Genomic DNA, 288,358 nt, shown 5'->3' with positions numbered 1-288,358 from the left:
GCAGCCTCTGCAGGAAAACAGAAGCTCTCTCTCCATCATTTTGAAATGTGCTCATGAACCTAGCATGCAGCTCATCACCATCTTCGACTGTTCCGTAGGCAGAGTCAAGCAACTCAAGATAAGCAGAGGGTCTAGACTGTGGACTCAGATGTTTAATCATCTCGGAAGCAGGAGGAAGCAGACTGTCAAGTATACGATGTGTGCAGTGCAGATCAGACACAGAAGGATCTCTAATAAGGATTTCAACACTAGCTCGCCACGTATCATAATCTGCCTCATGGCTAGGACGTGGGCTCTTGCCCAAATAAGCCCTGAGTCTACCAGATGATGCGAACTGGGGTGAGCTCTCATTGCTGCACACTACATGCTCAACAACTACTCGCTGAACAGCAGTTGGATTAACATCAATTATGGGGCTAGAAGCGGCCCCAGAAGAAGCTGGAAGAGTCTGTGAGGGGCTGAAATCAGTCAGGTTTTCACTGAAATTGGGAGAGGTAAGAGATTTACTTGCGTTATTTGGTGATGTCAAAACTGTGGAGTCTAGAGGTACACCTGATTGAGGGTCCTCAGAAAATGAAACGTCTCCCTTGCTGGTTAAGTCTTTCTGTGGAAGTGGGCTCTGTACAGTTGAGGATTCTGGACCAGTTTGAGATGACTGGGAAATAGCACTTCCTGCCGATGAAACCAGATTTTTAAGTTCTTCCTTTAACATCTCCTCTAATGAATTTCCACTCAGTTTGGCAATTTCACGGAGCTGTTCCATGTACATTTTAGTGGCTTTGTTTCTGGCATCAAGGGAGTAAACACTTCCTAAGGCCTTTAACTCATACACGATGCCTGCTTGGGTTGTACTTGGAAGCCGCAGAGGTAACAGTGGCTCCAATGTGTGCATGGCAGTCTCATGTGTAAACTCGATGATCATGTGCTTATGGTAATCTGACTCAGGATCGTCTAGACGAAACTAACGGTTGATGGAACCATATTTTTGGAGGAAAGTGGACACTTCCTCATCAGTCTCTGATCCTGTGATCCCACTAACAACTACAGAATTGGGAATTCTGACGGATTCACTTAGCACAACATCCATTTTCTCTCTAGAAGTTATAGCTCAGATTAAGCACTTTTAAACACCACACACAAATTGTCTAGCACTTAAACACACACAACCATGCTCCTGGCTGGCTCGCCAAAGCTCTCACTGTAACACAGTAAGGGGTATTGTTGAAAAGAATATATCAATGGGCCAATAGGCTCGACTATAGGAGCACAGGGGTGTGTTCAAATGAGACACAGAGACAAGAATGTAACTCAAAAGAACCAGCCAACTTTAGTGACATAAACCATAAGGTTGACAAGCACAGGTTAAAGACACTTTACAATGGTAGAAAGGAAACTTACAAAAATTTAAAGAAAAGTAAAACACAAACTACTAAAGCAATGACTTGGCCAAGTGTTATTTTTGGTTTTCAATGTTCGGGTTTCAATGCTCGGGTGCACCCTAGTAACCTGACTCCTTAACTCTTATAGAAACAGATTACACAAATCCAATGTACATTCAAATGAAAATCTCACACTCTTTTCACATGTGGAGAATGCTCTACACAACAGCTCATTATTTAAAGTCCCAAATAAAAAATGTCCAAGGGGTAAAGTCCAAAAAATTCCTAGGGTGTGAAAGAAAATAGGGATGAAAGAATGTCAGTCAGTGGTCTTATGTATAACCAGCTGTGCGTGAAAGTGTGAGTGATACAGTCCTACCACACCGCAAGGTGCAGCAGATCATCAAGTGGAAAAGAAGCGAATCTCAGTCTTTCTAAGTCCAGGTGGGAAGGCTCGCCATCTATTTCACCGGAGGAATCCACCTCAGGAACAATTCAGCATACAAAAAAAACCTGACCGATCTCAGCGCATCACGGCCGAAGACAATGGCATAGTGTCTCTCGGTCGGAAAATGCAGGGCTCTTACTTCTGGAAGCAGATTGAGATGAACTTCCAGGCAGTTGATAGCAACCAGAGCTAACAAAGGCTAACAGTTTAGCTCCACGCGGTACTTTTTAAAGTCACCAGAAAAATGCAGCATTTGCCTGCTTACTCACTGTGGCTACTTTTAACATGAAAGGTAGCTGATAACCAGTGAACTTATGTGCAACACAGTTGGTTGCAACTTATATCTAATACTTTTTTTCCAGCTCAAAAGCTTCAGTCTCTCTTTTCTCCTGCCAGCACGCGACTACCTCCACACATAGCAGCAAACACAGAGCACGTAGGTGGGACATACAGCGGCAGACTGCTCTCCCATTGGTCAAAACATACTGGGACCTGTGCATTTCGATTGGTTGGGCAGGCTGTCCATCTCTCCTCATATCAGTCCTTAAAGTGGTACCCCCATTTTATGTGGGTTACAGATGCACACATGGAAATGTCAACACAGTTTCCCATGGATCTGACTAAAGCGTCCAAAGACAATGGATAAAAGATGTTAATTAATAGGATAAATGCAAACATACACTATGAGATTTTATGGAGCGGAAAGCTGCTGGAACTGTAAGGGACGAGATTGCCTTCATTTTGGTAGACTATATGGACAACAGAACTACATCTCTCTTTTTATTTAATTCGGGCATTTTTCCTTTTAGAGCTTAATTCGAGTGTTGTGTTTTGGACAATCACTGTTTGTCTACTGCACATGCTGATGTGTACTGGTAGTCTCATGGTGTGGGTTTCCATGGCTGAGGAGCTCCTGTAGATTTAACATGCGGGTGGCCCAGTACTTTTGTTCATATATGTTTTAATTAATGGTCTAACTGAGCGAGCTTTTCTTGCCTTGCTTGTTTTAGCAGATTGCCCATAGCAATAGTGTTGTAATCGAACATTCCTGGTCTTCAGATTCTGTCATTGTAAAGTTTTTTTAAAAGGAAATAAAGTATAAGTGTTCTAGGAGTTCTAGGAACTCCCTGAAGGTAGCTGTCCACTAGGTACAGTTCCTCGTGAACTACATATCATCTGTGACATTTTTCTGAATCTGTTTACTTTCCTTGCACCATTAAGAGGTGGTAGACAGTGTGTGTAGGGCATCTTGAATCAAGCTCTGTGTTTATCGAGTTTTATGGAATTTGTGATGACAACAAAGTTGCAAAGACGTGGTTTCTGACAAAAAAGGTTGCATTGCTATGATGCTACATGTGGCAAAGAAAAGACACATTCGGCCTTATCTTTAAGTTTATTTTGCCGTTTCAGCTTTTCATTGTACCTGTGCATTCTTTTGTGTGTCAATGTAGAAAATAGCTGAGAGGAAATGCAAACAATTGATTTCTTTATAATCTCAAGTTCATTGAAACAGCTAAAGGTACCAGGCTACGCTAACCACATCCTAAAACTTGCTAATATGAGTATTTTTAAGTAGAAGTACTTTTTACAGGCAACAAGTCAATAAAACACTTAAACTTACAAACCAACCAACATACCAACTTTCATGTTTGTAGGATATTATTCCTTCCTGTGTAGTGACAAGATGGTAATCATTTTATTTATTGTCACTTTACTGGTTCTCTCTTTATCTTTCCACCACATATCCTATAAAACAATGTGTATTATATATTCTAAGAATGTATTCATCAATACATATTAAGCCTTATTAAGATCACCAACACACATTTCATCCCAGTTATGATTTTTTACATCTTTGTTTTGATAGCTTAATCTTAATTATTTATAGAATCGCTCACTCACATCAGATGAACATTTAACTTTATTTTTTCAGTTCAGTTTTATTTGTATAGCACTAAATCACAACAACATTCACCTCCAAGCACTTAAAAAAAGAAAAATAGTAAATGTAAATGAACAAATCAGGTACCTAATTGCAAACACAGTCTTCTCTTTAAAAGTCAGTCTCATGGCCAAGTTATCTAATGAAAGACAGATTTCCATATTGATTTGAACTCTTTAAAATTTAAGTTGTATTAAATGATTTATATAGTTCTTTTCATAAGTCATAAAGTGATCTGGAAATACTTGGAGTGCTGACCTTGGACTTATACAGAGGACGTGCAGATCAATAGAACTGATCGATTAAATAACTAAATACATGTTTTGCTCTGTGGTGCAGTCTTGTGTCCTGCAGCCTCACTTTAGCTTGGAAAATCACCCACTGCCTTGTTGGTGCCACAAATATGCACAAGAAAGGTGAAGTAGGTAGCACTTTCTAATACAACCTGCGACTAAGGAGTAGGTACCGTTGAAATTACCGTGTAACTGTATTTACATACAAATACTTACAGTTAGTTATACTAGAGTAACGGGGTAACAAGTCAGCTTTTCACAGGAAACAATGAAGCACTTTAAGTAATTTTAAGTACGTCGCAAGTAAATTTTATTATACTGTAATTAATTTCAAATACATGGTATTTTACTAGTCCCTAAGGACCCCAAAGCGCTTTACATATCCAGTCATCCACCCATTCACACACATTGTAAGTTAATTTAATTACTAGGTAATTTCATGGAACTTTCAAGAAAAACAAAATTTATTTGGAAATCTTACAACATTGTACTTTTTGGGGTGTAGGCCATGTTAGGCAGTCACTCAATCTAAAAAGAAAAGAGACACAAACTGCACTGTGAGTAAATACAGCATAAGTAATCTTAATTACTGAGTAAGTAATTTTAAGTACAACATAAATAATTTTTAGTATGAACTAATCAATTTTAAGTACACTGTAAGTCATTTTAAGTACATGCTACGGCCCTGTGCCTCGGCGCGAGTGGGGGACCCTTTTCTCTTCAAGCAAATCCAAGAGTGCCAGGACTCACTGACGACTGGCTAGCTGGAGACCTGTGCCAGCCCTCCTGTATGCAGATTGCAGTGAGTCAACCCTCACAGACAATTGGCTGCCTGGGATCCTGTGATGCTCCAGGAAGCAATGAGTGCTTGATTGTACTCACCTGTAGCTACAAAAGGCTCGGGATCCTGCACTCAGGGGCTGCTGCTTAGGACTGAACATGCAGTTTGCCCTTCATGCTTCCCTCTTGGAACTTTGTTTGTTGAACCATGTTCACAGTATTGAACTTTGTTAACCTTGGTACATGGTTGAACTTAGCTTGATTAGAGTTTTGTGATGCTAGCTTGCCTGAGTTAACCCTTAGCTTTTACATTCCTCTGTGTTAATGCATTACGTGTGTCAATTGGTTGCCCAGTGGTCTGTTGAATAGCCCTGTTGGTCTTTTGGTTGAAGTTTGCAATAAAACCTTTTATTTTACTCAGTTTCTCGTGTGAGGGCTCCTGTATGTTACTCCCCTCCTGTCCCCTAGCAGATGGGCAAATTCTCCTTGCTGTCCTCCAGGGTGTTGGAAATAATTATGCAGATGTGTTTAGTTGTCTGTCAGTTGTTTGGTGTAATTTAAGCTTCAAAAAGGTGTTTGTTTAATTCTGAGCCACAAATCAGCTTTTTCCGCCGAGTCGCCGACATCCGACCTCACCTACAGGATTTTCATTTCCCCATAAAATAGATGAGTCAATATCCCTTCCTGTTGTTGAATAGGAGAAGTTTCAGTTTGGTTAGACTACAACTTCTGGTCTCAGACATGTTTAAAACCCTTTAAAATGACTAGAAACCCCAATCTGCACTTAATACATCTTGCATAGAGTGCACTATACAGGTCAAAGGATGTTCGGGATGGTTTTGCATTATCTAACACTGTCAATACACCTTACAATTAAATCTACGCTCTTTGGTTCTGTTCAGCTGTTCAGAGATATGTGAAGACTTATTACAGCCTCCCCTTCAATGTGCTTGTTGGGCAACCTACATGATCTCTCTATGCAAATGAACACAGTTCATGTGGCTCTCACCACCTTATGCATTGCTATGAAGACTGTCCTTGTGAACTGGAAAAATGAAAAATCGCAACACATTAGATCAGCATGAGGGCAGGTTGGTGTGTCACTGAGGTTGTGGTTTGGTGTATACACTGGGGACCATGGGTGAAACCAGTGTCTGAATGAACAGACTCCCCTCTGGACGCTATTCAGTGTGCCCACCCCAAGACCCCACCCATGTGTACGTGTTGTGAGAATGTACATGATGAGCACAGAGAAGGAGGACCTCCCATACACCTCAGTGACACACCTGCACCCCCAAGGCCCTGCATGTGTGGTAGGAGAAGGGAAGCAATTGGGGACGGGGAGGAAAGGACCAGGGGGACCCAAAACAAACCCGTCCACCTTTGTTAGATCCCCCCACCTGGAGAGTGGCCTGTTCTCTTAGATGCACACAGTGGTCCCTCAAACAGCGGTGCACCCGTAACGGGAGCCTCCCGGCAATCTACCAAGGTTGTCAGGTTGCCTACGGTGAAATTCTTGCAACTTACTGGAATAGCAGATCAAGGATCGAGGCAGCCAAGAACACTCTTCCAGGCCATAACCTTCCCAGTCCAACAAGTACTGAAAGCTCTCCCATGGCGATACGGAGTACACTAGTTCCCCTTTAATGACCAGGCAGGTGCACTGGCCCGTACAGAAGACACAATAGACTGGTCTGGTTTTAACTGGAAGACATGAAAAACATGGTAAATTTTCATGTTCACGGGAATCCATGATTAAACATGAAATATCCTCATATGTTGACACATCACACATGACACAGCATTGTTCTGAGAATGCTATCTTTCTTATTATAAGTTGCCACAGCTGCCAGAAAGGAACAGATTTCTGGCTGATCTTAATCAGTGTTTGTTGCTCTCTCTCTCTGGAATTCCTGCACGGAGGATGTAACATCTAAGATAAGTGCTGAGGATGGGTCTTTGTCAGGATTAAGCCATCCTCAGCTTCCAGGTTAGAAAAGTGGAACAGTAATCAAATACATCCCTGCACAGCTGCTGATGAATTCTGCAAAACAACAAAGTTTGTTAAAAACACTTGCAGGTGAATTTCACTTTCATTTACTCAAAAATTACTTTTAAGTGGATAACTGGAATATATAGTTTATTATTTCAACAATGTACCGTACAAAATGGAACTATATACGCCAGATGTGGTGTGATGCTTGTGTGTCTGTCTCAGTTCTTTTAACTCTAAGTATCATAAAGTAATGTGGTAACATCTGGACTGATGTGTTTACTGTCAGCATTTTATTCACGAGTTTAAAAGCTGCACGTTGCAGTTGTTGCTCTAACACTGTATAAATGTAACAGGGCTCAGTGCTGGTTCTAATAGTCTGAGCTACTTCAAGTTTTATTTGTGAAGACCACAGCAGCTTACAAAAAACTTAGCTAGCTCGTACTGTTGGGTAATATTTTCATGAGTTAACCATGTTAGCAACCTTCTACCTTCAACAGGTGGCCAGGCTGCGTCCACAGGCCCACACTGGGAGGTTCAGCTCTCCGTTTCCCTTCATTCTTCACATATCTGTGTCGGGCATAGTGTAAATCCTGAGGCTGAACGGCCTTTGTACAAGCACACACACTTCTTAGCAGGGCAAAGCTTGATTTAAAAATAGTGTTTTTATTTCATTAATTTTATTGAATACTTTTTACTTTTATAATGTTTGAAAAAATAAAATAATTTAAAAATATTTATTTGTAAATCAATTTACAAACACATAATTTATTGTACAATTCTTTACTTCAATGTGTGTGGCTCTTGTGGTCCTCCATACTAAAGCGCGTGGTGTCCAGAAGCAGTGGCACATGTCGACATGATACTGAACGGAGAGAAGAGAGAGATTTATGCCAGATCATACAAAGCTCAGAGAAAACCCTAATAGTCTCATTTTCCTCCCCTCACCCCCAGTGGTCACAGCAGATGGCTGTCGCTCCTTGAGCCAAGTGAAGGCCGAGGTTTTCTTCCCACTGTCACTAAATGCTTGCTCAGATGGGGCTGTTTGATTGTTAGGATTTCTTTCTATTATTGTGGGGTCTTTACTCTATTTGATTTGGCACTACATAAAGAAAATTGAATTGAATTGAATTAATTTTCTAGGCCTCAGCAGGGATGTTCCCTGTCATGACTCGGATGTGAGGCCACTGTCAGGGTGCTGGGTCATTGACCCAGAATTTTGAGTTCATTTAGTATTTATGACCCTTTTTTGCTGCATTTTGGAGATGTTTAAGTGTTTATAGTATTGAGTTTAGCCCTATGTATGTCTTTGAGTTCACTTGTAATTTTTGGTTTCAGATTCTCTCCATTTAAAGCAATGCATTATCAGGGACTATAACATCCAGTCCTTTTACCTTATGTCTATTTGTGCCTTTGTCTTTGTGTGTGTCTCACTCCGTCGCTCTCCAGGTCCTAGTCATGCCGTTGTGTTTCATCTCCCTTTTCTGTTCCCATGTTCCCCTTCCTGTGTTTCATTCCATGTCTCCATTTTAGTATTGCCCTTTAGAGAGTGGTAAGTGGGACCCTTGTGTTTGTCTTAATGTGGCATATAGTAGCCTGTTGTCATTTTACAAACGTTTATGGACTGGCCTTGACTGACTCCTGGTTTTATGGTCTTTTACTCAGAATTTTACTCAGAATTGTTTTATATATTTTAATCTTGCTTTTATAAAGAACTGTAACTATTTGTTTCATGTAGATCTCTTTTACTAATTTGTTTAACATTTTATGCTTTTTTTGTTGTGTTGCTGTAGTGGAGGTGCGGCTGCTTGTTGAGGGGCTAGGCACGTGAGGTGGAATCCCCTCCCCGATGCATGAGAGTGTACACACCAGGCATAGCTAGATTTCACCATTTAGATTTCAGTGTGAGTGACAGTGAGGTTTGCAGTGGAAGTACATGGGTGAGTAATCGGTGGCACCCTTGGGCACTCCTCCTGGTAGGTTGCCTCCTCAAGTGGCCGGTCTCCACTATTTTTTGTTATTTTATCAAGTTGTTATTGTTGTAGGGTAGCATCGTGGCAGCGAGCCTGGTCATTGTTTGTTAATAAAGTGTTTTAATTGCCATCTTGCAGGCTCAGCCCTGCTACCATTTCTGATTTTACAGTTCTATGCTTTTAGCAGTTTTTGTTAATACATTTTGATTTGTAAAACTGATCTGCCTCACCTCTGCTGTTAATAGCGAGCCTGTGGGCTTTGGTAGCTAGTGTAACATCTACATTGGCTATAAAAATCTTTCCTGGGGTGTACCTCTCCCCCCAGGTGGCGTTGTCAACATCCCTTAGTCACCTTCCCTGGTTATCCCTCATTCGCGCCACCACATTAAGGTCTGCAGCCGCAGACCCCTTGAAAGGCCACCTGTTTGACCCATTCAAAGCTTGGTGTAAACTGGATCATTGGGCCTCATTTACCAACAGTCCATACATACAAATCAGTGTGTAAATCATGCATATACACAAATCCATGATTTATCAATACTTTTGTGCCTAAATCTTGTGGCTTGTATCCACGATCTCTTTCTTTCAGTCAGTACCCAAAGCTCATGACCATAAGTGACCGCTGGGGATATAAATGGGCCAATAAATCTAAAGCTTCATTTACACACTCAGCTTCATGTTGACAGATCAGTGAAACATCTGTCAATTTAAACATATTCCATTATCTCATCTTATCATAAATGTCCTTATCTTTCATTAGAAAGCACCTCTATCATTGCTGGATGTCATCAGCCACAGGATTTGGGGTCAACAGATCTCATGTTCCTCATTCTTCTTCTGGTTCCTTTTTCTTGAAGTCTGTTAGGCTTTTTTATATCAACTTTGATTCCAAACATCTCTGTACGTGATGTTTGATGAGTGTCTATAGCAGTCAGCCTCAGTGTTGGTTTTTTGGACTTTTTTCTTTTAATGATTCTCACTCCTGTAGAAACGCTTTGGAAAGCTGTGCATCTTCTGGCTTTCTCCCACTTTTATTACATTTTATACAGTAAGACTGTATGTTTCTCATATTCGAGATGCTGGCTTCTCTCTTACAATATTGTCACCACTTTCTCTGCTGCACCGGGAGATAAACGTGTTTCTTTATGGAGAGAAATTGGTAGATTGCACAATGCCACAGGTTATTCTGATTCACTAAGAGAACAGGTCTGTATGGATATTTGATAAATCCAACAGTAATTTTGCATGCAAATACATTTTTGCGCACAGGGTAAGAACGTTTCCATGAAAATACTAGTTAATGAGGTGCAATGATCCCGAGCGCAGCAGCAAATCTACAACAACACGACTAAAAAGAAAATCAATGTGTTGCTGTGGCAAAGTCAAACGCCAGACCTCAACCTGATTAAAATACTGTGGTGGGTGCTTAAGAGAGCCGCGCATAAACAAATACTCAGTGAACTGAAATTAACCAAAACACAACAGCTATAATGAGAACACACCAAGTTTGTACAAGAAACAACATCCACTGAACCTCAACTTCTTCTCTGTCTGCTCCCCAGCTCATTAAGGCTGCAGCTGAGTGCAGTGGGTTAATTGAGTGAATTGTCTAACAGTGGACAGAGTGTTCATAGTGTGTCTGTGTTTGTGTGTGCGTTTCACCATGCAGCTCCAACATGGTCCTCTGAATTGCTGCTGGAGCCCGGCTCCTGACACAACCATCCTGGGCCCTCAGCGCCTAGATAACGAGCTCTATGCCTGACAGGTGTGTCGACATTAGGGGAGGGAGGGCTGTTCCCTATCAACCACCACCCCCAAACACACACACAGCCATTACCCACCAACCCGCCATCATCCTATCCTCTTACAGTAAACATCCCCATCAGCCTGCCTGCTCTCTTTGGAGAGTAAAAAGAGAGAACATGTTTGACATAATTAATTGGCTCTTTCTATAAAGTCAAAAGAGATGAAAGAGGTTATCAGTCTGAAATAATTAATTTGGAACTAAATTCACTGACAGTTGGGTTCGCTCAACAATTCACCTTTTTTTTCTCTCATCAGTGCCTTTTGAATGGCACACAGCCTGATACTGAGCGCGTTATAATGAAATATGAATGAAAAGGAATTTAATTAATGTGACCCTGCAGAGAAGGTCTTGCTCTTATACATTTTTGTAGATTATTGCCTTTCATTATGACGCTAATGTAGCAAGCATTTTATTCCAATTAACTTGAAATGAAAGAGGAAATTACATGAATTAATAACGGTGGGGGTGGTTACACACATTTCCTCAATTACCATCAGCATAATGCTGTATCCATATCTCAGCATCGCAGTAATTAAAGGGTTTCAGGAGGACTTTTTAACCAGTCGGTGAAAAGATATTGCTATCACGGCCTGAGGCAGAGAAGCATTGCTTTTGAATGAGAGGCCATGACGAGATCACAGAGGTTCATTTAGGAAACCTCCTGGACTGAGAAGACGGGCAAAATTTGCTTATTTGGAAGCTAATACTGATCTGCTCTCTGTTGGAGGTCCTTAACAAACATTGAATGTTTCCCCTGTGTGTATGAGTGCTAGCACAGTATCCTTCACAATATACTCTGTTGTGGAATGAGTTTGAGACAGCAAGAGGAGATGTTGAGTCTGTGACTGCTGCTGTTAAGTCCATCACCATTTTCTCTTTTGGCTTCAAATCTCTACTTAACATAGTGGATAATGCCTGGGAGCCTCTTGTCCCTATTAAAACTGCAGATATGTTCACTTTCACAACTTGGAAGATGCTAGGAGCTATATTTCTGAAAGAAACATAATTAGGGTTTTTCTTTACATTACCAAAAGAAGAGAGCATGCCTTCATTTACAGTAGGCCTACATTTGAACCCAGTATCATTACATCAAGTCTCTTAATTGTTATGAGCCCAAATATAATTCTGTGAAACTTTTCCAAGTGTATGATTGAATAGTTTTAACTAAGCTTTAAGCTTTATCAAAAAGAAAGTTTTAAGGCTAATCTTAAAAGTAGAGAAGCTGTGTCCCAAATTAAAACTGGGAGCTGGTTTCACAGAAAAGGAGCCTGAAAACTGAAGGCCGCCCCTCCCTGAGCCTGGTTCTGCCGGAGGTTTCTTCCTGTTAAAAGGGAGTTTTTCCTTCCCACTGTCGCCAAAGCTCTCGCTCACAGGGGTCATATGATTGTTGGGTTTTTTCTCTGTATGTATTATTGTAGGGTCTACCTTACAATATAAAGCACCTTGAGGCGACTGTTGTTGTATTTGGTGCTATTGTCACGGTCTGGGCCATTTTGACGCAGCATTTTGAGTTTCTTATGTTTTGGTTTATTTTTGAATGATGGATTGATTTCTGTTTCTCTGGTGCTTTATTGATTATTATGATAAATCTATGTTTCAGTTATTCTGGTATATGTATTATGATTAATGTTCTGGTTGTATTTTGTTATTATTGCAAGTTTAGCTCAGTCTGTCTTTCTCTGTCTAGTCCGTGTCTTAGTAAAGTGTGTCTTGTTTCCTGTTTTACTTTGAAGGTTCATGTGCATGTGTGATGTCAGCGTGTTCAATTTTACTCCGCCCCCTGTCTCGTTAGCCCTATTACTTCCAGATGTGTTCCCCACCTTTTTGTAATCTCCCTGTGTTCTTCTGTGTGTATTTAAGTCGTGTCTTCTTATGTTGTAGTCGCTGGTTTGTCTGTGTATCCATTGGGCGTCAGCCGTGTGGTCTCCCTGCTGTCTTCCGTCATATGCCTCTGCTCACCCTCCTTCATGTTCGTGTTTAGTAGTTTAGTTTTCCCAGTTCAGGTTATCTTTAGTTCTGTTTGCCGTTTTCAACTTGTTTTGTCTTACAATAAACCTCCTTCGCACCTCCACGAGTGCCTGCAATTGGATCCTCCTTTATTTTTCTCCACATGGCTCATCCCATTCGCCGTGACAGCGATAGATAGATAGATAGATAGATAGATAGATAGGGATGGGCACTCGTGGAGGTGCCATGATGCCACCGGTTCTGACATAAACGGTAGTAACCAGACCGAAAAGCAGCGCACATTTCGGTGCTTTATTTCGGTGCTTTTTTTTCCTGAGCTGTGATACACTTTAGATTCTAGCCAATCATTTTACATTTCCGAGGATAGTAGGCGGGGCCAGGTACGTACGTACGTTCTGTTAAAGCAGAGCTACAGATTAAAAATGCCCAAGGCGAAGCGGTTAAAAGTCTGGCTGTACTTCACAGCAAAAGATGCAAACTCAGCAGCAACAAGTGCTTTAAGCTGATACTGTGATACTGTCAAAGGAGGTAACACCTCAAATCTGATGAAACACCTGGCGACGCATAGCGTTTTTTTTTTAAAAGCCCAGAAATGCGCCGTATTTGATAGCTTGCTGCGAGACCTCACACCGAGCAGGTGGGTTGCCTGTTATGCAACATCCCCCAAAAACACGAAGAGGAGAGTCCTGGCCCCTAACCCTGCCAGTGTAGCAGAAATGATGACGGATGATGATGCAGCAGCAGCCGTTCTTCTCTGCGTGAGTAGGCTAACCACGTCATTACATTAATGCATGTAAGGTGAACTAGCAAACATCATCATAGCTACATGCTGCTGTCTTCTTGTTTGATGGCAGATACTCCCTTCACCCTGGCTAAAAAGGCTAAAATGACCAAAGAAAAAGTGGAAAACAGTTAAACATGAGAGGTTTTTGGACAAAGTTTGTGTTTTTTCCATTGTTTAAGCACTGCTTCCAGCCAAGAGTGATACCATATATGCCCCATAGCTGCAGAAAAGGCTAACATTGTTATATTTTTTTACAAAAAACAGCTGAACATGAGAGGTTTTTGGACCAATTTTGTGTTCTCCATTCTTTAAGCACCGGTTTGAGCACCGGCACCGTTTCAAAAGTACCGATTTGGCACCGGTATCGGATAAAACCTAAACGATACCCATCCCTATAGATAGATAGATGGATGGATAGATGGATAGATAGATGAATTGAAAGCAATACAGAATCAGTCAGTATTGTCATCCATCAGCCAGACAAAATATGGCATATACAGTTTCACAAATTAAAATGCAAACACAAAACAATAAATAAATAAACTGCTGCACTGTAAAATGCTTCAACATCACACCACAGCCTGATAAACATTTTTTCATGTCAATGAGCTACAACTCCTCCCCTGGGAGCAGGTCCATCATCCTCTCTCTTTTCTATTAATCTCACCCCAGCCTCCTGTTCTCCCACAATGAGGGGTGAGGGGCTCAAGGGGGCCTCTGAAAGGATGTTGGGCCAGTCAAGCAGTACTCCACAAGGGACCCTAACATATTGCACATTTCTCTCTGGAGCATCCATATAATTGTCACTGGTTGCTCGTTAAAGGACACAATTAATCAGAATGGATTGGCCATTACAGGTCAGCAGACAGGGCACCCTAAAACAGTTGGCCTGTGGTTCATCTCACATGTGGCTCTAAATGAAGACTCACTGTAGCATGACTCCATAATGTCTCCTTGATGTGCCATTAACATTTATTACTGCAGAGACAAAAATGGGGCAGCTGCAGGTATCAACATGGGGGAGAGACCCAAACCATGTATTTGGAAAGCTGCTTCATTTAAAACTCGTTTGTTCTCTGTTCTGCCACTATCCTGTTACTTTTGTTTATTATAGGATGTTATGAACTGGTATTTATATTTTTCAGTGCTTTAGCTACCTTCCGTCTTCAATTCCACACCTACAGCCAATTTAGAGTAATCAGTTAGCCTAGCATGTATGTTTTTCAACTAAGTGGATACCGAGAGGAAATTCATACAAGTGCAGTGAGATAACTCAGGTTTGAAATCACTTTGGGTCTCAGACGACCCCGTGTATGTAACATGTAACACTCCTGATCAAAGGGTCAAATGAACGTGCACAAAAGGCAAATTATTCAGGAAGTATGTAAAGTTTCTCTTTTCTTGTCACTTCATTACTCACCTTTGTTCTTACTTGCTATCAAAAATACTTGAGAATATTACTCCATATCAACTCAGGACAAATGGTTGTTAGTGTGCTGACTTTAGCTATAATGACGAGTCAGCCTCTATGAGTGCACTCTTCAGGTTAGCAGAGACTACTAAAATATTCTACTCAGGTAAAAGCGATCTTGGGGAGACCATGCAGTCACCACACTGAAAGGTCCAGGCCAGATGGTGGAGCTGAACCCAGGACCTTCTTGCTGCTTCACAGCAAGACTTTCCAGAAGGTTTAGAGGTGTGTTTATGGGATTTTTTTTTTACCAACCATTCTAAGATATTTGTGAGGTCAGACAGTGATGTTGAATGAGAAGGCCTGGCTGCAGCCTCCTCTCTAATTCATCTCAGATGTGTTGAGGTAAGGTCATCCTAAAATAAATATAGCAAAACAATTAAGATATGCTCCCAGTTTTGATTCAGAGAACAGACACCGTCTCTACTTACTTACTTATTACTTAAAATTAGTCTTAAAAAATTCCATTTTGATAAAGCATATAGTTAGAGCTGGATCAGGTGACCCTTAATCCTCCCCTAGGTATCATGCAATAGGCCTAGGCTGTGGGGGATTCCCATGATTAGTGTTTCTTCTTCACTCATTATGTGTTTACACATTAGTTATTATTAATCTGTGGCGCTCTTCCACGACATGTCTTTGGTTGGTTTCAGTATCTCTGCACCCTTTGATCTTATTTTCTCTTGAGTCTCTCGCGCTGGTAAATGTTTCCTTTAAGTTAAACTGGGAGAAGCATATCTTCACCCAACAGTCTGCTTATTGACAAAGTTAACCTAGTCCTAAAATTTGACGTTTGATTTTTTTTTCCTGCAGATCACGTGGACTTTCTCTATACCTCTTTGAACTTACAGAGACGCTTGTTCACGACTGCCTTTAATGGTGTTATAGAAGTCTTATTTATTGCAGCTTACTGTGTTTTATTGTAGGGTCTTTACCTTACAATAAAAAGCACTCTGAGGCAGTGGTGACATTTAGCGCGATGTGGAAAAAACCGAACAGAATTGCATAGAATTAAAGAGGAAAGAGGAACATACTGTGTGCAGGATGGAACAGTTCAAGGTGTCTGTGTTGTTGAAATGGTCTGTTTTACCTTCTGACATTACAGCAGTCAGTGATTTAGGTTGGTTGACCACTGAGGTTCCCCTTTGATAGCTGCTACTGTGAAGCAGATGTGTGGGAGGAATTTCTGGCCACAGCTGTTGTTGTTACTCAGTGACTATTAACCTATTTATCTTAGCACAGTCCTCTTGTCTCATCAATTCAGGTGTTTTAAAGTTGTAGTGATGAAATTACAGCAGTGAAAGATCCGTCTGGCTTTTACCTGCTTGAAAACTAAGGACACATTTGGACTTCGGAGCCCTCACATAGCAGTTTGTGTGCACACAATTGGAAGAAGAAGCTTGTAGTGAGAGGAGATCCTCCCAGTGGGCACATTACCTCTCTTCCTGTGTGCTGGTTGACCACACTGAGAAAGAGACTCCAGGGACCACATGCAGTGCTGGTGGTACAGCCTGCAATTTACTTCACACTTTTAAATCCCATTCTCTCTGCTTACTCTGCAAAATTAAAAGCAGAGCTTTTGTCTGAGGAGCATTTTGGAAGAACTGTAAGGAGAGACATGAACAATGATGGGACAGAGTGCAGAGGCAGAAGAGTTGTGCAAGATGACTAATAAGTTGCTAAAGAGTAGGGGTGCAACGATACACAAAATTCACGGTTCGGTTCGGTTCGATACTTTGGTGTCACGGTTCGATATTTTTTCGATACAAAAAAATGTTCATGCCTTTTTAATTTGTCATTTATTAAAATTATAAATATATATTTTAACTCAAAAGTACAGTTTTTAAATATAACCCTAACCCTTGTGCGTGTTTTTTACCCAGCTACATTTCTGAAAGAATGCAAAAGCATTGACATATATTTTTCCTTCCTACAATAGCCCGACGGGCAGGGAAGAGATAGATTTTGGTAGCCCGACTGAAAAAAATCGCTAGCTCCAGGACGTCAGGCTAGCGATATTGCGAGCCCTGTATCTGATTGAGGAATCACTCATCTTTGGAAAAGAGAGTTTATTACAGAGAAATGTCTCTTTCCAAAATAAAAGCTATACTATCCGCTTCTTCTGGGCTATATTCTCAGCAGCATAAGGAGAATCATGTGCTAACAGCTGTCTAAATGACTCGGCTAAAGTTAGTAGCATGCTTGTTGTTTTTGTCTTTGCACTAGGATGATGTCGGCATAAATGTGCAGTCATATTCGTTGTGTTCCCACTAGTGCTTTCAGGTTAATCTCGTTGAAATGACCTTAACGCCACAACACGGCAAATCTCCGTTAACGAGCTACCGCCGATCGCCCCGTGCATGGGGCTATACGGCCAACACGTTAACGAGCTAACTGCGCTAACACACTAGTTCCCACCCATGTAATTGAGCATTGCATAGCACATCCAACATACTGTTTTACTTTAGTCCATGACTCGCTTACCTTCAGGGTCATACGTCACATGAAAACCAAAATAATTCCAAACGCCAGATCTGAATGAGGGTGGGGGAGGTCCATGTGTCTTGCTAGCTTGCCCTGCGCTCTTCCTTCTGACTATGCTGTCTGTGTTGAGCACTCAGTGGATCTGCGCTCGACAGTGCAGCCTAGGCGGAGTAGTCGAACGCAGATTCACTGAGTGCTCAACACAGACAGCATCGTCAGAAGGAAAGTTGATAAAATAAATTACAAATGTTGTATTGTTCGATACATATGCGTACCGAACCGAAAGCACTGTATCGAACGGTTCAATATCGATACGAATATCGTTGCACCCCTACTAAAGAGCACTTTCTAGTGGCACAATGAATGACTGGCATGCCAGATCACAGTGGATCCCACACACCCCTCTACTGGATCTACTGGATCTGCTGGAAATCCATCATATCCTCATACCCACAATGCAGAGGTCGACATCAACCCAGTGATTTTTCCACATCTCAGAGATGCAGCAGAGGTGGCAAAAGTACAGACTTTCTTTACTTGAGTAGAAGTACAGATGTCTGGGTTAGAAAATACTCCAGTAAAATTTGAAGTACTGAAGAAACATTTTTACTCAAGTAAAATTGAAAAAGTACAGCAGGCTCTGAAATGTACTCAAAGTAAGAAAGAAGAAAGTAGCTCCTTGAAGGACAACTCTATAAACCATTTCTGTACAAATTCACATTAGTGCATGAGAATAAAAAATGTATTCAAATTTAAATTCCTAATTCTAATGAGTGTATTTAGCTCTGTTATGTAGGACACCTGCAGTGAAAGAGAATCTTAAAAATAACTAGAAAAAGTTGCATTTCCTGCAAAAATGCAGTGTGAATGCCGTGTTGTGGAATCTGCTGAAAAGAGGTGAAGAAGCTGAACGTTTGGCCTAAAAGAAGTGAAGGAGCTGAAATTTCTGTTGAAAAGAGTTAAAGAAGTTAAACTGTCTACTGAAAAAAATGGGGCCATGACTAGGATTTGAACCTGGCCCTCCCACTCTAAGAAATGCTGCTCATCTCCCTGAAACAAACTGGTTCTCAGCTGAATAGAAGATATGATGAGATAAAAAATGTGCAGGGTGCAGAGGACGCAGAGCAAACTGCTGAAGAACGCTGAAAAAGCTGAAACTTCTGCAGAAAGGAGGTGAAGAAGCTGAAATTTGTGCTGAAAAGAGGTGTAGAAGCTGAAGTGCTTGCTGAAGCTGTATTTGAAAGGGTACGCTGCAGAGTGTCAAGAAAGCAGTGTGCATGCAAACAGGGAAGATGTGCAGCAACTGCCACAGATAGGATTCAAACCTTCGCCACCAGGTCTCAAGGGAGCTGCTCATCCCACTGAGTCAAACCAGTTCTAGTTCCAAGCAAAGATATGATGAGAGAAAAAATGTGCACTATTTTTTTTTTATTTAAAAATTATTGATCAAGCAAACCAGTCAGCTGAAAAGACTGCACAAGCTGAAGTTCTGTGAGCTTGAACTGTCTGCCGAAAACATATTTCGAGATTCAGAAAAGAGCAGAAATTGTAGAACTTTCTGCTTAAAAGAGATGAAAAAGCTGAACTTTCTAAAAGACTCGAACCGGGGTCCGCTGCTCAACTCAGTGAGGTAAACTGGTTCACAACACAAAGTTTGTGCTGGAAAAGTTTAACTGCCTGTTGAAAAGAAAAGTTGCGCAGAGCAGGATTCAAACCCAGGCCTCCTAGTCTCAAGGTGGCTACTTGTCTCACTGAGCCACATGGGTTCTCAGGAAACTGAAAAGAGATGGAGAAATGGACAATTCTGCTGAAATGAGCAAAAGATGCTGAGATTTGTGCTGAAAAGAGGTGAAGAAACTGAAAATTCTGATGAAAAGGGGTGAAGAAGCTGAAATTTGAGTTGAAAAGAATTTTTAAAAAAAAAGTTGAACTGTTAACTGTAAAAAATTTTGCCATAAGCGGGATTCGAACCTGGGCCTCCCGCTCTGAGAACGGATGCTCATCTCACTGAGCTAAAACATGACTCAGCCCGGCAAGCTAAACATAAAAAGCTTAATATCTCAAAAGTATAAAAGTTATGACCACCAAAAGATATAGCTGGCATTAGCAGAAGGAGCAAAACAGTATAAAATTACCAACTGTAGTGGTTCAGCACTGGAAAAAAATTTCTAATATGAGCTTCTGTAGATTTTCTTTGTTTATCTGCTGTAATCAACTGACCTGCTCTTTGTACATTTACACAACTGAATTCAACAACATATCAGTAGTTTCATCCCCCACACTGACACTACACACGTTTATACTGTTTTTACACTTTACAGTATACAACTGGAATTCAGTGAATTAAGTATCATCAGCTTAAATGCAAATTCATCTCTGCTACACTTGATGTGCCCTAAATCTGACCATGGACTTTACTGTGAACTCACCACAGTACTGTAAACAAACTGGTTTTGTCCTGGACAAAACTACTAAATAGTGTTGTCATGCAAAATTTGATAGCTGGTGTAGAGCACCCATAATTTCATTGTACATGTACAATGACAATAAAGGGCTATTCTCTATTCTACTGAAGAACACCGGTTGCATATTTGACATCAACAGGTTTGCAGCCATTTTATACAAATGGCTCAATCAAGAACAAGTACAAGAAATACATTTCCTACCATGCACCCTTCAGAACAGATGCCAATTTTAATCATTTAAGTGCAAAATGAGTAAATATTTGCAAGCTTAAATTCCTCAAGGCATTTTATTTTGTAAGGTATAAGTCCTACAGTAACACAGACGAACCTCTACGAGCATGCACTTGGCAACAGTGGGAAGGAAAAAGTAACTTCGACAGTCCAACAGTAACAGGATGAGGATGGCGCAGCCATATTTCCTTATCTGGTGTTTTAACAATTGTGGTGGAGAGCACTGTCTAATACACTGGTCCACATTTTGACAGATGAAGGTCAGAGCAAATGATACATTTCATTTTCATCCTCAAAAACCATTCAGTTGCCCGATGCACAGCAGTAAAATACCCTCGAACTGCAGGGTTTAAGAGTTCAGATTTTTCCTTTTTTTTTTCACCTGTCTTTAGATTAACAACCATTGAATAATTTGATGTCAGTGTCTTGTTTTTTGTTGAGTTTCTTTTGTAAATAACCACCATGGTTATCTTAGAAACAGCAATCTATTTTAGTGCATTTATGCTGCTAAAATCATTCCCACCTGGGTCAAATGCATTACTAGCACATAAATAACACTAGCCGTACTACTGATGCTTTCTTTTGTAAGACTACTCTTGGTCTGTATCCAGCACGTAGATAAAGATCACCTGATTGACTAAAGAAATGGATTTGTTTTCTAAGTGCAATTCACTTAACTTAATATGTATACATTATACACATATATATGTATGAGTGTGTGTATATACTTTATATGTATGTGTGTGTATAGGTTTACACCTAGTTAACAAATTAAACTGGTCCCTGAATAACAGACAAACTATACAAAAAGGGGCAGAGTCGTCTCTTTGTTAAGGAAACTGAGCTCTCCTGACACCTACAGTAAATTTCTGCAATGTTCAGTCAGTCTTTGGTGGCAAGTGTGCTATTGTATGCTGCAGTCTGCTGGGGAGGCAGCATCAGAAAAAAGGATGTGAGGAGACTGGAGACTGTAATTGGAGCCAGACTGGGCACACTGGGGGATGTGGTGATTGAAAGATGCACACTAAATAACTCATGATTGCCAACTTTACAACATTTATGGGACAAAAAAACATATGTATGGTTCTTTTGTAAAACAGAGAGAAACAAAAACTCATTCACAGCCATCAGGCTTTTAAATTATCATCAAAATAGAAGATGACTTATTTGGCTTAAGGCTTAATAAAGTGAAAAACTATAGTGTTTAGTATTCATACATTCATACTACTTACCTCTGACATGTTTTTTAACATTGTTCTTAATAAAGCAAACACAAACTATTCATCCAGTTAATTCAATATAGTTAATTCACAATGAAAACGACTCCCACTTCTAGCAGCTGTATCAGTAAAATGACAATTCACACATAGAAGTAACGTAGAAGTAACATTAATATTAAGTCAGAACAGTTAAGTATTTTCAGGACTCTTACTTGGAGTGTGATATCAGTGTTGTTATAGTTTCATCCTCACCGCAGAGATAAATGTTGAGGGAAGAGAAAGCTGATGCAGAAACCAAGCATGTGAGGAATCTCCTGTTTACAAGTCAGGACCTCATTAGTGTAACAATTAGAATCCGAGCTTCTTTTCTACTTTTCTTCCACTTGTTCATCCTGTTGCTTACAGGTGTGGTAGGATACAATCATTATGGTTGCCTCCATGGTACTGTTGTTGCTTTTTTTATAGATGGCCTCGGAAATGAAGCAGCACAAGCTGTCAGCCTGTACACCTTGTTCCTTCTCAGGTACTCATGTAAACAACCTCTGCTGCAGGCTTTGTAACAAGAGAGCTCACTTTCCACCTCACAGCACCACACGTTGTTCCTGTTAGAGATGCAGTCTCACCACACAGGTTTCCCTTCTAATCAGGGGTGTCAAATACAAAAGTGGGAGAGAGACAGATGGAGACAGCATGAGCATTTCACAAGAAATGCCTGCATTCATGGCTCTAAATTCTACATATGAGCAGCAGTGTGTCGCAGAGACAAGCTAACTGTCAATCAAGAGGCAGCCGTCTGTGCAGGGCTCACATGGTAGGCTGACACAGGAAAAAACAATGTGCTCCCAGATCGTTTACACACCCGAATAGGGAGAGTCGTACGTCTGCAACTGGAACAGATTGTTATACATATCTTGAAGGGTGGGAAATATCCGCGATACTTGTACGTACTCTTTATGTAATGCTGTGCTGCAACAGCTCTAAAGAAACAAAATTAGAAGCCATGAAATCACTGAATTTTTGTAGGCCATAACACACACCAAGGCTTCTGCTGGGAGGGCTGGATACTGCGTTGTGCTGGGTGACCTTTTAAATCCCAGCATTCCCAGCTGTAAAGGTACAATGCACAAAGTGGATGAAATAAGGATAAAGTGTCAGGATTCCCGGGTCGTCGACCCAGTGTTTTCAGTTTATTCTTAGTCACTGTTTAATTTCCGCGTGTTTCCTGTTTTGTTGTTTTGGCCTTTTGTATGTGTGCATTATTCCGTTCTAATTCCCATGTCTCATTAGTTAGATTTAGTTCAGCTGTGTTCTTACCTGATTCTAATCATTATCCAGTGTATTTAAGCCAGAGTTTCCCTCTGTTCCTTGTCTTGTCGTCATCAATCCCACGTGTGTGTTTTCAGTTCAGTTCAGTGCAGTCGTCTCATGTTCTGTTCATCCTGTAATCACAATAAACACCGTCCAAATCCTCAATCAGCCAGCGAGTCCTGTGTTTGGTTCTCTCTACTCCACATCCACACACCCATCGTGACAAAAAGGAGGACAATTTCCAAATCCTTCATCCTCCATGCGGTTCAACAGCTAGATGATTGAAACAGACACAGTTTCAACAATTTGCTGTTGAAAGTTGAAAATGTATTGACTCTGCTTACAAGTTTATTTTCAATTTAAATGAACCCTACCAATTCATTCTTTTAACTTTCACTAGTTGGTTAAATGCACATTTTGTCTGTTGGTGTAAAAAAACAAAGAACCCATATTTATCCTCCACGTTTGCTGGTTTGCAGCAGGGCAGACCTCTGCAGGTGTGGTGAGGTCTTCTTCAGTGCTAAAAAATACTGAACTTCAAACTGCTTCTGATACATCTAGAACCCTGTTATTATAGGTACCAGCCTATTTGGATATCGATTTGATTTCAATATTTAATAATGATTTGTAACAAAAGACTTAGACAATCAAGTGTGTTTGCTCTTGCTCAGAGCAAGTCAGCCTTAAAAAGAAAAAAATTACATTCTCCTTTTTGTAATTTTGACTTATGTCGATATGAAATCTGTTCAGAGTAAAGTATGATGTGATTTCAACATCAAGATTGCATTTATTCACAACTGAGACCTGTAGTTACCATGTGCTTGAAAATTTGCTACACCTTAGCATTTAACAGTGTGTTTATTTTTAGAAGGATGCTGGGGTGATCATGAACATCAAGCTCATGTGCATTTCTTAATCATATTCGCAAAATCTCTGTGACATTAAGATTTTGTCACCATGTCCAGAGACCAACGCTAGTGTCTATATGTATTCATGCTCTCCTAGATCTGCTCCAGGGCTCCATATCTCTGGTAGATGATTGACAAGTTATAGTTTATTTCCCCAGAGACAACCTTCTAAAAACCTCATTGGATGTTCTCCCTGCTCTAATTACACCTCTTATCTCTGTGCCCTGCTCATAAGATTTATCCTTTTAATTATGTCACAGCTAACTGACTGAAGAGGCTCCATAAGTGTCTGTCAGTTATCAGGGTCTCCTGTGCTGCAGACCTTGCTGCTGTTGGTCATACACAGCGGTGTATACAGCACTGTAAGGCTCATTGGCAGTTATCACAAACACTTGATTGCATTTGTTGCTGCTAAGTGTGGTCCAACCAGTTATTATGTTTAGGGGACAGTCACTGTTTCACTCAGAGCCATGTAGGTTGGAATTAATGAACAAATACCTTCATTTAGAAACTGCATTTTGTGTTTACTTTTTTAATCTTTGTCTAGCATTTAAATTTGTTTGATTATCTGAAACATTTGAGGGTGACCAACATGCAAAAGAATCAGAAATCACAAACAGGAAAAATACTTTTTCACACCAGTGTATACTCTTCCTGTTCCACATGCATGGGCCGAAATGCCTCTGTTTCCCCACATGCTCGTGTTCTTGGTCTATTGACAGGAAATACACATTCATGGACAAGCTTTATTATACATGCTGTTTCTCTTCCTCTGTCTCTTTCTTTCTTTCTTAGCCGATCCCTGCCTTCCTCGCCTTCTTCCCCTTCTGGTTATCCTAATTGTTCACCCTCTTGGTTTCATTTCCCGGCCTAGATGAATTTTCAAAGAGGTTGGAAGTTGACAATTCATGGTAAACAGGCTGTCATTAGACACTTCAGCCAGTGTAGGGGTACTTCCCTTATTCACTAAAGATCTGTGTTCGGCTTGAGCAGGGTTTAGAAGTCTGACTCAGATACAACTTAAAACCTAAAAGCACCATTCACTGTCACTTAACATGCAGTTGGACAAAGACATTGTTGGAAACAGTAAGCAGATGCCTATTTTGACCACAATGTACCCCAGTAACTGTTCTATGATTTGTGGGAGCTGAAGCAAGTTTATTACTAAAGTCAATTGGAGCTTGGGGGGGGGCAGCCAGGGTCAGGTGCCACAGCAGCAGGGGAACATTTAAACCCGTCACCCCTCTTTGGCCTGGTCTGCTGGATCCATGTTGGCCCACAGGCCCTCCCAGGGTTTCAGCCTCCAGACTGAGCACACAGCAACAGCGGGGCGTCGAATAATAATAATCATTGTCTAATAGCATAACATTGCTAAGTATAAGATCAGAGGTGAAGGAAGTTGAACCGCTTGTGCAAAAGTGAACTAAAAAGGAACGCGAGCAACTTGTGGTAGGTAGAGATGTAGACTGATGGAAGTTTTGTATGTGATTTCAATTTTATTTCATGTTTTTACATACTAGTTCATTCAGTGTGTCAATCCGTGTGCATTCATAAGTCTTTTCCTTCCCTGAAAAGTGTTGTTTATGTATGTGAATGAACCAGCAGCAGCAAAAAGCAGGACTACTCTGACGGAGCCAATCACACTTTATTTTTAAATATTCCTCTGGCCTTGTCATCCAGCCATGTTAACAATGAAGTGTAAAGCCTGTTTGGCACGATATCAGAGTTAGTGTGGAGAAGGAAGGGGAATGGAGAGGGGAAAATAATTGATTTGACGTTGGAGGCAGCAAATCCCTGTGTGATTTGAGGGCAAATGGAGGAGGAGCAGCCACAAAGTGTGTAATCACTGGGTATCCATGACACCACAGACAATAAGCCCTCTTAATAAGCCTAATCCCCATCATTTAACTAAGAGCCAAGAAGGCAGAGGGAAAGGAAAAGGCCGCCCTTTTATTGCAGCTAAATTGTTTTTTCTTTTGCCTTGTAGCAAGGATTAAGCCTTAAACCCTTTAAGTGGGCTCTTAATACCTTGATTTTAAAGATACATTTTGTTACATGAATCAATAGGGAAAAAAAGATATTGCACTCATAAATATACATGTGCAATTATGTCTTCCAACAAATAGATGTATTCCCATAACATATAATGAATCTATTAAAGAGACAGATCAGCAGGTCTCAGGTTGTGGTCACCGTCATGTTAACCCACCATATTCCAGTACAGTGGCCGGGGTAGGACATGTTTCTTCCAGCTAATCCCACTGCCGTGTCTAGAGACTGACCACTTACTTAGTAGGCCAAGGATGGAAGAGAAGTCAAGTTGTATTTGTCGAAGGACTTTTATATTCATTTCTACAGCTTCAGACACAAGATATGAAGGCTCGTAGTATATTTTATTGTTGTAGAAGCGATCCCCTTCACCAAGGATGTAAAAATGCAAATGAAAGCGACACCAGCATCTTAATTGCACTACTCAAGTCACAAGCTCTAACACGCGAAATAGTGGATAAACATGCTTAGAAACTTGCTTTATGTTAACTGGTTATATTTGTTTACATATTCCACTCTTAAACTTTCAGATGTTGGCTCCACAGATTCTTCCGTTTCTGCGAGTATGTCATGCGATTTGGCTAGATTAAAAACCCGATGGAAAAACAAGGTCACTATCTTGCATTCATTCAAATGTATATATGCATAGGAGTCAATATTGTCTTCAGATAAACATGCAAATTAATTATGCTGATTAAAATATTTTAATAAAGTCCAAATACCTTGAATTTTATTCACATAGGTTCAAGTTCAGCCCTAGACTTGAACCTTTGTGTCTTTGACAGAAACTTGCATACATACATTGTGTTCACTTTACATCACGCGTTTAACACATGCTGGTGATTCAGGAAACACGCCCACGTTAACTGGTGAGTTTAACACGGGCAGCTGCCTGCTCAGTGTAACGAAACATCTTTGTAACCAGTGAAACAGAGTAGCTGTAGTGGGATCAATCTTTTATTTCCCATAACACCTGGAATAAGTTATTTAAAATGATGATCATCTATATTAGACTATCAGTGGTTAACATCATGGATGTGTGTTTCTCAAATCATGATTGAATCTCGAGAGGCTTACGTCCACATACAGATACAGGTACTGTCCCAGTAGGTGGGTTTCATTTAATCTATTCATTATTGATCCAAATATTACATTTTGTAACGTTGGTGATGTTTTTTCTCTCTCTGATCAGCTCAAAGTGCTCTTAACCTCATGCTGAAATAAACAGCGCTTATTTACAAATGAGCCGCTGCTCAGTGCTCCTCACTTCTCTTAAATCACATCTATTAATTTTGAGTCATATGAGTCACTTTGAAGTTTGATTTCGACTTCTGGGGGAAATTTATGTCCCAACTTACGGCGTGACCAGAAATTCCTTTTATTCCCTCAGCCGGTCTTCTACATCATTCAAGTGGTTGTGATATGCGTCCACCCTCCGTGTGCTGTAGTTACATTTTTCAGGAGGTGTTCACCATGTTATATAGAAAGTTACCACATAAGGTTAAAATGAGTTCCCATTTACAGGGTAAGTTATGATGTAGATGTGCTGCAGAAGAATAATTCGCGCACGAGGTTAAGTACAAGCATCCAGCAGTCCTAATCAAAGATGTGTCATGCTCGCTTGTTTTGTACAAAATAATGCGACAAAGCTCCTGGGGTCCTTCATGTGTGACTCACCAGGTGTCAGGTGAGCACCAGATTGTCAGCACCTGGGGTACCAGATGCTCAAAACAAGAGTCAGTGGCAGAATAAGCTGTTTTTTGGTTCAACCCACTCACTCAACTCTTCTTATCAACCCACAAATGCATTTTCCTTACAAATGGGGCGCAATTTAATGAGAAATAAACAGGCTTCAATATTATAAGATTTACCTCCAAGAAACATTGTTCCAACAAAGACAGTTTCCTGCAGGCTCCATCCAATCAGCTGCTGTTACAATTTTCTGTGCTATTTTAGACCACACACATACACCACCATTATCTCTTTTTTGCTGTCTGAATGTCTGTCTCCCTCTCTTTCTCAGACACACACACACACACACACACACACACACACACACACACACACACACACACAGAGCTAAGTGGATTACACAGAGATGATTTGTGTTTGACCAAAAGCATTTAGTCACAGAGCACATAGCAATTCAAACCAAGGATTATGACCCTAGCATGTCATCAGTTTGGTCAGCAAGCATGTCTAATGTTATTGATGATTCAGCATGTAATAAAAGTCTGTCAGCATACAAGCTAACAGTACAAGACTGTTTGGCAGGAGGCCACTGGGTAAACAGCAGCGACTGCTTAAAGAAAATCGAGTTCCTCCTGCAGGTCATACACACAGCTGGTGGAGAGACATAATCAGAACCTGAGCACCCACATAATTCACTACTGATGTAATGGCGATTCATCATTGCACCATATGCTTTTCTGTGGAAAAATAAATAAATAAACAAATAAAATATTCTGTGCAGGTGGGATGGTTTTAGGGGTCCTCCACACTAATTTTTCAAATATGAGTTTGTTCCAAATGGAAAACATAAAATATAACATAGCGATCTTACAGACAAGGCTTTGAAAAATGCTTAGTACAGATAGCAAAAGTTCTCTCACAGAAATGTTCATATCGCCGCCTTTTCCCAGCAGAATGTTCCTATAATGTTCTTAGAATTCTACTTTGGTTTTAACCTAAAATCCTACAGATTCTTGTACCTAAAAACTGCAGCCTCTTATGTCAGATAAACCAAACCTCACTGTTTGTAAGGGCCATCGTGATTCATAGTTGAACAAAAACTCTCAAACAGTGACAAATATCATTTGATTTCAAATTTAGCTTCCAGGCAGTGCTGGGTGCACAAATCAAAATCACAGAGGGGACCGTGACAGAGCCTTTGAGTCTTCAGACCCTCACTGAGAAAATTCAGTTTGACCTCCATGACTGAATGGCTGTGGAGGCTGTGTCAAGGCAGGAAATCACTGTATGATGACAGTGCCATATGTGATTAGATACAAACTGAGTTTCTGTGTGAGGAGAAGCACAGTCAGCCTTTGTGTTCATGTGGCCAGTATCCAGTAGGGTTTTCTTGACAGCAGTGGCGAGTGTCATGGCAGACCTTCACTGCTCCCCTCAGACATTTAGAAAGATTTAAATCAGTCTTTCCATCTATCCAGCTGGCAGGGGACGTTCTTGGCATTTCTAAAACGAATACATATACTGCAGTTTTTCTACATCAAAAACGTACCTATTTTCACCCTGCAGTTTATACCAAACATAGGGATGGAAATAGAGAACTGGCTCTTGTGGAGAACCAGTTTACAGTAGTTCATTTCTGTGGATTTCAGTTTAAAAGCTGGAGAAGGAAATTAGTGGCACAGTTTGCATCGTGATTGTGGACATTGTGAACAAATTTCCCACGTGTGGGACTAATAAAGGTTATCTTATCTTATCTTATCTTATTACTTTTATTTTTATTGCACAAAAGGATGAGATCGTTATGGTAAAGTGCAATCTGCATCCAGGACAGAAACAACTGCTTTATGCTGCTAACACACGTTGGCTCTTTGCAAGAATTTGCTCATCCAGCATGCTAAAAGTAAGGAAAACCAAAATTCAGAATGGTTTCAAAGCTGAGTGTTTGCTGATCCCAGCCCAGCAGCCAGATCCTGAAGGAATCAAATTGGTGATATCAATAATAGAATTAGAATTGTTAAATTCCGACTTCTACAGCTTTCTAGGAGTTATTTCTCAGCTTGATGATATTGGTCTTGCCCTGTCTTTGCAGCGCGCCTCAGTCTGCTGGATTCCCACTAGCCAGTGGGAATCCAGCAGACTGCTTTGGAGATTCACCAACTTGAACGTCTGCCACAAAACACAGCCCTTCATGTGTGACCACACCATTGTTCCCCCTTACACAACATCCTCCCTTTGATGTGTTTGACTCTACTGTCTGTCTATATGGATGTGTTAACCCTCAAATGCTGATGTGCATTTTTAACAGTCATATACCATTAGCTTTAATGTTAATCTAATATAAAACTTGTCTAAATAAACAGCACACACACCACTGGAGTAGTATAAATGACACAGTACCTTTGCACCGTCAGTAAGGGGCTATTAATTCCAAATAGTTGGAAGGGACCCTTTCGGGGGCCCTAGTTATATTTGGGTAACCATGTGTGTAGGCTGGGGCCTCTCTCTAGCAACATTACATTTAAAGCTCACAGGTTTCCATAGGAACATTATGGCACCGGCAGGCAGTCCTCTCGTTTGACATACGTGGCCCAAGCAGTCAGCTGAAGACAACAAAATAATACACAGCGTATATAACTGAAGCTACGGAGGAGAAGTAGGCTACTGGAAGTGGACAAGAGATGATGAGAACACAGAGTTCTTCAGAAAAACAACTATCGGCTAGTTAGAAGAAGCAACTGCTATCACAACTAGAGATTGATGAGGTACATCAAAAATGCTACAGCAAGGGGGAGCTAGTATATCAGGTGAGGGGGAGATATTATCATTTCCACCATTCAGAATTGGGTATCAGGCCCCAACAACAACTGGTGTGTTGAACACATTGAGTGCAAGAGCAGCTGACCTGAAAGAGAGGATCATGACTGAGATAGAAACCTGGACCCTTTGTGGCCGACTACCTGGTGAAGTACCCCCTGAAGATCTACTAGAAGATGTGAATGCATCATTACTTATTATCACCGAAACCAACCAGCTGATCTACACCATCGCAGCAGTGATCACTGAGATGCTTGGCTACAAGATGAATAGCCAAAGGAGCAGTATGCTCCCAGAGAAGGACATTATACACCAAGATCAAGGCAGCACAGAGGAAAGTTAGCCAGCTATTGGAGATGCAGAAAGATGTGATGAAGAAAGGGATGCCTAAGAAGTACAGGAAGCTGCTGATGCTTGAGGCCTTAGAAACTGCCGAGCAAAGACTTACAGCCATGGCTAACTGCTCGAAGAGGTACACCAGAGGGAGAAAAGCCAGGAGAATAAATCAGCTCCACTGAACCATCTAAGGTGTACTCTCAGTGGAAAGGGAACAATATGAGAACAGCCCCTCCAAGGAATAGGAGAATGATGGAACACATAACAACAGACCATAGCAGCCTCCCTAAAAAAGGCTCCAGTAACCATCACAGTGGTAGGCATCCAAGAAAGGACCACAAACACGAAGAGTTGGAGAGCACCAGGGCCTCACATGATTCATACCTACAGACTAAATAAACTGCACTTCATGAGCATGTGGCAGCAGAAAGGTTAGTGGATGAGACACAACCAGAATGACTAACGAAGGCTGGGCAGTCGCGATCCTGTATGTATCCCAAGAAGGGACCGACCCCACCCAACTACCGGCCAACAACCCGCCTCAGTACCACAAGGAAGCTACTGCTCACTGATCCAGACCACAAGGATCTACAGCAGCAGTTGCTGGTGTTTTGCCTCTTTGGGCGATATATATATACATATCCAAGGAATAGGAGAATGATGGAACACATAACAACAGACCATAGCAGCCTCCCTAAAAAAGGCTCCAGTAACCATCACAGTGGTAGGCATCCAAGAAAGGACCACAAATATATATATATATATATATATATATATATATATATATATATATATATATATATATATATATATATAAAAACACCCAGCACGCCCCTGCGGGTGGTTCATCCTTCAAGCTCGGGTCCTCTACCAGAGGCCTGGGAGCTTGAGGGTCCTGCGCAGTATCTTAGCTGTTCCCAGGACTGCGCTCTTCTGGACAGAGATCTCCGATGTTATTCCCGGGATCTGCTGGAGCCACTCGCCTAGCTTGGGAGTCACCGCACCTAGTGCTCCGATTACCACGGGGACCACCGTTACCTTCACCCTCCACATCCTCTCGAGCTCTTCTCTGAGCCCTTGGTATTTCTCCAGCTTCTCGTGTTCCTTCTTCCTGATATTGCTGTCATTCGGAACCGCTACATCAATCACTACGGCCGTCTTCTTCTGTTTGTCTACCACCACTATGTCCGGTTGGTTAGCCACCACCATTTTGTCCGTCTGTATCTGGAAGTCCCACTCGAAAAGTAGTGATAGACTGAATTACTGGTGATCAGTGATGTTGCTTGGTTGAGTGTTCCCAGTTACATCAAATTTATGTACGCTGGAAATGACTAGAAATTAACACACTGGTTTTGTAAAAACTACACAAAAATCTCACTTTGTATAGTCTCTCAGAATGACTGCAAACACATGCTATATTATCTATCTTTGCAGTCTTAGGCCAGGGGCGATCGTCGCTCAAGAGTTGGCAGTTCGTCTTGTAATCGGAAGGTTGCCGGTTTGAGCCCCGGCTCGGACAGTCTCGGTCGTTGTGTCCTTGGGCAAGACACTTCACCTGCCACCTACTGGTGATGGCCAGAGGGGCCGATGGTGCGATATGGCAGCCTCGCTTCTGTCAGTCTGCCCCAGGGCAGCTGTGGCTACAACTGTAGCTGCCTCCACCAGTGTGTGAATGTGAGAGTGAATGAATAGTGGAATTGTAAAGCGCTTTGAGGGTCTCGAAAAGCGCTATATAAATGCAATCCATTATTATTATTAAAGATACAGTCAGGTGTTTTCTGAGTTTACTCAACCACAAAAAATACAAAAAATATTGTACTCATTGATTAGTGTGTTATTATGTCTTCCATCAAACTCATGCATTCATCTGAGCTTAGAATTACTCCATTACAAATACTTAGGAGTAGGTGCTGGTTTGTGGAAGTCACCATGTTTCCCTACCATCTTGAATTTAGTGGCCAAGATTGAAATCACTGTTCAGCCTAATCGCTAGAGACTGGCCACATGACTAAACCCTCTTTTTGTTACAGTGTACATATAGAATTTCCAAATGTGACTTTGAGCAGGTAGCATATCAGTGTACAATAGAAGATCCCAAAAGTAACATTAATCTACAGGTCAAAGTTCTTTAGGGAAAAAACGTTAAATCTCAAGTGATTTTCATCTGTCTGTCCAGTCCCATCGTCCCAGTTTCTCATGTGCAGCCTTTAGAAAATTATTTGCCCACCCTGTCTCCTGTGTGTGTGTGTGTGTGTGTGTGTGTGTGTGTGTGTGTGTGTGTGTGTGTGTGTGTGTGTGTGTGTGTGTGTGTGTGTGTGTGTGTGTATTAGACACAGACCTGTCACGTCCTTTGGATACTTCAACTGTAGAAATTCCCCAATAACTAAAAAATAAAAAGTGTTGTGCTCTGTTAGAATCACTCATCCACCTCAGGAAGCTTGTTGTTGGTGTGTTAGGTGGGTTGATTCCAGAAAAGTGTAGTATTGTTCCCCCTGCTGGTTATCTATGGTCATTATTTCTGCATATGGATCCATATGAACTGAACTGCTCTATGCATTCATGCATCCATGTCCAACTGCACGGAGCAGTTCACTTTAAACCAGAATAGGTTAATATTTTCATGTATATCTCTAGTTTGCTGTGGTTTCAAAAAGCTTTTACACTGTTAGCATAAACTGTATACCAGAAAGTCTTAAATGACTCCGACATTTATGTTTAACAGCCCAAGTGCTCAATAGAAAAAAAGTACTTTTTAAAATAGTCTCCATTTAATGTCCTTGTTTTTTAAGTGCATAACTATATCACCAATCTACACTACCAGTCATCTTCTCATTTAATGTTTTTTTTACTACTTTCTGCATTGTAGATGCAAACTGAAGACATCAAATATATGAAGCAAGATACATGATTCAGGTTCATTTGTGCTGCCAGATGCTCATAGAGTACAGTCAGCTCCTTAAACCAGGAGTCGTGAATCATGTCAGGACCTGGTGCTCTCCAACTCTTCATGCTTGTGATCTTTTCTGGATGTCTAACACTGTATTGGTAACTGGATCCTGTTCGTGGAGGTTGCTTAGATCTACTGATCATTGTTGTCATGTCTTGCATCCTTCTCCTGTATGCTGTTCCTTGATGAGGCTGTTCTCATATTGTTCCCAGTGTTCTCCTGATTTCTGTCTCTTCTCTACCTTTTTAAGCAACTGGCCAAAGATGTGAGTGTTTGCTTGGCAGTTTCTAAGGCCTCCGGTATGGACAGCTTGCTTTACTTCTTAGACATCCCTTTCCTTATCACATCTTTCTGCATCTCCAATAGCTGGCTAACTTCCCTACATGCTACCTTGATCTTGGCCTCAAGTCTCCTTGTGGCTGTTCATCTTGCAACCAAGCATCTCTGTCACATCTTCTGCCGTGGTGTAGATCAACCGGTTGAGTTTGGTGATGGTCGTAGTACAGATTGTCCGTAATGCTACAATTGCATCTTCTGGTAGACCTACAGAGGGTACTTCTGGGTAACCAGCTACGGGCGTCCAGGTTTCCAGCTTTGCCCTGATCCTATCTTGTAGGTCAGCTGCTGTCGCACTCAACGCACCTTCTGTCATAGTAGGGGCTTGGTACCCCGCCTGTGTGTGTGTGTGTGTGTGTGTGTGTGTGTGTGTGTGTGTGTGTGTGTGTGTGTGTGTGTGTAGGAGCAGCACAAGTGGAGGGAATACAGTATAAAAACCAGCACATTCATCCCACCTGAGACTGTCTTCAAATCAGTTCTTAGTGACTCCTCATTGCCATTTTGTGGTCTCTTGTTAAAGACGTGCTGACACAGCAGGGTATCTATTGCTTTGGCTGGAAATATGACTGTGGGATGTGCTGCTGCTGCTGCTGCTGCTGCTGGTGATGCTGTTATACCACAAAACCCCATTATTACTTCTATTCCAGCTCCATCTCACATAGCCGAGTAGAACAGAGACACTGGTGGAATAGTAGCCTGATTGTGATTGATGGCTTCCCATTAGCAAGTCTGTTATCGCTCCGGCTGGGGGGAACAACTACTGAGTTGTAACACAACACATTACCCGAGTCTCTCTCCCTAGCCTCAGTAGAGAGCCACTTAAATAAAATATAGACCCTCTCTTCAAGATCCTCATTCTGTGTTCAAGGCACTCTGACTGTTATCCTGTCAGCTGTGATTTGCTGAGCATTCCCACTCCATAAACACATCATTAGTATTCATATTAACTGGAGCCGGTAGAAGAGATATGTGCGCTTTTCTGTGCGTCTCACTTTGCTTCCATTATGGTTACATGCACTGCAGCCTTTAGCAGGTCCGATCTTTTTTCATTCTCCATCTTTGATATGCTTTTTTTTCTTTGGTGCTCCTATCCTGTCAAAATGATTGAGTGGGACCAGAACACAGAGTCTCCTGCATTACCCCAACAAATGATCTGCCCTTTGCTGGCAGACCTTGGCCAGAAAGAAATCAATATTTCACCATTAAAATCTATCAGAGGAGAGTTAGGGCAGTGACTGTCACAGGCGACACTATCAAATCACTGCAACATTAAACCTGACATCTGCAGTACATGAGTAATCAATATCCAGTGGTTCTCAGATAATTTGTGGTCACCTTTAAAGCAGTGATGGATGTCTCCTGGGGTAGTGATTACTGTTGTGACACCGTTTAAGAGGGTTTAGACCTCAGAGATGTGCTGGAAATATAACACCATGGTTCTCCACTAAGGACAATTTCATTGAATTTAGTCTGTCGTGTACATGGGGTTTCAGAAAGGTGGTAGTAGGTTTTAGTGGGTTGACATGCGCCTACAGTTAGGTCCATAATTAGATTGACAAAGATGCAATTTTAAATCAGTCAACAGGTAATTGAAGTGCAGATTTTCAGTTTTATTTTAAGTGGGTTTACAAAATATTTGTGTTTATTGTTTAGGAAATTTCCACCTTAATAAATCCTCCTCCATTTTCGCAGTTTACTATTTACTGACAAACAGTTGCATGGGCATGTGAGGCCTGCTCATTTGTGAGTGAATCAGAAACAATATCTGAAGCTGATTCAAAATGCTGAATTTTTGTTGCAATTTTAAACATCAGTCCCAAAGGCATGTCAGTGAGACAGGCCATCATCACACTGCAAACCCAAAATACACCTACTAACTAACTAAAGTGCACACTCATGAGGATGTAGACATGTCATTGTTAAAATCTAAAATGATGCCTTTATGAAAGGACATGCAGAGGGTGGAAACCTCCAAATACATGAAAGATCAGGAATGTTAAATTACACTTTGCCTGAAAATATTTCAAAGAGCAGGCCAGAGAGAAAATTCTTTAGACAGAATAACTACAATGATGGCAAGAGAAGCTAATGATTTGTCAAACATGGTGGCGTGCAATGCTTTGGCATGAGCATGTGTGACTACCAGTGCAAACAGGGCTTTAGTGTTTGTTAATAACATGTCTACTGATAGATGTAGCAGGATGAATCGTGAAGCATACATTGGTATACTCTGCCAAACATAACTTCATAAACAGATAATTACCAATTCAAGTATTAAAAACATTACATATTTAAAGTTATGTTAATTTTTCCAAATAATTTTTAGCCTTTAAGAAAGGGAACTATGTATAACAACACCGGAGCAAATGTAGATGTCCATGAGTTGCAGTTGCCGTACTTCTGCATCTAGCTCTCGCTGAGAGGAGCATAAAGAGAGTAAATGTTTTAAAGCAACAGATCATTTCAACGCAATGCTTTAACTCAACAAACACAAACTGTTTGTGTGTAGAGGTTGTTGCACAGTGTGTCTGCTAGCTACACGTACAGCTGTGGTTTTTCACAGGGAGAGAAAAGAACAGTAGCTAACTTGACTCAGAGACGTTATGTTCAAAGGTAAGGTCTGCTCAGTGGTGTTTGATAAACTGAGAATTTAAGGCTTAGATATAATGTCCTCATATTTTTACATTAGACATTAGGTCTGTGCATGGTACATGGTTTTTCATATTGTGGAACATGCTGCAAAAGAAATTAAGGTAGACTAACTGTGTTATTCACTGGATGGAAATGCTCAGAGTTAGGTTACCTTGTGTATCGCAGATTAGATTCATTCACTGAATTCCACCTAAATACCAACTTTATACTGCAGAAGATGAATATCAGCCAGGACTACATCTGCTCTACTCTATTCAGTTGTATACATTGACAGAGTAAACCTCGGCGCAGCAGGAGCCCAGATCAGCCGATCAAATCTGCACATTAAGAAAATCGACAACTCACAATAGAAATGATTGTAAGTTGTGATTCACTTCCCCATGCTGAGCCACTACGACTGATTTTCAGGTTCCCCCACCTGCAGAATCACACCTTATATTTGTTCTGTTTTTTGTGTTTGCCTATCCTGTCCGGCAGTGTAGCAGTCAGGACTGTTGTGTGAAGGACAAACAAAATGCCCAACATTTATTTTCCCAAGTGGACCATTGCAGCTGTTGCTATACTCGTCCACATAATACTCACATTTTATTACATTTTTGATTCCGAGTTATTACAATCAGAATGGAAGAGACCGAGGGATGGAAAAGAAAGAGAAGATGGGTTAAAAATTAACAAATGGAGAGGAAGAGAAAAATGGAGAAAATGATAAAGATTTAGATTCTTTTTAAACCTTTTCATTTAAACAAATAAAACATTTCTACAACGACAACAAAGACAATTATCCCCCAAAACACACTTTCCCTTCATCTAAGAAGATGACCTGGAAAGTTCTCCTTCTTTAACAGGACACAAGATATTATCGTAACTTTCCCAGATCATCCATGATACAATAATATCTCTAATCTATGCCAGGATTAGAGATGAAAACCCAGGATGAAAGTCTGTTGAGAAAACACCTCCTTAAATAAAAGGAACAGCGTCTGTAGAAACTCAGAGACAGACTGCAAGCTGCCACCGTCCAGGAAACAGTGAAGCACAGTTTCTGTCTGAGCACAGAATGTACGGGTCTCATCAACATTCAGATTTAATAATAATACCTACATATAATAATACATTTATCCTCTATTCTCTGAATGTGTACAGCAAACGTGACCCTGTCATCCATCCACAAACCAAGAAACTGAAATTGACTTACTCTTTCTAACTCTCAAGCTTGACTCTCAAGCTTAACTCTTTTCCTTGTAAAAACACTGTCTTGGTCTTATGAACTGAAATTTAAAACCCCACCTATAAAAAGAGGAGACTGAGGGTGGAGCTGGTTTAAATGCAGAGGCCAATAAAATGAACCGTATGTTGTGACCACTCTGAGGGGAGATTGGGGTTTATTCTTGTCTTATGTTTCTCTGTGGTTTCCACCTGTAAAGTATACAGTGGTTTATTCACCTACTAGATAACAGGAGCTGTGTCTTGTTTGGCAGGTCAGTTATGATGTTTTGTTAATTTGACCACTTAAAAATAGTTTGTTTCTGTCATTTTGAATTTTTGTAATAATTTTGGCTCTTCTGGGGTATAATAAAACACATTTTCTGAAGATTATACCTGTGCCTGTATGTTCTTGGCTGCTTGGTCCCTGATATTTGGTGTCAGAAGTGGGATACAGCCAGTTAAAAATACGCAGGGTTTTTTGGGGTCATTTTTTCCTCACTCCTTAACAAACCATGCAGAGAGGAGCAAGGACTGTGAGAGTAGTCCGAGGAGATGTACAAAGCCAGCAGATGGGCTCGGAAGGACAAGCTGATGGGGAACAAGAGGAGAATGGCGCTTCTGGAGGGGTAGATGGCATTGAGGGCCAAGGTAAGGAGCCAACAATATCCGATCTGCTTTCTCTTCTTTGTTCACATATGGGCCAGCAGGAGGTCAGAGAGGCTAAACAGGAGGATGCAAGGCAGGAGCAACATTTTAAAGTATTTCAACATCAGTTCCAGCTGTTACAGGTAGAAACACAAGTCCGCACTTCTCCAGTGCCTGAATGTCCGGCAGCTGAACCACCTGATCCAGAGTCTAGATGATGACACTCCTCAAGCTGGTCCCAGTATGTCAGTTACTGGCTCATCAGGTCAGTCCCATTTCCTGGAGCCTAAATTACATAAACTGACAGATGAGGATGATATTAAACATTTCTTAATTACCTTGGAGCGTATCACATTTACCTGTCGATGGCAGAAGCATGATTGGGTTTTTCACTGTTTACATCGTTGCTTACGGTGGTGCATATGTACCTATGGATGTTGATGATTCTTTGGATTATGACAAGGTTAAGGCAGCGATTCTTTATAAATATGTTATCAATCCTCAGACATATAGGCAGTGATTTCGATCTTGTGATGTAAACCCTGCTGAAAGCCCTAAAGAGTTGTACGCACGGCTGAAGGAGCTTTATGTAACATGGGTTCACTCAAAGATAGAACAGTTCAGGAAACTAGGGAAATGATCATCCTTGGGAAATATTTGCCAGTGCTATGTCCTGAGTTGCAGGTGTGGATAAAAGAGATTAATCCAACTTCTGTTGCAGAGGCTGCAAACCTGCCTGATGTGTTTGTGGTGGCACAGAAAAAGGGGAAAGGCTTGGAGTTTCATGACTCGGAAAACAAAGGACAGCCGGAAATCAGTTCCGCAAAGACCAGCTGCAAGTGTGAGTAGGGCTTCGTATGGCCACCCACCCCAGCCAAAACCTTAATATGACCTTCCGTTCCACAAAGATAACATACCAAGCCCATGTGTCCTGAAAACTCAGCAAAGTTAACCCAGATGTGTTTTGTGCTTTGAGACTGTGGTAACTCTGAGGTCAAATTGGACAGAGGATTAAAAATGATGTCAGTTGAGATTAATGGTAATACATTAAGGGCACTGATTGATTCAGATTCTTGTACACAGACAGTTCGCTCCCTTAAACAGTATTAACATGAGTGAGACGATCCCTGTTTGCTGTGTTCATGGAGATGCCTCTTTTACACAAACCCAAAACGCAGGAGCAACAACTTGAACTAGATATTAACACCAGGGACCACATGTACAGCTGATGGTTCCTAGCGGAGTCAGGGATGTGGTACTGAACGGGGCACTCTGTGCCGTGGGCAGGACATTTGGGGAAGCATAAAACCATGGCTCGCATTAGGAAGCATTTCCACTGGACAGGCCTGCGTGCTGATGTGGCCCAGTTCTGTAAAAGCTGCCCTCAGTGCCAAAAGACTTCCATCAAACTCCAGAGCTCCACTCCAGCCTTTATCAGTTATTAGCACCCATTTGAACCGTTGAGAATGGACATTGTCAGACCTGTTGAGGAAAGCAGAGCAGGCAACCACAGATTACGCCACAAAGTCTATAAAAACCAAATCTGTTGCTTTTTGTCTGGTCAGTTTTTCCTCAAGCGTGGGATTCTCTCGTGAGATCCTGACAGAGCATGGAACTATGGTCAAGGACCACTCCATACCATCCTCAAACAGGCCTGACTGGGCGCTTCAACCAGACCCTGAAGCAGATGTTGCACAAATTTGTGAATGACACCAGTACAGACTGGGATCAGTGGCTGCCTTACCTCCTCTTTGCATATAGAGAAGCATCCCGAGCTTCTACTGGCTTCTCACCTTTTAACTGTATTATGGTCATGAAGTAAGAGGCTTTATCTCTTTGCTAAAAGAGATGTGGGAGAGTGACCAGAGAGGGGCAAAGGCTACAAATGTCCTCTCTTACGTTAGGCAGATGAGAGAGAGACTAGAGAAGATGACTGAGCTAGCCCAAAGTACTTGTAATCCTTCCAAGTAACGATAGTAAGCTGCTAGCTAAATGGCAAGGACTTTTTCAGATTCAACAGAAACTTGGAGCTACCACCTATGAGGTGGCAACTCCAGGTCACTCCCGCTCCAGTAGAGTTTGACATGTAAATTTCCTGAAGGAGTGGGTGGAGAAGTCCAAGAGGGCAGAAGTTCTTTTGATAAGAGAGATTCAAGAGGAGGTAGAGGAGCGGTAGCTACCTTCAGCTGTGCTTCATTAAGTCTAAGGCAGAAATGAATTTGTATTTCAGCTGATGATGCTTAGATTAATTCACTGAACTCCAGCTGTACACTGTCAAGTGTAAAGACGGAATAAACTGTATAGTGTCAGTGTGGGGGATGAATCTGCTGACATATTGTTGAATTCAGTTGTTTACAGAAACTAAGAGCAGCAGGTCAGTTGACTGACGGTGCGCATTTACTGTCTAGGTGTGGAGGCAAAGTCACCCTCTACGATGTAGCCAACAGAAAATAGTATAGTAATAATTTTTTTAATTCTCTTTTACTGCAGGTGTCCTACATAATAATAAAATATAAAGCAAAACGTTCAGTTACCTTTGTACAAACATGGTTAGTAGAATTGTCCTTCAAGCAGCTACGTTTTACTTTCTTACTTTGAGTACATTTTAGAATAGAATAGAACAAAAGGTCTTTATTGTCATTGTCACAGGTACAACAAAATTGAAAGTGGTCTCCAATCGGTGCATCATTCATAAAATATAAAATTCAAATAATAATAAGAATAATCCAACAGTGTGAACAAACACTCACGTGCATTCGCACACACATACCTCAGTCAGTGCGTAGATCATTTCAAGAGCAGCGTAATGACTGTTATTTGTAGCAGCATTAAGACATGTTATTGCAATTTGGTAACTCAAGTCAAAAAGTTGCATCAGTACTTTTTTAACCCAGGCATCTGTACTTCTACTTCAGTAAAGACAGTCTGTAGTTTTGCCACCTCTGCTGCTAACAGCACTTTTTTCAAGAAACGGCACAGACATGGCCAAACTAGCCAAGAAACCAGAGTGATGATAAATCTGAATGATGCACGACTGCAGCAGCCTGATCGTCAGCAGCTAACCAAAGCAGCGGTCAGGATCGTAGCCTCCATCATGATGTTAGAATCACTCTGAATCTCTCTGGCCTGCTTTTCACCTTTGCTTTGTTTTTCACATGCATGTCCTCATTAGCGCAGGGATTTGTGTTGGTGTGTTGGACTGTAGCCTATTGATCCAGACTGTTAACTGGTAATTGTGTAACAATGCATTTCAGGTCATTTACGTAACAAGTAACGCGATTAATGAATTTCCCCAGCGAGTAATTAAGTATCATACTGCATTACTTTACAAGTATGTGAAATACATTACTGTTCTTGAGTAATGACCCCAACAGCTAATGATGGGGTTTATATGCAGTGTGAAAAGAGGCTTTTTAAAGTCTTGCTCTGAACAACAAAATAAAAGAAACACCAGGTGTGTGAGCACCGTCGCTGCTGGCTCCTGTTTAATGTTTCCTTCATAAATATATGAGCACTCTCAAACTTGCCTCCTGACCCTCATTCTGTGAGAAGAGATAATTGCTTGTCAGGGATAAATATAGAGATTAATGAATTCATTAGTGGTGGGGAGTTTAGCTCTTCAGAGCAGCAGTTACTGCTATGACACATCACGCATATTGTTTTACTAGCTAGTTAGCCTTAAACAATAACATTCACACAGCAAATTGCTTCATACGCTCATGAAAATCAAAGAGAAGCAGTGTCCTTATCCCGAAATGTAGCAATAATGCAAACAAAGGCTCTCGAAATCCTGATGATTCATCTTAATTACTTTTGTCTATGGAAGCTGGAATAAGACAGGACACATTAATCCACATTAGTATCAAACACTTTAGCAATTTATATTAGCAATTTTGGCACTACAGTTTGTATGCAGTTTTTGTGCCAGATATGCAGTATCTCCACTTAATGAGCTGCAGAGCTGTGAATAAGTTTCAGATTTTTAAAGCCACTCAAACCTGTGAGCTCATCTTATTAAATATTCCAAACAGTGGGACAATTAAGAGTTTGGTTGTGATACTAAAATACAGTCAAACCACTGAAAATCTTCTTTCACTTACAGTGAGTTGGACTGAAACTGCGGTAACTCGTTAACGGAGATTTTCCGCGTTATGCCGTTAATGTCATTTTAACGAGATTAACGCTGACAGCTCTAGTGGGAACACAACGAATATGACTGCACATTTACTCCGACATCATCCTAGTGCAAAGACAAGTGGAAGCAGACAAAAACAACAAGCATGCATGCTACAAACTTTACCCGAGTCATTTAGACAGCCGTTAGCACACGATTCTCCTTATGGGCACCTGATATGTTTAATATGCTGCTGAGAATATAGCTCAGAAGAAGCGTATAGTAGAGCTTTTATTTTGGAAAGAGCCATTTCTCTGTAATAAACTCTCTTTTCCAAAGATGAGTGATTTCTCAGATTTATTTTTTTATTACTTTGTTGTTTCAGCAACATTAAATTTAAAAACTGTACTTTTGAGTTAAAATATATATTTATAATTTTAATAAATGACAAATTAAAAAGCATGAACATTTTTTGTATTGAAAAAATATCAAACCGTGACACCAAAGTATCGAACCGAACCGTGAATTTTGTGTATCGTTGCAGCCCTAATGAACATGTTTGGAGTTTTTACAAGACACAGAATAAGCCTGTTTGCACGGTTCTGAAAAGAACAGGTCAAAGTTTGCATATTTTACCTTGCAAAGGTCACGGTTTACACTGCATACAACACAGTCCAAGTGCGCCTTTGCAGCAAGCACAGAAGGAAGTACAAATGTTATTTCACAATAAAAGCGATTAAAGTACTGTTGGCCTTCTTAACTTGTTTTGAGTCGCTTTTTTCAAACATGACAAAACTATACGTGGGGATCTCTGTAATATCTCAGTCCATTTGTTTTCTATTTACTTATAGTACAGTAAAAATTCATTTCTATCCCTACAGATACGCTCTAAACAAATGGACTCGTTTGGGCTAATATCTGGAGTTTGAGGTGATTATGTCTACAGTTTTGTGTTCCCAAACAGTAAAAGGTTAATTTCTATTTCTTCCAGATTTTAAGGTGCAATATCAATACAGTCTACATTTCTCAATTGCAATCAGCTCATCTGCAGTTACTACTTAAGGTGGAGATCCGTCTTTGGTCTCTGCTGGATTGTGGAAGTCACCACAGTAAACAAGACTGGTTTGGGTGTTTGCACAGGTTGTCCTTTTTGGGGGAGGGAGGGTTTCACCAGTAGTTTGGTCTTCTGTTTCCCTCTGTCTCCTTTCTAGCCCACATTTCCTATTATCCCCTGTGTCAGGTATTAATGTTTACTCCGTCTTGTATTACTTGATTAGTTTCTCCTGTTATTTTGCCTCAGCTGTGGCGTTTCCTTAGTCCCCCATCTGAAGCCTTAGTTTGTGTGTACGTTATGTTTCTCACATTTCTGTGTTTCCGTTTGGATTTTCAGACATCGTCTTCTGCCTTTTGCTATATTGATCATGTCATTTACTTTGTCACTTGTGGACACTTTTCTCCCTTCACATTAATTTCCACTGACTGTAATAAAATTGTGCTAAATTTCAGCCCTTTTCATGTACATGTTAGACTATTTTTATTGCTTGTGATTGCATTTACCAATATTACTTGCTATATCAGTATAAAAGGAAGTTTCATAGTGTTTAGAAAATTTACTTTATTTTTCACGTGGAAACTCCCCGTGACCATTAATTTCACCATTTTTGAATATTAGACTGATGGAAAGACTGAACAAGGAAAAACAGCAGAAAAACAATGCCCCATAAATACTTCTTGAACTATGCAAGTATAATATACAATGTATATTTTACATGGAGCCAAAAAGCAGTCAGATGGGCCAAAACCAACTTCAAATGTTCAGTTTTTCCTTCACTTATGACTTTGAATCCAGTTAAACTTCCTGGGAATTCAAAGTGCTCAAATGTTTGTAAATACAAGATGTCATTAAACATCAACAACCAAACAAATACATTGATCTTAGAAAACACTGGATACATTTGGCCTTATTACACTTAAAAGCATTTATCACTGTCATTAAACTGTTCCTCAAATGATACACAGGCTGTTATCCTGCATGTGTCCGCTGAACAAACACAGCCAAGACTTTTAAAACTGCTAAACACCTGGTTTTCACTGTGGGTCAGTAAACCACAATATACATAACAAATCATCATCAGCCTTAAGACTCAACCATACAGTGTTGTAGATCAACGAGCATGAACAGCATTTCACAGACGGATTTTGATGAGTTGATTAATAAGAAATAAGGGGAGGGGACTCTAATTACTAATAACCAGTTTGTGTTGTTGTAAACATGTAAAAACACATTAAAGTGGAAATGAAACACTAAAGGCTAATCATCACTGTGGAGCCAAGCTCTCAAAAACTGTCAGATTTAACGATGTGTGAAGCTGGATTTAAGAAATCAGTGTGATGCTGTTGGATGCTGGATTCCCAATTGAGCTTCACTAAGAAATGTTTGTGGTGCAGTTGCAGAAAACTGAGTGTGGCTGGGGAAGAATGGACTTTATTACAGTGAAAGGAACTCTTTTGTTGCATGCCAACCAAACTGGAACCAGTTTGTATGTGTGGTGACCTAAACAGGTTCTGTTCATTTCATCCTTCAATGAAATGATGAGTTGCACAAACAGGTTTGTGACTGCTTATTTTACAAAAGTCACTCTTCACAATGAAAAAAAACAAAACAAAAAAAAAACAGATTTTGGTAGAAGCAGAAAATCTCCTTACAGCAAAACCAGTTTGACCAGAGAGAATTTATTTGATTCAGTGTGAAGTTCCATCACCGTTACTCCATATGTGCTGTCATGCATTAGGTGGACAACACCATTCAAAGTGAGCTGGGAACTAAAAGGCAGCAGGAAGACTTTTGGCCAAGTCTTCCTCCCTGAAATAAAAAACAGTAACTAGTTTTAAACTAATTAACACCATAGTCTTCATTTATAGATGGAATTTCTATTTCTAAATGTGTTGCTCACTTCTAACCCTAAACCCAAAGACATCAGTGTTTTTTGACCTGATGATACTGTACATATTAATGCACAAAATAATGGGCTCTTACATGTACCCACTACAGGGGAACACTGGACATCCTGTTTCCTTAGCACCAGCACCTGTCAACATCTCTTCATGAAGAAGATCTAAAAGTAGATTATGAGTAATTACATTAAAAAAAAGAAGTCCAGTACATAGATGCATCCTGGATATGTTCACTAGGCTGTGTGTTCCCCACCAATATACGACAGATGAGGAAGAATCATGAGACGAGGGCAGATAAATAAACAGATCCCACAGATTCTGTTTGGCACAATCGAGCCAAGGGAGCAAACATCTAAGCTGATCTGAATGTTGGCTGCTTATCTGCTAATCCATGTCTATTACAGATAAACCGCAATAAAGGAAAGGAAGGAGAGAAACTTCACTCTCATTATTCACGTCAGTTCATGGATATCATGTGGTAGCAGAAGGCCTGACAGAGCCAGTCAAAAATGCAGCGCAGCAGCCGATCGAGATTTCGGGGATCGATTTAAACGGCCTGACTGGCTCATCAGCCAGCTGTAGTCCGTGCTGATAACCTGCACCTGGCTTCAGGTCATTCTGAGCAGAGGTCTGATGCAGCAGAGACATCCCTCAGTCCTGATGGCTCTTGTCCTGAATGAATTTGTATTCATACTGGAAACAAGGGGAGAAGGAGAGCTGTTAGACACAAAACACCACTTAAAGCCCATCTACTTTAATATACCAATATGGACATGATGTATCATTGTAACTCGGCTGGGTGACTTCTTTAATCAGTCGATATACAATGCTGTGAAAAAGCATTTGCAACCTTTTTTTTTTTAAGTACATTTAGTACTTTATCATGTTTCATCAAACGAATTTAATATCAGACAAACCCGAGTAAATACAACGTGCACTTTATAATTTTGAGGGATGAAGCTATTCTGGACCTATGTGAAAAGAAAACTGAAGAGCCTGAGAACTCATCCAGGAGGTCCCAAAAGAACCCAGAACAACTTCTAAAGAACTGCAGGCCTCAGTTAAGTTCAGTGTTCATGATTCAACACTAAGAAAGAGACGAGGCAAAAACAGCATCTGTGATTTCCAACACGAAAAGCACTGCTGACCTAAGAGGCTGCGTGCCTAGGGGTTTCATTTTATCAACCTGTGGTCATGAAAGCGATCACAACACTTAAACTGGATGAACTTGGATGAGTGAGCGAACAACATCATGTAAATCAGATGTTTTTGGTCTGTCCATCCACAGCCACTGTCTTTTTTTGATGTTCGAATACCTCAAAAACTATTACAGACAAAAACTTGCCATCAAAATGAATCAGGATCTATAACTTGGGACACATTAAGGTAATTAAGTGCCTGAGTGCTGAGTCGTCAAAATATGAACAGAAAGGTGACGCACTTCTTCATATTCTCTTGAGAGAAGTTCTATTGTCATTCAGCTTTCCTGCTGGATTGAGCAAATATGATAAATTGTACTATTTTTTTATTTTTTTTTAAATGTAGCTCAGTTTGGTAATTGTGGAGTTTATAAATGACACTCAGTCTCCAGTTTAATCTAATTTACACTGAACAAAAATATAAATGCAACACTTTTGTTTTTGCTCCCACTTTTCATGAGCTGAACTCAAACATCTGAAACATACACAAAAGACTCAAATACTGTTCTCATATCTTTATAAATCTGTGTTAGTGAGCACTTTTCCTTTACCAAGATAATCCATTCCCCCTCACAGGTGTGGCATATCATGGTGCTGATTAGACAGCATGAATAATGTACAGGTGTGCCTTAGACTGCCCACAATAAAAGGCCTCTCTGAAATATGCAGTTTGATCAAACAGCACAAAGCTACAGATGTCGCAGCTTTTGAGGGAGCGTGCAATGGGCATGCTGACTGCAGGAATGTCTACCAGAGCTGTTGCCCATGAAATGAATGTTCATTTCTCTGCCATAAGCCGTCTCCAAAGGTGTTTCAGAGAATTTGGCTGTACAGCCAACCGGACTCACAACCGCAGACCACGTGTAACCACACCAGCCCAGGACCTCCACATCCAGCATGTTCACCTCCAGGATCGCCTGAGACCAGCTGCAGCAACAATCTGTTTCCATAACCAAAGAATTTCTGCACAAACTGTCAGAAACCATCTCAGGGAGGCTCATCTGCATGCTCGTCGTCCTCATCGGGGTCTGGACCTGACTGCAGCTCATCGTTGTAACCGACTTGGGTGGGCAAACACTCACATTCGATGGAGTTTGGCACATTGGAGAGGTGTTCTGTTCACAGATGAGTCCCGGTTTTCACTGTTTAGGGCAGATGGCAGACAGCGTGTGTGGCATCGTGTGGGTGAGCGGTTTGCTGATGTCAACGTTGTGGATCGAGTGGACCATGGTGGCGGTGGGGTTCTGGTATGGGCAGGTGTATCTCATGGACAACGAACACAGGTGCATTTTATTGATGGCATTTCGAATGCACAGAGGTACCGTGACGAGATCCTGAGGCCCATTGTTGTGCCATTCATCCACGACCATCACCTCGCGTTGCAGCATGATAATGCACGGCCCCATATTGCAAGGATCTGTACACAATTCCTGGAAGCTGAAAACATCCCAGTTCTTGCATGGCCAGCATACTCACCGGACACATTTCAGAGTGGCATTTTATTGTGGGCAGTCTAAGTCTACGTTCACACTGCAGGCGAAAGCGCATCAAATCCGATTTTTTTGACCGTATGCGACCCATCTATCTGATCATGGTGTGACAGTGTGAACGGCACAAATCCGATATTTTCAAATCCGATCTGGGTCACTTTCGTATGTGGTCCTGAATCCGATACATATCTGATGTTTCAGAAAGCGACTGCTGTTTGATGGTCATGTCGCATTAAATCCGTCTTTTACGTCACTGACACAAGACGCTTTGAGGGTTCACAATAGAGCGCGTTTGCTGTCACATTTTATTTGTAGTGTGAACGAGCAGTTGCAAATCAGAGCAGAAAATGTTCTAAAAATTTTGATGAATTGAGAAGCAGTGACTGCTTAGCCTTAATGTAACTGATGTAAATGTAAACTAATTTGTTTCTTACCAAAGCTAGTTGCCGTCCAATGTTTCCGATAGTTATTACTCCTGCAAAGAAGATGCAGGGTAACCACGAGCGAATGTAAAGGAAATCAGGCGACGTGTACCTGGGCAGAGAAAAGGCAAACATCAGAAACTCACTTTAAACTATACACAGCAGAATTAACTGACTGTTTGAATTAACCAAGGTTGCTTTGTCATCATCATCATCATCGTTAATAATGTCCAGTCTCTGGACAAGATCTCTAGTCATTTAGAAAGTGTTATACACTACTGTGCATTACTCTTGAGCCACCTGTTATTTCTTTATATGTTGAGAGGAAAATGGGAGATAGATCTTTGCAGAAACTCTTCTTCAGATGGTGGCTGCCTTTAATTCTGTTCTCTGCTGAGATTAAAACTGGTTCTCAATTCACACCTATAAAGTGCAAACTGTGTTCAGGTCAGAAACAACTTATGCTGCTAACACAACTTTGGCTCTTTGTAAATATCTGCACAAAGAGCATGCTAACGCTAAGCTAGCCAAGAACCAGTGAGACCAGAGCCAGTCAGGCTGCGGCCTCCATTTCTACCTGTTTAAGTAGAATCAATCGTTATTAAGTTTTCTGAGCTTGTTGTCATCTTTGCTTCATGCTGTTGGCTTTGTGTTCATACCTAAATGCTAAGAGAAAGATCATGTGTGTCCTCAATATGATAGGGATTTGTGTTGATGTGTGGGACTGCGGTCTGCGGGTTTATAATATTAAATGATATCTATGAGACAATACGTTTCAGGTCATTTTACAGAGAAACGTAATGTGTACAAGTAGTAACAAATTACTTTCTCCTGGGAGTAAGTAAGGCACTGCGTTAAATTTAAGAAAAGTGTTCTGTGTAATGTGTGTAATACATTATTACTTTGAGCAATGACGCCAACAATGACCACAACAAAGAGTGGAAGTACCTCTAACATGCACAAATAGTTAACCACACAATAGGCAATTAAATTTGGAATTTATCCAGTAGAACAAAGAGTAGATGGACAAATTGAAGGGCAAGACACATTTCCTCACAATCTGTGTCAAGTTGTTGCTAGATTTTTTTCATATTTCTTAATGATATAACTTTCAGTACTGTTCACCTGCTATAGATAGCTTTTAGGCATGCCATTTCTTTGGTTCTGTGCCAAGTTGTCTGTTACACGTCAACACCACACTGGTACGATCTCTAGGTGCCTTTTTATGCTTGAATGACTTAAAGGTCAGTGTTATGGATTAACAACAAAACAAGAAATCTTTCTCAGATGGTCAGGTTCATGGACCGGCCTGAAAACACCTCTGAAACATATTCAGAACGCTTGAGAAATATCGCTCAAGACCACTTTAAAAGTTACAAGAAAGTCTGTCTCCTTATGGCATATAAAGTGCTAATGGGTGGCTCAAGAATTTTGCACAGTAATACTAGCATTCTGCCCATACTCTAACATTAGTCATTGTGCTGGAGGATATAGCTGTGTGCTGTAAAGGCAGCGTGGCCCTGCTAATATCGTGCCTCATATTAAGTGCGTCAGTTTTCTTTTGCTGGAAGAGATCACTGTGGACCAGTCAATATTCAACTGTTGGAGCTAGAGGAGGGTAACTTACTACATGCTGATATAACTTCTTATTATCAAATACTAAATTATAAACAGGGATTACAGTGTGCTACATTACTCGATTCAATAAGCACAATACAGAAGCCCACCAGACAGAGTTCGCCATAAGTCTGTACTGGCACACCAGTGCAACTACTTACAAAGTTCACTTGGAGTTCACATTATTGCATTCAGCAGTTTATTTAATGATAAAGTCTGAGTTACCAAATTCATTTGTCATTGTAATGATTTTCTCTCAAATCAGCCTCCACATTGTCTTAATATGCAAACTAGTGTTTGAGTAACTTACTGGAAAACTCCGTTGTAAACCAGGAGCTGGGTGGCCAGCGTACCCAAAAAGGCAATGCAGATTCCCAGACCGAAGCCGCTGCGGGAGCGATCGAATGTCCACCACAGGCCAATGGAAAGAGCTGCCAGAGTCAGAGACAGCTGAACATTGTTGGCAAAATCCACTTTCTGATGCAGGCAGAGGTCAAGGACCAGGCTGAATGCTCTACGATGCACTTACACAATGTACAGCTCCATCATCTACCCAGTAAGTCATTAAACACAAACTTCCTTGAATTAAAAGTTACACTCTGTGCTTTACTTACATCTTGAATGCGTGATTTAAAGTCCACTCTGGTGGTGTACAGAGGAAAATTATTAAACAGAGAAAATACCAACGTTCTAAGGATACAGCACTGGCGTGGTTGATACCCACAAACACAGCCACGCAGCGCATCACGCTAGACCATTCCCGCTTGAACTTGTGTGGTTCACCCAGACGGCTGTCGATGCAGGGGTACAACAGCCCAATCATTGCTGCGAGGGGGGAAAAAAGGAAAAAGAATACTGTGAGGAAAGATAAGGGAAATTATGCATCTGTATAGCACCAATTCAAAACAACAGTAGCCTCGATTTAATATTATCGTAAGACCCTATAATATTTGAGAAAATCCCAACAATCAGATGACCCACTATGGGCACGCTCTTGGCAACAGTAGGAAGGAAAACGTCCCTTTCAACAGGAAGAAACTTGTAGCAAAACGAGGTTCAGCGAGGGGCCTGAAAACAACGTAACAATAATAAACAATAAAGAGCCAAAACCACCAGAGACTCATGGAGAGGAATTTGCTTTAAAAGTGTTGCAAATGAGAACAATATGATCCACAAGCATAAACTGTGCAGTGATTTGTGTGCAGGTCACAGTGGTTCGTGTTTGTATGTACACTACCAGTCAAAAGTCTGGACACACCTTCTCAGTTAATGATTTTTCTTTATTTTCATGACTATTTACATGTTGGGGGATTGAATAAATCCCCACCAGTGTCACCAGAAAAGCCTCCGACCATCATGCCTCCTCCTCTATGCTTCATACATGTAGTCGTGGTTTCTTAGCAGCTATTTGACCAAAAGAGCCTGATCCACACAGTCTTCTCTGAACATGTAGAGATGTGTCTGCTACTGGAGCTCTGTGTGGCATCTATTTGTGCTCTAATCTGAGCTGCTGTTAACTGGAGATTTCTGAGGCTGGTGACTGGGATGTATTTATCCTCAGCAGCAGAGGTGACTCTTGGTCTTCCTTTCGTGGGGCAACAACAACAAAACCCAGTTTGTTCCCATTTCTGTCATTTAATCTGGTAAAAATGCCAACGATAATGGTTCGATAAGTACAACAGCATGCAAAAATAAGTTCATTTCTGAGCGAGCAAGGAAACTCAACCTAGAATTTTTAAAAACAAAACAAAAAGATTATTTTCATTGCAGCACGCATCTACGAAACCACTAACCTAGCTACTACAGCAGCGAAACTATTTCTGCACTTTCAACAGAATGCAGAAGCCGTCCCCTGGGATACAAAGTACTGTGTATTTCAACAACAGGTGGAAATGACAGGCTCCTGTGGGCGACGCTGTGTGTCTGGGGATTAAGACAGCCTCGGGCTGTTGTGCTCTGTGCTGAGCCACTCGGGAGCAGCAGGCATTGCTCTACATTTCCATCGGCAGCATCACACCCAGAAGACAGCATTTCAATAAACCAAAAGCCTGGCGGGTATGTTGTAACCTTCAATGTAATGATGTGTGTGCGTGCACAGTTATCGTCATGTTAAAAGTGCCCTGAGGCAACCGTTGTTGTGATTTGTTTCTGTATAAATAAAACTGAATTGTATAGTGTGCATAATTTTTCTAAAAATGCCACGTAGCACTAACAAGTATGCTTTTATATAAATGGTAAATGGACTGATGCTCAAAGCGCTCTTTACAACATGCCACATTCACCCAATCACACCCATTCTCACAAGCACTTTCTCTGTACTTAGTGCTTTCTAACTACAGTCACACACATTCACACTCCGATGGATGCATCAGAGAGCAACTCGGAGTTATTATCTTGCAGCCACCCCTATAAAAATCACAAATTTATTGTGAAAATGATTATTTGTTTGACTCAGCAGTGTTGAAGCAGGAGCATTACTGTCCTATTGAAATGTTTCCCAAACTGCTGCTCAGTCATGAACACTGACACATGTTAGTGGGAGCAGCTGTGTCTGCAGGGTGAAGTCAGCTACAGGAAGCCAGTTTGTATCAATACGGGTGCAAATTAAGATCAATATACATTTTTAGTATTGATTAATATCTGAATATGGATTTGCATTTATTTTTTGACAACCCCAATTCAAAGTCAAGTACACTGCATTTCATCATACTAACAGTTAGTGCATGTGTCTGAAAGGTTTTTTGATTGGCCAGAACCAGTGACTCAGGGACCTTCTGTCTTTAGATCAATAAATACATTTCGATGTCATATTAGTTTGATAACCTTCACTATCAAAGAGACACTTTAAAATCTCTGTGCAGATGCAAAACATTGGGGCCCTATAACAAAAGTGACACAGCATCAATTAGGCTGTCAACATTACTAGCGGGTGTAAATATCTAACATTTTACCACCTGTGAGTATTTATCAGCATGTATCTCTGAAACAGAATGGCTACAAAGCTTGGCATGCAACTCTGAGTCCTATTTGTGTTTGTACAAATCAATGAAATAATAATAAATAAAAAAAAAACACACACATAAACTTAATTAAAAATAGTAAAAATAAAAAATGTGCGTATACCTAGTATTCGCACATATGTATAGATTTGAGACTCTCAGACCTTCATGAGTTAACATATTTTCAGTTTTTGCTGAATTCTACCTTTAAATTTATGTGGAACACCGTTTTAACATTCAGAAAATGCATAAACTGTGTGTCTTAATTGTATAATAAACTGAATACCATCATGCACCTGGTGAGTGCTCACAAAATATTCTGCTTATTACTGTGTAACTTGCTCATTTTAAGTGTGCTGCTTGGTGTCGTTTTCAGCTAACAACATGGAGATTTTAGCTCAGTACCATCGCAGAACCTTCTAGAGGACAGCTCTTGCTAGCATTGTAGAAGATGAGCAAGCATAAACAGAGCATAGACAAGTGCCACTTTGGACCACGGTGTGTCTGTGAGCTGTACAGAGTGTGTATTTCCCAAGGAGAAAAAAAGTGTATGATAAGTGCACTCTGACATGTAGAAAGATGTAAGAAAGACGGGACAGGAGAGGTAAGGCCTGCTCAGTGGTGTCTGATAAACTGGAAATCATGGTAGATGTAGTGCAGGCTAAACAGGTTACCTTAAAGTATTGTTGTGAAATGTACAGGGATGCACTATGTTGGACTGTTGCAGGCACGGCTGATGTGGTAACGGGCAATGTTAGGCTATATCAAGGACAGCAGACATAAATTTAAGGCCAGGACTGGTACTCGTGCCTAAGTACCTAAGCTGATCTGTCTGCTTAGAGCTTCTACAATTCAGTTAAATCTGCAAAAAAAAAAAAAAAAAAGGTAAGTCTCAGAGCAACAGCAGTGCCTCTTTCCCTCTTGATTACCATAAAACATTAAGGATGTTCTTTGTTTCTTACTCTGCATTTTAGCTTAAATTTTGTTAAATAAATAATGACACAATAAGTCATTTGTTGTTGTTTATCTGAGCTTAGATTTGCCTTCTCTCTCTTTGTTTTCCTCGAGCGTTATGGAAGTAAACAAAAGGACCCAAGACAAAGTGGTGTCCACAAGACCATACATTATTACAAAGTTCAAACTGGTTGATGAACACAGCTCCTGAAGTGTTTCCCAGTCATAATGAAAAACTGATAGCACTGTGCACAAAAGCAGAAGTTTATTGCTAAGGACTCGAAGCTTTCGTCGAAGCGGCTATCCTAGAGCGCAAGCTAGCCTAGGTAAATACCACTTCAGTTGCAAGTATCACTTCTAGCTACACCCTACATCACAGAGTTGGAGAACATCGAGAATTACTTACAGCAATGATAAACAAAGACGTTAAAATCATTCTCAACTCCAGAGTGAGCAACTGGAGATGGGCAAAGAGACACAGGCAGCACCGGGGCAGGAGGTTCACAACCTCTTGTCTAGCTACATTTTGTGGTTTCCATCTGAACTTTTTCTTTTGCTTTTTATCTCGCCTGCCACTTAAAATACATTTTTTTTGAACCTCATTTTGAAAAGGGAAACGTTTCACACACCTGCAGCTGTCCCACAGCAGAGCGGCACCCACCAGGCCGAAGAGAAGATACTGGTTATGACATCAGGGGGAAACAGGGTGATGTTCCTCTGTACCTGAAGTAAGTTAAGCACCAGGGCCAGGAAGACGCCCACAGAGAACAACATGGCCCCTCGGATCAACAGGTTGGTCGTCCTGCAGAGCAAAATAAAAGGCGTCAGGATGCTGGTCTGGATTGGTATTTAGGTGCTATTGTGTTTTCTAGTCTTCTTGACCACTCAAAGATCTTTTTTCTCTGTACTTTAAGCACTTCATTCACACACTCACACTCTCTTGGACCAGAATTGTACCAGTGATGAATTGGGCTTCACCTTGCTCACGAATACTTTTAAAAGTATACTGAAGGAGCTGGGACAGACCATTAGTGGACAACTTGGCTACCTTGTTACCCAGGTCACACCCAGATTACCTGCATACAGTGTTGAGTTTTAGCAGGATAACTTAGCCTCAGATTACAGTTTCTGTGCTACAATGTTCAATGAATAAAAGACTAATGAAAGATTTACCTTACTATGTAACATACAGCAAAGACAGTAAAAATAGCACTATGGGAGTTTGTTGTTCTTCTTATGGTGACCTTCTGTAGCACACAGAGCTAACCTGTTGGTGATAGCTGAGATGTATGGTCCACGAGAATGCTGCATCTCTCCAGACCTCGACCACTGCTGCTGGTCGTCGGTCACTGTTCTTCCGCTCATCGTCGTCAAGGTTAGAGACATTCGTAAGACTAATTCAGGAAATTACAGATGGTGTCTGACATCTTTAAACATTAGTGTGGTCAATGTCCTCCACTGACATCCCAAACCACGCTGAAAAACAAGAACAGGCAAAACAAAAAAATAATAATTAGGCTGATTTCTGTTTCAATCAGAACATCATAAAAAGGTAGGTTAGCTGGGTGCTACATGTAATGGGTGACCTAATGGTTTTACATAGTAAGTTTTAGAACATTTTTTTAAACCTAAAGGATTTATGGTGTAAGATATTATATACACAGCTTCTAACGTTAAAACTTTCTGTATCTTTCAGAACTAAAAGTCAGAGTGTATGTTCAGAAAAGTCTACATACTCCATGTTTGTTTGTAATTACAACACAAGCCACCCAACTATACTCCATGATCAGCAATTCCTGTAATCTGTGCTCATTCATGTAGTCTTGTACCATCAGTAACCATGCATAGAGGTGACTGTAAAACCATGACCTGTATATAGATAGAATGAGTGGTTGACTGCATGTATACAACCTGTGCAACTTGAATTCATGTATCTAAAACTAATACACTATTATGTAACCACCATCCATGTATGCATGTGGATATTTGGTTACTGGCTGTTAAACTGTGTCGAGCATGCTCATTTCTCCTCTGAGGCAAAGAGCCGAGGTGATTATTAGAACAGTGATGACTTTAGGTCTTTGCTTCACTATCAGCAGGAACAGCAAGATGTTACTGGTGGGTTTTACTGGTGGAGAGCTGGTGACCACAGAAAAGGGATCATATTACATTTGGATACAATTCAGGAACAGTTTAAAAAAATAAAAATAAAAAAGGAGGGGGAGGGGCTTCCAAAGGATGCACTCTCTGAGAGCGACTCCTGCACAAGAATCCAAACCACTATTTGTGAAACCCTCTGACGAGGGAAATGACTCCAGAAACACCAAAACCACGTTCCCCAAGTCTGGTACAAAGCCACAGACCGAACAGCAGCTATACCATCGCCATGATTTCCTCCATTGTTGTGTCGCATTTGTTTCTCAGATAGAAATGATGCCACGGGACTTTAAGCCGCGTTGCTATAACGACTTCACACACATTTAGTTGGCAATCAGTTGTAATGGAAAATGACTGAAACCGAGCAGAGTCGAGTCATGCCGAGTGGGTACCAGTGGAAAAGAGACAAATGAGTCTGCATCCACCTAAAGCATCAAAATCAAGTCTCACATAGGGAGACTGACAGATGCAGCACCTGCAAACATAGATACTTCACTTTTTTTTAAACTTAACTTGCTTCATGGCTTTCAAGCTGTCCTGAAAGGCTAGGTCAATTTTACTAGCATTACCATTCAAGCACTTTATTATGGTTGTTAATACTAGCACTGCACAAAATGCAAGCACAAAGGAGTGCCAGTACACTTGTGAGGAAAAGTAACTGATTTAATTAATTGAACTGAATTAAAGATTAATTCTTGCTCTTGCTTTTTTAAATGCTCCAAAGTAGCAGCTGCTGTCGTATTCAACTACAGATAGATTGTTGTGGGTTGGCTCTATAGTAGCCTGTATGTACAACTACAATCAGAATCCATTATTATATAGACCTATAGTACTAATGGCATCAAGTCTTGGGGATCGTCAAGATGTTTTCTGGCAAAACTGAGATGAGCCTGTTCCTGTGCTCAGCAAGGATTTTCCTCTTGGAACTGCCATGCAGGCCATTTTGCCCAGTCTCTTTATGGTGGAGTCATGAACACTGACCTTAAGTGAGGCAAGTGAAGCCTACAGTTCTTTGAATCTTGTTCTGGGGTCTTTTGGATGAGTCGTCATTACCACTCTGGGGGTAACTTAATGGCTCTCACTGTGGTTCGTGGAAGTCCCACAGCTTTATGACTGTCTTTGTAATATTTTGGCTGAGGGCTCTCAATCACTTTTACCGATTTTCCAAAGAGGTGATCCACCACAGCTAATTTACATTATAACGGGGAGGAGGCAATAACTTTTTCACACAGGGCCATTTAGGTTTGGCCTTTTTCCCCCTAAATAATAAACACATTCACTTAAAAACTGCTTTTTGTGTTTACTTGTGTTATCTTTGTCTAATATTTAAATTTGTTTGATTACCTGAAATATTTAAGTGTGACAAAACATACAAAAAAAACTAAACAAACACAGGAAATCAGGAAGGGGACAAATACTTTTACATATCACTGTAGCAGATGTATCAGCAGCTATATTAACCAATGCTGAATATAATGCTGTGATGCTGCTACGTTTTTCAATCTACAGACAGTTTGAGCAGATGAATGGTGAGCTTGCGCTGGATAATTAACTGTACTGATTTGACTACTGAAACCTTTAGCGTCTTTTATGCAAGGCTGAATCGGGGGAGCCAGTAGATCACGTGTGCCCCTCATTCACTCATACCACGTATCTTTAAAGCTTTATTTTTAGCAGGCGCCAGGGCTGCCGCAGCATTTTGCCCTCGTTAGACCGATTAACACAGCCCCCATTTACCGGTCCTTTACTACCTGGTGGCGACCAAAACATGTCAAAGAAACAACTAAACACCCAATTAAATAGTAACAGTAGAAAACACGCAGCTGCCGAGGTAACGTAGGTTAGCTTAACGTGAAGTTCGTTGTGTGTACGTAAGCACTGAATAGTTAGCTAAAACGAACGTGTCGTGTACGTGATAGCACACTGGCTAAGGTCCAAGCTCTTACCTTATGCCGACAAACACCTTGTTCTTACACATTTATTCATTTCAATGGCTTTTGCTCGTCGTGTAACACTGAACTGAAACAGACGAAAAGCTAGAGTTTTCTCTCCCTATTGTGACTACTTCCGGCTGAACGGCTAGCCGTTGGCGTTTAAAGGCATGACGTAACCGCGTCGCAAAAAATGACGCGTCATGTGATTGGATGTGTGCGGAACGTTAACCCAATCGCTCTGGACTATAAAAGAATGCCAGCGATGTTGTAATTGTGCAGAAGCAGAGACAGATGAGAGACAGGATCTATTGGATAATTCTTCTGTAGAAATAGTTTCAACTGTTGATTGTTTTTATATATAGTTTTTAATTCACAGTCGCTTCATGCGAAATGTTTATGCCTCAATAACTAGGAAAGGGACAATGGCCATGTTTAATTTAGTGAGCAATTAAATTTATCTTTTGTAGCTTAATACAACAGCCCCAATACCCAGCTCAGCGTTGTACTCTAGTTTTTATCCACTCAAAAGAATCCTCACATATACACGTACACTTAATTTTGTATTTATTTATTTTATTGATTTGTTTTGTGGTGTGATTGGCTTACAGTAATGAAAAAGTGAGAAAGTCACCATGCGCTATGGATTACTCTTAATCCTCATTTATGCTATTTTGTAATCAGCATACTGAGACCTGCAACTCATGATGGTGTTTTGGGGATTATACCTAGGTACACAATGGTTTTAACAGAAAGAGGCTTGCCATGCTCTCTTGTCAACTATAGCACTTAACTCTATCTGTTAACTGGAGTCTACATGCTATGGATCTTTAAAAAAATACCTGTAGAAAGCTTAACGCTGAAAAAATGTTGAACTGAGGGAAATTGTTTGTTAATATATTTACTAAAATCCTGGAATAAACTCAAATTAGAATTAAACACGAGTCCTATATGATAAACTGGACTGTACTACACTAAGCAGTAATTGGTAATGCTCACGTGGTTGAAAAGAGTGCTGTACCTTCACTGAGTCCAGCAAAGTTGTGTCCTCTATCATTTCTAGATATTTTGGGAGGTTTGATTGACGTGAAGTTCAGTTCAATTTATTTGTGGTATAAATTTAATCATCCTTTTGGGTCTTCACTGAGCTCCTTGGAGTGTCAGAGTCCAGCATGTGCTATTTAACAAATCCTTTTAATGTTTTGTAACTATGCGTGTAATGTTATTAATAAACTTTATTTATTTGCACATTTGTTTTTATGTGGAAACAGTTCGCAGAATATTCAAAGGATGGTTTAAATGAAAACATTTAAGTTACACAACATGCACACTAATGATTTTTAAAACTCAGCTAATTGCCTCAAAGACAGACAATCGTCTGAGACGTCTTGGAGGGAGGTTCAGAAGGTGAGAGGGGTGTACAACGTCTCCAGACCCATAATGCATCTAACCAGCTCCTGGAAGACACTAGTCAAGTGCACCATGAGAAAAACACAATCTGAACCAAATGTGCTTCAATCCATTTGCAGTCCTTTTATAGAAAAAATGTCTCACCATGCTTAAGCACTTTTCTCCATTGCCACAGGCGCTATGAGCATAAAAGACCTGCTCCAGTCACATGCAATATGGCCCAGAGTCTCAGCCTCTTATGTGGCATTAATTCCAGTTTCTGCCCCTCATTTGCCTTGAAGTTCCACATTGGTGTAGCCTCAAGCTCAGGATTGACACCTATCCCCACTCCCCCACATGTCCTCCATCTCAACGAGCATTTCAAGAGCCCACTCAGTGGACAGCTGATTTGCCACCTGACCAAGTGCCACTAATGTCTTCTCCTATGTTTTCACATGAATTACACCACACCATGATCTCATCATGTGCAATTAACCTCCATTAATCACTACTGAGATCTCAGCCCTTTCTTACAAGAAACAAAGAGCATTATGTAGGATGAAGGATAGTTAAAAAGTTGAAAAAAGTATTCATTTCTTTAAGTATACTGCAAAAAAATTTATCTGCGAAAATCTGACTGTAACAAAATCAAATCAGTATTAGCAACAAAAATCCAAATGTGTCTTTACACGAATATATTAAGCGCGGATTGAATCTATATTTGTTCTAAACACACGCATTTCCTTTAACAAGCTGCAGCACGTAAGCCAGGTTAATCTTCTTAGATTCATTCACACATTAAACTGATCGAACTGAAAAATCCCACCGAAACAGGCACAACATCGCAGGAATTTACTGGAAAACACAAAACAAGCATGGCCACCTCGGCTGGTAAGAATCACGAGTGATGCTCGCTGCTTTACACTTTGTTAAAAAATGTGAGGAGGTGCTGCTTGCCCGGCAGTTTTATGGAAGACCAAACTAAATAGAAATGATCCTCTTCAACTTCCACCAACTATGTTATTGAATATTAAAAGGTAAACAGTCACACTACTATGTTTACTGCTGCCTTAAGTTGTGAAATAACCGGATGTGATGGTTTATTACAGTAATATGTAACTGTGAAATATACATTTTAGAAATATAAAATATAAATAAATAAACAGATAAATAGCTGGTTTCATTTGAAGATACATTTGTAAGTGATAAATGAAACTGATCACACACTCCAGTGAACAAAAATATATATATATATTATTATTGTGTATAAAAACAGCCGTGACTCCTAAACATTAATGCTGTACTACTGAAGGTCTCATTATTATACTTAAATACACGCAAAGACATAAATGTGAGTTACAGCTAATATTTCTCTGTTATTTCTTTAAAACACTCCTAAAGATCAAAAGCAGCAATTTCTTAGTCGAGCCCTGAATACGTTCTCAGTTTGCTGAAGCAACAGTACAGCTCTAAAAAGTCTCAGATAATAATAATAATAATAATAATAATAATAATTATTATTATTATTATTATTATTATTATTATTATTATTATTATTATTATTTAGACCATTTTTATGTAAATTTAAAACAATGCTTTTTCAAAGCAGGACAACACATCTTTATTTATTTACTTCATACTTTGTACAATATTGAGTGAAACTGAGTTAAAAGTACTTACATTGTGTGTGTGCTTAACATCAGGTCATGACACATATCAGGTTTGCAGTCACCATTAGAAGTACTAGAATCCATTCATTGCTTATCTTTTGATAATATTATATTGCATTATTATTCACAATGATACAAATACAATTAGAATTGACTTCTGTCTGATATCTTCAATCCTCAGAAAACCCTCAGGCCTACAGAGTGTGCTCCTCACATGGCTGCAGCGCACTGTTCTTTAGCCCATGCTGCTACACTGATCTTTATGTGTGTTTTTTATCCACTAAGATGACTCAGCAGGTTCTGTGCTGGACTATCGGAGAGTCCTAAGGGACACTCACTTAACTCTAATAATTAGATTGATAAAGGGAAGTAAGAGGAGGATATAGGGAGCTTTAAATTAGCTGTCAAGAGCTACTTGGAGGCCCCGTTACACAGCCGAACAGGCAGGATACAATTCATCATCCTGCCTGTGCCGAGCGCTGAGGACCTTTTCATGATTAGTCCTCTGTCGGCTCATTCACTTTAAATGTGAGTGATCGTGTGTGTGGTGTTGATTGTGGATGGTGATGGAGAGGTGGGGCTGGGCCTTGATCATAACAGTCATCCCCATTGGACCATTGCAAGTCCCATCTCAAAAATAATAGGCCTTGTGACCTCTCTGTTGTCTAGAATTAACCTCTAACCCCCTCCCTGTCTGTGCCATCTGCCAATCCCAGGACAGCCATCATGAAAAGGGAGAGGCTGTTTGGCGAGCGTGTTCACCAACTGCACGTGTGAAGGATTCAAATGGGAAACAAGAAAATGGCCTCTGCTCTAGTTTTCAGAGTATATACGTCACAAGTTTGGGGACACAATAAAGAATGAACAACAAAAATTCTTGCATGTTCAGTGTGAGTTTATTTAGTCCGAGAGAGATTAAACATGTACAAAACTGTGATTTTTTTTTTAACATCAGGGAAAATATTTCAAAATTTAAAAAACAAAACAAAAAAGAGTTATGGCTAGACAATACATATACAATGTGCATGCTGTTCAGGGTTTGGTTTCTGTGCTTGGCATGATTCTGAATGTGCATTACCTTAGCTCTGTATGGTGGAGAAATACTCAGCTCTGGGAAGAAGAAATCACTGCTACCTCCCCGGTTCACGTAGTCTGACATTTACCAACAATGAAACATCTAATGAGCAAACAACAGTGTAAAAAATCCAAAATCACAGAGTTAAATGATCCCTAATGGATGGAGCTGACACCTGTACATGATGACATTTATATGGCTGAGAATCACATCAGGAGCAAATGAGACACAGAACAAGGAGCTTTTCTGTTCCTGCAGCAGCAGGCAGAGAAATCTTCAATGTCCATCCAATGGAACCAGAGCCCTGATTTGTGGTGCATCATTGTCTGTGCACATTCTTGGAACTATGAGGAGGAAATGCTAATGTCCTGTTGCTGGCGGCACCATGAAAGCAATGCCAGCATGTGTGTGGCATACTGAATGATAATGACAAAGTGTACCATATCCCCCGTGAGCAAGCCTGCAGAACAATGATTACAGATTGGCCAGTGTGTCCTTAGGATCACAAGGGAGCCTGGTTCTAATGCTAATCAGTGCTGCTGCCCGCTGAAACATATCTGTGCTTGCAGGACATGAGGAAATAAGCTGGAATATCCAGCTTAGACTATAATTTTACCATGGCGCTGTTTATTTTTTATATTTTAACCCACAGGAATTTACAAAGGCAGGTTTAACCTATTGCACCACCTGCTGGTCTCAAGTTGGTAAATAGTGATACAAGACTATTTTTGTTCTTCAAGCAATTATCCACCACGTTGCGTTAAACATTGATGTATGAGCTTCGCTGCATTCTTCATTATTCAATTTATTTCACAGGGTCTGTTAAAAACGCCTCATCTCCTTCTTGTTAGGGGGGAACGAGCTAATCCAGCCTAAGGAGGGATTCACCTGCTGGTTCGGGTTTTACCAGTCTCCCTATGCCATCCACCTCCATCAGCTAACCTGCAACCCCTCCACGCCACCACCACAACCAACGGCCCTCTTGGAATATACTCTATTTTCATTCCAGGGAGCGAAACAAGAAGGAGAGCTGAGGCACAGCAATGCTCAGCTGCACACTCAATGTAGCTTAATGGAAGGGAGGAGAGTCTGAGTTGAGGCTGTCTCTGATTGGCTGGCCCCGAGATGTGCAGCTTCTCCGCAGCACAACCTGTCACAGTTAATCAGGACCCATCTCTTAACAGCCAGCCGGGGCTATTGAAGAGGTGAGCCTATTTCTATTCAGGACGAAACAGATGATAAATCATTTGTACATAATTAGTGCTCAGCAAGGTTATAACTGACACGTATTTTCATCTTAATTAGGAGGGAAATTTGTTCCATTAATTTAATTTGGTGCGCATGGGTGCCTCTGCACCTAACTAAGTTAATCTTACACCTGTCAGGGTGGGAATGGAGTTGGGCTTTAGATTACAGGGAAATGGGAAAGAGTGCTCTATCAGATTGTTTCATGCTGCTGTATCATGAGGTAAACTCAAACTGCAGCTGCACATCTCCTGCTAAAAGCAGGACAAAGCCACACGCAGTCTGAGGCACTCAGCAGTAATTAGTCTTATCTAAGAAAGCCCTTTTTTTCTGTAACATTTCACAGCCATCCCACCACCCTGCAAAAGACAATAAGCTGGCATTGCATCGTCAGTGCTCGGTCTGATAGGCATACACACTTCTTCGTCCCTGAACAAATATTTAAGCAGATCTCACAAATTGGTGCTATGGAGAAAATCACATTCCATCATGGGACCCGTTTCCATTCAAAAGCCCACATCTCTGATTTACAGCCACAGGAGCTTTCAGTAAGTCCAAGGCCTGGGTCTCTTTTCATCGCTGGAAGCTGTATGAAGCTGTAGTAATTGCCCCAAAGAAGTGGCTCAATAAAGAGGGAGCTGGAGAATGACTGATTTAGTAACTATAAGGTTTCTAATCGAGTTCTTCATCGCCTCGCCGACACACAAGCTGACAACATTACCTGAACTGATGCACAGTCCATTACAGAGTGCGCCGCTTTAATCGAATGTCTATCATAAAAATACAGAGATGTCGGGTGCCAGCGCATGCACTCTCACCCATGTGTGAAGGTGTAACCAAACTGTAATGGCTTTTCTTTTAGATATACCACTGCATGGCCTTACAAATGAATATTAGCAGGGAAAGAGAGTGCGAAGAAATGAGCTTCTAACTTGTAAAAATGCTGCTATTGGACGCTCTTCTTTCAGACAGGAGAAATAAGCAAACTCACTGACTGAATGAAATGGGACCAGGCAAGTGCAGTCAGATGCCTGTGGAAGTAAATCATTCAGATGGTTGCAGTACAAATCCATCATACGATAGGATGCTACTGCTAAGCTTTCGGTGTTTGAGATTATCCTTAAAATTACAGGCGCAGAGGTCGACATCATTTTGTGTAATTGCAAAACCACTGATTTAAAATTAACTAGGTTAAAATTTGGACTTTAAATTTCTTCAGTTGTTGAGGCAGTGAAGAAACTCCAAACCTGTTACTGAGACCAAACTGTGTGATTCACACCGTGACTTAAGTTGTCTTGTATTTTAATTTTATGCTGCACGCGGCTTCATTACTTGTAGTCCACGCCTTTACTTATTCTTACATTTCATGAAGAACATCACAGTCCATCCATCCTTTTCAGGGTCGCGGGGGGCTATCCCAGCTGTGTTAGGGCGAGAGGCGAGCTACACCCTGGACAGGTCGCAGGGCTGTTTAAGAATTAATATACTTATTTTAAAAAAACAGGAAATAAGGGAGCAGCTGAAAGAACCAGGGACGAGCTGATTTTTCCTTCATGTAAAATGTCCCCATCAGTCAAATTTGAGGACATATCTGAGAGTCTGCATGATTATATTATCTAAGTATAATAAATGTAAAGTGTGAAACTGCCGATGAAGCTGATCAGTCTTCGGGCATGTTTGTGGTTTCGTTTTCCTCTCAGTGGGCTCAACATTTAACCCAAAGAATTATTTACAAGTGAGCTCAAATATACACAGGTGTCCTTCCCTGGTTCAGTGAAGAAAACTTCATTTACATCAGGTCACTTATAAATTCAGTTGGATTTTTATTGTTGTGACCATTTACTAGAATTATAATTTTAAAAAAAAAGAAATATCCTGAGTGTGTGAAGTTTTGACTGGTACTGAAAGAGTGTGTGTGAAAATTCCCACTTTGTGTTACATTAACAAACATGAGATGAAGACAGCAGTTCAAAGACACTCCCTCCTTTGTTGATGATGACCTAACATACTGAAACTTCCTGCTGTTAACCTCGGGTGAAACATTACGATAAAGCACACAATGTGTGATTACAAACATTTTGTAGGAGCAGTGAACCCTTGTGTACAATAGATGGCAGCATTCCCACACAGACCAGGACAGCCAACTGCCCCCACAGCGCAGCCCGATCTCCTACTGCAGGGCTCAGGATCAGCTCTTTTAATTCGTCTCCCATTTGTACCTGTCATATGAAATACTAAAGCACCTGTGGGCTGTGTGCACTCTGCTTTAACAACACTTGAATTTCCCAAAGGAATAAAAGCTACACTACATTTAGACTGAATACTGTAACCATACGAGATGTCAGGATAATATTCTGTTAGTAAATACTTTAAAGAAGCGCCATAAATAGACTTTCAACATTTCTAATTCTTTTGTCGTATGCTACTTCCTTCTTCCACTGACTACATTTAAGAGGAAAAATGGATCTTTGAACTACAAACGACCCTGTAAACTCATAAGGTTTTATATAAAAGTCCAGCAGCTACAACATGGATTACATTGTTGCCTCAATACTAGTAATCTAACGATGTGTACACAGACCCCTTAACTAGGTTTACCTGCTAATACTTACTATTTATGTAGGATTTACTACGCAGCTCTTTCACTTGAGTATTTTTACAGTTGCTTTGATACTTTTACTTGCTGTGTTTCAATGCACAAAGCTGCAACACTCCTGTGTATGTTTAAATGAATTCTTAATGTATGAACATCTTTTGTATGTTACTACTCTAGATGTTTAAGACTGAGCTTATCTTAATAGCTTAAAGAGCAATGCGATGTGCTCATGATGTTTATAGTGACACGACACATTAACTCTTAATGTTATGTACAACCCTATTTTCAGCCCAACTTCTAATTATCTTAAAAATCAACAAATCGAACATCTTTTCATGGGACTTAATATAATCAGAACAAAAGCTAAAGTTCACACACAAACGTAGTGGAGTCAGTACAGACCATCCGCTTCGAGTGAAGTCAGTGGAAATATAAAGTAACATAAATTGTATATGTTTCAGTATTTATTTACCTTTTTCTTGAGTACTTAAATGCGTATGATAATGATTATAATTATATTCATTTCCCTTTGGGATCAATAAAGTCATACTTACTGTATGCAGTTACATTAACTGGTGAGTATAACACACAATAACCTGGGAATATGCTGCAATATACAAAGATTTGTCTCCATTAGAGAAAAATCACAAACCACATTTCAACACATTCGAAACGTTTCACAGCCTCGTGTAAGAGAAGCAGGAAACACATGTTGGCAGCAACAATGTGCAGACTCTGAATCTGCAAACACTTCATCTCATGTGAAAAACCTTTAGAGCCCAGCCTGTGTGTTGTACCACAGGTATCGCCTTTTCCAGTAAAGATTAGACATTATAGCACACATGACATAGTGGTGATAAAAGATTGATTCAATACAAACTGGCAGGAAAAATAACAAAAAACACCAACAGTCAGTATAAGAGTGTAATTAAAAAGCACATTTTCTCCAAGAAGTTACAAAGCAGACATCTCGACATTCTGAGATATTTGTTTTCTACAGTGTGTCTCACAGTTTGGGCTCCAACTACAGGGTGAAACAGCACAAGTTCAACTCCAGTAAGAATTATTTCAGGGGTTCTCAACAAATATAACATTTAAAAGATCTCATCACCATTTGATCAGATCAGCCCCTGAAACATAAAACAAAATTATTAATGATATTTAGTCACTTCAAATATTCTGACATTACAGATCAATTCCACTGCAGCAGGGAAAGAAATGTTGTGAAGCGATGTTTTAATAATGTCCACAAAACAGCTTCTTTTAAGCTCTTAAGGTTTTCTTTTCACACTACTGCTGGTTCCTGCAGACGCTCCGTTCTTGTCCTTCACTAGCTCCTCCCGAGTCATGGGCTCGATGATGGCGCCCAGCTTGGTGACGACCTTGGGCTTGGTGACCTTTTTGACAGTGCGCTCTGTGTTCCAGGTGCGGCCAAGCGCAGAGCGGATGGTGTTCTCAAAGACTGAGGGGCTCTCAAAGGGAAAGGGCAGCGCGTTGACCTGGTGGAGCCTGATGGAGCTGCTCCTCTTCTCAGAGATAATGACACCTGGTAGATGCTGGTCTTTCCTGGGTGTGGGTGGGGTCATCTTTCTCCTGAACTTCCTGCGTTTTCTGCATGATGGCTGCAGTCCTCCCCCTCCCCACTCACCCCACCCAGGTAGTGTCAGGTCTACTGCTTTAGGCTTCCCTGCATCCTCTTGCTTCCTCTTTTCCTTCAGAAAGTCAGAGATGATGTCATCTCCAGCAAAGGCCTCTTTAATGAGCCCCCTCTGGTCCAGCTTTTCCTCCGAGTCCTCTGCATCCTCGATGGTGGGAGCAAAGGGAACCTGCAGGACCTGTGTGCCCTTGGTGAGAACTTGTTTCAGCTCAATCCCTTTCCTCCTCTTCCTGCTTTTGCCCGTCTTTTGTGTGTTTTCTGTGGCTGGAGGACGCTGCGGAACAACAGCTCCTTTATCTGTGGCTTCCTCCTCCTCTGCCTCCTTGCCCTGTGTGAGAAGCTCTTCATCCTCTTGACACCTGATTTTGAGCTCCTTTTCCAGCTCAGCTGCTGTGTCAGCCTCTCCACAGCCCTCTGCTAATCCTTTGAAAAGGCTTGTGAACTCTGAAAGCTCTTCTTCCTCTTTGTCAGAAGCATCTTTGTTTTCCTCCTCCTCCTCTTCCTCCTCCATAAGCATTACAGGTGCGTCAGCTTCCTGAGCTTGACGCCGTTTCCTCCTGTTATCAAATTCTCTGAGTAGCACCTCTTCTTCTGTCTCCTCCACCTCCTCTTCCTCAGCTACATTTTCCTCAGCTCTAATAGTCACAGCATTACTTGTCTCCTTCTCCACGCAGTCTTGAGAGAGCTTTCCAGTCATCCAAGGATTTGAAAAATCCAGTCCTTGCTCTGCATCATTCACAAAGTCAGGCACCACGTCTGCGTTACCTTCTTCCTCCATCGTCTCCTCCTCTTCCTTGTTCAGTGAGGTCACCAACTTCTGGGTCAGGTCTTTGTTCACTTCCAGCTGCTGCTGAATAGCTTTGCGGGCACCTTCATCATATTTTGCCATGATGGCCTTGGACCTGGCCCACTTACTGCTGTTCTGGTGCTTCAGTGACATCCTCTCCTGCATCCTCGCCATCTCCATCTTATTGAGCTCCTCCAGCGCAGCAGCCGGGTCTCTCTTCACCATCTCATCAAACTGCTTCTGGAAATCCTTGGATTTGGCCTTGTTCAGCACTTTGTGGTATTTCTTGCTCTTGATCTTCCTTTGCCTCCTCGCCTTGGCCTCGTAGTAGGACTGAAGAGCCCGGGCCTTCTGCAGCTCTGCACGACGTACCTTAGCTTCCTCAAGGCTCATCGCTTTCATGGAGGCCTCCTCAGTGGGAGTAAGAATGGGGTCGTTAATAGGCTGCTTGTTGGCAGACAGGAGAGTGAAAACTTCTTGCTCAAGCGGAGTCTGAGCCTTCCAGTCCATCACCACCCTCTCAATGGGCTTGGGGCCTGAATGCTCCTGATTGAGAGGGAAGACCAGCTGCTCAGCCCTCTCATTCTGTCTGATGACACTCTTCCAGTGGCTCACCTCTTTGGAAACCTTCTGAAAAGCCAAATCTCTCCTTATCCTCTCGCTCTCCTGCTTGCTTAGCGGGCACTCTATGGTCTTTCTGCTTTGCTCCAAATTCTTCAGCCGCTTCTTGCTCTTGCCTGAGAGTCCAGGAGTTGTCTTCATGGACCCTATCAAGTCCGACAAATCGACTTTGTCGCCCTCGCCCTCTGCGTTGACCGTAAATTCGGACATATGCACGGCCGCCTCGGACCTCTCCCCCAGAGTTTTCTTCCTCTTACCACTGAGAGTGCCGATAGCCTCCAGCAACTTTTGGCGTTTTCGTTCATCGTACCCGTCTTCGTCCTCAACAGTAACATCATCATCAGTCGCATCCTCCTCCTTTTCGTCGTCGTAAATCACGTCTGGATGCCCCTCGTTGCTCTGCTCCGCACCTCCGGAGCGTGTTTTCTTTTTACTCGCTTTCTTTTTCGAAACTTTAGCCATGCTGAAGCAACAACTGCCGGAGCTCAATGCACTAAACTGGGACGACTGCGTGCCCCACGTGTGCCGTAAAACAACCCGTTGTCGTGAAACTTGCGACAGTGTTGTTCACTGTCGCAAAATATGCTGGGGTTTGTTTTTTTTGGGGGGGGGTCCCACTTCACACTGTACATTATCATTTTATCAATAATATCATCTTAAATAACGAGATGAAAATGTTCCTGTCGATGATGCGGAGACATGTTTAAGAATTCATAATTATTCTATGAACGTTACGTAATAAACACTAACCAGCTTCAGAGTGTATACTAAATGTTTGACCCACATTTGATAATACTCTTGTGTTTTTATTCTTTTATTAGCCATGGCTCCTTCTTGGTCGAAAGCATCTTCTAATACAGTTATCATTTCTCTTTGTACCTTGTGGTTGTGAAAATATAATAGTTTGGACATACTGTCACATTATCAAACAATAAGCTCCTGAAGAATCTTTTTGTTGTTGTTGCAAAGCTGATTATCTGTTCATCCAGAGGCACCTTTATGTCCGTTTGCTGTTTCAGGTCAGTGCTGTGTCCCCATCTGCTGCTCACACTCAGAACCACTCGGTCGTTGTTATACAACATACATTCCGTTGGACACACTTGGAAACGCTGCGTTTAATATTTCCTGTCATATGCTACGGTCACGTGACTGTCATCAACAGTGCAGTTAAACATGGCGGTGGCTACGTCTGTTTTCCACAGAGTAAGAACCGGGTCGAAAATAGGCGCTCAGTATGACCAAGACGGCAACCTCATCCAGGTACAAAGTAGCTGCATCAGATTTCAACACTGCTGTGATGATGGGCTTGAGCTGTCACACTGCGGACGCATATCGATACAAGCTAACACTGAAGCTAACGGTGAAGCTAGTTTGTTAATGTTGAATTAATAACGTTTTGATGCATGCTAAACCATCCACGCAAGTAAATCCCAAAAAGTTTTTTTCTGTTGATTAATGAGCAAGAAACTGACCTCACAGCTGTTCCTTCAGTGGGCTGGTTTCAGTCACTGTGCGAAAGTACTGTTTATAAGACCGAGGAAACCTGCAGTCAGCTGAGACCGAAGAAGTCACCTGGACGGGTGACGAAACGTTTGTCCCAGTGAAAACGCTACGTCCAGACGAACAGAATCAACCTTCTGGGATTGAGTTAATAACGTTTAAAATCGTGCTAGTAGTAATTTTAGTAACAAAAAACGGAAGAGTAAATGTGAAGGTCTGAGAGCAGACGGATTAGGACCTCAGCCATGTGTGAGCTATGAAGTGTTTCTGGCCTGCAGGTGGAAACCCGGGAGGATGAAGAGCAGAGCGTGAAGCTGACAGAGATCCTGGAGCTCCTGCTGGCAGCTGGATACTTCCGAGCCCGGATTAAAGGATTGTCACCGTTTGATAAGGTATACGCTGGACTTCTGATTGCTCTTTTCTTCCTCTCTGCTCGTCTTCCATCCCAACTGGTTTTAGCAGATTAATACAACTTGTTCCTGCTGAAGGTGGAAACAAAAAAATGTTTCACTAATTGAGCTAAACACACATCCGAGTACAAGCTGACTATAAAGGCAGTGAGGAGGTGATGTGTGACCAAAAAGTAAACAAACTTCTCCACCAAGCACTTGCTGGCTACACGGACTGGTACTGATGTAGCATCATTCTACTCAGCTGAGCATTCAAAGTGCCTCCTGACAGCTGTCATTCACCCAGTCGGTTTATCTGAGCACTCTCTGACATTGACACACACTCTCTCTACACACACCCCCCCCCCTATCTTGGTTAAAGACACTTTAGCATGTGGGCTGCAGGCTTGATCAGCTCTACCACCACAGCTGGCTCCATGTGATATATGAAAGGAAGAGTAATCTGTGGGTAATAATCACTGGTGCATTGACCTGGTGGTAAAGAATGACTCTAAGCAGCCTGTTGAAAACCTTGACCCAAGATACAACCTCCCATGTAGAAAATATTTTTGTAAAATGTATTAAATTAATTTTCACCTCAGAATTCTACACGCCATATCCCATAACGACAAAGTAAATAAAGTTTTCTTGAAATTCTTGCAAATGTATTAAAGATAAATGAATAAATGACATGTAGATTATTATTTACAACTTTACCTTTGGAGAATTTAGATGACAGTCCATGATTTGGAAATTCACACACCTGTCTATATAAGGTCCCATAGTTGACAGTAGATGTCAGAGCACAAACCAATTTGAGCAGCATTCCACCAATCACACCTGTAGAGTGGCCAGGCACACGACAGCCCACCTGGTGTTTGCCAAAACACACCTCGCAGACCATGAGAAACAAAATGATCTGGTCTGATGAATCAAAGATTGAACTCTTTGGCCTGAATGCCAATCGTCATGCCAGATGGAAAACCTTATCACTTGGCCTGTACAGTCACAGGTCACCCACAAATCTGAAGGTTGGTAGTTCGATCCCTGTCTGCTCCAGTCTGCATGCCAAATATCTTTAGGCAATAAACTAACCTCAAATTGCTCTGTGATGTCAGAGTATGAATGTGTGTGAATGTTAGTTAGAAGCACGTATGTAGGAGAAGCATAGAAAAAAGTTCTGCTGTGAGTGAAATTACATAAAGCACTTGGAGTGCTCAGAGTAGAAAAGTGCTGTAGAAGAAGCCGTTCTTTTACAGTGAAATGTGTAATGCAGCATCACGCTGTGGGGAACTAGTTATCTTTCTAAGGGTATCTCCCTTAGAGCTACGGTGAGGAGAGGGGCTCATAGTTGAGCTGCTATGCTGCCCCTCGACACTGAGAGGAGCCAGTTGAGGTGGTTCGCGTATCTGACAAGGATGCCTCCTGGGTGAGATGTTCTGGGCTTGTCCTATCAGCAGCAGGCCTCGGTGTGCACCAAAGACATGCTGGAGAGATGATATTTCTTGGCTGGCCTGAAATGCAGCAGTGTTTCTGACTGGGCAGAGGGAGGTCTGGGGTTGCCTGCTTAGGCTACTGCCCCTGCAACCTGGCAACTGATGACTGGCACTTATATGAACACAGAAACATCAAGTCAGCAGAGATATGAATCATTCCTTTATGTCAGAACTGTTGGAGTAAAATCTGAATAAAAACATACTCCAGATATTTGAAAACTGTGTTTAGCATTAATCCCATCCTGTACTTGTTTAGATATTTGCTTAACAAGTTTAGGATCCCTGGTTGATTTCCGAGAGGAGAAACAAATCCCTTTGGGTTTGCAGCAAGGGCATCTGCTGAGCGACCTACTGTGGTGACGCCTTGTGAATGAAGGTCTCAGTAAAGCCATCATGTTTGATGATATCACCGTTCTGCATTTAGGTGTAGGTAGGCACTGCAGTATTCTCCTGAATGATGGGTGTCGCCATTCAGACAATACCAGCACATCAGCACTGATACAGGAAGAGAAGTCGAGTTGGAAGCAGAGAAACTACAGGTTTCTTTGGTTTGTTTTAGGGTTTTTCTCTCTGTTGGATTAGCTAGACCACCTCTACCGTGAACTGAAGTATTTATTGTTATTGTGCATTTAACTGAGAAAACCTCAGCTCACAGTTCTCCTCTACAGGTGGTTGGGGGTATGACCTGGTGCATCACCACCTGTAATTTTGACATAGACGTGGATCTTCTTTTCCAAGAAAACTCAACTATTGGGCAAAAAATGTGAGTGTTGGCTGATTTCTTTCCAAGTTTCTCTAGACTGGTCCAGATAAATCAATTTAAAGTGACACATCATACGAGCCACATTTGAATCCAGTTAAAAATGAATGATTTTGCTAACTTAGGAGCAGCTCAGATGGATAATGTCATCAGATATTTGGTTACATTTTTCCTTCCTTTTAAGTGTTTTTCTTTGTCTGGGTTTTGCAGTTTCACACTGGTTTCTTTCTAACAGTGGCAAGGGCTGTTTCGTTGCAGATCCTTGACAGAGAAAATTGTTTCTGTTTTACCAAAGATGAAGTGTCCTCATCGCCTGGAACCCCATCAGATCCAAGGGTTGGATTTTATCCACATTTTCCCGGTCATACAGGTACACGGAGAATTCAGCCAAACTAATCTCAGATGCATTAATGTGCTTAATGCATCTGAGGAAAGTGCTAATGAAAAGGTTAAGTGGTCTACTTAAAGTGTGCAGTGTTTCCCCTAGGCGGACCCTCACACACCCACATGCAGTGCTGACGTTTTCCTGTCATCACAGTTTCAGGGTTTCATACTTTACAGAATTCAAAACGCTGACATGATGTTTGTGATTTGTCTTTAAAGAACGTATTCATAGCCGCCTGGAAGCGTGTGAGTAACATTAGTATTAGCTAATGAGCTTTGACTGCTGCTGGCATCAGATCCAGTACAGCTAGCAGGTCCAGCTGGAGCATGGACATGGTCAGTCTGTATCTGCTGGTTCGTCCTTGTGTTTGATGAGCTGTGTGTTGTTTTATGCCAGTGGCTGGTGAAGCGAGCCATAGAGACGCGGGAAGAGATGGGAGATTATGTGAGAGCCTACTCCATTTCTCAGTTCCAGAAGTCCCACAGCCTTCCAGAGGTAACAGACATTCAGCATGAAGACCAGGACGTAGCTTTACTGGACACATCTTTGTATACAAAGTTCATAAAATCACTTAAAGAATTTAGTTGTTAATGACCTCTGCTCAGTGCCATTATCCCCATACCGTACACACAGGCAACAGGTCTTACTACCGTCCCGTCAACCGTGCCATTGGCTCTTGCCGCCATCCTTCTCGCTCTCTTCTCCACCCTGCTTGCAGTCTCTTCGTCTCTCCTGTGCAGCTTCCATTTCTTTGGGTGGTCAAGTCCAGGTTTTTAATTCTAATGAGTATTTAGACATCTGCTTCATGCCTGTCTCCTTCACACACACATTCTCTCTTGTTTCTGCTCTCCAAAGCAAACCTCCCCCTTTCTACTCTTTCTCTCACCTGCTTCCTCTTTCTTGGGCTTATTCTCGTATTCAACAAACAAAAAATAATAAATGGCAGGTAGGCGTAACACTACAAAAGATTTTCCAGAGAAGCCCACCTGGAGTTCCTCTGGTTAATTACATCTTGACCTACGTTCAAGTGTGATTGTTTTAACTGGACTGAGTTTATGAAAACAGAAAGTAGTCATGATATATATGAAATACAAAGTCAGACAGAAAAATAAGGCAATAAAATATTGAGTAATCAAGATAAGAAGGAAGATCTATGGGCTTGTAGTGATGATTGTACACACTCTAACTGAAAGTAATGAGACACAAAGGCATTAACATGGTAAACATCACAAGAAGGCAAGAAAGTAACGTTGGGACTTCGTGTCTCATTGTAGGAATGGGGTTCAGTGTCAGAAGTCTAACACGTTATTCAAGTTTTAATGAGCGCTGTATCACAACCCTCGCAGTCATAGAAACGTGTTTAGTGTTGGTCGGCCACATGTCATTAAACGTCCTGTGTGTAAGAGGTGCTGTTCACTGTACTGTGACAGGATAAAGAGTTCGTCCAGAGGAAAGACAAAGCAGTGAGGGCAGTGCTGGACGTGTTGGTGAGTGACGACGCCGATACAAACGATACACTAAAATGAAATGCACCTGCTTAATCAGCAAAGTCAAATCGTAGGTCTGTTGTTTAGATAACTGCCGGGCTTTTTTGAATGAGCCTCGTTCTTTTCTAGGAAGTGTACAAACCACAGAGGAAGTACAGGAGGCACAGGAATGCAGAGGAGCTGCTGGATGAGGAGTCCAGGGTCCACTCCACTCTGTTGGAATATGGAAGGTGAGCTTTCACATCCGGGATGTGCATCACATTCCCTGTTAATCCATCTTTTGCCAAAGCGGCTGTAAGACGTCTGTCTCATTTATTTGTATTTCCGTGTAAATAGAAAGCGCTGAGTTATGTCAGATCTCTCTGTCATTTCTCTTTGGAGCCATTTGTAGATCAACATTTATTCTTATAAGGCTGTTGGTGCCCTCGTTTTGTTGTTGCTTTTCTCTCTGCTGGGCTTTGTTCATATTTTCCGATGTTTATAGACCAAGCAGGATAGTAATAATAGGACTAAAATGTGCACTGGCTGCTCGCTTTATTGGACATATCTGTTAAACTGTTCTTTTTAAGTAAACACCACCCAATTACAACTTGAATGCATCTAAAACTGACCCAATCTCAGCAAAGGGCTTTTGCATCTCGCCTTCTGTTTATCTAAGAGCAGCGATGGAAAACTGATGGTACATCATCTCCTACGAGGCTGAGGGGCAGGACTGGCAGCCACCGATGTTTTTACATTTCATATAACATGGTGAAAGTTTCACATGAGCTCAGCCATCTACCTGCTTAAATGTTGTGTTAGAAAGCAGCACAAGAAAGGCAAGAGAACTACAATGTCTTATTTTAGAAGGATTGATTGTGATGAGGTTAAAAGTCACAAATCTACAGAAGTTACATAATGTAAACATTCTTACACCGTTCAGTCTGTACCACGTAGATTTCAGGTAGCGCTCCACCAAGGTGCACCTAATAAGGTGGTCAGTAAATGCATAGGAATACAGAGGTTTTATGGCTGGATCAGTCGTTGGGCTGTTCCTTCTCTGGGCGCCACAAATTGACCTTCTGTGTCTAATTCCTCTCAGTGTGTCAGCGTAGATCTTAGTTTATAGGAAACGAGTCAAGAATTAAAAACCTGAGATTTAAACTTAGACAATGTTCAGTGTGTCATCTGATATATTGTTTTGTTTTTTTCATTCATCCATCCCTGTACTAGCCTCTGTACTAGAATGTCAGAGCTCTTGCTGTAAGTACTGTATAACTGTGTGAAGCTGGGGGGGGGGGCAGCATCTGCTTACAGCACCCTGTGTTGTGGTTCAACATGTTTGTCAGAGAATGCAAACAGTGCACACTTATTTTGGCATGATGGACTGTGGTGCTGCTTCACTGCACTCCTGCATTTTATTTTATGTTTTTTAGTTAAACAGACACTGCAGATCGAGGAACCATGTAGTTTGTCCACCTGATGGATTCATGCGCTTTCTTGTGCTGATACTTTTTTATCGCATGATGTAAATGAATTTTGGGGGTTTGGGGTAAAAAGAAGAGTAAACTTTATTCCAATCTGAAGTCATATCTCATACTCGTTGTTTGTTTTGTTTTTTCCAGGCGATATGGATTCAGCAAGCAGAGCAAACAAGACAAGGTAGGCGCCTGAAGGCCTGGACTGTAGCTGCTTCCACTGTGGGTAGAGCTGCAGGGAGGTTCGGCTGCTCTCTGGTCAGCAAGGATTTTGCTCCGTTCTTCATCTTCTCTTCTTTTTGCCCCTTTTCAGGTCGATGAGGGGAAGGTTTCACTGGCCGGTGGCTCTCAGGCAGCATCTCATGGGGTGGTTGACGTGTCAGAGGAAGAGGACCTGCAGGCAGTAGAGGAAGTGAGAACTTTATTTACTGAGCATTTTATACAGAAAGACAAATTAGGCACACGTTTACAGTAGAGGGCAAAAAATGATCCGCTAAGTCTTTCAGTTTAAACATTTAATTCACTTCAGTTTTATTTATGTGGCACAAAATCACAACAGTAAGTCACCTGAAGGTGCTTTATACTGTAAGAAAAAGACCCAAGGAAGTACTAGGCAACAGTGCCACAACTCAGAGTAAATACAGACTTAAAGTTCAGCTGTACACATTTGAACCACAATCAGCTCCCACAGAAACTCACAGAGATTCACAGTGAATCATAACTTTTGTGTACTGTCAGGACTGTTAACAGTGAGCCAAGTTTAGTTTTAGCTGGAATGAAAAGCAGCTTGATAAGACAGTAACTGAGCTCGTCTACTGTTATTTGGGTTGAACTTTTGTCTCGTGCTCTTGTTCTTGATTTTCCTGTTGTTCCTGGGCCTTAAAATAATGCTGTTTGGTGTGGGCTTTGCCATTTTAGAAGTACAACAAAAATCTATAGCTCACTAATGAATAGGAAAAACTCAAAGCCAGCGTGTGGAAGCTCTCAGGTTGTTGTGATCTGTGTCATCGGTCTGTTAAAAAGCCTGGAATAATAAAATAAGACCATATTGTGTTCAACAAATAAATGACATTTATTTTCTTCCTAGATGCGAATTAAAACGTTGATGACCAACATGGCTGCCATGGCAACAGAGGAGGTATGTAAATAAAACACACGGCACAGAGAAGCAGAACATTTCTGCATCCGGACAACCCAAACATATAAATGTATGTAAAGGAGCCAAATAGTGGCTGTTCTGATATTCAGCTGTCACTGAATAATCTTGTTGATTGCATGGAGTTTTCTTTGATTCCTGTTGCCTTTCCTCACCGCTGCACTGTGGTAGTGACTGAGCCTGTGTTTTCAGGGGAAGCTGACAGCAAGTGCAGTGGGTCAGCTCGTCGGGCTGCAGTCTGAAGAGATCAAACAGTTTGCTTCTGAGTACGCCGAGAAGGTAAGCAGCTCTACACTGTCTGGTCCAAGTTTAGACTGCAGTTGCTGTGTTAGTCAAAGAGAGGGTGATCTTATAGTACAGTTCTGTCCTAAACACCAGCTGTATATAAGATGCTGCTGTGTGTTGGCAGCTTTTTAAAGTGTTCATTCGGACTTTCTTCTTAATCAAACGCAGTGAAAAAATCACCAGTTAGCATGAATCCAAACCAGAATGTCACCTAAAGGTAGACATCTTCATCTTTCTAAGAGCATTGCTTTGCTGACTGTTGTGTCCTCCTTGTGTCCCTGCAGCAGTTAGAGCTGTCCTCAGAGGAGCATGAGCATTATGGCCCACTGCAGCAGCACCACAGGGTGGTCGCCTCGCTCAACAAACAGATCCAGCAGAAGACTAAAGAGCTGGGGGAGGTGTGTAGGTCACTGTGGTTTAATGAATGTGCCGTCCTCAACTGTGTCTCGGTAACTGTGAAGCAAACTTTTGATCCTAATGTAGCAAAAGCATGAAGTGATTTGGTTGTGGCAGTCGTAATAGTGTCAGAGCTTTGACTGTATCTGTTTTGTGGCCACAGCTGCAAGCCAAGCATGCAGAGGTGAAGATGGGCTGTGATGAGGACAAGAGGAAACTAACGGAGGTGAGCTCAGGTCAAGGCTTACTTCACTGCCCAGTATGGATCTGATCCACTGGTTTACCTCCAACCATGGTACAAATGAAAGTGCAGCCTCTTAATGATAGAAAAACACCTGGTCCTTCAAATGAACAACAACACCTGATATATTACACTGTGATTGTTTAACACACACACACACACACACACAGTGTTTCAGAAAATGAGCTGGGACACAAAATCACCTTTGCATTTAAGAAGTGACCTATTTTGTTGTCACCACAGGACAGGGAATCAGAAATGTCAGAGGTCAAGTTTTCTGAAAGTCTTGCAAATGCGATGACTTGAGAACAAGGCGACGTAGGATTTTGATGGCACTGGTGTATGGGTGTACTGGTACCAGCTGCTGCTGCCAGTATTTATGGAGTTTGTCTGAGCTGGGTCCACTTCTGGGAATCTTTTTTTTTTTTTTTGTAATAATAACACCATAACACTTTCCACTGAGGGGCAGCATTTTTGCTTTTTTAAGACCGTTGGTCTACATTCGATTAACAGCACCTGGATATTGGTACCAATGCCTGGGCCACACGTTTGCCTGACCTCTTTGGTCCATCTGAAGCTCTGGTCCAGATCTGGGAGGAGACTCCCTGGGATGCCATCCATCATCTCATCCTCTCATCATCAGGATGCGCCTTCTCTTCCACATGCATGTACATGTAGAGTTGTTCACATTGAAATAGAATTAGTCAAAACTGTTTGGCAAAGAACTGAGCTAAAACGTTCAGTGAAATGTCCAGTGTAATATGTTTTACATTTCAGGGAGCTATCAGCCATTCAGATGCTTTGATCAGTAGCTTTAATTTGCAGGCTACAAAGGTGTCAGAGACTTTGGGGAAAGAGTTGGTGTGTTTGGAAGAAGTGGAGGAGCAGGCTGACAGGAGGTGAGTCAACAAAAACGGTCCTTCTGTTATCTGCTAACGTTTTATTCTCAAGAACTGCGAACTCAAAATATTCACACACATGTGCGTTGAAATGTTTTCTAATCTAAATCTTGAATATACATTTTTTTATACACTTTTTTTTTAACAATACATCAACCAGTTCCCCACCTAGTATATATTCTTGTTGGAGTAAAATTGAATGTACTGGTAGTTACACAGCACCTTTGTAATGTGGACACTGTCTGCTCCACATTAGAATAAAAAATAAAGGTAAAATGTGCTGTCAAACATAGATGGGCACCTACTGATGGGCTTGTTGCCATAATATGCCATTTTATGTTGTAACTTTACTGCACTCTGTGTGGTTTGATGACAGCATTTTGTGGGTTATTTTGTAAGTGATTTATTGCCAGCAACAGATTATCTGAGAGCTGCTAATTATGGATTTCATTTTCTGCCCAGAAAGAGCGTTCAATACATATTATCTTTAGAAGACTGCATTTCCCAGAATCCCTTTCAGTAGAGATGGGAGGTACTCCTGTTTGGCTAGGGAAGGAAAAGTTCTGCAGGAAGCCAGCATGTATGTTGCTCTGATGTTGGTTAGTTTTTGTTGTACGGCCCTTTTTTGAAGGCGATTGTTTCTGTAACTGATGTTCGATCCATTTTCTTGGCTAAGTGGATTTGCCACATTTTGTATTGACAAACATAGTGTGTGATTGCTGTACTAAAATGGGCTCGACCCTTTAATCTGCAGAGCTGGTTTGAGCAGCTTCTTGTAGATCTCTACAGTGGTGTTGACAAAGTCTTTGCCCCCTTCCTGTGGTTTGGGGGGGGGTTCGGCCCGCTCGTCTTTGAATTGTTGTAATTCTGCCACATGCGAGGGTTTTGGAGCATGAACCGAAAGTGCAGCACCCGATTGAATCCTGACAATGAATAAATAAACACTTTAATAACACTATTTGTAAAAAAATCTATTGCGTAGATGGCTTACCAGCAGTTTTACTAATAATGCATGGATTGCACCGTTTTAAAATGCAGTAAATTGCCTGCTGTGAACCTCCTGTATTTTATTTTTTGGACTCTCCTTTCACGCTCTGCACTCTGATAAATCCAGGAAAAACTGACAGAAAGTATTTACTGAAAAATAATATAAAAAAACAATCATTTTTTCCTATTCCGTTTTTGCTATTCTGTTTTTATTGCCACACTTCGTTTGCATTGAAACTATCATCAAGGTTCTAAAATCAACTAACGATCGAAGAACCTTCAACGAACACGCCGTCAGCTCAGCCCAATGTCGTTTGTTTGGGTTTTTTTATTTATTTATTTATTTTTAGAACAAACAAGTAAAAGATGAATCACCTTTATCACAAAATGGTAAATGGTAAATGGCCTGCATTTGTATAGCGCTTTTCTAGTCCATAGGACCCCAAAGCGCTTTACACTACATTCAGTCATTCACCCATTCACACACTGGCGATGGCAAGCTACATTGTAGCCACAGCTGCCCTGGGGCGCACTGACAGAGGCGAGGCTGCTGGACACTGGCGCCACCGGGCCCTCTGACCACCACCAAAATGATGTCTAATATCATTATAGCAGCACATGCTATGATATATGAAGACGTCTCCTCAGTGTTGAAAGTCCAGTGTAAACAACAGCAGTCACATCTTGTGGTGAAGAAGTTCTTTAAAATCAAATGACTGGCTGCCTGTTCAGCTGCAGCAGTGCAGCAGCAAATGTAACCCGTGATTCTGGGCCTACCCGACACTGGACTTTGCCCTCTGTGCATCTATGAAGCAGCTTTGAGTAATAATAGGTTTATTTCCTGTTAATAGACCTGCTCATTTGTACTTTTGCAGTCCATGTGGTGGGAAGCATCCGTGTGCTGCTCAGTAAGCAGTCTCATGGTTGTTCTTGTGTTGCCTGATGAGTCTGTTTGAATGTGTTATTAACTGGTTTACATTAGGGCTGCTCAATTAATCGAATTTTAATCACGATTACGATCTGGGCTTTCAACGATCATTAAAAATGACTGAGCCGATTATTAGCCCCTCCCTCATTTTTCCGCGACACCTTAAAGGCCGGTCCGTGAAAATATTGTCGGGCATAAACCGTCCGTGGCGCAAAAAAGGTTGGAGACCGCTGATTAAGAGGACCCGAGGGAAGCTCGGAAAGCTAAGCAGAAGTTATTTGGAGAGGAGAGTGACTGCTGTTGGTTGAAAAGAGTTAAAAAAAAAAAAAAAAAAACTTCAGTGGTGTTGCACACTATTTTATATTATTTTTTAAAGTCATTGTTAACCCTTTAAAGCCGGTCAGAGCAGCACGCTCCGTTTTGTGTAACTATTTTTAAATCCCTGTAGAACCTGAACCGTGTAAGCTAGCGCAATAATTTGTTTTGCATATGAAACCGGAGGAGTTGTACTTACATCTGATGCCATCAGCTTGTCCTCGGTCACGGTTTCGTTCCACATATAGCTTTGCAAAAATTGCATAAAAAGCGCTTGCAGGAACAAAAACATAATATTCCAGAAACACGCTTTGCCGATCCGATCAGCTGTTCGTAACACTTCCCACAGTGAAATGATGCACCTGCTGTTTTCTTTGCAAATTTGCATCATAGGATTGTTTTTTGTTTTTCCTACAGTATATAAAAATTGCTGTATCTCCAAAATAAAACTATGAAGACACTCAAAATAAATTTCCTGTGGTGGGAAACTATTTTTTGCAACTTTATTGTATTTAAAGTTTTGAGGGATAAACCCTTAAACTTCTCCAAGTAGAAATATATGTAAACAAAACAAAAGCGATTTTCAATTTTTTTTGTAGTTTATTGCACTTTTTTGCAATTTATGTAATTACTATGGACTTAATGCATACATATTATTAAAATATGGTCTATAACAGTTGTATTGATGTATAGCAACTTGAAATGCTCCCACAAATGGCACTACAGCATGTACAAAAAATAAATAAAAATAATATAAGCTCTGGTGGACTTGGTTCTATAGTAGGTCTTAAAGGGTTAAATAAATATCGTCAAATAATCGTGATCTCAATTTCAGTGAAAATAATCGTGATTATCATTTTTGCCATAATCGAGCAGCCCTAGTTTACATTACTAACTAACACATGCTGCTGTCTTCTCTGTTAGCACACCACAAACACAGACACCCCATGTCCAGTATGTACTCCCTGCTGCTCCATTTGTATGAAGAATAAACTATTCCTTCTCCAGACTCTGATCAGAATTAAGTCCATATTGTTTCTGCCTCAACCAGCTTATATTTAATGCTAGAGTTTGAATCGACTGTGGAAGTTTTAGTGACAATTGTACTAAAACACATGAGGTTACTGGCAGTGACAAAATGTGTCTCCTTTCATCAGTCGGTGACTTTCTGATCAAATGTTTCTTTGTTGAACAGGCTGCTCGATAAGCTGAGGGCTCTGGTGACGATGAACGAGAACCTGAAGCAGCAGGAGCAGGAGTTCCGCACACACTGCAGAGTGAGCATCGATGCAATCACTGTCACTGTGTATCCTGCTGATGGTCACTAGCACCATTTCTTCCTCTTAATGCCTGAGCTCTGTATGCAGGAAGAGATGGCTCGTCTGCAGAGGAACATTCAGGAGCTAAAGTCTGCATCAGGACAGGATACAGAGGAAGAGAAGGTACATATCATACGCTGGCTGTCGTCTCTTACAGTATAAAGTCATTGTTGCCGTTCCTAGATTGTGAGTAGGTGAAAGTTAACTTGAGCTTTCCACTCAGATTTGATTTACAGCACTTTCTCTTTCCTTAGGAGAGGGACCAGCTGATTGACAAACAGTACAACACAGGGAGAGAGAAGCTACAGAAGATCCGCCTGCTCATGGTAACTACTTCTTAAACCACCCTAACAACTGTAAGTCGAACAGGTGGTCGGATCTCCCGCGCCCCAATCCTGGGTTTCAGCACCGCTGTAAACGATGCGCGACAGACCCGACCACGTGTTTGCAATTTTTGTACACCTCTTTATTGCGGCTGTCGACTAACACACACAGCTGCAGCGGTTGCGCATGTTATTATCCTGCATGCCGCGAATTTCTTTGTTCTCCCGTAAAAGTGATTCCGATGTTAAACATTAGTTCCACGTGACTTTCCTGCCAGGTAACCTGCGCCCCACCTGTCAGAACTCTGCGCCCCCACACTTTGAGAACCAGTGATCTAAACTAACACAAACCTCCTGGTAAAGAGTAAATCAGTTTGCTAACCAGTTATTAAACCATGGACTCTTTTTAGTCTTTGGTACACTTCTATATTGTTCTTTCTTTGTGAGTTATGTTTGCTGATTTTTGGTTTGTGTTTTGTTGGTTTGGGAGAAGACTCAGTTTTGAGGGGATAACCGAGGCAGAAAAGCTGATTAAAATCTCTCACATTACAAAACTCGCTATTGCTCTCGCTCTCTTTCACCGCTGTCACTCCCAAATCTTTCCCCTCTTCCTAAGCAGCCAAATTCCATGTGTTGCCACATCATATTTTGATTGGTTGACAGTGGTGCATTTTTCTACCAGTAGGAAAGGGGTGTTGTCCCCCATGTCTGTGACACTATATCTTGTAACCCTACAATAATAATGAGTATATCCCAACAATCAAATGACCCCCTTGAGCAAGCACTTGGGTAGTTACCTACACAAGTCCCTGAGTCAAACCTATCTCTTCGTGATACTCTGCAGTTGAGTAAAAAGGATGTTTTTTATGATGAAAAGTAAATTGGCCCCAGGACCGGGACGGGGAACTCCGAGAAGCTGTTTCTTTATCTCCTGTACCTCCACCAAGGACGTCGTGTTTTTGGTAGTGTCTGCATGCGTCTGTGTAATCAGTCTGTTTGTAAACACGCTAGCTCAAAAAGGTTTGAATGAATTCTGATAAAACTTGGTAAGGCTTTCTAAGTAGCTGCTATTTTGCCCCTCTGGTGTTTCTGGGCCCCACTTATCTATTGCCCATTCATCTTAGCCGCTATAACACCTGACAGGAGCTTCCATGTTGTGCTGAAACCAGTCCTTTCTGGGGGGGATCCTTGGGGATCAGGACTGTCCTGCCTTCAGTTAGCCATTCTCAGTGTGTCTCATCTATTAGCAGCTTTGTTGGGGCTGTTCCTTGAGAATACACCTTGGATGGTTCACTGGAGAACATCTGGTTTATCTCCCTGGCTTCTATCTCTGTGGTCTCTTCGACGGCAAGCCAAGTCTTTGCTTGGCTGTTTCCAAGGCCTCGGGAATGGACAGCTTGCTGTACTTGTTTTCACACCTTTGTGCAGCTCCAATAGTTGACTGATTTCCATCTGTGCTGCCTTGATCTTGGCCTCTAATCTCTTTCTCCGTGAAGGGTACTGCTCCTTGTGGCTGTTCATCTTAGAGCCGATCGCCTCAGTTATCACTGCTGCCATGGTGTCAGGTTTGTTTCAGTGATCGTCACATCAAGGATTGTCCATAATCCTTCATTCACATCTTCTGGTAGACCTCCAGAGTGTATGTCACGTAGTCTTGGTATTTGGCTATGGATGGTCCAGGTTTCCAGCTTAGTTATGATCCTCTTTTTTTTTAGGTCCGCTTCTCTTGCACTCAATGTCTTCAATGCACTAGTTGTTCTTAGTGCTTGGTACCTAATCTCAGAGGGTGGGGATGATGATATCTCCCCCCTCACCTGAGGTACTGGCTCCTACTTGCAGCAAGAATTGTGTTGGACCTCATCTCTAGTTGTGATTGCAGATGCTTATTCCAGATGTTGGAACCCTGACCAACAGGCAAAAACATGGCTGTGCCATGGGCTCCCCGGTGTCACCTATTGTAGCCAACCTTTCCATGGAGGAAGTAGAGAGAAAGACTCTTGGCTCTTTTAAAGGGAGAGTACCCAGCCACTGGTATAGATATGTAGACGACACCTGGGTCAAAATCAAAACCCACGAAGTAGAATCCCTCACTGCTCACATCAATGCTGTGGATAAAAACACCAAGTTCACCAGGGAAGGCACAAAGGATGACTGTTTGCTATTCCTGGACTGTGCTGTGCACATTGAGGAGAATGGAAACGTCAACACTGAAGTTTACCAGAAGCCCACACACATGGACCAGTACCACCTCTTTGACTGCCTGAAGGGACAAAGAAGGAACACACACATGTCAGGGAAGCGCTTAAAACATGTGATTATCTTAATTGGCCTTTTATCAAGTCAGCAAAGAGGCACAGAAAAGACGATCAGACACCAGCGAGGGAGGAAAAGAAAGACAAACGCAACAACATTGTCATCCCCTATGTAGCCGGTGTTCAGACCCAGCAACACACTCAGACACAAACTGGTTCACCCGAAAAACAAAACACCAAAACACAGACTTAACAATGTGGTGTTTGCTGTACAGTGCAGCGAGGAATGCCCAGACCTCTACATTGGAGAGACCAAACAGCCACTTCACAAGCGCATGGCACAACACAGAAGAGCCACCTCCACAGGACAAGACTCAGCAGTCCATCTGCATCTAAAGGTCAAAGGTCACTCTTCGAGGATGCCAATGTTCACATTTTGGACAGAGAGGACAGATGGTTTGAAAGAGGAGTGAAAGAAGCATCTATGTCCACTGTGGGCGACCATCTTTGAACAGAGGGCGGGGCTTATGACACCAACTGTCTGCCATCTATAATCCAGTTTTGAGATCCCTTCACAGACACCTTAACGCCCACTCACATCCTGGGCCATCTGACCTCAGGAAATCACATGAATCACATGATAGGGTGGGGCCAGGTTTCCCAATGAGCTCACCTGAAACCCTGGCTGATTGTGAACCACACCCGCTTTCACACTTTGGCTCATGTGATTAGGTAGAGGATCATTAGGAGGTCATTTTGTCCCTCTCGGGGGGGACACTTCCACAGAGCTTAAATCTGGGACTCTCCACCATTTGACCCTGGAACAGAAGAATCTTCTCGGATGAGAGGTGAAACGTCTTCAAGCAACTTAAAGAAGTCCAGACGCTTTTCGTTCCAAGCTCCTTAGAACCCTGACCTAGTAGTTGTTTACTTTTAGTCTAGATTTTGGGTGTCAGAAAATCCATAGGTGCTACATGCTCTTCATGTAACCCCTTCCACAAGAATTACTTGCATATTAATATACCACCAGCTCCCTATTCTCATCCCTTGTGCCTTCTTGCTCCATTAGCCCACTTCTCAATACTGGTTCCTCAATAACGGACACATACCTTGTTAATCCGGGCAACAGCTGAGTCTGTAAGGCTTCACTCATATATTTTTCGCGCAAACTTGAAGGTAGGCTGGGATGGCATGTGGGGCATTCTCCCAAACTTTTCCCACAAAGTTAGGAGAATGAAATTATCCAAAAAGTCTCCTTTCACTGGAGCTAAGGGTATGTGCTCAACTCCTGAAAAATAACCCCACGTCATAATCCCCCATTCCACCAAACTTTACACTTGGCAACCCCCAAACCTAGACAAGAGCTCCATGGAATGGGTTTCCATGACCAAGCAGCTGCATCCGAGGCTTTGTATTGCACTTGATGTAAGGCTTGGATGCAGCTGCTCGACTGTGGAAACCCATTCCACGAAGCTCTTGACTTTTACATGGCCTACCACTTCCTGGCTGCGTTGCTGTCCTTCCCAGTGGCTTCATATTTGTTATAAACCAACAATAGTTGACCGTGGAATATTTATTAGTAAGGAAACATCACGACTGGACTTGTTGCACAGGTGGCATCCTATCATAGTACTACGCTGGAATTCACAAATGTTTTTAGAAGCAGGGGAGACTTCAAGTTACAGATGGACAAACTGGCGATCACTAACCAACCGCATTTAGTGGTGGACAAAAAGTCTTGTTTAGTGATCGATGTAGCAAGCCCAAGTGATAACTACATCAGGAACGTATTCACTCATTCATATATGTATATATCGCTTCACTCTTCACAGGCTCGCAGGAACCGAGAGATTGCCATCTTGCAGAGGAAGATTGATGAGGTGCCAAGCCGAGCTGAGCTGACACAGTATCAGAAGAGGTTCATTGAACTCTACAGTCAAGGTAATTTCCTCCTGTTCATCTGCTTTGACCAGTGTTGTTGCTGTGTGCAGGTCACAAATGAACCCCGTAAAAATCAGGAGTTATAAAGAAATGCTTGTTCTTTTTGTGCCTTTCAGTTTCTGCTACTCACAAAGAGACTAAGCAATTCTTCACTCTGTATAATACACTGGATGATAAGAAAGTCTATCTTGAGAAGGAGGTAAGTAACCACAGCAGACCCCTGTCAGCAGGGTGCGCAATGATTGCCAGTAAAATTTCTGATAGCATTTGGCTTTTGTTTCACTTGAGACATGTGACTGATTAAACACCTTGGTAAGTGTCACAAATAGACTCGTACTTAATGCTATTCATAACAAAATTTTAATTTCTGTAGGTGAACCTCTTGAATTCTATTCATGACAACTTCCAACAGTAAGTATAATTCTGCTCATTTGTCACGTCTAACACTGATGTTGTTCCAGTGAATAGTTTTCTATCAGTACGTTTCTTAGCTCATTGCAGTGAAACAGTGCTAACGTCCTCTACTCTTGTTCAGAGCCATGTCGTCTTCAGCTGCCAAAGAGCAGTTCCTCAAACAGATGGAGCAGATAGTCGAGGGAATCAAACAGAATCGCATCAAGGTACAAGTCTTTCTGTAAAAGGGGAATTCTGCTGCTCTTCTCTTTATAAACGTGCGTTATAGGGATGGAACCAAATTACAGATTTAGTGGTCAGTATCAGGAACACACAAAAATGTTTTTGATAATGCTGACTACAGATAAGATAATGAGCTCAGGGTATATGGACCCGCATGTCACAGCCTAATGATGCAAAGTTTGTCCTGTTTCGAGACAGACTCCCGCAGTACTGGTACGGCATGTGTTTCTCTGCTTTTTCAGATGGAGAAAAAGAAGCAGGAGAACAAGATGAGGCGAGATCAGCTGAATGATGAGTACCTGGAGCTCCTTGACAAGCAGAGGCTGTATTTCAAAACTGTCAAGGACTTTAAAGAGGTAAGAAAAGCATGTGCTTAAGTGCTGCTGGCTGTTTCTGAGAGGGCATTTACAGTTAGAGCATACCATTACAATGAAAGATGAATGCTATTCAGTAAGGTATAGTGAGCTATTATTCTTAGGGATAAAGATGGGTTTCACAAAACATAACACCTAATCGTGTTGGAAGATACAAACTGTAGCCTTCAGAATGGCTGTGAAGCAAAAAAATCAAAAGTGTCACAACCAACGACTGCCGTGTTAGACAGCGTTAGTGATAAATGGATGTGCCTACAAAAGTGAACAGTTAGTGTTTGTTGACAAATGTTTCATAGTTTGGTGTTTTATTGAAAAATGACCTCAGAATGATGTGAGGTCATTCGCAGTCATGCCCGAGTTTCTCCCAATCTCAGTTTGGAAAGCTACATTCAACAGAAAGTTATTCACTCAGTCATCTTCTCTCAAATTAACCCACTCATTATTTTATCGATTGTCCTGATTTAAGACATAGAAGCATTTAAAATAAGTCCCTGAACATCCTCTCTCCTGACCACCTCTAGATCTTTCAGCTTACAGGGTTGAAATACAAAACAAAAATTCTTAGCAGATTTCTATCTGAATGTGCTGTAACGATACAACATTTAAATATAAGAAAGAAATTAGAATTACTATCATTTTCTTCAATGCCATGTGCTAACACAATGCAGAGAAGCTACCGAAACTTTACTATAAAACAGGTCAATAATTCAATTTAATTTTTATAGAATATATTGTCACATCTGAACAAGTCGCCTCAAAGCGCTTTATATTGTAAGGTAAAGACAACATTACTGTTACTAATTGAAGAAAACAGGTTCAGAGTTATCGCTCTAAGTGCTAATGACTTTGTGAATTTCCATTCATCCATCTTCTTCTGCTGCCTGGTCGTGGGCGCAGCAGACCTCCCCCTCCTCAGCCTCCTCCTCCAGCTCGGCCAGCCGAGAGAGATAATCCAGCGTCTAAAATCCTTACCCTGTCTCTAAGGGAGAGGCCAGCCAACTTTCAGAGAAAGCTCATTTACACCACTTCATCCATGATCTTGTTCTTTCAGGGTGAGGGTGGGGACGTAGATTGACCGGTAAATCGAAAGTTTGGCTTTTTCGCTCAGTTTTCTCTTCACCGTGACTGACAGGTTACCGCTTATTGACCTGTCTGTTGATCTCCCACTCCCCCCTCCCCTCACTTGTGAATAAGACCCCTAGATACTTCCCATTCCCGTCCCTGACCCAGAATGGGCACTCCACCCTTTTCAGAGTGAGGACCTGAGGTCCATCTTGTTCTTTCCATTCAGCTGAGTCCTGTGGACTTGCTTTTTACTGTGTGCAGGTATTTGGTGGTTGGAGCCTCTTTGTGGCTCCCATTTGCCCGTGGGATTACCAAGTACTTGTCTGCAATCCCCTCAGTTCTGACTACTAAGTAGTAGTTACCATCCAACTACACTTCTCCAGCCTGAAAGACATTCCAGTGCCGTTGGTGTAGATCAGTAAATCGATGTCTTGTCCTGGCATACAGCTTGATGTCATCCATGTAGAGGAGGTGGTTGGCATTGGTCCATTCCAGTCCAGGGGTTCAGGACTATGCAGAACAGCAGTGGGAACAGAGCATTTCCTTGGTAAATCCTGCTCTTGATAGTGACTCATCCTATTGGCTTGAAGCTGGCCTGTAGTGATGTTCGCCACATCCCCATGGAGTTCCTAACGGAGGCTCTTAGGGTCCTGTTGATCTTTTGTAGTTCTAGGCATTCATGGATCCATGTGTGCGGCACTGAGTCATAGGCTTAGCCCACAGGTAGGTCTGGTCTTGCACTGTTGAGTGACTCTTCTGTCCACCAGTTGGTGGTGCTTCGCCCCTCCGGTGGTGCTCCTGCTAATTCCTTTCTGTGGCTCCACTCATGTATCGAGCCATAAGCCTGTTCACCTTAGCCACTATGATGCCTGACGGGAGCCTCAATGTGGTACTGAGAAAACATATTTGGTAGTTGGATGGGACCAGTCTCCTCTGGGGATCCATGGGACTCGGGAATGTCCGGCCTTCAGTTAGCTGTTCTTTGTGTGTCGCATCCATTAGCAGCTGGTTCATTTGTGGTGCGAGACAGTAGGCATGAATCATGACAGGGTATACCTCAGATGGTTTAGTAGAGCACAGCTGGTTTATTCTCCTGCCTTCTGTCTCTCTGGTAACAAGCTATACCTCTTCAACTCAGGCTGTGAGTCTGTCCTTGGCAGTCCTGCCATGGAGTAGATCAGCTGATTAGTCAGCTGTTTGGTGGGCTTCTGCACTTAAACCAGCGCCATCCTCAGCCTTCTCTTTAGCTTAAACCAGGAAAGAATGAAAAAAGCAGTCTGATAATTCAAGAAAACAGAAAAAATATTCACTGCAAATTATGCAAATCGATCACAAGACAATGTGAAACAAATGTGCACACCACCATTTAGAAAACAGTGTGTCATAATATATTAAAACAAATTAACCAAATAAATTACATGACTTGTGTGCTGTATAGTTTGCAGTCAATAAAGCAACACTTTTGTTTCAGCAAACACAGTTAAATATGAAAAAGTGGGAGTGTAAATCTTACCCATGTTCTATTCAAACATGCAAATATAACTGAAATAACAAGAGAAAAGAAGAAAAAACTTCAAGTTTTCATGTGTCTCTATAGCTACAATGTGCATGCTGAAAAAGGAGTAGAATGAAGTTTTAATATGAATGTTAAATATAGATAATGTCATCAGATTACTTGTTTATGCCTCCCAGTGTTTGAATTGGGTGTCTGCGGTTGTAGCTTTCCAAACACAGAGTTGAAGAGTGCCATCTAGTGGACAAACTGTGCAGTGCCATCAAATAACATTGTTAAAAGGTGTTTCTCCCAGGTCTCGTTTTTGTGTGTGTTGTTGGTGGTGGTGGTTTTTTTATGTGTGTATATATATCTTTGTTTTTTCCTGTGTATTTCCCATAATAACTGTCTATACCTATAGATCATAGCTAACATCAGCCAATATCAACCCACTCTAATAAAAAAAATGCTTTAATCAACAAGATTTGCAGATTTGATTTGAGCTGTCTTTTTGATTAAAGAGTCGCCTCAGAATTAAAAATGCTTTGCAGTAAATCACAGGTCACGATTGAGTGGATTGAGATTAGGCTTTATACTGAAAAATGATCATTGCATCCTAGTTTCTACTATAGGTCTGCCTTAAATAAAGGCTTGTTACTTTCTGCTGTTGAGGTCCATAATCTGTATTTCAGGAAATGTGCTATAATAATTTTCAACAATGACCCTCTGAGTGTAATGATCATGTAACAATAATAACTTTTTTCCCCACTAGGAGTGTCGGAAGAATGAGATGCTGCTGTCTAAACTGAGAGCTAAAGGAGCCTCTTAGCTCCGACCCTTCTGTTGGTGTGTCTCATTCTAAGTAATAAATATGATGCAAACCAGTTACTAATCGAATTACTTGGATGACTTTCATATAAAATCCTGGACATGAACTGTGTTCTTCACATGTGCCAGATGCAGCAGACTGGACGACGTAAATGCAAATCATTGTTTTAATCACACCTTCTGTAACATCATAGTGTCACTAATTAAGACCACGATCAGCCAGTTCTACCTAATGTTTTACATTTCATGGTGAACATAACAATAAAAAACTTAACCAGAGCTCCACAACAGTCTTGCAAGTCATGACATTGTGTTTAATAATACTGGGCAACTTTTACTAACTCCCCGCACTGCACTGACTGTGAACTATACGTACGTCTTTATGATGATCATGAGTTCAGGCTGCAACAGTGAAGAGAATCCCATAACCTGTAATAATGATGGTTTTGTGTTGGAGAGTTTCCTGGTGTATTTACATGCCTCTGAAGATTGTCTTCCATGTACCATCCAATCACCATGGATGCAGTATTTAATGAATAAAGAATTGCTTATACAAACAGCAAACTCTGTGGTCTGTCTCATCTCAGATAGGATAACTAGTGCTGGGTATCGTTACTGATTTCTATAACTGATTCAATTCCAATTCACAAGGTCCTGATTCGATTCAATTCGATTCAGTTTTGCCTCAGACAGTCAGAAATGTAATTCTGATCATTTATCAGTACTGACACTTGTGAGACTTCATTAGAGGTGTAAGCGTCGCAGCCTTTGTGTCAAAGTAACTGATGATAAAACAGAAAAACATTAAGGAGATTTTCCTGGTCTGGCTTTTTATAGCAGATAACCTTAATCTCCTGAGACCCGAACTCTTCCACGGCATGCATTTTTAATTTCTCTTTGATATCTGGGCTGATTGGGACCTGATGAGTGTAAAAACAAAGAATTAGCAGATTATTTTTTTTTACCTATTTTTTGTTTCTAAGAAAAATGAGAGCCACATATGAGGATATTCGTTTAAAATTTCATTAGAACTGTAGCATTATAATGTCTTCGTAAGTGGATATCAGGCCCTTGTAGAGCAAAATTGAGTATTTTGGTCTAAATAACCCAAAATGTGATGTCCACATACAGTGGGGCAAAAAAGTATTTAGTCAGCCACCGATTGTGCAAGTTCCCCCACTTAAAATGATGACAGAGGTCAGTAATTTGCACCAGAGGTACACTTCAACTGTGAGAGACAGAATGTGAAAAAAAAAATCCATGAATCCACATGGTAGGATTTGTAAAGAATTTATTCGTAAATCAGGGTGGAAAATAAGTATTTGTTCACCTCAAACAAGGAAAATCTCTGGCTCTCACAGACCTGTAACGTCTTCTGTAAGAAGCTTTTCTGTCCCCCACTCGTTACCTGTATGAATGGCACCTGTTTGAACTCATCATCTGTATAAAAGACACCTGTCCACAGCCTCAAACAGTCAGACTCCAAACTCCGCCATGGCCAAGACCAAAGAGCTTTCGAAGGACACCAGGAAAAGTATTGTAGACCTGCACCAGACTGGGAAGAGTGAATCTACAATAGGCAAGCAGCTTGGTGTGAAAAAATCAACTGTGGGAGCAATCATCAGAAAATGGAAGACATACAAGACCACTGATAATCTCCCTCCATCTGGGGCTCCACGCAAGATCTCATCCCGTGGGGTCAAAATGATCATGAGAACGGTGAGCAAAGATCCCAGAACCACACGGGGGGACCTGGTGAATGACCTGCAGAGAGCTGGGACCAAAGTAACAAAGGTCACCATCAGTAACACACTACAACGGCAGGGAATTAAATCCCGCAGTGCCAGACGTGTTCCGCTGCTGAAGCCAGTGCATGTCCAGGCCCGTCTGAAGTTTGCCAGAGAGCACATGGATGATACAGCAGAGGATTGGGAGAATGTCATGTGGTCAGATGAAACCAAAGTAGAACTTTTTGGTATAAACTCAACTCGTCGTGTTTGGAGGAAGAAGAATACTGAGTTGCATCCCAAGAACACCATACCTACTGTGAAGCATGGGGGTGGAAACATCATGCTATGGGGCTGTTTTTCTGCCAAGGGGACAGGACGACTGATCCGTGTTAAGGACAGAATGAATGGGGCCATGTATCGTGAGATTTTGAGCCAAAACCTCCTTCCATCAGTGAGAACTTTGAAGATGAAACGAGGCTGGGTCTTCCAACATGACAATGATCCAAAACACACCGCCCGGGCAACAAAGGAGTGGCTCCGTAAGAAGCATTTGAAAGTCCTGGAGTGGCCTAGCCAGTCTCCAGACCTCAACCCCATAGAAAATCTGTGGCGGGAGTTGAAAGTCCGTGTTGCTCGGCGACAGCCCCAAAACATCATTGCTCTCGAGAAGATCTGCATGGAGGAATGGGCCAAAATACCAGCTACTGTGTGTGCAAACCTGGTAAAGACCTATAGTAAACGTTTGACCTCTGTTATTGCCAACAAAGGTTATGTTACAAAGTATTGAGTTGTATTTTTGTTATTGACCAAATACTTATTTTCCACCCTGATTTACGAATAAATTCTTTACAAATCCTACCATGTGGATTCATGGATTTTTTTTTCACATTCTGTCTCTCACAGCTGAAGTGTACCTCTGGTGCAAATTACTGACCTCTGTCATCATTTTAGGTGGGGGAACTTGCACAATCGGTGGCTGATTAAATACTTTTTTGCCCCACTGTATGTGGACGCCAGGTCCTAGGAGGTTAAAAATATTCTGCAGTAGAACAAAAACTGAAGAAAACCATGAATCAACATCTGAACATTACCTGATGCTGCTGAAGCAGAGCAAAGTTACAGAGGTTTTTACGTAAGCTGGAGAGGAAATGGCATGTCACAAATTTAGAGGATCATCATTTAGCCTGGAGAAATAGTTTGCTGCTTTATAAGAAAGCCCTCCGCAAAGCCAGAACATCTTACTATTCATCACTGATTGAAGAAAATAAGAACAACCCCAGGTTTCTCTTCAGCTCTGTAGCCAGGCTGACAAACAGTCAGAGCTCTGTTGAGCCAACCATCCCTTTAATGTTAACTAGTAATGACTTCATGAACTTCTTCACAAATAAAATTTTAATCATTAGAGAAAAAATTACCAGTAATCATCCCACAGATGTAATATTATCTACAGCTACTTTCAGTACCATTGATGTTAAGTTAGACTCTTTTTCTCCAACTGATCTTTCTGAGTTAGCTTCAATAATTACTTCCTCCAAACCATCAACGTGTCTTTTAGACCCCATTCCTACAAAACTGCTCAAAGAAGTCCTGCCATTAATTAATGCTTCAATCTCTAATGATCGGCTATGTACCACAGGCCTTCAAGCTGGCTGTAGTTAAACCTTTACTCAAAAAGCATCTCTAGACCCAGCAGTCTTAGCTAATTATAGGCCAATCTCCAACCTTCCTTTCATATCAAACATCCTTGAAAGAGCAGTTGTCAAACAGCTAACAGATCATCTGCAGAGGAATGGTTTATTTGAAGAGTTTCAGTCAGGTTTCAGGGCAGCACGGTGGCACGGTGGTTAGCACTGTTGCCTCACAGCAAGAAGGTCCTGAGTTCAATTCCACCATCAGGCTGGGAACTTTCTGTGTGGAGTTTGCATGTTCTCCCTGTGTTTGCGTGGGTTCCCTCCGGGTACTCCGGCTTCCTCCCACCGTCCAAAGACATGCAGCTTGTGGGGATAGGTTAATTGGATAATACAAATTGCCACTAGGAGTGAATGTGAGTGTGAATGGTTGTCTGTCCTTGTGTGTTGGCCCTGCGACAGACTGGCGACCTGTCCAGGGTGTACCCTGCCTCTCGCCCTATGACAGCTGGGATAGGCTCCAGCGCCCCCCGCAACCCTGAAAAGGATATGCGGAAGCGAATGGATGGATGGACAGTCAGGTTTCAGAGCTCATCACAGCACAGAAACAGCTTTAGTGAAGGTTACAAATGATCTTCTTATGGCCTCTGACAGTGGACTCATCTCTGTGCTTGTCCTGCTAGACCTCAGTGCAGCGTTCGATACTGTCGACCATAATATCCTATTAGAGCGATTAGAACATGCTGCAGGTATTACAGGTACTGCACTGCAGTGGTTTGTATCATATCTATCTAATAGACTCCAGTTTGTGCATGTAAATGGAGAGTCCTCTTCACACACTGAGGTTAATTATGGAGTTCCACAGGGTTCAGTGCTAGGACCAATTCTGTTTACATTATACATGCTTCCCTTAGGCAGCATCATTAGAAGACATAACATACATTTACACTGCTATGCAGATGACACCCAGCTCTATCTGTCCATGAAGCCAGATAACACACACCAATGAGTTAAACTGCAGGAATGTCTTAAAGACATAAAGACCTGGATGGCCGCTAACTTTCTGCTTCTTAATTCAGATCAAACTGAGGTTATTGTACTCGGCCCTGAAAATCTTAGAAATATGGTATCTAAGCAGATTCTTACTCTGGATGGCATTACCTTGGCCTCCAGTAACACTGTGAGGAACCTTGGAGTCATTTTTGACCAGGACATGTCCTTCAACGCACATATTAAACAAATATGTAAGACTGCGTTCTTCCATTTGTGCAACATCTCTAAAGTTAGAAATATCCTGTCTCAGAGTGACGCTGAAAAACTAGTTCATGCATTTATTACTTCCAGGCTGGACGACTGTAATTCATTATTATCAGGAAGTCCAAAAAACTCACTGAAAAGCCTTCAGCTGATCCAAAATGCTGCAACAAGAGTCCTGACAGGGACTAGAAAGAGAGAGCAGATTTCTCTAAATCCAGAATTCAAAATCCTGCTCCTCACATACAAGGTCTTAAATAATCAGACCCCATCTTATCTCAATGACCTTGTAGTACCATATCAGCCTATTAGAGCACTTCGCTCTCGCTCTGCAGGCCTACTTGTTGTTCCTAGAGTATTTAAAAGTAGAATGGGAGGCAGAGCCTTCAGTTTTCAGGCCCCTCTTCTGTGGAACCAGCTTCCAGTTTGGATTCGGGAGACAGACACTATCTCTACTTTCAAGATTAGGCTTCAAACTTTCCTTTTTGCTAAAGCATATAGTTAGGGCTGGACCAGGTGACCCTGAATCCTCCCTTAGTGATGCTGCAATAGATGTAGGCTGCCGGGGATTCCCATGATGCATTGAGTTTTTCCTTTCCAGTCACCTTTCTCACTCACTATGTATTAACAGACCTCTCTGCATTGAATCATATCTGTTATTAACCTCTGTCTCTCTTCCACAGCATGTCTTTATCCTGTCTTCCTTCTCTCACCCCAACCAATCACAGCAGATGGCCCCGCCCCTCCCTGAGCCTGGTTCTGCTGGAGGTTTCTTCCTGTTAAAAGGGAGTTTTTCCTTCCCACTGTTGCCAAAGTGCTGCTCATAGGGGGTCATATGATTGTTGGGTTTTTCTCTGTATGTATTATTGTAGGGTCTACCTTACAATACAAAGAGCCTTGAGGTGACTGTTGTTGTGATTTAGCGCTGTATAAATAAAACTGAATTGAATTGAATTTACCCAGGGAAAAGGGTAACATCTCTTGGGTCTGGGGCCTGATTGCCCCCCTGGGGGCGGTGATACCTGGACCTGGGAGTATAGAGTATGTTTGGGGAGTGCATGTCGTGTAAACCCTTTGAGTGTTTACAATATAACACACTTTAAGGCAGCTGTTGTTGTGATTTGGCAATATGTAAATACTGTTTCATTGAATTCACAGTTCACAAAGAGGTGTATGTGCTTTACTTACTCTCCAGCTGTTTCCTGCTTATTCAGAGAGGTCTGTTTGCAGGAATCAATGTTCAGGTGATCAACAGCCTTCTTCCTCCCAAACTTGTCTCTATGCTTCGAATACACTCTGTAACCCAACCCACAGAGCAGGAGATACAGCGTCACCTGATCTTCATGCTGTGTGGGAACATTTACCTGCTCAGGTGTCAGTTTGTATCAGAGCGGAGGCACAGCGGGAGGGCAGCCATTAGGTCAAAGACGAAAAAGGAAAAAGACAGTGATCATAATGAAGAGATATCAGGGAGTTTGAGGTCTTATGGTCTTAGTCAAAGTGTAGCTGAGTGTGGACGATGGCATGATGACTGAAGACTGTGAGAAGATCAGTACGTTGGACATAATTTCGAATTTAGGAATCTATTTAGGAATTTATATCTACTCTGTCAGTAACATCTCCAGTTACCTCTCTGTAGCGCTGTCTCTTTATTCCCACAGGTCCTGCTGCTAGTGCTGATAACACATCATCCACCTCAACAGTAAGTGGACAAAATCGAGTGCATGAGAAACGTTGTATTTTCTTCTTCGTTGAAGGCCACCAGGGGTTATGTAACATCCATGCCTTAGACATGAGTTACTGCTTCAGAGTGACTAACAAAGCTACTGTGTTTTAATCTAAAGGTTGTAAATGTAAATAACAAACTATAATCATATACAGTTCACTTGGAAGACACGGCTGTTCAGGCTTTCCTTTATTTAGTTTTAACTATTTACACCATTTTAATCGCTGTTTCTTATTCTGTATTTAAAAGCACTTTGTGAATTGTGTTCATAAGCAGGGCTATATAAATAAACTTTACATTATTTTAAGCCATTTGAACATATTTTCACTAAAATAATTTCCTGACAGTTTGTTATCGATCTGAACGCTGAATTATAAACATGTTTAGTGATATAAATAAAAATTTAAATTCATATATTCAAAATCTCATTAATCTGCATTCACAAGGCAACAACAACGAGACGTGTTTTTGCAAAGCAAGAAAAATAAAGACATCTGTCATTTTCAGACAATTCTGTTAAAAACAATTCCATTTTATTGATATAGCTCCAAATCACAATAGCAGTCACATCGAGGCGTTTTATATTGTAAGGTAAAGAGCCTAGAATAGTACAGAGAAAACCCCAACAATTAAACAACCCCTATGAGCAAGCACCTGGTGACAGTGGGAAGGAAAAACCTCCCGCAGAGCCAGGCTCAGGGAGGGGCAGCCGTCTGCCACCACTAGTTGGAGGTGAGTGGAGAGACACGGGACAGAAATTAATAAGAGAGACAGAAGTTAGTAATTACTAATGATTAAATGAAAAGCGTTGTGTGAGCTCATAGACAGTAAAAAAGGTGATTGAGTACATCAGGGGAAGTCACCCGGAGGTTGCGTGTCCCCTGCATATTGCAGCGTAACAAAGGAAGGTTTTAGGATCCAGCCCTAAGTATATGCTATATGCTATAAACCAAGCTTTGATTGCTGCCAAAAGCTGAGTAACACGTGTCTTTATCAGGAAGGTGACCAGACACCGCTTTGTTAGTCAGGCTTTTATCTGAAAGTAACAAGAGAGATATTTCATTTCAGGGCTATTTGCCAGAGATTCTCGTAAAACTTGTTGTTAATCTTGTAAAGCTCCAAATTTTACGACCAGACTGTCAATCTTTTCCTTCTCTTAAGGGATTTTTGTGCCAATCTGAAAGTGAAAAGTGAGGATAATAAGGGCAAAAATGTAAATAAATTTAATCCGAAAAAAGAATTGTTTTGGTTATAATCAAACCCCAATCAACTCGGGATAAAGAGCGTTTGACAGATTAATACATTCACCACAACCTGCTCCCTACATCACACTTGTCCCCCGGCATGATGGCTCATCTAATCCCAGCCAATAGAATTTCATCTGTTAATCAGAGGTCTGTTCAAGTAAATTGTCTTGATGCACACTCAATCATCCAGGTAAGGAAATCACAAAAGGTTGATTCAGTTCATCTGGACGTAGCGTTCAGGTGACGTCTTCAGTCTCAGCTGACTGCAGGTTTCCAATCTTATAAACAGTACATTTGCATAATGACTGAACCAGCCCACTGAAGGAACAATGGGCAGTAAGTTCAGTTCCTTCATAATTAGTATGCAAATTCTCATGGACATTGATCAGCAACCAATGATCAATGTCCATGAGAACCATTCACAGAGAAGACACCGTTCCAAAAGCAAACGCACTTGGTTGATGCTGAGAGTGGTGCTGTTGCTGAGGTTGGGGTCATCCTGTAATCTCTTACAACCTACCCCCAACGCTTCAGTGACTGGGATGCAAGTGAAGAGAGATGTAACATCGTACAAGACCATGGTTTCATCTGCCTCCATCTCTCACGTCTCACAAAGTTTTCTCATGATAGTCTTTCTAGTTTGGCAGAATCGTGCACCTACCCATGTCTGCTGGACGTTGTTGTCATTACTAAGTGATGTGAGCGCCATATTACAATAAGTAAGCCAAACGAACAGCACGCAGCAAATAAGTCAAACGTCCTTCGTTGCCTGGTCTTAGACTTTTCTTGCTGAGCTAGATGAGCTTTCTCAGTTCATTCAAACACCTTTTGAAAAGGATGTTTGTTGTTGTTCATCAATGGTCATAAAATTTGCATCTTAATGATCAAGGAACTGACCTCCCAGCTCATTGTTCGTTAGTGGTGCTAATGGTGCAGTGGTGCAGTCATTGTGCAAATGTACTGTTTATAAGATTGGGGTCAGTCAGCTGAGACTGAAGAAGTCACCTGGATGAGTGACGACTCGTTTCAAGTTCATGTAAATTGTTGACAGGTGGACATAACCACTGGAATTTGCATTTTAAGTTCTCAACATTAGCAATTTGGCAGGGACCGTTTTGTTTGTTTGTTTGTTTGTGCTACAATTTATCATATTTTGATGAGAGGGTGGAGCGTTTTGTTATCTGCCTTGTTTAGCCAGTTTGATTAACAAGCAGCATTCATTACTTATATAGTTTTAACACACACACTTGCATACTTGTTAATCCAGTGTTTAAAACAGTTATAGTGGCCAGTGTCAGCTGACCTGTGGGCCCGAGCAGTCATGTCCATGACTTATAGTTCAATTAGGAAAACAATTCAACTATTTAATCATCAGGCCCAGATGTTGCTGCTAGCCCAAGCTAGTTCTGGTTTACAGCAAATTTGGGTATTTAGACGTTTTAGTTTGACAGTCACACATAACACAAACATTTTTCTAGCAAGTCTTGTGTTGGCTGTAAATGTCACATAGTTTATCAAATAAACTGAACATTGTTATAGTTGTATTGTATCTGATTTGCCCTTTTTGTTTTTCAATCTTACACGTAGGAACCAAAGAAAGACGCACCGGAGCAACCAGGCTCCTCCACGATAGATGTGGTCTCGGTGACAGAAGAAGACCTCCCTACTGTCGAGACCCCCACCAGTCTGAACATCAGCCCCCTGGGCAGCTTTGTCATTGAGCCACAGTCAGGGAACTATTGCACTAAACCCGCAGATCCCCAACCTCCACCCAGTCCAGCCATGCCCATTACCAAAGTGCAGCCATTTATGCATGGTGAGATGCTGTGATACTCCAGGGGTGAATATGTACTTGCATGACATAATGGAAATATTACTGTTCAAGGCTAAAACTAAAAGGAGATCAGCACAAAATCCAACTAAATACAATGCAAAAGATCTTTTACAGATTCAGCTCTTTCTTACATGAACGTCTTTACGTCTCCCTTTTTAAAATGACTTTTACAATTTGCTTTCTACCAAAAAGGTCTGAGTAATATTGAAGAAAATTATTTTGACAATCGTCTTGAAAAATGTCAAAATAATCTTGCTGCTAGATCAGTGTTTGCAAAGGGACACAGTGTGTTTCCTCGGATGTAAAATGCGATGACTAAATAAAGCACACAGTCAGTGTAATAAAGCCTAAACTTAAGAGCCATTTAGTGTTGGAGATGAAAAACTTTTGAAACTCAGGTGCTCATATTGTATATTGTTGGCACAGCGAATTTTCACTAACCCCGTCTGTCCACAGAAGATGACATGGATAAAAGCTGGAAGAGCAGAATCTTAGCCCATCGCTTTGCCGTTCTGATATTCGCTGTTTGCTGCATCCTCGGGGTGGCTGTCCTGCTCAGCGTTGGCCTTGGATGTAAGGAGCTCAGTGCTGTGGTAACTCTCTACATTTTGCAAAAATGGAGCCACTGAAGTGTCAGGATTGTTGCACGTTCGATATGTCACGTGGTTGGTGGTCACAACCTTAATAGGACTGTGTGAAGAATGACCAAGAATGACAGAGGCAGAATTTAGTGGAGCATTATTTTTATTTATCAAAGCTCTAATTCACAAAACTTAACATGGCAACTCAGACAGAATCACACAAATTAATAAAATGTTCAGTAAATAATCAATAAATACAAAAAATACTGAAACAAAAATAACATTTACTCCACACAAGCAACTTATTACAGACCAGCAGAGGTGTTCCTGCCTGGTGCCCACAGGAAACAATGCAGGTTGCCCATCTTTTCTCTTTATGTCTGCAGTATTACCGAACACTGAACAAGATCATTCAGTACTTCTAGAACCTTCCTTATCGACAGTTTCATCTGTGCCTACAGTGGGCCTGAGCTGTTCGGGGAGGTTTCAGTGTGGCTCCTCGTCTCAGTGCATCAACAGCATTTACCTGTGTGACGGAAAACTTCACTGCAAAAATGGGGAAGACGAGCTTGGCTGTGGTAAGACACACACACACACACACACACACACACACACACACACACACACACACACACACACACAGCCATACTAGTTTTTTAATATTTCCACATGTGGAAATACAGCAACTGTACGTTTAGCTAGCAGACACATTTTGTGCAAACTGTGCAGAAATATTTGTGCTTCTGCTGGGATTTTTTAACAGTTTGAAATGAAGTGGCCACAACTTTAGTGACATCTACAGCACCACAAGCATGAGAAGAAAAAAGGATGTGTTGAGGGTGTAAACAGGCTGTGGGATGACACTGTTTTCATATTACTGTGTGAGTTTCTCCGTGTGGTCAGCTCACAGCAATGCCAGCCTGCAGGACAAACACACAGGATCTGGGGGATCTCAGGTGGACTCCCATACAACCAGGCCTGGCTCTGCTTAGCTCCTGAGCTCAGATGTGCTCAGTTGGCATTAACTGAAGATGCCAGAACAGCAGTTCTATGTTTTAGAAAACAGGATAGTGTACCGTCTCCCTTCTTGTAATTTCCTGTCTGTGTCGCATGTGTCTGTCTCTCAGTGCGTCTGAGTGGCAGAAGTTCAGTCCTGCAGGTTCAGATCCAGGGAAAATGGAGGACAGTCTGCTCAGAAGATTGGAACAACAGGCTGGGCAGAGCTGCCTGCAAGCAGCTTGGATACTCCAGGTTGCACCAATGTTTCATTCATTTCTGCAGTGTCTAGTTGTCAGGCTGAGATGATACATTTCTTATTCGTGTCCTTTTTTTGTTTAGCACATTTTCTTGTTTTGGATGGACTTTTAAAAAGTGGACCACTGCTCCAAAGGTGGTGGACCAGTGGTCCATTTGACCAGAGTAAACTATCTCCAATTAAATTACAGTACAGTTACTGCAATAGACTGGGAAACTGTCTGGGATGTATTTTATTTATTAACTTGTGGAAGATGGAACATCCATGAATACTGTAACATCTGAGATACTGATAATATAGTACTAGAGATACTATATGTCCAAAAATATGAAGAAAACTTATTCAGTTTGTGTCCAACGTCATCTGCAACTGACATCACTTCAAAATAATGCTTGAAGGAAAGGATTGCTTACTTGGTTAAATGGCTGTTACCTTGAACCCTCCCTCCTTGTGTCCCTGCTCTGTTCACATCAGTGATTCTCTGTGACTGTGGTTCGATGTTCGGGCTTGTTATTATGCTGCAAAATGAATTTGGCTAGTTTGGTTTATGCTGGCAGCAGAAGATAAATTATAAAGACTGCTGAACCAAAAATGTATTTAAAAATGAAAGTAAGAGTCAAGTCAGCTTTAATTGTATAGCACGTTTAAAAGACATTAAGTGTCATGAAACTAAACTCTTACTGCACATAAGAGAGTACAGTTAGAGTTTAGTTGGAGCTGAAAACAACTGTGTTTACAGGGCTTTTATCATTCCAACTACAGTAAGAAATAGATGGTTTAGGTCACAGAGTAATTATGGTTTTGAAACAACAGTAACCGTTGGTTTAACAGAGACAATTTTGCAACGTGCATCACCTTCAGAGGAAAAGACAAACAGGACTGTCAAACCCTGAAATGTATCTGTGTGAGCCGTAACAGATCCAAGACATGAAAGTCTCACAGGATGTCAGACTATGAAGGATAGATATATGAAGATATATGAACATAACCCTGACCCTTTTGTTTTTCAGTTATTTAGAGTCTTTCTTCATCTCTCTGACCTACATTGAGAAGGACCTTCAGACTGACCTGATGTCTTTTCACTGGAACAAGTCACAGATAATCAAGCTTCAGAACGCCCCATCTATCAGGTGTACACACCTTTTGTCCTGTTTGAGTAAATGGAAAGTGTGTATTTGCCCCAAAGTGATAACACTGCTGTTGTCATCCAATTAGCCAATCAGAATTTAAAAAAAAAAAGAAGAAATTGCACCTCAATATTAACCAGTCAAACAAAATACTCTCCAAAAACGGTCTGTTACACAGCAATGAGCGCTATAAATATTTTCACGAAACTATGAAAACATTACAAATTCAAAAGAGACAAACTGTTACTATATCAGCCACATCTGAACTCTATAGACGTACCCTGCATGAAAACATCAAAGACTTCTGATGACCACAGACTGCTACAGAACACTATTGAAATCAATTCTGCCAAAGTATTCACTCACCCAACCAAAGCAAATACTTTGGGTAAAACAGTGTGCAAACATACACTTCACTGGCTTTAGTATCAAGAACACTTTACTATACAGACCAGAGGAGCCAGACATCAAATTACAACCCACCAATTACCTCGTGATCTACAGCTGTCCAGTGGCTGAGCATTTAAAGAGAAGAAGTAGAAGAGGTCATATTAAAGCTTAGAGGGAACGAGATTAATAAAAGATCTTTTAGTCCAGTACACCATCAAAGTATTTTGAAGCTTTCGTTTTAAGGTATAAGAGTGTTTTAACTTGTTGTACGTGTTCAGTTCGGCTGAGCTTCCGTGTCATTTGACCTATGGTTTCTATTTCACCACAGTAAGACACAGTGCAGCTCAGGGCTGGTGACAACTCTAAAATGTCTAGGTGAGAAAGCATGCAGCATTTGTTTTATTGATGTTTTTATTATATAAGAAAGTTTTCCACACACTTTGCTTGTTCTGTGTTTTGTCATATTACAGCCTTATTTCAAAATGGATTAAATTAGCTTTTCACTTCCAAATTCTGCAAACAATACCCCATCATGACAAAAAAAGGGAAAAAATATAACATGCGTATTTAAGTATTCACAGTGTTTGCTCAATGCTTTGTTGAAGCACCTTGGACAGGATTTACAGTTTTACATCTTTTCAAGTATGATGCTACAAGCTTGCCACACCTATTTTCCTCTATTAATCAACCACAGACCAAGACAGACTTTAATTCATTTGAAAGCCTGATGCTTAACATTGTCCACCCCAGCTGTGAAACTCAGAAACCAGTCTTACTTGTTATCATCTATCGTCCACCTGGGCCTTACACAGAGTTTCTGTCTGATTTCTCAGACTTTATATCTAATTTAGTTCTGAGCTCAGATAAAATAATTATTGTGGGTGATTTTAACATCCATGTAGATGCTAAAAATGACAGCCTCAACGTGGCATTTAATCTGTTATTAGACTCAATTGGTTTCTCTCAAAATGTAAAAGAACCCACCCACCACTTTAATCACTCTAGATCTTGTTTTAACAACGTACGACTCTGGATACTGTAGCTCAAAGGTCTCTAATCAGAAGTACCTGACTCCGTGGTATAATTCTCAAACACGTAGCCTAAAGCAGATGACTCGTAATCTGGAGAGGAAATGGCGTGTCACAAATTTAGAGGATCATTATTTAGCCTGGAGAAATAGTTTGCTGCTTTATAAGAAAGCCCTCCGCAAAGCCAGAACGTCTTACTATTCATCACTGATTGAAGAAAATAAGAACAACCCCAGGTTTCTCTTCAGCTCTGTAGCCAGTCTGACAAACAGTCAGAGCTCTGTTGAGCCAACAATCCCTTTAACGTTAACTAGTAATGACTTCATGAACTTCTTCACAAATAAAATTTTAATCATTAGAGAAAAAATTACCAGTAATCATCCCACAGATGTAATATCATCTACAGCTACTCTTAGTACCATTGATGTTAAGTTAGACTCTTTTTCTCTAATTGATCTTTCTGAGTTAACTTCAATAATTACTTCCTCCAAACCATCAACGTGTCTTTTAGACCCCATTCCTACAAAACTGCTCAAAGAAGTCCTGCCATTAATTAATGCTTCAATCTCTAATGATCGGCTATGTACCACAGGCCTTCAAGCTGGCTGTAGTTAAACCTTTACTCAAAAAGCATCTCTAGACCCAGCAGTCTTAGCTAATTATAGGCCAATCTCCAACCTTCCTTTATATCAAACATCCTTGAAAGAGCAGTTGAGTAGTGGTGAAGAGCTGCAGTCCTTCTCTACAGAGCAACGCTCTTGGTCACCTCTATGACTAATGGTCTTCTACCCTTATTGATCAGATTGGCTGGTTGGCCAGCTGTAGGAAGAGTCATGGTCTTTCTTTCATTTATGAATGATGGTGGCTGCTGTGCTCTTTGTTGTGGAACATTTTCTTTACCCTCTCCCTGATCTATCCCTCAATACAATCCTGTGCATTTTATGTTTTTTATTTTCAATAAATTTGCAAGAATTTTGAGTTTATTGTATGTAGAAAGGCGTGAGGTGAAAACTTAAATTTAATCGATTTTAATCCTTCATTGCTTTTTTTGAAATAAAGCTATAAAATATATATATATAGAGCAAATATATATATCCCCTACAATTAGGAGAGAGGAACCTGTGTCACTCTCCTTTGAAAACTAGTCTAAACAAACTACTCTAGACAAAAACTATTTTGTCTAGATTTAGCTTTAAGAGCATAGCAAGCAGCCTTCCAGTGGCCCTTTTTATGACAAAAGTTACAGACTTTGTCCAGGTTGTACAAGTTGACCTCTGATCCACCTGACTGGTCAGAAACACTAACAGAATCAGCACTAGCTTCAAGTGTAGTACCAGGGTTATGAGAATCCCCCAAAACACACTCATGAGCCACCATATAATCTTCTGCTAGAGCAGCAGCTTCAGTAGCAGTGTTTGCTTTTTAATTGTTGATGTGCAACTATAGCCTCAAGAATCCAAATTTTAAACTGATCCAAGACTATAACCCCGTAAGCCTAACCCAGCCTACAGGGTTTGATGTGAACAGATAAACTCAAGATTGTTTGTCCTCCTTTTTTTCCAAGTCCCAAATCGTTCCCTGTAAGCGTAGAGAAAGCTGCTTTTACAATATAATAACTTAGAATAAAGAACCTTGAACTTTGTCTTTCTAGTAAACTTCCAGTGCAAACTGTAGCATTAGTGTCACCAGTATCGAACTACTGTCATTGATGTGAAACATGTTCGAGCAAGGAGAAAAAAGTTTTCTGAATCATTTTCATTAAATTTTGACAACAGTGTCAGGTTGCACAAAATATAATACTTTTCAGTCCAATGGTAAAATAAAGAATACCGCAGCTCAACAAGATTTCAGTTTTCCACTTTTAATCAAATATAGCCTATATCTCTCCGCAGCTTTCATAACACATTCTCTCCATTGCTAACTGCTTCTCATTTTCTGCATTTTGTTTCCTTGCATCATGTTCTAGCAGTAATTTAAGCAACTCATTTTACTGCAACTCGTTCTGACACCTGGCAGAGAAGAACTAGGAACAGCTGAACCAAGTTCCCTTGTACATGAATCAAAACAGCCATTTCACTTAAATTTGCTTGGATACTTTAAACGTGTCCATAAACCTCTTGTCAAATCTCAGTCTCATAATGATCTACTATTGATCATCACTATTAATGAGATAAAAGCCTTAATAAAGGAATCTATTTAGCCATATTTTTACAACACACGAGTCAGAGGATCAATTGACCTCCTCTACATGTCATGCTAAAACCCAAACATTGCTGCTTCCAGGGTACAAACAAATCCAGAAGAGTACAAATCCCTTCTCATATACTGCCTGCTTATAAAGCATAACCTGATACTTAGCCTACTCTTCATGCAGTGTCAATGCCAGATTGGCTGTCTGTATCTGGAAGTCCCCCGGGATCTCAGCTTGGTCATTCTCAACCACCCTGGGGGGCATATCCCATTTTCACTTCCAAGGGGCTTCCTAGCCATACTTGACACAGATGTCACTGTGTACTATTCTAGCCACTAGGTTATGGCGCTCCATGTATGCCCTGCCTGGTGTGGTAAACTCCAGCTCCTTTCAATCTTGTGCTTAGAGCTTGTTCCTGTGCTGCCATGATTATTGCCTCTGTCCTGTCTTTCAGTCCAGCTTTGTCCGGCCATTGTTAGGATTTCTCAATATTAGTTACTTCTTCTATCTGCCAGTACATGTTGTACAAGGGCACGTCCTTCTATAATGGTTTCTCTTCTCGCCCCTCTTCTTTCTTGGGTTTCTGCTGATGGAGAGTGGTTTAGACACACACTAGTCCTTGGCCTCCTTTCTTCTGCTTCTGCTGGACTTGGGGTGAAACCCTCGTGGCATGGTAAGGAGCTTTCTTGACCTGATGTAAGTGTCTTCTGTCTTCTCCTTTGACCAATTATTGTATCAGCAGGGTATCTGACAAACAGCAGGGCACAGGTGTTGGCCGGATCTTTTTCTTCCCATTCATCTGAGTCCTCAGGACTTACCTTACTCTGCAGGTATTTGATGGTTACAGCTTTTCTAGCAGCCTCTTCATGGTTCATATTTGCCTTTGGGATTCTGAGGTCCTTGATGTCTGTAATGTTGTCTTCTCCCACTCTTTGTTACCATCTGACTACACTTCTCCGGACCGGATGAAGTTTCAATGTCACTTCTGTTAGATCTTAGTGGTGTGGATCAGTGAACTGATGTCTCGTTCACTCCTGGCGAAAAGATTGATGTCATCCATGTAGAGGGTGTTTGCTCCATTCGGAATTCGGTATCTGTAGCCAGACTTGCTGATGATCTGGCTGGGGGGGTTTAGGCCTACACCGAACAGTTAACCTCTTGTGTTTTTCCGCCCATCTTCATTTTATTCTTGATGACGGCTCTTAGGGTCCTGTTAATCTTGTACAGTTCTAGATATTAGAATATGAACCATGTGCCTATTCATGTTAGCCGCTATGATGCCAGGAGCATCCGTGTTGTGCTGAGGCAGATTTTTGGCCAGTAGTTGGATGGGACCAGTCCCTTTTGGAGATTCTTGAGGATCAGGACTATCTGGCCTGCAGCTGGTCATTCTGGGTGCATCAAATGCATTAGCAGCTGGTTAGTTTGTGCTGCCAGACACTCATTGAGTGCAGTTAACTTATTGAGCAAGTTGGAGAGCAGGCCCTGGTCCTGTCCAACTCTTCATGCTGTTTCTTGGATGTCTCCCATTGTGACTGTGACTGAAGCATGTTCAGGGTGGAGATTACCATGGTCTGCTCTTAGATCCACCAACCACTGAGCATTATTGTTATGCAATCCTTCTCCCATATGCTCTTCCAGTAGTGCTGCACCTCCTGCCCTGGTGATGATGTTCTCAGACTGTTCCTCTGGCACTGAAAGAACATCTTGGATGGTTTAATGGAGAACATCTGGTTTATCCTTCTGACTTTTATCTCTCTATATCTGCCCAATCATTTATTGATAGGGACCTAGAAGAGAGAGACCTAATGTTTAATAAACCAAATTTAACTGTTTTGCTGCGATTTAAGCATTGTTTAAATGCTTAAATGTGATGCTTAAATCGGTATAAATGGTAGAAATTTGTTTTTTCAGCAGGCCAGGCATTCCAAAATCTGCTTCTTTTCCCCTTCTTTTAGGCTTTAAGCAGTGGAGTTGCTGCATGTTTCAGATCATACCTGCTGCATAATCAAGGCCTAAGGGCTTAAGATTCAGGGCCTAAACTGAAGGCGAGACCTTCTCCTTCAAGATTGTTTAGTACAGAGCAAGGTTTCATCAAAGTAGCAGTAGTAGTGGCTTTTTTTTGGTCAGCAGTATTGAAGTCGTTACCCCACAAATGTAAGGTATTACACATTACTCATCACTTTCATTGCTACTAATTACATTTACTAAAAGTAACATTTTCTTAAAAGTAATCCATTACATTCCTTAATTCTTCACTGGAAAAACAAATTCTTTACGCTACTTGTTGCATTAGTTTGTCGTTACTCTGTAAAATTACTAATTTACAAAACACGCATTATTTCAAGATGCAGTAGTCAGCACAGAAGAAAGTCCTGGGTTATGTAAGTGTGATTGGCTGTCTGTCTCTCTGTGTCAGCCCTGCAACTGCCTGGGCAGGGTAAGCCCCTCCTCCTGCCATATGGCAGCTGAGATGGGCTCCAGGATCCCCGTGACCCTGAAATGGATAAGCCCAGGAGACATTATATCAAATGTTTATTATTTATTTGGCTTATTAACCTCAACATACGACAATGCTGCAAAAAAATTAATTTTCAAGTACAAAAATAAATACCAAACCAGTTTATAATCAGGTGGACGAAAAGATCCATTCACTGATTGTATGTACAATATGCATAAACTTTGAACTATTTACAGTGAAACAACACAGAAGATCAAACAACATAACATAAATTAAAATATGTAAAACTCAAAAAAAGCATCCATGTAACAATTTTAACAACTGAAGTGTATCACTTATTTCCTCACCTTTCCAGCTTGTTATCTTTGTAGTGCTATACTCTTTCTCTGTCTCAGCCCCCCCCCCCCCCCCCCCCCCCTTTTTATTTTGTGTGTGCTGAGTCTGTAACCCCTCCCCCCGCCCTTCCCCTTCCTGCTCAGTGCATAGCAATGACTATTTGATGTCCTGTAGTCGGCCAATCACACACAACTTGAACAGAAAAAAAACAGAAAGGAAAAAAAGAAAAAACTAAAGCTCTAAAAGAAATTTCGTTCCCAGCCGACACACTGTCACTATAGGACAGTACTAACCTTCTGGTGGTGACACTATAACTGCTTGACACTTTGTTTCTCTGTGCCCTCAGATTGCGGTCTCAGGCCTCAGTACAGGACACGTATTGTTGGAGGTAACATCACGAAACAAGGCCAGTTCCCCTGGCAAGTTAGCCTCCATTTTAGGAATGAACACCTGTGTGGAGGCTCCATCATATCACCATACTGGGTCATCACTGCAGCACATTGTGTGTATGGGTGAGTCAATCAGATGTAGATATTTTACATTCTCTACAAACATCTGGTTCTTCTTAATACTGACAACAAAGGCCTGTTTGTTGAGCGGGCATAAAAACACTATTATGCTTATGTCTGTTAAGTCCTTGTTGTATCCAAGGGTTCTTCTCCTAATGCCTGGCAGCTCCAACTTTGCCTAATGTATCCACTATCCCTCTTCTGCACATGTCCAAACCACTTCAGGTTGTCACGGTCTGTGTGGCAGACCGTGGGGATGAGAGGAATGAGGACCCAAGATGCAGGACTTAATGATGAAGGCAGTGTGTTTATTTACAGTGGTGTAATAGTTCACAGAATAAATCCCCGTGTTTTCCCCTTGACTTCCGTGTCGTCTCTTCACCCACAAGTCCGTGCTCTTCCTCTCCTGTGTGCCCTCGCACCCTGTGCTCGCTGCTCTTGTCTTCCCTGCTCCTTGCTGGAGAAAATAACAAAGAGGCAACTTGTCAGGACACTCGACTACCGCAGGCATGCACTCACCGGACTTAACATTTATCACCACTAACATAGAGTCTCACACAACAATCCCACACCGAGGAGCACTCAGCCACAGTCTTAAGAAGCTCCCCAACGACGCTTCATTAGCTGCAGGTGTATGTGATCATCTACTTCAGGTGTGGCCATCCTCTAGACAGGACACGCCCACCAGGCCTACCTGAAAAGTCCTTTCAGAGAGGCGGGCTCTCGCTTCGGCCACTAAGAGAGTTGGAGATGGTTTTGATCTGACCAATGAGCCGAATTTACGGCCTTCTGACGAGTGAAGCGTGCAGAGTTTTTTTCAACCAAAACAGCTTTGCAGACTCTCCAGAAACACACAAGTCCTTACCAGCTGCCCCACAACCCAGTGTTTCAGATGGCTGAAAGAAATGTTTGATGGCAAAAGGCAATGCAGTGTTGAGGTTCTAACGTTTAAATAAGAAAATGCCAAGAGGAGACCAGCAGCCCTGAGTCTGCATGCAAAACATGAAAAACTCCAAAGCAGATGCTTGTTCTTACATAGCTGCACATATTCTTTGTTGTGGTACTTTTCTGTTCCAATGAAACAAGAAGATCTCATTTTAAAGTCCTTTTTTTTTGCCATCCTGTGATTGCATTTGCCATATTCTCTTAATATCTTCGAGCTATTTCCAAGAATGCTGATGTTAGATTCAGTTTTAAAGCTGGATGTGATCTTAAAGTCACTCTCACAGCACTGATTTTAGAGTAATGTACAATAATTGTAATGTCATTTAAATTTCCAAACGGCAGTCAGGGTTATGTTGAAGTACAGGCTGTATGGAGGACCGTACCTTATCTGTTAAGCTCGCCTTTATGACACCATGTCTGTGTGAATTACTGACATGATATCAACATACCAAGGAGTTTATGACTTGTTTTTCTTTCATCAAAGAAAAGATGGAAAACTTGAAGTTACAGCACAATTTCTCCAAATGTGTGCTTCTTTTTAAGCCAGGGTGCTTTTACAGCATTCACATTAGCTCAGGTGATAAAAATACAATGACCACACAGACAGGAAGTGAACTTTAACATTCGAGGTTCTGTTCGAGTCTTTCTTAGATGATGTGAACAGTCTCATGGAGCTTCTTTTTTATTTATTGCAAATCACTTGTACTTTATTTGAACACATGCAGGGAGCTTCTGTGATGCATTTACTTCTCTGGCCTCGTGTTCCCATCTTGTATTTCTAAAACCCAACTTCTGTGTTTGCTCTGTAGAAACACCAATGAATCTAAACATTCACAGATTTCATCAGTACATCTTCAACATTTTAAGTCTTTGTTGTTTTTATGTTTTACATTTTTAAAAAGTTTCAACATTTTCTGTTTTCAAAGCACAGTGGCATGGAAAAAGATTTTTCTGCTGCTGCAGAAATGATTGTCCCAGAATGATTCTGGGATTTTATGGTCAAACATTGTGATTTCCTAACTGTGTGTGGAGTAACATGAGCTTTCTCTGATGATGTAAGTGTCCTGACCAAGAATGGTTCAGGATTAAACAACACAAACTGTTTTGATAGCAGAAACGGTCTATCTTACAGCTCTCAGAGGTTACAGACAGTTTTACAGACACATCCTTTTTCATGTCTGTTTACGTGGTTTTTATGTATATAGTTATTCTCAATAGTACACGCATCGTCTAACTTTTCTTTGCTCTACAGTGTAAATGTAGGAACTTGCAAGTTTTTTTCAAACTCTCACAATTTAACACTCAATGCCAAAAACAGGGTTGACCCATGTTTCTATGATGTCTGCTTCAAATATGTACAGCTCTGAAAATCCCTTCTTCTTCTTTTAAAGTAATGTAGAACATGATCTCTCTCACTCTTTGTGTCTGTAAAAAAGAAAACCACAAACTGGTAATCGCGTAATAATAATAATAATAATAATAATAATAATAATAGCTTAATAATGCAGAATTGTGATATGGAAATAAAAAACTGAAGTTGTGCCTATTTGAACACGTTGCCTGCCTGCAGCACTGAAGGACTCCGTGAGAGACGTCTGTCTCGCCCTAGCAGCACCTGTCCCTGTCCTCCTCTTCACTTTGCCTCAACATATTTCATCCTATTCTGTGATATGATTTACTCTGAGGTGTTTGACGAGGTCAGTGCTGTTGCCACAGCATCTCACTTTCTTGCCACATGTATCGCAAACCGTGTCGTGGCCGTTTGTGGAGATAAAATACGTCCACACATGACTCCGTTTCACTCAGCCATTGTTGTGAGTGCGCACGCCAGTGGCTGCAACACATTTATACAGCCGTGTTTCGCACATGACTATGAAAGGCGGAAGAGGAAGTAGTTCCTTCCGATTTAGACAATCCGAATGATATAGTTTCTTTCCACTGTGTTCCTGTTAATGATAAACTACAAATTTACCCCAAAGTACTAAAATATCGATGAGAATCGATTCTAGAACATAAATTACTGGTATTGGAAGAATCGATATTTCAATATCAATCTGCACATCACTACTATCCACAGCAGCCTCTGACCTGATGACCTCAGCGCTCGGGAAGAGGGATGAGGTTTCAGCAGATCAGATATAAAATGGGGAGCTTGACCATGCAGGGCCCTTAAGGTTAAAACCAACATTTTAAAGTGAAACCTAAAGTTTCCTGGCAAGGAAGTTGTTGTTTAACCATTGCTTGATATCTGCCGGGCAATTACTTAAACGAGACCATTTAAAACTCAGACTTTGAAAGAACAGTGTAACTGAATGTCATCAGCATAGAGATGATAGGAAATATTGTTGTAATGCCTAATGATTTGGACCAGGGGGGAAATATAGAGCACAAAACATGGAGTACACTGTGTTTAATACGTTTAAAAGAGCATTTGTATCATGGTTCAATTTTACAAGCATCCTGTTTTATTGTGAAGAGCTTTGTAAGAAGAAGTGAATGTGGTTGTGATCGGTAGCAGGATTGAGAGAAGTTGCAACGGAAATTACAAGAAGATTTGTATTTGTATGAACCAGACTGCTTGATAGTCCGTGTCCATGCACACATTTTGCAAACCGCCTGTGAGAAGCTCGAAATCCACAGTGCAGCTGCTCACTTTTGTTTTAGCATCTTGGAGTTGTCCGCTAATCACTCTGCATTCCTTCACACATAACTGTTTCGGTACATAAAACATGCCCTCCACCCTCTCGAAACATGAGACTACAGAGCCTATCAAAGCAGTATAAAAACATGTCTGTAATGAGTTGAAGTTTGACAGTGAAAAGACGTCCACAACAACCACATTTTGGCCCATACATGGAGGTCGTACAGACAACAACACTAGATGTTCAGTAGACATTGGAAAAAGATGTCTCCTGGCATTCCAAAACAACAATATTCAATTTCAATTCAATTTTATTTATACAGCACCAAATCACAACAGTCACCTCAAAGCGCCATACATTGTACAGTAGATCGTACAATAATGCATACAGAGAAAAACCCAACAATCATATGAGGAAGCACTTTGGCGACAGTGGGAAGGAAAAACTCCCTTTTAACAGGAAGAAACCTCCCGCAGAACCAGGCTCAGGGAGGGGCGGGGCCATCTGCTGTGATTGGTTGGGGTGAGAGAAGGAAGACAGGATAAAGACATGCTGCGGAAGAGACACAGAGGTTAATAACAGATATGATTGAATGCAGAGAGGTCTGTTAATACATAGTGAGTGAGAAAGGTGACTGGAAAGGAAAAACTTTTTCCTTTTCCAGAGGATTCAGGGTCACCTGGTCCAGCCCTAACTATATGCTTTAGCAAAAAGGAAAGTTTGAAGCCTAATCTTAAAAGTAGAGATAGTGTCTGTCTCCTGAATCCAAACTGGAAGCTGGTCCCACGGAAGAGGCGCCTGAAAACTGAAGGCTCTGCCTCCCATATCAGCCAGCTCGCTCTATTTACCAGTCATAGCCCTGATTCTTTCCTCCTTTCTCCAATGTTTCCTTTTCTTTCTCTATCTCAAACAGGTTTTCCTCCTCTCCTTCTACTCTGTTTTCAGTAACATAATTTCCACGCTGAGTGGCTGTAGCTCAGGAGGTAGAGCAGCTCATCTGCTAATCAGAGGGTTGCTATTTTGGTGACTGTTCCAGCCTGCTTGCCAAAAACTTGTGGGCAAGCTACTGATCATTTCCAAAGTTGCTCTCTGATGAAGCCATCAGAGTATGACTGATGTTGTCTAAAATGCTTTGAGTGTACAGGTAGAGCAGAAAGGCTCTATAAGAACAAGTCAATGTACCACGCTGCTGGCCAACAACGGCTGAGGTCACGTTCAGTATGTTTATTTATTAAATGCAAACATCAGGAACATTTTAGATTGACGTAAGCTTTTCTCAGTTATCATCTGTTATTGTTCACACTTTGCCGCACTTATAAGATCACACTGAGGCTGATGGAACGACTGGGACAGACTGAGCCTACCCTATTTGTTGTGTGCTCATGTCTTTTTTCCGTTTTGTCCCCCCCACCCCCCGGATCTTTTCTTGCTGTTTGTGCTCAGGTTTGTAAACTCCTCCATGTGGGCGGTCTATGTGGGACTGACAGAGCAGCCGCTTCACGGGGCCCAGGCTTTGGCTGTTGAGAAAATCGTATACCATAATCGTTACCGACAAAAAGGACTCGACTATGACATCGCACTGATGAAACTGGCCAAGCAACTTGAAGTTAATGGTATTAGTATCCTTCAACCTCTCATTCGCTACAACTTTTTTCCTTGACAACACTCCCTAACACTCATTATTTATAGCCAAAGCTAGAGTGATCCAGGTGTCTTCATTGGCAGACTCACAGGATGCAGTTCAATCCCCAGACCAGGCAGATTTACTACTTTTGTTATTCACATTCTTTGTAGTTTACTTCATATTCCTGTAAGTGCATCTTTGTTAGAATGTCTTCAGCACATACTGCAAGCGAACAATGAGCATGGCTATGCAAATACATTTCACTACATACAACAGTAAATGCATCCTTATTAGTATAGATTTTACTACATAGAAAAGCACATATCAGAACACATCCCACTTCAAATGGGTTCCCAACAGTGATTGCACACTGAACACCAGTTGCCCCATGAGTTGGTGTACGTTCTCTGTTCACTGGTAAATCTAAATTATTGACGGCCTTATTTTTTTCCCATATTGTACTTTTAGACCTATAAACTGCATAGTGCACTGCATCAAAGATCGTTCCGTGTCTGGCAAACTTAAAATACGTGACAGCTATCAGATAATCTTCCTTTCAGTCCTGTTTAGGGATCTTTCACTCTCTTCCACTCTCTTCCCTAACCACAGCCACCCTGGGGCGCCTCTGTCAGTGCGCCCCAGGGTGGCTGTGGTTACAATGTAGCTTGCCATCACCAGTGTGCGAATGTGTGTGTGAATGGGTGGATGACTGGATATGTAAAGCGCTTTGGGGTCCTTAGGGACTAGTAAAGCGCTATATAAATACAGGCCATTTACCATTTACCATTCTGCTTTACTTTCTCTCCTAGGATATTTTCTTCCTGACCTTGGAGTCCCATAGATCAGATTGTATGAATAAGTCTGACATGTATCAGTAACACTTTTCCCTGCAGGCTCTGTGCAGCCCATCTGCCTGCCCAGCCATGGAGAGGAGTTTAAGGAGGGCACCTTGTGCTGGATCTCTGGTTGGGGTGCAACAGAGGAAGATGGTGAGTGTAGACATCTAAAGCTTATTTTGTATTCTGTTTAGTTAGGTGTTGTTTAGGGTGTTTTTGTGGGGATGGGGCCACATTTATATGGTTGAAATTCTTTTTAACAGGAGACACTAGTGTTGTTCTGCGCTCAGCTGTGGTACCACTTATCTCCAACCAGAACTGCAACAAACCAGAGGTTTACAAGGGCTTAATCTCCTCCTGGATGATCTGTGCAGGATACCTGGAAGGTGGAATTGACTCCTGTCAGGTAGAGCTAGTTTCCTTTTGCACTAAAATGAGATATATTAGTTTTATGGGGAGGAGGTGGATTGCACAGATGAGAGTCTGAAAGGGAGAATGACAGAGCACAGATTTAAACTACTGTACGCGTTGCTATGACCACAAGCACGCAAACAAGGTACAAGGGTTGTAATGGCAAACCAGTCGATCCGAGTCGAGTCTATTATTAAATTCCGTTCTTTGTATTCTCTAACGGCAAAGAAAGACACGGCTCAAAGTGGTCTAACTCAAAAAATGATCTTTAATTTTACATTTTCCGGAAAATGGAGACTGAGCAGACACACAAACACGCCAGCCCAAGTCTGAGGCATCAGCACCCCGTCTTTTGCAGCACGTCACACCCAGTTTCGATACAAACATTATATAGTTCCTCTTTTCTTTGTGTCAAATTTCCGGTGCAGCTTTGCACTTCCTCTTTCTAAAGTCTGTTGCCAGGGCAACCTGTCACCCTTAACATAGTTCTCATCTGGGTCTGGCATACATAAAACAATATAATCAGACAATAAGCACTAAGATTATATATTAAATACATGACACAATCCGTGGCAAGTCGACATGATTAGGTAATAATGGAAAAGGGGCGTATGTATGTTTTCACCTATCTGGTGTTTCCAGGGGGACAGCGGCGGTCCGCTTGCCTGTGAGGACTCGTCTGTGTGGAAGCTAGTGGGAGCAACCAGTTGGGGCATTGGCTGTGCTCACATAAACAAGCCGGGCGTTTACACCCGCATCACACTCGCTCTCAGCTGGATCCACAAACAGATGGAGGTCAGTGTCCATATTTAAGGTCCCGATGTAGCAAATCTTGACTTGAGTCAAGTACTAATCCTGTCTGTCACATCCAGCAGACAATGTCTAAAAATGGATTCAGACTGATTATGAATGTAATATTACTATTAATGCACATGCAGCATTCTTGAGGCTCATCTACGCGCAACTGGTTTAAATGTCTTTACACACATAGCGGGTTTAGTCCGTGCGTTTTGATTAGCTTGTGAACAGATACACAAAGCGTTTTATTATGCAATGAAAATGCAAAAATGTATGCATCAGATGTCATCATCCACATAACTTATTCAAAGTTTGCAACATGCATATACAAAGATGCAATTACTTCTCATGTTAATGTTTAAGACGCTTGTGGTGGGGCGTGGTCTGCGGTGCCGTGCGGACGCACCTGTACGGCATCCGCAATCACGCCCGCCGTGTTAAAACACGGGGACTCAGGGGTTGGTGGTGGTTGTGGTGGTGTGATGCAAATGTTAAATAAAGAAAACATGGATCTGTGGTCCCGTCGTGCCTTAATTCCACCACAACGCTATATTTAGAAACTGAATCACTATCATTGCGAAGTTTGAACACAAGCAAGGAATTTGTCGTTGTTATATTCTATCTCTGTACCACTGTTTGTTGTGGTACAGAGATAGAATATATGGTACATTTCTATGTAAATATTACAAATATGAAAAAGAAATACACACAAAGAGAATATATACTAACTACCTACAGATATAGATCACAAATTAGAAATGAAGAAATATGTATGCAAGGTATATATAAGGTACGGCATGATATGCAAAGTGGCAGCAATCTTCTTCGCCCGTTTCAGTGTCCTGGAGGTGTGCAGGTCAAGGTCAAGGTCAAATTTATTTATAGAGCACATTTCAAAAAGCCGATGCTGCACAGAGTGCTTAACAATATAAAAGTAGCATTAAAAAGCAGCAATGTAATACAATAACAATATAAAAGAATAATAGGACTATAAAAGAATTAAAACAATAACTAAAACTATTTCAAATAAGATCAAAATGCTTGGGTCATAGTGTGTTAAAAGCCAGGGCATAAAAATGTGTCTTTATTAATGATTTAAATTGCTCAAGTGTTTGTGCAGATCTAATATTTAAGGGGAGACTATTCCAAAGTCTGGGACCTGCCACAGAGAAGGATCTATCACCACGAGATTTGAGATTAGTCTGTGGGATGGACAACATTAATTCTGAGCTAGACCTCATGGTTTTTCCTGGAGCATAAGCACAGAGGAGCTCAGACAGGTAAGGAGGGGCTCGGGCGTTAAGTGACTTAAAAACAAAAAGTAAAAGTTTAAATTGGATCCTGTAGGAGACAGGAAGCCAGTGTAAAGAAGCTAAAACTGGGGTTATATGCTCTCTCCGTTTGGTACCAGTTAGCAGGCGAGCAGCTGCATTTTGAACCATCTGAAGACGATGGATGGTGGCCTGATCTAGACCATAATACAATGAATTGCAGTAGTCCAACCTGCAAGTAAGGAAAAGGTGAATAACACGCTCAAAGATGTTAGCCGGGAGGTATGGCTTTACCTTGGCTAGCTGCGTTAACTGAAAGAAGCAGGACTGAACTACTGCACTCACCTGCTTATTCAATTTAAAAGAACCATCAATATAGACACCGAGGTTTTTTACATGTGTTTTACAATAGAAGGAAAGGAGGCCCAGAGTGCTGTCGATATGATTAAGTTTCCAAAAATGACAACCTCAGTTTTATTTTCATTTAGCTTTAAAAAATTTAATGACAACCACTTTTTGACATCGTCAAGGCAGCGTAATAAGAGCTGCGGATGGTCTGACCCTGCTTTTAAAGGTAGATAAATCCCTAAATAGGTCTTGTAGGGAAGGCAGATTGCAGCCAATTAAAGTGTAAGTGTAAGGACTTCACTGTCTTACACAGGGTTCATACGCCTTTTTCAGGGTCAAATTCAAGCACTTTCAAGGTCCCTTTTCAAACTTTTGCAGCACATTCCCCCCCCTCCCCGCCAAAAAAAAAGAATGCATGTTTCAATTCACATCACCTCATAAAGACCATGTGAAAATTAAGACAAATCATCCTAGGTGAACTTAAACACCTTTGTTCCCCTTTTGTTAAGACATAGAAAAACGCACCATACAAAAATACTGCAAATGGAAACGGTCGCCTTATACACATCGTGTATAAACTCAAAATGCACATTTCACTTAAAAATTAAGATGTGAAAATGTGAACAAATCAACTTGTTAGAGATATTCATCTCCTGTTGACCCCCCCCCCCCCCCAAAAAAAAAAGAATAAATAAGTCTTCTCATCAGATATTGATGCTTCTTTCCTGTGTGACAAAAAAATAGGAGACAGATGTTTGTTTGTTTTTTAAGGTAATTCCCAATAAAACTAACTGTTTTACTGCTAACTACATTGCTGTCTGTATTATTGCTGAAGTCCTAAACGTCACCTTTAAAGTGTTTGTGCTAATAACATCATGCACAGTCAGACAGGCATGGAGAACAGCACTGACTGGGAGGCTTTGAACAGATCACATAGTTCAATTCAACATATAAGACTTTAAGGATGCACAAGCATCCACTTAAAATCTATTTAATTTATCGTCTGTGATATTATTTTGTACAAATCCAGTGTATTTTGTTCATCTGCCTTAAACAGGCAGCCTTAAAATATGAAATATTCATATACAAATACACATATAAATGTGTGAACTGTCTCAGTGGCTGATTGTGCCCCACAGGCCTCAGTGTGAGCTTGAAGACATTTATAATGTTTAAGTAGTTTAATGTGTCGGTGCTGACGATAAACACATTTTGAATGAAAGCCGGGGAACTTTGGTGGCACAGAAACAAGAGGCTATTCTTTGTGACCATATGGATCACTCATATTACCATTATTTCACCCAAAGGCACCAAGTTAATACTCAAAAAAGCTGCAGCTATACACACAAATATAAACAGTACTTGGTGACAACTTTGCTTTTAGCCTCTAACCCTCTGGGGTCCAGGGTACAATTGGCCGTTTATGACTACTTTTGATTTGGCCTCTATATTTCACCTTTAAAAACTGTTTATCTTGCCAATCTGTTGTTTACTCATTTTGACAAACTGTATCAGCACAATTTATCTAAATTCAGACAAAATTTAAAATAAGAGTAGAAAGTGATATTTTTGACTGTAAAAACCAGAAGCATGTTTAATGAATCATTTTCATAACTTGAAATGCAAATAGAAATTGTACATTTTTAAAAAATATGCACAAGTTTTGCAAACAAAGTATTTACCTAAAAATGCAGCCAAGGCTCAGACGTTTTTTATATAACCCTTTAAAACTATTTACAGAACAATCAGCTGTTCTGCATCAAAGAAGAAGGCACACAAATTATTTATGCAACTCCAAAAAATAGTTTGTGTCACTATAACACAGATGAGAACAGCACAGGGATAAACCTGCAGGTCTGACAGCAGGTGTGTCACTCAGTGTTTACACTGCAATCTGCCTTTTTTGCAGCAACTGTGACAATCACTTGTAGAACTGACACACAAAACAAAACAACGACTACACTACACACTAACTACACAAGACAACACACTAACTTGAGACTCCAAACACGGTAAACGTCACAAATGTCTCATGTATCAAAACTCTCTCTTGCCGGTCACTCCTAAAACTTCCCCCTCTTCCCAAACAACCAGATGCCACATGTTGCCATATCATTTTTTGATTGGTCGACGTGGTATATTTTTCCACCAATAGGGAAGTAGTGTGTATTTTCCTTTTCTTTTTTCACTCACAAGCAAAGCGTGTCTGCTAGCGCTCTCCTTAGAAAACGCCGTTTTTACCGTTTCTTCCCGGAGTAAACGCCACTGTTGTATTAATAGTAATAATAATCATAATTTTAAAAAATAGCATGTGTAACGTACACGTACTGGAAAATTATTTACTAGGACTCACCTATCATGCGACTGGAGAGCGCAAACTCCACCATTGTTGGTTTCCATCAAACACTCATTAAAACAGCGGCCTACAGGTATGTTAGCGCACTCATCCCCGACTGTCCGAGGGAGGGGCGGGGTCACACGTTGAAACAGACGCAAGGCAGCCAGGCGGGGAAAATTTGCTTTTACATTTTGCGACTCATTTTATTTCTCTATCTGATAAGAAAACTGTTCAATCAGATAGTTATTTGTGGTGAATGAAATACAGCTATACTTCCACCTTGAAAAGACAACATTAAAATTCAAGCATTTTCAAGGATTTCAAGCACCCGTACGAACCCTGTGTACAGGCAGAATAGCAGAGGAGAAAGTACACAGCCCTGATGCACTGGAAGTCTGAGACGTGCCTGCCCAGTCTCGTATGCTGCCTGCTGTCAGACAGGAAGTGCAGGTGAGAGCAGGAAGAATCAGCTGGGGAGCTTGTCCTGCAGCAGAGGCGGGATGATTGTATTCAAAGCAGTACTAAGAAATGTCACTTGCATAGGTTCCAGTGCAGTCCCATGTTAACAGCATCACCTACTGACCTGCTGGCTCTGTAAGTGAAAAGGAGGTCCACATGAGGGTCAGTGATAGATCTGAGATGATATAGTACCAGACGCTCAAATGTCTTCACGAGTACAGACCTCAGAGCAACAGCCATTAAGGTCTGTGATCCTTGGTGTTTAGGAACATGGTTAACATTTGTGCAAAGCCACAAGGATTTCAAATTGAGCACTGCAGCCTGGAGTAAAGATAAAACTGCATGTTTTAAAACATATCGAGTGCATTTTATGTATTAATAAGCGTCTCTGTACATTTCAGAAAGAAGAGGCTCTGAAAACAGGAAACTGAATCCCCCCACAGTGACTTCTCACCGGACTATCCACATGTCTCCACATTTGGCAACAAGTACCTGTAGAGACAAACTGTACACATTATCACAGAGACTTTGAAGCAGTCCTGTCTGGTGGAGAACATGACGGAAAAAGAGTAAAGAGACAGTGGACAGCAGAGTTAGGCATCATTTATTCCAAAATAGAAAGCTCTAAGGCAAAACAGACGAGCGAGAAGTACAAGAGAAAAGTGAATGCTTCATAAAAAGCTAGACAGAGGTGACAGAGTTCAGCGAGGGCAACGCGTAGCCATTAAACCCTCAGGCTGAATCAAATGAACAAAGTTAACTTTACAAGAAGGATAAAAACCAAGTTACTGCAACTACTTACAAACAACTGTTTTACAGTACAGCATTACAGTTATTTAAACAAGAGGCACCCCATTATGTGCAGTAATGTCAAACTGATGGAGCTTTCAGATCCTTCACTGTGTGTGTGTGTGTGTGTGTGTGTGTGTGTGTGTGTGTGTGTGTGTGTGTAGTGGGGCGGGGGGTCATGGTCGCAGCTGCAGCCCTTGGGGATCATTCCTTCAGGAGGGCAATGACTCCAAGTTTCCAGCTGCTCTGTTTTCAATGCAACAGCATGTATGTAGCGTGTACATAAAATAAAAGCTAAATGCGTGCAAAAAGTCCACTGCTTCTTATTGATGGAGTCCGTAACCCCTCCTGATTGTGTGGTTAGCATAGTGTTCTGGATTGTGCATTTTAGAAAGTGACACCTATGCTACTACTGTAAAATGGTTAAAAGACAATGTATGGTATACACATTGTGGGCCAAACAAAGACGGGAATGCTGCAGTCGCTTTGCTGCTGGAGAGGGTTCCTGTGATACTGCAGTACACAAAGTAAAAATATGCTTTAAGGAGCCACAAGTGTTCCACTGTTTAGCGTCTTTTTGGCCAATTTCTCCAAGGGTCATACTTCCTTTTTGTGCTTCTTGGTAAGATTTATTTTAGAAAAGAACACAGATAAGGCCTTGTTAATATTTTAAGCTTAAAACCAATTTAAATAGTAATTTTCATCAGCATTCAATTCCTTTTTCTGTTTTTTAGAAAACTTCAAAAGAACCCTGGAAAACAGGGTCACAGCATTTATTATGAATCTGTACATAAATATTTCTTACAAAACAGGAGAACACAAAAATGAAACCAAAAAACAAACAAACAAAAAAAAACACTCATTTCATATGTTTGTATAGAAAAATAAGCATCTCTCCTCTAATTTACTTTTAATCTCTCCACCTGTGCTCTACTCTGCCTGCAGGGGGCAGTGTGAGCCATGGAGTCAGTCATAAGAGCACACACGTCTACTTAAAACACAAGCATGCAAAAGTCAAGACAAACCAGAGACACAAGAACAAGACAGAAGTGGTCTCATCCAAAATGACAATCTAGCTGGGAGCAGGGGGGGACGGGGGCGGGGACAAAAAAAGTCAACGTTTATTAACGGAGTATACAAACTTGTCTCAGGTGTTTTTAACACTTGTTTTTTTCAGTTTGATTTCATCTTTTTGAGCTTAAATATACAAAAAGTGCACTCACCTACATCATTTATACAATAAAAAACTGTTTGTGAAATGACACTCCTGACATACACGTGCAGCAACAACCGCCGTTCAGCAGGGTGGAGGCTTGGAAGAGTGCAGGGTCCATCCCAGTGTGTCCTGTGCTCTGTGGAAATCAAACGGACGCACCTCTGTTCTGTCGAACTCATTTTGTGTGTCCTCTGCGTGTGGGCGGTGCTTGTCCTCTACTGCAATGAGTTGCTATTGTCCAGGCCCAGCCCCGCCATGTCCGCGTCATTGTCCTCATCTCCGCTGTCCCCCGACTCGTCTTCACTGTGGCCTCCCAGCATCACCTGCTGTACTGCCAGCGTGGCACCGTCTGATGTCAGGCTCTGCAGACCCTCCACGTTCATCGTCACCATTGTACCTAAAATATTGAGACAGTTTTTTTAAAAGCTTATTACCAAAAAAGTCAGAAGGGAAAAGCTGTGGCTGGAAACTCCCGACACGAGTCACGAACATGTCTCGTTGTTTTCCAGGAAATGACAAACGTTTGCTTTGTGTGCTTTTATTCTGCTGTATCATGTAAAACACACATATGATCTTACAGTTTTGTTTTTGTTGAATTAAAACTGTATTTGTTTCAATCTGCCTTGCAGCCTTGAAATAAATATGGTCTGTTACACCTCATGTCCTCTTTCATCTCACTATATGAAGTAGAAGAGCTGCTGTGAGCCTTCAGCATCTTTGTTTAAACTCAAACTGTATCAGACTAAGTTGGGATTGACAAGATGGCGCCGGTGTGTGTGGCTGCTCGTCTGTCATTGCCAAGTTTGTTCCTGCTACAACGGTCATAACCCACGTGTGTTATTTAGGACCATTGACACTGTTCTAAATACTCCATTGAATGTCTGTTTGGAAGTTTCTCCTGATATTTGCAATGACTTTTTAACTTTTTTATTGTAAAGGTTGTCACCACCAGGGTTCTTATCACAGCTCCTGACTCTGACCCTCTGTCTCTGTCCCTCGCACTGCTGTTTTCACTCAGTTTGAGCTTGTGACGCTCTCCACTTTAGAGGCTGTGGTTCGCCATATTAAGCCCACAGGTTCCCCTCGGGATCCTTTTCCTCCACAATTTTTTAAAGAAATTTTTCCTAGTATATGACAGTATGTCCTTGAAATTATTAATAGCAGTCTGCCTTCTGGTGTGGTTCCTGCAAATTTCAAGCATGCAGTAGTGCAGCCACTGCTTAAGAAACCTGGCCTTGATCACACAGTTTAAGTGAACTATAGGCCTATTTCCAAGCTGCCTTTAGTCTCCAAGGTTTTAGAGAAACTTTCTCTGTCAGCCTTCTCGGTTCCGAATCATCTTCTGCTCCTCTGTCATGCGGCCTGTGGGACACAGGGTTCAATCTTAGGGCCTCTGCTCTTTTTATTGTATCTATTGCCTCTGGGTTCCACCCTTAGAAGGCATGGGATCGCAGTTCATTGTTATGCCGATGACCGCCAAATTTATTTGCCACTGAAGCAGAAAGGTGGCATCTCCATAAAACTTCTCTTGACATGTCTAGATGACATTAAAGCTTGGTTGGCTCTAAACTTTTTAAATTTTAATGAAAATAAAACAGAGTTGTTGGTGTTTGGACCTAGTGGTCCCTGCAAGTCGTCCTCTGTAGATTTGGGACCTCTGGAAATCTATTTTAAACCTGTTGTTACTGACCTTGGTTTTAAGTTGGACCACCAAATTAGAGCAGCAGTGAGTCTTTAGTTCATCTGTTTAATGTCTGTAGTCCAGATTTTTTTGCTGTGTAAAACAAACGGGGGTGGCCAGAGCAGCTTACAAAGTTCGCTGTTCTTCATGCTGGAGCTTGTTGATCAGGTGGTTTGTTCAAGAACTCCTGCCAGCTTTTTCCTAGTAAAACTTCCTGTCATAGCGACAGCACTGTTGTTTTGGATGCTGGAAAAATCTTTTTTTCTCTACCTGAGTGCACCGTCTCTGTAACAGTACCAACTCCTCTGTGCTTTCCACATTAAGCTACTTAATAGTGACACCTGAGTGCTACAGAGCTGTACATTAAAGCATTGAATCAAACCATTTGTGTCGAGGATTTTTAAACAATCAAGTTGTGAAATGTTGCAGTCCTAGTGACATTGTCAGCAATTTGTTAAAAGCAGCAACATTTGTGATACAGTGATGACATTTGTTGCCAAACTAGAACAACAGTTTGTTAAGCAGCAGCAGCAGCAGCGGACAGGAAGTCTGCTGGTATCACTACATTGACTAGTGTTTGTTTCTCTGCATTAACTCTAATATATGGGCCAAGTACAACAACGAAAGCATCTCGATACGGTGTTGTGCTGCCTACCATCAGGCATGGCCCCTCCTCCTGCTGCGATGGAATCAGGCCAGAAGCGCTGCAGTGGCCGGTTTTGAGGTGTCTTTTTCTTGGCTTTGGGTGTCTCTGAAGAGCTGGCATCCAACATGGGCTGCAGGATCCGTCTCCGTGCATTTATAAACCTGCAGACACAGGGTGATGCTGGCTGTACAGACCTTTGCACTTCAAATGCTAACAGGTGCTGATTAGGCTCACTGTCAGGTATGGACAGCTGTATGGTTAGCTGGATTTTACACACCCTGACTCAAAGGACACAAAGAATAGGAACTGTCTGATGTCCTGTACATATTAAATACACCGTAACCTCCTTAAACTTAGCTAAAAAGGTGACACTTCCCACCTTTACTTAAAGAAGTTGCAGTTATTAACTTAGGGCAAAGTTAAATATCATCTTTTTTGTTTTGTTTTCATTAGGCAAAAAAGCAGAGAGGTCAAATGGCAAACTATGGGAACAAGTCAGAGTTTCATCAGTGAAAAGTGAAACGAGATGAGCAAAGAAGAAACCCTCAGCTGATCGCAGGAAGCCCTGCACAATTACCTGGCTGACCAATTATACTACAACAATTAGTGGAAAATTGCCTGCCATCACAAACATGACTGTAAATAGTGATGTAGTTAGTATTTTCTTGGGTAAAGAGCAACTCACCAGTTGTTGACCTGCAGAAGTGTCAGGTTTGTTTGAGTAGCAATCTGCTTCTTTTCATCCTCTGTGGGATACGGATGCTGCACAACAGAACAGGGTTGAAATGCATCACTATTTTGTAAGGACTTGAGTTCTATACAGGCAGATGATTTATGCACAGAGACTCACCCCGATGTGCTGGAAGAGCCATGAGCGCATGACATTTGTGGCATGCTTTGGAAGAACGCCGCGCTTGTTCTTGGTTGAGTTGTCCTCATGACTAAAGAGGTTCAAGTCCTGGTGAAACTGCAGCTGAAGCTGAGTACACAGATGTTTGTTTAGCCATCTTTTAATTATCTCAACAGAATGAAAGGTTATGTTAAATTACAATACTGTTCCACATCATTTAACCAAGGACCTCAGCTCTAATTTTGAATTATTTGCCCTTAATGACAGAGCACCGATCTTAAAAAGCTACACCATTTGATATTAGGAGCAGACAACACATTATCTGCCATAGTCAATACGCAGCAAAGGTTGTTGTTACATTGTTATAGAACAAAGTTACAACATGAAGCCCTCCAACACCTCTAAGCTTGTCTTCATTTAGTTCAATTAACTTTTACTCTGCCTCTCATTCTACTTTTAAATACTCTAGGAACCACAAGTGGGAGCAGTAAAATTCAATGACAGGGATTCCACTTAATAGCACGGCAGCAACATAGACAGATGTATTACCTGATTGTTCTGGACGCGTATTGTCCCGGGAGAAAGAGCCTGTGTTACCACCTGGCCCTGAGGAGTTACAACTGTGACTGGCTGGTACACAGTCCCGCCTGAAATACAAACACACAATTTTCTAACCTGCTCAGCTGAGTGCAGAAGACTCAATCAGAGTCCTGTTGGTACATGTGAATATCTGGGCTACAGTCATTAGTGCAGTACCTGAGGAAGGGGTCGTACGCCAAGATGACATACCTGCGACCACCTGGGTGGGGTTGACAGTTGTCACAGTAACGTTTCCTTGCTGCAGGGCCGATGCTGGAACTACAATTTGACCCTGGGGACTAATGGTCCCTGATATGGAGCTGGGGGTCTGTGTAATAGAGCATGCATACATAAAGTAGGCGCATGTATGTCTTCCATGCTGCTAACTCTTATAACGCCATTTTTAAAGTATTCCCATTTAGCTGGCTAATATACCCCAGCAGGGGCACTGATCAGTGGTAGCTAACTCTTCACCTGAGGCATTTGGTGGTGACGCCTGCAGTTCACCTACACTGCATACCTGAGACTTGGTGGGTGAGAAGCTCTGGGCCTGGCCTTGTACAGGCGAGTATGGGCTTCCCGGGTCACCACTCAGCAGAGTCTCACTGTTCATCTTAGTCTTGAGGCAGGCGATGTAGCGACTGCAAAAGTCCTTGCACAGGTCGCTCACCTTCTCCAGCTCCAGCAGGTGGATCCGCAGCACCTGGATGGCTTTCACCATCTTCAGATAGAAGGAATGGAAAGAGTTCTTAGGCTCAACATCTTTCTGTTTAACAAATGTTTACCTGAGGGTATTACAGGGAGGTCAAAGGTCAGGTCCAGTTATGACAGTCGCTTCCGATCACAGCACAGAATTACAATACAGCACGATGCCACCCTGTGAAGATTTAATTACTACTTATTTGTTGTAGCACAAGGTCTTTCTCAGAAGGAAAATACACCTAAAAAAGTCTCAAATTTATGCCCTCCTTCACATTTCCAAAGCCATCCCGTGGGCTGTCTTTAACAGGCCGATTCTGGCCCCTGTAGCCGTTTACTGTCACAAAAGTCTGTGGGCTTCTACTGTTGCTGGCCCTTCAGAGAGAAGTGAAATCAACAAACAAAGAGCTGAAGTGAAAACAATGAAAAGTGTCCACTAAAGCCTTTCATGCTGTTCTTGATTATCTTTTATTATAGTTTAGTTTTTGTGGTTTGTGTTGACCTTCTGTCACTCCCTTTCTTTTCAACCAATCGGTGTATCGACATCCCTGCTGAGCTCCAAGTTGTTGGTTGTTTGGAAGACAATATGCAAGCGTGTTCGGATAGGTTACACAGCCCTCTGCATGTACAAACATAAATGGTGTGAAATAAGGTTTAGCTTTCTGAAGCAACAATGTCTCACCAAGTTGTCAAGTTCAGGGTCTTCACTGAAGAAAGGCTTCCCCTCCTTCTCTTGATTACGGACAAAATTCTCAATGTCCACATCAAAGCTCGCTGAGGTGATGCAATCAGAGCTCAGCGTGGACTGCTCACACTTCTCAAACAGCAGGGCCAACAGAGGGAACAGAGGATGCCTACGAAAGACACACACACACACACACACACACACACACACACACACACACACAGAAAAAGGATCACTTCAAGCTTCATCAGTAAGAACTTGGAAAATCCACAAGGACGGGGAAAAACAAAAAAAGTATTAGCAGCAGGACATGAGACCTAAATGAATCAGAACTCTGTGTTGACATCAGACATTTAATATATGTATATTTACACACACAAATACATACACACACAGTCCTAAACTCTTTCAACCGTTCAACCTGCTTCCCTCCTCAGGTGAGGTGTGGAGGATATCCTGAACTTGGTGAAACTTTCTTCGAAGTGGAGCTCATGTTGTTGGACTCTAACACTTGGAAAATAAACTCTCATTTGATGTGAGGATGTAACCAAACTCTTTGTCTGGACCCTTTTAGGACACTAGCCTAACATCAGCTGACATAATGTTAGCTTATAACCAACTGTTGCTGCCTAAACAACAATGGTTATAAGCTAACATGATGCTCATTGTAAGCGATCAGGGGGCAGCAGGGTTACAAGTCTAATCTGCTGACGATATGTAATTAGGACAACATTTGGAATAAATAATCATGTCTATGCACGTTTTCATGTATTAAAGATTTGACTTCAGTTCAGGAAGTCAGTTTGGAGGTGAGGATGAAGAGAAAAAGAGGTGTGAGAGAGAGCAGTGGTGGAGAAGCTTCCTTCTCCAGAGGAAATATGCATGTGCAAACTTTTGTTCATATATAGTTTGATTTAATTTTAATTAAACAGCTTGCATATACTGTTACTGTTGAGAATGTCTGATTTTCTATTTCTATTTAAACAAACATACACTCCTACCGATATATGGATGCCTTGTCAGCGTCCATGGGTGTCTGTGGCTCTGTTGGTGCCGGGCTGGGCACCTCTCCCAACGTACCCTCCATAAACTTCTGCTCCGAATCACTGTCTACCTTTATGATGCCTTGCATCTGCAAGGAAGGTGAGAACAGACAAGAAACAGACAATTACAGCACGAAGCGTTCAAGACAAAGATGACATGTGACAGCGTGTGGCTTCATTTTAATAGCACTCCTTTTCAAAGTCATAGGAATTTTCAAGCAAAAAGACTACTTTCTGAGATCCACAAGTTACTAACAAATGACTACAGAAAACCTGGACGACCTGACAGCTCCTCAAAAAGTATCTACTGCCCCCTGGTGTGAGGCTGCAGTACAGGTCATAAAGCCCACCCTCTCTGTTAGCAAATGGGGCAGGGCTCAAACAAAAACAAAAGAAGTTCACCTCAGATTACTAGTACTAGTACTGCCATTACTACTACTCATGTTGATTTGGGTTCAAGGAGTCACCTTTCTTAGAAGTCTGATTAGCAGCAACAGTTAGAGAAATTTGGGTGTATCTGCTTGGGAACTGGAGGCAGAGTCTAGATACTGAGAGAAGGTCTGTTTACCTTCCATAACCACAACCTGCTGTTTCAAACTGACAATAAGGAAACTGGACTAACAGAAAGAACATGTTTCTACACCCAGTTACACATATTAATTCAAGTGCTTTGAAATGACAGTCTTCACTGGTGGGGATAGTTACAAAGCTTTCTTCGTTATGAATTAGCATACATGGTTTTATTGAACATTTGAAGAACCAGCAAAAAAACCAAACTCTTGTAGAGGACATGAAGTCAGAGATAGAAGCGACAAGGAGCAGGTGCATCTAATACAGGTAGAGCTGCTGCAAAACCCCACAGAGCTCACCAGCCAGCGTAACAAATTCTGGATCCTTTGCTTTTAGTTAGCATTAGCAGCACATGCTGCCTCTGATGTGAAAGGACTTTTATGCTGCGCACTGTGATTCACAGCAATGGTCCCGGGTCAGCCCTGACTTTGTGTTAAACTAATCCAAAATTAATGATGGTATTTCTAACCACTAGATATACCACAACTTTATCCTTTCAACAGCTGCTGAAAGTTAGGGGACCTAGCTGCTAGATATTTATATTAGAGATGGACCGATCCGATATTACGTATCGGTCCGATACTGACGTAAACTCCTGGATCGGATATTTGAGAGAAATAAAAAATGTAATCCGATCCATTAAATATCAAAAAAGCACCTCACAAAACTTGCGACATGGCGTAACTCGGCTCATAACCTTAGAACGTTGGAGCAGTATGCTCACGTGATAGATAGACTGTGTGTATTTGTAGCCTCGCTACCAAACCAGCATTTTATCTCCGAGGAAGTTTTCCCAGAGAGAAGTAAAGCAAGTGTGTAAGTTCATCTCTGAATGTTTGTAAAGCATTCCTGTGTTAAGCTTAACAACCGATATGGAGCGACTGCCTCTCTCTCCCTCCCTCTCCTGCTGCTACTTCAATCGTGACACTGATCAATGATCAGCTGATCGGCTTTTCTGTCGCGAGTCCGTCTCTCTTCTTTGTTTATCGCCCACTTCGCGCCAGAAAGAGGAAACCAGCGGCTGAACAACCGCAGCACGTTTAAGCTTGATAAGCTGTTGTTAGAATGTATTTAATATTACTTTCTACACCAGGATCCTTTTCTACAGCTGACGGCTGGTAACTGTGCAGGGGCGGATCTAGAAAAGTTTAGTCAGGGGGGCCGATAGGGCATGAACAGGGAAAAGGGGGCACAAAGACATACTTTTCTTTCTTATTCTCATTTAAAATGTCGAGCTTTTAATAAATAATTATCTGAATCTTACACCCAAAGTTTTAATCTGATGTAAAATGTATAGAAGTCCATTACTGTATATAGTAACTGTTAAGTCTAATATACCCCAGTAAGCTATAGTACTTTATCTATTGAATCTATTTAATTATTCTTGAAAAGAATAATTGATTTATGTGCATTTTTTTTTCACACTGCATCAAATTAAAGTTGATTACGTCGATTAAGCATCATGAGGTGGGGGGTGGTTCCCTTTTTTTTTTTTTTTTGCTGGGAGTTTTAGGACCCTATTAGTTAGCTTGCTTACTCTTTAAAATACCAGAATAGGGAGGATGGAGCAGGTTTAAGTTTGTTAGATTGATCAGTGTTGCTGAACTATGAAATATTTTGGGTGCAGTGTATTTTTGGCATACAGGTATAACAGAATAGCTTTAGTGCTTTTTTTTTTTTTTTTAACTTGAGTATGAACTTATACAAAAAGCAGCAAGATATTAAAAAAACAGTTTTATTGATTAAAAAACACACTATATCGGATTCATATCTGTATCGGCAGATATCCAAATTTATGATATCGGTATCGGACATAAAAAGGTGGTATCGTGCCATCTCTAATTTATATAGAGATCCTCCAGCTTCAAACTGTATCACCCTTCAAGGACCTGCAGTTCAAAAAAGCGCCCCTCCGACAGCCAAACCCATCTGTTTTCTGATTGAATAGTTACATTTGTGATTGACATGACATTGACCAATCAGATGAAAGGAAGAAAAATAGGATCAAAATTCGTACTTGTAACTTGAAACTTGAGTGCAGAGTTTCACATGTATTCTTTGGCTAAGTCCACACACAAATCTTTTTTTACACATACAAAACTGATTTACAAGTACAAAATATTTATGACCACAATTTGAGCCCATAGAGGAGTCAAAAGAATTATGAGAAGAGATCTGGAATTAGCAGGTACGACTGGCCTGTATGCACAATGACCACACAAGACTCCACCGCTGAAGAAAAAGCATGTTGAAGTGTGTTTTAAGCCTGACTAAACAACATTTAGACAAGCCTGTGAAATACTGGGAGAACATATTCTGGTCAGGCGAGACCAAAACTGAAACCTTTGGATGCTGTAATCAGAGATGGGCAGTAATGCGTTAGAATGTCTCAAGACAGTGACGTAAGCGAGTGCGACGTTCGTGACAACAGCTGTGTGCAGATCAACAGTGGACAATATATCGAGTGCGGGAGAGAGTATGAGCGTGCAGCGTTTAAAGCGTGGAAGTACTGACCTTACTTTGAGTTTGATTCCATAAAAAGTGACAAAAACATTAGTGTCAGTTGTGCGTGGGAAGAAAACTTCTTTTTACAGCGAAAAAAATTCCTAAACAAGCACCGAGTGCACAACGACGTAATGGGAAATTCACAAAAACTCGCGGATTCTTCCACTGACCGCTGCGGCACACCTCCACCAGGGTAAACCTCCGCCTGCCCCACTCCTACTTTACAGGTGAAAATAGAGCAACAGGACCGCTGAGTCTTTGACTTTATTTATTTTCTGCTGTGTTTTACTTACTTACTTTGAAAGACTGAGTGTAGACACAAAAAATATTTTATTTTATGCGCTGGAATGTGCAGAAAATAGGTTTAAATGTTAAACTAATTTCTTCCAGTCAGAGAATGTTGCATATAATTTAATTTTTGCTTGATGCATAAAGTTAAAAGATTAAAACTGATAAAACAAGTTAAAAAAAAAAGAGACTTTTCCATTTGATTACATTTTGCATGATGGATTATGCAGAAAAAGTAGAATTGTAATCAGTAATTAGTTACTGATTACTTTTTTCAAGTAACTTGACCAACACTGGCTGTAATACACACCATGTTTGGAAGTCAAACACCCCAAACCGAGAGTGAAGTTTGGAGGTGAGAACATCATGGTGTGGGGCCATTTTTCCAGCATACGGCACTCGCACACTTCATATATCTGAAGGAAGGATGAATGGAAAAATATACCGACATTCCTGATAAAAATCAACTGCCATCAGGGCCAGCCAATCACACGACCTGAATCCAATTTAAAAATCCATGGAAAGAACTAATGCTTATTGTATTGCTCTATATAAAGCTTTGTTTTTTAACAAACACTTTGCATGTCAGCTGTCATCAGAATTGCAGACTGTAAAATATATAAGACGTTCAGAACCAAAGTGTGTCAGGATAATGAAAGGATGAGCTTTAAAGGATAAACTTCACATTTGACTGCAATGATTCTTTGATTACAGGAGTTGCTCTCAGCACCACCCAGTGACAGACGAATCATCCAATAAGCCCACTCTTTATGCTAAATTCACTTATTTAACTTTGGAGCAAAATTATAGTAACTCAAAAATGACCTGATTAAAAAAGAACAAAGGCTAAACTGCCAGATTATTTACCGTCAGTGAAGGCTGCAGCTGTCTTACTGAGGAAGTTCATGAAAGAAAGTCAAAGGGATTATATATCCATGTAATTGGTATCATATGTACCGTTATCCTCTTTACCTTTAGGCGCATAAACAGTTACTCAGTTTGGGATTCAAGAAAACTGATGATGTCCGCTGTGCTCAGCTTCTGTACATATTAGGGCAACACTTCTGTGATTACTATATGTTTAGATTTTAAATAATTTTCTACTGAACTAAATGTAACACCATTGTGTAAAAGTTGAGAAACACTGTTTAAGTGCTGGGTTTGTCCTCCTTTTAGGCCTACGGTGGAGATCTGAAGATTTCCCTTTGAGGGAGCTGATGCTGAAGCCTGAGCTCTTCTTGATCCCTCTAATGAACCTCAGTCCTCCTGATGTTTCTGACACGATGTCTGCCTCAGTGGGTCAAACGAACATCTGGCACAGGACAGCTGTGTTGTAAGAATAGTAGGTTTCTACAAATCACTGGACCCAAGAATCCAGACCCAGTTGGCTCTGATAGTCTCCCTCACTTGTTTTTAGCTGAGTAAATGCAGCTGTTGATTTAAAAAACAAACTACTACTACTCTGGGTCATGTTGTTAAATGAAAAGAAAAAATTATACTGCTCAGAGAGTGCAAGTCTCCAGTTCTCTTTATGTTAAAATCTCAAAAGGCAACATTGAATCTTTAGATAATTACAGTAACACTGTGTTTCTGAGGTGTGTATGTAGCTGTCATTTCTCTTGTCTAAAGTCAGGATAACAAAGTTACACTGACTAATAAGTCAAACATCTCGACTATGAGCAACACTGGTGTATAACAACAAGCTTCTAACAGTGTGTGTGCTAACTGCTAATCCAACTAACAAATTAGCAAGGATGAAGGAGGAGGATGTTAGATGTTGTATACAACTATAGTATGGTAAGATGTGTGCCTTTTTAATTAAACCAACATGGCTTTATTTGCCTTAATTTCCTGAGTCTTGAGGAGCAGTAAAACCACCAGCAGAGATGTTAAAACTGAACAACCCCGGCTACATAAAAAGCACATGGGATATGCTCACGTTTACATCCTGTGGGGCTGTAGACAGGAGATCAACAACTCCTCCACTAAGAGTCACTACTTCCATTCCCTTTGTTAACATCTCCATACTTTTTTCAAACAAACTGTTAAAAGAAATGGAAAGCTATTAAGATTCATTAGGTTGTAACCCTTTTCTGAAATATTTTTTTAAGTCCCCAGTGCATAGGTCTGGCAGAACCCTCATGATCCAGAAAGTGAAACACTACCATCTCTGGTGTCCAAAGAATAACAACTGAGAATACACTCCCCCAACTTCTATACACCTGTGTTAACAGACCTCTCTGCACCGAATCATACTTGTTATTAATCTCTGTCTCTCTTCCACAGCATGTCTTTATCCTGTCTTCCTTCTCTCACCCCAACCAGTCACAGCAGATGGCCCCGCCCCTCCCTGAGCCTGGTTCTGCCGGAGGTTTCTTCCTGTTAAAAGGGAGTTTTTCCTTCCCACTGTCACCAAAGTGCTTGCTCACAGGGGGTCATATGATTGTTGGGTTTTTCTCTGTATTACTGTAGGGTCTACCTTACAATATGAAGCACCTTGAGGCGACTGTAGTTGTGATTTGGTGCTTTATAAATAAAACTGAATTGAATTGAAATGTGAGCAGAGGCTCTGCAAAATACTTTATTGAGCAAAGTCTTTCTCCCTTTTTACACTGTGCCTGCCTACCGGCAACACAGTCCCTTCAAGGAGCATCCCCAACCATGTGACTGCAGCCAACAATGACTTAGATTGAACACAAATAGACCAAAAATGATTGCCTGCGTAGGGAGGAACATTTCTTCTTAGTCATAGTTCATTCTTAGCTCTCAACACCCACAAATTTTAGCACCTAAATAAAGATGTTTTTTAAGCAATTTACAAATATGCATACAGATAAATACTAGGAGGAAATGAGGCTTACAATGCATTACTGATGTCTCCCATACTGCGTTTCAGAGACAAGCTCACAGTCTATATATTACTCAAACTGGTGTAACAGCATTGACACCGATTGCGTGTTCACGTTATTCTGCTACCAAGGCTGACTTCTCACCACTAAAAATAAATTATCTATTAGGCAGAGTCCAGAACACTCAAAGTTTTAGCCTAGAATGTTTAGCTGTCCCAATTATAAACAGTATCCCGTCCTGCTGTTGTGCTTATTCTCTTTAGTTAACTAGTATCTCAAAAGAGCAGACTATAGCTCCCTGCAGGTCCAAGCAAAGTTTGTCCCTCTCACCCACCTGCTGCTCTCCCTTTGGGTACTTATCTATGGAGACTGAGTGGGCTGCCATCACGTTCACTGCAGATGCTGCAAACACTGGGGCATTATAGAGTGCAGGGACTGGTGGCCAACCTACACAGTACACACAGTTTCAGTTAGACTGCCTCAGGTGTTTGCACATAAGCTTCAAATGACAGAACTGTTCTGATTTCATTATTAAACTATTATCAGTGTTACTGGCTTTGTTAATTAGGTTGGCATTGTTACGGTAAAATACAGAAGTATGGACATAATACCGTTCCCCTTTGTAACACCAAGATGCAAAATATATACAAAATGTCAATATTAGAACAGAAATGGAGAGGAGCTAATGATATGTTGAATATGAATGTTGTCTTCATACGTGCTAGTAGCGAAAGCACACTACGGGGTCCAACGTTACTCTTCTTTGCATATAGCTTATCCAGCTCACCTCTAAAAGCCAAGAAGAGGCTGGTATCATGAACCTAAGGGGTGTTGTACAAATAATAATGCTGATGTTATATCTTAGCGTTTCTTGCAATTGATGTTAACACACCCACCACGATTTAGCCTTTAGCTCGTGTTAGCTGTGGCAACCGTGGCGGCAAGGGGACATTAAAGTGAAATAAATCCTTTGGGCTAATATTAGCCTACTCTCCTATAACCCGACTAACGTTACTCGTAAACAAAGCAGCCCGACTGGAAAAACGGTCGTTTTCGTACAGCTAACAATTATCCAGTAACGTAAACGACACATTTGCGCTAGTTCACGAAGCCAACCTAGGCTTCAGTCAAATAAGCAACCATATGGCCGAGCTAACGTCTTCGACGTAGCTAAGTATTAACTTCAAAGTGTATTCGTGTTGGTAGTGCAACCAAAACGCAAAGCGCCATATTTAGCGAAGGTAATCGCGGCCAAAAAACAAGCTAGCTGACCAATCTAGCCAGGTACAGAAAAAGACCCTCCTGCGGATTGATACGAAGTAAGCCATTTTACCAAATAATAAGACAGCGTCGGTCGCTTAACAGTATGCATTTAAAATTAAATTATATTTCTTGTCAGCTATATGAAATAATTGGGCAGCAAAGAAATTATTAAGTATTGGATTGCTAGCCCGGTTGATCCTAAATTCCTCCCCTTTTCAGTCAATCAATCAAGCGGGGACAGCTGCCCTCTACTTCCCCTCCCCTACGTGGTAAAGTGTTGGGCCTCGTTTCTAGCGCTCGCCCTTTGCTTTTCCACAATCCTCCTCAGCCCCCAAAACGCCGACATATTTTTTAACCCCCCCTCCCATGTATACAGTTTTTTTTATCCTTCACAGAGCTCTGCCGCTTCTGTTTCCTCTAAAAAACACCCTCTGCTGCCCTGACTAAGTCCGCGCTCCTCGCCCCGGGACATTTTTGCGTGCGGCCCAGATTGTTTGATTGATAGGGAACGGAAAAAGAGGGACTTTGAGTGACAGCTTACCTGAGTGCCAATCTTCGTCACACTGACAAGCGGCTGCAGCAATCGGGACCCGCAGTTGTTGCGTTACGTCATCGCGCAAGGGCACGCAGGGGCGCAGGACTCATGATTATGTATTAGGTGGGCGGAGACATGACGTTCTGCTGCCTGCGAGTCCTGCGCCCTGCTGTTTTTTTTTTGTCTTAGCAAAAGCAAATGCGTGAAAGACAACAGACTGCTGAGTGCTTATTCCTAAACGAATGCGTATGGATAATTTGAACATTATGTGCATGCAGGCATGCTAAACGAGTCAAAATTGTAATCATTAAAATAGAACCACAGATAAACCACTTGCACACTCAGCTCTATTCAAATGATGCCCCTAAGGCAGAAAAGCACGATAAAAGAACTGTTTGATCTTTCCCATTTCTTTATACACCAATTGCTTTATACAAGACAAAACAACCAAGTCAGGCAAAAAACAGACCTCAATTCTTATGTGTGGACTTTAATGATTTACTTTAAAAACAACAGAAGTAGGGGGACAATGAAAAAACAGACACTGCCATCACTGTCATCTTTAAGCCATAACTTATGGTCATATCAGCTCTTTTTAGTGCCTGGGTGAAGGCTTGCCAGAGGAGGGCTGAGGGAGACGAAACTTGGCCATCTGCATATCCAGGTCTGCAAATGTGTAGGGGTTGTAGCTGTGGTGCTGGTAGTTTTTGTAAGTGCTGTTATCAAACAGTTCTTCTGGCTCCGAAGGCACAGCTGCAGCTTCTGCAGTAAGGAGGGGGAGGGAAAGAAAGATGTAAGAAAACTGGTAGAAGGGTGAGCTTTACAAAATGTCTTGTCTGGGAACAGAAATAAAACCAGGTCAGTTAATGCAGTACTAGGTTTAGTCCTGTGTCCCTGTTACTGATTTTAAAGTAGTAACTGCTGCTTGAAGGGATTCATCACACCACATTTGATAATTTCTAAAAATGAGAACAAAGATGCAGTTTTGTAAGAGTTTTTTGAGGGGACTGCACATTTCCACATTACTCATGCCAACCCAAGGAGGTTTGTGGCCACATTTTACAGTGGCAGCAACCCCCAATGGAGTATGGAGACACTAGCATAAGGAGCATCAAGGATCATGTTTGTGACTGGAAAAAGGATGTCAAGAAAAACATGTTTCCAGAGAGTAAAACAGCCCATCATAGAGAAAGAGTGATACTGCAGAGGTAAGAAAAGAAATGGAACAAGTCCAAAAAAAAAAAAAGGGGGGGGGGGGATGTCCGACACCCGCACAGCGCTATGTTACTCTTAAACAGAGATACAAGAGAGAGGGATTTCCTGTAAATCTGCCAGCATGCTGTGACAGTAAAGTTTTGTTTTTCTTTTTTAAATGAAAACACATTAAAAACTTTTTTCCACCTACACTTAACGAATATGATTCCAGATAAACCAAAAGCTAAGATTTCAAAATGTGAAATAAACAAGTGGTGCAAGGTGAGGAGTGGGGAAGGAAGGTTACTTCAGGAAGCAGGAATACAGTCTTGGGATGTGTGGGACACTTCCAACTTCAAACACATCTAACAGCTGTGTAGTTGGATCATCTGAAAGGATTTGCACTCTTCTTTTTTGGGACTCAGTTTTTAAAAAAGGGCCTGCAATCCTGATTCCTGGAGTACTCCCACCAACTGCAGCCACTCCCAGCTTCTCCTCGTCCAGCTGCTGTTAGGGAAGAGCAGTATATTCATCTACACTACAATCATGAGCCACTGATGCACCAGGGTTAATGATCTGTGACCTCAACATTACCTCAGGCACCTGTAACTCACATTCCATACACACAAAGATAAGGGTGCAAATGAGCCCATGTGAACAGACGTTAACATGAGAAAATAGCAGTCAACTACTCTGTGAGGGAAAACAGACACTGTTAGCAGTCCTAGGACAAGAACACTCAAACTGTGAAAGAGTTCAGTTGGTCACAAAGTCAAAAGGAAGACTGCACAAGCAGGTTTAGTGTAGCAGTATGCAAGAAGTAAGTTCATCTGATGACAAACCTTTAATCACATACACCTTTGCCCTTGATCCTCCACAACAATTAACTTCAGTTTGAGTATACAAGTCAAGTAAATCCTCCAACAGTAGCATAACAGAGTATGGATGAAAAGAGCCCAAAAGCTCTACAAGCATCGACCCACAGTGTGTACAGTAGAAAGCACAACTGGAGAAGAACTACTTATTCCAATTTAAAATGATTCTATCATGATTAACAGGAAGTTAAAAGATTCCACCTCGTGATATACACTACCGGTCAACAGTTTTAGAACATCCCAATTTTCAGTGGAAATTATGCAGTTCAATGTCTCATTGCACTCTGAAATGAAACAACGGTACAAATGAGCAATTTGAGTTAAAAAACAAATCATAGAATCAATTTACAGAGTAAAATGTATTCTAAACTTTTGACTCAAAGTAGCCACTTTGGCAGATATAACAGCAGCACACACCCGTGGCATTCTCTCTACAATAGAAATCAAATATTCTTCACAAAGTTCTTCCAATATCTGTTGCAGAAGTTCCCATAAATGTCGCACCTGTAGGTTGCTTTGCTTCCACTCTTCTCTCCAGTTCATCCCAAACCAGCTCGATGGGGTTTGGGGCTTACTACGACTACTATTGAGCTGTTGTCCCGTGAGCCGCCATCACACAAGCTGTTAACTCTCAGAAACTTGTCCTCTGATTCAGTTGTGTCTTTGGGTCTGCAGACCTCTTCCTGTCACAGTTTGTTTCTGAGCCTTTGGATGGTGAAAGAAACTACTCACTGACACCTGGACTTTCTTTGCAGTTTCTCTGTAGAAGAAATTTTTAAGTGTTATGATGGTCCATCTCTCTTCCATTTTTAACTGCCTGTTTCTCGCTATTTTTGTAGCAACACTCTACTTTCAGCAGTACAATACAGTTCAACTGATGCTCACGAGGGTATGGTACCACAGTGTGTTCCAACACTGCTTTTATGCAGGCAGAGGGGGAAGTAATCCAGAAAGGTTGGAACACCTGTAGGAATTAGTAGCAGCAGCTTTCAAGGCTTGATCAACCTCCTTTGCTGCACAACAGCCTTAAATTGTTAACCTATGTTGTGTTCCCTGAAAAAGGCCTTTGTGTATAATTCTGTACATTATTTTACAGTTTTGGGTAACTTTTTTTTTGTAAACCTCTGGCAGTTCACCACTTACCTTTGTACATTTTCAAGCTGTTCATTGGACCTGAATGACTTGAACTGCAACAAACAACTGGAAGAACTGTGGTGCTCTAAAACGTTTGACCGGCAGTGTATATTAAAAAAAGAAAAAAAGAAGTGTTCCACATTAGAGTACAGTAACCACTGTAGCACAACTGAAATCAGCTCAACCTGTGTTCCCTATATGTCCACTATATGATCGCTTCAATGTTATTAGCAGGAAATAAGCATTTTAGCCATTCTGTGACTAGAGGGTGTGGGAGGGGTCAGGAGCTGCAGAAAACACTATCTGGCATCATGCACTCCAATATAATCGATCCCAGAAAGAACGAAGAAAACTCAATGAAGCTTGTTTCTGTCACAAACATGATATTGTGCCAGTTTTCATGTGCCTACAGTATGTTCCTGAGATGATTTCAGTCTACTTTCTAGTCCCGTTATTGTTTGCCAGCACTAAATTGGCAAGCAGTTCAATCTGCAAAGATGACCTCCATAGAGGTTTTCATCCCGTTTACTTTTTCAGTTCTCTTATGTGGATGAGCAGAACTTTCAGGGAACTTAAAACAATCCACATCAGTGTAAAGTTGGCATATTCTAATGTCAGGAACAACAAACCTCCGACGTTTGTCTTTAACCTGAACATCATTGTTGCCAGTGTTTTGGGGTTTGTCAGAGAAAAACAAGTTGCATATCCCAAAGTACTCTCTAATATTACAGACAAGTTTAAACTACTGCATCTCCCTTATTTATGTTGGGATCAGAGATATTGCTTTAGTTGCTGTAACTTCTAAGTTAATAATGTTTATTCTTATCCTCTTGTCCCACATGGGAAATTTGTCTTGGACAAACGGTGCTAAACATAGTAGCATTCTGATAATAAAACCAACACCTAGAGACGCTTAAAGGAGGCCATTAAATAGAAAACACGGACGATACTTTTAAAATACAACATGAACTGTTACATGTGAGGGAAGCTGCCGCCTGGTTAACAGAGCAACAGCACTCAGACTGTGTTTGGAGGCACAGGCAGAAAAACAATGGTCATTTCTAGAAGAGCCATAAATAAAAAGAGAGGGAGGTAAAGATTTAAGGGTCAGGGTAGTGTAGTGTGTACCCTTAGAGTGTTCAGCTGTGGCCTCTGTCTGCAGTTCCTCTCCTGCAGTTTCAGTTACAATAGGAGCAAGGTCCATCTGCTCCTCGGTGCTCCCTGCACAGACTGAAGCTTCAGCCGCAGCAGCAACTTCAGCAGGACGGGCGTCTTCTGCTCCAGCTTCAGCAGCAGTGTCAACAGCTTCAGCAGGACGGGCGTCTTCTGCTCCAGCTTCAGCAGCAGCGTCAACAGCTTCAGCAGGATGGGCGTCTTCTGCTCCAGCTTCAGCAGCAGCGTCAACAGCTTCAGCAGGACGGGCGTCTTCTGCTCCAGCTTCAGCAGCTTCGCCTCCAGCCACAGGAGCAGCTTCAGCAGAGGAAGACCTTGGGTCTTTTAGAGCCTCACCAATGGCTTCTATTTGAGCATCAACAGGAAATGCAGCATCTTTTGTCACTCCTGCAGCAGTTTTGGCTGAAACGTCAGACCCAGTCACCTCTCGAGTGATGATTTCTGGGCCTGACTTCACCAGCTTCTCAAAACCAACACTGGGTACAGTCACTGTAGCTTGAGCTGCTCCTAAGGGTGCTGGTGTTTCTACACCAGGTGTGATAGGAGCCCCATATTCATTCTGAGCTTCGATAGTGCCTGCCTTTACTCCTGTGACTGTGATCCTCTGGGGTTCTGCCTCTGGTGCAAAGCCCTTGATTTCTTTCTTCTTCTCATCCTCAGAGTCAGAGTCCGAATCGGAGTCGGTAGAGTCTGAATCGGAGTCGGTAGAGTCTGAATCGGAGTCGGTAGAGTCTGAATCGGAGTCGGCTGCTGGTTCAGCAGCTACTTGCTCACTGGCAGCAGTAACAGGAGTGATGGCTTGTGCAGCTACAATGCTTTCTGCAGTGGAGACAACCGCTGGTCCCGTTCCATCCACAGACTGTGCTGGGAAACATCCAGGCCCTGAAAGTCTAACTGGGAAGGCAACTGCTGTCTTGTAGGCTAACAGGTTTGCTCTCTCATCTGGAGCCTCTGTTGCTGAAGAAAATGGTAAATATAACATGAACAGTTAAATAATAAAATAATATATTCAATTTGATTTGTGGGTGTGCATTCACAACTCCTCTTAGATACTTTTAAATCCCACTTCGAGTCAAATGTACTTCCCCAATCCCAGAATCTGGAACTGTTACCTCACAAACCTATTGTATACGTAACAGAACATCGTTTAAACATTTGATGTTTTCTGACACATCTTACAATTTTATGAACAATATAAGCTTTTTTGAAAAGTGTTACTAAAAAAAGAAATGGCAGGGAAAATATTTTGTAACCGATTAGTTTAACAGGCAACAGGTCAGTGACATGATTGAAGAGAGCATCTTAATGAGGTCGAATTTCTAAAGAAGCAAAGATGAACAGATGATCACCAACTTCTAAAAACTGCCTCTGCAAACTGTGGAACGATTTCAGTATAATGTAAAATTATGGAGACTTTGAAATCGCGTCAGCTGCAGTTCATGGTATCATCAAAAGAATCAGAATTAAGAGAATCTCTAAGCAGGTACGTGCTGCAAACAAATACTGGATTTTTAGGGCTTCAAGCTCCACAACATTAAAACGGGCATGAACACTGAAGAGAAGAGGGACGACCCAAAGTCTGCATCTCTACACTAAAATAGGAGATGGGGAATTTTGATTATCAAGAAATAACATGTTTAAGATCATTCAGAATAGCGTCGTACAAATTTAGAAAATTGGCTATTAGACAGAAGGACCACAAAACTAACAACATGTCACAGAGTAAAACAGCAGCAGCTTTCTCCCTTACAGACTTCTAGTGAATTCAATTAAAATGATTCAAATGTACCACATGCTCTAAAATGTAAAAATCATATGGCACATTGTCTGTGAAGGTTCTCAGTCATCCAGGTCATCGTAGTCAAAGGAGCTTGCAAAGAAAAGCGTCTGGACTAGGGCTGCCACGATTTGTCGACTAGTCACGATTACGTCGACTATCAAAATCGTCGACGACTGATTTAATAGTCGAAGCGTCGTTTGAAGCTTTGTAAGATCACAAAAGACGCAGGAATAAGTAGTAGGATTTAAGAGTGTAATAACGGACTGAAACAGAAGATGGCAGCATTGCATATACAAGGATGCCAGCTGCCGTTAAACCCCGAAGAAGAAGAAGAAGCAGCTGTGTCCCAGAATTCATAGCGCGGCCCAGCGCAGTTTCCAACAATGGCGGCAGCTAGTTAGTTTTAATGTTACTCTTATTATTCTTTCTGGGTCACAAAATAAACGTTTAACATATTTTCAGGCGAGAATGTAGCTGTGTAAACCTCAAATATCTGCTCAGTTTATCAGGACACCGCATATTTTCAAAAGCGCTCCGACGTTTTCGGAGACATCTGTTACCCACTAGCTCGTTAGCGAGCCGGGGGCTAGGCTCACTAGCGCCGCGAGAACACCGGACTCCCCGCAAATCGTTTTCAAACCCACCGCCGTCTTTCGCTACTCAGGTTAAATATATATGAGTCACTTAGATAACTTAAAATGTTATTGTTTGGCTTTTTTTTTAGTATTTTATTTGTTCCTGAGTAAATCAGTTTGTCTGAGATTAAAGTTATAGTTTTTACACAGCTGAATAAACTCAAGCAGACAACTGATTATCAGAAGTGTGAGATGCTCCAGAATATACCCCAGTGTCCTGGGGTATATTCTGGAGCATATTCTGGGGTATATTTTAGATAGCAAGGAGTTTATTAAACTTCACCGAAACAATCTGCAAATTTCATTAAAATTTAATAAACTATCATCTTGTCTTTATTTTTAGTTAGCACAGACCTTAAACACTTAAAGCTGTAAGCTAATGATAGTTATATAAGAGCAGATGCTGCTGGTGCAATAAGCTGTAGTTTTACGTCCAATGGATGATGATCTGATTAGTCGACTAATCGCAAAAATAATCGGTGACTAGTCGACTATCAAAATAATCGTTTGTGGCAGCCCTAGTCTGGACCTCTTTGAGTTACTTGAAGACGTTTCACCTCTCATCCGAGAAGCTTCTTCACCCGAAACTCTGGCTGATTGGGACCCACACCCAGTTTCACACCTTGGCTCAGGCGATTAGAGGATCATCAGGGGGTCCTTTTGTCCCTCTGTGGGGGGTCACTCCCACTAGGTTTATATCTGGGACTCTCCACCATTTGACCTTAGAACTGAAGAAGCTTCTCGGATGAGAGGTGAAACGTCTTCAAGCAACTTAAAGAAGTCCAGACGCTTTTCTTTGCAAGCTCCTTTGACCATATGGCACATTAGCTTCACTGTGGAAAGAGGTGCATGTTACGCTTTAAAGGCATCATAACTGAAAGTACACATATACTCATCATGCACATATGCATTATTGTATGAATGAACAAAAGCAACCACCCAGCACAACTTAAAAAGCCACAGCGTAAAGCAGTTAACAGAACCCAAAGGTCTTTTTCTTGCCTGCACTCTTGGTCTTCTTCCCAGGTTTTGCTGGTTTTTCAGTCTTGGTGCAGAACGAAGCAGCTGGAGAAGTCCTCAGGATTCCCAAGTTCTCCAACTGGAGACGCTGCAGAAGAGAACAAAACATTGTCCAGTGAGAGTACAGAACCACACATTCAGGCTCGTTTTTGTGATCATTTCACTGGTTCTCGCAGTGTCCTATTTTCTTAATCCTGTCTGAAAAGACCTGACACACATTAACTTCTTTATAGTCACTTTAAGTCTATCTGCACCATTTTTGCATCCACCACCACTAAGCATTTATTTATCTGACCAATTTTAAAGTCTGCCACGAAGAGGAAACTGCCTGAACACCATCAACACTGTCCACCGTGAAGTGAGTTTTACATTGTCATGGTCTGAGAGGGTGCTGACCTATTAAGAAACCTCTGGTCTACCTCCAAATTCTCCGACTTCACCTCAAACCACCTGAAACTTGGACACACTAGGGCACGGGTGTCAAACTGCAGCCCTCGAGGGCCGGAGTCCTGAAACGTTTAAATGTGTCCCTGCTGCAACACATCTGAATAAACTATGATCCTTAACACACATCAAAAGTGTTTTTAGAATGGATAGAGCAGGCTAACATCACACTGAGGCTACGTTCACTCTGCAGGTCTTAATGCTCAATTCAGATTTTTTGACCAAATCCGATTTTTTTGTCTGCTCGTTCACACTACAAATAAAATGCGACAGCAAACGCGCTCTAGTGTGAACGCTCAAAGCGGCCGCATGCGCAAAAGAAGACGTCACACAGCAACTTCTAAGTTAATAATGTTTATTCTTATCCTCTTGTCCCACATGGGAAATTTGTCTTGGACAAACTGTTTAGACCCAGAACAACAGCATGTTTGACTGATGGCCTTAATGTAAAGACTTCAGACTTTACGTTTTCCAATTTTTGCTTTAAGTTATTTTGTTATTGACATAATAATGTAATTAACCTAATAATGATCCTTATTGCTGTTTTAGAGGAGCGGTGCTTCAAAGGATAGCTGCAGATTTCTGTCAGAATCTGCAGATTATACAGTACAAATAAAATGTTCACGTTTCTCCAACGCTGTCTTCCCAACAGTTTCACTGACATCTACGCTGGATGGCCAGGAAGCGTTCGTGATGTCTTCTCCGGAGCTGATAATTAGTGTCTGTCTTGTGTCAGTGACGTAAAAGACGGATTTAATGCGACATGACCATCAAACAGCAGTCGCTTTCTAAAACATCAGATATGTATCGGATTCAGGACCACATACGAAAGTGACCCAGATTGGATTTGTGCCGTTCACACTGTCACACCATGATCGGATAGATGGGTCGAATAGGGTCACAAAAAAAAAAAAAAAAAAAAAAAAAATCGGATTTGATGCGCTTTCGCCTGCAGTGTGAACGCAGCCTTACTGAATGTCCTTCCCAAAGATCCCAACTTCAACCTTATTGAAAATTTGTGGACTACACTTAAAAGTTGGATCCATCCCAGGAATCCAACCAATTTAAATAAACTCTACCAATTGTACCAGAAAGATTGGTCATATAACCAGCCAGAATTATGCCAGAGGTTTACTGGTGACTACCAAAAGCATCTGGTTGAGGTGTCAGTGTTTGCATATATTCAAGCCAGTATGTATATTTTTGACTGTGTATGGAAAATCCAAAATAAATTCAAACTTTAAAGCCATTAAAGATATATGCTGTACAATCATTCCACCCTGGAAAAAAGAACAAGTCAAATTAGCGTGACATTCATGCCCAGTGATGAGCGTATATAAACTTCTGACCTAAACTGTACACACTGCTCGTTTTGAGCGCTCTTACTTAGACTGATCAACTGTAACATTATAATCATCTTCCTAACATAGTGTTGGTCCTCCTTCAGCTGCCAAAACAACCCTGACTTCAGGCCGAGGCATGGACTACACCAGACTCCTGATGGTGCGCAGTGGAATCTGGCACCAACATGTCAGATCCTTCAGGTCCTGTAAGCTGCGAGCTGGGACCTCCATAGATCTGACTTTTTTGTCCTACACGTCTCACAGATGCTCGACTGAACTGAGATCTTGGGATTTGGAGGCCAAGTGAGCGCCTCAAAATCATTGTTGTGAACCATGAACCATTTCTGAACCTTTTTGCTCCGTGGCAGCATGCATTACCTCGGCCATCAGAGAATACCCACAAAGATTCACGTTTTCCCAGCAGAACTTTACCCAAAGCATCACATTGCCGTCACACTAGGAGATGCTCTGACCCCGTCGTCTAGCCATCCCACTTTGGCCCTTATCAAACAGTCAAATCCTCATGCTTCCCCGTTTCTTCCTGCTTCTAACACATGATGCTTGGGGAGAAAATGTCCACTTACTCCCAAATATATTCCAAATCAGGTCAGCAAATCAAAATTTTACTTCACATGTCAATGATCATAATGTTATGCCTGATGAGTAAATTCATCTATTCATAAAATCAGACTGTGAAGACATTTTAGCTTTATTATGTTCGTTTATCACCTATTTTATCAAGTCACCGAGGAAAGGTGTGAGTTGGGGCTGACACGCCTGGGAAGGGTTCTAAAAGTCGGTCCCAAGGCCAACACTCCCAAACACAAGCTAAAAACATGTATAAAACATGTATACAGTCAAGTGCAGCAGGGAATGCTGGGACCTCTACAAAGGAGAAACCAAACAGCCATCCCACAACATGGAAGAGCCACCACAGCGTAAGACTCAGTTGTACACCTGCACATAAAGGATGCCGATGTTCACATTTTGGACCAAGGGACAAAAAGTACGTGAGGACCATCATCATCATCATCTGACAGGAGCCATCAGCCACCAACAATTCAGTTTTGTGCCTGTATGCTGTGCAATCCATCCCCCCTAAGAAAAAAATCAGTCCTAACCGTGATAAAAACCGGCTTAAACTATCAGAGCACAGAGATCATTTATTTCCCCTTTTTCAAAGTGGTTCGCCTCTTTCCAATAACAACAGGAACAAACGATGTGACCTGTAACTGTGACAGTTTCAGGGTCATGTGTCGGTGCTGCGGTTGGCCTGTCCTGTTCCGACAGTTGCCGTCTGGTCTGTACTACAGACGCCAGCGTTGATGTGACTGAGTCCAAGTGTTGTATCTGTACTAGTACAACTAAACACGACACCGATACAGTAAAACACTGAGAGCTAGTACAGTTCTTGTTACCTTGAGAGGACCCAATCGTCCTATGCGAAACAAGAAAGTCGCCATTTCGTGTTCCCAATATTATTCTCCGGTCGGAAACTGGGCTTAAATACAAGAGTTCCGTGATACCAATGGAACTTTGAAAAACAATGTTTTGATTTTAAAGGATTTAAAAGCGACGTGATTCGATAGGCCTTCTTTTTACTTTTACTATATAGTGATTTAGGTTGTGTCAGTACAGACATTTGGAGGCTTCTCCTCGTGTAAATAAGCGAGACTCACTCTTGTGGCGGCGCCACAGCGGATCACCTGCCTCCATCTATCCCCGTGGAGATGAAACCCATCTCCACAGTGACACCTGCTGGCCAATTTGGCTGTGGTCACAACTGCTTATTATACTGTGACTGTGAATAACTCAACACAAATTTCGGAGAAATCCACACAAACAACAAACAAAAATATTGAGACTGTTAAAGACAACAAGCTGTGACTGTAATGGATTCTCCCTCTGTTAACAACCGTGCTGCTCTTTACAATAAATCAGTTTATAAAGTAAAACACACAGAGAGGAGACTGCTGTGTTTGCTGCAATAAGCACACAGGTTTCCAGCTGCATTTCCAAGTAGGATTCAGCAGGTCAGAAAACCCTAACACTGGCTGTAATGGCTCCACATAGGGAGAAGGATCGACTCCCAGCAATTTCTACTGTGGGCTTCTGTAGATTTTCTTTATGCACATGCTGTAATCTGCTGACCTGCTGCTCTCTGTGTCCTTAAACAACTGAATTTAACAAGATGTCAGCAGTTTCATCCCCCACACTGACACTATACAGTTTATACTGTCTTTACACTTGACAGTGTACAGCTGGAGTTCAGTGAATTAATCTAAGCATCATCAGCTTAAATACAAATTCATCTCTGCCAGACTTGATAAAACCTAAATCTGAGCATGAGCACCACAGCCACTGTGTATCCGTACAACACAGTGCTTTACTGTGTTGTACACACTCACTACAGTTACTGGACTCTACACACTGTCACTTTAAACAATGCCACTTTGAATGCTCACTGCACAGTTTTGCACAAACTGTAAATGCTAAACTATTTGTTTTTAAATTCTCCATAATTTTTAACACTTTTAGTATTTTTATTACATTTTTAATTTTAGTATTATTATTTTTTCTTTAATATACCTGTTTACTTTATATATGTTCATGTAAAGTTGGGGGACACGCGTCTAAGAATTTCAATAGGACTACATGTTGCTACAATGTTATCTGTATATGACAATTTGTATGAATAGTCTGTGGGCCACTGTTGCTTGTGCTGTACAAAGTAAGCAGCCAGGGCGGTGAAGAGGGAAGATATACGAAAGTACCTGGAGAGCTGAAGTGAAACTGACTGTTAATTGTAATGAAAAAATGTCCACGACAGATGCTGTCTATGCTTTTCTTGCTGTATTTAGTTTTACATCTGCTCCCAGCGATGTACAATTAGGATCTTAAAGGCTTTCATGGGAGCACATCTGAAGTGGGTGAACAGCTTGCTCTTGCTGTTAGAACATGTATGTAGACAGACGTGTTTCTGGGACCATAAATTATGCATTAGCTGCTCTTTTTATACCCAATCATGTCACTGACCTGGCCAGTTAACATAATCAATGGCAAAAGATATTTCTTTTGATGACACTTACTTTTCCAGCTTTTTGTTCTCCCCACCCCAACTTCGAAGAGCTGACGCTGCCATCAAATTCAAAATTATAATCATGAATTACTGTATTCTGTTTTTATTTATATTTTACACAGTGTTACAACTTTTCTACTTTTGGAGTTGGTAGAGAATTTACTCCAGTGTCCTGTTATATTTTAAGTAACAAGGAGCAGACGGCTGAGTCTATTAAACTCCACTGAGACAGCTGGTGACACAAATCTGAAGGCTAGACCGTCCCCTTTCACAGCCACTCACTTCCAGCATTCTCAGTCTTCGGAGGACTTGGCCCACGTAGACTGTGAAGGCCGGGTCCCCCGAAGGATGCAGCTCCTGAATTGAGAAAAAGCTAATGTAGGCTTTAAGGGTCCTCCTTTCCAGGCATCTGAGGACCAGGTGTCCCACCAACAGGGTCCACAGAGACATTACGATAAAAAGTGTTTTGCCTCAGTTGTTGCCAACTGCGCCGATGTGTCAAGCCATCCTGCACAAAGAGGTGCAGAACAACGCTGTCACAGACATAAATAAAAGGGTGCAGTATGTTCAAAAAAGGGGGAAAAATCAAAGTACAGGTCAGTCTGTCTCCCAGCGAGGGTGGAGCTGTACCAGCTTTGGATGCAATCCCCCGGGTCCCTTGGTTGCCATGGAGAGGGAGTAACACAGTCACTCATACCCTAACATTCACATACATATACTCTTTTGGACATACTGGGGGCAACTCAGGGTTCAGCATCTTGCTCAAAGATACTTTGACACAGGACAGGAGGGGCAAGGGATTCATCCACCAACCTTCCAGCTTGCTTTACTATTTGAGCCACAGCCACAGCTGACAACAGACCCAGTTTCTTATGAGGCTTCTCTGTCACTGGGTCTTATGGAGAATTTTCACCAGCACCTTGCTCTATTTCACAAGGGAAACTGTTTCATTTAGAGCTTGCTTGCGTTGCCCCGTGTATCCCTCCCTGTGGCTGGATGCCATCTCAGTGACATGGTGCAAGTTTCCCACAAATGCCGTTTAAAAAAGTATTCACTGTGGGTATCCCCGTGGGTATGATGGATATGAGCAAAACTGTAACAACAGATGCCATGTTGACAGGGTGGGGCTGCCATGCTGCCAGGCCCCAGTGCTCGAGCTGTTGTACATATTTCTGTACAGCCTGCGTGCGCTGGGCACAATGAGCCATTCACTAAAACAACAGACCCTAAACCTGAACAGCAGCATCACAGCAATGTTAAAATACCTCAATAATAAACTTCCCCGCCTTTCAAGCTAAGCGCTACCTGTGCTGGAAGTATGAGCAGTCTTTAAATCTTAATTTTCAAGGTTTTGCTCCGATTTTAAAGTTATTTTTACTCGTACTTCTTCTCCTGTGGACACGGCCGCGCTTCTTATGTGCGTCCCGTACTCAAGGGGCGTTCCGTGACGTATTTCGTACGCGACAAAATACGGCAGTTTCCCGTCGCACACATGGGTGCCCAGTCGCGTTAAGCATCATGAGTGCTGTAGGTTTTTGTGGAAACTGGATTATTATCACCTGCGACAAAAAACTGTTTGCAGTGCATACAAAGGAAGCCAGGTTTGACTTTAAATCTCTTTCATTGGCTCCGTGTTAGAAATGCTCGCAGCTCTTCACGTTAGAGCGAATACACTGGGACATGGACGTATGGTTAGCTTGCTTTTAGGGCTTTCTAAAATAGGAGGTCATACTTAATTATACTGTTTAAAGAAAGTGCTGTTACCCTTACACCCCACCCAACCAAGCGCTCTCCTTGCTCAATCTATACTTGTGGATAATCATACAAGAAAATCTGTGAATATGGGGTAACTCTTGTTTATTGTGTAGAGATATATAAATCATGACACAACGATGGTTTCAAATGATAAAAACCGCCACTTACGAATTACACTTGGTTCCACAAAAACGTGTACGGGGATCACATTTTTGCAGTGTTGCTCCTGCAAACACCAACAGGGGAAGTGATGTAAAACAAGCTGAAAGCTCTCAGCTTTAATTAAAGGGGTTCCTCCATTTCCACAGGCTCAACAGAAACTGAGCCGGCAAAGTTATGAGGGTTATTTGAACATTAGATTAACATCCTCTGCGTCAAAGACTGCTTGAAGTCTGGAACCGATGAACATTAGCGAATAGTTTCCTCCTCTGAGATGCTCTGCCGCCTGCCACCACCTTCAGCTGCTTCAAACCTCTGAGTACATTCATGATGGCATCTTTTGACTTTGGACATCTGGAAAATACTGCTGTAGCTCTCCTGGTTGAGCTGTCTGTATATGAAACACTGAGCTCTTGTTACAGAGGCCTAGGTTTGCTTGGTATCTGGCAGCCTGTGATTTCTTTCTGCTCCTCTTTAAGTGTTGCTATCTACAGATAAAATGCTAAAAAGTAACAAATTGTTGGTACATGTTTAGGTGTTCCTCCTGTATCCGAGGTTCGACTAACGGACGAACTCTCCTTTCCAGCACCCTGGCATAGACTTTCCCAGGGAGGCTGAGGAGTGTGATCCCCCTGTAGTTGGAACACACCCTCCGGTCCCCTTTCTTAAAGATGGGGACCACCACCCCGGTCTTCCAGTCCACAGGTACTGCCCCTGATCTCCACGCAACATTGCAGAGGCGTGTCAACCAGGACAGCCCTACAACGTCCAGAGCCTTCAGGAACTCGGGGCGGACCTCATCAACACCAGGAGCTCTGCCACCAAGGAGTTGTTTAACTGCCTCAGTGACCTCGCCCCCGGAAATTGGCGGGTCATTCCCCTCATCCCCAGACTCTGCTTCCTCCTCGGAAGACGTGTCAGTGGGATTAAGGAGGTCCTCAAAGTATTCCTCCCACCGCCTGACAATTTTCTCAGTCGACGTCAGCAGCGCTCCGCCAGCACTATACACAGTGCAGGTAGAGCACCGCTTTCCCCTCCTGAGACGTCTGACGGTTTGCCAGAATCTCTTTGAGGCAGTCCAAAAGTCTTTTTCCATGGCCTCTCCGAACTCCTCCCACACCCGAGTTTTTGCTTCAGCCACTGCCCGCACTGGAACGGTTCGCAGCCGAGTGTGAAGCAGCGGGAATGAGGATCAGCACCTCCAAATCTGAGGCCATGGTTCTCAGCCGGAAAAGGGTGGAGTGCCCACTCCGGGTCGGGGATGAGTTCCTGCCACAAGTGGAGGAGTTCAAGTATCTCGGGGTCTTGTTCGCGAGTGATGGGAGAAGGGAGCCGGAGATCGACAGACTGATTGGGGCTGCAGCTGCAGTAATGCGGACGCTGCACCGGTCCGTCGTGGTGAAGAGGGAGCTGAGTGTAAAAGCGAAGCTCTCAATTTACCGGTCGATCTACGTCCCTACCCTCACCTATGGCCACGAGCTGTGGGTAGTGACCGAAAGAACGAGATCGCGGATACAAGCGGCAGAAATGAGCTTCCTCCGAAGGGTGGCTGGCCTCTCCCTTAGAGATGGGGTGAGAAGTTCGGCCATCCGGGAGGGGCTCAGAGTAGAGCAGCTGCTCCACATCGAAAGGAGCCAGCTGAGGTGGTTCGGGCATCTGGCGAGGATGCCCCCTGGGCGCCTCCTGGGTGAGGTGTTCCAGGCATGTCCCACCGGGAGGAGGCCCCGGGGCAGACCCAGGACACGCTACAGAGATTATATCTCTCGGCTGGCCTGGGAACGCCTTGGTATTCCCCCGGACAAGCTGGAGGAGGTGGCTGGGGAGAGGGAGGTCTGGGCCTCTTTGCTTAGGCTGCTGCCCCCGCGACCCGGCCCCGGACAAAGCGGATGAAGATGGATGGATGGATGGATGTTTAGGTGTTTGCTCTCCTATAAGCTTTTTTTTCTTTACCAGCCTAATGAAAGTATTATTTCATTTGCATCAGCAACTTGTGTTGGGACAAATTAACATGAACTAAATCCAAATGTGACACTTTTAAATAATAGGAACACAGAAACAAGTCATCTGCCAGCTGTCCTGTTACTTTATTGCTGCTGAAATATATGATTGTTGAGTGGATAACGGGCAGTAAAATTTCAGATGGAATTGTAACTGATTTACTCTCCTTGATCACAGAGATCCATTTGTGTTTGACTGCAGCACTGCTGAGAAGAAGCCTAAGAATACAAAGGATGAGAAGAACAGGTATAAATGGGCTGGTAATGTGTTTGTATTGTGCAAATGAAAATAAGAATATGAACAAGAGAAAAATAGACGCAGAGTAGAAGCAGATTTATGCAGCATTTAGACTGCTGTGGGAAATCTCACAGAAGTTTCCGTCAGGCTTTAGGATATAGCTATAACGTATCTGCTCTGTTCATCAGTGATGGTGGTTCCTCAGAAGAAACAGGAAGTGATAAAGTCCTCGCCTTTGCTGTATCTCCATCTGGAAAGCTCCTGGCACTGACTGATGACAACAAGAGACTAGTTCTGTTTCGCTGTGAGCCTTCATGGCACTACATCAGCATCAGGTATGACTTCACCTCTGTCACTCAGTTTCAGTAGCTTCATCTACTGCACGGAAGTGTTCAGAACGGCGCTGTGTGTCTAACAGGTGGGTGGTGAGGAGGTGCACGTCCCTGGTGTTCACCCAGGCTGAGGAGGAGCTGCTGGTGGCGGACAAATCAGGAGATGTGTACGTGTTCTCGGTGGTTGAGCCACAGAAAGAAGGCGAGCTGAAGATGGGCCACCTATCTATGCTGCTAGCTCTAGTAAGAAACACCACTATCATTCAGTGCCTTATAAATAAGTCTATCAAAAGAAGTGTTTTGGCTGCTGATTCCTCACGGTGGATAAACAAACATGTTAGCAGTATGTGTGTTTTATGTATGCGTTTCCATCAGTCATTTATAGCATGTTGCTCTTGCCTTTAGTGGCAGCTGTCTGACAACATACTGCACTGAAATCTGCCGTTGGGTAGTCATCAGTGTATTTTTTATCAGAATGTCTGCTAAAGATGCTCTTGTGCCGTCTTTCAGACAGTGGCGCTGGATGACAAGTACATCATCACAGCTGACCGTGATGAGAAGATCAGAGTGAGCCATCTCAGGTCTCCATACAACATCCAGTCCTTCTGCCTGGGACATCGTCAGTGAGTGTGTTAACAGAAAGGGAGAACACTGTCTGTGCACGGTTTCACTGTAGCAGCGTGTAGGTGAGGTTTGCTTCAGTGTTTTTTATGTGTTCTCTCAGGTTTGTCAGCGCCCTGCAGATCCTGTCAGCACATCCACACTGGCTTCTGTCTGGATCAGGGGTACGTGACATCTAACATGAAGTCTGCGTGTTCTCCCAGTATATGTATGAGTAGGGCTGGGCGATATGGCCTAAAATTCATATCGTGATATAATTTGAAGCATGTGCAGTAACGATATGTAACGCGATATATTCTCTTCTTCTGTATAACGTATTTTCCACACTGTAAGGACTTAAAATCCTTTAATTTTCTCAAAAATCAAGAGTGTTCCTTATGTATGAATTCCGGTTGTGCTTACTGACCTTGAACAGATTTTGGCTGCAGAAATCTGTTAAAAAATGTTTTAGTACAACTTTGGTAAGCCGCACTGCTTGATGGATTGTCAGAGCATTACGGCTGCCGTAGTGAGGAGCTTCGTGGAGTAAGCTGGGTCCAAAACTCCGTCCGATTCAGGTCCCAAAGTCAAACAAACACTGAGAGTTAAAAATGGTCTAAATTCTTTCATCTTTAATAAAATCATCAGCGTTGCTGCTTTATCGGGTGTAACAATTAAGTTTAACATCCAGGCATCCATGAAAACAGAATTTATTAAATTTCTGTTTTCACTTCCTGTTAACTGTAGAAGTTAACAGGAAGTTAGCTCGCTAGTTTACACCTAAACATGACATAGCATGTTCTGACTGAGAGATTTCTGAAACTAATTCAAACGTACAGCTCTGCTACCACTTCCAACATAAATGAAGACAGAAAACTAAACAGCAGTGGCGTTTGCAGGGTTACTGAAGTTGGACTACCTGGTATATAATGTTGTGCTACCTGATTGCTAGCGACACAGCTATGTTAGCATAACATTAGCACAGTGAAGCTGGAGGCTGAACGCCAACTTTTTTTCCACTGATAAAAGTTAACGTGAGGGATTCTGGTAGTCAGGGACAAATGCAGTCGCATAGCAGGATGCTGTACACGGGCCAAACTTCAGTCTGGACAACTAAGATTATTCATCCACAATACGAGGTTAGTTATTAATATACTGCAGCAACATGGGAATAGAGCAGCTGCGAGAGAATTCAACATTAATGAATCAATGTTACGGAAGTGGAGGAAGCGCAGTTTTTGGCTTTCCCCATATTTCAAAAGTGCTTCATCTCTTTGCTGTGACTGTCGGCATAATTTGCAGATGATGATGGTTGTAGCCGCTGCGATGCTTTCGACCAAAACAGGCGCAGCTTGATGACATCATCAACATGCGCTATGGTGATAGAGCGGTATAGTTAAAATCTCAGGGGCAGGGATAGCTCAGTAGGTAAAGTGGTCGCCCCATGATCGGAAGGTCGGCGGTTCGAATCCACTTAACGGCTACCCTGAGGTACCCCTGAGCAAGGTACCGTCCCTACACACTGCTCCCCGGGCGCCTGCTTAGTGGGCTGCCCACTGCTTCACTGAGTGAATGGGTCAAATGCAGAGAAAAACAAGTAATTTCCCCATGGGGATCAATAAAGTATCCATTAAAATCTCTATCGTTGGCCAAATTTATATCGTTTCTATCGTATATCGTTTCTATCGCCCACCCCTATGTATGAGTTTTCTCACAGTTTGTCCCACTGTTGTAAAGCATGTCAGGCCATTGTTACCTGTCATGGGCAGTTCTCCATGAGCTTCACTCTACATCAACATTAAAAAAAAGAGTGGTCATAGAATAGAAGGGTCATAAATGTGTTTTATTGAAACAATGTCTTGTTTTGTGTCTTTTGACACACTGTACTCTACTGATGAACAAATCACGTGAATGAGATTGGAAAAAATAACAAGTCAAAACAGCAAAAATGCACATTTGCTGGGGTTGGATTTTATTGAAGTACTTTGACTGTGCAGTTTGAGTGTCAGTGTGCTTCTTCACCAGGATGGGACGTTGAAGCTGTGGGACTATGAATCTGGTTCTGAGCTGCAGAGTTTGGACCTCAGACAGCTTGACGAGACCACAAGCTCTGAGGCTGACAAAGACAAGGTATCCAGTGTGTTTCATCCTGTAACACTGAGGCTACAACACAGGTTCAGCCTAACCTAACCTGTGTGGCTTCTCTAAAGCTGCACGATGTAGCTGGATGGAGAGAAATTGCCTCAGAAGTGTTAAAAATGCATAGCATATAAACTAAAGTGTGCAGTGATGTGTGTGACATCTGAGGACTGCATGTGTTTCAGTTCTGTTGGTGATGATTTACACAGGATTTATTAAGTTCAGCTTCATGAATCATCATTTTCTTTCAAAAAGCTTCCTGTGCACATAAATGTAACCTGCGTTCAAGTCCCGGTGTAAAACTGGGACATCTGGGCTTCCACTCATACCTGTATTTTGTATATGGCCATAAAGTGGCCTATAATGATCCTTCTACTAGAAAGCATAGGTTTACATATTACAGACTGTAGACAGTAAACTTTAAAGATTAATATATGGTTTGAATAACCTGCTGCTACATCCTGAAGTGTTTGGGATTTATATTAAGCTAATATCAATGTTAGCCTGCTTTTATCAGAAAATGGTAACCTAATTTCAAAGTGCTATCACACATTACCTGGATTATATCTATATTGAAAATATACACGTACTCTTCCAGTTGAGCCACAGTGATGTTCTGTATAGATATGATGTTCCCTCTGCAGCTGTGCACTTTTCCCTGCAGAAAAACGCCCAGCATGTAGAAGCAGCTGAGCCATTTGTTAATCTTTGAACTGTGTAGTGCAGGGGTAGGCAACTCCAGGCCTCGGGTGCCGGTGTCCTGCAGGTTTTAGATTGCACCCTGGGTTAACACACCTGAATCAAATGATTAGTTCATTACCAGGCCTCTGGAGAACTTCAGAAATGCTGAGGAGTGATTTAGCCCTTTAAATCAGCTGTGATGGGTCATGGACACATCTAAAACCTGCAGGACACCGGCACTCGAGGCCTGGAGTTGCCTACCCCTGGTGTAGTGTCTGTAATTGGCAAATCTGTTTTCTAGTAGAGCTTTTTTGTTTATTTAGAGAAAGAAATGTCCACTTTTTTGGAAAAAGAAAGCAGAAGGCCGAGCTTCACACTGGGACTTGAACACATTTGTGTGGATCTGTGCGAAGCTGGCAGTGTGTCTCACAACCCTACATGGGCGTGCAAAGTGATCTGTGCGTGTGAGGCGATTCGTCCACTTGCATTTAAGATGTTGTGAGCGAAAGGGAAGTGTGTGTAGTTTTACACATGTGCACGCACAGACGGCTTTTTCAGAGAAAAATGATCCGATTTATGAAGCTGAACTTGAACTGTGATCACTTTGGGTACACGCATTTGTAAAATTGGTTTGTGTGTGCTCAAATTGGTTAGTATTTGCATGCAGATTAAAGCACACGCTTGTGAGTCCTTAGACATTACACACAAATCATTGCACACTTCCTAGTTTTTGCTGATGGATCATACGGTAGACATTTGTAGCACTTTTCTCTCCGTTTCAGACACAGGTGTCAGTGTAGCACATCACTGAAACCTGTTCAGAGACATCCAAGTCTGAAACATTTCTTACTTCTTGACAGTTGTCTGTTTGCTGCTGTACAGCTTTAGGAGGCATCTGAACGTTTTTACAGTTAAATCCATGGATCATCATGACAGTTGTCACGAGGCGTTGGGGAAACTGCTGAAAAAGACCTGTGGATTTATCTCACCAACCAAACATTTTCATATTAGAAATCCTGGGACTGTCGAAACAAGTCGCTTTGTTAAAAGGCCAAGTAGTCAGAGTGAACCAATCCAACGTATGTTTGTCTGTTTTTTTCATTTCAATGCTCAGGATACAACAGTGTGCCGAATTACCAGCTCGAGTGACGGTCAGTATGTAGCTGTGCAGTGTGACAGGTGAGTCCCCGTGTGTGACTCTGTTGTTGTTGGACTGTGCACTATATACAACTTTACAAATTTAACCAGATGAGCGCCAAATTAAAGGAAAAATGAGTAATGGAACAACAAATACAGTTATCATTTATCATCATGCTCAGTGGCAGGCGGAGGTCATCTAAGATAAGGACAATGCTGGACTATACCTCCCACCCACTCTGTGACGTGCTGGCCAGTCACAGGAGCACATTCAGTGAGACAGATTACCCATAATGCACCACTGAGCGACACAGGAAATGATTCCTGCCTGTGTCTCTCTGTACAACTCTTCTATATAATACACAGTGCAGCAGTTTTACCCTTTTGCTCTACAGTAAAATAACAAATTAAGTTTTACAGGTTGGAGTAAAATCTCTTTCACCTCCGTTATAGTCTTGATATTTATAATTAAGCTATTTGTATATATTACAGCTATTTCTTATATTTTAATAGATTAAATGCTGTGTTGAGATGGATTTTAAAATCACCCACAATAATTCTTTAATTTAATCTAAGCACTAAATCGGATTTAAAAAAAACCTGAGAAATCTGATAGAAACTCCAAGTAAAAGCCAGATGGACGTGTGGAGTGGTGCACTGAGCGATTCTGTTTAGGCTTCCGAGGAAGAGGCTGAGGAGTAGCTAGCTTATGTGTGGTAGTTGGTTTAAGCTAGTTATGTAAGGCTTACCTTTGCTTTAACGATGAAACATTTCTTCTTCACCTCCTACATGATGGCACTATTTAACCATCCAGATCAAAATTACATGTTGCTGTCCTTACTTTGAAGGCTGCTATCATGGCTGTATATGTCACTCTGTGAGAGATGCCATTTTCAGGGATTTAAATAAAGCTGCTGGGGAAGAATATGGATCACACTTCCCCAAAAGTCGTAGTTTCTATGCATGTGTTCGTTTTTTCCTCCATTGATAGATAATCCAAGTAGTCTGGGCTCAAGACAGATGAGGAAATAACAAAACATTTTGTCCTGCAGTACCACCGACTGTGGTACTGTGGTCACAATGGAGTAATGTTTTGCCCACCAGGGTCAGTCACAAGACTGAAAACTAAACACAAGCACTTTGTGTGTTGTGAGAAGTGCAGCAAAGTCCAGCTCTTTACCTTTACTTTCTTTGTTTATAACGATTTCTCCAAACATTAGATCAAACATTCTTCACCTTTAGTTTTGTTATCAGAATCAGTTGCACTCTCCATCCTGCTGACAGTCCTGGGACCCACTGTCTATGTTTAGCTGCCAGCTCCCACCTACAGCAACTTTAAACCCATCCTGTGCATTCGCGCAGGGCACCAATGTGAATTGCACTATCAAATAAGACGTTATGTAAAAGTGTTTAATTAAATGGGCTACACACGTAAGCTACATAAAACACTGCTGTGCTTTGTAACAGGAAATGTTACTGCAGAGCCAACACCAAGCACTTCAAATCAAATCACTTTGATTGTCACATCACATGTGCAGGTACACTGGTACAGTACATGTGAGTGAAATTCTTGTGCGAGCTTCACAAGCAACAGACATGTGCAAAAATACAATAACATAAAAACAAGCAAAATATAAGAATGGCCGCCTTTCTACACAGCTACACATTAGTTCTGATTCGATCTCGTTTCTAAACATTGACAAAAAGTGTCAGTATATTTCATCACAGTTTCTATCCTTGTGCTTTACTTTTTATTTAGTTAGCATCTGGCTTTTGTCAGGAAAAAATGTGGTCTACAGAGACTAAGCCAAGTCTCTGTAGTAGTTAATCCAGTTTCAGAATTAAAGCTAGAGTCTTACGGAGGGGTCCCACTGATGATTTGCTTGCGCCCCGTGTGTTCTCAGCGTGCCCATACTCCAGCTTTTCACACTGACTCAGAAGGGCAAGGAGAAGCTTGTGCCACACAGCAGGATCTCCCTGCCCTGCTGTCCCCTGGACGTGAACTTTGACCCCGAAGGACGACTGTGGGTGCTGATGGACTCTAGTGATGCACCACTTCAAATCTACTCACTGACACACAGCTCCTGGGAGGTACAATGCCATAATTCATAATGAATATATGTAGAGAAGAAACTGCACTCAGATATTTTCAGATGATTGGAGTCTCTGTATTGGTTACATTCATACACTGGATACACAAGATTGGAGACTGGACACATCCAGGGTCCATATTGGATATATGACAATAGTTTTAAGTATTGAAAACGAGTTTGTTCTTTGTGATACACTAACTCTGATGAAACACAGGCTCAGCGAATCAGATCCTATGACATGGGGCAGTACAGCTGTACCTTTATGGTTGCCATGGTATTGTTCTCTCTTCCAGGGATGTTGGCCAGTGTTTCAGTGTATATAGTCATAAATATAGTCTGCTGCTATCGTTTAATTCCCTGTTTAATTCTCTCCCATAAATGTGTATGGGTGTGTTGACTCTGGCTGACGTGTCTGCTCTCTGGGTCTCTCTAGTGTGTTGTTCATGTACCTGAACTTAACAGAGTGACTAAAGCCTTCAGGCCACACTGGGAGACACTTGAAGGTGAGTTTAATTCAGTTTTATTTATTTAGCGCCAAATCACAACACAAATCGCCTGAAGGTGCTTTATATTGTTAAAGACCCTACAGTAATAGAAAGAAACCCCAACAGTCAGACTGAGCAAACGATTTGGCGACGGTAGGAAGGAAAAACTCCCTTTTAGCAGGAAGAAACCTCCGGCAGACCCTGGGTCAGGGAGGGGCGGGGCCATCTGCTGCGACCATTTTAGGGTGAAGGGCGGAAGACAAAAAGACAGGAGAGCCACAGTTTAATAATAGCTAATGATTACATGCAGAGAGGTGTATGAACACACGTGGTGAGTGAAGAAACATTCAGTGCATCATCCCCCGGCAGCCTACACCTGTTGCAGCATAACTAAGAGAGGATTCAGGGTCACCTGGTCCAGCCCTAACTATATGCTTTAGCAAAAAGGAAAGTTTGAAGCCTAATCTTGAAAGTAGAGATAGTGTCTGTCTCCTGAATCCAAACTGGAAGCTGGTTCCACAGAAGAGGGGCCTGAAAACTGAAGGCTCTGCCTCCCATTCTACTTTTAAATACTCTAGGAACAACAAGTAGGCCTGCAGAGCGAGAGCGAAGTGCTCTAATAGGGTGATATGGTACTACAAGGTCATTAAGATAAGATGGGGCCTGATTATTTAAGACCTTGTATGTGAGGAGCAGGATTTTGAATTCTGGATTTAACAGGAAGCCAAAACAGGAGAAATCTGCTCTCTTTCTAGTCCCTGTCAGGACTCTTGCTGCAGCATTTTGGATTAGCTGAAGGCTTTTCAGGGAGTTTTTAGGACTTCCTGATAATAATGAATTACAGTCGTCCAGCCTGGAAGTAATAAATGCATGAACTAGTTTTTCAGCGTCACTCTGAGACAGGATATTTCTAACTTTAGAGATGTTGCACAACTGGAAGAACGCAGTCTTACATATTTGTTTAATATGTGCGTTGAAGGACATGTCCTGGTCAAAAAGGACTCCAAGGTTCCTCAAAGGCAAAACAACCCAGAGTAAACATCTGGCTGGTACCATATTTCTAAGATTTTTAGGCAATTTGCAAATTGCCTAAAATTTGCAAATTATTGATGAAGAAACTGACCTCCCAGCCCATTGTTCATTCAGTGGGCCGGTTCCAGTCATTGTGCAAATGTACTGTTTATAAAGTTGGAAACCTTCAGTCAGCTGAGACTGAAGACGTCACCTGGATGAGTGACAATATGTTTCTCCTGCTGAAAACGCTACGTTGGGTTGAACAGAATCAACCTTTTGGGATTTCCTTACCTGGATGATTGAGCCTGCATCAGGACATCTGTCTGTATGATTATATTTTTCATATACTGACGCAGACATATACTTACTGTACCTTCTCTTAAATACCAGCCTCCTTAAGGACTAATAACCGGTTTGAGCAGCTGCACAAGGTGACCTTTGACAATGTGGCGGTGTACCTCCAGAGGAAACAACAAAGGCTGGAGGAGCAGCACCTGAAGAGGAGCGGGGGTCAAAGAGCAAAGGGCAACAAGAAGGTCAAGAAGGAAACTGAGTCGGTGACTCAGCCATTTGCCTGAAGACACTTGAAGAACATTTATTTCCTTGTTTTGATGCATTGATAAAATGTGTGAGCTTCACCACACAGGCCCGATGAGGGGTTCTTATGTTTGACTCAAATTTCTCTTATTTTTAAAGAAGAATGTTGTAGAAACATTATCATTAAAGTCTGCCCTATGTTTCCACCATCACCAGTGAAGGAAACATGCTGTTCACGGAACCATATGCACTCACACTGTCTTCGGGTTAGAGTTGCTCTCTGTTCACATTTCTGATTGCATGCGATTGCAGTGTGTGTTAGCAGCAGCTGAGGAAGTGACTACTAAACTTCCTCAGAGTTTTTCCAGAGCAGGATTCTGACGTGTAGGAAAAGCTGAGTGAGTTATGAGAATGAATGAAACAGGAAAATGTGTTCCACAGCTTAAAAAGAATATGAGACTAGGATTTAATTAAACACTCTGGGCTTCACAGCCTCTCAGCAATAAATTGAAGTAATCATTTTCTCAATGACTGTTTCATATAATTGTGAAGGAAATTGGGCCTCTTCTGTTTTACATGGTTTATGCATAGCTGTCCTGACACTGTAGGGTTGAGGCCTGGAGTTTGAGTTACTGCAACACCTCCTTTCCCAGGTCAGGCGGCGAGAAAAGAAGCTCACATCATTACCTGTGCACCACAGTGCAGACAGCTGCTGAGATGCTTTTTGCTCTTGTGCTGTGTGTGTTTTGGGTTTTTTTTGGTCAAATAATTTATTCTCTATCACATCGAGACTCTCTCTCCACTCCGTTACATATTCCATATGTACAGGGAATGATCCCCATTGGTTGGATGTGTAGATACTTCTTTAAGACACTCTGCCTAGCCTGCCCACTCCCCACAGCACACGTATAAAGCAGCTGCGCAGACATGAAACCACCTGTGCAGTGTGTCCGTGTACTTCATGTACATGTACATAAGACTTAAATCAACTCAGAGTGGATGGTTAGTTATGTGTGTGTGTGTGTATATATTTAGATTATACGGGACCTCATATGGGTATTCTGCTATTGATACATCATTACGTTTACATATCCACTGGTACGTAGCCCACATGTATTATCACAGCAGGGCTGCTGTAAATCAAATGAGCTGATGTCAGTACTTCACAGTTGGTCAGAAAGATTCGTCACATTCCCAGGGCTTCATCACATCATCAAAGGTACCCACACTGTCACCACACCCCCCACAGACTTGTGTTGTACCACACATTGTACAACACAAGATATGATCGATGTGATAGACCTGATCCAACGAGCGCAACAAAGCAAAGAGGTGAGGAGCCGATTCCTTTTGGGCCAGGAAAAGTTTGGGACAGCAGGCCAAACAGGCGTTTTAGCTAACCGCCCACCTCACTTACCCTGACGTCTGTGCCGCTTCCAGTGAGGTGAGCACGGAGGTTGGTAGAAAAAAGCTTTAGAACTGTCTGGTGATCATACATCAGTAGACACTTGACATTTTGCTTGACACACGACAACAAAAACAAAGTGGAGAGCAAAAGATGCAGCAGATGGCATGCCATACACACTGGCGCCACAATGACCCATGAAGTTAAGGAGGATATGCAGAGGGTGTGACAGAGGAGGATAGGGTAAGATGGATGCAGATGATCCAGTGAGAGGGAGCAATCACAAGAAGAATTAGGAAGCATTTCATTTCACTGCATTTCGTTAACTTTTGGCTTCTCCCTCTCTTGTATTTTGTCCTTGTCTATCTTTGCCCTCCTTTTTTCCTCTTCTCTTTTGCTGCCTTTCCATGACGAATAATTGGCTATTTTGTGTGAAAATAAAAGAAACAGTCTAGACAGAACTTTGCTATTAAGATTATACTTTTAATTTTTGTATAAAATAACAAAAGCCAATAAAAATATGTAAAAACAAACACAATACACAAATTATATCTAAATATTGTTCACTGAAGTAGTCTGTGGTATTCGAATGCTAGCATTCAGCTAAAACCACTCAATTCAGAGTCCCTCTGGTCCTCAAGTCCTGTAGCAGCTTAAGAAGCTGCTCTTAAACATCGGCCATCATCTTCCTGTGGCACACTGGAAACGACAACACCCTTCATGCTGCTCCATGTGAGGAGTGGACAGGGTGATGGAAGGTCTTACAGCTCCCAGTGGAACAACACATCTCATTATTCCACTGTACTTGTGCTCTGTGCTCACTGGTCCTGAAACACACGGATCACAAAGAAAGCGGTTCATGCATAGTCTGACTGAAACATTGCAGCAAACACTTGTGTTTGGTTCCTACCTTTTCAGCACTTTTCACTTCTCACCATCCATTGTTAAATTCTCACTTTTCTTTTTCTGCACCTGAAGGAAACACACTTTCTCAGTTACAAAGTACACTCAGGACCAATCGGATAAATTAAATGCAGCCGCATTTAAAAACACACACACTTGTAAAAATCATCCAACCTCGTTCACGGCATCATCAGTCTGTTTGAGCTCTTCGTACCGGTCTCTTGACTCTCTGAGTGGCTTTACCATCACCTCCTCAATCTGTGGGAACAGCTAACAGATGCACACACACACATGCAGTCAGTATTAAAGCTGCAAACGCCTCATTATTTTGTGTTTATGTAACTCTAAGAGTCAAAATGTGTGAAGTCAAGAGACAGTGTAACAGTGTATAACAATAAGCAGTCCATTTAGATCCTTAGCACAGACAGGTTTACACTTGTAAAATGTAACACTTTGGAATTTTAGCAGGAACTTCCTGGTTGGAATTTATAATTATTGCTTTGACAGTTTATGCATTATCCTCCATTTTATCATTATTGCTGATGTGTCACTGCTAAAGCACACATTTACGGTAACAGGTGCTTGAGGTGGAACTAGTTTAAACTGCTTTATATACTCATTCTTATAGGTGATCAAAAAGTTCTGCACCATCACCAAAAAAAAATCTATTTTGGCTAATCTCCCTTTAAGGCCATCTGCTACTGGACCTCTGCACCACTTCCTGTTCTCCCATTCTTGCACACTTACACAGAGAGCAAGTGTTAACTTCTCTGACTATAAAGGGTATAAAGGATACATTTACATGATGACTGAAACTAGCACCACTGGTGAACAATTCCTCGATTCTGGCGCAGTGTGATTTGGCGTTTGAAAGCCACAGAGACACCGTGTTTAGGGAAAATGTGTTTGTTATTGATCAATGGTCACTGATCAGTGGTCATGACAATTTGCATATTTATGATCAAGAAACTGACCTCACCAGTGGTTCTAGTTTCCAACTTTAACCAACTTTGACTTAAGAAGTCACTTGGATGAGTGATGAAATGTTTCTCCCACTGAAAACGTTGATTCTAGATGAACAGAATCAATGTTTTGGGATGATTTAGCATGCATCAAAACACTTCTCTGATTAGTGTTATTGGAGTTGGGTCTCCACTTACAATTCAGAGACCAAACATCAGTTTAAATAAAAGACATTATCGTATCTGAGGGAAATGTTGTTTGTTGTTTGAACAAGACGCTTGGTCAGAAAACACTCACTTTATCTAAGAAATTTAGTGTAACATCTGAGGAAGAACATACAGCACATACAGAACACCTGGGAAGTATTCACAGCGCTTCATTTAGTCCACATTTTTCATGTTAGGTCACTTCAAAATTTTAGACACAATCTTGTGCTCAGAGTTTGTTCCTGTGCTGCTGGTTAGTGCCCGTGCTATCTGTGCTGTCTTTCAGTCCATCTTTGGTAAGATCTCTCAATGTCAGTCGCTTCTGTCAGTGGTCATACTGTCCTTCCATGATGGTTCCTCTCCTTGTTCCTCCTCTTTCTTGGGTTTCTGCTGCTTGAGGTATTCACTAAGCACATGTCAGTTGTTTCCATCTTCCCGATGTACTTATGGATGTTCGTTGTTTCATCGGTGGTTGGCCTCCTTCCTTTCGCTTAGCATACATTGCTGTCTATCTCCTTCTTTGGCCAGCTTATTATCCCAGCAGGGTATCTAATCACCGGCAGGGCATAGGTGTTGATTGCCCAGATCTTGTTTTTCCCATTCAGCTGCTCTTCAGGACTTGGCTGACCCTCTGCAGGTATTTGGTGGTTGCGGCCATCTCTTTTATATATATAAAGAGGATCCCAGATACCAACTACAGATCCCATTCTGTAGTTGGTATCTGTAGCCATTCTATTTGAATGAGTGGATTCAGACTTATGCAGAACAGAAGTGGGGAAAAAGCATCTCTTTTGGTAAATCCCACACTTGATGGCAACTTGTGCAATTGGCTTTAAGTCTGGCCTCCTTCCTTGTGCTCTTCCAATATTGCTCTATCTCCATCTCCAGCATTCCCTCTGTGTGGCCTCTAGTCTCCTTCTCCATGGAGGATACTGCTTCTTGTGGCTGTTCATCTTGTAGCCAAGCATCTGGACGAATCTTGCCATGATGTTGCCAATTCACTTGCTCACAGGAGATCATATCATTGTTAGGGTTTTCTCAGTTTTCTTTGTATTATTGCCAGCAGGCAATCGACCCAAGGCTCAGCCACCTCCATGGCCCTCACTTCATTGGAGATGTCACAACATTTGATAAGTACCATCTTCAGCTGCACACAACACAGGGTCAGAGGGTCGAGGCTACCATAAATGCTGATGTATCAAACCGCCTGTGAGACTCGGTTCATATCCACACCTTTTCTCATGATAACCTCCCCAAAGTGTGCAGCTTTGCTCTCAGGTCCAAAATTGAATTTCATTCTTAGCTGGGCTTGGATCTGCTGGCTTCCTGCCGAACAGTAACTCAAAGGGAGAAAATCCCATGGATGCCTGGTGAACCTCTCGCACTGAAAACAACAGAGGCTCTATCCAGTGATCCCAGTTGTGTTCATTCTTGTGAATGAACTTACGAATCATGGACCTTAAAGTCCTATTCAGTCGCTCCACTAAACCGTCGATCTAGGGTGGTAGACACTGGTCCGAACAGATTTAATGCCAGTTAATTTGTACAGTTCTTTTAGTGTGCGAGACAGGTTGTAGATGCATCCCCACACACTGACCCAATAGATTCTTAAACCCCGGCCAATCTGTCCCCAGAACTGAAGCCTTTACTCTATGTGTTTTGCCCTGAAACTTTATCTGCAGCCAGCGCCACCAGGGGATATTTGTGAATGTCTCCATGCACACACCTGACCTCCACCCACTCTGCGTCCAACAATGCCTGTGAAGCCCATCTCCACCAAAGCTTGGCATATATCCCCTGGGCACCTTACCGGAACACTGTGTGGCCCTCCTGGACCGGAGGAGGGTGTTGGAGCCCCTGCGACGCTGAACACCTGCTCCATGTCTATCAGTGGGCACACTCCCACCACAGGTGTCCCTGCCGCCCATAACCCCAACACCCCTGCCTTGGCATCGGTACCGCCCTGCGTGGTGTTTGTCGCTGCCAGGTCCTGGGGAGGCAGATCGGGGAGAAAGGGGTTAGTGGGCTGTAGCTGCAGTGGCGGTTCTGCCAGGGCAGGGCTGGGGAGCCAGCCGGCCAGTGGGACGAGACCAGTTCCAGTGACCCTCTGCCTCCTCTGGCTGCATGGCCAGGTGGTCCTCCTCTTCCGGCTGGTGGCAGCAAAGCCACCGTGCTGTCTCCCAGGGGAGCCCTTCCACGAACTGCTCAAGGACCACCTGCCCTAACACCTGCGCTTCTCTCTTGGTCGCTCAGGTCGTAGCCACCTTGCCCCTGAGTCGTGTGGCCTCCGCTGTCGTGTAGCCCCATCCCAAAGGCCAATCTTCCACTGCCATCTGGCTTCTCCTGAACCACTGGCAATGTTCTTCTGGTGAGAGGCCTGCCCAGTCCAAGACATCCCTGGAGGTATCTGCAAAGCTCCCCTGACTAGCGCTAGGCTCAGAGCCCCCATCTGTGCCTCCCCCAAAAGCAGCAGCCCCCAGCACCCACTCCACCGCAGGAACGTCTGTCACACCGTGTTGACCCGCTGAACTGAAATATGGGTCACTGGTTTCCTGATCCTCCTAAAGTCCACAGTCATTTCCTTGTTCTTTGTTACTGCAAGTGATTCCACTCACTCCACATGACAAAGGAGTCCACCACAGGTTGGTGCATCATCTCACCAAACCCACTAATGCATCCATCCACCACATCAGAAAATCTTTGTAGATGGCAGGTCTCTGTACAGTGGCTGAAGTCCAAGGTGTAGAGCAGGGGTCTTGAACGCCAGTCCTCGAGGGCCGGTGTCCTGCAGGTTTTAGATGTGTCCTTGATCCAACACGGCTGATTTAAATGGCTAAACTACCTCCTCAAGTGTCTTGAAGTTCTCCAGAGGCCTGATAATGAACTAATCATTTGATTCAGGTGTGCTGACCCAGGGTGAGATCTAAAACCTGCAGGACACCGGCCCTCGAGGCCTGGAGTTCGACACCCCTGGTGTAGAGGGTGAACAGGGGATAGGGTAACGGGGGAGGACGGCCCCTTGTGGTGCCCCGGTGTTGTTGATCAACTTGTCAGACACATAGTGTGGTCTTTCTGCCAGCGCATGAGACAGGCATGGCTGTTAGTTTATCACTCAGGAGGACTGGTCTGATGATGTTGAATGCACTGGAAAAGTACAAAAGAAAAAATGACCTTCACAGTGCTCACCTGCTGTTCCAAGTGGCATAGACATGATTGAGCAAGTAATGGAGTTCTGAACTCCGAGGTGGGGTTGGTAAGCAGATGTGGCCTGACCATAGGTCAGAGCTGATCGAGGATCAGCCTATCCAGGGTCTGCATGATGTCTTAAATTAACGCCACAGATCTGTAAACCTGCTGCGTGGCATCTTTGGTACAGGAACAAGCAATAACAGCTTCCACAGCACTGGGACCCTCTCCAGACTGATCGTAAACAGTTTATAAAAGACTCCACAAAGCTGGACAGGAGGTAGTCCAACTCCTGTTGGATTTCACATACAGTGGGGCAAAAAAGTATTTAGTCAGCCACCGATTGTGCAAGTTCCCCCACCTAAAATGATGACAGAGGTCAGTAATTTGCACCAGAGGTACACTTCAACTGTGAGAGACAGAATGTGAAAAAAAAATCCATGAATCATGGTAGGATTTGTAAAGAATTTATTCGTAAATCAGGGTGGAAAATAAGTATTTGGTCAATAACAAAAATACAACTCAATACTTTGTAACATAACCTTTGTTGGCAATAACAGAGGTCAAACGTTTACTATAGGTCTTTACCGGGTTTGCACACACAGTAGCTGGTATTTTGGCCCATTCCTCCATGCAGATCTTCTCGAGAGCAGTGATGATTCGGGGCTGTCGCCGAGCAACATGGACTTTCAACTCCCGCCACAGATTTTCTATGGGGTTGAGGTCTGGAGACTGGCTAGGCCACTCCAGGACTTTCAAATGCTTCTTACGGAGCCACTCCTTTGTTGCCCGGGCGGTGTGTTTTGGATCATTGTCATGTTGGAAGACCCAGCCTCGTTTCATCTTCAAAGTTCTCACTGATGGAAGGAGGTTTTGGCTCAAAATCTCACGATACATGGCCCCATTCATTCTGTCCTTAACACGGATCAGTCGTCCTGTCCCCTTGGCAGAAAAACAGCCCCATAGCATGATGTTTCCACCCCCATGCTTCACAGTAGGTATGGTGTTCTTGGGATGCAACTCAGTATTCTTCTTCCTCCAAACACGACGAGTTGAGTTTATACCAAAAAGTTCTACTTTGGTTTCATCTGACCACATGACATTCTCCCAATCCTCTGCTGTATCATCCATGTGCTCTCTGGCAAACTTCAGACGGGCCTGGACATGCACTGGCTTCAGCAGCGGAACACGTCTGGCACTGCGGGATTTGATTCCCTGCCGTTGTAGTGTGTTACTGATGGTGACCTTTGTTACTTTGGTCCCAGCTCTCTGCAGGTCATTCACCAGGTCCCCCCGTGTGGTTCTGGGATCTTTGCTCACCGTTCTCATGATCATTTTGACCCCACGGGATGAGATCTTGCGTGGAGCCCCAGATCGAGGGAGATTATCAGTGGTCTTGTATGTCTTCCATTTTCTGATGATTGCTCCCACAGTTGATTTTTTCACACCAAGCTGCTTGCCTATTGTAGATTCACTCTTCCCAGTCTGGTGCAGGTCTACAATACTTTTCCTGGTGTCCTTCGAAAGCTCTTTGGTCTTGGCCATGGCGGAGTTTGGAGTCTGACTGTTTGAGGCTGTGGACAGGTGTCTTTTATACAGATGATGAGTTCAAACAGGTGCCATTCATACAGGTAACGAGTGGGGGACAGAAAAGCTTCTTACAGAAGACGTTACAGGTCTGTGAGAGCCAGAGATTTTCCTTGTTTGAGGTGACCAAATACTTATTTTCCACCCTGATTTACGAATAAATTCTTTACAAATCCTACCATGTGGATTCATGGATTTTTTTTTCACATTCTGTCTCTCACAGTTGAAGTGTACCTCTGGTGCAAATTACTGACCTCTGTCATCATTTTAAGTGGGGGAACTTGCACAATCGGTGGCTGACTAAATACTTTTTTGCCCCACTGTAATAATAATAATAATTGAGGGCACAGGTAGTTACTCTCTGAAAGCTGGGCAGGGCAACACAAGGTCCCTAGTGCCTAAACAGGATTTGCTTGTGGAAGGAAGAACAGGCTTAGCGTTGCCAGTGCTGTGAATGTCTCTGACCAAACGATCACAAACAGAATTCATAAGGTAAGGTCCGATATCCTCTACTGGGCTCCGCGCTCACTGCGCAGCACTTTGCCATAGAATACCAGAATTGGCAGGTCAGCCACTGGCAGGTTCACCCGGGCATATGTGACAGTGGTGACACGGTCTGCATGACTGGTTTGGTGGTAGGCCAGTAAAGATCAAAGATTTGATACCATTGACTGGACCCCTGACCAAAATCCAACAGAACACCCCTGGGACATATTGCTTCGATTCATCTGAAACATCTTCCTTTTAGCAGTTAACATTTTCCAGCAGGAACAAGAGCTTCATTTCTGCAGAGGAATCATTAAGCTGAGTCTTTTCAGGTCTATCATCATCACTCTCAAATGAACCTGCTAAACTTGTAGAATTGTTTGTAAAAGTCCAGGACACTATTTCCACAAATGATTTTAATGTACAACAGCAGTGACATGCAGTTTGAATAAATGTGTTAGCTACTGAAATATTTCTGCCTCAGACTGTACAGTTTAAATATGTCAGTTGTTGTGTCTCTGTGGTATTGTAATGCAAAACATGAAATTATAAAAAAGCTCTAATAATATGCAGAGGAATAAACACGGTAGACCTTCACATATATTTGTTGTATCTCTGTTTGCTACATTCTTAAAATTAGCAGGGTAATACTGAAAATTCAGGAATTCAAAGTAGATAGCCGTCTCGCTTCAGGTGTAATAGGAAAGCAGTTAGCCTAAAGCAGCAGCTAGTTTCCTTTCAGTTTGAACCCTTTACCCAATTTGAAGAATTATAAAGGAGAGCAAGGACCCACTCCTATCTTACACCTCTCTTATTTTGTCTGTCCTTGACTGTCACCGTCCACTCACCTTCATCACAGTCTCAAACATGGGGAGGAGGACGAATTTGATGAAGCCAGTCTGGGCTGTTGACTTGGTGACCTTTTCTCTGTCCATGAACGGAGCCACAGGAAGTCCCTCAGCCTTCTCCCTGTCACTCTGAGCAGCACAAACACATATTTTCCATAAGCAGCTCACTTTTTTTGTCCTCCTACTAAAGTAAATGAGGCTAGACTTCAAGTGACTGCAGGTGTCTCATTGTTATTTATTAACCTTGTGTAGCATCACAGCTAACCAGAACTTTCTGTGTACAAATGAAACAGACTTTGGAATGCTGCCTGCTTGTATTCAAATGCTCCTTGACTGCTATACCTACCTGCATGAAGTACTCCTCCAGCAGGCAATCGACCCAAGGCTCAGCCACCTCCATGGGCCGCACTTCATTGGAGATGTCACAACATTTGATAAGTACCATCTTCAGCTGCAAACAACACAGGGTCAGAGGGTCAAGGCCACCATGAATGCTGATGTAGCTAAGCACATTTGCATATTTTTCAGTAATCTTTTCCATTGGACAGGCTGGGGAACGAACTAATCTTCTCTCTCTCTTCCAGTTTGCTCAGCAAAGTGAAGCAGGAGTTACCAATCACATTATTTTCATTTTACTGTCTGTCCTTGCAAGACTGATACTTTATTTACTAACTGTCCAGTTACTGAGTTTTCCACATTAATCTTTAATTCATGTGTTATAATTCATGTATTTGTTGGTTGAGATTAGCTGATCCTAACTGTAGGTGACAGCACCAAGATTTATTTATAAATGTGTCCTTACACAGGCAACATGCTCCTTATTTGTGTAGTCAAAGTTGTCAACTTTCTGCTTGAAGGTTTTTAGGATCTCACTGTGGCGTGCCATGTCTGTGGCCAGGATCAATGTGATAGTTTCCTGATAAACAAGACAAAGGAAATAAATCATCAGTATAGACACGGAGAACTCAGTGTCTTATGCTATTTTCTGTAGATGTAGTTTAAGATAAAGAGCATGGTGTGAAATAGTCTTAATTAGTCATTTAAATCTAATTTTGAAACAGTTGGATGTAAAATGTGAATTAAAACAAAATGCAAATTGTAAATGTCATATTACCACAATCTAACATTCACACATATTCATAGATGCATCAGAGGACAACTTGGGGTTACTATTTTGCTCAAGAATAATTAGCATGCAGACTGGAGCAGCCAGGATTTAAACCACCGCCCTTCTTATTAGCACATACAGTAACCCGCACTACCCCCTGAGCTACAGTCACCCCAGCCACTAGGGACAGCCACAATGTCCATAGCACTGAGAAGCAAGTAGAAGGATGGCTGAAGAACACTGATAGATGTGGATTACATGGGAGTTTAAGGCCAACATGGCCTGTTCCCCAGGTTAATGTAGCCCATGACAGTGCATGCTGTCCCATTTACTGTACTGAAAGGAATGAAGTAAAAGATCAACAAGTACCTTAGCAGGTGGCTGGGAATCTAGATCTAGAGAACTACAACTACCCCTCTCACTGAAAGGTTGAGTGGAAAGAATATCAGGTTATCTTGACTTTCAGAGACTCAAGAGACATGAGGTCAGAGAAGCAGGGATAAAACCCAGATCGAACAAAGATGAAGGCCTTGTACATCACTGTCCCAAGCAGAAAGAGTCCTGAAGCACCTGTTAAATATTTTGTGCAGGGTCTCATCAAATAATAATATAATTATTTTTGCCATTGTAGTGCATGTATTAACCCAAACAATACTTCTGTTTCTGCAGCTGCACATAAGTACCTGTCGTATCTGTTTAAAGGCCTCAGGGTCAAAGTTGAAGAATATGTTGCAATCAGGCTGGGAGAAAATCTGGAAGGCCACAGCACAGTGGTGGTTCTCCAAAGGAGAAATATCATTGTAGCGAAGGGCCATCTCCGTTCTAGCGTTGATCTGATACCTGCGGAGGGAATTATGACAAAGAGGATCAATAAGAGGAGTGAGAGGCACAGGGACAAACGTGACAGGAGGAGAGAGACTGAAGACTGAGTTAATAGAAAATTGAAAACACAAAGAACTTCCTGTTTTAGTTTGAAAGGTAATTGTCTCATGTTCTATGGCTGTGTCCCAATTCAGGGTCTGCACGCTTGAAGTACGCATTTTAAGTGTGATTACGTCACCGCCACGCGACGACGGCTGTCCCAATTCAAAGTGTACTTCAAATGCATACTCCAAATGCGCCGTCGATTTCCCCAAATATCAAGCGTGGTCCGGTGCACGCTTTGTGGTCCCATATATCCCACAATTCATAGCGCGGCGGTGGGTGTGGATAATTTTGCCGCAAAATACGGCAGACGGGAGCAGCTGAAGAGTGAACTGTCAAAAGTAAGTACTGAATATGATGTCACTTATTTATGTGCGAATGTTTAATAACGAAGAACATTAAAACATTGCTGTTGGCCACATGTCGGCAAAGTTATGTGACATTAGTGATGTTTGTACTTTCAGCATTAACTGTACACACACACATATTTATATAAAAAAAAGAAAAAGAAAACACCCAGCTCGCCCCTGCGGGCGGTTTTATCTTTCAAACTCGGGTCCTCTACCAGAGGCCTGGGAGCTTGAGGGTCCTGCAGTATCTTAGCTGTTCCCAGGACTGCGCTCTTCTGGACAGAGATCTCCGATGTTGTTCCCGGTGTTGTGCCAAAAAGTGATTGTCTGCCAAAAACTGATTTCCAATGTTTCTGTGTATTTTTTATGTGTAATATCTTTACGTATGTTCGTAAATAGACTTCGGTGAACAGGGTTTACAAAGGGGTTATATAGAGAATTAAAACAATATCTGTTTTTCAAGTATCTTTACAACTCTCTGCTATTGTACTTACATTATAACCAATCCGGTCCTTTATCCCCACTTAAAATATTTTTACAGAAATATTGTAATATTTGCTGCCATTTCTGCTGTCCTCTTGGCCAACTTACTCTTACAAAAGACATTTTTAATGTTAATGAGATTTTTTTAAACTGGATAAATAAAGGTTATATAAAAGTCACTGCCAAAAACTGATTGCGGCTTCTACCTTGTTACACGAATGTTGTTTGTGGCTCAAGATGACTTTATGTCATCCATGAGGGATGCATTTGACATATGTTTCACATATTATAGCCCAACAAGTTACTTATAGCAGTTTAAATACGAGCAATCAGTTTTTGGCAAATACCGGAAATCAGTTTTTGGCAGACAATCACTTTTTGGCACAACACCGGGATCTGCTGGAGCCACTCGCCTAGCTTGGGAGTCACCGCACCTAGTGCTCCGATTACCACAGGGACCACCGTCACCTTCACCCTCCACATCCTCTCGAGCTCTTCTCTGAGCCCTTGGTTGTTTCGCCGTCATTGTGGATGTTGGGTATCAAAGAATCCATAGGTCCCGCATCCTATTCATGTAGCCCCTTCCGCCGGGGTTACTTGCGTAGTTGCATTCCAACAACGCCCTGTTTTCGTCTCTTGCCCACCGATGCCTTCTTGTTCCAGTAGCCCACTTTTCGCCAGGGTGCCCTGGTTCCTCAACACCTGATGCGGACCTTGTTGATCCGGGCGACGTCGAGCCGGCATGCCTTCATATTTATCTGTCTCGCTCATGTCTGCGGTAGGCTTGCTTAGCATAGGGGGTCTAGCCTTAGGACCCTAAGGTGCGTACTTATAGTACGCACCGTACGTAGTACACGTAGTGCGCGTACTTCAAGCGTGCAGACCCTGAATTGGGACACAGCCTATCCCATATGAAAAAGATATATATAAATCATATAAAGTTTTTATCTGTCTTGTATGAAACTTGTATGAAAAGCATACAAGAGTGAAAACACATATAAGATCCCTTGAAAAATTATATAATGAAACTTGTATGTTTTGGATACTTACAAAAAAAAATATGAAAGTAATGAGAAAGTGGCCACTTTCATGAGTTAATCATATATGTTTTTACTATTTCTTTTCCATATGGGATGTCTCATTCCCTTCTCAGCTCTCTATCAGTGTGTAGACTTGTCTTTTACAAATTGTTTGTACACATACCTGTTATTCTTTTTTTCATCCTCTATCCTGTTACTACAATTATTTGTGCTATTTTGATGTAGTTTTTTTTTTTTTAATATTTCTATCCCTTTGACTTATCCTCTCAGTTTAATACTGCGCCTCTGTTTGTCCTATTGAATTGATCTGTTGTTTGTGTAACCGGCATGACTCCAGTGTCTGCATGTATTTGCTCCATGTGATCAAGAATAGAACGGGCAAAAAAGAAGACAGATGACACAGAGAAGCACCATCTATTGCTGCATTTCTGTGTCTTTTCTTACATGTTGTTGAATCCAGGATGATCGAGGTCATGACACACAGCAGCTGTCATGAGAGCCAGAATCTCCATCTGAGTAAACTTCTCCTAAAACATAATATAAACATTGGTTTTATTTTTTTAAAAAAAGTAAAACACCAAAAAGCTTTATTACTGGGGAAAAAGGTGTACATAATCCAAAAATAAAATTCTTAAGGGCAAGGGAGAGCTGACACACACACACACACACACATATATATATATATATATATATATATATATATATATATATATATATATATATATATATATATATATATAGTTAGTTACACTGCAGTAGGTCTAAGCTGCTGGGTCTATTTACAGACCACTCTGTGTTTAATTAATAATTATTAATCTCTGGCTTCCACAGCCTCCCTGAGCCTGGTTCTGCCAGAGGTTTCTTCCTGTTAAAAGGAAGTTTTTCCTTCCCCCGTCACCAAAGCACTTATTCATAGGGGCTCATATGATTGTTGGGGCAACTGTTGCTGCGATTTGGCGCTATAAAAATAAAATGCAACTGAACTTAACTGAATTAGATAACTGCAATATAACCATAATACCATAACAAAAAGACAACATGTCGAGATTTCAGAATACAAAGCTATAAAACAAATATAAACAAAATCAGAGAACCCCTAAATATCCCCAAACTCTAAATCCTGGGTCAACGACCCAAGGGCCATGACGGGTACAGTGGAAGAAAACTCGTGGTAAAGTCTCTGAGAATCACATTACCTGAAGGCTGCAGAGGCAGATCATGCTGTACATCATCTGGGTGACACAGAAACAGTGGCGGAAGTTGTGGTAGGGGTTATTCCTGTAGTTGTCATGGATACACAGCTACAGTGAGAGAGAAAGCAGCAGTTTCATCACAGAAATTCCCTAAACATAAATATTAGCTTTTGGAAATTATTTCTTTATTTTCTGTTCAGGTAAGGTTTATTTTATAGAAAAAAGGTAGAGCCAACTGTACGGGGTCAAGGTCTCACCAGCCATCTTTTCAGTGTGATGGGATTTATATTAAAGTCTCTGACCAAGCCCAGGTCATGGTACATATGTTCCAGACAGCTCAGCATCTGGACAGCAAAGGAGTTTGTTAGTGCAGAGTATAGGATGTTATTTTTGGCTTATTCTTAAAATTCAACAGATGTTACTGTCCTTTAACAATTTTAACATAAAACTAAGTATAAATATATAATTATGTATAATTATATAGTCATTTATATTATTATTATTATTATTTTTTTTAAATGAAGTGCATTTGTTTATGTTTTGGATATATTATTATTATTATTATTATTATTATTATTATTATTATTATTATTATTATTATGTTTTCAGGCATAGGAAAGAATTTTGATCTCAAGTTTTACCATAAAATCTTCTGCTTTGGACCTGATCCAGGGATGTTTACTGTCCTAGCATAACTGACTAAACTTCTGTAAAGCAGGTTACATTGTTGGAAACATAGGGAACATCACAATCAAAATGGGAACAAGAAAGATTTATTAAACTGCTCATCCCAAGTAAGGCACAGTTCTAGTCAGGTGGTGATAACTCTGTGGACTTCTCTTTAAGTGATAATGTCCGTCTACTTTCTTACTTTAAGCCATGACTCAAAAACAAGTGCTAACTAGTTAACAGTCAGAAAACTGTTAAAATCACATTCACTGGCTAATCACCCGTCATTGATAAATAAAATAATCAATGTATTAATCTCACCTCATTGGGCTCCCACTGCCAAGCATCAAACGTAGGCAATGTAAGAGCTTCCATTGTCTCCTTAGACAGATGGCACTTGACACACACACAAAGGACAACAGGACACACAGGAGTCACAAAGAGAAGAAGAGAGGAGAGACACATATTGTGGGTGATGTGGGTTCACTGCCTCCACAGGTCTGCTGTGACAGCATGCACTGCAGGCAGCTGATTTGCAGTTAACCCTGTTTACATCTATCTGGCTTGGGGTGCATAGTAAGTAAGCATGGATCATAAATACGATCCACACTCATTATACTCTTTACACATTCAAACTAAGAGACAGCGACTCTATCCTGATCAGTGTTAATAAAGGTGGCCAATCTCTGAAAATTAGACACATTAAATTTTGTCTTGACAAATTTCATCTCCATTTGTGGATTTGTGATTTGAGCACTGTGGAGGTGTGACGGACATAAAATGGAGTAAAAGCCTTACTTTGGGGTCAGAGGGAATGCAAGGACTCCGCTTCTTGTTGTCATCCAAAAAATTACTGAAAAGGAAAAAAAACATCACAACAGTTTATGTCTGTAATATTAATCATAATACAAAAGACCATTTTATTAGCATAACCTTCATCATTTACATGAACTCCTAATTATTTCTGTTAGTGTTGCTGCTCCATGACATTAAGTCAGAGGGACAGCTCTGTCACGGTTCTGGGTCATGTTGACCCAGCTTTCTGTTTTTCATGCTTTGGTGTTTTTCTAGATTATGATTTATGATTTGATTTATCAGTGATACTGTTTTGATTATGATGATTATTTAGTAGGCTTTGGTCAGTGTCAAGTCTGTCTCTCTCTGTCTAGTCCGTGTCTTAGTAAAGTGTGTTTTGTTTCCTGTTTTACTTTGAAGGTTCTTGTTCCTGTCTGATGTCAGTGTTCCAGCTTTGCTCTCCCTGTCTCGTTAGGTCTTATTTCTCCCAGCTCTGTCCCCCTTCTGTCTCTAATTCCTTGATGACTCCCTCAGTGTATTTAAGCCCAGTGTGTCTTTGTGTCAGCGTTGCGTCGTTAATGTCTGTTCACCTTCACTTGCTCTGTGTTCATGATTTCCAGTCCTCCTGCATCTCAGTTTAGAGTTTTGTTTGCTTTTGTGAGTTTTTTTATCTTGATGTTTTGTTCCAGCAATAAAGCTGCATTTTCAGTTGAAACCTCGTTTCCTAAGAATCCTGCATTTTGGGTCCACCACTCCTGCCTGCCACACAGCCGACTATGACAAGCTCAGGTTGAGCAAATTGGATATTAAGCAAAAGAGGCAAGTTTGGATGGTTTGTCCTGAAGGAGGACATGCAGATGATTGGTGTGACCATGGAGGATGCCAGGGATCGGGTAGGGAGAAGGAAAATGATCCACTGTGTTGACCTCTGAAGAAAGCAGCTAAAAGAAGAACTGTTGCTGCTACATGTACTACTATTAAGGTTAAATTAGCCAAACAAATTACAAATAGTAGTTGACTGATTTTATAATGACTGATTAATTTTTTTTAATTGTTCCAATAGTGCATTAACTATCACCATCACTGGGCTTAGCACACTAATACTAATGTGTCATCTCAAAGGAGCAGAGAATTCATTGTGTTGCTGTTACCTGTTGTTTCTGGATGCGATCTCCTCACGGAGCTTCTTGATGTCATTGCGACACTTCTCAATCTCCATCACCTTCATCCCCTCCACTGCAGACAGAGTTATTCGTTAAAACCATGCCAGACCTGTAAAGTTAGCATTTGCAAGGTATTGTGTACAACACTTAACTTCAGTGACCATTCTTGCTATGAAGGATTGCAGCAACATGCTCAGTCTATGCTATAGTTTACACTGACCTTTATTCATATGAGGGAGCACGAGCAAAGGAAGAGCATTTCTGAAATAACTGTATCGCTCTCTTTATAACAAACTGAGGTTATTGTACTCGGCCCTGAAAAGCTTAGAAATATGGTATCTAAGCAGATTCTTACTCTGGATGGCATTACCTTGGCCTCCAGTAACGCTGTGAGGAACCTTGGAGTCATTTTTGACCAGGACATGTCCTTCAACGCACATATTAAACAAATATGTAAGACTGCTTTCTTCCATTTGCGCAACATCTCTAAAATTAGAAATATCCTGTCTCAGAGTGACGCTGAAAAACTAGTTCATGCATTTATTACTTCCAGGCTGGACGACTGCAATTCATTATTATCAGGAAGTCCTAAAAACTCCCTGAAAAGCCTTCAGCTGATCCAAAATGCTGCAGCAAGAGTCCTGACAGGGACTAGAAAGAGAGAGCAGATTTCTCCTGTATTGACTTCCCTTCATTGGCTTCCTGTTAAATCCAGAATTGAATTCAAAATCCTGCTCCTCACATACAAGGTCTTAAATAATCAGGCCCCATCTTATCTTAATGACCTTGTAGTACCATATCACCCTATTAGAGCACTTCGCTCTCGCTCTGCAGGCCTACTTGTTGTTCCTAGAGTATTTAAAAGTAGAATGGGAGGCAGAGCCTTCAGTTTTCAGGCCCCTCTTCTGTGGAACCAGCTTCCAGTTTGGATTCAGGAGACAGACACTATCTCTACTTTCAAGATTAGGCTTCAAACTTTCCTTTTTGCTAAAGCATATAGTTAGGGCTGGACCAGGTGACCCTGAATCCTCCCTTAGTTATGCTGCAATAGACGTAGGCTGCCGGGGATTCCCATGATGCATTGAGTTTTTCCTTTCCAGTCACCTTTCTCACTCACTATGTGTTAACAGACCTCTCTGCATTGAATCATATCTGTTATTAACCTCTGCCTCTCTTCCACAGCATGTCTTTATCCTGTCTTCCTTCTCTCACCCGAACCGGTCACAGCAGATGGCCCCGCCCCTCCCTGAGCCTGGTTCTGCCGGAGGTTTCTTCCTGTTAAAAGGGAGTTTTTCCTTCCCACTGTTGCCAAAGTGCTTGCTCATAGGGGGTCATGTGATTGTTGGGTTTTTCTATGAAGCGCCTTGAGGCGACTTATGTTGTGATTTAGCGCTATATAAATAAAATTGAATTGAATTGAATTGAATAGAGACAGAGCACTTGCAGAGGATGCACTCTCATATCTTTCATGGAGAAATCTTGAGTTGTGTTTTGCCAAAGTGTGATGTTGAGAGGTCATCACAGTCAGGATTTAATGAGGTTTGAACAGCTGTGTTTAAAGCCATAATTCATGGTGTGCTCTTGATGCCCTGCTGAGTTGTTCTGCTGCTGTTGCATCAAAAACTGGCAAAAACCTTCACTTTGTTCTGAACACATGATTACATCACTAAGATGCCCTCACAGTGCAGAAATCATGCATCACAGAGTTAGTGAGCTTCATTAGCTGCTCTGAATAACTACTTTAGCTTTATTTGCAATACAACAGAAAAAATGTGTTTCTACCACTTTGATCATCTTGGATTCAGAAAACAGACACAGTCTTTACTTTTAAACTTTACTTTTTAAGTTTCAAATGTACTTTTTTTGAAAAGCTTACAAGCTTACTGGATCACGCAATCTTGAACCCTGTTCTAGTTATGCTTTTATGGGTTTTTTCTTTGGTGTTTTTTGCATGCTATGCTAATAAGTCATGTGGAACTTTATGGTGGTACCTTAATATAAAGTGTTAACACACAGTTAATAAAACAGGTGTGATAACTACATTTCCTGATTTACTACTATTTTGTATGTTTGTTGCACTTAAATGTTTAGATTATCAAACAAATGTAAATATCAAAGATAGCACAAATAAACACAAAATGCACGTTTGTTATCGGGAGATTATAGCCTATAATTATAGCCTTGCTTGAATCACTGCAATCATTGCTAAACAACGACAGAATAAATGTTCCTGCTGGTAATTACTTTAACAATAAACTCCTATATTATAAAAGATAAAAGAATAAGAAAAGTAAGACGATCACAACATTCATTGATCATATTGCATAACTTTGTATTGCCTGCCAAGACGCCATCAGACAAGCTGGTCAAACTAAGTCTAGCAGCACGGTGAACAATTCGGCAGCCTCAGAAGTGCAAAGTTCCCGCTTGCACTTAATAAAATGGTAGAAGCTTGCTAGAGGAAATGGCATTGGTGCATGACCTTACATTGGATGTTGTGTAAGTATAAAATGACAGCACACACTTTTATACTCTGAACAGGTCAATGTTCAATAGACTCTAATGATCTCACAAAGTTAACTGCCTCCCAAGGTGGGTTAGCAGACCACACACACAGTGGGGCATCAACTTATCTAATCACAGTATCATTAACTGTAGAGGAACACAACTTCAGACAAAATGCATTGAAGGTGCTCGGTTACCTGTACGCTAATGTGCATGAATGAGGCTGAGCATTACAGTAATCTAATGGTGAAGTCTTTTCTATAGTTTTATACCTCTATTGCAGAAAGTTGAATTTCAGAAAATCTAACTACATAATTTGACACAACACCATGATCTGATAAATCTCCATACAGAAAGAGGTTCATGTCAAACCTGTTTTTAGCCACAGAATTCCAGAGAATTGCTATGACATTTGAGAAAACAGTTCATTTTGCAAAACAATCTTTTAGGGCATAGGTGTCAAACTCTGGCCCGCGGGCCAAATTTGGCCCGCAGCCTAATTACATTTGGCCCGCGAAGCCATACCAAATTACTATTAGAGCTGGCCTACTGGTATTATACAGCTAATGTATATATTGTTTAGTATTAAGCTTTGCTTGTTCCATATTCAGTTTTTCAGCAAAACGTGTTTGAGTCAATAAGAAAAGATTCATTCTTATATCTGGAGGAATAAATATATTTCAATAAATATATTTCAATAAATATTAACGTTAGCCCGCGACTTTGTTCCAGTTTTGAATTTTGGCCCACTGTGTATTTGAGTTTGACACCCCTGTTTTAGGGGGAAAATAAAAATGAAAAACGTATAAAAACCTGGTTGCATAAATATGCACTCTTAAACTAATGCTAATAATGTGTTTTTGCAAAAGGCTGTCAGTAACAAAGTGCCTAAATAAATAATTTCAAATTGTTTCTTTGCTCAATTGTCTTGGGAGAAATTCCCTTGAGAAACAGACGAGAGATGAGAAACTGCAAGTCCTGTGGAGTCGCATTAATAAGCTAAACTCGTTTCTGCTTAATATTTATTTAGTAAATAGACATACTGTAGGTGTAGTAATAACATCAACATTTTATTAGTATTTAATCAACATTCGCCAAAAGAGTTGTGAGAAACGAGCATATTTTTGCAACATTTCAAAGACTACTTTATAGAAAATGCTATAGTCATGTTACTTGTAGTTTATTTACTTCATGTGTTTTCAGGGTTTTTTTCTTGGTTAGTAAGAGAAATCTAGCCTGTTTTTGAGCTTGGACAATAGTGTATTAAAGCCATGTTCAGTATCTGAGGTGGAAATGCAAAGCGTGTCACATGAACAATGAGTAAGCTTCCACATCTTTCATTCTTCCATGTTGTTTTTAACATTTTTTCCTCCTCACAGCTGTCTGCTAGCCTCTGTCACCATTTTCTGCCCCTACAAAATGTAGGGGTAGGACTGTGATTTGTTTCTCTTGCCCAATTATTTTTTTTCTTTCAGTTACAGATGCCTTCTGTGTGTTATGACTTGCCTGGGGAGGGGCACATTTTCAGATTCTTCTTTTTTTTCTCTGAGCATATTAGAGGGACAGTAAACACTTTAATAATCTCGTAACAGAGAATGACATGACAACTCCATCAATGGAGGTGTAAATCTCAGTAAAAAGTGTAGCCTCATGAGCAACTTTTCCAGCTCCATATCAATTAGGTTCTGATATTTCTCTGTGTGTTTAGTCTCATAATGGTGATTCAAATCATAATCATTAAACACAACAATCTGCTCTCCACAAACCAGATGTGGGCTTCTAAATAAATAGAAGTCCATATCTGGTTAAAAATAGAGTACAAAATAATGAAGGTCAAAACATAGACACCAAAAACTTTCACACTTTAATGGAAACCATGGAACTTGGAGGAACACACAAGGCACACAGCAAGAAGAAGGATGTGACAGAACAGAGGCAAATGGAGGTCATCAATACACAAGAGGAGGGCAGAGTGAAGACAACTGGGAACTACAGCTGAACTCAGTCTAACTAATGAGACAAGGAGACAATAGCTCACAAGAGGACCTATCAAAATAAAACAGGAAGTAATAATCCCTGGCACCAGGACTAAAACATACTAACCTGACAGAACTAAACAGTGAGCACAGAGACAGGGTGCTAGCTAACCAAAGCACAGGGACATAGGGACACAACAATGGGGACAGAAAGGGATACAATCACAGAGACAAGACTAAGATGGACTACACAAAAACAGAAACTAAGATCATCTTCAGAAGAGCACAGAAAACAAAACTAGGGAACAATCTAAAACTCCAAAGTACAAGATATAGAAATAGATCATAAATCATCTCAAATCCTAAAAGAAACCAAATCATGAGACCACAACATAAATTGAAAATTCTGGGACAAAGACCCAGAACCATGACGGTGTGCTGAACACTGGGGGAGTCAAGGTCTCTGTCTAGATAAATAAATAAATAAATCTGGGTAAATTTCCAGATGATTAAACATGCAACTATTTTGCTGATAATAACTGAAATGAGTAAAGAAAACCAACAGCCTATTTATACAAGATAATTCATAATTTTATTGGGGGGGCTATATTGGTTGGGTCTGATTATTGCGGGGGTCACAACCCCCCTAACTCCCCTGGAAATTACGCCCCTGTGGATCCATGAATAGATTTATCAGAACCTGTCTCAGTGGATGAGTGACTGAGAAGACGTCATTCTTTAGGAGTGGAAACATCAAGAAAAAAAACGACGGAGCCTTAAACAGGGATTAAGAAGTGAATATAAAATATGTACACTTACAAAATAGTAAGTGTCTACAGCCTTTTGTCACGGTGGAGGCTCAGTTATGGTTTGATTTAATATCTCAGAGGTGTTTTACTGGATTTAGTTTGTCAAGTGTGAGTGCCAGCCAGCGGTGTTAGGGCCTTCATCTTCCATGACCTAAAGCATGTTCTTGGCCCGTGATGTAAAGTGACTTTGACATTCCTGTGCTAGAGTAACTGCCTGTCTCCTGGAATTCCCTCCATGCTGTTGAGACTGTGCTGGGAAAGATGCAGCAAATTTTCTGATAATGGCATGTTTTGATATCTGCTTGAGGCTGTGCTGGCAGACATAAACAAAAATACTTTGAAAGACACAGCAAACCTTCTGGTAATCAGAAAGAATCAGAGTCAGAATCAGAGTTGTGTTTATTGGCCAAGTATATGTGCAGACACATACAAGGAATTTGGTTCCGGTAGATGGTGACTGTTTTGCTCTGTGATCCTGGAGGAGTTGGGCTACCAGACTATACAGATGTCCAAGGTTTGCTCTGAAGTATTGCACTCGTCTTGTGCTGGGGTGATGTGTGTGTGTGTGTTCAGTACCGCGACGGCTTGTCAAAAGAAGCTGGTCCTGGTTTGGATGAATGTGCAGCATCTCCTAGAGGGCTGCAGTTTGAACAGGTGAGATGCAGGATGAGTGGAGCGTTAGACGGTCTTCTTACAAATGCTATTTCTTCTGTGCACTGTGAAGTATTGCAGACACTGCTGTGCCTTCCTGATTATGGAGGAGGTGTTTACAGTCCAGGAGAGGTTGGAAGAGATCACGGTGCCCAGGAATGTGAAATCCTGAAGTCTCTCCACAGGGTCATCATTTATGTAGAGGTAAAGGTGGTCTGCTCTGTGTCTTCTGAAGTCCAGGATCATCTCCTGTGTCATTGTGGTGTTCACTGTCTACTCAACATAATGCAGACAGATTCATTACATCGTCTCTGTGGCAGAGTCATCATCATCACCTGCAAACTTCCCTATGGTCTTGCTGGTGTAAGCAGGTCTGCAGACAGAGGTGTAGAGGCTGTAGAGCCATAGGCTCAACATACACCTTTGTGGGGAGCCAGTGCTCAGCAGAGGAAAGGTGTGGACTGAGTTTGGAAGGTTGCTAAAGAACCAAGAGCAAGTGGGAGGGGGGAATCCCAGTTCAGACAGTTTCCTGACCAGGATGTCAAGGCATGAGACAGTTCTTCTGCATGGGTCTGCCCTCTGAAGTAGGTGATATGCTAGATGCCCTGCCACACCTGCCGAGAGGGCGAGAAGGTCCTCAGTTCAACTCCACCATCTGGCCGGGGCCTTTCTCTGTGGCGTTGGCATGTTCTCCCCGTTTTGTTTTCTCTGGGTACAGTCCAAATGCAGGTAGTGAGATTAGGTTAACTGGTGATTCTAAAGTGTGTCTCTCTCTATGTGTTAGCCCTGTGTGAGGTTGGTGACCTGTTCAGGGTGTACCTTGCCTCTTGTACTATAGTAGCTGCAATAGGCTCCAGCCTACCTCTGTTCCCATCCCAAGAAGCTGATCTCAGTGTCTCATTTGTTTAACTTCATCTCTGTCGCTGAAGACGTCTGTGGAAAATTAACTGGAACCACACTGGTCAGGACTTCCTCCCAGAACAGACAACAAATCGATCATCACTGTCTTCCTGTTCCAACATATTTTCCAGGTCAGAAAGTCTCGTTATTTGCTAAACACATTCCTCTCCGCACTCAGTCAAGTTTCACTGGTTTCAGTCAGTCATAAATCCCGTCACATGCATCTCAAATTACCCAGAAATATGAACATTTGTAAGTCTTGCAATGTATCGAGGGTTAAACCAGTCTGTTCCAGCCGTCTGTGACCTCTGGCCACTACCTGCCTACTCTGTGATGAGGTTACTGGATGTTTGGCCTGTCTCGTGGACTGGGAGGGGTATAGTCCAGAAGAGAGATCCTGGGTGCCTCGGCCATTCAATTGAATTTATATAGCACCAAATGACAAGAGTGCTGCAAAACACTTTATATTATAAGACAGAGAACCAACAATAATAGAGAGAAAGCCCAAACAATCATATGACCCCCTTTAAGCAAGCACAGTGAAAAGGAACAACTTCCTTTTAACAGGAAGAACCCTTCAGCAGAACCTGTTGGAGGTTTGTCTCCCAAATCCAAAATGGGGCTATAAACACATAATGTGTCACTTTCTATGTGACATATATGATCATTGACTTTTCGGTGAGTTGGCTATAAGTCACGAGGATAGTGATGACTAATCAAACACTGCATTCCTTTTTCAAATGTGTCTTTTATATCCAAGATTAACAGCTGATGACGGAAGACAGTAAATGTGACTGTAGAGTGGTGGGAACGAACTTACGCTCTACTCTCTTTTCCAACATTGTGAGACGGTTGGTGACCTCAGTCTTCAGCTTGTTGATTTTGAATGCCCTGCAGACACATGGAAGTAGGTGGGAAATAGGAAATGGAGAAGTTGTTAATGAAAATGGAAAGGCCACCATCTGGGACTCTAAACCAAACAATCAAAATCAAATCAACAATTAACAGCTTCTAAAAAAGTCACTAATTAAAGGTGAAAATCTGCCACCATCCTGGCTCATTTGACCCAGCGCTTTGCTTTTTAATCTATTTTGATATTTATGTTTAAGTTCATGCAGTTATCTTTATCTCATCTATTTTGCCTAGTTTGCCCAGTTATAGTTTATTTTCTGTTAGATTCCTCTTGTGTCTTCGGCCCTTGTGTTTATGTCCTTGTCTCCCGTCTTCTCCTCTTGTTTACATGTTTTCCCTCAAGTCCCTTTCCATCCATCATGTGTGTGTTTCCGCACCCATCATGTTCAGTTTGTGCGTGCTTATGTCTATGTCTCATCTCCAGTTCCCTTTTTCCTCTGTGTGTATTTATAATGTGCGTATTCCTCGTCAGTTTGTTATGTTAAGTCTGTGTGTCTTAGACTGTCATGTGTCATGTGTTCATCTTTCCTCTTTTATTTTGAAGAGGTCTGGTGTCCCATGTTCATTGTGTTTAGTTCTACTTCCCCTGTGGCATCATTATGTTCATTCCACCCAGCTGTTTCCACATGTGTTTGCCCTGATCACATCCTGTGTGTCCTTGAGTCTGCATTTATTCCTTGACTGATTATCTGCTATCCTGCTATGCTCACGCCATGTTTTCCAGGATTTCATGTACTTATGCCAAGTCTTCACGGTTCATGTTTTCATATTCACTTTCAGGGTTTCTTATGTTTATCCTTAGTTCACCCAGTTTAATGTAGTGTTTAGTTTTGCTTTCGGCTCTTGTTTTGTACAGTTAAAACCAGCCTGTAATAAAACGGCTCGCTTTCAGTTAATATTAAGCTTATTTCCATGCTTTGTATTGTTTGCTTTTGTGTCCCCTATTCTCCACTCCACACAGTCTCCTCACTGAGACAAAGTCTCCCTTTCAACCTGAAATTACACTGTGGTGTCATGAGGACAAATAATTGTGTCATGGTCCAAATACTGATACCGAACTGCACATTCCTGCACTGCTCTACTCCATATATTTACTTCTAATGTCTACAGTAAGTATATCTTCAAAGATTAAGGTGCTTCAAGATTTGGCATGACTGCTCCAGCTTGACAGTTCATAAAGGAGCGAGGGAGCTCATGGAGAAGCTTAATGATCAATGAACAGTTATGTTTACACATAGTTTTTGTCTTAGTAAGAGCAAGAGTATTTATATTCTTGTGAACGTGTTCACATTAATCCATATCCGTTGTTTATTCATTTTTGGCCTGTCGCTGTATTTTAACTCTTTCAGGTGCCCGTCTTCATACCTCATCTGTCATAAGGAAGCACATGCAGAATGCTACATAGATACATAAACATGTTATTGTATTAAAAATGTGACAGTAAGTCAAATAATGTTAAATATTCTTCTGCTCGTCTTAAAACACAGCAGGTGCAAATTCACTGCTCACAGCAAATTTATTTTCAGACATGAAGATCCTTTATTTCAGCTTCAGACTTTGACAAACCACCAAAGCTCTGCTCTACTGCAGAATTACAGCACTAACAACACTGTTTCATTGGCTTGAAAATGACATGAGAGCAAAAGCAGCAGAATCATCTGTGGAACAACAAGTGAAAGTTCAAAGAGGCAGATACGGATGAAGAGATACGACGACAACAACAGATAACTAGCAGTAACATTAACAAGTTGCAGCTGCTGTTAACTCGAGGTGGGGTTATAGCCTCGTTGAATTAATACAAAGTGAAGAACATGAAAGAAAAGCCACAGCAGTTATAAAACCGACATTTTCATCATTCTGTTTCAGGTTTTGGAGATACAAGGTTTTCTGTTTTCTGGACAATGCTCTACAAAACCCCCAAGCCAAGCTAATTGAAAGAAGGAATATAAAAGACGGTGTTAGAACAGAGTGTAAAGAAACCATTTACAGTAAATTTAGACTGAAACATGCGCACTCACCTATCTGCTTACTTTGAAAACTGCTCTGCTGCTCGCGTCAGTACATTCTGAAAGAGTTCCTCTTTATCTGAAGAGAGAGTAGGCATGGAGCGGTGTTACGTACTACCCCCTCCCACCCCAGCCCCCCCCCACACACACACAGACTGAGGGCTTAGTGTAAACAACTTCAGTCCACTCAGGGAGAATATTTCATTGTGAATACAAAATGCAGCGAGAAGAGCTGTGCATGAATATTTAGGATAAATACACACTCTCTCTTTGCGTCATACAGGCACGAACACACAGAGATTGTGTAAACCAGTCACAGAGGCCAAGCAACAAAAGGCAGGGGCAGAACAGATAAATAAAGTGTGTCCTCTTCCCTTTGGCTTAGCTGTTGGTGACTAACATAGTGTTTGAAGACAACAGAGACTTACTGACAGCTTAATGTGTTAACAAGCCACTTCTGATTCCTCTTACCGCACAGTGGGAACAAGCAGGATGTACAAACAGAGTCCTGTTACTGCCTTAAAGCTCCAGCATTGTGGGCAAAGTTCAAAGCCACAGGCCAATAAACTAAGCGCTACAAGAAATTGTAAAAAAATCCACTCAGGTCATTGCAGACAGGAGACTTGTTAACAGCATTGCTCTGTGTGCTTAGTTAAACTGTTTCAGCTGAAGTGATTGGAAAGACGCCTCAGCTGAAACATGGTGGAGCATGCGTGTCTAGATGAACCCAGTGTTTAGTGTGTGTGTGAGCGAAAACTCAAACACACTGCTTCATCATCGTGTGGAGACAGTCACAGCTCGCGCCATGTCAGGGGTGACAAAAGATGTTAAATGAAAAGATCTTCTGTAACGTTTCATCAACATCTCATGTGTGAGCACAACAGTAGTTTATTCCAACAGTTTCACACGTGGGCTCAAGTCGCACAAGAAAAGCAAAACTGACACTTTTTTCACTCGTCTGCTGTGGGACTCAACCTCTCCACAGCACGAAACACTCGTCAGCTACAGCAGCAGAGATGTGACTTAGTGGCCTTATTATTATTTTTTTAAGTGCTACTAAAGTGGTTAGTTATTAACACAGGAATAACACACGTGTGACTCCATATTGTAGTGGTTTGCACATTTGCCTAACAGGCAAAGAGTCAGTGGTTTGATTCCAGCCCCAGGTGTTGTGGTAGGAAGGGCGTCTCATATAAAACTCTGCCAAACCACAACAAATAGCTGAAAGCAGCTTTTAAAAAAATCAAATCTGCAGGCAGAATGCACAAGTTTCAACAGCATATTGCACACTTTGAGCTGAAGCTGCTTTTTAGCAGTGAAACCTTAGTTTTAAGTGTTTTTATTAGAAAGTTACACATCACTTTGATGTGCACAGGAAACTGGACGTATTTGTACTAGATACCTCTTAGGTATCAGTTGCTAAAGCAAAATTGTGGTGTGAGAGGAATTTTATGATGTTTTTGAATTTTTTATGTCATTGCACGTGTCACAAGTACAAGGCAAAGAAATGCAGTTCGCATCTATCCAAAAGTGCTTTAGCCATGATATAGATATATTACAAATATATATTAGCAATAGTATAGATATATAAATACATTACAGAAATGGGTCTATTATGGTATGTAACAGTGTACACAGTAGGAAGTTATGAATATGCTATAACTGTAAGTATGTACAGGCTGTAGTGGTGTAGAAGCTATGTACAGACTATGAAAAGGATATAAATATGAAAACTATACAGAAATGTGATGTGGACTCCCAGGAACTTGAAGCTGCTCACACGCTCCACAGCCGTCCCCTTAATGTGGATGGGTGGATGTGGGTCAGCATTCCTCCTGTAGTCCACGATGAGCTCCTTGGTCTTCTCGGCGTTGCATACAAGAGGAAATATGAGGATGAGGAAGATGAGTATGACTCAGAAATGGATGATTTTATTGATGATGGAGGTGAGGTGCAGGAGGAAATTTCTAAGCACATTTCTAAGCCTCATCTTCGTCATTGATGAGGCCAATCACCGTGGTGTCATCTGCAAACTTAATGATGGTGTTGGAACCATCAGCAGGTCTGCAGTCGTGGGTGAAGAGGGAGTAGAGGAAAGGGCTCGTCACACAGCCTTATGGTACACTGTTCATTGTGATGGTAGATGAGCAGCGGTTATCCAGCCGGACATGTTGGGGCCGGTTGGTCAGGAAGTCCAGTAACCATTTGCAGATGAGGGAACTGATGCCCAGGCCTGTCAGTTTCCTGATGAGTTGTGAGGGGAGGATTGTATTGAACGCTGAGCTGAAGTCTATAAACAGCATTCTGGCGTAGGTGTTGTTGACCAGCTGCTCTCAGCACTTTGTGACGATGGGGGTGAGTGCTACTGGGCGGTAGTCATTGAGGCTTGATGGGTTGGAGTTTTTGGGTATCGGGACGATGGAGGTGGATTTGAAGCAGGCCGGTACCACAGCAGTCGTCCTGGATGAGATTCTGGCAAACTAACTCAGGAGAGGAAAACAGTCATAATTCATAAGTCAATGAATTATCTGTCTGTTACTTACTCTGTCCGAAAGAAGACTTACAGGTCTAATATTTATGCCCTTCTTGTCTGAAATTCCCAGTTTTTCCAAAGATATCCAGTGGACCAGTTTGGATACTTCGGTGGGCCAGCCCCGCTCTAAGGTATCGGATTAGAAGAACGGCTTTCTGAGCTCAACGATGGTGATGAAGATCAGTTATAGAGTGGATGCATTAGTTCACCAGTCAAGGTGATTTTTCACTTGTTTTTCCATGAACACAGTAAATGCAATGATCATTATTATGATATTACCACTACATTGAAATTCCAAAGAGTGCATTTTTACCCTCTTATTATTAAGAAATTAATAGGTAAGTATGGAACAGCTAGGAGAGAAACCGGACGGTATCGCTGTGTGACGGATATTTATGCATGTACAGTCCTGTGGAAAATTCTGAAACTGCTCTTTTCTGTTTAGTTTTTGTTTCCAAGCAACCAGACCTTGCAGCTTTTAGAGTAAAGGTCAACTTTGAAAAAACAACGATATTGCTTTTTCACTTGTTTTCAGTCCAGTACCTGACCGTCCTTGTACCTGACCATTTCCAGTGGAATTTGTTTTTGTTTGTTGATCACTGATCTATGACATTGTGCAAAAGTCTCAAGTCTTTATATTTAGCCAGGAAAATGGGAAATACTTTCAGCAACTTATTGAAACATGCACATATACATATATGGACATATATTATATCTCTTGGCTGGCCTGGGAAGTCCTTGGTGTTCCCCTGGACAAGCTGGAGGAGGGAGGTCTGTGCTTCTATGTGTGGGCTGCTGCCCCCACGACCTGGCCCCAGATAAGCGGAAGAAGATGGATGGATGCACAAATATTCAGGGATATATTGTATAGAATACAAAAACAGAGTTTGTGGCAACAAAGTTTAAAAGTCAATGTTTAGTACGACCGGCTGTATTCTTCAACATAGCTTGAACTACCTCAACCAAGCTTTGTGTAATTTACTGTAATTTATGTGAGTAGTCTTCAGAAATCGTTCTCCGGGCTTCCTGAGAGACATTCAAAGCTCTTCTTTGACACATGACGTCGTTTTGTTCTGTTCTTCGTCAAAACGATTCCACACTGGTTCGATGGTGTTGAGGTTGGTCTTTGGGGAGATCGCTTGTAGAGCTCCATCGTGCATGTTTCTCTTCAGTTATGCTTTCTCTGTATTTGTGGTGTGTTTGGGATCACTGTCATGCTGACAAAAGAGCAGTTGGAAAAACAATGTTTACCAGGCAGTAATGCATGATGGATCAAAATCTGACTTCACTCTTCTGCACTCATAATTCATACAAATTTGAGAAGATCCCCAACAACACCGGCTGAAATGCAATGCTGAAACACATTCATAAAATGACTCAGGCATAATATTCAAAGTTGACTTAAAGTGTTGATTTAGTATTTTTTCAGATTTTCTGCACATTTTTTTCAGTCCACTGCACAGTGATTAGTTCTTATTTAGTGTTTGGTTGTGCAAACTCTACAGCTTAGTTGTCCCCGCCCTCCTTTGTCCTCCTGTCCCCCTCCCCTCCAGTGAGGAGGTAAACAGTTTGATGGCGTGTGGGACAAAGGAGTTTTTAAGTATGTTGGTAGTAGACTTTGGGAGAAGCAACCTGTCACTGAACAGACTCCTCTGGTTGTTTATTATGACCATATGCAGAGGATGCCCAGCATTGCCCATAATTTCCATCAGTTTCTTTGGTGTCCTCTTCTCTGCCACTGTCGACCACAGAGCCAGCCTTCCTAAGGAGTGACTCAGAGGAGATTCCTGATATAATTCCAACCCCACCTTTAACCCACCTCTCATTCCTACCACACCCTCACATTGTCTCGCTGTCCTCATACATGTCTTGCACCACCCTTACATATTTCTCTGCCACTCCTGACTTATGCAGTACCATCATTCCTGTCTTGGCACCTATCATACTGGCTGTACATGTATTTGCTAAACCCCATCATATTTTCTCCATTATTGGTGGAGTGCCCCACTGCAGGAAGAGTCCTAAAGCCTGACTGGGGCCTGTCTGTGTGGAGTTTGCATGTTCTGCCTGTGACTATGTGGCTTTCTTCCGAGTACTCGAGCTTCCATCCACAGTCCAAAAATATGCACAATATGTAGATTTGTCTTTCTAAATTGGCTATAAATGTGATGTCACATGCTTAAAGTGTGTAGAATTAAGTAAAACAATTAAAATAAAAAAAATGTGCTGATTAAAATGTGATTTTCAGTCTTTAGCAATGGTCAGTAAGACTAGAAAAACACTAAATAAATGCAAGTAGATTACAGTACAAACTACAGTACACTGGAATCTTTGCAGCTCTGAGGGGGAATAAGTAGTTTAACTGTGACAAGCTGCACCAGACCAGAATTTATATCGTGCGTATGTGAAACATGCAGAAGAATAAAAGTTTGGGATTTTCTTCTTCTGTTAGTGGCTTCTGACACAGGTGACACTGAAAATGGCTAAATATACTTTTTTTAAAATCATTGAATTTTTATTTACATTTAACCTTTTGTATTGTTTATATTGTCTATTTTGTTACTTAACATTCTGTTTATTTTAACCTTCATGTACAGCGCTTTATGACTGGCTGTCTACAAAAAGTGGTAATTAAATAAACTTTGCTTACTTACTCCATAAAATGTCACCGCACTACAAGGAAATTGGAAATTAGCTCATTACCAGGAACTATCTTGTGAGAAACTATAGTTGCAAATTCCATGAGCCAGGGCTGTAAGGTAGTACTAAGAACTGCTCCCAGTGATGGATTCTAAGAAAATTCCTAGAATTAGAATAATTTTCCTTCTAAATTTAGCAGTAAATCCTGGTAAGCCTAAAAGTGATTCACAAAGTATCTCAGTCTGTAATAGAGCTCTGAAAGGTTAAAAACTGTTAGGCGTGAGGAAGTGGACTTTTAGTTTTTCTTAGGAGTTAAGAAAATGGCAGAAAGATATAATGTAGCCAGGAGTACATATCTAATAAGCATTTAAGTTTTAGGGAATCCCATCATCAATTAAGCAAAGCAAACTGTGAATATTTTATTTCCTCACTTAAGTAAAAAGTTCAAGTGCACTCTGGTGACTTTATAATTTTCAGGTTATCTTCTCCTTTGCTTTAATGCCATAGTATTCCCTGCTCTCTTCTGTTCTAACATATACTGTTAAAAAGTTTAAAGTTTCTTTACATTTCTCAAATATTTCTGCAAAATTGTGATTCAAAGCATCACCGCCACCTTATATTTTAGACGTGGTTTTTATTCATTGCTGAAAATTGTCTGACATTTCCACATCACCATATCAAAATTATCCATATCACCGAGGGCCAAAGGTATGTGAACATCTGCTTTTAGCATCTGGTGAGACATCCTGGTGCAGGCACAACTGAAACTAGCATTCATAGTAACCGCTGGGCAGTCCTAAACCTGGGCTTGGAGGAATTTAAAAGCTTTTACTCTGGGATTGAGGAGGGTCTCCTCAAATGACCTGCTCGCTTCATTTTTCTACATTTCTCTTGGATTAAGGTCAGCACTTGGCTGTTCTAAAACACTGACTTTATTCCTCTTGGATTCCTGATGGAATATCTTGTATACTGAGCATTGCTGTCTTACTGAACCAATTTCCATCCGTGATAGCGAGCAGTCTTAGAAAGATAAAGATCAAATCTATGGCACTGAGGCCAATCATGGGTTAGTGTTATTACTGTCTCCAAACGAAATGCTTCTCAAATCAGACAGTTCTAGTTTAGGTGTCATCTGGTCAAGTTTGCACAGGATGGTTGTTCCCTGTTCTCATTATGATGGACCCTTGAAGTTTAGCGATTTTTAAAGTATGTGACAAATGCTTTTAGCTTCTTAAAAGTTATATAGCCTCCAAGACGATCATGTCTTCTTTCTTGGAGCGATTTTGTTTGTCTACCTCTTCTTTCGAGTGTAACAATGGTCTTGAATTGCATTTGTTTATTCAACCTCTGACTGTGAACTGGTTGGGTCCAAATGTTTTGGTTCTGTAATCGTTTCCAGCCTGATGTGTGTTAACGTGTCTTGCTTTGAGATGTATGATTTTCTCAGAAATTGAATTTCTTCATTTCTTTGAAGTGACAATTCACTTCATGTCATGTTATTTGGTGATAGATTTCTGTTTCTGTACCCTGTACTCCAATTTCAATTCAATTCTATTTCTTGAACTGAGGCCTTTGTTTACAGAAATAAGGTGTTTAGATAATTAAAGCAAACTGCTCTTGTGTCAGCTTTCTAATTATACATTATGCATGACATTTTCTACTGTTATAACAGAATATAATTATATAAAGTACATTTTTATTGCATAACTTTTTTATTTAATTAAAGCAGGAATTAAAGCAGGAAGCAGGAAAAAACATTTATTGCTCTAGTTATTTACTTCATGATGACTTAAGATGAATTAAAGCCATAGCCATAAATGAATCTTATTTAGGTCTCAGAGTGCAGTCCAAGCAATCTTACAGTATGGGAGTAAATTACCTTTGCAGGTGAATCAGTAGTTTTACTATAAAAAGCTGTGCCAGACAAGGATTTATATAATATGTATACCATATGAAAAATGCAGCAGAATAAAGGTGAAGGTTTTTCTACCCTATTTTGTTTTTGACAGGGCTATCGGCAGCATCTGACACAGGTGACACCTAGAATTGTTAAATAATATCATGCATAAAATGTCATCACAATAAAAATAAATGAGAAATGAACACATTACCAGGAATCACCTCTGTGAATTCCACGAGCAAGGGCTATAATCACGCAGTTTCCTAGTATGAAGAACTGCGCTTAGTGATGTTAATCTAGTACAAAATTCTTAGAATTAGAAAAAGAATTTCCCCTCAAGCTTTAGCAATAAATCCTGGGGTAGAAGTTATTCAAAGCATCTCAGCCCTTAAGAGAGCTCCTAAGGTCAAAAAGTGTTTGAACTGAGGAAGTGAACTTCCAAGAAGTTTAAGAGTTTCTTAACCAGATAATAAAATGCCAGAAAGAACAATTTTCTCCTCCGAATGAAGAGTTACAATATTTTCAGTTTGCATAATCTAGTTATTTCATTACTTTCTGCTTTAGATACTCCACTCATCTTTAGAGCATAACATGCAAAAACAAACTGAAAAGAAAAAGCTGTCATTTTATATTTAAGATTTGCTAAGTGAACCATTACAAACTAACGCACTGATTAAGAAATTAGAAAATATTCCAACCTAAAAGTCTCCAGTGATTGCAAGTAGCCATTTCAACATGAAGCTGAAGGTAAAGTATACTTGGTGAACTACTCATGCAGTCTAATCTTGGATCCTGTGGTTATAACTGACTAATGTATGAATTTGCCACCATAATGTAAGTGATTGAGTTACTTTGGTAACAAGTCACAACTGAAATCAGAGTGTGTGGATGCACATACCCATCATTGGTGCTCTCCTTTACTTTGACAAAGAACACTGCAAAGAGAAGTTTCATGAGCGCTTTTATGATGAAGCTTGTGATTTTCCACTTCCTAGTAAATCATTTGCATGAGTAATGAAGAAACTGACTAGACTTTCACTACTGGAAAGCTAGTGAAAGAGATGGACCTCTATAACGTGGTTGTTGGATAAAGTGTTTTACATAATTTTCCTGCAAAAGTGACCCTGGATTCAGTGCTGTATAAATAAAAATCCAGTGAATTGAATAGTTTAATTACCGTATTTTCACGACCATAAGGCGCACTTAAAAGTCTTAGATTTTCTTCAAAAAGTGCGGCGCGCCCTATAGCGCGGTGCGCCCTATAGCGCGGTGCGCCCTGTGTGTTGTAAGGAGGACGTAGTAGAGAACACCATGAGAACGTTAAAGGGTGAAGTGTGGGCGTTGATCGTATATACCGGGACAATCGCACATACCTGTATAAAAGAACAGGTATGTGCATTATGCAGGACATCGTTGTTTTAACAACCCTGAAAATGGCAAAGAGACACGCTTACGAAGCACAGTTTAAACTGAAGGCCATCAGCTACGCGGAGGAACATGGAAATCGAGCAGCGGCGAGAGAATTTAAGATTAACGAATCGATGGTTCGCAAATGGAGGAAGCTGGAAAACAAGCTCCGGCAGGTCAAGAAAACGCAGCTGAGTTTCCACGGACATAAGGCGAGGTGGCCCGAGTTGGAGGAAAGACTCGAGCGGTGGATCATCGAGCAAAGAGCGAGCGGGAGAAGCGTTTCGACGGTCACCATTCGGCTAAAAGCAGTTTCACTAGCTGAAGAGATGAACATTGAACATTTCCAAGGAGGTCCGTCTTGGTGCTTTCGTTTTATGAAACGGTGCCATTTTTCCATCCGGACCAGGACTACGGTAGCGCAGCAACTTCCAGCGGATTATAAGGAAAAGCTGGCCATCTTCCGCTCCTACTGCAGCAAACACATCGGTGACAAAAACATCCAGCCACATCACAAACATGGACGAGGTCCCGCTCACTTTTGACATCCCGGTGAGTCACACTGTGGAGAAGAAGGGGACCAGCACGGTAGCGATACGCACAACGGGGTATGAAAAGTCTTCTTTCACTGTTGTGCTTGGCTGCCATGCTAATGGACAGAAACTGCCGCCTATGGTGATTTTTAAGCGAAAGACTTTGCCTAAAGAGAAGTTTCCAGCAGAAATCATCATTAAGGCAAATGAGAAGGGCTGGATGGATGAGGAAATGATGAAAGAGTGGCTGAGGGAGGTGTATGTAAGGAGACCAGGTGGTTTTTTCCACGCATCACCATCGCTGTTGATCTGTGACTCTATGCGTGCCCATCTCACAGCCGATGTGAAAAAACTAGTGAAACAAATGAACTGTGAGCTTGCTGTCATTCCGGGAGGCCTGACAAAGGAACTCCAACCGCTGGACATCGGTGTGAACCGCCCGTTCAAAGTAAGGCTGCGAGCGGCCTGGGAGCGATGGATGACCGGTGGAGACCACAGTTTCACTAAGAGTGGAAGGCAGCGCCGGGCGAGTTACGCCACAATTTGCCAATGGATTGTAGATGCTTGGGCTAACATGTCTGCTGGCACTGTTGTTCGAGCTTTCGCAAAAGCTGGCATCGTTTCCGAGGAGCCGCACGGCACGGAAAGTGACTCTGACGGTGAAGACAGTGAACCTGGCATGTTTGATGGAGATTTAGCGCAGCTGTTCAATTCAGACACAGAGGATGAGGACTTCGATGGGTTTGATTGATGATCATTTGCAGAAATGTGAGTAAGGTACCGAATTCAGGTTTGCTCCCGCTTTATTTTTAAATACGCACACTTGTATGCTTGTGTGTTGTTGATGATGACGATTACCGGCAATAGAAATGTGAGTAAGGTACCGAATTCAGGTTTGCTCCCGCTTTATTTTTAAATACGCATACGCTACTTGTAAGCGCCCTATGGTCCAGTGCTCCTTATGTGTGTGTTAAATACAGTAAGGGCACACATAACTGAGACTGCGCCTTTTAGCACAGTGGGCCTTATGGTCGTGAAAATACGGTACTTAAAATTATTAACTGAAAATGTTCATTAAAACGCTCTTGATAAACACAGCTACTAAACCTGCTGATGGCATTTTATGGTGATTTGTAGCCAGAGGAAGGAGCAAGAGACAGACTGAGAAATATAGTCAGTTAGGGAATGTGCCTTTCAATCAGCCAACTGGTTAACTTAACAAATGCTGGTCATACCCCCTGCGTGAATCGCTACCTTATAATGGTGGAGGTGTTTGTATGTCTCAGAGATCCAAGGGGCTATGTTGTCTGGGGGCTTTTGCCCCCTGGTAGGGTCTCCCATGGCACATGGTCCTGGGTGAGGGATCAGACAAAGACTGATTCAAAAAACCCCTACGAGAAGACGATCAACTGAACAGTTCATGCTGATCGGGATAGGGTTATCAGGGCCCAACCCTGTTAACGCAGCTACTTGGGGATGAGAGGGTTTGTTCCCTGCGGCTTCAGATCAGGGAACATGTCCTGACTGTCATCTGAGCTTATTTGCGTTCGAGTACTGGCCTTCTTGGAGTCCCTGAGCGGGGTGCTCTGGTGGTGAGTTGTATCAGGTGGCAGGAGAGGATGGTTGACACAGACCTGGCGCACCTAAATGTATAGTGAGGGTGCCCTGGGGACACCTGGCAGAGGCCCCGGTCCGCGGTCCACCTCTGTCAGAGGTTCGATAGCATTCTGAGGGAGACTGGGGACACTGAGTCCAAAGGGACCATGTTCAGCATCTCTGCTGCTCAAGAAGCTTCTCTGAACTGCGGCCACAAGGTGGTTGGTGTCTGTTATGGTGGTAAACCCGAATGAAATAGTGGACGCCAGAGATAAAATAAGCCATCAGGCTGAAGGAGGAGTCCCATCAGGCTTGGTTAGCCTGTGTGACTTTGGAGGCAGCCAATAGGTACTGACAGGCCAAGTGGAACGCAGCTCAGGCAGTGGCTAAAGCAAAAACCCGAGTGTGGGAAGAGAACTTGAAAAAGACTTTCGGGACACCCTTGAAGAGATCATGGCAAACCATCAGGCAACTCAGGAGGGGAAAGCGATGCTTTGCCTGCACAGTGTATAGTGCGGGTGGACTGCTGCTGACTTTGCCAGAAAACATTGCCAGGCAGTGGAAGGACTGCTTCAAGGACCTCCTTCGTCTTCCATGTAGGAAGCAGAGTCTGGGGACGAGGGGGAGAGCTTGTCTATCTCCAATCTCACTGAGGTCACTGAGACTGCTCTCACAGGTAGAGACTGACGAGGTACAAAACACATGCTATGGCAAGGGGGAGCCAGGACGCCAGATTGGGTACATAGCCCCAAGTGCGATAGGAGAAGGATCGTTGAGTGTGAAAGGAACTGACCTGAAAGATAAAATCATGGCCAAGCATGAAACCTGGATCCCCCGTAGCCGGTTACCAAGACTATGTGAAGTACCCTCAGAAGGTCTGCTAGATGATGCTAATGCAGCACTACAGACGATACTTACAGCCACCACTACCGAGACTAACAAGCTGATCTACACTACGGCAGCAGTGATCAGTGAGATGCTTGGCTACAAGTTGAACAGCCACAAGGAGCAGTTCCCTCCATGGCAAAGGAGGCTAGAAGCTAAGATCAAGGTAGCAAGGAGGGAGGTTAGCCAACTATCAGAGGTGCAGAAAGGTGCGATGAAAAAGGTGCCTAAGTAGTACAGCAAGCTATCCATACCTGAGGCCTTTGAAACTGCTAAACAACGACTCACAGCCTTGGCCAGCCGCTTGAAGAGGCACACCAGAGAGATCAAAGGCAGGAGAATAAACCAGCTGTTCTCCACAGAACCAGCCATGGTATACTCTGAGTGGCAGGGGAACAATATGAGAACAGAACCTCTAAGGCTGGAGACGGAGCAATACTCTAAGAGCATATGGGAGAAGGATGCAACCCATAACGAGAAGTGGTTAGTTGATCTGAGGGCAGACCACAGCAACCTTCCTGAACAGGTTCCAGTAACAATCACAGTGGCAGACATCCAAGAAAGGGTCTCCAGTATGAGGAGTTGGACAGTACACGGCTCTTACATGGTTTACGCCTATTGGCTGAAGAAGCTGACTGCACTCCACGAGCATCTGGCAGTACAAATGAACCAGCTGCTAGTTGACGAGAGACACCCGGAATGGCTAACTGAAGGCCGGACATTCCTGATCCTCAAAGACCCCCAGAAGGGACTGGTTACCCTCCAACTACCGACCAATAACCTGATTGAGTATCACGTGGAAGCTCCTGTCAGGCATCATATCGGCTAAGATGAACAGGCACATGGGTCAATACATGAGTGGGGCGCAGAAAGGGATGGGCAAGAATACCAGAGGTGCAAAACACCAGCTACTGGTAGTCAGCAGAGACTGCAAGACCAGACTGACCAACCTGTGCACTGCCTGGATTGATTACAAGAAGGCCAATGACTCAATGCCCCACACGTGGTTCCTGGAATGCCTAGAACTATAAGATCAACAGGACCCTGAGAGCCTTCATCAGGAACTCAATGGGGATGTGGCGTACAACACTAGAGGCCAACTTCAAGCCCATAGCACAAGTAACCATCAAATGCGGGATCTACCAAGGAGATGCTCTGTCCCCACTGCTGTTCTGCATAGGCCTGAACCCCTTCAGTGACATCATTAACAAGACTGGCTACGGATACCGACTACGGAACGGAGCAGTTGTCAGCCACCTCCTGTACATGGATGACATCAAGCTGTATGCCAAGAGTGAACGAGACATTGATTCACTGATCCACACCACCAGGATATACAGCAATGACATCAGAATGTCATTCGGACTGAAGAAGTGTAGTCGGATGGTAACAAAGAGAGGGAAGGTAGTCAGAACTGAGGGGATTGATTGATTGATTGAATCTTTATTTTGAACATGTTGAAAAAGTATAAAAAAAAAATAGAATTAAAAGAGACAAATGAACAAAGCAAACAAAAGGAAAGCGAGCAACCACAACTCCAAATAACGTCCATGTTCAAAAAGGAGCAGGAAGAAGCATAAGCTTATTTAATCCCACCCCTTTTCCACTATCTAGTATCAATAGACTACAGAAATACCTCCTTGCAATTACATTATATGTTATGTGTAATTTTTTTTTTTTAATATATACACATATATGTTTCTATCTATCCATACATACGTATATACACACATACGCACATATACACATTTTCAATAACCCCATTAACACCTGAAGGATACACAACCTACAATTTTATATATACACACATATATATATACATATATATATATATACACACACATATATATATACATATATATATATATACACACACATATATATATATACATATACATATATATACACACATATATATATACATATATATATATATATACATATACATATATATATACACATATATATATATATACATATATATATATACATATATACACATCTGGCAGTATATATATATATATATATATATATATATATATATATATATATATACATATATACACATCTGGCAGTATATATATATATATATATATATATATATATATATATATATATATATATATATATATATATATATATATATATATATATATATATATATATATATATATATACCCATACCAACAAACCCGTGCATGCGCACACACATGAAAATATTAGACAAGAACACCCTATCAAATCTCTACCTTTTCCCTGTACCCTGTAAAAACCATATCCTTAAACCGCTTTTTAAACTGCGCCATGCTTGGACATTGCTTCATATCTTTACTTAGTCTGTTCCACAGCTTCACTCCACACACAGAGATGCAAAAACTTTTTAATGTTGTACGGATACGAGGATGTTTTAAATTTAATTCCCCCCTCAAATTGTATCCCCGTTCCCTTTTAGAAAACATTTTTAGAATATTGTCAGGAAGCAGGTTATTTATTGCTTTATATATAATTTGTGCTGTGAGAAAATGAACCAGATCTGTGAATTTTAGAATTTTTGATTTTAAGAATAGTGGATTTGTATGATCTCTGTAACCAGTTTTATGGATTATCCTTATGGCCCTTTTTTGTAATATAAAGATTGATGATAGCGAACATTTGTAAGTATTGCCCCAAACCTCTGCACAGTAATTCAAATACGGTGCAATCAGGGAACAATAGAGAATGTGGAGTGATTTGTGGTCCAGAATGTGTTTTACTTTACTCAAGATTGAGACACTTCTTGAAATTTTGTTATGTATATGATTTATGAGACTTCCAGTTTAATTTATCATCTATAATCACACCAAGAAACTTATGTTCAAGTACTCTTTCAATTTCCACACCATCTACATGAATCTGCACTTGTGCATTTCTAAGGGAATTCCCAAATAAGATAATTTTAGTTTTACTTAGATTTAGCGATAGTTTGTTCCTGTTAAACCATTTTTTAATTTTGCACATTTCTGAAGTAATTGTATCCAGCAGCTCCTTTAGATTCCCCCCAGAACAAAAAATATTTGTGTCATCTGCAAATAATACTAATTTTAATATATCAGATGCCTTACAAATATCATTTATATAAATAATAAATAATTTTGGACCCAGTACAGAGCCTTGTGGAACACCACAAGCAATGTCCAAGCATGATGAGGAATGGACACCCAGCTTCACAAATTGTTTCCGGTCACTTAAATAATTTTTCACCCATTGCAGTACAACCCCCCTAATCCCATACCGTTCCAGTTTATTAATTAATATGTGATGATTGATTGTGTCGAATGCTTTCTTGAGATCCAGAAATACTCCAGCTGCATACTGTTTCTGATCTATAGCATTCGTAATCTCCTCAATTGATTCGATTAATGCCAGAGATGTTGATCTTTTTGATCTGAATCCATATTGACTGTCAGAGAGTAATTTATATTTATCTAAGAATTTGTCTAATCGTTTATTAAACAGGTTTTCTAGGATTTTGGAGAATTGTGGTAGTAAAGAAACAGGCCTGTAATTTGTGAAGTGGCGTCTATCCCCGGTTTTATACAGCGGCACAACTTTAGCTATTTTCATTTTGTTTGGCACTTTTCCCGTCTGAAATGATAAGTTGCAAATATATGTTAGAGGTCCTACAATTCCTTCAATGACCTTCTTGACGATTTTCATGTCAATATCATTACAATCAGTAGATGTTTTATATTTACACATGTGTACAATGTCAATTATTTCTTTTTCCTCCACTGATGTGAGGAACATTGAGTTAGGGTTCCTATCAATCAGGTTTTCACTACATTCTACTGATGGCAGTGACTCAGGAATTTGTTCTGCCAGTTTTGGTCCAATATTTACAAAATAATGATTAAAGCTGTTGACCTTATCAGCAGTGTTTTCCATAATATTGCCATTATCGATAAAGTATTGTGGATAACTTTGTTGTCCAGAATTATTTTTAATGATACCGTTTAAAACATCCCATATTCCTTTCATATTATGTTTATTGTTGTTCAATATTTTACTATAATACTCCTTTCTACATACACGTATAATATTGGTCAACTTATTTTTGTATTTTTTATATTTATTTTCAGCTTCTTTTGTTCTTTGTTTTAGGTATTCCCTATAGAGTGTATTTTTCTTTTTACATGCATTTTGTAAACCCTTAGTGAGCCATGGTCTATCTGAATATTTGTGCTTTCTGTTGTATTTTATTGTTGGACAGTTTTTATTGTACAACTCCATGAATATTCTTAAAAATATGCCATATGCAATATCAATATCAGCTTCTTTGTACACATTGTCCCAGTCCTGATTTAATAGAGCGTTCTTAAATGCAGTCATAGTTTCTTCTGTCCTTACACGTCTGTATCTCAGTTGTTCTTCATGCTGATTTTTCTTATAATTAGTGTCATAAACTGCAAAAACTGGTAGGTGATCACTGATGTCATTAATTAATATTCCGCTCACAATGTTGTTTTCCATATTGTTAGTGAAAATATTGTCAAGTAAGGTGGCACAATGTGGTGTAATTCTGCTGGGCCTGGTTATTTTAGGATGTAAACTCAAACTGTACATAGTGTTTAGGAATTCGTCGGTCATTTTATGCTTTTTTGGATTCAACAGGTCAATATTAAAATCACCACAGATAAACATAACTTTTTGATTTGTTTTAGAGAATATTTCCTCTATGAAGTCATTAAATACTTGAATACTAGAGCCAGGTGTTCTATATATACAGCTAATTATTACATTTTTTTCTTCTTCCTTATAAATTTCAATTGTTATACATTCTAGTAAATTATCAATTACAGTTGTCATACTTTCTACCACCTTGTAGTTTAGGTTTTTATCCACATACACAGCTACTCCCCCTCCACTCTTGTTCCTTCTATTTACAAAATTCACTTCATATCCCTCCAGTCCAAAGTCCATTCCTTTCTCCGCATTGATCCATGTTTCAGAAATGGCAATAATTCCAAATGGATTTGTCAACTCATTTAGATATTCCTTTATATTGTTGAAGTTGGCATACAGACTTCTGCTATTAAAATGGATTATTGATCATTTATTTTCCGTGTTGATGGTGTGCTTAAACTGTTCATCAGTGAAGTAGCAGCAGTTACAGCTGATGTTGTAGAAGAAATTATTTTCCGGGTCTATATCCTTTTCTAAGTCTAGAACATTATGGTCTGTGTATCGAAATGTTCTCAGTTCCAGATTATCATAAAGAGAATTCCAATGAGTCATGTTGATATTGTTGCCGGATGCAGATGAAGTTCTTTTGGACTGTGCCATGTGTTGTGTTGTGTGTCACGTCACATGTGTATTCATGAACTACCAGAAGGCAACATTGCAGACATAGAGGACAGTTACAAGTACCTGGGGATCCCGCAGGCTAATGGGAACCATGAAGAGGCCGCTAGAAAAGCTGCAACCACCAAGTACCTGCAGAGGGTCAGGCAAGTCCTGAGGAGTCAGCTGAATGGTAAGAACAAGATCTGGGCCATCAACACGTACGCCCTGCCCGTGATCAGGTACCCTGCTGGGGTAATAGGCTGGCCAAAGGAGGAGATAGAAGCCACTGACATGAAGACAAGAAAGCTCCTGACCATGCATGGAGGGTTTCACCCCAAGTCCAGCACCCTGAGGCTGTACGCTAAGTGGAAGGAAGGGGGCCAGGGACTGGTGAGTGTCAGCACCACAGTCCAGGATGAGACAACGAACATCCACGAATACATTGGGAAGATGGCCCCAACTGACCGAGTGCTCAGTGAATACCTCAGGCAGCAGAAACCCAAGAAAGAGGAGGGAGACGAGGAACCATCATGGAAGGACAGGCCCCTGCACGGTATGTACCACCGGCAGATAGAGGAGGTGGCTGATATCCAGAAATCCTACCAGTGGCTGGACAAAGCTGGACTGAAAGACAGCACAGAGGCACTAATCATGGCAGCACAAGAACAAGCTCTGAGCACAAGATCCATAGAGGCTGGGGTCTATCACACCAGGCAAGACCCCAGGTGCAGGCTGTGTAAAGATGCCCCAGAGACAATCCAGCACATAACAGCAGGGTGCAAGATGCTAGCAGGCAAGGCATACATGGAACGCCATAACCAAGTGGCCGGCATAGTGTACAGGAACATCTGTGCCAAGTATAACCTGGAAGTCCCGAGGTCAAAATGGGAGATGCCCCCAAGGGTGGTGGAGAATGACCGAGCTAAGATCCTGTGGGACTTCCAGATACAGACGGACAAAATGGTGGTGGCTAACCAACCGGACATAGTGGTGGTAGACAAACAGAAGAAGACGGCCGTAGTGATCGATGTAGCGGTTCCGAATGACAGCAATATCAGGAAGAAGGAACACGAGAAGCTGGAGAAATACCAAGGGCTCAGAGAAGAGCTCGAGAGGATGTGGAGGGTGAAGGTAACGGTGGTCCCCGTGGTAATCGGAGCACTAGGTGCGGTGACTCCCAAGCTAGGCGAGTGGCTCCAGCAGATCCCGGGAAAAACATCGGAGATCTCTGTCCAGAAGAGCGCAGTCCTGGGAACAGCTAAGATACTGCAGGACCCTCAAGCTCCCAGGCCTCTGGTAGAGGACCCGAGCTTGAAGGATAAACCGCCCACAGGGGCGTGCTGGGTGTTTTTTATTTTTTCTATAGATATATAGATATATACACACACACACAAGGAAAACTTAGGCAAATGTGTGTACAAAGCTTAGAGGTAAAGGTTGGTGCAAAATGTTGCTGTTGAGGTGTGATCACTCACCTGCCTTTTCCGTGTCCTCTCCCAAATGTTTCCCCAGGGATCTGGACACCATTTAAAGGTTCTGGGAGAGGCCAAGGGTGGGAACTCTCTGTGCATGGGGTTTTTAGTGGGTTTTATTTTTGTAACATTGTTAACGTGTAAGGGTGAAATAAAAAACATTCAATCCCATAAAAATAATAAAATGTCTATTTATTTATTCAAATGGTGTATTGTACAATGTTGGGGGAAGGTTAGAATTGGGAAAACTTGCCTGACAGTAAAATAATGGTTTAGTCCTTAACAGCTGAGAGTATTTAGGCCTGATTGTTTGTGCTATGAGGCTTGAAATGGCCTTAGAGATATGTGGGCAGATAAACGCCTCTTGCTTCCACCATACTGTATCTTAGTCTTCCTCACTGTAGTTTCCTTCATATATTACCAATGGACTGAATTTTGTTTGTGTGTACTCATCTTTGTAGTAACCATCAACCATCAAAGAAAAGTGAAATCAAAGCCTGAAAGGTGGATCTAATGGAATAAATGTGTTATTAGCTAATTTCAAGGATCATCATGTAGCTTTGGCTTTTCTCTATTGTTCATGTGCTTCTGTGTAACTTAGAGTCTGTATGTATCACTGAGTGGGATTCTCCTTGTCAGCTTACCATTTCCACAACACTTGCCACTTCCAGGTGAGTCCACATCATGTACAAATTAATGTAAAAGCTGGCTTGCAGTAGCATACTACAAAACAGGCAACACAAGGTTCAACCAGTGAAAAAAGCACATGATTTATTTGTTTTCTCTACATAAATCAACTTCAAACCAAGTTCATTTCCATGGAAACTTAAAAAAATTGCCCTGCAAAAACCAAGAAAGGCACACAAGGTCTCAAGTATTAATCTTACCACTGACACATAATATTTACATGTGGTCTTGTTCCAAGGATATTGTCTTAAGAGTACCACCAAGATCCCCTTTAAAATACAGTTACATAAACCTATTTCATAGGTTAAATACATACAAGATATCACTCTTAATGATTAAAACACAAATCTGCAGAAAAATAAATCAATGTTTTAATTCATGATATACAGTTTGTGAATTTTTAATGCGTATAAGATCATGAGAACAAGAATTAAATGTAGTGTTCAGTCCTTCTCAATAAATATTCTTTAAATATTCTCTCCACCGTAAAACAGAAACAGTCTTATTCATCTAACATAAATAACCCCCCCCCCCCCCAAATCACCACACAGATGTGTGTGTGTATAGAGAGAGAAAGAGAGAGAGAGAGAGATCAGCTACATTCATTTTATTACTAAATCACAGACTACCACAGGACAATGGAAAAGGAAACAAAAATGATTTTCAAAATAAATACACATGTAAACTAAACCAATCCCATCATCTCTTTGGTTCAACGAGGTGGTCTTTGTTTTCCTTCTTCTCTTCAACAGATATGATGGAATTAGTTCTGCATCACCGTTTCTAGATGACTGCTATCTGATTAAATTTTATTTCAAAAAAAGTTAACAGCTCTAGGCACGATATTAAGAAGTGGTTCTGTCCAGGTTTTGGGTAGAGGTATATGAATTTATCCCAGTACAACAATAAAAATAAAAATATCAGTCCTCCTCATAAGCCTCAAACTTTGACAGACAGCTCACATGGCACCAAATAAATGAACTGTATGAAAATTTTGCCAATACAAACACCAACAATATAAAACACTATTCATACAAAAAAGACAGTAAGGACACAGAGACCTAGCAACCTGTGGTGTTTCCAGTTTTAGTGGTTCTAATTGGCAGAACTACAATCGTTAAAGTGCTATTTATCATGAAGTCCTGGGCGAGTACAGTGTTACCTGAGACTCTATCATGTATGTTTTCTGTATATTTGCTACAGAACTACACAGGAAGTAAAGTGTAAAAACTGCATGCTTGCTGTTTTTGTAGCAGGTCTGACGTTTTTTTAGTCCTGGCAACGACCCCAGCTTTGATGAAGCTCTTCTTAATTCTGTGATTGATAACTTTAAAAAACAACTATCAAAGCTAGGTACCACTGTAAAAGGCACACAATTACAAATAGCCCCTTAAATTAACTGGACAGGTAAGGTTGAAAAAGTTCCAACATACAAGTGAGCAGCAAGACATACCAGTCATCAAGTTCAAACTGAATTCAAGGGCTAAGAGGGACATTGGGAAGTTAAGCAAGTACAGTAAGTGCACATGAGACTTTTAAACTGTGTGCCGCGCTGCTTGCTCAGCGCAGCAGCTACAGCTTCAGTCATAGCTCTTCATCAGTAAAGCACTGCAGCATGATTGTAGGCGCACACAAGCATACACGCTGGTTTATTAACAATCAGTTTCATCTGTCAGGGCAGTCCAGTCACAATCCATATCAACCTTAAGTGGTTTCATTGCACTCTGCGTGTAGGTGTGTACGCAGTGCAATCAAAGTGCTCAGTGTTCCTTCAACCTGTGAATAAGAGACAAACATTAACGCTGTGTTGATAAGTTGAGTCATTAAGCTTTACAGTCAACACCAGTGAACTTCCTGCCCACGAGGGAACATTACAGCTGGTTTGTTTTTAGGAAATAAATCAATCTGCACACGTTATGTTCACATTCAGCCCCGAGATAGAACACATAGTCGATCACTGACTGTAGTCGTACAAGGACAAGAATATTCCAGTCATGAACCAAGTTTGGACTGGTTTTTAAGAAACTCAAGTATAAGCTCAACCAAACACACACACAAAAAAATAAGAAAAATAAAGAGAATAAGATCTTTAATGTGTAACATGTCTGGTGCTGGTCTTCCATAATCTTACAAGACCATAGAAGAATTTGGCACAGAGACATCAGCAACATAATTTTAAATTATGTCTGAGTTATTTCAGATGTGCAGTTCTTGTGTAAACCTCCTGAACCAACCAAACACACAGAGTTTTAAATCTTTTGAAAGCCTGACACTTAGTTTGTGCATCTTAGCCAGAAAATTGGAAAAACAGTTTTATTTGCTGTAATCCATCGTCCACCTGGTTCTTACTCAGAGTTTCAAATCATTTTAAAATGATTATTGTGGGTGACTCTAACATGCATGTAGATAATGAAAACGACCGCTGAAACGCATCATTTTATCTGTTATTAGACTGAACTCAAACTCATCCCAGCAAACTTTGTGAAACCCAACATCTGCGTCATTCTCAAAACTTTTGGCCACAACTGGATATTCGGCATGTCTAACTGAAGACATGTCTGCCATTTTCATTCTCCACTAGTGATATTAAGATGATGTCGGTGTGTGTGGCTGCTCTTCTGCCACTCACACAGATTGCTTGTGTTTATATATTGAGCACTCAACAGGTAAAGGTGAGGTTTTCCCTGAGGTATGATTCTGCTGTTGTCTGACCAGCACATGGATGGCTCCAAAGATTGTTTTGTGCCTCTCCATTTCCCGGATTCTGTTGATACCTGCCTGGTACCCATGATCAGCTGTAATGAACTCTCCGGCCCTGCCGGCTATGCTCTGGCTAAACCTGCACGAGAATATCTCTGAAACCTGAGATTGCTGCACCGGGTCTCTCAGCTTTCCGAAGCCAAAGCTCCAGCTCCTGCCTGGTGAACACCAGATCACTAGTAAGGAAAACTTTTATTCTTCTGGACTTTTTCAGTTCCCATGATCTCGATGTTTTGTGTGTGACTGAAACATGCCCCCCCCCCCCCCCCCAATAAGAACTTCATAAAGAACTTTCTGTGCTTCACTGACTTTTTAAATCTGGTACACTCTGTACCGGCTCTATGAGCATGGATACGTTGGTCACAGGCAGGCCTGTTGGTTTTACACATGCTGCAGTTACATGTTGTGCTCCTGTTTGGCCTTCGGGTTATTATCTCCCTTTTTTGTTTTCTGCTGTTTTCAATCAGCTCTGTGGCCATTCTGACTGAAAGGAGTTTAGTTCCTGGTTTTATTCTTGCTGTCAAACCATCGTGGACTCTGCGGCTCCATTTAAAAACCAGACAGCTAAAGCTAAACCTGAGCCTTGGTTTAATGACTCATGCTGTCAGGAGGAAATGTCGCAGAGCACAGCGCAGATAGGAAAGATTAAACTGCAGGTGTCGTTTTACATTTTAAAAGACTGCCGGTGTCATTACTGCAACGCTATCAAAAAGCCAAAAAAGAAATATTTTGCAAATGTCATTTCCTCCAAAGGCCATAACTCACATGTGTCATTTAACACTACTGACTCTGTCCTTAATGCTCCACAGCATGTCTGTTTAAGCTTCTCCTGATATATGCAATAATTTCCTGAGCGTTTTTATTAAAAGGCTGTCACCACCAGGGCTCTTATCACAGCTCTCCTGACCCCTCTGTGCTGCTGCCTTTACTCAGGTTGAGTTTGTGACTTTGTCCCTCTTAGAGGATGTGGTTTCCCATTTTAAGCCCTCATATTCCCCTCATCCCTGATTTTTTAAAAAGAAATTCAGCCTAGTATAAGCCAGTCTGTTCTTGCCATTATAAACATCAGTCTGTCCTCTGCTGTAGTTTAAACATGCAGTAATACAGTGACTGCCTAAGAAACCTGGACATATAAGCTCTTGAATATTCAGGCCCAGACTTATCTTAAAGACCTCATACGACCATATCACCCCAGTAGAGCACTTCACTCTCAGACTGCAGGCTTACTTGGGGTTCCCAGGAAATTTAAAAGTAGAACTGGATGCAGAGTCTTCGGCTTTCAAACCCCTCTCCTCACTACCTTTAAGATTAAGCTTAAAAATTCCCTTTTTGATAAAGCATATAGTTTGGGCTGGATCAGGTGACCCGATCACTCCTGTAGCAACACTGGAATGGACCTAGTCTGGTAGGGCTTCCCATGATGCACTGGTGTCCCACGCTCAATTCAATTCAATTCAATTTTATTTATATAGCGCCAAATCACAACAAAAGTCGCCTCAAGGCGCTTCATAGATACAGAGAAAAACCCAACAATCATATGACCCCCTATGAGCAAGCACTTTGGCGACAGTGGGAAGGAAAAACTCCCTTTTAACAGGAAGAAACCTCCGGCAGAACCAGGCTCAGGGAGGGGCGGCCATCTGCTGCGACCGGTTGGGGTGAGAGAAGGAAGACAGGATAAAGACATGCTGTGGAAGAGAGACAGAGGTTAATAACAGATATGATTCAATGCAGAGAGGTCTGTTAATACATAGTGAGTGAGAAAGGTGACTGGAAAGGAAAAACTCAATGCATCATGGGAATCCCCCGGCAGCCTACATCTATTGCAGCATAACAAAGGGAGGATTCAGGGTCACCTGGTCCAGCCCTAACTATATGCTTTAGAAAAAAGGAAAGTTTTAAGCCTAATCTTAAAAGTAGAGATAGTGTCTGTCTCCCGAATCCAAACTGGAAGCTGGTTCCACAGAAGAGGGGCCTGAAAACTGAAGGCTCTCCCTCCCATTCTACTTTTAAATACTCTAGGAACAACAAGTAGGCCTGCAGAGCGAGAGCGGAGCGCTCTAATAGGGTGATATGGTACTACAAGGTCATTAAGATAAGATGGGGCCTGATTATTTAAGACCTTGTATGTGAGGAGCAGGATTTTGAATTCAATTCTGGATTTAACAGGAAGCCAATGAAGGGAAGCCAAAACAGGAGAAATATGCTCTCTCTTTCTAGTCCCTGTCAGGACTCTTGCTGCAGCATTTTGGATTAGCTGAAGGCTTTTCAGTGAGTTTTTTGGACATCCTGATAATAATGAATTACAGTCGTCCAGCCTGGAAGTAATAAATGCATGAACTAGTTTTTCAGCGTCACTCTGAGACAGGATATTTCTAATTTTAGAGATGTTGCGCAAATGGAAGAAAGCAGTCTTACATATTTGTTTAATATGTGCGTTGAAGGACATGTCCTGGTCAAAAATGACTCCAAGGTTCCTCACCGCGTTACTGGAGGCCAAGGTAATGCCATCCAGAGTAAGAATCTGATTAGATACCATATTTCTAAGATTTTCAGGGCCGAGTACAATAACCTCAGTTTTATCTGAATTAAGAAGCAGAAAGTTAGCGGCCATCCAGGTCTTTATGTCTTTAAGACATTCCTGCAGTTTAACTAATTGGTGTGTGTTATCTGGCTTCATGGACAGATAGAGCTGGGTGTCATCTGCATAGCAGTGAAAATGTATGCTATGTCTTCTAATGATACTGCCTAAGGGAAGCATGTATAATGTAAACAGAATTGGTCCTAGCACTGAACCCTGTGGAACTCCATAATTAACCTCAGTGTGTGAAGAGGACTCTCCATTTACATGCACGAATTGGAGTCTATTAGATAGATATGATACAAACCACTGCAGCGCAGTACTTGTAATACCTACAGCATGTTCTAATCGCTCTAATAGGATATTATGATCAACAGTATCGAACGCTGCACTGAGGTCTAGCAGGACAAGCACAGAGATGAGTCCACTGTCAGAGGCCATAAGAAGATCATTTGTAACCTTCACTAAAGCTGTTTCTGTGCTGTGCTGAGCTCTGAAACCTGACTGAAACTCTTCAAATAAACCATTCCTCTGCAGATGATCTGTTAGCTGTTTGACAACTACTCTTTCAAGGATTTTTGATATGAAAGGAAGGTTGGAGATTGGCCTATAATTAGCTAAGACTGCTGGGTCTAGAGATGGCTTTTTGAGTAAAGGTTTAACTACAGCCAGCTTGAAGGCCTGTCGTACATAGCCGATTATTAGAGATAGGTTGATCATATTTAAGATCGAAGAATTAATTAATGGCAGGACTTCTTTGAGCAGTTTTGTAGGAATGGGGTCTAAAAGACACGTTGATGGTTTGGAGGAAGTAATTATTGAAGTTAACTCAGAAAGATCAATTGGAGAAAAAGAGTCTAACTTAATATCAATGGTACTAAGAGTAGCTGTAGATAATATTACATCTGTGGGATGATTATTGGTAATTTTTTCTCTAATGATAAAAATTTTATTTGTGAAGAAGTTCATGAAGTCATTACTAGTTAACGTTAAAGGGATGGTTGGCTCAAAAGAGCTCTGACTTTTTGTCAGCCTGGCTACAGTGCTGAAGAGAAACCTAGGGTTGTTCTTATTTTCTTCAATCAGTGATGAATAGTAAGATGTTCTGGCTTTGCGGAGGGCTTTCTTATAAAGCAGCAAACTATTTCTCCAGGCTAAATGATGATCCTCTAGATTTGTGACACGCCATTTCCTCTCCAGATTACGAGTCATCTGCTTTAGGGTACGTGTTTCAGAATTATACCACGGAGTCAGGTACTTCTGATTTGAGGCCTTAGTTTTCACAGGAGCTACAGTATCCAGAGTCGTACGTAGTGAGGAGGTGAAATTATTAACAAGATAATCGACCTCTGTTGGGGTAGCGTTCAGATAGCTGCTTTGCTCTGTGTTGGTACAGGGCATTGGAGATGATAACAGTGGGTGGATTATATTCTTAAACTTAGTTACAGTGCTTTCAGAAAGACATCTACTTTGATAAAGTCTACTCTTCACCGCTGTGTAATCAATTATTGTAAAAGTAAATGTTATCAGGAAATGATCAGACAGGAGAGGGTTTTCAGGAAACACTGTTAAATGTTCAGGTTCGATGCCATATGTTAAAACAAGATCTAGGGTGTGATTAAAGTGGTGGGTGGGTTCTTTTACATTTTGAGAGAAACCAATTGAGTCTAATAACAGATTAAATGCCATGTTGAGGCTGTCATTTTTAGCATCTACATGGATGTTAAAATCACCCACAATAATTATTTTATCTGAGCTCAGAACTAAATTAGATATAAAGTCTGAGAAATCAGACAGAAACTCTGTGTAAGGCCCAGGTGGACGATAGATGATAACAAGTAAGACTGGTTTCTGAGTTTCACAGCTGGGGTGGACAATGTTAAGCATCAGGCTTTCAAATGAATTAAAAGTCTGTCTTGGTCTTTCATTAATTAATAGGCTGGTGTGAAAAATTGCTGCCACACCGCCCCCTCGGCCTGTGCTTCGAGATTTCTGGTAGTTAGAATGGCTCGGGGGTGTTGATTCATTTAAACTAACATAATCATCCTGCTGCAACCAGGTTTCTGTAAGGCAGAGTAAATCAATTTGTTGATCAATTATTAAGTCATGTACTAACAGAGACTTGGAGGAGAGAGACCTAATATTTAATAATCCACATTTCACTGTTTTACTCTTTGGTTCAGATGTGGATACTGTATTGTTCTTTCTTTGTGATTGTTTATGTTTAAGTTGTTTGTTGCTGGTTTTTAGTTTGTTTTTTGTCTTTTTGGAAGCTGACACAGTCTCTATGGAGATGGGTTTTTGGGGGGGTAGCAGGAGGAGAGAAGCTGCAGAGAAGCGTGTAAGACTGCAACTCTGCTTCCTGGTCCCAACTCTGGATAGTCATATTTTGGGGGGTTTAATAAATTTGTCCATATTTCTAGAAATGAGAGCTGCTCCATCCAAAGTGGGATGGATGCCGTCTCTCCTAACAAGACCAGGTTTCCTCCAGAAGGTTTGCCAATTATCTATGAAGCCCACATCGTTTCTGGGACACCACTCAGACAGCCAGCAATTTAAGGAGAACATGCGGCTAAACATGTCACTCCTGGTCTGATTGGGGAGGGGACCAGAGAAAACTACAGAGTCCGACATTGTTTTGGCAAAGTTGCACACCGATTCAATATTGATTTTAGTGACCTCCGATTGGCGTAACCGGGTGTCATTACTGCCGACGTGAATTATGATTTTACTGAATTTACGTTTACCCTTAGCCAGCAGTTTTAAATTTCCTTCAATGTCGCCTGCTCTGGCCCCTGGAAGACAATTGACTATGGTTGCCGGTGTCTCTAACTTCACATGTCTGAGAACAGAATCGCCAATTACCAGAGTTTGACCCCCGGCGGGTGTGTCGCCGAGTGGGGAAAAACGGTTAGACACATGAACGGGTTGGTGGTGTACCTGGGGCTTCTGTTTAGGACTATGCTTCCTCCTCACCGTGACCCAGCCGCCCTGATTCCCCAGCTGCTTGGGACCTGCCGGGGAACAGCTAGCGGGGCCTACGCTATTTTCGGCTGCACCAGCTACAGGGGCCTGGCTAGCTGCGGGTGAATGAAGGGTGCGAAGCCGAGTCTCCAATTCAGTAATCCTGGCCTCCAGCGCTGCAAATATGCTACATTTGTTACAGATATCATTACTGCTAAAGGAGGCCGAGGAGTAACTAAACATCTGACACAATGAGCAAGAAAGTGCAGGAGGGACAGGTGAAGTAGCCATGGTGCTAATGAGTCGGCTACGAGCTAAGCTAGGCTAGCGAGACAGTACAGAGACAGTGAGTGAATACTTTGGCTATAAATTAGGTAGTGAGTACACAGAAAGTGTGCTTCGGAGGAAGCACGTGAAGATTATACTATGAAAGAAGAATGTATTTAAAAGTTGTTAATTAACCCTCTGATGCATGAATTATGAAAGCCTTGGTCAAGATTTTTTTCTTAAGTGCTTTTATTCTTCTCAGGACATGAAAAAAAATGTTCAACTCTTTTTTTCCCAAAAATATGTTTTTTTATAAAGTTATAAACTTGTCCACTCCAGTGGACTACATGCGCCTGAGCACTTAGCATGAAATACTGTGAATTTACTATAAAAATTAATTACCTTGTGTTCTATTGTAAATATACAAACACTTGTTTGCTTGTATCCTTTGAAAAACATCTCAGCAATTTTTTTGGAACTTTCAACTCATAAGGCCCCAATGTTTAGACGTAAATAACAAAACCAATCAACAGTCCTAGCTGTGAATCCTACACCTGAATATGGCAAACTATCTCCAACAAGAGAAACATTTTTGAGTCTACACAGTTCTATAACGATGCAGGACAGTATTACCAAGCCCTTAGTAGCATGCTGGAAGAAAACACAAACTGACATCTTAGTCTCTGCATCTCCAAACACTTCTGTGTTCATCACACCTAGGCTGTCCGTAGTTCCTATGTCTCTGTTCTGCTCTGGCAGCCACTCTCATCATCACTGGACTTATCACTGAACTCATCATCACTGCACTCATCAATGAAATCATCATCACTGGAGCTGGATGGAATTTCCTGGACTATTCTGTACGCTGCCTTATTCTTTGCTGCATTTGAAGTCTACAAAATATGATAAAATAATTATTATAGTAACTCAAACTACAGCTGATCTGCACAGAAATATATATTTTAAATGAGTAGCTTATAAATGTAACAATTATATGCTTACTTATAACCAAAACAGTCCCAAAAAACAGTGAGACAATTTATGACTTATGTTAAAAAAATATAGTGGGTAATGCATGATGTCCACTACAGTGGACACATGGTTAATTGTAGTTTTCTACATATTAGACATAACAATTTCTTATTCCAAACAGATAATATCCTTCCCTAGATGTTACTGCATATCATCATATTTTTTTTACCTGTTGGGCTCTTTTAGCATAGAAGGATTGACAGGATATGCCAGCAGTGGTCGGCAGGGGTGACAGTTTGTCTGCCATCTTTGATTCAGAGGAAATTTACTTGCAGTTGCACTAACTGAACACTGAATTGACCTCAATGGAGCATGGCAGCAGAGAGCACTCTAAAGGCTAATATGCAGTTCCACCATAGAAACCAATGCATTAAAGAGATATGTACGTTTTAGTAGCTGTCCACTCCAGTGACCACTATGCATCAGAGGGTTAAATCGCTAAGCAAATAAGCTACTCAGAAACACCACTGTGTTTGAGCAGGAACAGGAAGTGATACTCTACCACGCTGCATTTAATCCTTAGTTATTCTTAATCTGCGGCTCTCTTTCGTTGTTAAAACAGAGTTTTACATCTGATTGTTGTAGACATTTTACATTCATTACCATCGGTCATCTTTGCCCACTGATACTACATTAGCTACAATGAGTGGAATGAAGCTCCATGATGGCTTTGAGTCATGTGACTACCAACACAATCAGAAGCATTGTTTTCTCCATGTGAGCGATTCTGATTGTAAACTAAAAAAAGATCATAGTGATCGTAGATTAAGCCTATTTATTTTTGGGGGCAAAGCCAGTGTTCACACTCATCATGTTGTATTTAATCCATATGAGTAGAATTCAACTTTATTATCTGCATGTTTGAAAGATATAATATAAACATTGAAGTACTTCTAAGTGTATTATAACTGTTTTGTTATAAAAACAAAACAAAAAAAACAGCAGCCCAACATTTGAACATCAAATTAATGCAGATACACAAGAATTACAGTACAGCACCAAAAGCAGCAGTCAGGCTGAGTATAATCATGATCGAGATAACAGGAGGACTTACTCTACTGTGGAGATAGGATGGGATTTAGATGAGGCCAGCTCCTTTGTCACGAGCCGTAGCAAAAGCTGCAAGGTTACATACACATTAGTATGAGCATCTGTTTTTCTATAGCAAGCAAGACCACTCGTCATTCAGTTCATTTTATTCATCAGAAACAAGGGTAAAAACACAACATTGTCTTAGTTTTCTCGACTCCAGCTCCTGAGCTAAATATCTGACTTTTCACTGCTTCACCAGCTGGTCTCTGCATCTGTCTGCTCTTTGCTGCTGAGCAGGTAGTGACTGATTTTCTGAAAACAGCTGCTTGTTGTTACAAAAAACCTTTACAGCAGCAGTGACTGAACCAAAGAGCTGGAAAACTATCAGTGTGTTCAAAGAGGCCAGTATTCTGTGCTAATGTGCACATAGGTGCAAATTTTCTGCTTTCGTTTTGTCATTTTGTAATCTTCTTATATGATGCAAGTTAAAGGCCTTACCAACAGAGCAAGAAAGTCAGCAGTCATCAGCATGTAGAAGACCTGATCCCAGCCGCCTGCAGACAGCAGTCCAGCTAATAGCGGGCCGAGTGCTGCGCCTGACATCACAAACATGAACAAGATTATTCGTGTACATGAATCCTCTCTTCACATTTCTACATGGGATGATTATAAATGAGTAAAAATAACACAAGGCATGCTAATGTAATCATCATTAAATGGTAACTAAACTGATATTTGTATCGTTTATAATCATCAAATCCAACAAAGCCAGAGCTTCGTTGTTTAGCCTGAGCCAATGAGATGCCCTCATTACTCTGAACTACTACTACATTGTACACAAATTTAAAATCAATTCTTGGCTGAGGATTCATGCACTTGTTAAATGTAATTATTAACAATTATTACTATCATACATATCACTAATAGGACCCTAATAAGACCCCTCATTCTCATCCAAACAAGCCGTAAACATAAGCTGAGCAGCAGTACTGACCTACAGATCCTGTGCCATCAATGATGGCTGTGACTGTAGACAGTGCTCTGGCGTTGCCTTTCAGGCTCTTGTGGGTGCCCTACAGCCAAATAGAAAAAAGGGGGGCAGAGGAAAAGACGACAAGGGGAGAAAGGTGATTTTAAAATGAAATAAATGATGATTTACAAACACAATCACACTGGAATTACAGTAGTGTTAAACATCCTTACCAAATCAGCAGACACTGCAGTTGTGATGAGCGCATACGGTCCATTCACTAGACCTCCGCACACTAACAGCATCCCTGAAGCACACAGATTAAGGACGTTTTATCCTGGTTGTAAGGAATGGAAATTCTGCAGCCACTGAAATCTTACCGCTGGAAACAAATGCATGCAGGCTGAGGTGTTTGTGTCCTCCACAAACCTGCCGGTAGTGTCTTACTAGCATGTGCACTTCTCTTCATTAGAATGTGTGTTCATGTAATTACAGTAAATGTGAGCTGATATTGCTCTGAAGGCACTACATTGTATCCCATAATGCCAACTTCCCTTGACCATCAGCAGCTCAGAGGGAATAACCAAGAGTCATCATTTATGCCACAGTAAACAAGTCACTTGTGTTTATTTAGATTTGATTGGACATTCAATCGCTGACTGATAACCTACTGTAATAAATGCAACCAGCTCATGTGACTAAATTTGTACGGACCTCAGCACCTGGAAACAAAGGGGGAGCTAACTCTAGTGCTGATATGAATTTATTTATTGTCCAACTCGTGAATCAAAGTGGGTGCTGGTTCCACAGAAGGAGGCCAGAAAGCTGCAGGCTCTGCCTCCCATTAAGTAACCTGGGAACCAGGAGTAAGCCTGCAGTATGAGAGGAATTTGATTGGCTTCTGTTTGAACAAACAACACATGACAGGTCTGGACTGCAGGCCGCTTTTGAACCTTTTACTGCAGAGCCATACTACTGAAGCATATGCTAACATGCCTTTATCCTTTCATTTACATATATTACAATTAAGGAACAGAAAATTGTTCCAGACCTACTGATTAACTATCATTCAGTGCTAGCTGGTTCTTACCAATCATTGGCCCCAAACCAAACTCACTGATCATGGAGAAGCCGTAAAGCTGCAGGAAAAGAATAAAACAGGACAGTTAACACTTACGTGTCTAATATCACCTCGTACTCTTACATGTAAGCCTTTTACTATAAAAAATAGCATGAAATGTGTTGTAATCTTTGCTCCTCAGCAATTATACTCACTGGACACTTTATAGGGGACACTTGTTCAACAAGTTAACGCAAATACACAGCCAATCACATGGCAGTAACTCAATTTAGGGATGTAGACAAGGTCAAGATGCTGATGTTTAAACTGAGCATCAGAAAGGGAAAAGAGGTGATATAAGTGTCTGTGAACGTAGCGTGGTTGTTGGCTGCTCGGCGCTGATGATGGCTGATGTCAGATGGGGGTCACTCCTCTCAGCAGTAAACTGAGGCTACATTTACTGTCCAAAGTTTGGACAACAAAAAACTGCACAGACTTGGTATTTTGAGACAGTTTCTGTCTGCTAGTTTTTTCACATGTGAAGTGAGTTCACTGTGCTCAAAGGGTCTCTGCAGTCACCAGATCTCCACCTGACAGTGTGCCTTCAGGATGTACTGGGACAGAAAATATACTTTCTAGACAATCAGCCAACAACTGAAGAATGTTTTGAGCACCTATGAAATGAAGAATCGCGGTAGTTCTGAAGGCAAAACGGAGCCAACCTGCACCACCTAATGAAGTGACTGTGTCAAGTGCTGCACAGCAGGGGGAGCCAAAAACCTGGTCTAATCTCCCCTGTGCAGGCTTCATAATCAAAGAGTGTTTTCACAGTCTTGCAGCACACAGTGGACGATGTTTCCTGACTGTTGCAGTACAGTGAAGACTTACTGTAGGAGCAGCTAGCAGTAACATGACTGCACAGGTGGTGGCTCGCTTCCCCAATTTATCAGAGATCACACCTGCTAAGACGCCCCCTATACGACAGAAAGACACATTCAGTTGTTAATCATCATAATACTTCATGGTGATCATGTTGTACATTGCTTCATAAACCCTGACAGCTGGTCTCTATCAGGGTTAATTATCACAGACCAAAAACCACAGACATGCAAAGCATGCACGAAGCTTCCAGGTCTGAAAAGTGAAGCTGAATAGATTTTAAACCTGCATTCTGTCTGAAGGCCAGCAGGGAGAGACTCTTTCTGTGTATGCACAGTGTGCATGTCTACGGGAAAATGTCCCTCTGTTCTTTTGCTCTGTAAACTGCATGGCTTCATTTTCTAGATCACAAAAACAAACACAGTCTCTAACTTTGGGACATCAATTTTGTCCCCAAGCATTGCTAAACAGTGAGGCTGAAGGTCCACTGGGACAGACGAGCACACACAAACAGCACATACCCACAATTCCTCCCACATCAAACAGTGTGGACAGATCTCCAGCCTTTTTGGCATCCAGGTGAGCTGAAACACACAAACACAGAGTCTATTATGTCAGTTCTCCTTCTTCAGCAGTCTGCTGACAGTCTGACACATGAGTGGACTGCTCACTGTAGAATATCCTGAGGACAAAACATCTGCTCCGTGATCTGTGAGAAGCCTGTGCAACTCTGCCACACTCTGTATCAGCCTCTTTCAGTTTAACATACTGGTTTTATATCTACATAACCCAGTTACTACATTACAAACAGACAATAGAAAAGTCTTTAACTATGTTATATTACATGCTGACAATGTTTCTGTGGATTAATTACAAATGAAACCAGAAGGTCACAGTAACTCATGAAGCTCAAGGTCCACCACAGTTCACATGTTTAAGGACTGAAAGAACGTTTTGTTGCCACTGCTGGCTGTACTGCACAAACAATGAGAAGTCGAGGAGGCTTGCATTCATCTTCAGAACAACTTAATCTTGTTTCACTGACCAACACTCTGGGACGAGTCTTAACAGCTGTGGAGGGTTTTAATGCCTTGCCCATTCATAAGCTCATTGGTCGTTGAGTAACAAAAACAAGTTTCAAGCAGCACCCAAAGAAACCAAAATGAATCCATCTTCACACAGTCCTATAGATTTCTCTTTTTCCAGTGTGAACTGGCCTTTGTTGACCAAACCAGGCTCATAAAAACTGTTCAGTTTATGTAAGGACCTGGCTGACTGTCTGCTCTCACACCTACAGGACATTATCAGTATGACCTATTGTTTTTAACAACACATCTAGTATGTATTAAATTGCAGCACAGTAGCCAAACTTTGAACTTATGGTAATGTGTGTGTGTGTGTGTGTGTGTGTGTGTGTGTGTGTGTGTGTGTGTGTGTGTGTGTGTGTGTGTGTGGCTGAGCAGACTCCTCCCTTACAGTCATTCTGTTGCAGCTGTGTGTGTCCTGTGCAATATGCTGGCAGATGTGCAATTATCATCCTACCCAACAGTTTCACCATCTTAATGACTAGAGCTCCTTCACCCTTACTTGTTAAATGATGCCTTATCTACGCCCTCACAATGTTCTTGTATCTTATACATTGTGTAAATAGTGTTTTTTTTATATTGTTGTTTTTAAACTTGTCACTTTCTTGCACCTTTGTGGTCTTGTTGGCTAATTTCACTGTACAATGACAATAAATGAAGTTCAAATGTTTCTGTTGACTGATGTCATGTTTTTTGACAGGATCAATACGGCTGTAAACACTACTCCAGTCTCTCAGTTGGCCAATATTTTTGCAGATTTTTTTTTTGCCAATTTAACCATAATTCAGTGTCCTGCTTCAGATAGCCAACATATAAATTTTGACATATTGGACGTCTGTCAATGTAATCTGTTTTTTTAATCCACAGTCAAAATCTATGCATGAAGTCGTGCCTGACGGGTTTCTATTTGCTCCTCACCTGCTTTGGTGATGTAGAGCGGCAGCCAGAAGAGGAAAGTATAGCTGACCAGCTTAGCAAACAGCAGACACAGAGAGAACTCCACCACTCCCTGCAGACAAACAAACGCACACAGTAATCAGACTTACTTCATAAGTTACGTTAGATCTGCCTCAGCTTGCAACTCAGATAACTGCAAGCTAATCGCTCCAAAAGCTGTCCAAATATAAGCCTTTCAGTGTTGTTTCTTTCTCACTTTGAGAGAAAAGATCTAAAAACCAGAGCAACTAAACAAGATGATTCTTCTGAATTGATTTTCTATCTTAAAGCACTTACACAACAATCTTACACATCCTGCTCTTACTTAGAGCATCACTCTTAAAACAACATCACAAGACTTTTGCCTGATAGGAGACTTGGTCAGACTTTGTTGCAGTGAAAGCATCAGAGTGACGCAGGTGATGGACACAGGTTCGCACGTGTGACTTACAGGTATCCGTAGCGCTCCCATGAAGCTGATGGCAGACGGCTCCGACTCACTCTTCACCACCACAACCGGCTGCATGGGGATGCGCTCGCTCTCTCTAGGCAACAGGAGCTCTGTGTCGTAGCTCTGAGGGAGAGAGCAGAGCAAAGATCTGTACCCATACCCAGACCACCGGACAGCTGAAGAACAAAGGGGACCCCGAGGGGTCAGCACTGACAGTACTTAGACTGGACTTTTGTTTCATAAATAAAATTACAAAAATAAATAAATAAATGGAAAAGAGTGAACTTAGTCAACCTGCAATTTAAGACCAATTATTGAAAGATTCTCCTTTCTAATTAAAGAACCAAGGAATATTTCTCCCCTTCAGATGGTACAGACCAACACACGTCGTGTCACCATGTATGTGAAGTATAACTGTACGATTATGTCAGCAGTTTGGTGTTATACTGTAGATGTTTGCCAGCAGTGCATTCATGTAAAGGACCTAAGGATAAAACTCCCACTGATAAGTTTTGAGAGAACAGGAGCTGGAAAACCTCGCCCAACTACCTTCCAAACAAGGAGAAAAAAAAAGGAGAAAAATAGAAACCCTGCGGCTGAATCCGAATGTCCTGATTTTTCTCATATTTGCAGACTTGCTTTCTAAAACTAAGTCTGTGCAGACACACTGTGCTCTGCAGGGTAGGACTCGCTTTGATGACACTGTACAGATGTGGATAAGTACTATATTTAAATTCAAACATCTCCTTACATTAATACTAAAAAAAATCATGGTCATCAGTCAGAGCTCCTTGTTGCAGTCAGAGTGTGCTTGACTGCAACCCCCCATCACCTTTAATGCTGACCCTTTCTGCCTCCTTAGTAGAGTGGTTAAAACACGAGTTCACCCTGAGCATTCTTCAGCGCTCCAGTCATTCCTCATGTCCAGACATTTGGATTCAGCCTAGCAGTGATTTCACCCAGCATCCAAAGCTCTGACCACCAGCAGAGATCTCTGAAGAACTGACCTTCCTGTTTTGAATACTATCCTTGTAATAATAGCAGACCTGAATGGATTACAATGACATAATAGAACATGTTTCTGTGGTGCTGCATGACAATCGGTCCTATTAGATGCACACATGAAATTCATTTCTTGCTTCCAAAATGTGGCCTGTACAGTTTATTGTTCAACAGTCTGAAATGTGCCACTTAGAAACTTTTCACTGACAAAGTATTAAAGTTTTATTTGAACATGGACAGAAGGCTGATTTTGTTCTAGAGTAAAGCAAAAAAGATTACAAGCTTATAATCTTGTAATCTTCTAGTCTGATCGATGATAGATGTTTGGAAATACAGTACATGCAGTCCACACACACAACATACTTGGTGATTAGTTCAGTGGTGCGTGCGTAGGATTGGTTATCCATCATGACCATGTGATGTGTGATGGAATAAGGCGTGGCCTTACAGTAAGTACAGTAAATAATCTCAGTTTTAAGTTAAACTGTGAGACACACCTGATTTTTGTTGTCCTTGTACTGTAGATACACCTCTGTGTGTCCGTTCACTCCATTCCAACTCTTGCTTGGGACCTAATCAAAGAGAGACATTCACAGCTAAACAGGGCTGCTGATTGATAATGCAAATAAAAATAAAATACTTTTTCCTTCATTTCCACATTTAATTATAAATGACAGAGTTAATATTACACTGAAATATTATTCATGCTTAATGAACCAAACTAGTCTTCATTATAAGAAATTAAAACAAACAAAAATTGTGTACTTACAGTCTTGCCTAGAGATGAATTTTGTGTATAGATGTTTTTTAGGTCATTAGGATCTGAAGAATGAAAACAGTGCCATCAGGTTAATACAACATAATCCATTTACAGCTATAAAGTCCATTCTTCAAAGAGCCAACGTACTGAAAAGACAATCACAGGAAGCAGCCTGCCTCAGCTAACTGAATCTAAATGCATTCATTTCATTTGATAGCAAGCATTCTTTGAGCAATGAATGTGTGCGCTTAGAAAAACAAGAAACTCCTTATAACACTCATCAGAAAAACATGATGAAGCTGTACTTACGCTCAATGAGAAAGAGAAAGCAAACCACGCCCATGATGATGATGATGAGCCCTGGTACGATGAAGGACATGCCCCAGTTGGAGGAGACCCAGTAGCCGGCAATCAGAGAGCCCAAGATGTTTCCCACTGAAGTGTGAGAGTTCCACAGCCCCATGATGAGTCCACGCCTGACTCAGAAACAGAGACCTTCGGTTCATACAGTGCTGACGCTGACAGAGACACAGTCTGCTCCACAAGTATTTGGGCAGTTGTTTGGTTTTTTTTTGATGCATGCTGAACTTTCCAGGTAAGGAAATCCCAGGATATTTGGAAAGAGTTTTACCCTCCGAATGCCCCCACAGTTGAAGCAGTTAAGACATGACTAAAGTAAGGACATGTATTCAAAGATCAATTGCTATTTAACTCCTATGGACAGATATTTCTGCTCTTTTCAGCTGTGCAGACGAGCTGAAATGAGCTTTCTCTGAAGGGTGGCTGGCTTCTCCCTTAGAGACAGGGTGAAGAGCGCAGCAGTTCGAGGGGCTCAGAGTAGAGCTGCTCTCCTCCACATGGAAAGTTAAGGTGGTTTGGGCATCTGACTGGGATGCCTTCTGAGTTAGGGGTTCCAGGCATGTCATACTGGGAAGAGGCCTCAGGGTATACCCAGGACATGCTGGAGAGATTATATCTCTTCACTGACATGCTAATGTGAGTTCCCCTGGCTAAGTGGAAGAAAATAGATGGATGGATCTTGTTCGGTCATAAAGTCCAACTTTTTATTTCTTTTGTTCTGCTAACAGCCAGTGTGCATTATACAGCCAGGAATTCTTAGACATTACCTTCCCTTTCCAAACCAGTTGCCGATACAGGTCACTACACTAGGCCAACCAGCGGTCTGAACCAAGCCATTGGCCACCTGCAAAATGACAAGAAGGTGAATCACTGTGCAGAACAGTTTGTTGTTATGCATTCCTTACAGGGTCACATGTGCACTTCCTCTGTATAAACATACACAATGGCAAGTTTATTGCTACATAAACCTGTCATTGTGCATTTTCGTGTGCATATCCACTTACACTCCTATGTGTGCTGGAGAGTCCTTGTAAAAGTAGGAGTCGTAGTAATGTCTCTGAGCCAAGTCAGTGTCATGTGAGGTTGTACCTCACCGTCCAGCAGCTCAGTGCTGCTGACAGTGAGGTCCACATCTGGCATGAGATGCCCAGGATATCACCCACTGCTTCATTAGGAGCAGGCCTTGATGTGGACTAGCCTGCCACATTATTTTTACACTTTTTTCACTTTCATTGTTTCTTTAAATTTATCCCTCTGTAGGTTTATAATTGTCATTTTCATCAAACGAAGTCTTTTAATTCCTATTCATACCCAGTCTATATCAGTACAGACATATCTGATGTTCTTTTTCTTTACTATTGAGCTCTGATGTGTGTTAACGTGTTACTTTAATTTTTTGAGCGGTGTAAATGAACATATCATCCTATAAAATGATCATCCTGCACCTCACCTGGACAAATATATAGAAGCTCAGGTTGTGGATGTTGTAGATGTAGCCAAGCCCGAATAGGCAAGTGAACACACCGCTGGCCAGCATGCCCACTGTGAGGTACAGACGAATGGGCAGGCGCTCCCCGATAATGCCGCTAGATGGATGCACAGTGATGACATCATATTAACCATCACACATTTCAGCACATAAAGTAGTTTAAATATTTGAGAGTTACTGAGAGAAAAAAAGTTTAATAATCCAACTAATAACGGCGGGTGGCAGATGGTTAGTATTGCTGCCTCATAGCAAGAAGGTGCCTTATTCAAATCCACTGGCCAGCTGCGGCCTTCTCTCTTCATCACCAGTTCACGTTTACTGTGTAAAATCATTTCCTCCTCCACACCTTGCCATCTTACCTCAAGTACATTCCAATTGCGTAAGCACACAGAAAGGAGTAGTCCATGGCTCCCAGCAGCTGTTTGTAATTGCTTTTATCTGTAAATATGGGGAACAGGTTTCAGGATTCAGGACAGCACAGCAGGTTTTGTTTATCTGCGAGTTTTTACTAATTGCTCGACACATTCATCTCTGTTTTGCATGCATGAGTATTAAGAAACCTGCTGCTGATGATGCTTTAGTGTAAACTTGTAACATTATAAACATTCTAAAAAGATGAAAACATCTCAAGATAAGACAGACCAAAAGGTTTCCAGCCGCAGTCGACATCTGTGTGGAGAGATAGCAGGGAGGGCTGCTGGCTGCTGCTGGATGCAATGATGGCTGCTTCACTGACAGCTGAGCAGTTCTTATGAAGCTCACTCTGTAAGCACAAAACCATTAAGCCACACAGAAAACACAGGAAGAAGAAACAGGGGTCTTAACTATGATTGGGTAACTTTTCTCCCTGACTCCATGATGGTCGCAGTAGAGAAAGAAATATTTATGCGTTACCATAGCGACCAGAGAGCATTAAGGGGCAGAGAGGAGGATGTTACTCTCAATGTTGTTGGTGCATTTCAGGAGGACGCTGCTAATAAAGTTATTACACAGTGAATTCACGTTTATTATTATATTTACAGAATACCACCGTTTTTGTCTCGGTAGTATAATTTTATTTTGTTGTATTTATCTGCAACACCTTAAAGGCCGGTCCGTGACTATATTGTCTGACATTAAACCGGTCGGTGATGCCAAGAAGGTTGGGGACCGCTGCTGTAGAGCACACCACTCAGCGTCTACTCAGTCTTTGTCCCACCTCCGTTGATTTTCTGCATTGAGTTCTTTCATAAATTTGTCCCGGGTCCAGACTGCATCCATTCCAGTTCAGTGTTCTTTCTTACTGGGATTACAAATCAAGCTCCTTTGCTACCTCTTTTAGCTTTCTCCTGTTCTTTTCTTTGGGGGAGATTTGGACAGAGCCCAAGGCTGCGGGTGTTTATTAGGACAATGTACACCAGCTGGTCGTAACCAGCGAAGGCTGTAAACAAGCTGTGATGGAGCACAGACTGGAATGATGAGTGTATTTTATACGGAGGTCTTGACATATAAATAATTGCTACAAACATCTGAGATTTGCTATTTTTTCAAAGTATTCTTTTAATCTTTTGGAGCAGTGTACAAACATCGCACAACAGTGCAGCACCTATTAGTACAATCATTAATGCCATGTACTGTTTCTGGAATACCATATCTTACCTTGACAATACTAATTGGTTTCCTGGACAGGTGGAAACTGGTGTAGAGCAAGAAGGTTAGGATGAAGGTGAGAGCTCTGTACCTGAAGGGAGAGCACACAGGAAGGCAGCTCTGAGAAATGAGGGAGCTCATAACATGGAGATCACAGGTTTGAGATGTCCATAATTATGAGTCATCTGCACTACCCCAGATACAGTGGGCTACAAAAAAGATGTAACTGACACCAAACTCACAACTTTGAATTCCCCCAGGGAAATTATACTTAACAAAAGGATGTTGGGGCTGTGTTCATGTAGCACAGCCCCCTGCTGTGAGAGTAACAGTGTCACAGTGCTTTATTTTGTGCTTAAATGCTTTCTAGCTGTTACCAACAAACTCACACCTTGATGGGGCAATGTGGAGTTCAGTATCTGGCCTATGTGGTCTGGAGGAGCAGAGTATCAAACCTTTCTTCAGACTGTTGGGGATGAGGGTGGAGAGGTGCAGGTAACTTGGCCATTTCTCTTCTTTGTTTAATAATAGACTGTTTGAAGAACAAGGGTACAGTGCGCTTAGAGATGGACAGGCTGAAAAACACCATGTATACAGTAGCTGGCTGGTTGGAGTGAATTTAAAAAAATGGACTTAATAAGTGAGCACATTTACAATACAATAAAGAACACGTAATTGTTATAACATATTATTATTATTATATTAGCTGTTGGATGATATTTGTCAGCTTATGTTAAGTTATCATGGAAACGGTAAATCAGGCATCACTGTGTGCAGTGTGCTTACATTTGTGGTGGAGGAGAGTGAAAGTGCTACTCTAATGGTTATACATGAATCTATTCGCCCAGTCTGGTGACTGGTGACTGTCATTGGCGGCAGTAACAGTATCAGTCATCTAGCATTAGCCTATGGAGTCGACCGCCCAGCCCAAGTTTAAACATTGTTGCAGTTGTTGTATTTTTAGATGTTATTTTACTACGAAAGTCCACATCTCAAACTGTAAAATGCACAAAGGTTCACTGCAGACATTTTGTGGCCCTACAAGGAAATGTTGCAAACTGATTTGATGCCCCAAACCTAGCTGACCAACGCTACAACATATGTAAATAAAAAGGCAAAAGTACTGTGAAATATTTAGGCAGATTAAAAATCTCATTTCCAAGAGAGACCTGGCATCAACTGATTAAATGTATCATGTGTTACAATAAGCAGGAGGAGCCATCAAATTCTATTACATCCTGTAATAGAATCCTGATATCCTGTACCTGGATTGTGTACTTTACTGTTTGCGTTACGTCAGTCATATTTACGCTCGTCTTTGCTCACACACGTCTGACTTGAGTGTAAGGTCATTTCTAAGCAGAGGCTGGCTCAAGACAGAAAGTCAAATGCAGTCAAATAAGACGTGAGAGAAGGTGTGGCTGTGCCCAAAATCCACATTTCATTTGACCCGCAGTACAGACTATGGTTGGCTTTACCAGGCTGTGCAGCAGAAACTCAAAATGGGCCGAGAAAAAGTTAGATACACTCTTATCCAGCAGTTGGACAGCATGTGGTTAGTATGTTGCAGCAGTGCATCCTGGGTACAGCAGGGTGACCAAATCCATCATCTGACAAAGCAGCTTGAAACCTGACAGATACAAAGTGCTCACAAACCACCAGGTGTGTTAGGCTGCAAACGTCTCACTAAGACATATAAGATGATAACTGTATGAAGAGAAATGTTCAAGGGTAACATAAGACATTAATGTTCCTGATGTGAATCACAGTGCGTCTGGAAAGTATCCACAGAATCAGAATCATTATTATCATTGTAGCAACAAAACACTGAACAATGTGCAATATGTGCAATTCTCTCAGTGCAAACAACCCGAGGAGTCTGCTCAGTGACAGGTTGCTTCTCCCAAAGTTTAGGACCAACAGACCTAACAACTCCTCCAAAATGTGTGCTACATTTAAATGAGATGACTTCTATGTTTAAACCTGATTCATTCTTGAACTAACATAGTGGGCAACAATTTGTCTTTTTTTTCCTTCAAATAATAAAAGCTAGATATATCCAGTGCACAGCAGTCTGAATTACAAGTAGCTCAAGTGAATAACAACCACTTCCACCAACAGTTTCAACCTTGTAGATGAGCAGAGCAGCTGTGCTTCCTACCAGCTGCTCTGATGATTAATGACCCCTACATTTAACGCATGGAGTGTCACATCAATGCCCCTTTCTGTATCACCAGTGTTACCCTAAATTGGTCATTTATAATAGGTGGCCGGGACCAACGCACTAGCTGTTCACAGAGGAGTGCACAATTAATCTAAGTTATATAAACACACAAGTAAGTAAAAAAACAAAATCCCACTATAACTTTTCAAAGGCTTAGTGAAGACAGTGTAACTAATGAAACCTTTACAAACCCAAACACAGGGTCAAATGTCTTAAACGTGTACCTTATTACTGCATTTGTCATGCAGTAGAAAGAAAACTTCGGATGTTTCAGAAACATTAAATAAGATATGTTTCCTATGAAGTCTGTGCCCTCCTGCTTTTGCTGAAAAATTATTGAACACGTTTGTTAATAAATCAATTGTTAAATCAAAGTCAGGATAACAAAAAATGGGTTTGTTCCTGTTCATTCCAACGTAACTACTTAGATGATATTTCTGGATGCAGGCCAAAGATGAGCCCAAACAACTTAAAGCCTACTTTAAAAAAATCCTGATCTCTTAAAAAAAGAAAAGAAGAAAAAAAAAAGGAAAAGGAAAGAAAGAGATCAAAGTTACTGCTGTTCTGCTTATTCAGCATTATGGAAAGATTTTTAAAAATCTTTTCAACAAAAATATTATAAATAAATCAATCACAACCAAAAATAACAAACATTCCAACATATTTTCAGAAACCTGAAAGTCGAGTCTACACAAAGCATCAGGTATGTGAAACTAGGTGTAAGCACAGGTAAAACTACCTGCCGGGAATTTTTGCTGACGCAGCTCCAACAATGCCACTTGGCCGGCTGCAGCCTCAACGGCCAACTACTACGTCAAAGAGGCAGAAACTGACTGCTCGACCTTGTACAGTAAACTTTACAGGGTGATCAGAAAGATCGGTTTCAACGTATGCAGCGAGTAAAATAAATATTGAATATGTCACCAAATTTCTAAGTAAATATATCTCTAAAGATGTTATTGACATTAAATTATCACTAAATGTTGGTAGCAACCCATCCAATCCACACATGCAAAGAAATCCAACCATAGAAGTCCATAAATTATGTGTAATAATGTAATACTCACGCTTAGTGAAATGCATTTAATACTTCATACAAAAGCCTTTGTTGGTGATGACAGCTTCAACACACTTCCTGTGTGAGGAAACTGTCTCATGCGTTGCTATTAGTTTCATTTTAGTCTCATCTGACCACACTATGTTCTCTCAGTAGTTCACAACATGCTTTTTCCTCAGCAGTGCAGTCACGTATGTGAGCTTGCATACAGCCCACCGCAAATGTGACATTACTTATTGTTTTCTTTGAAACAATCATGCCTGCTGGTTCTAGATATTTCTGGAGCTCTCCATTGGTTTTGTCCAGTATGAGATGTTTCTTGTGTGACACCTTGGTAATGAGAGCTCACCAGTTGGGACTGAACCAGTTGATATTAATTTGCACTAAGTGAGAGGTTAGTTTTGTAATTACTGATAGATTTCAGCTGGTAAAATCTTTCCAGGCCTTTTTGCACCTTTCTTTCTTTATGTGTTTCTGTACTATTTCCCTGTTCCACTTCTCATTATTACATATAATTTATGGCCATCTATGGTTTGATTTCTTTACATCTGTGGACTGGGTGGGTTGTTACCAACATCTGGTCAGAATTTAATGTCAATAGCACCTTTAGACAGCCAGTCCAATTTAAACTCACCATTGGTCCCTGTCAAAGGACACCAGCAGGCGGACCCCTGGAGGAACAGGAGCCATGTTTGAACACAGGTATGGACAATCCCACTAACAGGCAGCTAATGAGGGCTCAGCATTCAAATCTCTTCGCGCTGAAGGAAATCATGAAGTACATGCAGACATGGCCCTGCTGTCTTTGTTCATATCCTTCTTCAAAAGAAACTACAGTCAGCTGATCCACAAAGCCATGGAGCTGGTTGGAAGATGTCAGCAGTCTGAAAGGATGAATAGAACAGTGAAGAAGAGATAATGCTAATAATAAATAATAATAATAATAATAATAATAATAAAGATATTAAGAGGGCAAGAAAAAGCCTAGTTTACAATATGACATGTTTTTACTGCACAGCTTAATTCAGATGTGGTCCGCAGCTTCATACTACCTCACAAACAAACTCTGAGCTGCTAACGAGTATGTGTGAGCCCATTCAGTCCACTGAGTTGGTCAACTTGACTTCAGGAGGACACGTGGGTCATTCCATATTAATTTACCAAATTTCACAAAAATTCCCAGTTTGACCACCTCTGATTTTCCAGAACAAAATTCAAGGGTGATGATACACTTTTTAATAGGAAAACTGGCAAATTGTAGACCTATAAAATTATTAGTTTGATCATAAAAAAATACTTTTGCGATAGGTCACAGGGCGATTTTCAAGCCTTTTCTGTGGCTGAACATTCAACGATATAATAATACTCTGTACTAGGGCTGGGCAATATTAATGGATCATTATTATATTATTATTATCATCATCCACTTCACATACTCACATAAAAGCTTCTCTAAAAACTATGAACAGACTCTGTAACAGGACACCAGGACAGCCCTGGTAGAGTAAAACACGTGTGCAAGAATGAGTATGACTTATTGCTGGCAATGCAGACCAAGCTCCTGCAATGGTTATACAGGGATCAAATGACTCGTAGTAACAAGCCAGACACCCAGTATCCTGAGGTCAGCAACACCTCGCCCCCATCATACACCGTGCTTTACCTTCCATAGTCACTTGACAGTTTGCTAGAATAGTTTTGTGGCAGGCCGAAATTCTTTTTCCATGGCCTCCCCAAACTCCTTCCACGCCTGAGTTTTTTGCTTCAGGTGTGGAAGTGGAATTGGCCTGCCAGTATCTGTCAGCTGCTTCCTAAGTCCTACAGGCTGAGAAAAGCCAATAGGACTCCAACTTGACTGCTCCCTTCAAAGAGATGTTAGAAATCCTCGAACTACAGGTTTGACCTCTAGTTAAGGGTTGGTTACCACCATAATGGTCAACCACCTTGCAGCCGCCTCAGCAAAGGAGTTGCAGAACATGGTCTACAACAAGGTCTTCATGTGCCCAGCCTCCCCCCAGAATGCTGTCGAGGTTCTGCCAGAGGTGGGAGTTGAAGATTTTACAGACTTGGGGCTCTGCCAGGCGTTGCCAACACACAGGTAAAATTCTTAAAGGAAAGGTGCCTCGAGAATGCCAGGTCCAAAAGGAGATGGCACTTAAGACTCTTAGCTTTACCAGATATGGAAGACAAGAACACGAGAAGTGGTTATTAGAATATTCACTCGCATCACACTGGGATGATTCAGGATACAGTGGATACAGTGCCTCAACTGGGCAAGAAAAACAATGCAGAGAACTGTCATCATCCACCTCTGCATGCAGAATGTATGAGATGAAGCTGATGAAGATGCAAAGGTCTGTAAAGAATCGTCAGAGAGACGATTTCCCGAAACAGAAAGCAAAAAGTAGTCATGTCATGACATGTCAGACTACTTTTTTGAGTGATCGGAAAACCCAGAAAACCGATATTTAAATGGGAGTGCATCTTCACTTACAACAAAGCAATCAATGTATTTCACTTCCGAGATCTCGATTAGTTACTAGCCTTTCATAATCACAATCACCAAAAACACTCACAAATCTCAAGTGACATCAATATCACATGATATAGGTTTAACAATCTTCTGACATTTTAACATCCAACTATACAGGCACAACTCTCCTAACAGCGCGGTCACCGTTTCTGCTTCCTTGAAAGAAATTAATATAGCCAGAAAGGAGAACGTGCTTCCGGTGTTCCAGATCTACTGGCGTTTAGATCAACTGGCGTTGGTCGAACAGATGTGTGGCAGTCTTGCGTTTCAACACGTCGGCCCCCGGCAAAGCTTACTCGGACACTGATGAGAAACGGGCTAATGCACCGACTGTGAGATTTGGCGATATTTTCCCTTCCTATTTGTAGCTATATCAAAACCGCCCTGTTATCTGTAAACCATTAACAAAGGCAAAAACGAGAGCCTCCAACGTCTCGGAGTAGCCCTTTGATCCTGTGGGAGCTTCCGATTCATTGTAAAGACTGCTAGCTAAACCGCTACAACTGTGGCAGCAGCAGACATCCAACTGCAAACAAACACGCCATAGCTGCTCAGGGGCTTACCTCGGAGGGGGAAACTAGCGCTTCACGTTCGTTGCAGGTTTCCCTTCAGTGACATACCCTCCACTTCCTTGTTGTACGAAAGCAGGCGACGAACTGTCACACACTCGCGCGCGCGCGCTCACAGCTGGGCTTGCCCGGGCTGTCGTTGACGTCATCATCGCTCTCTCGCGCTCGTGTTCAGATGACCCTGTCTAGCTTGCTTCAGGGCTAAAACCAGCTCACGATAATAATAATAATAATAATAATAATAATAATAATAATAATAATAATAATAATAATAATAATAATAATAATAATCTTGTGAAAAATAATAATTCAAACTCACATGGGATATTTCATTTTGAGCTTGAGTAAACTCTACAGATGACAGCAGGACCAGAGTTAAAAATCCCTAACACAATATCTAAAACACACGCACACAATGATTAAACCTCAAAGTAGCGATGTGAAGCTGAAGTTCCAGCTCATGTGTCAAAAAATAGACAGCGCCCAAGTGATCAATGACGTCCGAAGATTTATTTAGCACGTCACAGCTCCAGTACCTGATTCAATGGTTTATAAGGAAGTGAATCGTTGGCCGGATTTATGTTGTGTTTGGGTGGAGAAGGCGATCCAGTGTGCAACATAATGACATACAGCGAGGGAGGGAGGACGTTCTGCTTCTTCATAAATAAAAACAAGTTCATATGCCATTCTAAGCCCAGGTCTAAAACCCACATAGTTATAATTATATAAGGTATAGTATATTATATACAGGGAGAAGCATTTATATGGATACACCGCAATAACATGGGAATGGTTGGTGATATTAAAGTCCTGTTTGTGGCACATTAGTATATGTGAGGGGGCAAACTCCTCAAGATGGGTGGTGACCATGGTGGCCATTTAGAAGTCGGCCATCTTGGATACAACCTTTGTTTTTTCAATAAGAAGAGGGCCATGTGACACATCTAACTTATTGGTAATGTCACAAGAAAAACAATGGTGTGCTTGGTTTCAACGTAACTTTATTCTTTCATGAGTTATTTACAAGTTTCTGACCATTTATAAAATGTGTTCAATGTGCTGCCCATTGTGTTGGATTGTCAATGCAACCCTCTTCTCCCACTCTTCACACACTGATAATAACACCGCAGGAGAAATGCCAGCACAGGCATCCAGTATCCGTAGTTTCAGGTGCTGCACATCTCGTATCTTCACATCATAGGCAATTGCCTTCAGATGACCCCAAAGATAAAAGTCTAAGGGGGTCAGATCGGGAGACCTTGGGGGCCATTCAACTGGCCCACGACGACCAATCCACTTTCCAGAAACTGTTCGTCTAGGAATGCTCGGACCTGGCACCCATAATGTGGTGGTGAACCATCTTGCTGGAAAAACTCAGGGAACGTGCCAGCTTCAGTGCATAAAGAGGGAAACACATCATCATGTAGCAATTTCAAATATGCAGTGGCCTTGAGGTTTCCATTGATGAAGAATGGACCCACTATCGTTGTTCCCCATATACCACACCAAACCATCACTTTTGTTGTTCCAACAGTCTTGGAGGGATCCATCCAGTGTGGGTTAGTGTCAGACCAATAGCGGTGGTTTTGTTTGTTAACACCATTCACATAAAAGTTTGCCTCATCACTGAACAAAATCTTCTGCGTGAACTGAGGGTCCTGTTCCAATTTTTGTTTTGCCCATTCTGCAAATTCTGTGCGCCGATCTGGGTCATCCTCGTTGAGATGCTGCAGTAGCTGGAGTTTGTAAGGGTGCCATTTGTGAGTAGCTAATATCTACTGAAGGGATGTTTGACTAATGCCACTCTCCAGTGACATGCGGCGAGTGCTACGCTGTGGGCTCTTGCTGAATGAAGCTAGGACAGCCACTGATGTTTCTTCATCAGTGACAGTTTTCTTGCGTCCACATTTTGGCAAATCCAACACTGAACCAGTTTCACGAAACTTAGCAAGCAGTTTGCTAACTGTAGCATGGGAGATGGGTGGTCTTGTAGGGTGTCTTGCATTGAAATCTGCTGCAATGACCCAGTTACAATTTCGATCCGCTCCTCGACATGTCAATGGCTGTGAACAAAGAGAAACTTGTAAATAACTCATGAAAGAATAAAGTTACGTTGAAACCAAGCACACCATTGTTTTCTTTTCTTTTTTTTCTCTCTTTTCTTTTAAGCAGGGAAACAGTTTGCCCAGCACCTGAGCAACACATGTTATCCATTTTTTAAATCTCCTTTCAAGTTAGTTGAAAATCATTTGCCCCTTGTGTCATTTGTATCATGTATATTTATATGTAGCTAATCTGCAGCATGAGTACTGTCAAGAGAGATAAAAACGGATCCAGATTGTTCTTGAAAATGTGATGCTTTCCAAAAATCTGCCAAAGTTATGCTCTGATGCTATCAATTGCGTTATTGTAGCATATTTCATATTTACCATAAAGACGTAAAGAAAACATCTAGAAAGGGACTAGCAATCCTTTTTGGCAGGTACTATTCTCTTTTTTTTTTCCATTTGATTCACCTTTTATTGTTTATTTTATTTTCACTTACTGAACATGGGACAGACTTGACTGGGGGAAAGAAGGGGAGAAAGAAAGAGGGAAAGAGAAACAGCTGAGAAGAGGGACGGGGGAGAAGGGCACACCATTGTTTTCTTGTGACATTACCAATAAGTTAGATGTGTCACATGGCCCTCTTCCTATTGAAAAAACAAAAGTTGTATCCAAGATGGCCGACTTCTAAATGGCCACCATGGTCACCACCCATCTTGAGGAGTTTGCCCCCTCACATATACTAATGTGCCACAAACAGGACTTTAATATCACCAACCATTCCCATGTTATTACGGTGTATCTGTATAAATGGCCCACCCTGTATAATTGCGCCTGTCCACTGGTTAAATACAATTTTCTAGATCCGCCAGTGGAGGGGCAGTTCAGGGAGGCTCTACAGCACGGGGGTATTAGTCCCAGCTCCCAACCTAGTATAAGATCGTGTTGTAAAATATTATATACAATGTATTTTTATTTTTATTTATTTATTTATTTTTTTTATCTACTGATACAAAACATCAAGTCACAAGCAAAGGGGGAACACAGCATGGCACATGTTTAAACAAGGGAAGTTTATTCATTAAAATTATTTATGAATCAAATAGAACATAGATTTTCACCCAAAAACATTCACAAGGCACCAAGTCCGGTATCACACAGACATGTCACGTGATATTAAACTGAAGCTGTCAGCTCGGTAGAGTGGGCAATCCTGATAAAGCTATTCATTTTGTAGACTCAAGCTGCTCTTCATTACCGGCCACTAGATGTCACCAAAAAGTGCTGTGTTGAAAAGCTTCGAGTAATAAAGCTTTTTTCAATACAAGCTTGATTTAGCCATCAGTACTTGGTTGCAATAAGTAGATATTTCAGTACCTACATTTCAGAGGGTAAAGATAATGAAATACTATCTTAACGATTTAATTTTGTTAATTGGTTTATTTTACTCATCATTGTTGCAATCTTGAAAACAAAACAATGTTTATCTAAAAAATACTAATCATTTTGCATAATATTTGCATAACATCTTAGAGTTTACAGTTAAACTATTTCTACCTTTACTTATGTCAACATTTCAGCACATTTTAATCCTTAAATTTCATTTTTCAAGATTGTGCCACAAAAACAAGACGGCTCATCTTATGGTGGGCTCAACAAGTCAGTCCAGTGATGATTCTAAAATATTTTCAAGGATTAGAAAGGAGTTCAACATTAACTGTAAAATGAGTTCACTTCTCACTGAGGATGCTCGTGTTTTTCTTAAGAAAAATTGAGGCTGATAAACCGGAAAACTATCTTCTGAGAACTTGTCTCTTTGTGCAGCAGCGCAATATCTTCAAACTCTACTAAGTACAGCAGAAAAATGGTTTAACACAACTGCGGTTAAAAGGGCAGCCAAGGTAATTAATACAACGGTTATTCATTTATTGAATGGGTCATTCTATAAATGACTAATTTCAAAGACAAAACATTCACAAGCTTTGTGGTGTCAGCATTATTTAAGCTTTAATATGATTACAGATATGGTCAAAACCACTAACCACTCTGTTAGTGTTGAGGCATATTACACTCGGTATCCCAGAGCCTGTGTTCATCTACCCTGCAACGTCTTCATAGTAGGAGTATCAGGTGGTGCGCTGGTGAATATTGTCCCTACAAAAGCATGTGTCCCCCACAACGAGTGTCGGATCACTTTGCAGCAGCCCAGGTCCTCAATCTGAAAGCCCAGGTGACGGTATCGGTCATCTGTCTCATACAGTGTGTTGTTGGTGTACGGGCCAAAGTACTGAGAAATAAGAAGGGACACACAAATATGAGACAGTTATCTGATCAAGACCATCGCCTGAAAAGCAACAATAGTCTCTATCTATAGTGTGTGTGTGTGTGTGTGTGTGTGTGTGTTGGGTGGGGGATGGGGAGTTGCAATTGCACACCGCTGTCTGCACAAGTTTGTCCTGCCAACATTACAGCTTCCAAGAAATTTTCACCAGTTTTCTTCTGCAGAAATGTACATTTGTTATACACACAGCGCACTGCCACAATGAATCACCCTTAAATACCAGCCCAGGGACAGTTACTTTGAAGGTTTGTTATTCTGCAGCTGAATGACTGTGGAACAATCCAGAAAGGCAGCGGCCTGCCAAGCTAGCTGTGGACTTAGAAACAGCTTTTATGATGTCCTGTCTTCAAACCTACTGAAACATGTGAAGTTAAGCACAAAGTCACGCCTGTGCCAGAAAAGCAAATACATCAGCTTCTGTCTGGTGACCAAATATCTAACCAGAATCATGGTGCAGCCTCCAATGGACGTGTTTACATTTGATCATGTGCTTATTTCAGAAAACTCCAAATAAATCTAAATGTATGCACCAAAGACAAAATACCTGAAGATAAAAAGAAGAATTTAAAGGAATCACTAAAAGCGCCTAAATGCATCTGTCACAGACAGCTACCTGCATCTTGACTGTGCTGATCGTGGCTAATTCAGAGTTAATTCCATGTAAACATGAGCTTCTAACAGATTTCTCAGATTTATACTTTGTCATTTGATGCCATGTGATGTCTACACCCAATCAGCCATTTCATTTGTTGTTATTGTGATAAAATATCGTAAAAACACTGAACAGTTGTTGACAGGCAGAGTCAGAGATAACTTACAGCGAGGCCTGACGATGGGTCGATGAAGTCTGCCCAGAATCCTTCTCGCTGCAGCGCACAGCAGATCTCCCGTGCACCTGCAACAAACTACACAGCAGACACCACAATCATTAATTACTTCATTAATTACTGTAAAATAAATAATAAAGTGTCTCCTCCCCTTTCTCAATGAAACTCACGCATTTATTATCCGTTTCATTTTCACTTCTTTTCACACTACAGATGGGATGTACTACATGGATGTGCTACTACTGTTTTTAACATTAGTAACATCTCATATAATGCAGTTTCTGTAGTTCTCCAGAGGTGGACAGCTTTTCTAATAAACTCTTCAGCTCATCATCAGTGTTTCTTTTACAGACCTCTAATATTTGCAGTGCTTAGCTGTTGTAAAAGGTTTCTAAAATAACACTTACATTTATTTATTCTGAGTACTTGCTGTGATAATGTAGGGAGAAACCCTGTGATGTCTTATTATAGTGTAAGACATGTAAAACAGCTCAGCTTAGCATTTAACCTTGTCAAGCATCTGCTCTCTCTCATCTTCCACCTCAGCAGACCATGACGCCATATCGTTCTGCGTCTTCTGGGTAACCGTGACAACCATCATACCACAGGATGGAGCTTCAGGAAACATTGACTGGAAATCTGTTTATAATTAGGAAACACTCGCATTAGACAGGAACACCGCTTCTCATGAGAAATACAAGCAATTTCAAAGTTATGCAAGGCTGAAAAATAAATGTATGAAGGATGCAGTTACAGCGATGTACCTTTCTTTAAGAGTTCAGGACACACCTGTGTGGCACACTCTACTCTCGAGTTGTCAAAGTACTGTTCAGCTGTGCTGACTTTGCCAGAGGACGCAGGATTGCCCTTGTTCTAAGAAAGAAAAACACAGCTGTCAGAAAAGCGAATGTCACCACTCTCAGCGTATGAGCAACAACGCCAACGATACAAAACCTGGATATAGTTTCAGCATACACTGTTTTAATGTCTCTTCATTCTAAAATATTCAGACGGATGCTGGAGGTCTGGCTGCATGAATCATGTCACACCCACGATTGGCTAGCGTTACATTTTTTACACTTGTTAGCACCACTAAGTCCACACCACACTCCAATGAAAAGTTCATTTTTGACTGATTAAAAATGCATAAAAAAAAATGTCACACATCATTTTATCTTAAACATGTGTACGTGCTTGTGTTAGTCCGCGTAGGGAAATGACTCCTCTGCATTTAACCCATTCAGCCAGTGAAGCAGTGGGCAGCCACCGAGGAGCAGTGTGTAGGGACGTAGGGGTACCTCAGGGTAGCCGTTCAGGGGAATCAAACCCCCGACCTTCCAATCATGGGGCAACCACTCTACCTACTGAGCTATCCCTGCATATGATTATTCATTGATAATCTATACATACTTCAACATAAAATTCCTCTGACATTTATTTAATTGCACCAGTGTTTGTGAAATTTGTAGCAAGATTAACATTAGTAGTAATAACACAGCATAGTTTGGTCCATATTTGTTTTGATTATTAAAAACATTCATAAGGTTCTCATTGGACTTACAGAGAGCTCTCTAACAGACTGGGCTAGAAGCCACTCATGCTTCTGATAGCAGGATGGAGCAGACAACACATCTGGTAGCATTTTGTCTGTCAGGCTCTTCTGTTGCTCTGTCAATCCTTCCAGCTGGCAGTCAAAGCCCACATTACCGGGCAGCGGGAAGCGCTGGTCCTGGGGCCCGAACGGCGCCATTATGTCATCAGGCCGTAGTGTCTGCAGTCCTTAAGCACAACATAACAAAGAAAAGTAGCATGCACACAAACTGAGTTTACACAAAGAAATAAGAAATTACAAATTTTGGTCAACGCCAATATCACTTCATCAGAGTCCAAGGTAACGACTCTGTGTCAACCTCCGTATATCTCAATTTATTTTGTGTTATTAGGTCTATACCTAATACCTAATCTATACATAAGATGCATTAGATTAAATTACTGACTAGAAAAACATGTTGTAGTTAATTAATGTTCAAATGTATAAACTTAAAATAAGGCCATACCTTTAGCAGAGTGAGAAGTGGCCAAAGCGGGCTCATTTAAGCCTGAAGAATCAGCAGCAGAGAAGGCTCTGCCTCCAGCCACACGATACACCAACACATGGAGCCCTGGAAGGTAACTTACCAACCTGCTTCTGCTGCAAAGCACCTGCACATGCAAACAAACAGTACAACTGTAAATGGCAGTCTCTCAGGTACTAATAATAACAATAATAATAATAATAATGCTGCTGCTGCTGCTGCTGCTGCTGAACTCAGACACCTGAAACACCACCAAAGGTCTACATCACAGGTGTCAAACTCCAGGCCTCGAGGGCCGGTGTCCTGCAGGTTTTAAATGTGTCCTTGATCCAACACAGCTGATTCAAATGGCTAAATGACCTCCTCAATATCTCTTGAAGTTCTCCAGAGGCCTGGTAATGAACTGATCATTTGATTCAGGTGTGTTGACCCAGTGTGAGATCTAAAACCTGCAGGACACCGGCCCTCGAGGCCTGGAGTTCGACACCCCTGGTCTACATGGTCAAAGGTTTACAGCAGGGGCCTCGAGCTCCAGTGTCCTGCAACTTTTCCATGTGTCCCTGACGCAACACACCTGAATACAATTAGCAGATCATTCGCAAGCAACCTGACTGCATGCTGAGGTGGCAATTCAGCCATTTCATTCATGTTACAGCAGTTCATGAGTGAATGAACATGGTGCAATAAATGTACTGTTAAAAGTGTATTTTCCTTAACACTTACATTTACTTGAGTAGGGTTAGAGGTTGCCACTTCAGCAACTTCAGTTCTATACTCTTGCTAATGACCTACTAATTGCATTCAGGTGTGTTGCAACAGGGACACATGGAAAGGTTGCAGGACACCGGCCGTCGAGGACTGGAGTTTGAGACCCCTGGTTTACAGCTTCATCTTGTCATCTGTCAGTTTGGAAAGTGATACAAAGGTTTTGGGATTCTAACAAAGTTTTTCCAGGAGTGATCAATGACTCATCCAGGTAGTGATGGGCAGATGAAGCCCCATGAAGCACTGGAGCTTTTCATCCAATTGGTTCACCCCAACGCGAAGCTTCATGAAGCTTCATTTGCTCTAGCAGGACACCTACTGGACGTAAAAATAATAGCTGGCATGAATTTGAAGAGTGTGGCATTTTGCACACAGCCTGTAAATGTCAACAACAAAAGGAGTGTGTAAAACATGTATATTGTAGTGATGGCAGTATACTGTGTATATTTATGCTGGCAGTATGGAAAATGATTATTTGCGGCAAAGTTCGAACCGCTTCATGAACCAGTCACGTGGTACAGCCGGGCAGCGAGGCTTCGGACGTCATCATTTTCAGCTCCTCCCATAAATGAAGCAAGCCTCGATACGCGCTTCGCGGAAACGCCCCCTCCATTACTCGACACACGCTCCGAAGCCTCGATACAGAACGTCCCATCACTACATCCAGGAACTGCAAGCTTCATCTGCCTCAGGTCAGAGTTTCAACAATGACAAAAAGAGACTCGGCTAAAATGACATGAGGGTCCCAAGGCAGAAATGTAACCTTTTGGAAGGTCTCATTACATATAGAGAACAGGAAAAAAAAAACATATCAACAGTCAAACGTGGTGGTAGTGTTAATTGATGGATACATGAATTTTGCTCTCAACCAGAAAATCCTACAATCCTGAAGTCCAGCCATAAGTTTGTACCCTGTAGCTCAAGCACACTTGGGTTATGCAGCAGGACAGTGATGTGAAAAATTCCCATTTTAATAAATGAATAAAAAAAAAAAAAACTGAAGTGCTTAGACAAAGTTCAGACTTTAATCTGAAGATGCTGTGGCGTGGTGTTAAACAGGCCATTCATACTGAAATACCCTCTAAAGTTGCCAAGTTAAAATAATTCTCCAAAGTGTCTCTACAGGAATGTCAAACATTAATGGCCGTTTATTGCAAACAGTCCAACCAGTTATTAAGTTTATTCAAAAACAAACAGAGGTGGTCTGGCATCAAACTGAAGCTCCCTACATCACCTCGTTCTCTGGTTATCACATTCACATACTCGTCTATCCAGCAGGTTGAAAAAAATACCCCAATTACATTTTGTATTTACTCGGGTTATCTTCGTATAATATTACAAATGTTTGTATCTAAAACATAAATGTGAGAACTATGCAATAAATTTAAAATAGAAAGAAATATTTCACGTTATTCAGTGTTTACAGTGGTGCTCTGTGATGGTGATCACTGCAGAGCATTAACATCAGAATAAGATGAGAATATTACAAACTGTTGTTTGACAAACTTACACTGGTCATCCTAGCGTGCTTCTGATTATCTGCAGTATCCAGTGAAGTCTCTGTAAGAGTCCAAGACTGTGTCATCAGGAAACATTTCCAAACAAATTCATCACAGAAGAAACGCTGTACGACTACCACACCATCCTGACTGATCCGCTGCTCAGTCTGCTTCACTCCTTTTAAATCTCATCTATTCTTTTTGAATCAGAATTAAGGAAGTTATGTATGAATCATATAAGCCACTCTGAAGTCCAGCAATCCTAATCAAAGATGAGGCATGTTTGCATAGCTAAGTGGACTGCTGCCCCCACGACTTGGCCCCGGATGGATGGAAATCCACTGACTGGATTGGTATCAATGTACGTCAATAGCATAGCTCTGCCACTGATCTGCTTAAATAGCTGGATGTAAGCATCTTAAGAAGCAATCGTGGTTTGAGAAACATACTGTTGGTAGCCTAGGATAGCCGATGGTAATGTGAAAAACAACTTATGCCAGGTGATGTATGGGGAAACAAACATTAGCATTATTTTACAAATTAAAAAGAAATCTGCAAGAGTTCAAGGCACCGGGATTTTGATTAGGAGAATAAAAGCTATTTTAGCTATTTATAGATAAAAGGTTGATCCCACTACAGCTACTTCACAAAGATGGTTTTATTCTTTGCGATGTTTCGTTATACTGAGCAGAAAGCTCCCGATGTCAAACGTGGGCGTGTTTCCTAAACCAGCAGCTGACGGAGCGAACAGGTGTGTGCAGGTGAACTCGACACATCGTCGAGCTATTCAGGAGTGCGTCGAGGGCAAAATGTCAGCTCATGATTTGAAACACGGAGGTACGACATCAAGCGGAAGCTGTTTGATAAATTAAAATAATCGCATTGTTGTCAGCAGATAATATTGATAATATTGAAATCTGCATTTGCACCAGCTGGAGATGGAGAGAGTCCTTTAATCTTGTCAAACTCCGAGACAGATTTGCACACAGAGTCGACCAATCGGTAAATATGACGAATCTGCGGATTGAATGTGTAAACAAATCTAACCAGTTAAAGTAAAACCAGTTAACTACTGTAATCTTTCGGCTTTAGATACATCTGGGAACTTCTAGTGAGTGTAACAGCACGTTTCACACGGTTTATCCTCACAGCGGTATGACAACCGATACATTTTAGTAAGAAACGCTATCTGCTGATAAGCTAACAAGAGCAGAACATAACTTACAGGATTTTAACAAGTCCAAACCAGATGACTGCGTTAGTTTGTTCCTATTTATACTTCCACAAAATCGTAGAAAAACAGTCGACCTTTGAAAACATGAAGACACTGTCCAAATGAACGCGGGCAACTCACTCTAACAACATTTCTGGCTTTGACCTCGGGGGAAGGGGGGGGTTCTTCGTTTTAGTTTCAAATGAGCTTAGAGGTGCATTACCGCCCCCTCCTGGACAGGAGTGTGAATCAGGAACTTGGAATATTGGGAATAAAAAAAAAATCTGCAGTATTGAACCCTTTCTTATCACAACTTTCAACAGTTGGCCATAGATGTGAGACAGTGCCTTTCCAAGCAGGGTTTCTACAGTGGAATGAATCTTCAGCTCCTCCTATTAACGTCTTCCTGTCCAGGACACAAGCCCGGCATACTAACAGTACATGCTGAGCAGATTCCATTTTTTTGCAGTGGGCACACAATCCCATTGGGTGCTTGCCTATTAGCTGTAGTGTTTTATTAAGCCCTGTATGACCTATCCTGAGATGGGTAATTGTTATTTCACTATTTTGTGACCGTGACCGAAATGTATCTGAATGTTGCAGAAATCAATTCCTGTATCGCTGATATCCCAGTGCTTCTGCCAAATTCAAAGGATTTGAATCCTCAGTGCATGAATCATTTTCATCTGTGCATCTGCTTCCCCAGAAAGTGCATTAAAATCCCCACAACATATTATTTTCCCTAGACCCATGTGTAGGGAACACCTACACCCTACACCTACATATTAAACACCTATAGTGTTTAATATGTCCCCAGTGATCCTTTTACATAATTTATAGTAGTTGATCATTACTGCCTCATCTTCCAAACCTTAACTGTGATTGTCTTGTGCTCTATATTTACACTGACTAATCTATATCATATTCCAGTTCACACAAATGTGGCCACCACCTTCTTTTGTATCATTCTTCATAGCTGTATATTCATTTATAAACAAAGTACCACTCTGCTTTTATCCATGTTTCCATATTACACAAGGTTTTCTTTGCAGATGAGATACTGTTTTAGTTCCTGCCCATTAGCAATAAGACTTCAAGCATCCCACTGCAGAATATTTAGGACCACAATGAACTGCCTCCTCCTGGCTGTGAGCTAGGATTTCTACCACTCAGCATTTCCTGAGCTGTCTCCCACACAGACCCGTGATTCCCAGGTCTGTAGTCTTCACAATTATTTGGATTTTTTCAGTTTTCTTGTCTGTTTGAGTGGTGCAGTTTATTACAGCCTCCATAAATAGCACAAAATCATTTTTGTTCATAACCAAAGCTTCTTTTCTGCTTCTGCATGCCATCAATGGATTTTACTCTCTGGATCTCTGCTGCCCTTTTACTTGCCTCATAACCACGAAAAGCTGAGATATGCTCACCTCCGCAATTGCACCACTTTAACTTTGCTCTTTTTCACATTTACCATACTCGTGTCCACCTCCAGTGACATGCCCATATCTTTGGCATTTAAAGCAAACCAAGGGAGGGGGAATATAAGGCTGAACATCCTAATTCATATAACTAATGAAAAAAGTTTGGATGGTAGCCTTTCCTCCATAAATTTTTAAATTACAGCTACACTGTCACATTTCTCTCAGAGTTTTTAAGCACTGTGCCTCGATAACCTTGGATCCTACTATATTTCCTTTGACTTGTTCAGCTGAAACAGCTGTTGGTACACCAGAAATGACTCCAAAAACATATTTCTGTCCTCAATCAAGCACCTTCCTGAGAGAGTTTAATTATTACCTTGGATTCCTCATTCTGCTTCCTCGATGCAGCGCTACTCTGATCACTATCAGTGCCATCTGTATTTAAGGATACCTTTTGCAACTTACAGTGGCTTACAAAAGTATTCGTCTCCCTTGAACTTTTCCACATTTTGTCACATTACAGCCACAAACATGAATCAGTTTTATTGGAATTCCACGTGAAAGACCAACACAAAGTGGTGCACAAGTGAGAAGTGGAACCAAAATCATACATGATTCCAAACAGTTTTTACAAATAAATAGCTGAAAAGTGGGGTGTGGTAATTGTTCAGCCCCCTGAGTCAATACTTTGTTGAACCACCTTTTGCTGCAATTCCAGCTGCCAGTCTTTTAGGGTCTGTCTCTACCAGCTTTGCACATCTACAGACTGAAATCTTTGCTCATTCTTCTTTGCAAAACAGCTCCAGCTCAGTCAGATTAGATGGACAGCGTTTGTGAACAGCAGTTTTCAGATCTTGCCACAGATTCTTGATTGGATTTAGACACCAGACAAGTCAAGGATAAAGATATTGAGACATTTAAAGCAGGCTTAGGCTAAAAAAAGATTTCCCAAGCCTTGAACATCCCACGGAGCACTGTTCAAGCAATCATTCAGAAATGGAAGGAGTATGGCACAACTGTAAACCTACCAAGACAAGGCCGTCCACCTAAACTCACAGGCCGAACAAGGAGAGCGCTGATCAGAAATGCAGCCAAGAGGCCCATGGTGACTCTGGACGAGCTGCAGAGATCTACAGCTCAGGTGGGGGAATCTGTCCACAGGACAACTATTAGTCGTGCACTGCACAAAGTTGGTCTTTATGGAAGAGTGGCAAGAAGAAAGCCGTTGTTAACAAAAAACCATAAGAAGTCCCGTTTGCAGTTTGCCACAAGCCATGTGGGGACACAGCAAACATGTGGAAGAAGCTGCTCTGGTCAGATGAGACCAACATGGAACTTTTTGGCCAAAATGCAAAACGCTATGTGTGGCAGAAAACTAACACAGCACATCAATATCTTTATCCTTGACTTGTCTGGTGTCTAAATCCAATCGAGAATCTGTGGCAAGATCTGAAAACTGCTGTTCACAAACGCTGTCCATCTAATCTGACTGAGCTGGAGCTGTTTTGCAAAGAAGAATGGGCAAAGATTTCAGTCTGTAGATGTGCAAAGCTGGTAGAGACAGACCCTAAAAGACTGGCAGCTGTAATTGCAGCAAAAGCTGGTTCTACACAGTAAAAGTATTTGTAAAAAATGTTTTGAATCATGTCTGATTTTTGTTCCACTTCTCATGTGTGCACCACTTTGTGTTGGTCTTTCACGTGGAATTCCAATAAAATTGATTTATGTTTGTGGCTGTAATGTGACAAAATGTGGAAAAGTTCAAGGGGGGCGAATACTTTTGCAAGCCGCTGTATGTCTCCAACATTTCTTACTACTGTTCACTGTATTCCAACCATTTTCCTTTTCGTTAACCAACTCCTTCTCTAGTGGATCACTACCTCATCCACTGCTCTCCTCTGGTAAACAATCAGAAGTTAAATTCTCGTGATTCCTAATGGCTTTCATAGCTGTATAGCTGTTGCTCGAAATCCACCCCTAAATATTCCTAGAGCCTGGGCTTATTTGAGCCAGTCCCAGCTGTTACTGGGTGACAAGGGCTAAGTATGTCAATTTCCAAATATTTCAAGATTCAAGGTTCTTTATTTGTCACATGCATGGTTATACAGATATAACACGCAGTGTAATGGGACCTGATACACTCCTCGACTGTGCAAAAAAGAGAGGGGCATGATTCAACACACGGATGGCCTGAGGATAAAAGCTCCTCTTGAGCCTCTCTGTCCTTGCCCGGATGGTGTGGAACCTTCTGCCTGATTGCAGAAGTTGGAGCAGTTAGTTGCCAGGATGGGACGGGTCCTTCAGTATCTGCGCTGCTCTAGTCCAGCACCTCCTGGCGTAAATGTCCTGAAGTGGGGGGAGAGCAGTGGCGAGAGGACACACCCCTGTGGTGCTCCTGTGTTGATGGTGATGCTGTTAGAGACGCATCTACCCACCCTCACCACCTGAGTTCTGCCAGTGAGGAAGTCCAACACCCATGCACACAGACGGCTGTTGACTCCCAGATCCCTGAGCTTTGTGAACAGTCTGCAGGGCACTATCGTGTTAAACGCTGAACTGTAATCAACAAACAGCATTCTCACATAGTTACCCTGTTTCTGGGTTCAAAGTATATGACCATATAACTTTGGGGACAGTAGTTTCTCATAAAAATGTTATGAAAGGTTCCCAGAAAGTTGATTCTGTTTTTCTGCACAGTTTACTGTTTTCTTTTGTTTGAGTCATCGTAGACCTACACGAGGTTTTATGAGTTTATGTGTAATGAAATGTGATATATGAATAAAATTAACATTTACTCACAATGAACCTAGTCCATGCACGATCTTGGAATGTGGGAGGAAGACAGAAGCCTACTAATAAGAAGGTTGGTCTGCATGTCAGATATCCATGGACAAGATACTAACCCCAAGTTGCTTCCAAAGCATCCACTGGAATATAAATGTGCATGAATGTTGGAAAGAGCTTAGAAAGACGTTCTTGTATGAATGGGTGAATGACTTTGAGTGGTCAGTTAAAGCTCTATATGAGAAGCGGTCCATTTACCATTTACAGAGGGAACAGTGGTGTGAGGCAACAACTAATAATGTGCTAATGATCATGCTGCCCAGCCAGGAGCCACAATAAAACAACACGTGAATCTGGCAGCAGTGCTAACACTGTGGTTACCAATGCAGCTGCCACAACATAACAAATATAACTCATGTTACTCTTTCAGGATTCATTAACTTTATTAAGCACAGCATAGAAGACAGTTGAGGTACTAGTTCAAATTGCGAGGATTTTCTTTTTACACAGGATGACGGTGTGTCTGAAAGCTTCCTTTGCAGGTTTATAGAGCTAAAAAGGGCAAGCCAACTAGCTCAGAGATAGCTGTAATAAAACTGCAGTTCTCACCTCTCAAGTGGTAATTTACCAACAGAAAATATCATGTCATCCAGCACATTACACGTTTGTCTTCTGACATCCCAGATTTACAGTTAGTTACATTAACTAAAGGAAATACAATTCTCTGACTAAAATAAGTGATTAGATAATGAGATGTGAGGCTTTCAGCCTACTATCAGCCTACTACCCATCCCAGTGTTTACATGTTCTTATAAGAACAAAGACAGTACTGTCTTTGTGTAGGTTGTCATTAATTTTACTGACTGACTGCATAAAATATCACACAGGTTCTTTTTCAAGTGATATTCAGAATTTCTTGGATTTATCTTTTAACATAACTCAAACACCCCCAACTTTACCACATGGAAGATTGTAATCAAATGTATTAAATGCACAGAGATAAAGTATCGTCACGATTAACCCAGCAGGAGAGCAAATAAATGAAATCTCTACAATGTATCACTTCAGGTTGAGCAAGACATTTGGAAATGATTAGAAATATACTTTAATACAGGTGGAGCTCGTCTTACATGTCATATATGTATTAGAGGACAGTTCATGGTGGTTCACAGACTGTCGTCCTTCTCCTCTGTGCTCTCACAGAGAAAGGCCTGCAGGACTTTCGGTTTAGCGATGTACTTGATGCTCTCTATTTCACCACCACTGTTGCTGGGCTTCTGAAAATGGATTTCCAGATGGTCCTGGAGGTCTTCCTCATCAACCATGTCCTGAATGTCATCCAGGAGGATGGTTCGCTTCGGACAGCCGCAAAAGGTCTGAAATAAATCATAAAAATTTGCTTTATTGTTGCTCTGCAAACTTTTAACAACTTTTACAACAACACACACAAGTTTTAGAACAACTTGTGTGTGGGGGTGGGGGGTGTCGTTAAGACTTAGTCATGTAGGCGCGTGTGTATTTGAACACATAAGAAAGCCCGCTAACACTGTTTTTCTACAGACTTAGTAATTGCAAAAAAATTTAAAAATGCAAATACTGACACTTACATGTTATAATATAATATTTCTATAATTATATGTTTGTTACAAGTTGTGAAATAATTACATATTTTTGTCAGAGAATAATTATTTTACTATAGCCATAATAATTATGTATTATGAATGTTTTAAGTCATAATACACAATGACTATGTAACAAAAAAAGGCTTTTAAATTTAAAGAAGACTTGCAACTGCCAGTGTTAGTCCTCACTGTCATAGTTGACACACCCATAGTATCAATTTCAAAATCCTGAGCCACCCTGTTCTCAAGTTATGGCATTTCAGAAAACTTGATCTCTGACCTTGACTTGATGTCTCGGTCACTAAGATTTAAACTTGGTAGCCGCACCTGTGGTGTGCGTAACACCCCATCAGCTCTCAATACAACTTAAAAATCCTCAAAAAACAAATACTAAGATAGCTTGAAGTAAAATATAACTATTTTTTCTAGAAGTATTCTTGTTTAATCTGAAGGCAACTGAATGCAAAGTTTTATACCAGTTAAGCATTTTTAGTGCTAAAGTGAAATAACTATCTTTCATTAAACTTGCATGGATGCATTTACATAATTGCAAAAAGACACAGCCTCCCTAAATGTAGAGGTTTTATTGGTTAATGTTAATATTAAAATAAACAGGAAAAATTTCTCCATATGTCTCTGTTGGTGAAATTTTAAGAAATTAGTTTCATGACATGTTGTGGATTCTGACGACTAGGCTAAGTAAAAGAAAGGAATTATCCAGCAGCAATGGCTATTTTGTTAATTGAGTTAGTGATTCCCATTAGTAGCATGACCTTTAAAGGTATGTGGGGTTTGGTAAGTATAGTTTTCTGAGTCATAAATACATTTTTTTTTTATATTTTGTATTTTGAAAAATAAAGAGGTTTGAAAGCGTCAGCTTGGGAATTAAAGGTAAACTGCCAGTGTGGGGCCTCTCTGCGTGGGCCCCTGTGTGCTCCAACAGTCCAAAGGCATGCACTGGTGACTCCAAAGAGACTCCCGGTCTAAAATGTGAGCATGAATGTTGCCTGTGTCTCTGTGTCAGTCCTGCAACAGACTGGCAGCCTGTCCAGTTAAATTTTGTACAAGTGATAAATTGTGCTTTTAACTAAGTTAACAAAGTGCTTTTAGTCTCAGTGCTGTAACTTACCTGAAATCTGCGCAGCTGGTATTCGTAAATAGGTCCAACCTGCACCTTTACCTCAGTGTCCAGCTCGACGTCGTACCTTCCCCTCAGGACAAGGCTCTCAGTAACTGCATACAAATGCACATACATTTGAGCATTAACATACTTAGCTTGGCTACAACTATTGTAATGATACAGAATAACTTAGAACAACTAACTAAGAATAATGTGTAATGTCGCACAATTATCTTATAGAGTTTTACCTCCAGGTTGGAGAAATGTGACACACCCAGTCCCAGTGTTCTTGTCATACTCCACTTTCTCCACCTCTCCTCCTCCTCTACTGGGCCTGGAGAAACTAATTTCCAGTCGGTCTTTCATTCTCTCTTCTGGCATGACATCAGGGACGTTGGAAACTTTCAGCTCCTTTCTGGAAACGTCAAGGTGGACCTACATCGGTGTGAACACACACTGTTTACAGGGTGTTGATCATTACAAAACAACACTCAGTGTAACATAGTCCCCCAGCAGTCTACACCTATTGCAGCATAACTAAAGTAGGAGTCAGGGTCACCTGGTCCAGCCCTAACGATATGCTTTATCCAAAAGGAAAGTTTTAAGCCTAATCTTAAAAGTAGAGATAGTGTCTGTCTCACAAATCCAAAGTGGGAGCTGAAGGCTCTGCCTCCCATTCTTCTTTTAAATGTCCTAGGAACTACAAATACACCAGCAGACTGAGAGCAAAGTGATGTACTTTGGTATATGGTACTATGAGGTCTTTAAGATAAGTTGGGGCCTGATTATTCAAGGGTTTGTGAGGATTTTAAAATTATATATATATATAAATATAAAAAAATTATAAGTGGAAGAAAGCGGTCCTATATATCTGTTTGCTGACCTCATGCTTTGAGTTTATTATTTTTGTTTTATTAATTATTATATTTACTGTATAGTATGTTCTTTATGTTGTCACTTAGGTTTTCATATTCCAGCTTCATTTTCCATTTTCTGGATATTAGGTTGTAGTTCTAGTTGTTGTTTGTCCCAGGAGGTCATTTTTCCTGCTCTTTTGTGTTCTCCGTGTCAAGTTTACGTTCCTGTGTTCCTTGTTTAGTTACTTCCTGTTTTAATTTGTTAATTCTGACCCTGCCGCACACACACACACACACACACACACACACACACACACACACACACACACACACACACACACACACACACACACAGAAGGCCATATTTTCCATGGGAATGACTCAGGATGGATCTAGTTCTGTATTGTTAGGGTCTTAACTAAAGCCAAAGTTTTTTGGCTTTAGTTAAGAAGTATTTTTAGGAAAGTATTCTCTGTGTGTCATCACAGCAATAAGTAACCCTGGAGAGGTGTACTGTCTCACTCCTACTCTGTGGACAGATTTGAATGACCTGACAGTGTTACAACTGTACAAACTATAGACAGGAAACTAGAGACACAGTCAACATAAAAAATAAGGCTCTAGTTGCTTTTTCATTTTGAAACATGAGGCTTCATTTTCTAACTGAAGCATAAAAAACCCGATGATACTGTTGCAGCATCTACCTCAAACTTCACAGCAGGATCCATGGTGATTCTTCTCGGCTTCACGTCCAAACTGCTGTTCTCACAGGACACAGAGCACTTGGCAATTTTCAGGATCTGGCGAGCCACTGCACACCAAGAATATGACAAAAAGATGTGTATCATTTGCAGTTGTACTGAGAACTCCATGTTGTAAGGTCTGAGTCAGAGGTGTGGACTCGAGTCACATGACTTGAGACTCGACTCTGACTTGCCTGACATTACTTGAGACTTGACTTGAGACTTGAGGATAAAGACTTGAGACTTACTTGAGACTTGCAAAACAATGACTTGGTCCCACCTCTGGTCTGAGTCATGATCGGGTTCATTTTGACATGCTAAGCAGGTTGATCACAGAATAATCTGTCTATAGACACACTATGATAGGCTGACATTGTCTCTTTATTCTTGTCTCTCAAGTGTTTGATTTTATTATAGCTGTTGTTGCAGAGATTTTTGATCTGATCTTTTTATGCTGACATGATGTACGTTAAACTAAAGAGATGAACATTCGTGTGGCAGTTTCAGATACGGTCCCAATCAAACGTTTAAGACCACTTGGAAAATGGCATAAAAATCATAATTTGCATGGTTGGATCTTCACAAGGTTCCAATTAGAGCTACAGCATGCCACAAGAAGCCATGGGAGTGAGACAAAACATTTTCTTGAGCATGAAATGTACTGAAAATAACGCTTAAAGTGAAACAGGCTGTTTTACAGCTGATCCAAAGTTTACGACCACACCTCCAAAAAACGCGTCTGTCTGTCTTCATTTAAATTGCTTTTTTCAGGTGATATTAAAAATAAGAAATCATAATTTCATATTTAATATCTGAAATTGAAATGCTGTTTTTTCACTTGAGCATTTAACTGTCTTGTATGTGTCTTTTTCCAAGTGACAGTGCAAACTGTCATTGTATAAATATCTTACACAGCAAAGCATGGAAAACCATGAGGACTCCTTATTTTTGGTTTTATTAACATTAACATAAGTAAGAATGAACCATATAGAGTACTGAAGTCAAATGACGTCTACCTTTCTCCTCCTCAAAGGTGATGAGAGCCTGTCCTCCCTGCAGAAGCACAGCAGCTCTCTGGCTGATGGTAAACACTCCTCTGATTGGCTGACTGTCCTCGTCACCCTCTTCCCTTGTCTCTTTATTCGGAGAAATAAATTTCACCTCTGTGTCTGGGATCTGGGCGTAGATCTGGACAGATGGGACAATACAGAGTTACAGGCCGTTATCTGTTTCAATGTGTATACAGCTGTGGTCAGGCGTTTGTGTCCGCTGATCAGGAACATGAATGTCACAGTTTTATTTGGGGCCGTGAACTGCCTTTCACAGGGTGGAATGACTGTAGAGCATAGCTCTTGAAGGAATTTTAAAAACAGGGATTGGATGCACAAGTTTGAATTGAATCCACACACACTCAAAAGAATATATACGAGCCTGTACGTCTATGCAGTATCTCACAAAAGTGAGTACACCCCTCACATTTATGTAAATATTTTGTAATATAGTTTCATGGGACAACACTGAAGATATGACACTTTGATACAATGTAACAGTCTACAGCCTGTATAACAGTGTAAATTTGCTGCCATCTCAAAATAACTCATCAACATGCAACTTGCTAAGAGACATCTGGATATGTTTGGTGATGTATTTATAATGTGTGGAAATCCCATAATTACCATCACATTAATGCCCGTGATTAGTGTACGTAAAAATGTGAGCAGATGGACAGATCTGAAAGTGTTCCTGGTTTTTACCTTGAATTTCTGCTTTAACTTGCGGGACTCTGTCTTCTTAGCCTCCAGTTCATCCTGACATCTCTTCAGTTTCTCCAGCAAATCTTGATTGTATCTAGTCAGCTTCTGGATTTCATCCTATGGAAAAGAATAAAGTGGAATATTTGGTGAGAGTTATGTACTCTCAGTTTCTCTGAGTGTAGTGTAGATGTTACACAGATGACAATAAGTGTACCTGAACTGTTCTCATGCTTTCATTAAATTCATCCTGGGTCTTCTGTTGGTTTTTGACACAAGCGTTCATCTCCTGCTGTGCATTTGTCTTGGCATCATCTTCCGTCAGCTTTTCCAGTATCAGCCTGGCTTTCACATCATCCGCTTTTTCGAATCTAGCCTTTAAGAGCAATAGGTGGTGTTCAGAGAGAATACAACTGGAGCTGTGGGCAGTCTACAAAGAGACTACAAGCTGCTCAAATAAAATTATTCTCTCACTGACAGATATTTAAACATGGCCAAATATACTCAAGTCATTCTGAATGATATAATACCACTGCTGATAAGTAAGAAAAGTACAGAACTGGAAGAGAAACAAAGCTTTACTTAGTTTTTGTCTTTATGGTAAATGGTAAATGGCCTGTATTTGTATAGCGCTTTACTAGTCCCTAAGGACCCCAAAGCGCTTTACATATCCAGTCATCCACCCATTCACGCACACATTCACACACTGGTGATGGCAGCTACATTGTAACTACAGCCACCCTGGGGCGCACTGACAGAGGCGAGGCTGCCGGACACTGGCGCCACCGGGCCCTCTGACCACCACCAGTAGGCAATGGGTGAAGTGTCTTGGCCAAGGACACAACGACCAAGACTGTCCAAGCCAGGGCTCGAACCGGCAACCTTCCGATTACAAGGCGAGGAAAAAATGGAAGAACTGAAGCATTTATATCAATTTGATATAAATTTAAAAGAGAAATCCTAAACAATGTTGTGCACTTGACTCACTGATGAAACTCAGTATTCGTGCTGCATCCCCCTGGTGTTGTATGCCTGTATTTTAGTTGACATTAACCTTATGTATCTTTATTTATTTCTATATAAACAGGTTCCTGAGCAATCACTAATCAAGATCTGTACTGATCATTGCAATTGTGTAGGTTTCACAAGATAATGGTTCTGCCCTTCACAAACTATGACCAATCTTTCCCCCAAACAAAAGACAAAAAGACTGTTTATTCATTTTTGGTTGTGCTCACTTCACCTGCGCCTCGTTTGCTAAAGTGTGAGCCATCAAAATAGTTTTTAGTTGAGCAAATATAGACCTACAGCTACACCCTATGGAATGTTGCCTGAGCCCATTCCGTCTGACTTTCACTTGCTGAAATGAGCTGCTTTATGGTTTCTCCCTGTTTACTGCAAACTGCATCTTCTGTGCAACCAAATATAAGTAACCATTTAACTTTAAGCTCAAATGCGTAAATAAAATGTATCCAATGATGTCTCAATGCTAATAAATGTATATCAATGGAAATAATGACATCTATTATAATATGGGCATTTAGATAGATTCTCTCAGGCTTTTCAGTCTAGTACGTTTATTTGTAGAACATACTTAGTTCCGGACTTGCATTCACGATGCAGGATTGCATCTCGACTTAAATAAGAGATCTGAGAACTGTAATTACTATTTAAATCACTCAGATCACTCACAGTACTCAGTAAACAAACCACCTTCTTCTATAAACGGAGGATGAAGACATTTCCGGCTGAGCAGTTGTCAGCTTTCTGCGTTTTCTCATAAATTTATTCTGACGGTCGTGAACTTATTTTACTATTGAACTAAAACGCTGCGCGACTTCACACCGGCCTACCTTCCATTCCTCCAACTCTCGCCTGGCCTCCTTTAGTTCACCGTCTTTATCCAGGCCTCCTTCCTTCTGCCAAGAAAGAAAGACATCGTTAACTGTGGAGCACTTGTTTCTTCTTAGACGGGCTAAAACAAGCAAACAGACGAACAGATTATTACTCACCTTATCATTTAGCGATCGACTGCCGAAGACCTCAGCCATGATCTGATTGACAGAAAAGAAACAGATATGAAAACTTCACTTAGTAGCTACGATCCAAAAATCAGCCAGCTGTGGCTGCACTGCCTCTTTTCTGTCGAAGTCAGAAAAAACAAAGTGCCCCTGTTGTGCGGCAAACAGCTCCAAATCAAAAGTGAAAGTTACAGCCTGGTGTGACGAGCTTCCTGTATGGAAGACCAACTGCGACACAAGTTCACAGTTAAACAAATAAATTAATAAAAACGGCTCGTGTGTGTGAGAAGCTACTGATTCTTTAGATAAAGGACAAAACATGTTCGCCAGATAACACGCAATTTTGTGGCTAAAAATTTGTATAAAAGTTTTAACCCAATTAATTATACAAACAAATAAAAGCAATGTTTTTACAAAAAACCCAAAACGATTTTACTCATTTTTTGTACATGTATTTTATTTTAAATATGTTACCAATATGTTACCTAAAGAATCCATAGACGGGGGAACATGGAATGAAAGAAGAGAAACATGAAAACAGAAAAGGGAAACAAGACACAAGGACACACATGCACACATAAACACAAACGCACAGGGGGGGACACAGAGGTCAAAGACTATGGCATTATTTTTGTGTCACTATTCTGAGCGCACATTAAAAAAAAATTGAGCACACGTAAAAAGAAATTGCGAGTACAAGTGTTGCATTTTGAGGAGAAATTTATTCCTGAGCAAGGAAAATCTAAATTTGAGTGAACAAAATTCATTGCTGCATACAAAAAATGTATTTCAGTGTTTGCTATTATCCATATACACACACAATAGCAGCCCCTCTCGCTCAGTTTTTGCATTTGCTCTTGCTCAGATCTCTGCGGACCTGCTCGCAATGTGTTGCTCACGCTCTCAACATCTCTGCCCCTGCACGCTCAACTCTATCTGTACAGTGTTATATTTGTGCCACAAAACCAAAAAATCACAGACTTGGATGAAAAAATTCTCATTGGCTGTTTTGGTCACCATCAGCTCACTGGCTACTGTAGCCAAACCCAGGCAAACATCCCAGTATGCATTTCGTCCAAAGCTCAAACGAGGCGGAGGAACGCAGAGTGGCGGTGTCTGAAATATTACTCTTTCTGGATGACAAAATACTTGTAAGACATATTCAGGCTAGAAAGCAGGCAATATAAGAATATAAGAAATTCAAAACAGACGAGACTTAAGACTACTGATGAACCTAAAACATAAACATACTACAAATTAACACCGAAACACAAGAAACTCAGAATGCTGGGTCAACATGACCCAGAACCATGACTCTCAGGTGACAGTATAATGAGGCTCATTAAGAGAAGGCCGAGGGTTTGCAGCAAAAACAAAGCAAAGGGTGGCTACTCTCAGGAGTCTAAAATATAAGACATTGTTAGAGTTATTTATCAATTTTTTGATAAAAAACAACAAATTTATATTTGTATCACTGGCTGTTATGGGGAGACCCTGGAAACTGTTCAGCTGTTCACATAGCCTTTCTTTTATTCTGCTCGTGCTTCACACATGTGCTGCTTCTGCAGCTCCAGGCTGCACTTTACAGCAAAATTTCTTCTGGTAAAGCTCACGTCTGCTTCTCTGCTGCCACACAGGAGGAACAATGTTGACGGTTTTTTTTCAGAAGTAAATATGTTACAGAAGTAACAACAAATAAGAAGTCAATAAGCTCATCTGTTACTGCTCAGAGTGGCACAGTCTAAAGAAGTCAGTTTCCTGGATGGTTATGTGTAAGCAGCTACTTTGTAACACACATTGGAAGTTACTGTGAAAGCAATGGAAGGAAAACTGAAAAGATAGCAAGTCAAATGCAGCAGTTCAGTTCAGCTTTAGTGGTGTCTTTACACACTACAGGTGAGTAAGTCATGGTCAAAGTCAAAGACAGCTCAGTTCATTTCATGAAGATCGCAGTATTACTATCATAATCAGTGGAGCTTGCCTCAAAACCCTCATTATGAAGACTGAGAGAAAACTTTTAGGACAGTTTTGGCACTGTGCTCCCAACTTTGAGACATCTACACAAAGTGCTGACTACACACTTTTTCTTATTACACTTATTATTCCAGGTGGTGTACCTGCTGCTTTAGGCAGTGCCATTTTTCCATGAAACAGAGTCATCTGTGCTGAGTTAATGTTTTTGATACTACTGCTTTGATTTTTATAGGTGCATGTGTAAAAGAAACAATACCCCACCTTTCATTATTATTTTTGCTGTGGATTGTGAAGACCAATATAGACAATCCAATCACTTAAACACTGGAATCAAAAGTGTAATTAAATAAATATTAGATTGATATATAAATATCTTATTTAAAGATTACTGTCATATAGATGAGAGGAAGCGAGAAAAACAGACTGGTGGGTGAGCTCCATTAACTCATATCAGCAGAGAGAGAGAGGCACTCTGTGCTGTAAATTAATTAAAATGTCTTAATAAAACTGCCTCTGCTTTCAAGGACAAAATAGAACAGGAGGAGTCTGTTGCTTTCAACAGAAAATCTTATTTGCAGCAGTAAGTGACTTCATCCTCATGATAACCTGTTACCCACATACTGTGCTGCCATAAGTAAAATATTTATACTGTAAAAATAAAATCTAGAAAAAAACCCACACTCGAAATGACAGATTTTTCTTTTCCCTTTTTTATTCACTTCAAACATCTCATACACAACAGGAGGCTGCAAACATCATGCCAGTGTTACAAGATACAGCAATAGAAATTTAAGGAAAGTTCCTTCATGGTTCAGAGGTTGCACAGCAGAGTTTAAAGATAATGTGTGAAATGGACTCTTAAGATTGGTCAGAATTGGCCAATGAAAACATGATAAATGTTAATTTTTTACAAAGAAGGAAAACACATTTCATTTAAATGAATATGTTGCACAAGGGTGCAGGGGAGACATTCCCCCCCTCTCTGTCCCCTTCTGGCCACCTGTGCCTCAATTTTATCTCACAACTTAGACATCCACATTACTTACACTCTCATAACACACACATATATATAGGGCCTTGAGGGTGGGCAAGTTAACGGCGTCCAGTGGACGGTCTGTGTACTCAAACCTACCACGATGATCCATTTGGCAAAGTAAATCCATTGGGTATCCTTGTTGGTCTTCAGACAATAATTCTGATGGCTAAAGAACCAAATGGGACAGGCCAAAAAAAAAAAAAAAGAATATTTTTAAAATTAATTTAAAATAAAAGCAAATGTTATACCAGCTTCTAACTTTACTTGACAGTGTGGAGAACAAACCTGATAACTCCCAGAAAACTTAAAAATCAACCAAACACATCCGGTCTTTGAGGGCTGTGAGCAAAAACGAAGCCGGCCGAGGCCCTAAACAGCTGGAAGCCTGTGTGGTTATTACAGTAACCCCAGCAGTCTACTCTCTGTATGATTTAATTTATACACTGAGTTACTGTGAACAACACAAATGTTAACAGAGGGAGAATTTTGTTGAAGCGCAGTTTATTACGATCATAACCTGCTGTCTTTAACAGTCTCAGTATTGCTCTTTCTTTGTTTGTGTGGGAGTTTCTCCAAAACATGTACTCATTGCCATTATTGACTGTCTGGTATTATAAGTAGTTCTGCTTGGAATTGTGCAGGGCTTGTCTGCGTCAGTGTTTCACAGAACAGCATTATCAATATGTGGCGTTAATCAAATTGGCCAGCAGATGTCACTGTGGACATGTGGTTTTCCATTATTTTGAAGCCGTGACCGACTCTAATGCTTCGAACGTTACATTTTGCTTTTGTTTTTTGTTTGTTTGTTTTTAGGAACTTTATTGAACAAACAATGAGTATACTATCTATCTATCTATCTATCTATCTATCTATCTATCTATCTATATATATATATATATATATATATATATATATATATATATATATAGATAGATATAGATATAGATATATATAGATATATATACACTCGGGGTAAAGGGATCAATGCCAATTTAAAATTTATAATTTGATTTAATGGATTAGATTTATATAGCGCTTTTCAAGGCACCCAAAGCGCTTTACAATACCACTATTCAGTCACTCTCGCATTCACACACTGGTGGAGGCAGCAGTTGTAGCCACAGCTGCCCTGGGGCAGACTGACAGAAGCGAGGCTGCCATATCGCGCCATCGGCCCAAATAGAGCGCATTTCATTTATAATGTTGTAAATCCAAGCCCATTATGTATTCATGATTTGAATCCTGCACTGTAAAATATAACTTGTTGTTTCAACTTAAAAATATCAGGCAAAGGGCTGCCTTAAAAATTTAAGTTAAGTCAAGAAATAGAGTTTGTTCTTGTAACACAACCAAATGTTATGTTGATGAAAAATCACATGTTGTCTAAACTTTCGTCTTAGTTTAGTTGACTGAGATTTGTTAGTCAGTTCAACTCCTTTAATTGTCATTTTTACTTGGGAAAACCCTTTCAGATAAATTAAAATAATCTATTGTTTAAACTCTTGTCCTAGTTCAGTTGACTTGGGTTTTTTAGTTAATTCAAATACTTTAGTAGTTCTTTTAACTTAGGAATCTATTTTAGCTTAACTAACATAATCTGTTAGCTAAGTTGATTGATGTGCGATCGTTGGCAATTAAAATCGACGAGCTCTCAGCACTGGTACGGAGTCAGAGGGAATACCGAGAGTGTAGCCTGATGTGTTTCACCGAATCATGGCTGCACCAGGACATTCCCGATGAGAATGCTTCCGTGGAAGGCTTCCACACTGTTCGGGCGGACACGGACAGCATCGCTAGCGGTAAGCGTAAAGGAGGTGGGCTTGCTGTTTTAGTTAACAACCGGTGGTGTAACCCTGCCAACATAACAGTCAAAGAAAGGATTTGTTGCCCGGACACTGAACTGCGTGCTGTTGGACTCAGGCCGTATTATTTACCCAGGGAATTCTCTCACGTCATCTTGGTGGCTGTTTATGTTCCTCCCTCTGCTAACCCCACAGCTGCATGTGACACTATCCACTCTGCCATAGCTTGGCTACAGACTCAGCACCCGAGTGCCTTTATTGTGATCTCGGGTGACTTCAACCATGTATCACTGGACAATACACTACCAACATTCAAACAATATGTGGACTGTCCCACCAGGGGAGAGAAAACTTTAGACTTACTGTATGCTAACGTCAAGGATGCATACAGCTCCTCCTCCCTCCCCCCACTTGGTAGGTCAGATCATAACCTGATTCACCTCACCCCCCGCTATGTGCCAATTGTGAGGAGGGAACCTGTGACCACCAGGACTTTTAGAAGGTGGTCAGAGGAGGCAATAGCAGAACTACAGGGCTGTTTCGAGGTGACCGACTGGGAAACACTCTGTGAGCCTCACGCCGAGGACATCAATGGGCTTACTGAGTGTATCACAGACTACATAACTTTCTGCACCGACTCCATTGTTCCAGCTCAGACTGTTCATTGTTACCCAAATAACAAGCCGTGGGTGACTAAGGACATCAAAGCCCTCCTCAACAACAAGAAGAGGGCTTTCAGAGGGGGCAACAAAGAGGAGGTGAGGAAGGTCCAGGTGTTACTAAAGGACAAGATCAGAGAGGCTAAGGACAATTACAGGAGGAAGCTGGAGTGGAAACTCCAGCAGAACAGCATGAGAGAGGTGTGGAGGGGCATGAAGACCATCACTGGATTCAGGCCAACCAACAGCAGGGGAGCTGAGGGAGGTGAGAATAGAGCCAACGAGTTGAATCTGTTTTTCAATAGATTCGACACCACAGTGTCTGCTCCCACCCCCACAACCTCACCTGCAGTCAGCCTGGAATCCAGAGCCACACCACTGTGCCAGCCTCTCTCTTCACATGTTGCCTCCTGTGAGAGTCCTGACACCCCTCCCCCACCCATCACCTTCACTCAATACCAGGTTGAGATGCAAATGAGGAGACTTCACTCAGGCAAGTCTGCTGGACCAGACGGAGTGAGTCCCCTCGTCCTCAAGACCTGTGCCCCCCAGCTGTGTGGAGTCTTTCATAAACTGTTTATGCTGAGTCTGAGTCTGCAGAGGGTCCCGGTGATGTGGAAGACATCATGCCTCGTCCCTGTACCAAAGACGCCACGTCCCAGTGGCCCCCAGGATTACAGGCCCGTGGCACTGACCTCCCACATCATGAAGACCCTGGAAAGGCTCATCCTGGACCAGCTGCGACCCATAGTAAGACCACATCTGGATCCCCTTCAGTTCGCTTATCGTCTCGGAACAGAGGACGCCATCATCTACCTGCTCAATCGTGTACACCCATCTGGACCAGCCGGCGAGCACTGTGAGGGTCATGTTTTTTGACTTTTCCAGTGCTTTCAACACCATCAGGCCGACCCTCCTGGGTGATAAGTTAGCAGCGATGCAGGTGGATGCTTCTCTGGTGTCCTGGATTGTTGATTACCTGACAGGAAGACCACAATATGTACGTCTCCCACAGTGTGTGTCTGACAAGGTGATCAGCAACACAGGGGCACCACAGGGGACTGTCCTCTCCCCCTTCCTCTTCACCCTCTACACCACAGACTTCAGCCACTGCACAGAGACCTGCCATCTTCAGAAGTTTTCTGATGACTCTGCGGTGGTTGGATGCATCAGCAGGGATGATGAGACAGAGTACCGGGCTGTGGTCGACTCCTTTGTCACGTGGTGTGAGCAGAATAATCTGCAGCTCAACGTGGCAAAGACCAAGGAACTGATCGTGGACTTCAGGAAGACCAGGAAACACTTGACCCCTGTTTCAATCCATGGGGTAAGTGTTGACATTGTGGAGGACTATAAATACCTTGGAGTACACATTGACAATAAACTGGACTGGGCTAAAAACACCACAGCACTTTACAGGAAGGGCCAGAGTCGTCTCTATTTTTTGAGGCGACTGAGGTCCTTCAACATCTGCCAGAAAATGCTGAGGATTTTCTATGAGTCTGTTGTGGCCAGTGCGATCCTCTATGCTGTTGCATGCTGGAGGAGCAGGCTGAGGGTCGCAGATGCCAACAGACTCAATAAACTAATCCGTAAGGCCAGCAAAGTTGTGGGGATGGAGCTGGACTCCCTCAAGGTGGTGTCGGAGAGGCGGATGCTGTCCAAGATAAAGACAATGTTGGATAACACCTCCCACCCACTCCATGACATGTTGATCAGTCACAGGAGCTCGTTCAGTGAGAGACTGAGATTACCAAAAAGCACCACTGAACGACACAGGAAATCTTTCCTGCCTGTGGCTCCCTGTACAACGCATCCACTTAACACACTGGTTACTGCTATAACTACACATGTTTCTTTTTAAGCTATTTATTTATGAGTGACTTATGTATGTATGTATGTATATATATGTATATATTGTACTATTCTTAGTTAGTGTATTGTCTGTCTTGTCTTAATGTTGGTTTATAATGGAGCACTGTAACAAAAAATTATTTCCCCCAGGGATCAATAAAGTATTCTGATTCTGATTCTGATTTAAGTTTATTAATTAACTGAGCTCCTTAAGGTATCTGAGTGAACTTGTAAATCAGTTTCATTTTAATTATCAGAGTTGATTGACTGGATGTAAAGAAAAATGTGTATTGAACATCTTAAGTTTTTTTTAGCTTTCCAACATCCATTTCAGCAAAACTACCTGTTAGGTTTATCTTAGATCTCAGGTTTAAATATCTACATTCCTTTAAATTTTCTGTTGTTTACAGAAAGAAAGAAAAACCCACAGATTCCATTAAAGTGTATCTGATCAATTCAGGCAGAAAGTTTGTTTTAAGAACATGACAAGACAATTACTCATGAGCACGCAACATTCAACCTTTATTGTGCCATCTTAGTCATCTGAGAAACAGAGAAATCAGTGACGTAACTCATCAGGCTCACAATCCATCAAAACTCAAAAGTTGCTCGCTGTGAAACAATAAATTTGAACTTGGGCTTGAGCCCAGTTTGGGTGAAGATTAAATTCTGACCAATACTCTAGGAGCAGCAGTGATTCTTGTGAAGTAACAACATAAAGTCTGCATTATTGTAATGTATCAACGGGACACTTGCTATTTTAGAAAAGTTATTCTTTACATTTGCAAAATTTTTAAACTTCATTGTGCTCAGTCACACCTGTTAGCATAAAACTTGAAATATTAAAATAGTACAAAACCTTTGATAAGTGACAGTAAAGATCAGTTTATAACAACTAAGACATCAAACTCTTGTATTTGTCTTCGTTTACAATTGCAACAAATTCCACAGAACCAATATCTCTGAAAATGAGTGCATGTTTCTGAAACATTTGATAATATGAATATTTCAGCAACATTAGTTTGAGTCTGCTCAATTGCAAAACAAAGGGAAAACTACTGACTTGATGAGATAAGCATCTGCAGAGTCCACCATTATATTGTTGTTCACATAAGTTTCTTAAACCATGAACAAATGAGTAATTGTCTAATCTGGAATGTAAAGTGTAGTCATTTAGTGACATGCAAAAGTGAGAATGAGAACTTGCAAGAAAAAACAAAACAGTAAAATAAAAACTGTCCTTAACACTAAGGCAATTGTATGCTGTGAGCATACAATTACAGTTCTGTATGGCGTTCTGCAAGAGTCTGTTTCTTGGACCATGCACTAGTGAGAAGCACTGCCTTCCACCAATGTTCATTAGGATGTTCTGAATGACTTCAAAGATGCCCTTAAGTTCCTTTGGATAGTCTATGTTGAGGGCAAAGAGAAGGCCCATCAGCATGGAAATGGCACTTGAGACATCCCTCAGATTAGACAGGATTACTGTCTCAACGACAACCAACACATCGATGATGTCTTCTTCTTTCACCATCACAATGGCAACTTTCATCCTCTTAGAAAGCGTGTCTTCAATACCTGTCGGCTATAAAAGGGTTCAAAGACAAAAAATTACACAATTACAATTACACAATATCCCTCGTGCTTAAGAATTCATGTCTTTCCAAAGAAGAGCCATACCGATACCTTGGCTGATGCTGATTGGCTTTGGGTAACACTTATTAGTTGTTAAAGTTTTTTCAGAATGAGATATGCACCCCCATGTTACAAATCCATTTCTTGCTTTAAACAAAGACCATGTTCATAAATAACTGAGCATGTCTTCAATTGCAGAATTCAAACAAAATTTTCAATTAAAATGGTAAATGGCCTGTATTTGTAAAGCGCTTTATTAGTACCCTAAGGACTCCAAAGCGCTTTACACATCCAGTCATTCACACACATGGGTGGATGACTGAATCGTGGCTCAAGAGTTGACAGTTCGTCTTATAATCGGAAGGTTGCCGGTTCGAGCCCCGGCTCCGACGGTCTCAGTCGTTGTGTCCTTGGGTAGACACTTCACCTATTGCCTACTGGTGGTGGTCAGAGGGCCCGGTGGTGCCAGTGTCCGGCAGCCTCGCCTCTGTCAGTGCGCCCCAGGGTGGCTGTGGCTACAATGTAGCTGCCATCACCAGTGTGTGTGAATTTAAATCTACTTACGCTAAATATTGGCTGTGCTCTAAACCAAATCTGTCTGAGAATACATGAAATGTGCAAACTGCAGCTACACTACAGGATCAGATTGTGGCTCCATAGACAATGCTTCTTTAATCAGTTTATTGATTAAAGTTTATTTTTTCCCTTATATTAACATCATGAAAAAAAGAGCATATAGACATGGCTGGACACGTTGCATAACTGGCACTGAATATCAACATCCACCTTTACCCAGCTGCCCAATGACTCTGGGCCAGTAACCTTTAATTGCTTACCCAGTCTACACAGTCTCTTTTCCAGGGTCCAGGACATTTCACCAAAGTATTGCCCCCCACAGCTGTAGCAGCCACTGCAGGCCCTTAAATGTCCTAATATCTCAGCCATTACTATATACAATGTGAGAAATCAAACGTAAAGCTGAAGTGAACAGTACAGCAGCGAAATGTCAAAGACCCTGGTGAAGACATGAATAAACACAAGACACTAATAATATCAATGCTAGCTTGCCAGTTAGTTTCTCTGAAACCCAGACCAAATCCAGTGTCAAAGATCTTGTAATAATACATTTGGTGAGGAAGAACACATGTTCTAAACACGTGGCATCTATGAAACAATAGATGCCACGTGTTTAATTTAAAATCCACTGTGGTGCTGTCATTATTAAATTTACTAAAAGAAACAATGCTAACCTTCACAGTCTTGAGAGTGTGTGAGGGATCTTCCTTTAGAAGATGAGGCCCTCTGTCCTCTTCCTTTGTGTAGGGCTCTGGTCAAAGAAGTCAAAAAGAAAACAAAAACACTTTTTAAACAGTGTTTATGAAGCATGCAGACAGCTCCAAATTCACAGCTTTTTGATACATAATTCCATCAATATATGATTATCATTGGAGATTTTGAATCAGGCTTATCAGGACATTCAAGTAGAATATGATATCCAACCTACCACCAATATACACAGATTCTGTAAAAGTTACCACACTAAATGTCCTAAATGTGAAAATATGATGACAGACTTTGCTTATCAGCTTTCTTTCAATGAGTTCATCAGTTGAACTGGATAACCTGAAACTTAAACAAAGGATTAGATTTCGCAGTTGAACACTTACATCATCACCGAAGCATTTTATGAGCATTTTATGAGCCTAGTCCTATGCCGCTCTTGATTTTGTACAGCTCCACGAACCTCTCCATAATGGTCAAGCACAGCAAAAAGGAACCCTTTCAGGTCAACAGATGTAAGACGGGCAAATTCTGCTTCAACCTGAGCAACAGAAGAAGAGGGGTGGGGAGTACAGGCAGAATAAAAAAAAGATTCTTTGAGACCCAAATTTAAGCAAACTGAGGCTTAATCTCAGGCCCATTAGAGAAAACACAAACACACAAAAGCAAACAAACAAAAAGATGCACTTTACCTGCCGTTCAGCGAACAAGGAAGTTCAGAGAACAATAAGCTCTGTCTTGAAATCTTTTAAAGTAGAATGATTGTGAAAATGACTTATGTGATGTAAAACTTTAGTAAATGTGTGATTAAAAGAACACTGAGTAAAAGGACAAGTAACAATTTCCTTATTCCTCAGATGTTTACCTTGATGAGCAACACATTGCTTTAGTCCAACTGCCTCATTAAAGTTACACAACAGGCTTTTTACATTAAAGCCAGCGAGTCCATTACATACTCGCTTTTTATATCTGAAATACTGTGCACATTCTGTGTATATGTAGTGGACAGCAATTTACCCAAAAAAGTCCACCTCATTTAAATGACAAAGTCAGATGTGATCATCTAGACCTGTGAAAATAAATTAATGACAAACCTTCAGTTATGGATGTTATTACAACCACAAGAACCTAAACAGTCTGCTCCATTGATCTGTTAGAGAATCATGTGTTGGTAGCACGTCTGAATATTTACTTTATGCCACCTGCATGCGATCATCAATAGTGCAATATTACTTCTTAAGAAGTACCCTGACACTACAATCTTTATATCATTTGTTCTACAGAGCTATTAAGTTACAATATAATCTGTGGTGTTTCCAATATGACAAAATGCACAAATTGTAACTTACCATTTGACTCCACTGACAAAAATAAATCCCCAGCATCAAGTTTGGCTTCACAGACCTAAAATAAGTAAAATAAAAATATATGTTATAATTATATTGTTTTCGCCATTTATTCATGTTTGCTAATTTTCTGACATATAAACAATGTTAGTTTTGTTACAATACAGGGAATGCAGTTTAATTAAAAGGTAAATTATGCAAAAAAACAAACAAACAAAAAACTTCTGCAGTATACCATGCCAAAAATCAGTGTCTCTCATGCCAATTATTTTATCACTACAACTCTTTTAGTATGGAAACTCACACAATCTAGTCATACTGATCACAAGAGTTAAAAAATAAGTTAAAATAGTGAGCTGTTGTTAAGCATAAAGCATTTCAGGGTAACAAATAACTGCACAATATAATAAAAGCAAAAAATAAACACACTGGAGGACTATCTGATACAAACTAATATAATGCTGGTTTGTAGACCATATTTTGTCTCAATCCTCAGTGCACTCTTGCAGCTCAGAGGCGGAGCCAGACATTTGAAACACCCGGGCTTAGCCCCGGGTGTTATTTAAGACCTGATTATTTAAGACCTCACATACAAGGTCTTAAATAATCAGGCCCCATCTTATCTTAATGACCTTGTAGTACCATATCACCCTATTAGAGCACTTCGCTCTCACACTGCAGGCTTACTTGTTGTTCCTAGAGTATTTAAAAGTAGAATGGAAGGCAGAGCCTTCAGTTTTATCTTTTGTCCTGTCTTCCTCTGCTCATCCCAACAGGTTGTGGCAGATGGCTGTCCCTTCCTCAGCCTGGTGCTACTGGAGGATTCTTTCTTTTAAAATGGAGTTTTTCCTTCCCACTGTTGCCAAAGCGCATGCTCATCAGAAATCATATGATTATTGGGTTTTTTCTGTATTTTTCTCTCATCCACATCAAAAGGAGCAGGTTAAAGTGGTTCTGGCATCTGACAAGGATTCCTCCTGGACGTCTCCCAGGTGAGGTGTACTGGACGAGCTCCCACCAGGAGGAGGCCCTGAATCAGACCCAAGACATGATGGATAAGCTGGAGGAGGTGGGTGTGGAAAAGGAGGTCTGGAGTTCTCTGCTTAGGCTGCTGCCCCCACAACCCGGCCACAGATAAGTGAAATAAGTAGATCAAATATAACTTGGTGTTCTAAAGAATATTGTTTCCTTGCAGGACACCAGGAGAGATGAGCCCTCCATCACAGATGGTGTGGTCACCTGCAGGTTCAAGGTCATTGCATCTCCAGCCCACATCTACTGCCACTGTACTTAAGGGAAGTTGGGACAATGTTAAAGACTTTCTTCAGACAATTGCATTTGGATGAGCTAAATTCATGACAGGCACTCAAGCAGTAATGCCTCGACTGACAAATGAACATACCAAGCTTCTGTGTTGTTTGAGCCAGAGACTGCACTTGTGGATGAACAATAAAAACATTTTATATTTATTATATTAGTAATGTAACTTGCAATAAAAAGTTATGGGAAGCTTAAACTTAGTTTCAGAATAATTAAATCTGAGACTTTGTTTTATTGAAAAGTTAAAGTTTTAAAGTGTGTGACAAATAAAATAATAAATTATTAAGTAACACCAGCTACAATATTGGAAATATGTGTGTTGTTCAGCAGAACAGTGTCCAGTATGTTGGCTGAAATGCTTTAAATTTGAAAATAAAAGTTGGGCTGATTTTAACGCATTACAAGGAGTGTTTTAATTATTATTTTCTAAATAAGCAGTGTTTATATTACGTGTAATGAAATAAGTTCAAGGATAATAAAAGGTAATGAGATTTAATTGCATTCAACTTATGTGCAGCAAAACTAAAAATAAGTTACGGAAGTGTTCAAATAATATGTGTGCTTTTAAAAATGCTCGTCTATTTAAAGACTACACAATCTGTGTTAATTCTAATTATACCACAATCCCTTGCCTGTTGTGTTAAATATACATAAACAGTATGTGTTATCAGATGAAAGTACAAAACTCTCAAGAACCCCCCTCCTAAATTTCAGGTGGCATTTTAAAAACATGCCATGACATAACACACAGCTGCTATTGTCAGGGTGAGGTCGTGGACGAAAGAAGGAGGACCCAAACGCTGGACTCACGGTGCAGAAATGAAGGGGATTTATTGGAGGGTGAGTGAACAAAGCAGGACAGATGGAGTGACTGGCTGGCTGAAAGACTGGAAGAATGGCTGGCTGACTAACTGAACATACAGACGGAGGGACGACATGAACATCAACATCAATGACACGACAGAGAACTGGTGAAACCGAGGAACTTAAATACACAGGTGAATGATGACAATGATTGGAAACAGGTGAGTACAGGGCTGAACATAATCTGACTAATGACACGGGAGACAAGCTGACACGGGAAAAAACAGGAAGTGAGAACATTAATGTGGCGAACCAAACTGAACATGAACAAACTGAAATCACTGGGTCAACGACCCAGGAACCCTGACAGTACCCCCCCCTCCAAAGGCCGGCACCCGACGGCCAAAAGAGAAAGAAAAAAAACCAGAACAGGGTGGGCGGAGGGGGCCCAGGACGGCGGGACGGAGTCCACACCAAGACGGTTCAGGTGGGCGCCCCCGTGGCCCGTGGCCGAGACGAGACAGTTCAGGTGGGCGTCCACGCGGCCCGTGGCCGAGACGAGACAGTTCAGGGGGCCGACCGTGCGGACGGCAACGGCGACAGCACTGGTCCGGGGGCCGACCGCGTGGAAGGCAACGGCGGCGACGTGGACACAGTTCGGGGGGCCGGCCGTGCGGACGGCAACGGCGACAGCACTGGTCCGGGGGCCGACCGCGTGGAAGGCAACGGCGGCGACGTGGACACAGTTCGGGGGGCCGGCCGTGCGGACGGCAACGGCGGCCACTCAGGCGAAGAGGGTCTGTCGGCCGCCCACGACGGCGATGGCGCCCGGCCAGTGGCCTAGCCAGCGGTCTAGAAAATGGCCGTTTAGCTCCAGACCCAAACGAGGCTGCAGCGGACGAAGGCTCTGAGGCTGCAGCGGACGAAGGCTCTGAGGCCGGGCCGGGCGTGGGTGCAGCTGAGGCTGAGGCCGGAGACAGGCAGGGCCAGTAGGTGCGGAGGCCCCTGGCTGAGGAGCGGCCGGGCCAGAGGGTGCGGAAACCCCTGGCTGAGGAGCGGCCGGGCCAGAGGGTGCGGAAACCCCTGGCTGAGGAGCGGCCGGGCCAGAGGGTGCGGAAACCCCTGGCTGAGGAGCGGCCGGGCCAGAGGGTGCGGAAACCCCTGGCTGAGAAGCAGGAAGGCTCACAGCTGGCTCTGGGTGCTGTGGCTGCAGGTCCGGGAACTGGACGGGATGGTGGACAGGTGACTGGGAAACAGGAGGCGACTGGACTACAGGGCACTGGGCGGCAGACTGGACTACAGAAGAGTGGAGGACAGGTGGAGACTGGACTACAGGTGACTGGAGGACAGGTGGAGACTGGGCTACAGGTGACTGGAGGACAGGTGGAGACTGGGCTACAGGTGACTGGAGGACAGGTGGAGACTGGGCTACAGGTGGCTGAACTGACTGGAGGGCAGCAGGAGACTGGACAGCAGGTGAGGGAACTGATTGGACTAAGGAGACTGACGGATAAACAGAGGCCGGTGAGGCTAATGGCTGAGCTAAAGAGTGAGCTAGTGACGGAGATAAAATTACGGCTTGGGCTCGTAAGGCTGGTGCCTGGGCAGGGGACAGTTCAGCTAATCTAACTAGGGATACTGCGAGGGCGTGAAAGGCTGGGTTAGGAGGTGGATGAAGTGGTGAAGTAGCAGATGAACCGGTTAGCTCTGCCTCGCCTCTAGGGGGGTCAGGCTGGGTTCTGGCCGCCCTCAGCCTAGGTGCTGGGACAGGCACGGGGGGTGGCTGGACACCAGTCACCCCCACCCGAGGAACAGAAGTGAGTGTGGAGGTATACGTGGTCACAGCTGCCCTCATCCTGGGAGCAGGCACAGGTGTGGGTGTCAGCTGACTGATAGGAGTGGAAATGATGACTGGGTGAGTGATACTGACAGGTCTATTGGGATTTATTCTGGTCCTTCTGCCACCACTATTTACAGTTTTTGACTGAACAGTCTTTGGGGGAGCAGAGCAGAAAAAATCCTCCCAGTCCACTTCATCCTCTAGGAGGGAAACGTCCCATGAATCAGAGATGGGTTTACTATTGGTTTGAAGTGGAGAGTCAAATGAGGGTGGAAAACAGTCGCTGGAACTCACCACGGGGAATTGCTGTAAATAGTCCATTTTATGGCGGCGTGTGCGCCGCTTTCTCCGGGAAGAGGAAGCGGCCGGGATAAACAGCTGAGCCTCTGGCGCGGTAGCCTCCGTTGAGCCGAGGTGGGAGGCGTAGCCGTTGTGCCGTGGCGATGGTGGAGGTCCGGCGAATGAGGCGGCAGGTGTGTGAGCGAGGAGCGGAGCGGCGAGAGAGGGAGCGGCCGCAACGCGGCGTGAAACGTCCACTCTCCGCGGCAAATGCTCCGGTGCAGGTGAGGCAGCAGGTGGGGGAACGCGGCGTCTCCGAGGCCCGCCCAGAGCCAAGCGAGTGCCCTCGAAGACGTGCTCTCGCTCCGCGAAGAGCCGCTGTCTCTCCTTGAGTTTTTCCGCCCAAATGGAGAGCGCTGCGTCCTGCCGCTCGAAGAGGTCCGAGTCCGCTGGGTCCACATCGTGTCTTCGTGGCACGGGTCGTGTCATTCAGGGTGAGGTCGTGGACGAAAGAAGGAGGACCCAAACGCTGGACTCACGGTGCAGAAATGAAGGGGATTTATTGGAGGGTGAGTGAACAAAGCAGGACAGATGGAGTGACTGGCTGGCTGAAAGACTGGAAGAATGGCTGGCTGACTAACTGAACATACAGACGGAGGGACGACATGAACATCAACATCAATGACACGACAGAGAACTGGTGAAACCGAGGAACTTAAATACACAGGTGAATGATGACAATGATTGGAAACAGGTGAGTACAGGGCTGAACATAATCTGACTAATGACACGGGAGACAAGCTGACACGGGAAAAAACAGGAAGTGAGAACATTAATGTGGCGAACCAAACTGAACATGAACAAACTGAAATCACTGGGTCAACGACCCAGGAACCCTGACAGCTATAATCATACAGTGAGGTCAAATGTCAATTATAGTTATAGGTTCTTGCTATATGTTATAACATAAACACAGCACAGTTGTAAGAATAATAGTTTCTAGGTTCTAAGGCTTTTTGTCAGTTTAATAGTGAGCTTTACGAGACTCATTTTCGTGCCAAAGGCTCGCACAGGCCTAAGTTCCCTTATGACAACTAGAGCTGGAAACAAGACCTCAAGCGATCCTAAGGCTAATTAGCACGGCTAGCATTTAAAAAACATCTGTTAAATGTTGTCATTGCTAGCATATACCTGTATTACAGCATGGTAAGTAGCGAGAACGCAAAGTTTTTGTTACCTTTGAAAAGAAAAATGTGAAGCTATAATATTAGCATGAGCTATGCTAATGTTATTCACTGAAACAAACATCTCAGGTACTGACTTACTGCTTTCTAATATCTGTGTTTATTTCTGGATATACCTACATGGTTATTAGACATCCCACATAAAGGGTGACAAAGGCAGTAACTATAAATGACCATAACTTTACTGTAAATTACACTGATGGGCTCAGTTCATATAGTTATATCACGTGCACACGCATGTTAGCAACCGTAACCATGCAGGCTGTTGGTATATGAATGCTGCGCAAGGTTCCAGCTGTTCCTTTACACTTGCTCTTGGATTTGTCTTGACCTGCTCCAAGCTCAGCTTGTGGAAAGATAACTTTTGGAGAATATTTCTACAGAAAGCGGATTTTACTACAAAGCAACAACAACTACTGCATCTTTGGATCTTTTGTACTTGTGTTTCATCATAACAGCAAAGCTTGAAGATCGTGGACCCCGACTCGTCGACAGCCACCAGGTACATTTCAAAATTTCTTCAATTATTTCAAGAATCACTAGATGACTATAGTAATTTTACAGGTTCCAGTGTGAATATCACGTTTTAATGTGATCAAAATAAGTGTGTTCTAAGACTTTTCCTGGCAAATCGCTTTTATGCTTTAAATTTTCCAGGAGAGGTGTAGAATTTATTACCGACTGGTGTATGAATGTGAAAAAAGGTTTTACTTTGATTTGAAGCCTTCAAATTTGACACTTTTTTCCAATGAAATGGTTAAAATGAGCTTAAAATTCGTAAAATGCCCCCCTCCCCAAATATACATATGTATATGTGTATATCGGTTTCTATGGTAACAGCATCTCCTCACAATGTTAGGGACATATAGGAGTAAACACACCAGGTCCCCTGTAGGTCCTGACATCATTTTCTTCTCAAAGGCTTCATTTGAATAAACTATAACTTTTTCCCAGCTACATATGCGATGATAAATAAAATAAAATGAAATAATATAAAAAAGAATATTGAAAACATCAATCATAGTAAAAAATATTCATGAAGTCAAACTGTTACAAAAATGTGTTTTATTTTTAAAATTGTGTGTGGAGTTCTACTGCCTTTTTTGTATTAGCAATATTTAGGACATGGAATTGGTACATGGGGAGATTAAATGTTTCGTTATATTTTACATCGTTAATGAAAGAATTAAAAAAAATATGAGAATGAGCTGCTAAATTATTTATGAATTTACTGCAGTATGCTATTCATGTCCAGTTCTTTACAAATCAGTACCTATTATCCATGACCTAGTCCAACGTAGTGTTTGCATAAAGGTTTAAAAAGAACAAATAAACAAAATGAATGTATACAAAATACAATACTGTTACCTTAAAAGTGTAGTGTGCACAGAGTGAGCTGCCTTGGCAGAGATTTGGATGCTTCACTTAATGATTGTGGACATAGTTGAAATCTTGTTTTCTTCTCACATGAACAAGTAAAGTGTCATTCAGTCTGATATGAATGTAGCCTGTAGCTTTAGCACTGGGTGCTTACTACATTCCTACTGTTATTTTAAACTTTGTTTCCTTACAGGCTGTCTTGACTACATTGTTGAACGTCCCAAGAACGAGACTTTTCTGAAGTCATCAGGATCCTTGATGACAGTCTCCTGAGCGCCATCTCTTCTGATGAAGCGTGGGACACTGATACCGTGCGTGTCAGTAAAGGTGAGTACATCGCCCTCTCATCCTCCCCCTCTTCTCATGAAGAACTGGATGCTGATGCGTGTCAGTGAAGTGGAAGGTGAGTACCCCCTCCCCACCTCGCTTTTTTGCACTGAGGTCTGCTTATTGTAAATATCTTGTACTTGTTTTTACACCTTTTCATGTCAAAGTTGGCCTCTGTGCTTTTTCAGTGTTGGAAAGACTCTTTCCTGCACTGAGGTCTGCTTATTGTAAATATCTTGTACTTGTTTGAACACCTTTTCATGTCAAAGTTGGCCTCTGTGCTTATCAGTGTTGGAAAGACTCTTTCTTGCACTGAGGTCTGCTTATTGTAAATATCTTGTACTTGTTTTTACACCTTTTCATGTCAAAGTTGGCCTCTGTGCTTATCAGTGTTGGAAACTCTTTTTCTTGCACTGAGGCCTGCTTATTGTTAATATCTTGTATTTGTTTGAACACCTTTTCATGTCAAAGTTGGCCTCTGTGCTTATCAGTGTTGGAAAGACTCTTTCTTGCACTGAGGTCTGCTTATTGTAAATATCTTGTACTTGTTTGAACACCTTTTAATGTCAAAGTTGGCCTCTGTGCTTATCAGTGTTGGAAAGACTCTTTCTTGCACTGAGGTCTGCTTATTGTAAATATCTTGTACTTGTTTTTACACCTTTTAATGTCAAAGTTGGCCTCTGTGCTTATCAGTGTTGGAAAGACTCTTTCTTGCACTGAGGTCTGCTTATTGTGAATATCTTGTACTTGTTTTTACACCTTTTCATGTCAAAGTTGGCCTCTGTGCTTATCAGTGTTGGAAAGACTCTTTCTTGCACTGAGGTCTGCTTATTGTGAATATCTTGTACTTGTTCTTAAACCTTTTCATGTCAAAGTTGGCCTTTATGCTTATCAGTGTTGGAAAGACTCTTTCTTGCACTGAGGTCTGCTTATTGTAAATATCTTGTACTTGTTCTTAAACCTTTTCATGTCAAAGTTGGCCTTTATGCTTATCAGTGTTGGAAAGACTCTTTCTTGCACTGAGTTCTGCTTATTGTAAATATCTTGTACTTGTTTTTACACCTTTTCATGTCAAAGTTGGCCTCTTTGCTTATCAGTGTTGGAAACTCTTTTTCTTGCACTAAGGCCTGCTTATTGTGAACATCTTGTATTTGTTTGAACACCTTTTCATGTCAAAGTTGGCCTCTGTGCTTATCAGTGTTGGAAAGACTCTTTCTTGCACTGAGGTCTGCTTATTGTTAATATCTTGTACTTGTTTTTACAACTTTTAATGTCAAAGTTGGCCTCTTTGATTTTTCAGTGTTGGAAAGCCTCTTTCTTGCACTGAGGTCTGCTTATTGTGAATATCTTGTACTTGTTTTTACACCTTTTCATGTCAAAGTTGGCCTCTGTGCTTATCAGTGTTGGAAAGACTCTTTCTTGCACTGAGGTCTGCTTATTGTAAATATCTTGTACTTGTTCTTACACCTTTTAATGTCAAAGTTGGCCTCTTTCAATTTTCAGTGTTGGAAAAACTCTTTCTTGCACTGAGGTCTGCTTATTGTAAATATCTTGTACTTGTTTTTACACCTTTTAATGTCAAAGTTGGCCTCTGTGCTTATCAGTGTTGGAAAGACTCTTTCTTGCACTGAGGTCTGCTTATTGTTAATATCTTGTACTTGTTTGAACACCTTTTAATGTCAAAGTTGGCCTCTGTGATTTTTCCGTGTTGGAAAGACTCTTTCTTGCACTGAGGTCTGCTTATTGTAAATATCTTGTACTTGTTTGAACACCTTTTCATGTCAAAGTTGGCCTCTGTGATTTTTCCGTGTTGGAAAGACTCTTTCTTGCACTGAGGTCTGCTTATTGTAAATATCTTGTACTTGTTTTTACACCTTTTAATGTCAAAGTTGGCCTCTGTCCTTTTCAGTGTTGGAAAGACTCTTTCTTGCACTGAGGTCTGCTTATTGTAAATATCTTGTACTTGTTTGAACACCTTTTCATGTCAAAGTTGGCCTCTTTGCTTATCAGTGTTGGAAACTCTTTTTCTTGCACTAAGGCCTGCTTATTGTGAACATCTTGTACTTGTTTTTACACCTTTTCATGTCAAAGTTGGCCTTTGTGCTTATCAGTGTTGGAAAGCCTCTTTCTTGCACTGAGGCCTGCTTATTGTGAATATCTTGTACTTGTTTGAACACCTTTTCATGTCAAAGTTGGCCTCTTTCAATTTTCAGTGTTGGAAAAACTCTTTCTTGCACTGAGGTCTGCTTATTGTGAATATCTTGTACTTGTTTTTACACCTTTTCACGTCAAAGTTGGCCTCTGTGCTTTTTCAGTGTTGGAAAGACTCTTTCTTGCACTGAGGTCTGCTTATTGTAAATATCTTGTACTTGTTTTTACACCTTTTAATGTCAAAGTTGGCCTCTGTGCTTATCAGTGTTGGAAAGACTCTTTCTTGCACTGAGGTCTGCTTATTGTGAATATCTTGTACTTGTTTTTACACCTTTTCATGTCAAAGTTGGCCTCTGTGCTTATCAGTGTTGGAAAGACTCTTTCTTGCACTGAGGTCTGCTTATTGTAAATATCTTGTACTTGTTTTTACACCTTTTCATGTCAAAGTTGGCCTCTGTGCTTTTTCAGTGTTGGAAAGACTCTTTCTTGCACTGAGTTCTGCTTATTGTAAATATCTTGTACTTGTTTTTACACCTTTTCATGTCAAAGTTGGCCTCTGTGATTTTTCTCTGTTGGAAACTCTTTTTCTTGCACTGAGGTCTGCTTATTGTGAATATCTTGTACTTGTTTTTACACCTTTTAATGTCAAAGTTGGCCTTTGTGCTTTTTTCAGTGTTGGAAAGACTCTTTCTTGCACTAAGGCCTGCTTATTGTAAATATCTTGTACTTGTTTTTACAACTTTTAATGTCAAAGTTGGCCTCTTTGATTTTTCAGTGTTGGAAAGCCTCTTTCTTGCACTGAGGTCTGCTTATTGTAAATATCTTGTACTTGTTTTTACACCTTTTAATGTCAAAGTTGGCCTCTGTGCTTATCAGTGTTGGAAAGCCTCTTTCTTGCACTGAGGTCTGCTTATTGTAAATATCTTGTACTTGTTCTTACACCTTTTAATGTCAAAGTTGGCCTCTTTCAATTTTCAGTGTTGGAAAAACTCTTTCTTGCACTGAGGTCTGCTTATTGTAAATATCTTGTACTTGTTTTTACACCTTTTAATGTCAAAGTTGGCCTCTGTGCTTATCAGTGTTGGAAAGACTCTTTCTTGCACTGAGGTCTGCTTATTGTAAATATCTTGTACTTGTTTTTACACCTTTTAATGTCAAAGTTGGCCTCTGTGCTTATCAGTGTTGGAAAGACTCTTTCTTGCACTGAGGTCTGCTTATTGTGAACATCTTGTACTTGTTTGAAAACCTTTTCATGTCAAAGTTGGCCTCTGTGATTTTTCCGTGTTGGAAAGACTCTTTCTTGCACTGAGGTCTGCTTATTGTAAATATCTTGTACTTGTTTTTACACCTTTTAATGTCAAAGTTGGCCTCTGTGCTTATCAGTGTTGGAAAGACTCTTTCTTGCACTGAGGTCTGCTTATTGTGAACATCTTGTACTTGTTTGAACACCTTTTCATGTCAAAGTTGGCCTCTGTGATTTTTCAGTGTTGGAAAGACTCTTTCTTGCACTGAGGTCTGCTTATTGTGAACATCTTGTACTTGTTTGAACACCTTTTAATGTCAAAGTTGGCCTCTTTCAATTTTCAGTGTTGGAAAGACTCTTTCTTGCACTGAGGTCTGCTTATTGTAAATATCTTGTACTTGTTTTTACACCTTTTAATGTCAAAGTTGGCCTCTGTCCTTTTCAGTGTTGGAAAGACTCTTTCTTGCACTGAGGTCTGCTTATTGTAAATATCTTGTACTTGTTTGAACACCTTTTAATGTCAAAGTTGGCCTCTGTCCTTATCAGTGTTGGAAAGACTCTTTCTTGCACTGAGGTCTGCTTATTGTAAATATCTTGTACTTGTTTGAACACCTTTTAATGTCAAAGTTGGCCTCTGTGATTTTTCCGTGTTGGAAAGACTCTTTCTTGCACTGAGGTCTGCTTATTGTAAATATCTTGTACTTGTTTGAACACCTTTTAATGTCAAAGTTGGCCTCTGTGCTTATCAGTGTTGGAAAGACTCTTTCTTGCACTGAGGTCTGCTTATTGTAAATATCTTGTACTTGTTTTTACACCTTTTAATGTCAAAGTTGGCCTCTGTGCTTATCAGTGTTGGAAAGACTCTTTCTTGCACTGAGGTCTGCTTATTGTAAATATCTTGTACTTGTTTTTACACCTTTTCATGTCAAAGTTGGCCTCTTTGCTTATCAGTGTTGGAAACTCTTTTTCTTGCACTAAGGCCTGCTTATTGTGAACATCTTGTACTTGTTTTTACACCTTTTCATGTCAAAGTTGGCCTCTGTGATTTTTCCGTGTTGGAAAGACTCTTTCTTGCACTGAGGTCTGCTTATTGTGAATATCTTGTACTTGTTTGAACACCTTTTCATGTCAAAGTTGGCCTCTGTGATTTTTCCGTGTTGGAAAGACTCTTTCTTGCACTGAGGTCTGCTTATTGTAAATATCTTGTACTTGTTTTTACACCTTTTAATGTCAAAGTTGGCCTCTGTGCTTATCAGTGTTGGAAAGACTCTTTCTTGCACTGAGGTCTGCTTATTGTAAATATCTTGTACTTGTTTTTACACCTTTTAATGTCAAAGTTGGCCTCTGTGCTTATCAGTGTTGGAAAGACTCTTTCTTGCACTGAGGTCTGCTTATTGTAAATATCTTGTACTTGTTTTTACACCTTTTAATGTCAACGTTGGCCTCTTTCAATTTTCAGTGTTGGAAAGACTCTTTCTTGCACTGAGGTCTGCTTATTGTAAATATCTTGTACTTGTTTTTACACCTTTTAATGTCAACGTTGGCCTCTTTCAATTTTCAGTGTTGGAAAGACTCTTTCTTGCACTGAGGTCTGCTTATTGTAAATATCTTGTACTTGTTTTTACACCTTTTAATGTCAAAGTTGGCCTCTTTCAATTTTCAGTGTTGGAAAGACTCTTTCTTGCACTGAGGTCTGCTTATTGTAAATATCTTGTACTTGTTTTTACACCTTTTAATGTCAAAGTTGGCCTCTGTGCTTATCAGTGTTGGAAAGACTCTTTCTTGCACTGAGGTCTGCTTATTGTAAATATCTTGTACTTGTTTTTACACCTTTTAATGTCAAAGTTGGCCTCTGTGCTTATCAGTGTTGGAAACTCTTTTTCTTGCACTGAGGCCTGCTTATTGTGAACATCTTGTACTTGTTTGAACACCTTTTCACGTCAAAGTTGGCCTCTGAGATTTTTCCGTGTTGGAAAGACTCTTTCTTGCACTTAGGTCTGCTTATTGTAAATATCTTGTACTTGTTTTTACACCTTTTAATGTCAAAGTTGGCCTCTTTCAATTTTCAGTGTTGGAAAAACTCTTTCTTGCACTGAGGTCTGCTTATTGTAAATATCTTGTACTTGTTTTTACACCTTTTAATGTCAAAGTTGGCCTCTTTCAATTTTCAGTGTTGGAAAAACTCTTTCTTGCACTGAGGTCTGCTTATTGTAAATATCTTGTACTTGTTTTTACACCTTTTCATGTCAAAGTTGGCCTCTTTCAATTTTCAGTGTTGGAAAGACTCTTTCTTACACTGAGGTCTGCTTATTGTAAATATCTTGTACTTGTTTTTACACCTTTTAATGTCAAAGTTGGCCTCTGTGCTTATCAGTGTTGGAAAGACTCTTTCTTGCACTGAGGTCTGCTTATTGTAAATATCTTGTACTTGTTTTTACACCTTTTAATGTCAAAGTTGGCCTCTGTGCTTATCAGTGTTGGAAACTCTTTTTCTTGCACTGAGGCCTGCTTATTGTGAACATCTTGTACTTGTTTGAACACCTTTTCATGTCAAAGTTGGCCTCTGTGATTTTTCCGTGTTGGAAACTCTTTTTCTTGCACTGAGGCCTGCTTATTGTGAACATCTTGTACTTGTTTGAATACCTTTTCATGTCAAAGTTGGCCTCTGTGATTTTTCCGTGTTGGAAAGACTCTTTCTTGCACTGAGGTCTGCTTATTGTTAATATCTTGTACTTGTTTTTACACCTTTTAATGTCAAAGTTGGCCTCTGTGCTTATCAGTGTTGGAAAGACTCTTTCTTGCACTGAGGTCTGCTTATTGTAAATATCTTGTACTTGTTTTTACACCTTTTAATGTCAAAGTTGGCCTCTGTGCTTATCAGTGTTGGAAAGACTCTTTCTTGCACTGAGGTCTGCTTATTGTAAATATCTTGTACTTGTTTTTACACCTTTTCATGTCAAAGTTGGCCTCTTTGCTTATCAGTGTTGGAAACTCTTTTTCTTGCACTGAGGCCTGCTTATTGTGAATATCTTGTACTTGTTTTTACACCTTTTAATGTCAAAGTTGGCCTCTGTGCTTTTTCAGTGTTAGAAAGACTCTTTCTTGCACTGAGGTCTGCTTATTGTTAATATCTTGTACATGTTTTTACAACTTTTAATGTCAAAGTTGGCCTCTTTGATTTTTCAGTGTTGGAAAGCCTCTTTCTTGCACTGAGGTCTGCTTATTGTGAATATCTTGTACTTGTTTGAACACCTTTTCATGTCAAAGTTGGCCTCTGTGCTTATCAGTGTTGGAAAGACTCTTTCTTGCACTGAGGTCTGCTTATTGTAAATATCTTGTACTTGTTTTTACACCTTTTAATGTCAAAGTTGGCCTCTTTCAATTTTCAGTGTTGGAAAGACTCTTTCTTACACTGAGGTCTGCTTATTGTAAATATCTTGTACTTGTTTTTACACCTTTTAATGTCAAAGTTGGCCTCTGTGCTTATCAGTGTTGGAAAGACTCTTTCTTGCACTGAGGTCTGCTTATTGTAAATATCTTGTACTTGTTTTTACACCTTTTAATGTCAAAGTTGGCCTCTGTGCTTATCAGTGTTGGAAACTCTTTTTCTTGCACTGAGGCCTGCTTATTGTGAACATCTTGTACTTGTTTGAACACCTTTTCACGTCAAAGTTGGCCTCTGAGATTTTTCCGTGTTGGAAAGACTCTTTCTTGCACTTAGGTCTGCTTATTGTAAATATCTTGTACTTGTTTTTACACCTTTTAATGTCAAAGTTGGCCTCTTTCAATTTTCAGTGTTGGAAAAACTCTTTCTTGCACTGAGGTCTGCTTATTGTAAATATCTTGTACTTGTTTTTACACCTTTTCATGTCAAAGTTGGCCTCTGTGCTTATCAGTGTTGGAAAGACTCTTTCTTGCACTGAGGTCTGCTTATTGTAAATATCTTGTACTTGTTTTTACACCTTTTAATGTCAAAGTTGGCCTCTGTGCTTATCAGTGTTGGAAAGACTCTTTCTTGCACTGAGGTCTGCTTATTGTAAATATCTTGTACTTGTTTTTACACCTTTTAATGTCAAAGTTGGCCTCTGTGCTTATCAGTGTTGGAAAGACTCTTTCTTGCACTTAGGTCTGCTTATTGTAAATATCTTGTACTTGTTTTTACACCTTTTAATGTCAAAGTTGGCCTCTTTCAATTTTCAGTGTTGGAAACTCTTTTTCTTGCACTGAGGCCTGCTTATTGTGAACATCTTGTACTTGTTTGAACACCTTTTCATGTCAAAGTTGGCCTCTGTGATTTTTCCGTGTTGGAAACTCTTTTTCTTGCACTGAGGCCTGCTTATTGTGAACATCTTGTACTTGTTTGAATACCTTTTCATGTCAAAGTTGGCCTCTGTGATTTTTCCGTGTTGGAAAGACTCTTTCTTGCACTGAGGTCTGCTTATTGTTAATATCTTGTACTTGTTTTTACACCTTTTAACGTCAAA

At 41.4% G+C, this 288,358-nt stretch overlaps 11 protein-coding genes and 3 long non-coding RNA genes across 30 annotated transcripts; 3 read left to right on the top strand and 11 right to left on the bottom strand.

The window, feature by feature from the left end:
• Positions 1-7,649: 7,649 nt before the first annotated feature.
• LOC309691682 lies at positions 7,650-17,446 on the bottom strand. The gene is made up of 3 exons (XR_014272083.1): positions 17,323-17,446; positions 16,276-16,442; positions 7,650-7,700 (listed from the first exon to the last, which is right to left on the bottom strand). It is a non-coding gene; the product is annotated as an uncharacterized lncRNA (long non-coding RNA).
• A 26,851-nt stretch (positions 17,447-44,297) lies between these two features.
• insig2 (insulin induced gene 2) lies at positions 44,298-58,148 on the bottom strand. The gene is made up of 7 exons (XM_082508569.1): positions 57,985-58,148; positions 55,149-55,357; positions 54,511-54,683; positions 50,629-50,753; positions 50,239-50,405; positions 48,324-48,423; positions 44,298-45,893 (listed from the first exon to the last, which is right to left on the bottom strand). The coding sequence occupies exons 2-7, from the start codon at positions 55,265-55,267 to the stop codon at positions 45,852-45,854; spliced, it is 726 nt and encodes a 241-aa protein (XP_082364695.1). The 5' UTR covers positions 55,268-55,357; positions 57,985-58,148; the 3' UTR covers positions 44,298-45,851.
• Positions 58,149-66,854: 8,706 nt separating this feature from the next.
• Positions 66,855-69,562, bottom strand: LOC309691296 (U3 small nucleolar RNA-associated protein 14 homolog A). Its single transcript, XM_082508926.1, has one exon. It carries the CDS (start codon positions 69,469-69,471, stop codon positions 67,216-67,218), a length of 2,256 nt encoding a protein of 751 aa, XP_082365052.1. The 5' UTR covers positions 69,472-69,562; the 3' UTR covers positions 66,855-67,215.
• Positions 69,563-70,109: 547 nt separating this feature from the next.
• Positions 70,110-92,484, top strand: ccdc93 (CCC complex scaffolding subunit CCDC93). Of its 2 annotated transcripts, XM_082508927.1 has the most exons (23): positions 70,110-70,269; positions 70,788-70,901; positions 73,063-73,157; positions 73,413-73,524; positions 73,936-74,034; positions 74,970-75,026; positions 75,156-75,256; positions 76,631-76,667; positions 76,797-76,895; positions 77,571-77,621; positions 77,832-77,918; positions 78,209-78,322; positions 78,484-78,546; positions 79,387-79,460; positions 82,886-82,967; positions 83,058-83,132; positions 83,264-83,335; positions 87,417-87,525; positions 87,642-87,724; positions 87,899-87,936; positions 88,061-88,145; positions 88,404-88,517; positions 91,865-92,484. In XM_082508927.1, exons 1-23 carry the CDS (start codon positions 70,183-70,185, stop codon positions 91,919-91,921), a joined length of 1,905 nt encoding a protein of 634 aa, XP_082365053.1. In that variant the 5' UTR covers positions 70,110-70,182; the 3' UTR covers positions 91,922-92,484. The 2 variants fall into 2 exon arrangements, with proteins under 2 accessions (XP_082365053.1, XP_082365054.1); XM_082508928.1 differs by lacking the exons at positions 70,110-70,269; positions 70,788-70,901 and having other exon boundaries at positions 73,450-73,524.
• A 5,572-nt stretch (positions 92,485-98,056) lies between these two features.
• tmprss3a (transmembrane serine protease 3a) lies at positions 98,057-123,400 on the top strand (the record flags this gene model as incomplete). The annotated part of the gene is made up of 14 exons (XM_082507963.1): positions 98,057-98,084; positions 98,194-98,234; positions 101,093-101,321; positions 101,796-101,912; positions 102,382-102,498; positions 103,048-103,171; positions 104,186-104,305; positions 105,021-105,067; positions 111,055-111,220; positions 116,248-116,417; positions 117,322-117,417; positions 117,528-117,670; positions 118,318-118,470; positions 123,291-123,400. The coding sequence occupies 14 exons, from the start codon at positions 98,057-98,059 to the stop codon at positions 123,318-123,320; spliced, it is 1,581 nt and encodes a 526-aa protein (XP_082364089.1). The 3' UTR covers positions 123,321-123,400.
• A 72-nt stretch (positions 123,401-123,472) lies between these two features.
• On the bottom strand, positions 123,473-139,200 carry pknox1.1 (pbx/knotted 1 homeobox 1.1). 6 transcript variants are annotated; one of them, XM_082507968.1, is made up of 11 exons: positions 139,094-139,183; positions 137,624-137,736; positions 131,036-131,166; positions 130,032-130,203; positions 129,171-129,371; positions 128,828-128,978; positions 128,621-128,718; positions 128,072-128,200; positions 127,907-127,983; positions 127,231-127,382; positions 123,473-125,291 (listed from the first exon to the last, which is right to left on the bottom strand). In XM_082507968.1, exons 2-11 carry the CDS (start codon positions 137,672-137,674, stop codon positions 125,110-125,112), a joined length of 1,344 nt encoding a protein of 447 aa, XP_082364094.1. In that variant the 5' UTR covers positions 137,675-137,736; positions 139,094-139,183; the 3' UTR covers positions 123,473-125,109. The 6 variants fall into 6 exon arrangements, with proteins under 6 accessions (XP_082364094.1, XP_082364095.1, XP_082364091.1 ...); XM_082507969.1 differs by having other exon boundaries at positions 128,861-128,978; XM_082507965.1 differs by lacking the exon at positions 139,094-139,183 and adding an exon at positions 138,186-139,066.
• Positions 139,201-139,557: 357 nt separating this feature from the next.
• ndufv3 (NADH:ubiquinone oxidoreductase subunit V3) lies at positions 139,558-150,335 on the bottom strand. 2 transcript variants are annotated; one of them, XM_082507402.1, is made up of 4 exons: positions 150,104-150,335; positions 146,881-146,986; positions 143,419-144,414; positions 139,558-139,849 (listed from the first exon to the last, which is right to left on the bottom strand). In XM_082507402.1, the coding sequence occupies exons 1-4, from the start codon at positions 150,146-150,148 to the stop codon at positions 139,683-139,685; spliced, it is 1,314 nt and encodes a 437-aa protein (XP_082363528.1). In that variant the 5' UTR covers positions 150,149-150,335; the 3' UTR covers positions 139,558-139,682. The 2 variants fall into 2 exon arrangements, with proteins under 2 accessions (XP_082363528.1, XP_082363527.1); XM_082507401.1 differs by having other exon boundaries at positions 143,419-144,420; positions 150,104-150,334.
• A 2,886-nt stretch (positions 150,336-153,221) lies between these two features.
• Positions 153,222-165,459, top strand: wdr4 (WD repeat domain 4). Its single transcript, XM_082508789.1, has 11 exons — positions 153,222-153,365; positions 155,854-155,922; positions 156,102-156,248; positions 156,332-156,488; positions 156,756-156,868; positions 156,970-157,030; positions 158,871-158,975; positions 160,780-160,844; positions 162,707-162,893; positions 163,329-163,398; positions 164,785-165,459. The coding sequence occupies exons 1-11, from the start codon at positions 153,283-153,285 to the stop codon at positions 164,970-164,972; spliced, it is 1,245 nt and encodes a 414-aa protein (XP_082364915.1). The 5' UTR covers positions 153,222-153,282; the 3' UTR covers positions 164,973-165,459.
• A 100-nt stretch (positions 165,460-165,559) lies between these two features.
• On the bottom strand, positions 165,560-192,584 carry pde9aa (phosphodiesterase 9aa). Of its 5 annotated transcripts, none has more exons than XM_082508786.1 (16): positions 192,428-192,584; positions 192,012-192,078; positions 189,902-189,972; positions 182,229-182,313; positions 181,081-181,135; positions 180,604-180,678; positions 179,871-179,957; positions 179,617-179,721; positions 178,865-178,947; positions 176,307-176,463; positions 175,318-175,431; positions 174,862-174,966; positions 174,516-174,644; positions 167,414-167,509; positions 167,247-167,308; positions 165,560-167,163 (listed from the first exon to the last, which is right to left on the bottom strand). In XM_082508786.1, the coding sequence occupies exons 3-15, from the start codon at positions 189,921-189,923 to the stop codon at positions 167,261-167,263; spliced, it is 1,161 nt and encodes a 386-aa protein (XP_082364912.1). In that variant the 5' UTR covers positions 189,924-189,972; positions 192,012-192,078; positions 192,428-192,584; the 3' UTR covers positions 165,560-167,163; positions 167,247-167,260. The 5 variants fall into 5 exon arrangements, with proteins under 5 accessions (XP_082364912.1, XP_082364914.1, XP_082364913.1 ...); XM_082508788.1 differs by having other exon boundaries at positions 192,471-192,584; XM_082508787.1 differs by having other exon boundaries at positions 192,432-192,459.
• Positions 192,585-211,032: 18,448 nt separating this feature from the next.
• Positions 211,033-238,750, bottom strand: slc37a1 (solute carrier family 37 member 1). 4 transcript variants are annotated; one of them, XM_082509483.1, is made up of 22 exons: positions 238,609-238,750; positions 236,147-236,396; positions 232,623-232,763; positions 232,241-232,322; positions 231,245-231,365; positions 230,962-231,040; positions 230,564-230,699; positions 229,881-229,957; positions 229,063-229,229; positions 228,763-228,815; positions 228,491-228,565; positions 227,999-228,037; positions 226,992-227,114; positions 226,523-226,613; positions 225,041-225,103; positions 224,529-224,614; positions 223,671-223,719; positions 222,814-222,887; positions 222,605-222,683; positions 222,109-222,206; positions 221,633-221,697; positions 211,033-212,750 (listed from the first exon to the last, which is right to left on the bottom strand). In XM_082509483.1, the coding sequence occupies exons 2-22, from the start codon at positions 236,200-236,202 to the stop codon at positions 212,735-212,737; spliced, it is 1,770 nt and encodes a 589-aa protein (XP_082365609.1). In that variant the 5' UTR covers positions 236,203-236,396; positions 238,609-238,750; the 3' UTR covers positions 211,033-212,734. The 4 variants fall into 4 exon arrangements, with proteins under 4 accessions (XP_082365609.1, XP_082365610.1, XP_082365611.1 ...); XM_082509484.1 differs by lacking the exon at positions 227,999-228,037 and having other exon boundaries at positions 238,609-238,748; XM_082509485.1 differs by lacking the exon at positions 232,623-232,763 and having other exon boundaries at positions 238,609-238,745.
• On the bottom strand, positions 219,772-221,012 carry LOC309691647. The gene is made up of 2 exons (XR_014272076.1): positions 220,748-221,012; positions 219,772-220,439 (listed from the first exon to the last, which is right to left on the bottom strand). It is a non-coding gene; the product is annotated as an uncharacterized lncRNA (long non-coding RNA).
• Positions 238,751-241,714: 2,964 nt separating the features above from the next.
• Positions 241,715-249,574, bottom strand: mmadhcb (metabolism of cobalamin associated Db). 2 transcript variants are annotated; one of them, XM_082507905.1, is made up of 8 exons: positions 249,393-249,574; positions 248,179-248,228; positions 245,886-246,030; positions 245,390-245,607; positions 244,593-244,701; positions 244,337-244,467; positions 243,820-243,906; positions 241,715-242,947 (listed from the first exon to the last, which is right to left on the bottom strand). In XM_082507905.1, the coding sequence occupies exons 2-8, from the start codon at positions 248,185-248,187 to the stop codon at positions 242,753-242,755; spliced, it is 894 nt and encodes a 297-aa protein (XP_082364031.1). In that variant the 5' UTR covers positions 248,188-248,228; positions 249,393-249,574; the 3' UTR covers positions 241,715-242,752. The 2 variants fall into 2 exon arrangements, with proteins under 2 accessions (XP_082364031.1, XP_082364032.1); XM_082507906.1 differs by having other exon boundaries at positions 249,522-249,553.
• Positions 249,575-254,003: 4,429 nt separating this feature from the next.
• On the bottom strand, positions 254,004-261,902 carry nmi (N-myc (and STAT) interactor). Of its 2 annotated transcripts, none has more exons than XM_082509544.1 (9): positions 261,691-261,902; positions 261,532-261,594; positions 259,896-260,054; positions 259,682-259,798; positions 258,944-259,115; positions 257,889-257,995; positions 256,576-256,762; positions 256,337-256,440; positions 254,004-254,961 (listed from the first exon to the last, which is right to left on the bottom strand). In XM_082509544.1, the coding sequence occupies exons 1-9, from the start codon at positions 261,727-261,729 to the stop codon at positions 254,752-254,754; spliced, it is 1,158 nt and encodes a 385-aa protein (XP_082365670.1). In that variant the 5' UTR covers positions 261,730-261,902; the 3' UTR covers positions 254,004-254,751. The 2 variants fall into 2 exon arrangements, with proteins under 2 accessions (XP_082365670.1, XP_082365669.1); XM_082509543.1 differs by having other exon boundaries at positions 261,532-261,597; positions 261,691-261,901.
• Positions 261,903-270,373: 8,471 nt separating this feature from the next.
• LOC309690950 lies at positions 270,374-279,175 on the bottom strand. Its single transcript, XR_014271836.1, has 5 exons — positions 278,894-279,175; positions 273,290-273,344; positions 272,327-272,481; positions 271,910-271,986; positions 270,374-270,609 (listed from the first exon to the last, which is right to left on the bottom strand). It is a non-coding gene; the product is annotated as an uncharacterized lncRNA (long non-coding RNA).
• Positions 279,176-288,358: the final 9,183 nt, after the last annotated feature.

This window comes from Aulonocara stuartgranti (genome assembly GCF_965226115.1).
Source record: "Aulonocara stuartgranti genome assembly, chromosome: 16".
Classification (NCBI taxonomy): domain Eukaryota; kingdom Metazoa; phylum Chordata; class Actinopteri; order Cichliformes; family Cichlidae; genus Aulonocara; species Aulonocara stuartgranti.
Note: the sequence above shows the minus strand (reverse complement) of the source record. Positions and strands in the feature narration are given on the sequence as shown.

Coding starts and splice junctions, on each gene's coding strand:
- insig2 (XM_082508569.1), bottom strand. CDS start 55,267: ATGTCTCTAACCTTGACGACGATGAGCGGAAGAACAGTGACCGACGAC. Junction 50,406..50,628: donor GTATCAACCACGCCAGTGCT/GTATCCTTAGAA, acceptor TGCCTGCATCAG/AAAGTGGATTTTGCCAACAA. Junction 45,894..48,323: donor TTGGACGGCAACTAGCTTTG/GTAAGAAACAAA, acceptor CCTTGTTTCCAG/TATGAATACAAATTCATTCA.
- LOC309691296 (XM_082508926.1), bottom strand. CDS start 69,471: ATGGCTAAAGTTTCGAAAAAGAAAGCGAGTAAAAAGAAAACACGCTCC.
- ccdc93 (XM_082508927.1), top strand. CDS start 70,183: ATGGCGGTGGCTACGTCTGTTTTCCACAGAGTAAGAACCGGGTCGAAA. Junction 76,668..76,796: donor AGCAGAGCAAACAAGACAAG/GTAGGCGCCTGA, acceptor GCCCCTTTTCAG/GTCGATGAGGGGAAGGTTTC. Junction 87,526..87,641: donor CATTGAACTCTACAGTCAAG/GTAATTTCCTCC, acceptor TGTGCCTTTCAG/TTTCTGCTACTCACAAAGAG.
- pknox1.1 (XM_082507968.1), bottom strand. CDS start 137,674: ATGGCAGCCCACTCAGTCTCCATAGATAAGTACCCAAAGGGAGAGCAG. Junction 128,719..128,827: donor GCGTACGACCCCTTCCTCAG/GTACTGCACTAA, acceptor TTTGTATTTCAG/GCGGGACTGTGTACCAGCCA. Junction 128,201..128,620: donor TACGCGTCCAGAACAATCAG/GTAATACATCTG, acceptor CTGTGTACTCAG/CTTCAGCTGCAGTTTCACCA.
- ndufv3 (XM_082507401.1), bottom strand. CDS start 150,148: ATGGCGACTTTCTTGTTTCGCATAGGACGATTGGGTCCTCTCAAG. Junction 146,987..150,103: donor GACGATTGGGTCCTCTCAAG/GTAACAAGAACT, acceptor TCTCTTCTGCAG/CGTCTCCAGTTGGAGAACTT. Junction 139,850..143,418: donor CACAGCTGAACACTCTAAGG/GTACACACTACA, acceptor TCCTTACTGCAG/AAGCTGCAGCTGTGCCTTCG.
- wdr4 (XM_082508789.1), top strand. CDS start 153,283: ATGAGTGCTGTAGGTTTTTGTGGAAACTGGATTATTATCACCTGCGAC. Junction 155,923..156,101: donor ACAAAGGATGAGAAGAACAG/GTATAAATGGGC, acceptor TCTGTTCATCAG/TGATGGTGGTTCCTCAGAAG. Junction 163,399..164,784: donor ACACTGGGAGACACTTGAAG/GTGAGTTTAATT, acceptor CTTAAATACCAG/CCTCCTTAAGGACTAATAAC.
- pde9aa (XM_082508784.1), bottom strand. CDS start 192,097: ATGCCTACTCTCTCTTCAGATAAAGAGGAACTCTTTCAGAATGTACTG. Junction 189,973..192,023: donor GCAGCAGAGCAGTTTTCAAA/GTAAGCAGATAG, acceptor ATGTGTCTGCAG/GGCATTCAAAATCAACAAGC. Junction 180,679..181,080: donor GCATTCCCTCTGACCCCAAA/GTAAGGCTTTTA, acceptor GTGTGTGTCAAG/TGCCATCTGTCTAAGGAGAC.
- slc37a1 (XM_082509483.1), bottom strand. CDS start 236,202: ATGGCTCCTGTTCCTCCAGGGGTCCGCCTGCTGGTGTCCTTTGACAGG. Junction 232,764..236,146: donor TCCTTTGACAGGGACCAATG/GTGAGTTTAAAT, acceptor TTCTTCAAACAG/TCTATTATTAAACAAAGAAG. Junction 228,816..229,062: donor CTTTCTCTTTCTCATTGAGC/GTAAGTACAGCT, acceptor TTCATTCTTCAG/ATCCTAATGACCTAAAAAAC.
- mmadhcb (XM_082507905.1), bottom strand. Junction 243,907..244,336: donor GAGAGCAGATGCTTGACAAG/GTTAAATGCTAA, acceptor TCTGCTGTGTAG/TTTGTTGCAGGTGCACGGGA. Junction 242,948..243,819: donor ACCCATCGTCAGGCCTCGCT/GTAAGTTATCTC, acceptor CTTATTTCTCAG/TACTTTGGCCCGTACACCAA.
- nmi (XM_082509543.1), bottom strand. CDS start 261,729: ATGGCTGAGGTCTTCGGCAGTCGATCGCTAAATGATAAG. Junction 256,763..257,888: donor ATCCTGCTGTGAAGTTTGAG/GTAGATGCTGCA, acceptor ACACCGATGTAG/GTCCACCTTGACGTTTCCAG. Junction 254,962..256,336: donor ACCAGCTGCGCAGATTTCAG/GTAAGTTACAGC, acceptor GATTTATTTCAG/ACCTTTTGCGGCTGTCCGAA.